This window comes from Mustela putorius, unplaced genomic scaffold (genome assembly GCF_011764305.1).
Source record: "Mustela putorius furo isolate JIRA1106 unplaced genomic scaffold, ASM1176430v1.1 tig00000174_pilon_pilon_pilon, whole genome shotgun sequence".
NCBI lineage: Eukaryota > Metazoa > Chordata > Mammalia > Carnivora > Mustelidae > Mustela > Mustela putorius.
In genome coordinates, this window is record NW_025421304.1 from 33,600,382 (window position 1) to 33,888,739 (window position 288,358).

Sequence of the window (288,358 nt, forward strand, 5' to 3'; positions counted from 1 at the left end):
AAAAAAAAAGAAAGAAAGAAAGAAAAGAAATCTATTTTGAATAGTGACATCAACAAAATTGCAGAATAGGAAGCCTAGACCCTCCCTGAAATCCAGAAAAAAAACAGTTAAGCAATTCAAGCACCCAAGAAAACAACTGTTACACGAATAAAAGAAACAAAGGAGTGGTATCTTGATCGCTGTCTAATCTTTTTTTTTTTTTTTTTTTCCTTAAAGGTTTTATTTATTTATCAGAGAGAGTGGGGGAGAGAGCAAGCACAGGCAGGCAGAATGGTAGGCAGAGGCAGAGGGAGAAGCAGGCTCCCCGCTGAGCAAGGAGCCCGATGTGGGACTCGATCCCAGGACTCTGGGATCATGACCTGAGCTGAAGGCAGCTGCTTAACCAACTGAGCCACCCAGGTGTCCCAACTGTCTAATCTTTTGATGTGACTTTGTTCCGCTATGGCCTGAAGGTCTTTTTCCAATCTAAAGTACAATCCAGGAGCCTCCTTGTACACTGTGGCGGGACATGCAGTTCTCTGGCAAGTTGTATCAAGAGAAAATTGAAAGCCTTATTTTATAAATTCTAACATTTTGATTCGATTTCTAATGCTTTCTCAGGCAGGGCCAGGCCCATAATATGCACATGCCAAACCCTTAGCACCAGCAGTTGTGTTTATCTTAATCGGTGGAAAATATAACCACAATGCATGCACAGGGAGAAGCGAATCGCGGCATCTGAGTCAGCAGTACAGTGATGTGCAAAATTAGGGCTCTATGCTTTCCTGATTTTCCCCATTCAGACTAATTTTTTTTTTTTCCCTGACATTAAGCACCATCTGGTGGGGATGGAGAAAAGCAGCACAGGTCAGTGGGTCTTGGTGACCAACTCTTTCTTGCCACTAATGGATCGTGTCCCTCTGGCAAGTTCCAATTCCCTTGCTCATTGGATTTCTCCTCTGTGCAAAGTGAACTGTGGAGTACGGTGATCACAGGACAACACTGGTTGTGCAGCTCCAAGGGCTTTTACTTTATGGCACTGCCTCGGCATTGAGGTGGATCGTTTACTTATCCTTGGGGCACAGATGAGGAAACAGAAGCAGAGGTGACCTGTAGCTTGCCTGAGAGCTTGTGCTTGTTGGTGGTGTAGCTGGGGCAGACATTGAACCTGGGCTGCCAGACTCCAGCATTGCCTGCTCAAACCACTACCCTGAATCGTCAGAATGCAGAGATCTAAAGGCCAGTAAGAAAGTGAGGGCTCACTCAGTGCTAGGTACTCTGTACTCATCGTACATTATATCACAGTCAGTGACTCTTTCCGTCATTATTTTCTTCTTCTTTTTTTTTTTTTTAAGAGTTTATTTATTTGACAGACAGATCACAAGTAGGCAGAGAGGCAGGCAGAGAGAAATGAAGGGAAGCAGACTCCCTGCTGAGCAGAGATCCTATGCTGGGCTCCATCCCAGAACTCTGGGATCATGACCTGAGCTGAAGGCAGAGGCTTTAACCAACTGAGCCACCCAGGCGCCCTTCTTTTCTTTTCTTTCTTTCTTTTTTTTTTTTTTTAAAGAAATCAAAGGCCAGAGAAATGGAGTCACTTAATGAGAACCATAGTGAAAGCTGAATTCAGATCTAGCCTCCTCTGTTTGCGAAGTCCACATTCTTGCCCTTGCTTCACGTTGTCCGGGCAGTCTCTCCCCTGTGTGGTCATCAGGCAGGGACAGGCGTTGCGGAGGCTTGAAATGCTGTGGTCTTCCTCCCAGGGCCAGCCCTCACCTCATTCTCTATCTACAGGCCACCCATACAGAAAAGCCATCATTAATGGCTGCTGTGATCATTTACACTTTGTCCTAAGGAAGTTATTATGGGCATGAATGGTTTGGTTATTTTTCATTTATGTGTACTGATCCTTTTAAAACGCATTCTCTAATTTGTTTTATGGGAACAACTAAGTATAAATGTTTAATAGGAAGACAACTTTTCTCTTCCGGAGAGCCCAGGAATCTATTCCTCAGTGTGGAGTCCTTGAAAGTCAGGATTTTAGAGCTTGGCTGTCCAGAATGCCAGTCCATCCTTCTGTCTTTCTCACTCGCTGTGAGCACTCTGGACATACGGCTTCGCTTCCTGGATTTTCAGTCTCTGTGCTATATAGACATAATGATAATTCCCCCAAAGATTGCTATAATAATTTAATTAGATAACAAATGACAAATAGTATGTATTTAATAAAATATAATCCCTTTCAGGAATTACCTGACATAAATTGGCAACTTATATCTGCTTTTGCTTAATATATAATATCAGAAAATATCAAAATCAGGGATGTAGGCCTAGGAATACAAGTAAACACCCAAACAGTGACCTTTCTTTTCCCTGCTGGGTTTTTTCTTTTCCTTTTTTTTTTTTTTTTTTTTTTTTTTTACCTAGGGCCTCTGGTTTTAACCACCACTGCCAGGTCGGGGAGGAGGTGTCCTCTGATGTGTGGGGCGGTTAAGTCCTAGGGTAAGAACAGGAAAATTGGAGTCAGAAAAACAAAGTCCAGTCATCAGTACTTTACTAAACTAACTCTATGACCTCTACAAATTATTTACATTCTCTGTTCTTGTTTTCTCATCTGTAAAGTAGGAAAAGAAAATACCTCTCCTGCTTTGTTTGTAGGCAAGAGCCAAACGTATTTATATAGCTTTATGGCTAGGCAGAAGGATGCGTCTGTCCTTTTGCTCCTTATTTCATTCATTGCACAGCAAGGGTACTGCTGCTACAGGCTTATGCTCTTCTAATTTGTAATCACCAAGAGAGGCTTGAGAAATCTAGATTACTACAAAATCTAGCACATTATCAGTTAAACAGCTTCGCATTTATTTTAAAGAGATTATCCTCTGTGATACCATGTGATGCACTTATTATGTGATAGTAACCCCATCACTTAAATATTTTAATATTCTGTTCAAGAAATAGCAGTGTTCGTGAATCAACCATTAGGAGAGTAATTTTTCCTAAGTCGGTGAGCTTCTGAATTCAACTTTATTCCTCTCTCCTTTAAGCATTTGAATTATATCTTTCCATTGTTTAGGTTTGGGGTGTGTGTGCCTTTGTGTGTGTTGGGGGGGTCCCCTTCAGTATCCCATCATTCTTCTTTTTGGGCCTTTAGGGAATTGTTATTAAAGAATTTGTAGAATGCAGCTGCCTATTCACAGCATGATGTATTCATCAAAATAAATCTATCCAAAGCGTTCAATTTGGGGATTTGGCCTCCTGATGCACTAAAATAAGAAATGTTAATTTCTTGCAGACTATTACCAGATGATTCTAAATATCTGCCAAACAGGAATGTCTGTTTCCTTGGGAGGAATTTCCATAATAAAATCCTGGCACCGTCGCTGAAAAGGATAGTTTTATATAAACAGAGAAAAACAACAGCAAGTATTTTCCCCGAGGACAGTTTTAGCTACAGTTTACCAATACGGCTTAGTTATTTCTGTCTTCTTTTATGCTTTTGTTTTGAAACATAACGCAGTTTTACCTGGACGCCCTCCCGGATATTCAGGAATGAGCTCAGTGCGTTGACTGGCTCCGCTAAAGGCAAGACCTCCGGAAAATCGGGAGGCTCCACCGCCTCACCCCTTCCCCCAGCCACATCTCCAGAGGGGAGAAAGGGTTAAGGACTGTTGGAGAATAGCGGGGCGGGGAGGGAGCCCCGAGGAGGCCCCGGAGCAGCAGGCCCCGCCGGCAGGTGCGGCTTCCAATAGCGGCCGCAGCAGCGCGCGGTGGGCTCCGAGCGCCCCTGTGAATTTGGAGGAGGGACCGCGGCCACAGTCGGGGACCGCCGCGGCGAGGAGTGGGCGTGGCCTCGTCGCTGTGGATGCTTGTTAGGAAAGATGCTGGGAGCCTTTCACTGAGGAGTCAGGGCTGTGTGTGTGTGGGGGGGGTGTGTGTCTGTGTGTGTGCCTGTGTGTGTGTCTGTGAGAGAGAGAGAGAGAGAGAGGAGAGGAGGGAAGGAAGGAGATCGACGGAGAGACCCAGACAGCGCTGGGAGAGCCACTCAGGATCTTTTGGGGGAACCCAACAAATGTGAACATGGGGTCTATCACCGGAGCTGTCCTCAAGACGCTACTTCTGTTATCTACTCAAAATTGGAACATAGTCATAGCTGGGAATTCCTGTAAGTATACAGCAAATGATTTAAAACTTGCAGGGGTGGTAGTGGTGGGGGGGCTCTCTGCAAAACTTTAATTCTGTTTTTTTTTTTATCATTATTATTTGCTACTGAAATTGCTGCAAAGCATATTGTTATAAATGAGTCTCCCTTAAAAACCTTGCAAATATGACTGGCTTTACACATGTCTTTCCTCCTGATCTGGTCAAAATATGCAAAGTGTCATTTCCTTTCTTTTTTGGCCATAAGCAGGCTCTTATTCTTCTGTCTTTGAATATTCATTGAGAGAGCTCAAGTTCGAGTAAAACATTACATTAGCATCTTAACCAGGGAATAGCCTGTGAATGTCTTCATTTCTTCCTCCTCAAGGATTACTGAATTTTATTGGAATTATGTGTATCAGGAAAACAACTGGCAGACTTTACCTTATGCTGCATTAGCTTGGATTTCTGAAGTTTGCACTGACAGACTGATAGCTGACTGCATCTTTAAATAACTGAGAATAACTGAAATGCACTGCAGAATTCAGGAGCAAAACTGGCAGAGGTGAACCCCAGTATTAAGAATCGTGCCCTCACTCCTAAAGATTTGAGTACTCTTGAAAGAGGGGTCTTCATCCATTGCTTAAGGAAAAATGTTTACATGATTTTTCAAAAGTATGAATTCTTAAAAGCATTATTTTTAACTTTATGCATTTATGATTGGATGTTCTCAGTTAATTGATTGGGGGAAGATTTATCAAGACCTTATTTCTTATTTAAGTATCATTCAATATAATTTGGCAGAACTCCCTTCATCCATGTTTTATTAGAGATAGAAAAGTTTTAAAAGTTGTTTTTGGGTTAAAATCCCCAAATGGGAGGTTCCCCCCTCCTTGATGAATGATAAATAAGCCCTGTAAATTCAACTTTTTACCTCTTTCTCTGATTTAAAAAGAAAAGCTCATTTGCTTTTCCAGAAAGGGCTATGAGGCCTATTCAGGAATTGATGTTGCTGTTGCTGTATAACCAGGGTTAGTTTTGGGGCTACAAATAAGCCAGTAATCAGGCATTTGCTCCCGTGCATCCCTTGAGCACACTAAAGAACTTTGATGTGGGAAAAACATGATGAATGACCCTCTGGCACAAGTCAGATGTCCATTTACACCACACGGGCTCCTGTGATTTCAGGTTCCCATGCATATTAGCTCATAGACTGGCGTGGTGTATCCATCGCTCTGCAAGAAGAGAACACCCTCCAGATGCTGCACTGTGTTTCAGACTTGGTTTTCATTTGGTTGTATAAGAATTCCATGAGACAAGAAAATTTACCTGTTTCCACCTGGTCAGAATCTTGGAAGGCTGTAATGGTAGCTTTTGACAAGCATCGCAACAAACAAACAACAACTAGACAGACACACACACCACACCCATGCACACAAAGTTTTGTTGAGAAGGCTTAAGTAATTCATCGTCCAACTACAGAAGTTCAACAAAAAAGGAAGGCACTAGAGGTCACTCTTACAATGGAAAGCACATCACTTGAAGCATCCTTCCCTTCAGAAAAGCAGAGCTGAAGTCTGGCCTAGACACAGTCATGCCTTATCAAGGCACTGCCTATATTTGGGTTAATAATATATGAGTATGATTGATATCTGTTTGATTGATAGTCGTTTATGTTTGTTTGCTTGGAGTCCAATAAAAGGCAGATAGACACTAAATAGTTTTTGTTTGTAATAGATCTTTTTAGTGAAGGGCAGAGGAGCTGCTGAGACCTGAGGAAAGCAGAATATTCAGTAGTGCTGGGCTTCTGGCTGACACTTTAAATTTCAACCCAGGTTCTATATTCTCTCAGCTTTGGTTTGTTTGTGAAGTGGTTTAATGTTCTTCTAGATACTAGAAAAACTTATAAGAACCTGTAAAATTTTAAATTACTAGGAATTATTTAAATACTGAAGTTGGAGTTCTTGGTTACCATATATTGAGTTACCATATATTGAGTTGACAGTTGTTAGAGTGTTAAAAATGCAATTAAGTGCCCTCATCTAATTAAAATTGTATTTAATAATTTCTTGTTAACATCATTTCATATGTTTTACAATAGTACATATGAGAAAAGTTTCATTTCCCAATTTTTGTTTTATTCTTTAGCACTTAGTGGGGTTTTTTTAATTTTTAATTTTTGGTTGGAAGCAATTTTAATTTTTGGTTGTTAGTAACAAGGCACTTCATATGTTTTATCTTGTTTGGAAGAACAAGTAGATATGTTTACTAGCAAGGCTGGGATTTGATGTATGGACAAGTGACCATCAACCAGCATAAGTATTTTTATTTTTTTATATTTTTCATTTTTTCAGCATAAGCATTATAAAGTCAACACCAATAATTCTTCTGGACAAGACTTTGTATTAAAATATGAATCAATCTTAAATACCAATGTTAAAGTCAGGGAGAATTGAATATAAATAAATAAAATTAAGGGTCATTGTCCTAGGTGAATACAAAGACCTTCTCCCTTTATTTACAGCTGATTCACCAAGAGCAGATCTGTTCTCCACTGAGTCAGCCCAAGACTACCCAAGGCTGTCAGTGTGAAAGCTTTCGTGGGACAGCACTCTAAACCAGGAACAGCTCAGGGATTAGGTGCATTGTAATTTGAATGTTAGTTGAGCAAAATCAATCAACATGGTAACTTTCCATTGGAAGGATTCTGTGCAAATAAACACATGTCTGTATACATGTTCATGTGTATGTGCATGTATATATACGTAAATAAATCTGTATAAACCACCAGACGCATGTGCTCACACATATTTGGTGACTCTGCTCATTCCTCACCTGTCTACAGATGAGATATGTTGAATGGGCCCCATCCTTTGTCAACTAGCGCCCTACTGGACATTTCAAAAGCAGTGAACCAGCCCCAGGTCTTTCTCCTTTGCTCTGGTCAAGACAAACGTGTTGAGGTGTTCCTTTCATGGAAGTTTAGAGACAGGTCCTTCTGGAAGAGCTTGCTCTGTGATGCGTTGTACAGACTGTTGGTTTCTTCACTTGCTCCCAAGAGACATGAGTTGTGAGAAGGGAGATATCTATTTTTATAATTACTCTTACGGACCCACGGTTTCTTGCTCAACATGAAGGTGTTTTGGGAAAAGTTGACTCACCACAAAAGAAGGAACAGTTGTATGGACTAAGGCAAGTAAGAGTCTTGCTGTTATTTTTACTTTCGCAGATCATGTGATGAAGGCTTCCTGGCATCCTACTGAGTCTTACTCTCAAAATATTTAATGCTCACCAAGTAGCTTTTGAATGACTTAATTAGAAGTTAAATTCTTTCCTTTATCTAACTTAAAAGAAGGCTTATCTGAGATCTACTCTGACAGAAGCATGGGAAGGGTATGTTAAAAATCAGCAATAGATGAGGGTAAATGCTTGAGTGGATCATCACTCTTGTAGGGTCCGGGCTCCAATGTGAAATGCAACTGGACAGATTCCCGAATTGTTAAAACTCAACCTTGCAATTCTTTCCTGAAGCTTCCTACTTTTCCTCCTTCTCCCAAGAATTTCTGCCCATGGCAAAAAACAATTAGACTGTAATAGTAGAGTACTGATGAAATATAATGATATGATACAATGCATGAATAGGTGACCTTTGGACACACAGGTGAACTTGCGCTTTGACTTACTTTTCTAACAGCGTCACTGATTTGTTTTCTTCAGTTTAGTGCCTTCTCCCCACTTCCAACTGTGTGCATCCCAAATAATTTCTGATTAGGGCTGTCTCCAGCTCTGGGGATGACAAAACTCATACCTAACATAGGGCTCAAAAATACAACTTTCACAACACTCATAGGGCTCACTCTTAGTAATGAACATTATTGTCTTCTAAAATTTTGGAAATTGTGTCAGATATCAACAGTTCCTTTAAGGGACCCAATCTTTATATCAAGATCGAGTTAATTTACTTCTTCAGGGAAAACAGTTAGTAGAAATGTGTAACATCAACTGTAAGATGATGCAATATTTACCTCAGAGGTTGGCCACATGTGGCCCACTGCCTTGTTTTGTAGAATCGGTGAGCTGAGAGTCATTTTTCTAATTTTAAATGTTTGGGAAAAAAAAAGTTTTAACAAATGTTTGGAAAAAGAATTCTTTGCAGCACAAAAAAATTAAATGAAATTTGAATTTCGGTCATCCATTCCTGTCATTAGTAGACCTGTGTGGCAAAATTTGTATGCATTATTATTATATTTTGCATTTTATCAACAAAATTTTCTTAAAATTGGTCTCCCTCTCTTGATATAAAGATCTTCATAATATTCTTTACTCTCTGGCTTTTATAGGAAAACACCCGTGGATTTAAATAACATACAATATAATGGTGACACATGGGTAATATATAAATTATACTGCTATGATGAAATTTAGTCTTAATTATTTAGCACAGAAATACATACTTATGGAATTGTGGTACTGAAAGTAATTACTAGGAGGTATAACAGAAGAGACCTTCAAATCAGTATCTTCCTCATATGTTTCTTCTTAAAGACTTTATTGTTCAGAGATATTATTTCAGTGGGTGTGAATTACTTGTAACTATTTGTAAAGCTTCAGCAGTTTTGGTTGCTAAAGGAGCACCTTCAATCTCAAGTAATCTGTTAATATAAGAAGTTCAATAAAGTGTGTAAGTAATTGCATCTCAGATATTTCAAATGAAAATTCTGTTGTTATTTTATACTTTCATGAGTGTAAATTATCCCATTCCATACTAATCAGAAACTTGCATTTGGAATCACTGATTGTATGAGGGAGATGATCTTACTGGAAGAGTATTCTCGTCCCTGTGACATTTATAGTAGCAGCTTCCTACAAACTCTGAAATTGGCGAACTTTCTAGAATAAGTTAAAAAAATAGACTTTCATTTAAACACTGCCCACTGAGAATTCATAATAACTAGGCAGGTGCCGTTCACCTACTCGTGCCAACATAATTAATTTTTATGTAAATGTCTTGTCCATTTGGAATTGTATTTCCTTTTCATTTCCAAGAACTGATCATTGGCCTCATTTTATTTACACTACCCTGTTTAATGTGGGGTTTCTTAAAGTTTAAGTTAAAAATATGATGGAATATAACATTTTACAAGTTCTTTTCATCGAAATTCCATGGTAACTTTTTTCCCCGAAGTAAATGGCCATGTGTTAACATACTTTATTTTTCATAATTCTGTTAATTTTAATGGCTCAGCTCTAATGAAGATTTCTGTCTTATCAAAAAACCAACTTCCAAATCAAAGACAGCCAAGGATTGTCTCATAGAGCTCACTGAAATGTGACATTTTCTGGGTGTCAGCAGGAACTGTAGTGGGGTTCATGACTGTCCTCTGTGAACAGATGAGGAGGGTCAGGGATACCTGCCATTACATGGCTCTGAATTTTTTTTTTTTTTACAATAGATTATCAGTTTTGCTTTATAAATATCTGTATTTCTCAAGTTGATACCATATTTAGAATTTGAATGGCTTTTACTTCAGATAAATCAGTACTAGGGCCTTAATATTGTCAACTGATGAATCCCACAACCTTTAGGTTGCCAGTTAGTAAGTTTATCTAAGTCCTCCAGCCTCCTTTTAAAATCTCTTTCTTTCCTTCTTAGTGTTGAAAGTTCACAGACCCACCCAGCTCCTGAAATCAGTGGAAAGAGTAGTGAAAGCTTATCCAACATTGTTATGTTCACCCCAGATATGCATATTTAGATAGGTAGTGAATATCTCTGGTGAAATATTAAATAACGCAGGCTTTGATCTGATTTTTTTCCGTGGGCTGGTATTTCAATTCTTGCTTAGCTTAATTTTTAAAAATTTTTATTGATTCAGGAATTTTGTCCTCCATAACCTTTTTAGTATTTGTTGAGAATCATTGCTGTTTTTCAAGACAAGTATGATGGCGAAGGGGAGACCTGTTGAGAATATTTGCTTAAAATAGGACGTGTTTCAATAATGAACTACATTCATGTAGTGAAATGAGCTGTGTTGTGGCAGTGGTGGAGCGAATTCTCATAGAATTTATGGATAATTGTTTTAATGGGTATTTCACTTAGACATTTTTAGAAATACCCTTTAATAAGCAGATCTTTAAAAACAGGTCTCGAATTGTAGGATTAAATGCTAAGGTCACTTAAAAAGGAAAATCTCAGAAAGAGAAATAAGTGTCCCAAACTAAATGCAGACAAAAACTTTGGAACTTTAGGAGACCATGTGACTATCACTGAAAGTCTTTCCTTTTTTTGTTTTTTCCCTGGTAATCAAGGTTGTAATTTATTTTTACAATTGAGATATTTATATCGTTCTTACATTGGCATTTAAAGAATATGTTAAATTCTTTTTTTGAAATTCATTTAGCTGACATGTAGTCCATCACTAGTTTCAGATGTAGAGTTCAACAATTCAGCAGTTGCATATAATACCCCATGCTCATCACATCACATGAAATTGATGTGAAAGGACTTTTTAAGAAAGTCTTTCTTAAAGGTAGAATGAATTCATCAAAAAGCCTCAATTAACTAAATAGTCTTAAAGAAATTTTTACCTTGGAGATTAATATTGTAATTTGAAGGCTTTGAGAGTTTAAAAAAATATTTAAAATTTCTTAATAGTTTACCCATAACTCTAAATTACAGTAAATTGTACTTCTAAATAATGGAGGTGTCATTGACCATTGGATTATCTTTTTGACTGCTTTTTCAGGGGAAACTCTGGTGCCTAAAATTTCAACACTCAAATTTCTTCAGTGAGTTCTAGAGCTGTAGTTGTTTCCTGTTTCTTGTGCTTCAAGTAGTTATACATGTATGTATGTATGTATGTGTGCATGTGTAACTTTTTATTTGACTTCTAGAACGAACTTTCTTTGTTTTTAGTCTTTGAATTTAGACCCTCTACAAACTGATTGCCCCAGGTCCATGTAGTAAAGACCAAATCTGATACTCTACTTCACAAGTAAAGATATTTTTTTTCCCAGTGATTTCTGGATAATAAAGTTTTTGTCAGAATGTTTTTGCTAAGGTGTTCGGGTACATGAACTATTATGTACCATGTACACTATCACGTAATGGTAAGGAATGTACATGTAAAATCTATTACAAAGTATCATTGTTTTCATTCTTTTGAGGAAAATGGGTATTTGGAAGAGGAAGAGTATGTGTTTGGTTTGGGGTTTTTTTTTCCCTCCAATGAATTTTTGTCATGGTTCACAGAAAAGTGGTACTCTGGTAATAAAAGCAAAGATAAAGCATAACAGGAGGTAAAAGTGGTCTGTTTATGTTACAGTTAATGAGTCATTCCAATGTAATAATTGGAAAAGTGAGTGAAGCTTGAAAACATTTGACATTTTAAGTAGTTTAAAATTAGTAACTATAAAAGTTTTTAATGCTATAAGTATTTAATAGAACAGTGATGAAATTTACCTCTAAGGTGTTTAAATCACAAAAGAAAAAAATGGTATGATATGTATCAGTTGGCTATAGCTCTAATTACTTTTTTTATTAAGTACCTCTCATTACTTGGCAGTGCTCTAGAATAAGATATTATGTGCTTCTAAATCATAAAAGACATATTTGTTTCTGTAACTGTTTTTTTCCCCTCACTGGCAATTATGGTACTTACAACTGAGGTCATAGGTTGATATTAGTTTAGAAACAGCATGTAAATATATAAATTCACCTGCCTTCCTAAAGTGCATTTATTTTATAGTTTCAAAGCAAACTATAACCTATAATCTTATCACTGACTTACTCTGCAGTTATAACCTATATAGAGAGATTTTAAAAAAAATTCCCTTTGAATAAGGGCACCGATAAACGCTTTTTGGACTTGGTCACAAGCTTTGGAGTTGGTAGATGCCTGGGTGACACTGAATAGATATCTGAACTGAATGGCTCACAACTGAGAGCCCCACAGTTTGCTATCAACCTGACCTTTGCTGTATCAGACCCAAGAGAGAGATTTTGGGGAAAATTTGAGAAAGTTAAATTTCCCTCTGGGCTAATAGTTGTGCTCTAAGAGATTGAATATCTATCTATCTTTAAGACATCTTTAGTTTTCAAAGATAATGATACGTATCTGTCTTTTTTTAAACAATTTTTTAATTAAAGATTTTGTTTATTTGAAAGAGGGAGAGAACAAGTATGAGCAGGGAGGAGGGGCAGAGGGAGAAACAAACTCCCTAGTGAGCAGGAAGCCCGACACAGGGCTCGACTCCAGGGTTCTGGGATCATGACCTGAGCTCAGATGCTTAACCAACTGTGCTAACCAGGTGTCCCGTGTTTGTCTTTTAAAATCAGATCAGCAGATAGCCAAAGAGAAGGAAGGAGCTAAATTGAAACTGGTCTGAGGGGAAATGAGTTGCTAAGATGAAATTATCATATTGTGTGTGTGTGTGTGTGTGTGTGTGTGTGTGACACACTGTCATGCATATGTTGGAAGATACTGTTGGTGGAAATTGGGAACGGTCCATATTGGCAGAGAAATGGAAAACATTGTCCCTGGGTGGCACATTTTTAATTAAGTAGTGTTGGAATATAGATAAGATTATTTCTTAGTTGCTACCATACCAGAATAATCTCTGGTATAGTTTTAAAAAACAGTATATGGGGGCACCTGGGTGGCTCAGTTGGTTAAGCGACTGCCTTCACTCAGGTCATGATCCCACAGTCCTGAAATCGAGCCCCACACTGGGCTCTCCCTGCTCTGTAGGGAGCCTGCTTCTCCCTTTCCTTCTACCTGCCACTGCCCTGCTTGTGTGCTCGCTCGCTCTCTATCAAATAAATAAATAAATAAATAAATAAATAAATAAAATAAAAAACCAACCAGTATATGGGATTAAAATTTAGCAAGAGGTCTTTCTGAATTCAATTTAAACTCCTCCCAAACAGAGGGGTAATATTGCCATTTTGTGATCCCAAAGTGCTTTATTTTTTAGGATATGACATGGAGATCTCAGGGACCCCAGCATTTAACTCAACTTCTAGCTGATCTTTCTGAACATGACAAGGCAGAAAATGGGGGAGAGATTTTGGCTTAAACACCGCTAGATACATTGAAGCAGAATGTAACTCTCAAAGACAATGCGGTGAAGACACTGGTACCAAGCGAAGGGCATTATAAACAGAGTTTAACATTGTTCACATCATTCGCTTTTATCTCTCAATTTTGGCTGATATTGAACAAAAAGAATCTATCTCCAAGATAGATATTCCAAGGCGGGAAGCTGCATGAAAGCTAGTGATCCTCATAATTAAGGATTTATAATACATATTTACATTTGCCATGTTTTAGATGCTTAGGACTTAATTAAATGAACATTGCTGAAATAAAAACAATTCTATCTTAAGTGGTGGTGAGGGAATTCTGTGCAAGGTTATAAAGCTGCTCAGATAGGCTCTTTGGTTCCATTGTGTGTATGATTTCTGTGCTTATTTGAAGTGTTGTGCTTTAACATGGAGGCTGTGTTGTAATCCTGTTAGGAAAACGTCAGGTGCCTGTAAAATGTCATAGCACAATCTTTTAAGTATCATAAGATGTGTAGCCTTTCCTCATACAAACGAAAGAGAGGATGCTTTGGGAAAGGAAGCAGATTATGGTTAAGAAAGCGACGAGCAAGCACTGAAGATAACATTTGGTTTCCTAAACTCACAGCATCCGATAGGACCTAACCGCCAAACAGAACACAGTGAAATAAAATATTTCATAGTCAAATACCCATTAGAGAAATGGAAAAAATAGGCTCATAAAAATCTGATGTGGAGTTTTAGGTACTAAGAATAAAACGATGATCACAATGATTTGCTATGCTTGACATATAAAACAGCCATTTGCTGGTGTGGCTTTGTAAATGACCACATTCGTTTCTTGAAAGCCTTGCTATGTGCTTGCCTATGGAATAGTTTCTTTCCATCTCTTTATTTAGATACATAGTTGCAACATGCTATAGATTAGCGTGGAAAGAATGTATATGTAGTATATGTAGTGGTATTAATCACTGAAACATTCTCTAGAGAAGATGCGGGCAGTTCTCTGATTTTCTGAGTTAGCAGAATGGAGCCTTGATCATTTTCCTTTTTTCCTTCTTCTGGATACGGGGATGATCGGGCTGTGGCATCTGTCATCTTCAGGATTGCCAGGGTTGATTTGGCTGGTAGGACCGCCGTGGCAGCTGTCTCCTTCCCTCACGACTTCCTGTGACTTCCATTCCTTCCATTTCACATCATGCATGATTTTTAAATACTACACGTATTATTGTATTTTTAGGTGAGCCTGCCATAATGCATTGATATGTTTCATCAGTTTTTAAGGTTTTGTCTAAAAAGAAGGTAACTCCTGCCTTGTAGCTCTATCTCATTGTTAGGTGCTTTCAGTAATAAGGTCAGCCTTATTAGCATAGCAAGGGAGTATCTTCCTCCTCTGTATTTGCTGATGGCTCCACCTTTGTCTCTCTCACAGTGCTGCCCCTCCCCATGTCTTCTGGCCTCTATTGTCTGGTCTTTACATCCGCTGTTCTTTCTGCCATTGCCGGATGGCCATCAATCCCTTCCCCTTGAATCCTCCTGGAAAACGTCTGCCTAAAGCAAGCCTGACCTCCTTCCTGTGCGGAGCCTTTCCTGATCAAACCATCTCAGCTGTCACTATCTTGGCAGAATCTCCAGAGCACCCTAAGTGTTCGCCTGTTCCTGCCCTGATCATAGACTCTCAAACTGTATTTTTCGAGAATATGTCTCCTTTACAAAACGGTGAAATCTTTGAAAGGCGAAGGTATTATTTTAATCATTTCTGTGTCTGTAACACCTGGCACAGTGCCTGGAGAAAAGAGGATATTCAGTAAATGTGGAAAGAATATACCAAATGGTGGCTTATCTGTAATTTTTTTTTTTCAGTTGAAACACCAAAAAGAGAGGAGATGAACAGAATCAGGCTAGATAAACTGGAGCACTGTGTATTATTTTAATGATAAAAAAGTCATTTTTAGGGACCCCTGGGTGGCTCATTTGGTTGGACGACTGCCTTCGGCTCAGGTCATGATCCCGGAGTCCGGGGATCAAGTCCCGCATCGGGCTCCCAGCTCCACGGGGAGTCTGCTTCTCCCTCTGACTTTCTCCTTGCTCATGCTCTCTCTCACTGTCTCTCTCTCAAATAAATAAATAAAATCTTTTTTAAAAAAAAGTCATTTTTAGGTAGGGGACCACTTATTTTTGTTTTTGTTTTTTTTTTTAATTTTTTTGGATTTTGTATTTATCTCTATTAGATTTCATTTAGGTAGGCTGAGTACTTTATTCTGGTCTGTCGTAATTCATTAGGATCCATACTGTCATGGCCAACCGACTCTTATTGGCTCTCCCGCTCCCTCCCTCCTTCCCTCCCCACTTTCCTATGTAGAGCAAATATAATCTGATAGGCTGGTATCTCCCATCGTGTTTGGACTGAGGACCTCCGTGAACAGGCAAACACAAAATACATCATGAGCCTAAACTGGAAGTGCATCTGCCTCTGTCCAGGCCCTCCTTGTGCCTCTCCATCTCTGAAGCTGCCACATGATCTCCTCCAGTTTGGAACTTGTGCTGAAATCTTGTCCTCTGGAAAGAAATCTCCGATTTCTTCATCTGTCTTGGTCTTCAGTTCCTTTATGTTGGCTTGTATTTTCTTTTTTCCCACTTAAAGACTTTTTTTCCCTTTACGGAGGGTAGAATAAAAATAAAATTAGTTCTCTATTTTTAAAATTTTCATCATTAACTTTATAAAGAGTGTAACCACAGCTTCCTGGTGCTTCTCTCGCCTGCAAACATACGCAGCACTTTTCTTCATTGTCTGTAGCTACGTTTATAAGCATTTGTGAGTTCCAAACTTCTTTTTTCCTCTTTGAATTGTACACATATTCTTTCTGTTCATTTCCTGTAACTCTTCATTACTCTTTTTAGATTCCTGTCCTGTTTCTAATTCCTCATTGTGTACCTTTGTGATTTTCATTGCCAGATTTGTAGAGTTCATAGCTTTCTGTGTGTGCTGACATATGTTATCATTCATATTGGCAAATATTCCTTTTGCGTTGGGCTCTGTAGACTCTAAGGTGGTGGAGGCAGGCATTACTATTATTATTTTACAAACTAGGAAGTGGAAATTTAGGAGGTACTTCCAAAGTCATCTAGTAAGGAAGAATAGAGCTAAAGACTTGGGCCCAATGTCAGTGATGGTGTTCCATCTCTTTGAGATGGAACACATTCATCTTCTCCATGAGCCTTTGAAATCACCTCCCCTGTGTGTTAGAACCCACACTGCCTCTTCTCAAGGTTCCGTCTCTGGCATGATCAATTATAAGGTGACATGCTTACTTTCTTCTAAGGATTCTGTCACTTACATTTTATTCACAAGCACTTCCTTCCTCTTCAGCATGAGATGTTAAGCATCTCTCGGCATATATAACCATAAAATATCCTACTCTGAATGTCCATTGACTCCCCTTGCTCCTTGGTACCGCAGACCTACCCGCTCAGTCTAAATTTCTTCCTTGAGTCAACAGTTCCAAGAACAGGTCCTAAGGGACTGAAAAAGCTCAAATGACCAAGAAAACCAACTCCTTTCTGCAAGCTTGCAACACTGTGTGACCCGGGCATTCTGCCAGTGTTGTTTCTTTCTCTATTAAATCCCTCTCCTTGCCCATTCCCTTCTCCATTCCCTTTGGGCGTTGTATTAGTCTGTGACGGCTGCCATAACAAATACCACAGGCTGGGAGGCTTAAACAACCGAAATTTGTTTTCTCCCAGTGCTGGAGGCTGGAACTCAAAGACCGAAGCGCAGGCAGGGTTGGTTTCTGGTGAGGACTTTCCTCGTGGTTTGCAGATGGCCGCCCTTTTACTGGGTCCTTGTGTGGCCTTTCCTCTCTGTGTGTGATCAGTCAGGAGAGATCCTTTTCCTCTTCCTATAAGGACACCAGTCCCATCAGTCCCATCCCACGATGAGGGCCTGGGCTGCTGATGGGCGCTACTTTTATGAGCCCATTTAACCTTAATTACCTTCTTAAAGGCCCTGGATCTTGGCTCCAAATATAGTCACATTGAGGGTTAAGGCTCCAATATATGAATTTTGAGGTGGGGGGTGCACAATTCAGTTTGTAATGAGTGCTCTCCCTGTCTCAACTGCCTGAATAAAGTAAATCTCTTGATATTTGGGAGAATTTTTGCAAGCTCAAGAGCAGATACGTTGTTTTTACTGATTGAAACATATCAGGTGAGTGACATCGTCTTCCACTTGATTGCCTTTCCAATGGCGTTGCTAGGATGACACCCAGTGCGCTTCTCCATTAGCTCCTGCTGCCTGGTTGCGAGCTACCACCGTCCTGTCTCTTCTTTCCTTTTATCTGCGCCTGGTGCTCTCTACCTGTCTCCACCTGAGAGTTTCTGATATCTCTTAGAGGAGTGCATCTTAATGACACCAAAGATTGCCTTTCCATCATTTCACAATGGTTTTATAACTTCGAAGCAAATCATTTTCTTTGTGAGCATTATTCTGTTCTAAATTGTCCTTCCAACAAGTCTTAGAGATGTATAGGATGATAGTTTAGTTCCCTTTATTAAAAATCACCTCTTTATTTATCACCCACACTCCCACAGCTTTTATCACAAATGTTATTCTATCCCCCTCCAAATTACTTTCTCCTCCGTGTTGCCAAGCCGCAGTTACATAGCGATTTGCTCTGTGTGTTTCTCGTGTCCCGTTCTCCAAAGTGGATTTTGCAGTTTGTTTTCTCTGGTGCTTTTCCTCTTTCTGTCTGCAAATCTCAGGCTCTCCCTTTTCATCCTGCGATCCTTCTATGTCTAGTCACAAACAAACAAACACGACGTAAATAAAATGAACAAACAACCATGATTCTAATAACTTCCTTAAATTCAATTTAAAATTTGTCTAATTTTAAATTTGTAGAATGCCCTCTAGTATTGGGAACTGGAACAGATGTTTGCCATACATTATTTCACTCAGTCTTAACACAGCATCTGTTCGCACCCAGTCATTCCTCTTATGGGTGTTTTTCCATCCTCTCCAGTGCATTTCTCTTGTGGCTAAATAGTCTTTGTATTTATCTTTTTTAATGGTTCATAATAATCTATCAAGTGGATGCACTCTTATTTAAACGTTCCTCTATTTTGAACCAATTGATTGCTCATTGATTTATTTTTAAATTCTCCTAGTCTACCAGTATCTGCTTGTTCTAGTACTGGCGATCTTCAGATTCTCATAATTCTCTAAGATCACAGTGTCTGAAGCCATTTACAAATGTCAGTGTCACAAACTGTTCAATTTCTTTGTCCCACTTTGGCAAAAATCTAAATTTCTTTTGGAAGGAGAAATTTAAAGCAATAGCTGTCTTATACACTTCCCTTTCCTGCTCAAGGATTTATAACACTTAAAGATGGTTCTCTGTCTCTTCTAGCAGTATCATTTGTTCAAGCATGGATCAGAGGAGGTGAGTAGAGATTGCCATGTCTGACAGATCTCAGAAACGCATCTGTCACCCTGCAGGAAACCGGCTCACTCATCAATTGGTCCTGTCAGTTATACACACCGCTGTCTCGTCTTGGCAGCCCTCAGCAGCACCACCAATCATCCCTACATGTGTCCCTCTCAGGAGCTCCATGCCCCTGGCCTCTGATGGGCTGCTGCGGGTGGAGGTTTTTGGTTGTAACCAGGAGCCTAGTGTTTTCTCCAGAAGGCATGAGTCACTGTTTACGGAAAGAACTTCTTACCTGCCATTTCATTCCTCCCTTGATACTGACTTTGATATCCTTCTGGTGTCTTTAGAGTTCTGTCTCTTTCTTTAGAAAGACTTAGGATTTCTTCTTTCTTTCTGAGAAAAATTTCAACATCTCACAAAAACAGACTAGTATTCCTCAATATTGTTCTTCCCTCTGAAATCAGGGAGAGCAGCCCATACTTAATGAAGATCAAATTGAAAAAGAAAACATTTCAGATTTCCAGTTTTGGATGGCCAACACCCCTATGTTTGAGCCAGTTTTCCAGGGAGTAGACAGGATTCTGTGAAATATCTGATATGTCTTTGAATGGTGCTCCTCATTAGTCCCAGCCCATTTCTATAAAAGAAAAATATCAGAGGCATTAAGGGCAGTTTGTGCTTCATTCTTTCTCTGACTGCTGACCCCTGTTCATCTAGCCCCGTTCTTTTTATAGTATGCCCAAAGCTCTTGAAATTTCCTGCTCCCTTGGTACACATAGCATACCACACCTTTAAATATCTGTTCTATCAAGCGAAGCAATGAGACTCCCATTTTAATAATATTTTATTTGATACAATTATATTGATGAGATGCATTCTGGTTCCCTTCTTATCTTCCTGATTCCACAAGTAAAAAATACTAAGGGAAAATGTTTTATAAGGCATTAATTAATTGGCCTATAATTTGTACGATACATTTGTTAGGTAGACTTCTGTGACTTTGCACTTAAGGCAGTGTCTCACAAATATACCTTCATAGCTTGGAACTAATTGGATATTGTTGAAAATAAAGGTATTCGATCCCATATTTCATGTGCTTGACAAAATACCAGGTGAAATAGTACAAGCAAATGTTTAAACTTGGAGTTGAAATTTATTGCTTCGCCTAGAATGAACTATTTTTTTAAATTAAAAGACACAGTTGTTGCCCAGAACCAAATGGAGCATTTTTAGTGGAGTGTTTTGAACTGAAAGTTGTGATCAGTTTTGTACTTTACATCCGATAGATGCTTCTTAAGCTATATGTTCTTCTAAAAGCAAGAGATGGAAACAGAGTAAGTCCCTGCCTGTCTACCCAGTTGCCATTTCAAGGTATCTGCTTATTTCTAAACAAGCTTCCGATGTCATGCACAGGAAAACAAATATCAGAGTTACTCTAGGGTTTCTAGATTTTAGAGGCTGGGCAAGCAAATTATCCATCCATCCACTCAGATTCTCAAAGAGCTCCTCATGAGTTTTCTTGTTCTAGTCAGGGTAGTAGGATAAAATCACAACTCCCTGCATTCAGGGAACCAAAACCAAATGGGGAAGACAGAAAGACATGCCTTACAGTATAATGAAAGGCAGACTGTGATAGATACTCTTCTTCAGTCTAAATTCCTGATGTAATGCCTTCTGATTTATTTGGTAAACCTTTGTTTACCTCTCGTGTGCCTCCTCTCATGTCCTTTGAAGATCAACAAATGACCAGTAGAAATGACTACTAGAATTGACAAAAGAGGAGTTCTTGTATTTCTTACTGACTTTGAGTTGATAGTTCGGGAATCTATCTCTACAAATTACACTGGGTGAATATGTTCCATGTTAAATGGACCCTGAAATTGCATGCTTTGGGACCCTGGTTATTTTTCAGTAGGCACTGATGATTCAGAGGATTATACCTAAGAAAGAAATGCTAGTTAAATATATTATAAAAATTCTTGCTGAAATAATGTTTACGATCCCCGGATGTGTTTGGTTTCATACAATAACTCTTCCCTGGGTTACATGATTGTTCCTTCAGTCTATTAAAGCATTTCTCACCCTTGTAATTTCTGAGGCCTCTTGGGGTTTCACCTTACCCTGCTCATTTTATTCATTTATTCACTCAACAAATATTTAGCATGCTACCTGTCATTACACATGTCTTCAGCATCAGTGGTTTTGAAATGTTAAAATGGTCACAATCAGTAACTTCTTGCCAACAACTGAGAATGGGAGTTCTGACTCACAGATACATAATGCTTTTGAAATCATATTTTATGCCTAAGGTTTTGCTTTCCTTTACAGCAGAATGTACAGCAGTGTTCAGGGTGCTGATAGGGTGACCGGTGTCATTGGTCATGGGCTCATTGCTGTTTTGGCCTAAAGCTCAGCTTTGTCACTTTCTGGTCCCAGAAAAGAGCACAGCACAGTGTGAGAAGCAAGACTTTTGGGTGGTTATAGGCAGAGCACCAGAGATAGCTATTTCACGAAGGACGAGTGGGAGAACCCGGAGGGAAGAGAAGGGACAAGCACACTCCAATGAGAATGAGCCCCGCAAAAGCACGGAGCATCTGAAGGCATCATCAACCATCCGGGACTGGCTGAGGGCGAGGAGTGGCTGCAGAGAAAGCTAAAGAAATAGTCATGAAGCAGTCCTGGGAAGTCCGAAGGATTTTATCCCTAAGGTCATCTTAATATTCTAAGTGTTAGCTGCACGTGTGCGACATTGATTAGATGTGTATTTTGTAAAGTTAGAACTCCTGGCAGTGTCAAGATGGGATTAACGAGCGAAAGGCAAGGCAATAGCGTCTAACCTGGAAACATAGAAAACAGATATTTAGCTGGTGAATTAATTCACGTGAGAAGTAATAAGAGCTACGAAATAACCCAGATAGTGACAGAGGCCATAAGGAGCAGGCAGCAGACTTGTCCTGCGTGAGCATGAAAGACTGACAGGACACCCTGACAGATAGAACACAAGAGATACTTCAGAGCAAGGAGAGGTGGATTCCAGCTGGCGGTTTTCACTTTGGTTTTATTATAAATGTGTTTATGTTCCAGAAAGTATAATATGCAGTTCCTGTGTAGCTGCTTTCTTCCCGATGAAGGAATTTTAACTATCTTCATGTTTGTTTCTTTTCTTTTTCCATTCTCTTCTCCAACCTGCCTACAAAGATCATATTTAAATTTTCTTGAGATGGTGTGTGATATGTATAATGCAGTATTTTACAAAGATTCGTGCCATGGTGGCATACTGAGTAAAATCTTTCCGAGATAAGGCTCATACAGAATACTTTCTGGCGTCACGCATGGCCGCATTTTAATGAAGTCCTTTACTTTTGGCAGGAACCAGAATATATCCTGAATTGAAGGTTTCATGGAGTGTTCTTCTTCCCTGTGACTGATAACCAGGAGGTTTTCTTGTCTCCCTCTCAAATACCTGCCCCTGCCCCACCCACTTGGCTCACATAGTAGAGATTCAACATTTGCCTCTAATGGTAAGAGGCTGAATGCCTATTCAGTGGAGTTGTTTAAATACTTCGGGACAAATACATTTTGCCCCGAAGTATATCCATCACTTAATGTGTAAGAAGAGGACACAGATAAAATGGAAGAGCAAAAGTTGATTAAAATTTTACAATATGCTCTTCAAGTTATGCTCAATTTAATTAAACATTTACCCTCTGCTTGCCCTGTTGAAGTGTGTACTAGAAAATAGGCCTGTAAAGATGTATAGACTCTGCTCTCAGAATGGAAGGGGAAGAGAGAGAAGAAAAATGGTACAGTTCATTAGGTGGTGCTAACTGAAACATTTTTGGATATGCCACATCATTTTGAACTCACTTCTTTTGCTGTATCTAAGGATTCGGAAGCCAGAGGTGAATTCTGTTGAATTGTTGACCATATTTGATATATTCCAAGCACTGAGAAGAGCTGAGGTAACCACCCTTCCAGGAAGCTTCCATTCTCCAGCGTGTTCTGCGGTGTTACACCATCTCGTGAGGTTTAAAAATCTGTGACAGGAAGCATTTGAGGCTTTGAATGGCCCTCCACCGGCAGCTATTACATTTTAAAAATGTGTCCCTGGACATGTCCAGCTATGAAGAAAAACCCGGAAGGTTTTTACTCGACAGAGTTGTCAAGAAATAACCTTTACTGATGTGTATGTGAACTCAGAGGACTTACTAAAAATGAGAAGGACACTTCTCTTTTAAAAAGTGCTTTAATATTTTAAACATCTGAATTTCAGGGCCAACCAAACCAGCAACTGGTCTTTAGAAAGTTGTTACAATTGATGATGCTATTTAGCTGGTTCTTCTTGGCCATTTAGATTTCAGCATTTGTAATACACTTATTTAATTTAAATGTTGCTTAAAACCAGCAAACATATACTCAGAATTCTAATAAGTAAGAATGTGCCCTGCCACTGGAAATGATCTACACTGTAAACAACTTGAGGTATTGAATGAGCTATAATAAAAGATGATTATTTATATTTATTTTTATTCAGTGACAATAATATATTTGATTTATTATGTTGTAGCTCTAAAAAACAAAGGACCTGTTCTTCCAGATGTGCATATTGTGGTTAATTTACAATGGAAATTAAATCCTTAGTACTAAGGAATGAGGTAGGAAGTTTATAGGAAGATCTTGATTCCAGTGCAGTACTTAAACTTCCCTTAACTTAAATGAAATATATATTCTCAGGCTTAGAAGTAGTTAGTTGTTATGTCTTAAGCTTGTCAACATTTACTAGTCAAAAAGAAGCCCCCAAATTTATGATCAATCCATTGATTGGTCAGTGGATAGATACGCTTTCACTGTGTTAATGGTTATATGTGAATCCTCCAGCGTGCTGTTGTCAGGTCACTTTACCCAAGAACTCCAAACAACTTGCCCTCTGTGATTTTGTTTGGCACGTGCAAGCTATAAAGATGTCTGTTTTATATATTTCTTTAATAGTAATATTTGTACTAAAAAACCTGATAAGTCAGATGCTAACCTAGAATCCAGAAGTCATGTGTGCTGTCCTAGCCCTTCCTCTTCCTATCAGATGCCTCATCTTTTTCTGGTAACCCACAGCCAGAAACCCTAGGAGTCATTTTTCTCTGCTGCCTTCACCCATCTCTGTGAGTAGTCACGTATTACTAGCTGTTTGTCTCTTGGTGTCTCTAACCCACCTCTTTTTCTTACTGCCACAGCCAGAAGCATGGGGCCTTTCCAACTACACCATGGTGTTGAACATATAGACAGGGACGGAAGTACGTGAGCACAGAATTTCAGTGTATTAATTATTGTGTAAGAGTCTTACACAGGGCACTTGAGCCTGAGCAGGTCCACCAATGGCTCCTTGTATGGAGGAGATTCTAAGCTGATGGTCTCTCAGTGGCGCAGAGCAATGAACCTGAACAGAACTGTTCATTTAATCAAAATGTGATCATCACGTTTAACCAAAATGTAATGACCATAGAGCATTGATAGGAAGGGTTAATGAGACAAGAGGAAGTAGAGTTAAAGATGAGTTTAGAATAAATGCTCTGGGTTTTATGGAAGGCAATTCAATTATTTAGATGACTGCAGTCATGTGTGTAGGGGTAGGGTGGGAAGAGGGAAAGTGCTGAGAAGCTGCCAAAGCCTTACTGCTGGCCTCAATTCTCAATCTCCAAGTGGAGAAGTTCATTGGAATGTGAAATTCAGGCAGAAAGCCAATGAGAGAAGTGACCACATCCTGGAAGTCATGGGGGCTACAGCCATATGAAGCTCTCCAAGGGCTCAGCTGCCTGCAGCCATACTGGCCAACTGGGTTGCCAACCAGTTCCAAGACGATCACCCTTTTATAAGGTTTCTCATATGCAGACCCTTGGGATCTCTTTTTACCAAGCAAAGGAATGGAGCAAAAACCTGGTAGGGATTTTTAATTGCATCTATCACCATATTTTATCTTCAAAAAAGGTTGAATAAGCCAATTTTTTGCAAGTGATGTCTAGAGCATCACTGATGCACATTTAAATAAATGTCACCACAGAGAATGTGTTCCGTTGTCCTTTATACAGAGAACCTCGCCTGTGCTACATCGTGTCCACTTAGGACAGCATATTCAGTGTTCTTGCTCAAGTAACTTTTCGATGGCTTGGGCAACCAAGTGGGAGAGCTGTACTGGCGACGTAACGTAGTTGTTCAAAGTGAAGGTGCCGAATGGCACAAAGTCATAAGCCAAAGCCTTCAGCAAGAAGTTTAAATTCTTGACCTTTAAGTCCACATCTAGAAAATGGAGACAGTGTTTTCCTTCCAGGATTCTGGTAAGGATTTGATGTGGCTGGATCATAGCACACGCTATGTATAACTATTCCTGTTCTTAGTGTTTTTCTCTAGAGGATGCCAGTTAAAATGTCACTGGTACATTGGCACCGATCTGTTCATATTAGTAATGCTTTAGCTGCTCTCCAAGAAGATGTCATAGATTAGACGCTATGACATATGTCAGGGAAGAACCCGAGTGATAGGTTGAGAAGATGGCATTTATACTGGAGAGGTGCGGGTGTGAACGAGTGAACAAATCCTGGGTCAACTCAGAATTTTGTAGGAACTAATGTGAAAGTGATAATTTCTGTACATGAAAACAAAGTAAAAGCTATACATGATTCTAATTCCAGAGAAGTGTGTGTAGGAAAAGTATATAAACAATTAGCTTGGAAAAAGAGAAAGATTTTGAAAGGCACTGCTAAGTTTTGTGTTGTGCTATGAGAGCTATCAGTTGTAAGTCATAGTAGTCTTGAAAACCAGAATGGCATATCATGGCCACTTGTGATACCTTCAGTATATTCAAAGTTCCAAGGATTATTTTAAGCCTTTTATTTTAAGTTCTAAAGTCAAATGGCGACTCTTAGAATTTTAGTATGTGAGTATTTTAAGTTCTAAAGTCAAATGGTGACTATTAGTATCTACTATTATTAGTAGATCATGGCGGGATATGCAAAGGAATGGAAATATGTATTTTCTATTTTTAAGTTATTTCTGATCTAATTTGAGGCATAGTACGTATACCGAAGATAACATTAACAACTAATAGAATGGTGTTTGCAAATGATATGGGACCTCAGATACACTGAGAGACCAGGAAGTAAGCGAGTTCCCAATATTTGCTCTATTCCCAGTATTTGCTATATCATGGAGATTGCGGGATGTTGGAAGGGTTACAGTAGTTTTAGAAAGAGATGAAAGACCTAGAAGCACAAAGGGTGTGTCCTGCAGTCTTGTCTAAGTCTTGGAGTCACATGTTTGTTAGCAGAGTTTACTTCCTTGCGCTTGAGGCCGTTGATTGTCTTGCTTGCTCTCAATCTGGGTCTGTTCTGAGCACCTAGAGGCGGGTGCTTACCATAACCTGCCAGTTTGCTCCTTCAAGGCTGGTGGGAGCAGTTTCACTCATGCTTCTTATTTGTGTCTTTGACCTTTAGGACTCTTTGAAGGGCTCTCCTGATTAGGTCATGTCCACCCAGGATAATCTCCCTTTTTAGTAACTAAAAATTAGCTAAATTAGGGATCTTAGTTAATTAACAGCATCTGCAAAATACCTCTTGCCATTTAATGTAATATAATCACAGGAATGATATCCTATCGTATGCACAGATTTTGCCTGCACTCAAGGGGAGAAGGTTATGTGAGGTATCTGTAGCAAGGGGCTGGAATTTTGGGGGCTGTCTTAGAATTCTGCCTTCTGAAGGATTCACACACTTGGCTATCTTTCCAGCAGAGAGCTGCCTGTGCCATGGTGCTACTTATATTTAAGGAGCTCAGGGGCTAGAGATATCCAGATGTCCTTGCAGGATCCTGTGGTTCTATAGTGAGGGTGTGGCCTTCTTGGGAAGAGGGAGGTTCCAGAGCTCAGAGAACCTATCAGCCTCTTCTCTTGCTGAGCAAACTCATATCTGCTCAGCCAGCTTTTAACTAAGCTGTCAAAAGCAGAGTGGGAATGTACCCCAAAGCCAGTCGAGCTTGTCCGTTGCTTGATTATGAAATCAAACACAATAATCTTAACCAATGAAATGGAAATATCCTCCATATAATTTCATGTTATTACTCAAGGAAGGTTATTGTTTCTAGTTGGCTTAGTACCCTCTCTCCCACCCTTAGTTAGAAATAGCTGTTTATTAAAATCACTTTACAGGCTCACTTATTAAAAAGCATTTATCTGCAGAAAAACTCCTTATCACTATGCAGCATTTCAGCCTTCATCTTTAAGTGCGATATTTTGAGACACAAATAACAACTCTCAAAATAATTTAGTAATAAAATGGAGTATTTGCTCAGAAATGTCGAAATATCATCTAATATGACTAGAATAGGAATTGAATTGAGGCTTACTCAATTTTCCCTCTAGGAATCAAAATCTAAAACATTGCAATTTCAGGTTGAAAATATCAGTTAATGGAAATAGCACACACTTAGGAGGTCATCATTGCTGTGAGTTCGTGCACATGTGATCTCGCTGGGCACAGCGTGAATGCTCCTGAACATTCTAATGACATCATCAAAGGTGTCCAAATGAAAAGATGCCCATGTTCTCTGAATTCCTTTCCACTTTCCTTGGGAATTGTGGCCACTCAATTTCTGTATTATATGCAGTCTTAAATCCTGTTTCCCTGGAATAATAAATCTAAATCTAAATAAAAGAAAAGAAAATGTATCTAAAGCTTGAGGGATATAAAGAAAAATATGGCCTTTTGGAACATTAAAAATTGTTTCTTAATGGGAAACCAGTACATCACAAGGATGCTTTACTTCCTTTTTTGGGTTAGTAATTCTGTGCCATTTTCTTTTTTATTTTTTTAGAGGGTAGGACGACACTGTGTTTAGCATGTTAAATGCTACCCCCTCTCTCCTTCTCAAGGGAAAATTCCTATAATAAAATTTTGTAAGAGATATCCAGCTAAATTTTATTCATTTCTAACTCTTGGAGTTTTGGATTTATAATAATAAACACTTAGGGCAGCAATCACAAACACTTATATGTACTTATACACCAGGTGCCAGTACTCTTTATATGCTGACTCATTTAATCCTCAGAAACCCCTGCTTACCTTAGTACAATCGTGTTCCCCATTTAGAGATGGGGGAGGCAGTTTCAATGAAGCATTTAAGATCACTTAGTAATTGGAAAAGACAGGACTTGAGCTGAGGGAGGATGGCTCCAAAGCTGTACTTGAACTCACTATGCTACAGAATGTGCTGGTTTCTGCGCGGAGTGACGGGTACAATGTGATGCTGATCATGTGATCCCAGCAAGTGGAGACCCAGACCACCTTGTAGGTGCTATGATAGATGCCTGTTCAGGTTAGGGGCCTTCCAGAAGGGAGTGAGGGGTGGTGGCTCTCAGGAAGAGTGACATATAGTAAAGGGAAGTATGGCTGTGACTTGGAAAGGAAGCAGTTGCTCAAAATGCCCCAGCTTTGTGCACTGAGGAGAGGCTTCGAGTAATCTTCCAGTTGGCTTTGGGAATGAACCAGTCTTGTTTGTCTCAAATTGCAATCATATGTGTGGATTCTATTAACTCTAAGGGCTTACTAAAAATGGGAGTTCTCATCTTTAAAACAATATATGTGTGTCCCCACATCAGACTCAAAAGTGCATTTTAACAATGAATGGGCAATATTTTGAGGCATAGAATCTGCAAAAAATTTCCTTTCTTGGTTCTACACCTCTAGTTTGGTAACTGTTGTAGGCGGAGTAATGGCCTTCCAAGGATGTGCACATCTTAATCCCTGGAATCTTTGACCATGTTACCTTTGTTGGGCATAGAGGATTTTGCAGATGTTATTAGATTAAGGCTCTTTGAGATGGGGAGATTATCCTGGATTATCCAGGTGGGCTCAGGGTTATCACAAGAATTCTCAAAAGTAGAAGCAGCAAGAGAGTCAGGGAGAGGTGTGATAATCAGAGGCCATATGGAAGGCAATGAATGAGCCTGTAGAAGGTGGAAAAGGGAAGCACTCAGATTCTCCCCCAGAGCCTCCAGAAGAAACATCACCCTGCTGAAACCTTATTTTAGCCCATGAAGTTAAGTCTGAACTTCAGACATCAGAACTGTAAGATAATTGATTTTTGTTGCTTTCAGAAACCACCAAGTTTGTGGCAATTTGTTATATCAGCAACAAACAGCAAACTTACTACAGCAGCCATTTACTTTCTCTGTCTCTATTCCTGGGCTATGAAAAGCACAGAACTGTCTGCATAATACACTCAAGAATTTTTACATGAACCTATTAGAAAGAAAAAGGAGAAGAAAAAGTTCTGTATAATATATTACAAACCTATTTTCTTTTAAAGAAACGTCTTCATTACCACTTGGCTGTAGTTGTCCTACCATGGATTTAATGTCAGTTTAATCTGTGTCTTACGTTCTGAAATCTATTTGAATTATTTTGAGTTTCCCTGTAAGTCCTTTTTAAATCAAGAGTCAGTTCTGAAATTTAGATGTGGTCGTAAAAGGAACTGCTCAAAGTTACGGGTCCTCAATCTCTTCATCACAGTGTCACATGCGGCCATTTTGTCGGGAAAAGTTCATGACGTGTGCAGGGTCTTAGAGCTCTGCTATCTCTTTGCTTTGTAATTATTTGTTTTACCTTTTCAACTTTGGTTGGTTTTGTTGTTGGATTTGTAAGTCTCCTTGTCCTAAAATCTGGACTTTAAATAGTTACTATTAAGCCTCTAAAATCAATCAGCCTCTGGCTGTGTTGTCATTAAAAGTTAACTGCCTTCCCATTAATCCATTAATCGTGCAGATTAATTGGGAAAGCGGTTCAAACCAAGGCTCTAACTTGGGACACATAAGCCCGTGTTTGCCTCCAAGTGAAAGTTTATCCCATTAACATCACAGCGTATTAAGCAATTATATATATAATTCACACATGGCGTCTATAGGACGAAATGTATATATGGCGTCTATAGGAGAAAATGTATAGAACCTGAGAGGCTGCTGCAATAATAAATTCTTGACAACGAGAAAATCACCCCGTGAGTCTGACCACTTCTAGAAAAAATACTGATACTTACTTGTTTTAAGTTGCGGCAATATGTTGTTCTTAGATTTAAGCCACTGATGGACAGATGATGAGGAGAGATGAAATTAGGATCGGCCTATATTTTGTCGCCTGCTCTTCTGAAAATTTTTTTTTATTTAAAACCACTTATATCACTATTCCTTAAAACTTCTTTTTCTTGCCAGAATGTTACTGTGTAGTAGCTGCCTCCATACATGGGTGGTTGACTTAGCTGTGGAGGGAAGAAGGGGGTTTGTATGGAACACAAACCACTTTTCAATCTTTAAACCAGCCTGATGAAGCCATAGGAAAAGCAGAAAGACATTGCAGAAGGAACAAAACTCTCCCTTGGATAGGGATTAATCTGGAAGTCTGTTTTATTGGTTTCTGAGCTAGCGTGGTACTGGCTGCACTACTCCCCAGACAAAGGAAGTCAGAGTGTGACCTGGAATGGGGCACAGTCACAGGAGAGTCCTAGCTCTCCCCCATGTGATTCCATTCTGCAACCAGGATGCATTACTGAAGGCGCCGGTTCCACCTTCAGTTCCAGAGACAACGTGGAGCTGATCCATGTATTTTTTTTTTTAATTTGTATCTGTTTTATTTTATTTTATTTTTAAATTTCTTTTCAGCGTAACAGTATTCATTGTTTTTGCACCACACCCATGCAATCCGTGCCCTCTCTAATACCCACCACCTGGTTTCCCCAACCTCCTACCCCCTGCCCCTTCAAAACCCTCAGATTGTTTTTCAGAGTCCATAGTCTTATCCGGAGGCTAATGATGCTTTTCAGATATACCTGGGTCTTCTGGAAGTTCTTAGGATGAACTTATGGGGCTTTTCTTTGATGTGCTGAGCGAATTTCTGAGATGATTACAATTGTGCAGATGAGTCTGCAGAGTTGGGAAGAACTTATTATCATGGCAGTAAAGGAAGACCCTGAGAAGAGGCAAAAGCTAATGGTTCTGAGTTCACTATCACAAGGGAGTCAGCCATCATCACTTGTGTCGGACAGAGACTCAGAGGCAGGCATGATGGAAGGAAAGCTTTCTACCTGGAGGTATGCTCCGGTTGGAGGCTTCTGACATAGGGAAGCAGAAAGCAGGCTGAGCAGAAGCAGGACATCCTATATGATTTATCAGGTGTGTGTATTTGGTTCCTTCTATAATTGGTAGAGAAATCTCTACTAAATACATTTATCCAGTACTAAGTTGAAAGCAGAGGTAAAAATTAGCAAAATTCCAAGTTATTAGCCAAGTCCTGGCTGTTTGGGGCCAGTCGATACAGAGGTTATTATTTGGCTTTTTGGGCTTGTTACTGTAGATAGTAGGTTGGCTTCCTGGGCTGCTTGCTGTAGGTTATAGGTCAGAGTTGTATTTTTGTATATCATCTGGCCATTGCCCTTTTGTATACCTATTCTCTAGTTGCGCAAGAGTCAGAGGTGCATGAGGGATTGGATCCTGTGCCATGCCAGGGTGGGGAGATGGGACTACTCCTGGAATCTTGGAACTAGGCCTGAACAATTTGTAGAACTAACTTAGCCTGGGCTTATGGTAAAAGAACAATATTATTGTCTAATTTTTTGGATGAGGTCTTGGCTTGTACACAGTATTTTTTATATAGGCTAGCACAATTCCTTAATTTTTCCTAATTTCAACTAATGACAATTTCAATAATATAGATTAGAATAAGACATTTTGTTCAAGGAAATGGATTTCTTGACAAGAAGGCCATTCCTTAATCCTGATTCTGTCAGTGGAATATTTGGACTAGATCTTTCTGAGAAGACTGAGATTCTGTTGTTTCTAAATCTCCTTGTCTAAGATCTCAATCTGCCTCGAGTTGTATGGGAATTTTAAAATATTTTAAGCATGGGAGTGCCTGGGTGGCTCAGCTGGTTAAGTGTCTGACTCTTGATCTCCACTCAGGTCTTGATCTCAGAGTTGTGAATTCAAGTCCCACTTTGGTTAAAAAAAAAAAAAAATTAAGTATGTTTGCTCTCTATCCTATCCTGTCCCATTATATCCTATCCTATTCAATCTAGTCCTATCCTTCTCCAGTGCATAGTCCTCTGGGAAACATGATTTACTAGCAGACATGCAGTGATTTTGGCAGGACTCCAAATAACAGAGAAGGTGGTTTTACTCAGTGACAACTTAGCTCAATGCTGCTGCAATCAGACCTTTGTTTTGGTCAAGTATATTTAAGATTACCAATACTTGTTTCAATAGTATACTCACTCAGAATAGGAGTTCTGTATCCTTGGGTAAATTATTTAACCATGGTATACCTTTTTCTTCAATTGTCTGATGGAGTTAATACTATCAAGTAATACAGACTATTTGTCAGGATCAAATGAGTTAATACATGTGAAGCACTGAGAACATAAGCAGCTAATAACATATACCCATTAACTTAGTACAGGTAGTATTACACAGAGATTAAGAAAATTGAATTACTTTTATTAAAAACTGAACAGCTTTTACTTACTTATGAGAATTATGCATTAAAGCCCTTAGTAAAATAAAATTAAATTACTTTCAATCGAGCTATATTAAAATACTTTCACTGTAGCTTGCATCTTTATTTGTAAGAGGCTATTGAGTTTTTTATATACACAATTTGCCAGAGATCTAATTTATCATTGTCTTTTAATGACCATGGTAAGTTTTTCTCTCAAGTGAAGAATAAATGGTGACTTTTCTGAGATATTGACCCAAAAGCTGTAGGTATGTGTATCTTTGTATGTGTGTATGTATATGTGAAAATGTCTCAATATAAATTAGGTTAATATGGATATTCTAACATAATTCATTAAAATTATCTTCTACATGTAATCAGGGTATAGATTTTTTTTAACAAAAATAGATTAAAAACTCTAGTTTCACATTTCTGAGTTTATCAAGGCTAATGTGGAAATTCTAATATGACTTTCAGAAAGGTTGAATAAAAAGTAACAATTTTGGAAAAACACAGAGTAGAGAGTCATGTTCATTTCTTCCTCTAAAAAAAAAAAAAAAGGCGTTAATTAACCAAGCATGTACTACTGCGGTTTTGAATAGTACAATCCTTCCCCCTTAATGACTGTATTTTTTTTTAAGATTTTATTTTTATTTATTTGACAGACAGAGATCAAAAGTAGGCAGAGAGGCAGGCAGAGAGAGAGGGAGAAGCAGGCTTCCCGCTGAGCAGAGAGCCCGTTGTGGGACTTGATCCTAGGAACCTGGGAGGGCAGAGGTCATAACCCACTGAGCCACCCAGCGCCCAATGACTGTATTTTTAAATTTCATTAGCCGCTGGACTCTTAATGAGCTCCTGCCCTTTGACCTTGATGTACCCCCCACCTGATCCCTCCAATCATAGAGATGTCAGGCTGTACTCGGTCCACATCTGGTTCCTGCAGGGAGTTGGGGCAGTGGAGTTGGCTACTCACCTGTGGCCGCTGAGCTGGGTGAGGGGTGGGACGGCGTGGGAGCTGAGTCCCCAGCATGCACTGCGGGCAGCCCAAAGCCTGGGTGGAAGTTGTGATGACTCCCGTTCTGCCCACTAGCCCCTAGGAGGAAAGCGGATGCAGGCCAAAGCTCTCTTGCTGGGAGGTAGACAGCCCAGTCTGTCCCGCGTGTGGGTGGTGAGGGGTGCAAAGAGCAGCCCCGGGGGCAGGGAGATCTCAGTCTCCCTCGGCCTATCCTAACAGGTGGGGAGGGCAGCGAAACAGTTCCATCCTGCTCCTGTCATTCGGAAGCCTTCCTTCTCAGTGTCAAAGCACCGATGGAGAGGAGTTGGGGGCTAGGACCTCCACACCAGGGCAAAGCAAGGGCTGCAGAGAAAAAGAATGGGCAGCACATATGCCAGTGATGGGCCAGAAGCAGAGGTGAGTGGCCTGCAGCACTGGGGGAGAAGTGGGCTGGGGTAAGAGCCCCAGCCTGGGCAGCACATCTGCTCACAGCAGCAGGAGGGGTCCACAGAGGTCGAAGGGATGGTCCCAAACTGCCCCCTCCACAGTTAGCACAGGTGCTCCCTGATTGATGACTCGTGTGGTGGGCAGTCCTTTGGAGACTTACAGGGATGGGTGTGAAGGCCCTGTACTGTACGCTGTATATTTATGTTTGCAAATGTGTACATTATATATGTAATACATGTGTTGTATGTATAATATATAATGTGTATATATTTATAATAATATAATGATATATAATATGTATAGCCTATAGCATATTCAGACATGTAAATACGTGTGTACTAATGCATATGCAACTTTGAATCTACAAAATATTTACACATATAAATACATATTTTTATACATTTATATATACATATAATGTATATGTATATTCTGGTTTGTGTGAATTCATGTTTATGTATATGTATACATGTATGTATTCTTTTTTTAATGACACATTTATATGTATATGTGTTCATATAAAATATATTCATATATATTTATGAGGATGGCATACAGTGAATGCCATCACTTATAATTTAATAGCCAACTTAGCATTTATACAGCCTTTATACACATTATAAATGTACATGTATACATTATGATATATGTATACATTATGATATATATTGCATATGTATATGTATGTACATATATGCATTAAATTATCTATATATTATACACACATACATATTATACACACATATATAAGTACACATTTGTGCATGTGCAAATATACTATGTGCACACTGTAAGACATACATACTATTATGTGCATAAAATAAATGTACATATATATACATCTCTGATGTAGGGACCAGGATGTTCATGATCTGACATAGTATTTTGTTTAAAAATAATACAATTATGTTTCTGAACTGACTTAGTATGTTATTTCAGATTTGATTGCTCCTTGCTTAAATACTTACATATTTATGCACTCTGAACAATGATCATATGCTCTCTGAGAAGCTGTAAATTATTAATCATGAAAGTTTGAGGAAGCCAAGAGTTCTAAATGAGAGATTAGTCCAGAGAAGACTAGTTCACTGGGTTGCTTTTCTAGAGTCTAGGATAGGGTTTCTCAGCTACTGCACTATTGACATTTGGGACTGGATAATTCTTTGTCTTGGAGGGTTGCCCTGTGCACTATAGGATGATGGCAGCACCCCCGTCCTCCACCCACTAGATTCTAGAATTTCCCCAAGCTGTGATGACTAGAGCGTTTCCAGATGTTGCTAACTGTCCCCTGGGGTGTTAAGTCACCTTCAGTTGTGGTTCACAGCTTTGCAAGTCTAGAACGTGTATTTCACTGCATTTACTGATGCAATCAGAGAAAACTTGTTTTCTGAATTCAGTTCACAGGAGACTGATGTTTAATCCATAATTCCATTTTCTTAAGGTCTAGAGGGAACTATTCCTTTTACTCCAGACTTGTTATTGCCATCTGAAACCTCCCTCCCTTGTTTCAAGACTGTTGAAGATCAATAGTTTTACAGTTTATTTATTATTTTATAGTTTTTTGGTAATAAGTTGCTTGGCACATCTGGAATAAGAGTAATACGACTTTTTTTTTTTTTAAAGATTTTATTTATTTATTTGACAGAGAGATCACAAGTAGGCAGAGAGGCAGGCAGAGAGAGAGGGGGAAGCAGCCTCCCTGCTGAGCAAAGAGCCTGACATGGGGCTCCATCCCAGGACCCTGAGATCATGACCCGAGCCAAAAGCTGACATTTAACCCACTGAGCCACCCAGGCGCCCCAATAATACAACTTCTTGAGAGACAGTTGTTTATGTCATAATGGTATCTGATGAAATTCCTATATTCCAGATCTAAAGAAATAGTAGTTGTAGTTATGTCATTCTTACATCCTGGATTCTAGGCCCCAGCTAACTTTTTAGACATCGTGGTTCCACTACAGTGAGACAAGCAAATTAACCAAAGTCTGTGTGTCATTTACCTCATCTGTAAGTAATATTGATATCTCAAAGAGGAGAAAGAGTGATAGAGATTAATAACTTTGTGAAATTGTTAAGTTCTTAGCACAGAATACTCACTGAATGTCTGTTATTATTATTTTTATGCAAAAATAACTTTAGAATATTTTATTGCTAAATAAACACACAGTCGTTCATGGGGGAAATATGTGTGCTTGTGATAAAACATAATAAGGTCATGTAGTCACCACTCAGACCAATAACTGGAACTTTACCAAATACCAGAAGCCTCCCTGACCCATTTCCCATATCCCATGTCTTTTCCCCCATAAATGAAATCACACCCATTCTCTTATTTTAATCCCACCATAAGCTAAAAATAGAACAGTATTGATTCTCAGTTTATAATGGCAAAAACAAATGAGCAGTAAATATATGCCCTCAAGAGTGATTGCATTGGAGAGGCATTTTACATCTGAAACGTCGATTTGAATCTGCATAATTGATTGTGAATTGCAGTTAAACATCCTTTTTTGGTCACACTTATACCTGAATACTAATAATGATTCAAAAATGACTGTACTTCTGGTAAATACACACGGCGCAGGCCCTCTCCCCATAGAGATATGCACTTGTTTGCACGTGCAGATGCACACACAAGTGTGCTCTAAGGCGTTTTGGTAAGTTGCTCATGGTTGGGCATAATCAAAACTCCCTCTGTCACCCCATGGATTATGTGTCTCTTTATGTCTGTCCTCCTTAATACTTGAATTACCACCAGATGGACAGGGTCAGTACTTAGGCCAATCAGTAGACATGCAGGGACTGTGGGCCAGTTACCAAGTCTGTCCTAAGAGTTAGCTGAAGAATTTCAGGTGTGCAGGAAGAAAAAGTGGACTCTAAATGAAAATGAGATGATCTTAAAAAGTAAAATGTTATCTCAGGCAAATTCTTCTGAAAGACATGCTGATGTTAAGTTGGCATTCCTTATCTCTTATACTCTAGACATTTAGCTTTAAAGAAAAACATTTCCAATAGCAGGACTGCCAAAATATTGTAGTTTGAATACTAAAGCAATGAAACTACTAATGACTTTAAAAATAACTGTTCAGGCAGAATAAGCTTCATAAAATTTCAAATGAATCTAGATAATTCCTAGATTAATTTAAATGAAATTGCTTACTGTTAATTTAAAAATTAGGACAATAACCTTGCATGATTTTTAATTACCAATTATGTTAAATTCTAAATATGAAAGAAATGTTTTTTTCTGATTAGAGTAAAAAATGGCAACAACTTAATAATTGTATAAAATAAAATACAAATATATAAAGATTGAATATATTGAAGAACTAACTGAATGAAATAAGTGTATATGGATATTGTGGTCACCAGGAGATCATTCTTATCCCTTCCCTCTTTCTTGGTGCCTTATTTTAAATTGTATGTGGTACACATAAAAGCATAGAGGATGGGGCGCCTGGGTGGCTCAGTGGGTTAAAGCCTCTGCCTTCGGCTCAGGTCATGATCTCAGGGTCCTGAGATTGAGCCCCGCATCGGGCTCTCTGCTCAGCTGGGAGCCTGCTTCCTCCTCTCTCTCTCTGCCTGCTGCTCTGCCTACTTGTGATCTCTCTCTCTCTCTCTGTGTCAAATAAATAAATAAATAAAAACCTAAAAAAAAGCATAGATGATAGACAGATGTGTGCTTTCATATATATCCTTATGTGCATGTTGATATATGCATACATGTATATACACACACAATAGACACATTACCTTCCTCCAGAAGTATCCACTATCCTGAATTTTATGCTTTTCATTTGTTTTTTTAAGTGTTTTTAAAAATTCACATGTATTCCTAAACAACATATTGCTTAGCTTTGCTTATTTTTAAGATACTTAAAACTATCAATTATGTCTTATATGGTCTCTTATAATTTGATTTTTTTCACTAAAAATTTTGTGTCTAAAGATCCAACTATATCTTTGGTGTGCATTAGTGTGCTTTCTTTGTACTGATGCAGATTACTCCACTGTGATGAGTACTACAATTCATTGATCTGTTCTTTGGTCATTGGCTGTTTGAGTTGTGAACGATTGTTTTCTATTATGAACAGTGCTGCTGGAAACTGCATGTCTCCTGGTGCACAATGCTAGAGTTTCTCTAGGTCAATGTTTGCCAACTTTTCTCTTCTCATAGGACAGAGAAAATACTAGTACTTGTATCACATCCTTGGGTTAGAAAGGCAAACTCCTTGAGACCAGCGGTTCGTCCTAGGGATACTGTGCCCAGGATGGCATATATATCAGGGGAATTGGAGGAGCATCTGGGTACGGAAAGTTCAAATGCACAAGCTAATGACAAATTGTTTTTTTAAGTAGGTGCTCAAATTTACACTTCCACTAGCAGCCTGTTGGAGCTTCTCTTGGCCCACATTCTGCAGATGATCTGGTGTTGTCAAAATCCTCAAATCTTGAGAATATACTGTCTGTAAAATAGTATCTAACTGTAGTCTTGATTTACACTTCTTTTTACTGATGAGTTAGATCATCAGTTTATGTAGGTTCTGTTCTGTGTCTTTTCCGCTCTTCCCTTGTGCTGTTTTTCCAAGTGTGTTTTTTAACTGATTTAAAGGTAGTTTTTCTTTCTCTCTGTCTCTCTTTTTTTAAAAAGATTTATTTATTTTAGAGAGAGAGTGTGTGTGTGAGTTGGGGGGTCAGGCAGAGGGAAAGAATCTTCAGGCAGAGTCTCTGCTGGGCATGGAGCCTAACCCAGGGCTTGATCTCATAAGCCATGAGACCATGACCTGAGCTGAAACCAAGACTCAGACGCTCAACCAACTGAGCCACCCAGGCAACCCCATTTATCTTTATTTTATTTTATTTTCCTTAATTTGGCATACTAATCATATGCTGTTTTGCACGCACTTTTCACAGATGATGTTTCTCTTTATGTGTCCTTTGGCAACCATAATTTCTTAATTTTAATATAGTTTAATTTATAAATCTTTCCTTGTATACCTTTTTTATAAATTCAGTATACTGACTGGGTATTTTTGTTTCTTGCTTTTGGTAAACCTTTTTTCCACTTCAAGATATTATAATTTCTGTGGAAATTTTTCTTCCCTATTTCCTATTCTCTTGTCTTTAAATTCTTTTTTCTTTTCTTATTGAACTTAATAGCCCTCGGGTGGAAAATTGCATATAAGCAATGGGCATGTTGTTCGAGATCCTGGTACTTTTTTGTTTGGTTTTGTTTTGTTTGTTTGACCTGTTGGATCCAAGGAAGCTGTCAGCACTGTACTAACCTGAATGTGGATTTTCCCTTTTGGTAGATGATTGTGATGAGCCTCTGGTGTCCACCTTGTCTCAGGCATCATTCAGCAGTTCTTCTGAACTTTCTAGCAGTCATGGTGCTGGATTTGCAAGACTAAATCGAAGAGATGGTAAGTCTGCTTTTTTCCTTCTGATCGGTTCATGATGAATCTCATTAATTTTCTATTCTCTTATAATAAAATCATTACAAGTGATATATTGTGAAATATATATATTTCACAATCAGCAAATGGCTGGAACTCATGGGACATATAGGGGCTGTAGGACTGGTTCTGGAATGGCCAAGGGTCACATCCCATTTTAAAATTCTGTATCATCATTTCAGCACCAGAAGAAGCGAATTCCTTCAGTATGGTGAGCTTCATATATCTCTTATAAAATAAACCTCTCCACAACAATATATAATCATTATGTATATAGTAGCCATGAAAATTTAATTGACCCTCTATTTCAAGTTACATAGGAAGCTCACAAGAAGACGTAATTTTCAAAGATGCTAGTTATTTAAAAATAAGAATCCCACAGTTTGTTTCATTCTCAATATAGGTGACACGATTTTCTTTCCTGTGGAGGAAAGAGAACTTAATAAGTTTCGTGCTCCTGTAGGAATACTCAGTTCTTACTGTTGACAATCTCTTAGGTAGGTTGTGTTTGATTTCTTGACTATGTTTAAAGGAAGGTGTGGATAATTAAAAGGCAACTTGCTATTGAAGTAAGAGAGGATTTCAAAACTCTGCACACTTAGAGACAGCATCATCGTGGCCCCTTTCCATAATACGCTAAGGCAAAAGCCATCTGCACTTACATTCTATGGAAAGAGGCTTGGCAATCCTAACACAGAAAACATTTTTAGCAACCACGAAAAAATAGACGCCGACATCATATATTATTGAAACCACGATTTGCTCATTTATTATCCCCTTCTCGCTGCCATATGTCAGCCACTTCTCATTTTTCTCCTTGGTGTTATCCTTGGTGCTATTGTAATGCTTGAGCACAATGAACATTGGACATAGCAAATGGATCATACGTGTGTCTGTCTGTCTGTCTGTGTTTTGCCATCTGGTACACATGATAAATATCTGATACTTTAGCATGACTTTAAATTTAAGTTTATTTTAAAATGATATCTTCTCTTATTTAAGACAGTCACTTATGTGTGTTTCTGGGTGTGAAAGCATCAGTGGGAGAGCAAACATGGAGATCCTTGTATCAGATGGGGAATTTGAAGAGCTTTGAATACATTTGCGTAGACCCTGCTTGTCAGTTACATTTATTTGCCTTGTAGTGAGGGTTAATGGTCACACTGGACTCTCTCTCCCTATTTGCTGTTCTGAATTTTTGACTGACCAAAGGCAAGTGAACTCTCCTAGCCTCTCTGGAGACCGGTCCAGCCCCTGCCCCCACAGTTCTCCTAGCAGAAATGCTGACATCACTGATCTTACAATGAGCCTTCCCTCTTATAGTCCTTTTCAAAGTAGGGCAGGCTTTTACATTTACCACAGCTCCATTAGAATAAGAAGAGCTTTCTTAGAATCTGGCCCATGGAAGGGTACAAAATTTAATTTAACTATTTATCGTTGTTTTGTTTGTTGAAATTTAATAAATCACACAAAATATATATGTTATTAATTGGATCAGGTCATATTTTACATTTATTTATAGACTCATCAGAAGTCTTCATGAGTGAGACTCATTTTCATTCTTAATTTGTTTCTATGGCTCTTGGTGAACCACAATATCAAACTTCATGAATCTCATTTGCATGTTAATGAAATGGAGAAACAAAACAGGATCATTTTAATTATCTTTTGCTGGTTGTCAACCTACTTGATTACATTTTTTCTTTTTTATTTAGTTTTTCTTTTTTCTTTCCTCTTAATTACATCAAGTGTTTACAAAGGAATGTCAGATTTTGAGTGATTTATTAAAGGCTATATATTATTTCTACTATCTACATTTCTTGTAGTTTATTTATTTATTTATTTTTAAAGATTTTATTTATTTGAGAGAGAGAGAGTGTGAGAGAGAGAGAGCATGAGTGGGGGGCAGGGAATGAAAGAAGCCGGCTCCCTGCTTAAGCGGGATCCCTGCTCATCAGGGAACCTGGCATAGGACTTGATCCCAGGACCCTGAGATCATGACCCAAGACAAAGGCAGTCGCTTAACTGTCCGAGCCACCTAGGCGCCCCTCCTTGCAGTATATTTAGACTGTGGAAGGGTGTTTCGTCAAGTCAGGAGGTCATGTATAAATAAACCAAATCAACAAATAAAGGTCAAAGTGTCCCAGAAATACAGATAGAGTGACCTCTCTCTTGTGGAGTCACTCTAGAAATCTAGAAATCTTAGAATCTTAGAATCTAGAAATCTTAAAGCCAAAGAAAGACAATCGAGAAACAAAGAATCCGGCTCGTCCAGCTGCTGTTCTCTCTCTGCTCGCTAAATGCCTTGGTTAACTGTGAACATAAAGAGGCTCCATTATTCCCGTGCTGGGAGAAGGGGACCAGGAAAAGATACTGTTGAACACAATGAGTTACCAGGAGAGAGGAAGAAAAATGAACCTTTCAAAGGAATATTAATTAAATTTTACCAGTTGAATACTATTGTGGGTTGAGTTGTGTCCTCCAAAAGGACGTATTCAAGTTCTCACAGATACTTACCCACGAGTCTCTATTTGGACATAGGGTCTCCACAGTGCGATCAAGTTAGAGTCATATGGGATTAGGTCATACTGGCTTTGGATCAGGGAGCTCCAGATCAGGCCTTCTAAGGAGAATGAGATTTGGAGACACACAGAGACAGAAGAGACCAAGAGAAGAAGGCCATGTGGAAATGGGAGATGTAGAAACGGAAGCAGAAATTGGGACGATATGGCCGCAAACCAAGATAGGTGTGTATTGCTAGTCACTGCCAGACGCTAGGAGGAGGCTGGGAAGGAGTCTTTTCTAAAGCTCCAGGAGAAGGAGTGTAGACCTGCTGACACCATGATTTTGGACTTCCAGCCTCCAAAACTGTGGAAAATAAGTTCTGTTGTTTTAAGCTGCCCAGTTTGTGATATTCAGTGTTAGCAGCCTGGGCAGCTAGTACCAGTGCCGTTGAGCAAATAACTTCTTTTCCATATTTGTTTGTACTGGGAGATGACTCTCAACTTGAACCTGGAAGATTTCATAGCTCAGAGGACTGTAATCCAGATGTAACCGTAAATAACACAGACAAACAAAAAGCCATCACTGCTAATACTGGCTACATAATGGGATTCAGCCCCTCTCTGCCTTTATATAATACCATATTGTTACAGTTTCAGTGTAGTTTGAATTGTGATGGGCACCTAAAGTTACTGCTGTCAATGTCAAGTTCAAACAGGTTCTAGTGCACCATTTGATAGTCCAAGTGTGTTCTTAGGACAGAGTGTAAGGAAGCCACTTAAGTAGAACTGTTCTTCATGCTGCAGTGTAATCCAAATGACAATTTGTATTTTCATGTGCTCGGGAAACCTAGGAAATGGTTTATTGCAAACTGATATACTTGTGTGTTCACGTAAAATAGTAAAGTAGTAAATAAAGTTATTATGCACAGCAAAAATAAAATACTTACAGGTATGAGTACAAACATATATACGTGCATGTGTTTATTTATATAGCAGATTGCTTCCATAACCGAAAAATATGGTAAGTTTTCTCTCATCTATTCTGTAAGATCAAAATATATCCTATTTTGCTAGAAAGTTGAATGTTTGTCTCTATTTTCCCACTGTCAGTTTTTTTTAACTGCAGCTAAACCCTTCTACTCAAAATGCTTACAGAGCAGTGCTTCCCCATGCCTATAGAATTTGCTGTTAAAATCAAGCATCTTATCTGTAGAGAAATTAGCATATTTGGTTAATTGACAGAACTCCCATTTTCAGATGTACTTCTAAGAGAATAATTATGATATTCTATACAGGGTTATTTGGTGATTTTTACTGCCCTAAATTACTGTGCTTGTTCGCATACAACTATCATGCCTAAATTAAAACCCAAAAGAAAAATCCCCAAGGTATGCATGATGCATGTCAGTGCTGAAAAGGACAGATAAGGTGAATGTTTCCTGCTGTTAAACAGATTGCATAAAATCTCTTATAATTATCACATTTTTAAAAAGATAACAATAATGCACTTAATAACAATTCTTTTCCTTTATGAGGAAAAGAATAGGAGATGAATTTTGCACAGAACTGGAAAGACTCAAGCCTAAGGAAAGGGGAGCCTCATTGGCACAGTGAGTGTGGGTCAGGAGTGTGCCTGAGAGGTCCCCAGGCCAAGAGATGGGGTGGACAAGCTTCCCGACTGAAAAGAATATGGATTTGGTGCATTGGGGATGGACTTTTCTTGTATGTGTTAGGGAACAAAGATGCCAGCAATTTATTTGCTTCTGTATTCTGTTTCCCCATTAAACCCAGAATCTGATGTGCCTAAGTAAACCCTTGGCACCTGAGTAATTACCAAATTGCAAGGGTCATACACCTTTATGCTGATTTGGGCTGTGAGTACATGACTTCTCACCAGCTCTGCCTGATGCCTCTGTCTCCTGCCCTAACTTATCTCCAGGATTAGGAGATACACTGAGATGAGAGCACTTAAACCCAACTAAATCCCTGAGTAGTCAGATCCCTGAGAGTTACCCCTGTAGTCACAGAACACAAGCATCCCCAGCACACTTGAACCTTAGCTAACGTGCTCTCATACTCTCTCTCTCCAGTGGATCATAAAATTTTAGGTGAAAAGCAGACACCTCTGGATTAGACATATCTGAGACCAGTTCACCATTCTAGGGTTTAAATTACTGAAAACTCTTACTCATTTAAGGACATAAAAAAAAAATTTAACCACTATGATTTAATTTTCTACTTTTCTTTCTTTTTTTTTTCTATTTTTAAAGATTTATTTATTTGAGAGAGTGGAGAGGGGAAGAGTAGAGGGAAAGGGCAGGAGAATCTTAAGCAGACTCGGGACCAGGCACAGAACCTTATGAGAGCTCCAAGTGGGGCTCAATCCCACGACTCTGAGATCACAGCCTGAGCCAAAACCAAAAGTCGGATGGACAACCGACTGTGCCACCCAGACACCCCTTTAATTTCCTTATTTTCTGTTGAAAGAATAGGGTTGATACTGAAGTGGTATTCGCTTTATGGAAAATGATGGCTCTGATATGACCATAGGAAAACCACTGTCCCAAGAGAATGTTAAACAGTTTCAAAGCGTGTCCTGCGCATTAACCACAGTTTAACAAACCTCACGGGACCAAAGGTAATCTCGGGAAATTTGGGCTTCCATGTAACTCTGGTAGGAAGAGTTGATTTCTTCCTGACTAATTACAAAGCTAAACAGTAATTACACTTATCTTTTATATGTCCATTAGTAGCTCGAAGCAAAGATAAAACATTCTCCTATATCCTTAGTCAAAGTCTGTGAGCTAGGGTCATCTGATGGTTCTACTTAAAATATTCTACTTTTTTAGCAACCGGAAATTGGTTTATGAGGTTAAAAAAGAACTTCCAAAGAGATTAACATTTTGATAAAGGTTTGGAAAATGAAGTTCTAGATCAATTTTATGGTCCGTGGTGTGTCACCTGTGCTTATAGATTATATTTTGTATGCTGGCCTTGAGAAGGTGGAATAAAAATGAGTGAAGATTTACATCTTATTTCTCCATATACCTACATCCTGTGTTCATTAAAGCAGAGGAGAGCTTCCTGTCATTTCTGTGATTAATATAGAATCACTTCCACTCTTCTATTGATTCACTTGACTTAAGACCAGAGTTGATCATCCACCTGGCTGCTTGGCTCTCTCTTTACTTTGGATGTGGCCGTCCCTTCTGGGCTCCTTCCTTAAGGGTATGTTCCATTCTCTTCTCATCTCTTCTGCCAGAGTCCTGGTCTTCCCTCTATCTTCCCTTTATGGTCTTTGTCTTCCCTCTAGCACACTTCCTTCAACTTAAGTCTATCTGATATTGTAATCCGAGTAGATGTGTAGATGTGCCAAGTAGCCAATCCTAAGCAATTTATAGTGATAAAAAAAAAATCTGGTTTTGGCAACACAAAAACTAGATCCTAATACTAAATTATGAGTTGCCTTAGGGAATGAAATTTTCTCCTTTCCTATAAAAGTAGGGGGTTGAATTCAAGGATCTCTAAGCTCCATGACAATATAGCCTTCTTATTTATACTACTCTATAAGCAATATCTTTTCTTTCTGACTCGCTCTAATAACGGGGAGTTTTTCAAAGCATGTGAGTGAGTGAAAGTGAAGGGCCTTCACTAAGAAAGTAAGTAGGGTACCTTACGGCAGATTGTTCTTCTCTGTGCCCTCAAGTGAGAAGACACAGAATTGTCCTGGCTTAGGAAATGTCCTAAACTAATCCTAATCCTAAATCTAGGAATTCAAGTTATAGATACTGAATATCAAATACTGAAATTGATACAGTGCCTCAAATTTGGTCAATTAAAATACATTCATAAAATTTAAAGTTATCATTAGTATAATGTACCTTTCTTTGTGTATATCTAATACTTTTCAGAGTGCCAAGGAGGAAAATTTCACAGGTAAGGACAGAGAAAACCATGAGTTATGGGATCATGTGGTGTGTTAGGTGGACTCTTCCAGAAGCACACCCTGGGCCATGATGAGGTGCCGGTAGGTTATTAGGGGATATCTACCAGGAGAATGCAGTGAGGGAGGTGGGGGAGAAAGCAGAGAGAGGAAGGGAAAGAAACCAAATAACTGCAAGTCAAGTCCTATACACAGCCTGATCACCCAGGAAACTCTGGATGTTCAGATTATTCCTAAGCTGTTGTCCTACCTCATGGTAAAGGAACTGAGTCTAGCAAGGTGGCTGGTCAGTTTAGGAAAGTTAATGTCTCAGGCAGCTTGGGCTGCTGTAACAAAATACTGTAGAGGTCGTAAGTGGTAGATATTTATTTCTTCTTGTTCTGGAGGCTGGGAAGTCTTGAGATTGAGAGATGGTGGCAGATTCAGTTCCTGGTGAGAGCTTGCTTTAGCTAGTAGATAGCCACCTTCTCGCTGTGTGCTCACACAGCCTTCCCTTGATGTGTCTGGGGAGAGCGCTTCTCTCCATCTTCCTCTTCCTAAAAGAGCACTAATCCCCTCACCAGCGGCCCACTCTCAAGACCTAATCTAAACCGAAGTACTTCTGCAAGTTAGCACCAAATACCATCACACTGGGGGTTAAGGCTTCAACTATGAATTTGGGGGGGACATAGATTCAGTCTTTAACAGCTTCATTTCTATAAACTAGTAAACCAGCTAGAAAGTGTTAACTGCTTGAAGATATCTGATAGAAACCCAAGATAGCCAGGCCTTCAAGGGGGAAAGATCCTGGAGAGAAACGAAATAGTATATAGTGAGCCTGACATTTTCTGCACCAAACAAGAGCTTTAAAATATATGAAGAAAAATGGACAGAAACAATAGGAGAAACAGACAATACAAATTGATGCACAAAACGGAGTGAGGAGTTTTTAACTGCTCTCTCTGACTTGTATTGAAGAAGTAGGCAAAAAACACTGAAAGTACAGAAGATTTTAACAGCTAAGTTAACAAATTTGACTAAATATGTAAATATGTAATTTATATTTGTGTAATGGGTAGGTTGTATAAAACCCTACCCCCAAAAACTACAGAATACACATTCTTGTCCAGTGTATGTTTGCATATTTACTTAAGCTTATTCTGGGCCATAAAAATTGTTTGAACACATCTCAAAGGATTTAAATCCTACAGAGTAAGTCCCTTGGCCATAGTTGAATTAAGCTAGAAATCAATGATTAAGAACAACTTCAAAACCTTAAAAAGGTGTGGAATTTAATTAATATACTTTCCAAAAAGAAATCTCAGTGGAAATTAGGGGACATTTTAATTCAATGATAACCAGATACTGTAGGTGAAAACTGAGATAGCACATATTACAGGCTAGCAGCCTTCCTTGCACATATTACCAAAAAAAGGGCAGGCTAAATATTCATGATCCGACCATTGCCTGCTTCTTCTATTTCCTGAGAATTTCTTTTAAAAATGGCAGATTAAACCAAAAGTAAGCAAAAGGACAAGAAAAAAGTACATTGATTAATGAAATAGCAAAGATGCAATACAATCAATAAGACAAAACTATAACAAGAGGATATTTCAACAAACTTTTCTGCTAATCATGGTGAACATTTAAATGAACTGAAAAAATTATTGGAAAAACACAACCTAAAAAGTTGTGCCCAAGAAATAAAATGGATAATTTAAATATCCCTCTGTCTGCTAAAGATAGTGAATCCATAATTCACATGCTTCAACGGAGAAAACTCCAGGCTAAAATGCCTTCATACGTGAATTCTCCCAGATACTTTTAAGGAAGATAAAACTCTAATCTTCCACATTCTCTTCCAGAGGACAGAAAAAAAGTCAAAATACTTCCCAGCTCATTCTATGAGGCCAGCATAACCTTGATACCAAACCCTGTCAAGGACAAACAAGAAAGGAAAATTAAAAGCCACTCTCTCTCATGAATATAAATGCAAAATACTCCAAACAAAATGTTAGCCCATATGTGTGGAGGGACTGGGACTGAGCTTCAGAATGAGAATACACCCTCTTGGCTGGAAAGCCCATGTGCTCTCCAAGCCGGGTGGGTCGCGTCACCAAAGAAACAGTGAAAGCAGGGGCTTGGAACCTTCCAGTCTGATGTACAGAAGAATCCTGAGCATCTTCCCGAGCAGGGGATCACGCAGAAGTGTGAGGATAGCCAGCAGTAGAAAACCATCTTTTTTTTTTTTTTTTTTTTGTATTCACTCTTATTAGAGACTATGGTCATTAAAGATGTGCTGTAATCTGTTGGACCTCTCTTAGGTGACACATCCTCTCAGCCACACCTCTATCTCTAGCCAGTGAGGTAAGGAGCAAGTCCAGCTTCCAACAGGTATAACAGGGCCTCTTCTGGGATTGTACCACTTACCTGAAGCTTCCTGTCCATGGTTTCCTTGATGCTCCCAGGGAATCCAAGGGACATTATAATTGTGACTGTGGAGTATGGGGAGTAGTACCTGCCTATGAGGCTGATCTTGACCGACAGAGAATAACAACCCAAAAGGACGGATAAAACCTTCCTGCTTTGTCCTCAGGGTGGGAAGTTCTGAGATGCATTTCAGTAAGGGTGCTCAGAAGTATTAAATTCCTATTTTATTCACACATTGTTTTTCTGATTTTGTTTCGTTGTGTGTGTTGTCTTATATCTCACAGAGCTTCTTTCTCATGATTATTTTGAATTCTTTGTTAGGCAGTCTGAAGATCTTCACTTCTTTGGGGTCAGTTGCTAGATGTTTATTTATTAGTGTCCTTTGGTGGTGTTGTGTCTGCCTGATTTTTTGTGATCTGTATAACCTTGCATTGTTGTCTGCATTTGAAGGAGGATCATGGGACAGGTCCCTGGGCAGGCAGGATTGGTCCCAGACTGTGTCGGAGGGGTCTGGAACTGATTCAAATGGCTGTGTCAGGGTCCACAGCTTGGACCAACGTCTGCAGGCCTGCTTTCAAGGTCATGGAAGAAAGTGTCTCCTGCCAGACTCCTGGGTGGGCAGGACTACTCAAGGACTGTGGCTAAGAGGGCCTGGAGCCAAGTCACGGGGCTACTTCACAGTCCAGTAGGGTCAAAGTAGGCAGGCCTACCACTAGAGTGGGTGTGTCTCCCTCCATGGGCCTGAGTGGGCAGGACTGCTTCTGGACTGCAGCTGACAGGGTTTAGAATGGGGTACAGGACCCCTTCAAGATCCACAGTCAGACTGAGATTTCAGGACTGACCTCTGGGGGCAGGCTCCTGGAGGGGCAGGACTGCTTCCTGATTGGGCAGTGAGGGACTGGCCCAGTCTCCTCATGGACAGAACTGCTAGGAGGGGCTGGAGCCCAGTTACAGAGCTGTTTCAGGATCTCCTTCTGGATGGAAACTGGAGAGCCTCCCTCCAGGGTTGCCGTCAGTTGTATCTCCTGGATGGACCCTGGGAGGGCAGAATTGCTTCTGGCCTGTGGCTGGTTCCCAGAGCTCCCGTGATGGCACTTTTCTGTCCATGGAGGGTTGCCAAATTATTGTTGCTGTGGGTAGATATGAGCAGGAGATTTCCTACTCTGCCATCTTGCTGACATCACTTCATATATTCTGTGTCTGTCTATTGTTATCATCCTCTGTCTAATGATCTGTAATTTAAAACCTGTTCCCATAAATTATCTCATTTGATTTTTTACTATAACCCCTTTGAAGGCTCCCCTGCAGATGTACTTTCATGAGAAAAGATGTGGAAAAATTACAGGATTTTGTAAGGCTCTCTCTTTGTTTCTTCTCAAATAGAACTTTATATCAAAGATTTTCTCTCTCAGTGGGAATTGTCAGGTCCTTAAAGGTCTAATAATTTAAGTAGAAAGCTAGCCCCAAATCCTGTTTAAGTGATTTGAGGATTGTTATTTTTCTCTTATCTTTTCTACCCTTTAAAAAAAAGTTGACATGTAATGAATATTAACAATAGAAAATAAAAGGGACACATGTAAGATGGACTATATAATTGGCCATATAAAATGTAACTGATTTAAAAGACTATATAAAAATATCTGACCATATAAAAATGAAAAACAGGATCAGAGACTCTGTGCCAAAATGAGAATGTTTATGTGGGTTTTTCCAAAGCATCTTCCTTGACCTTGGCATTGTTCATGCCCTCCTAGAACGAGCTGGCCCTCTGCCAGGGCCTCAGGAGGAGGTCTGTGCAGACAATTCCCACATTTGCGCTGGAGGAGAAACATGTCTAACAATCTCCTTTCTTGTATTTTCAACTGCCTGCTGGAATTTTCCAGCTGCCTATGAGATGTCTTGTCTTTATAAAAAAGCTCTACATATCTTAAGTTAAATATTAAGTTAAATATAACACCTCCAGGCCCGCTTCGGCTTATAATTATTGTTCTTTTCTGATTCCTGGTGGTTATCTTAATCACCATGGCTTAACATTCTTAGACTTTTAGTTCTCTCCTTGATCCTTGCTTCTGAAGATGATAAGTTCTATGTGTGGATGCAGGAAATCTCTCTCTCATATTTTGTTTCTTTGTTTGTTTCCATTGCTATTAGCCTATTGCAGTTTTTGGGTTTCTAACTAAGGTTATTTTAATAGACCCATAACTGCTCATTCAATTTTGAGGCTTTTCTCAATAAAAATCCACTTTCAAATGCAGTTGTGACCTTGTTTTTGCCTATTTCAGGTTTCAACCCCAACTTCATTGCACTTATGGATGTTTCTGAAAATGTTTTCTAAAGTCTAGCTAATATTCTGCAGTGGTTGAGCAGATAATTTGGTAGTTTTAAGGAAAGAGGAAAAATATTCATAAACTTTTTCAGATTTAATAGTAAGATAATCTGTGAATTGTCTGCTATTTACTATTTACCAACCTATTTACTATTTACTATTTACCAACATGCTATTTACCAACAGAGTGTAGCTTCTCTAACCCATCTTTGCTTAATTTGTGGGCTCTTATATTTGTTCTACAAATCTAATTATTTAATCTAATAAATCTAATAAATATTACATGGCATTAATTCTGTGAGTAGCACAAACCCATAAAGGGCTCACTGATGCATAAAGTATCAATGGAATAAAAAAGTAAGAAATAGAAATTTCAATAATACCCTAACTATACGGAATGACCATGATTTTAGCACAAAGAACAAAACACGCAAGCTGGGATAGGTATGTGAATATTTGAGTGTGGTGATTTCATACAAGCATCCAAATAAAGCAAGCACTGAAGAGATGAAGCAGAGACATTGGATCTAGTAGAAAAAGACTTTAAATCAACTGTCTTAAGTATCCTCAAATAACCAAAAGAAATGAGGAGAATAATGTCTCAACAAGTAGAGAATATCAATAGAGAATAGTACATTATAACAAGAAAAAAACTAGTGTTTCTAATGTGAAGGTTATGAATTTTTTTCTGTAATGGAAAAGAAAGAACTAATAGGCATCCAAGCTGGACTCCTTGTAACAAACAAACAAACAAAACAAAACCCCCCAAACCTTCTCATTATTGATATGATAGGGAGCAAAGTAGAATAAGTTTTGCAGAACTCCTCTATCAAAAGACACTATCAAAACCTATATTTTCTAAGAGGCTCTGAATGTGGAAGAGTAGCTATTATGAGAAAATGCTAGCAGACTCCTGCTTTCTTCGATGTGAGAACTACTTTGATTTCTGAGTTTTAATCCTGCTTCTGCCTTTATAATAGCAAAACCACTCATCAGTCTTTCAGTCTGGTTTGTCTTGGTGACCCATACTGGGGGAAAAAAAATACTTTTTCTCCTGTTCCGGTTCGTCTGATGTGCCATGTGGCAGCCTGGAATGTGCGGTGGGGCTGGACTGAGATAGCAGTGGGTGGACAGGAGCGGCTTCATTCACAGAAGATGGTTGGCAGACAGTCGCGGGTCTCAGTGTTACGGTCTTACCAAACTGTGGTCACCGCGAAGTGGGCGGTAGGGAGTTCTTTCCATGGTATTGTGCAAACAAGTGGGCAGTAGCTTCTGCTTTTCTGCATTAAAGCACAATAGTTAATGTGGGGAAGGGTGAGCCCATAAATTCCTATAATGAAGGAAGACATAAAAACTTTTTTAATGACAATAATAATTCCTTCAGAGATATTTCTGTGTGGGGGATGATTTGGGGAGCAGAAATGGATATGACCTCCCTACCTGTCCTTCAGCTCCTCTGCCAGCTCAGAGAGACACCTGTCACCCAATTAAAGAAAGGGGGTCACCGCACATCTTGGGAACAAACTAAGTGGGTACCTTTGAGGTCTAGGTTATAAAGAATTTGAAGGAGAAATGAGCAGCCCAAAGGAATCCCTTTCCCCCGTATCCCAATGGGGAGAAGAGAGAAAGAGGGTTTGGAAAAGTAGGAAGAGGGCTGGACATGAACAAGCACGTGTGAAGACTTGTTTTCCTTGAAGTCCTGCCTCAGATGAAGTTCACAGTCAGGACTGTCACATGAATGTTCATTCACGTTCAGGAGTCTGCCCGTGGAGGCTGTGAGCGGAGTGGGTGATGGGGGGGAGCTGCCCACCCAAGACAAGTCACCAGATCACCCTGTCGCTGCAGCGTAGATGTGGTGGTGAGGCCCAGATGGCATGTGGCAAGAACCAGGAGATACTGTGGGTGCCAAGAATGAATGCAGGAGATAGGGAGTGGGGAGGTGGGTGTGCGCAGAAGGTCACACCTTGGATGGGAGGAAGAACGTCCAAATGCTGTGATTAAGCATGTCCTGACCAACCCTCAGCGGGTGATGACAGCAGAGGGGAAGCTGCTCGACTGCACGTGTGGAAGACCAGGAAGTAGTCTTCCTGTCCCTGGCTCTCAGGGCCGACATGAAGGGAAACAGACACCTGTAAACATCTGGAAGCCGAAGGTGACAGGAATAAAATCCTGAATCAACTGAGGAATCCATGAACAGGACCGAGTTCCTCCAAAATGATTGGATTGATTTTCTACGTTAGACAGAATAGAAACTCAAGAGAGAAAATTAGATTGAGTTAGGGGGAAACGTGCATTTTTCATACCCGAGGCTATAACTGAGAAATTCATAACTGCAATATGATTCTGGCCGCATCGCTCAAGCAGCTCATCTGAGCTGTGGTCAGTAACCTGCTGGCGGGTGGGGGCCCACTGTCTGCAGCTCTGCCAACGTCTGCGTCAGCGAATTGGGTACTTGAAATCTGCCACTGGGGGAGCATTTACACCACAGGAATTGACGAATGCTACAACGCAGGGCTCCCTCCCCTGCACATTCCCCAGAGGACATGTTAAACACTTGCTAGCATACCACCTACCTGAATTGATCTCCTGAGAGTCAAAATATAATGATCTTGGGGAAAAATATTAGAATTTCTTTTACAAATTGGGCTATGATGCAAAAGACCTGAACCATGAATTTGATGTGTTCCCAGTACTTGATTGCTTGTTGCATATATGTATATATATAATACATATGTAAATATATGTATATATTTACAAATGGTTTTTTGGTATACTCATGCATATGTAAGCCCTTTTTTTAAAAAAAGCAATTTATTGGGGCGCCTGGGTGGCTCAGTGAGTTAAAGCCTCTGCCTTCGGCTCAGGTCATGATCCCAGGGTCCTGGGATCGAGCCCCACATTGGGCTCTGCTCAGCGGGAAGCCTGCTTCCTCTTCTCTCTCTGCCTGCCTCTCTGCCTACTGTCAAATGAATAAATAAAATCTTTAAAAAAAAGCAATTTATTTATTTATTTGAGAGAGAGAGAGCACAAGTGGGAGGGGCAGAGGGAGAGGGAGAGACAGAGAATCTTAAGCTGGCTCCACACCCAGTGCAGAGCCTGACCTGGGGCTTCATCCCACAACCGTGAGATCATGACCTGAGTTGAAACCAGGAGTCAGAAGCTTAACCAACTGTGCCACCCAGGAGCCCCTGCCTCTGTAAGTTCTTTAGCATAGTGTAAAAAGTTTATTTCTAGAACCACATACAAAAAGAAAGTGTGTAAGAATGTATACCCCAAGTTGAAACATTCAAACTTACAGCTTTTGGGTTTGGACATGTTTTTTGACATACTATTTGATTTTATGCTAAAAGGAGAACAGCCCTCCATTTAATGTCTGTCTTTTATCCAAATATCCAGAAATCTCTGACAGAGCCACAAAGTTTCCTGTTTTTCTTAGTGACCTAAGAATAGGAGTTAAAATATTTTATGGAGTGACTATCAAGAGTGAGAAGTTAGAGCTGCTGGCTGTGTCAGTGGCCCAGACAGATCAAGCTATCCATCATTAAGCTGAGTATAGCTTGGTAAAAGATCGCAAATAATACCTTCTTGTAGAACAATGTGAATAAGCATGCAGCTTATTAGTGATCCTAAATCTTACTTATTCTATGCATTTAAAATTGTAGATTGTCGTTTTTGATGTTAATTTATCTAAAGTTGGTGATCCCTCCGTGCACCCAAAACAAAACACGCTCTAAGTGGTCCTCAGATGCTGCAAGCTTGACAGTTGTTTTCTTAGCTTTGAATGAAAGACTTTCTACAGTCTGGCTCCACTTTCTTTTCCTGCCTTAATGACCACTGCCCTCTCCATGCCCTCTCTCTCCCTTCAGTCCAGTTACTGCCATTCTGAAAAATGTGCCTTGCATCTGTCTGCCCTTGTATCATTCCTCTGCTTGGAAGGCTCCAACCCTTCATTTAGACCTTTCAAAATCCTACCCTAGAACCTGAAAGGAATGTTTCTCTCTCGCTAATCACTCAGCCAGCAACCCTCTCCAGATCCTAAACTTCGGTAGTGTATATCCTCTTTCAGTTCCACATATAATACATGTCACCTGCTCATGTGTCGACTTCCTGTTTCATAAGAAGCAGACTTCCTAAAGATGGAAGCCATATCATCTGTGATGAAGACAGGCTCCGGGGTCAACAGTGTTCAGGGCTCTGTCTGATTTTAGCTCTGTGACCTTTCACAAGGGAATACTACCTCCCTTTGCCTCGTTCTCTTCATGTCTAAACTGGAAAAATAGTAGTTTCCCTCTCATAGACTTGTGAGAACCAAGTGAGTCAGAACAGGGAAGCACATGGGTAGCTTCTATTTATAACTAGTGATCCAGAGTCATTCTTGACATTCCTTTTGACTATGTATGTGCTAGTAGGTATACTGATCGCATTTGGTTCACTAACTGTGATATTAGTGGTGGTGATTAGAGCAATATTGATAATTCCTTCTATGTAGTAGCCTTCTCTGAAAAGTTTATGTGTGGTCTAGTAGTGAAAACCATAGCCAGTCGGTGTGATTAGGGAGATAAATTCTATATTCTTTGTTACGAGGGATGGCATTTAGAGATTTTAAAGAAGGTAGTATTTCATATTCTTCTATTTCCTTATGCTTTCATAGTTTTCTAAAGATTTTCTCTTTCTCTCTTTCTTTCTTTATTTTATTTTAGAGAGAGAAAATGCACGTGTGTGAGTGGGGAGAGGGCAGAGGGAGAGAGAGAGAATTTCAAGCAGACTCTGTGCTGAGCAGGGAACCAACTCAGAGCTTGATCTCACAACCCCGAGATCATGACCTGAGCTGAAATTAGGAGTCAGATGCTCAACCAACTGAGCGACGGAGGCACCCCTTCATAATTTTCATTAAGAATTAGAAATGTCTTAAGTTTCATAGCCCTTCCTGGATTCAAGTTTTTGGCATTTTATTTATGCCTGTATCAGGAAATTTTAATAGTGTTTAGATAGTTCAAAAACGTGAGATCTAACTGCTTTGTAATCTACACATAAGCCACAGTAACTTAAATGTTAGATATTTAGTTAAGATACTTTATTAAATCAGTTCAGTATTCACCAAATATTCATTTATTCATTGGAATTCAGGACACATTTCAGATACTCCAAAAAAAAAAAAAAAAAAGATTGATGAGAATTAATCAGAACTATTTTTTATAAAAGAAATGGCAAAAAGGGAGTTTAAGATACTTTGAAATGTCAACTTTCCTCATTAAAAAAAAGTCCATCATTTTCCTTCGTTAGAAGAAAGCAGAATTCTTACAGACCTTTGGCCTTCCGGAGTCATCTCAGTGTCTAATTTAGTTCTGTTACTCTGAATTTGGCCGTATTCAAATGGTAACAGTGCAGCTAATGGCAAGCCTCACTTTTATGTCTGACCAGCTCACAAAAGTTTTTACAAGGTTGGATTTAAGTATGACAGTGATATTCTAATACGGAGTTTTGATTCTTAGTTATTAATTTAACAAATGTAAATAAACTCTATTCTTTCTTGTTACTAAGGAAGTTACTTGGAAGTAACAAGCCAGCCTGTGGGAGAGGCGCTATTTGAGATGCCGCTGAGAGGTGGAGGAGGGAAAGTCCTGGCTGGGTGAGGGGCAGAGGAACACACATCAGTCAAGTGAAATTGTGAAGGATGAGAATAGGCTTCATAGAAAAGTACAGTTTTCGGAGGCTCCAGTGCCTCCAGTGCCAAACTGAAGTTGCGTTAAATGCCCTGCCTAAAAGGATTCCTTTTGTCACCAGAAAAATTATTCATCTTCCTTTTACTAAAGCAACTCTGGGAACAATGACAAAAATAGATTGGTTCTTTAAGAGGCACATATTGAAGATTTCCAGAAGGGTAGGACATCAGGCAGGAACACAATTTCCTGTCCTCCTCTCCAAAGCCCATAAATGTAGCCAAATCCCACTGGCCTTGCTTCCTTCATAGTCACCGTCCTGGAAGAGCTGTCCCTCTGTTCGAAAGCGAATTGGTCCACAGTATCCTGTATCTTTCAAGCTGCCTCAGGATTCCTGTGTCTTCCATTTGATGTCTTCCAAATATCCCATCCACTGATGAGTTTACTGTCAGCGTCACCATCTAGAAAGTTTTCCAAGCCATTACCCTTCACTTTATAAGCTTCTCTTTTTGCCCTTCCAGCATTTGATATCTAAAGGGGGTACCCACAGATCACTGAGCACTGCCAGTGCCCCCTCACTAAGATCACTCACGTGCTTTCATCTTTTCATTCTTTCATGTACTCAGTTCAAGACTATATCCCTAGCAACTAACAGATAAGTACAAAAAGTAAGTTTTTACCAGAGGGGTTAGACTAAGAAGGGCTCAAACCAAGGTAGGGATCATGAAAAGCAAAGGCTACAGTGAAAATCACTTTGGAGGTAACAATGACTAGATCTGGCAATTTCTACATATTAGAGGCTTCTGCTTCTATTATTGAAAGGGAATAATTAGAAGTGATTTTAAGATTTCAGTCTGAGCAAAGATTGAAATGATGTGGCCATCTGGTTCTGACAGGAGGTAAGGCATCCAGTTTTGGAATGTTGAGCTTGAGATATCTATAGGGCATCCATGAATAGATGTATAGGAAACATTCAGGATTTGGGATACAGATTTCAAAGGAAAGTCAGAGCTCAAAATAACAATTTAGGCGTCATCATCCAAAAACAAAAAGCTAATCATTGCAGCCACAGGCACTAGAAGTGCAGTCCATGGAGAATGAAAAGCAAAAGAGGAGAAGAAAATTGTATTAGCTTTTTAAACAGAAGTACAGAAAGGGAGCTCTATGAAGGAGACAGAAAAAGGCTGGCCAAAGGGGCTGAGGAGAGGAAATGAGCTCAAGAAGGAAGGGTTTTCTCTAAGTGATTTGGTCATGACTTCTGATCTAGAGACATTTCCTGATGGTTTTTTCTCAGCTCATTTATTGACCTAGACAAATCTTTTATTCTAAAGGTACAGGATGTCAGCATAGCAAAAGCAAAAAGCCTTTTTTCTTTTTTTGAAAGCATCATCTTTCAAGAATTATGCAAATCATGAATTTCTTCTTAAAACTCTACTGGTGGGGCATCTGGGAGTTCTATGTGATACCCATCCCTTTGTATTGTCCCTCCTGTTTTTATGTAAAGGAACATAAAATGCTAGGAAGTTTGTATCCAGGCTTGCATATAATTTTGTTAAAAATGATAGACTCAAAAATTGTATGAGTGCATAACATGACACAGTATCCTTCTACTCAACTATGCATCTATACTGGAAAGATCTGTATCTTTATTTTTATTAGTTCTAGTATAGTTAACACACAGTGTTATATTAGCTTCAGATGTACCGTATAGTGATCCAACAGTTCCGTTCGCCATCTAATGCTCATCACAACTGCCTTCCTTAATCCCCATCACCAGAGTCACCCTTTCCTCCACCCCCTGCCCCTCTGGTAGCCATCAGTTTGTTCTCTGTAGTTGAATCTGTTTCTTGGCTTGTCTCACTCTCTCTTTTTCATGCACTCCTTTGTTTTGTTTCTTAAATTCCACGCGTGAGTGAAGTCATATGGTACTTGTCTTTCTCTGGCAGATTTATTGACTTCACATTACACTCTCCAGCTCCATTCATGACGCTGCAAATGGCAAGATTTCATCCTTTTTTAATGGCTGAATTATATCCCATTGCATCTATATACCATCTCTTATTTATCCGTTTGTTGCTTGATGGGTACTTGGGCTGTTTCCATAAATTGGCTATTATAAATGATGCTGCTGTAAACTTAGGGGTGCACGTATCTCTTTGAATCAGTGTTTTTGTATTTTGGGGGTCAATACCCAGTAGCGCACATTACTGGATCATAGGGTAGTTCTATTTTTAATTTTTTGAGGAAACTCCACACTGTTTCCACAGTGGCTGCACCAGTTTGCATTCTACCAACATCGAAAAAGGGTTCCTTTTTCTCCACATCTTTGCCAACCCCTGTTATTGCTTGTCTTTTTTATTTTAGGCCATTTTGACAGGCATGAGGTGATATTTCATTGTAATTTTGATTTGCATTTTCCAACGATGGGTGATGTTGAGTATCTTTCCACGTGTCCTTTGGCCATCTGGATATCTTTTTTGCAGAAGTGTCTGTTCATTTCTTCTGCCCATTTTTAGTTGGATTATTCATTTTTTGGGTGTTGAATTTTATAAGTTCTTTATATATTTTGGGTACTAACCTTTTATCAGATGTATCATTTGCAGTTACTGTCTTCCATTCAGTGAGTTGCCTTTCAGTTTGTTGATTATTTTCTATGCTATGCAGAAGCTTTTCATTTTGATGTGGTCCTGGTAGCTTATTTTTGCTTTTATTTCCCTTGCCCCAGGAGATATATCTAGAAAAATGTTATGGCTTATGTCAGAGTAATTACTGCCTGTGCTCTCTTCTAGGATTTTTATGGCTTCAGGTCTCATATTTGGTCTTTAATTCATTTGAGTTTATTTTTGCATCTGCTGTAAGAAAGTGATCCAGTTTCATTCTTTTGCATGTTGCTGTCTAGTTTTCCCAACACATTTCTTGGAAGAGACTTTTTCCTATTTGGTATTCTTTCCTCCTTTGTCAAAGAATAACTGACCTTTTAGTTGTGAGTTCATTTCTGGGTTTTCTGTTCTGTTCCATTGAGCTCTGTGTATCTATTTGTACCAGTACCATACTGTTTTAACCACTACAGCTTTGTAATAGAACTTAAGTCTGGAATTGTGGTACCTCTAACTTTTCTCTTTCTTTTTTTCTTGCCTCTTTTAAAGAGTACACACAAGTGGTAGGGGGAAGGGCAGAAGGGGAGGAGAGAATCTTAAACAAGCTCCATGTCCCACATGAAGCCCTATGTAGGGCTTAATCTCACAACCCTGAGATCATGAGTTGAGCCAAAATCAAGAGTCGGAAGCTTAACCACCTGAGTCACCCCAGGTGTCCCATGCTGTTGATATTTCATTCGGGATTGCATTAAATGTGTAGAATGCTTTGGGTAGTGTAGGCAATTTAACAATATTTTTCTTTTAATTCATGAACATGGAATATCTCTGTTTCTTTGTGTCACCCTTAATCTCTTTCATCAGTGTTTGATAGTTTTCAGTGTATAGGTCTTTCACCTCTTTGGTTAGGTTTATTACTGGTTACCCTATTGTTTTTGGTGCAATTGTAAATGGGGTTGTTTTCTTAATTTCTCTTTTGCTTCTTCATTGTTAGTGTATAGAAATGCAGCAGGTTTCTACACATTGATTTTGTATCCTACAACTTTATTGAATTCATTTATAAGTTCTAGTGTTTTTTGTTGGAGTCTTCTGGGTTTTCTGTATATAGTATCATGTCCTCTGCAAATAGTGAACATTTTACTATTTCCTCCAATTTGGATGTCTTTTATTTCTTTTCATTGTTTAATTGCTATGGCTAGGACTTCCAGTACTGTATTGAATAAAAGTGGTGAGAGTGGACATCCTTGTCTTATTCTTGACCTTAGGGGAAAAGTTCTCAGTTTTTGCCTACTCAGTATGATGTTTGCTGTGGTTTTTTCACTATTTACTATGTTGAAGTATGTTTTCTCTAAATCTATTTTGTGGAGGGTTGGTTTTTTTTTTTTTTAAAGATTTTATTTATTTACTTGAGAGAGACAGTGAGAGAGAGCATGAACGAGGAGAAGGTCAGAGAGAGAAGCAGACTCCCCATGGAGCTGGGAGTCCAATGCAGGACTCGATCCTGGGACTCCAGGATCATGACCTGAGCCGAAAACAGTAGTCCAACCAACTGAGCCACCCAGGCGTCCCGTTTTTTTTTTTTTTTTTTTTTTTTAATAATGAATGGTTGTAATTTGTCAAATGGTTTTTCTCCATCTATTGAAAGTGATCATATGATTTTTACCCTTTTTCTTATTGATGTGCTATATCACATTGATTAATTTGTGTATATTGGGGATGCCTGGGTGGCTCAGTCAGTTAAGCAGCTGCCTTTGGCTCAGGTCATGATCCCAGAGTCTTGGGATTGAGTCCTGCATCGGGCTTCTGGCTTGGCAGGGAGCTTGCTTCTCCCTCTGCCTCTGCCTGCCATTCTGCCTGCTTATCCTCTCTCTCTCTGACAAATAAATAAATGAAATCATTTTAAAAAATTGTGAATATTGAACCACCCTTGTATCCTAGGAATAAATCCTACTTGATCACGGTGAATGATTTTTAAAAATGTGTTGTTGGATTTGATTTGCTAATATTTTGTTGAGGACTTTTGCATCTGTGTTTATCAGAGACATTGGCTTATAGTTTTTGTTTTGTTTTGTTTTGGTAATGTCCTTATTTGGTTTTGATATCAGGGTAATGATGGGTTCATGGAATGAGTGTGGGGGTTTTCCTCCTTCTTCTATTTTTGAGAATAGTTTGAATAGAATAGGTATTAACTCTTCTTTAAAAGGTTTGGTATAATTCACCTGTGAAGCCACTTGGTGCTGGACTTTCGTTTGTTGGTGGTTTTTTGATTACTGAGAATTAGTGCCTTTAAATAGAAATATAAAATTGTTGACATTTATGATTGACTCTTAGGCCACGCTGACTCTGGAAATATTACATTCATATTTCCTAAAATTACAAATTGCTAATTTTTAAAAGCCACTTTGAGGTATGATTGATATACAAAAACCTGTGCATATTCATTGTTTACAACCTGATGCATTTGGAGGTAAAAATACACCCATAATTCATACTACCCAGAACAATCTACAGATTTGGCGTGGTCCCTGTCAAAATGCCAGCAGCATTTTTCACCAGACTAGAACAAATGACACTATAATTTGTGTGGAGCCACGGAAGACCCTGAACAGCCAAAGCAATTCTGAGAAACAAGGGTAGAGCTGGAGGTATCACAATTCCAGGTTTCAAGATAGGCGACAAAGACGTGGGAATCAAAGCAGTATGGTACTGGTACACAGAATAGACACAGAGATCAGTAGAATAGAATAGAAAGCCCAGAAATGAACTCACAATTATATGGCCAATTAATCTATGACAAAGGAGATAAGAATATACAATGGGAGAAAAAGATAGTCTCCTCATTCAATGGTACTGGGAGAACTGGACTGCTCCATGTGAAAGAATGAAACTGGACCACTTTCTAACAACGTATGCTGAAGTAAACACAAAATTAAAGATCTAAAGGTGAGACCTCACACCATAAAAACCCTAGAACAGAGCACAGACAGTAATTTCTTTGACATCAGCTTTAAAAAAATTTTTCTATATCTATCTCATGAAGCCAGGGGAACAAAAGCAGAAATAAACTATTGGGACTACATCAAAATGAAAACTAATACACAGGAAAAGAAACCATTGATAAAACAGAAAGGCAGCGTACTGAATGGGAGAAGATATTTGCAAATGATATATCTATTAAGGAGTTAATATACAAAATATACAAAGAATTAATATAGCTCAACACCAAAACAAAAACCAAACCAAACCATACAAAACAAAAACAAAATAATCTTATTAACAACTAGGCAGAGGACCTGAATAGACATGTTTCCAAAGAAGACATACTGATGGCCAACAGACACATGAGAAGATGCTCAATGTCAGTAATCATCAGGGAAATGCAAATCAATTACAGTGAGATATCACCTGACACCTGTGAGAATGGTTAAAATAAAAAAGACAAGAAATAACAAGTGTTAGTGAGGATGTGGAGAAAAAGGAACCCTTGGGCACTATTGGTGGGATGTGTAAATTGGTACAGCCACTGTGGAAAACAAAATTTTGTGCAGCCATAAAAAAGGATGAGATCTTGCCATTTGTGAAAACATGGATGGACCTAGCAGGTATTATGCTAATAAGTGAAGTAAGTCAGGCTGAGAAAGACAAATACCATGATTTCACTCATGTGTAGAATCTAAAAAACTGAGCAAATGAATAAACAAACAAAAAGAAGAATCAGACCTATAAATACAGAGAACAAACTGATGGTTGCCAGAGGGAAGCTGTGGACGGATGGGCAAAATGGGTGAAGGAGTGTGGGAGGTATGGGACTTCCAGTTGTGGAATGAGTAAGTCAGAGGAATAAAAGGTATAACATAGGGAATATAGTCAGTGGTACAGTAGTAGCATTGTATGGGGACAGAAGTAGCTACTCTGTGGTGATCACAGCAGAACGTATGGAGACGCTGAATGGCTATATTCCACTGAAACTAATATAACATTGTGGTTCAATTGTAGTCAAATAAAAAAAATAAAAAAAAATACATCCATGAAACCATCACCATAATCAAGGCCTTAAACATATTCAGCACTTCCAAAAGTTTCCTTCTGCCCTTTATTTATATATTTGTATTTATGTATATATGTATATATTCATTCATTCCTATTCATTTTTAGTAAAAATTAAAAAATTTCTTTTGTGATAATTTTAAAATGAAGATGCAAGATTCTGAACTCTGAAGGTATGTTCCAAATGGATCTTTATTAATTTTTTTTATTTTCAGAGAAGAAAATAAAAAGAGCAGTGACAATTTCAGTGTAATAATCCATGCTGGTAATTGATTTTCCATTGTGCTTGTCAAAAGGATTTGCATTTTGCAATTACGGTAGCTGTCATCACGAGCATTGAACTGCTCTGCTAGGGAGCTGTTTTTCAGTTGCTGCCATTCTCCTTGGTAGTAACAGAGTGTGTGGAAAACGCAGGGGTGTGGATGAGATTCACAGTATCGCCAGAAGCAATTTGAAATTGGCTAGGCAGAAGCATGACCTATTTTTTTTTTTTTTGTCCGTCTTTTCTGATCCAGAAAGTGTTTGTATTAACTCTCATTCCCAGCTGGAAGCATTGCTTTATTATGACTCATTGGATCAATATACATTGGGAGCCATGAACTATGATAGGTGGCCTGACAATCGTATGAAAGTCCTCCCTGGTTTGAGTGGAAATGAGGTTGCTTTGTGAGACTTTCTTTTTATCAAAATGGACAATTTAGAACTTTCCATTATGCATTACAAATAGAAATAAGATGGAGATAAACAGAGAAAAATGATGTGCTTTTTCCTCCTCTGCCTGCACTTCTGTACCTTTTGCATCCTGACAGACTTGATCCTGCTCCCTCAGGCTGAGGGGATTTTTATCTTGGTGAAGCCAAGGTGCTATGTGCCTGCTCTTTCTAATACAGAATAATTAGTGGCAAATAGTTTTAGAAGTTATTTACCCCTCAGTTTAGGAGATTTGATGACAAAGTAGCAAGTTCATAGCCCTAGGTTAAAATCAGATTGCTATATGAAAGTGCTTGATTGGAAAAATTGCCAGCAATGGTTTGTTAACACTTAACATCTGTTTGTATTCTTCACTAGTTTAACACAATATCCCCAAATTAAATCTGTTGAAACTAGATTTGTTTCAAGAGATCATTTAAAAGAGGTAAAGAGATCATTTAAAACACATGTGAGAGCATAATTTAAAAAATCCAAATGTATGTCAATCACTGGCAAAATTAATGGTAATATATCACATCTTTGACATAAAACCCATAATAGCATATTTTTTCTCTGTATTTTTCATGAAAACATAACTCTTGTGTGCGCCTCTATTTGTACATAGGCCAGGAGCCAGATGGAGCTGGCTAGGGTGCTTGGATGTTAGAGGAAGCAATTCATTTGTCTATGTAGCAAAAGTGTCTGCAACTGGAAACCATTTCTAGAATTGAATGTGTGCATGGGGGAAATATTGTACTTGCTGGCTTCAGATACTAAATTTTATTTGCATCCCACTCCTCCATGCTATTGTAGAACATTATACCTATTAAAAGCAGTGTTTGTGTATGTGTGTGTGTGTGTCTGTGTGTGTGTTTATATATATAAACACATTATATATATTATATATGTATAAACACACACACTATATATATGTATAATTTTTTTTTGCTTCTCTGTCTAGTTGGTGCCAGTTACCATTGTGATACTCAATGACTGTTGAGCGATTCTTCTCTCCAGTGCTGAATCTAGAGCAGAGAATCTACTGCACACGGGCCGAATATATTTTTATTCAGATAAAAGCATCAGTTCTGGTTGACCACCCATATACTCCTGCAAATAGGATTGTTCTTCGCAATTCACATACAGGTTTATAAAATCGTAATTTGTATGAAATACTTAATCAGCGGCTTTGGAGATATTAGGCACATAAACAAAATACTCATGAAGATACTGCAGTACATCTTTGACATTAATTAATCAGTACATTAATCATTTGGATCTGAAATATTAGTTGATCTGATTTTCTCAGCCACTTTCAAATCTCTGAGTGTGAAGGTTATGTTAGTTGAGGAATAACATGGAAACACCACATAGTTTTCAGTTGTCAACACTTTAGCATCTGTGAGTTTCGTTTCAAGGTGGGAAGATCCTACTTGTTTTTTAGTTTAGAGACTGTTTCCCATATGTGCCCACATATCAGGTCACCTCATGCCCCTCTGGCATCTTCTGGGTAAAGCAGCCTCCTTTGGTTGTGCCAGTCCTTTCCAGATAAATGCTCAGATTTTCCGATTTCCTAATCTTTCTTCTAGTTCTTTCAAAAATGACAGCTGGCATATGAGGAACTCAGATGATACATGGCATCGCTGGGTAGAGGCTCCCCTGGCATATGTTGGTTGTTGTGTGGGTGATTACCCCAGGATCATTGGTTGGATCCTTACGTCCCAGGTCAGCAGTTATCTGCTGAGTGTGGTTGGGTTGGTCCTAACCCTACATGTTTGTTGGCATGCAACGCCAATTTTAGTGGCCAGTCCATTCCATGACTGTTTTCTTGTCAAAGGCCATTCCCTTTTGCCGGAGGGGCTCCATGACACTTCTTGTTGCTATTCAGATTCCCTGCAGTTAGTTGTGACATTCTTTAGTATAATAGATGGAGCGGATGTGCAGTAGTCTCTGCAGAATGTCACTACCATGAAGAATCCCGCTGCTGAGCTTCCAGTCAGACCCTCATTCTCTTCTAAGCATTGTTCTTTGTCTTCCCCTCCTGAACTCTGATTGTGGAATGGTTTCTGGGGGACTATAATACATGAGACAGGAAAATGAAAAGCACATTGTTCCAAATAAGAAACCCACAGCTAGCCTCCTGCAAAGAAAAATTGCACTAGTATAAACTTCCAGTTAAAAAATAAGTAAGTCACGGAGAGTGGGGCACCTGGGTGACTCAGTCAGTTAAATGTTGGACTCTTGGTTTCACCTCGGGTCATGATCTCATGGATCGTGAGATAGGGCTCTGCATTGTAGCAGTCTGCTTGAAGATTCTCTCCCTCTGCCCCTTCCCCCATTCACATGCACGCACTCAAACATGCTGTCTTTCAAATAAATAAATCTTTAAAAAAAATAGTCACAGAGATGAAAATTACAGCGTAGGGAATATGGCCAGTAACATCATAATAACATCATATAGTGACAGATGATGACTATATTGTGATGGGCATTGAGTAATGTATAGAATTGTTGAATCACTGTTGTTTATGCCCGAAACTAATGGAATATTGTATGTCAACTATACTTCAACAATAAATAAAACTTTAAAAAAAACTCAAAAAAATAATTGCACTGGGTTGGGTAAACAGACCAGACAGACTTTGTTCATAACTACAGTAATGAGGGTCAAAACTATTGCAATAGGGGAGAGATACTGAACTCAACTCTTGAAACAAAGGGTAGGAGAATTTTGTGAAAATGTCTATGCTACCTAAAACAATCTACACATTTAATGCAATTCCTATCAAAGTACCATCCATCTTTTTCAAAGAAATGGAACAAATAATTCCAAAATTTATATGGAACCAGAAAAGACCTCGAATAGCCAAAGGAATATTGAAAAAGAAAGCCAAAGTTGGTGGCATCACAATTCCGGACTTCAAGCTCTATTACAAAGCTGTCATCATCAAGACAGCATGGTACTGGCACAAAAACAGACCCATAGATCAATGGAACAGAATTGAGAACCCAGAAATAGACCCTCAACTCTATGGTCAACTAATCTTCGACAAAGCAGGAAAGAATGTCCAATGGAAAAAAGACAGCCTCTTCAATAAATGGTGTTGGGAAAATTGGACAGCCACATGCAGAAAAATGAAATTGGACCATTTCCTTACACCACACACGAAAATAGACTCAAAATGGATGAAGGACCTCAATGTGCGAAAGGAATCCATCAAAATCCTTGAGGAGAACACAGGCAGCAACCTCTTCGACCTCAGCCGCAGCAACATCTTCCTAGGAACAACGCCAAAGGCAAGGGAAGCAAGGGCAAAAATGAACTATTGGGATCTCATCAAGATCAAAAGCTTTTGCACAGCAAAGGAAACAGTTAACAAAACCAAAAGACAAGTGACAGAATTGGAGAAGATATTTGCAAACGACATATCAGATAAAGGACTAGTGTCCAAAATCTATAAAGAATTTAGCAAACTCAACACCCAAAGAACAAATAATCCAATCGAGAGTTTTTAAGCACTGGGCTGAGCCAGTAGAAAAGTACTCAAGAACATTAGGGGGGAACTTGGTCAATGTGATTATGCGTTTTGTGTTCGCTAATTGGTGATTATGGAAATTAGGCTCCTACCCTCCCACAGAGACTGGGAAATGAGGCACTATTTTTCTTGATGACTGCATTTCAAGGGATGACTCAGGTCCTTGAGAAAGACATTCTTGGATTGTAAACCTGGAAAGAGTCTTGATGAAGATTTATATCTTAAGGGGCAGAAAAATAATACACAGTTTCAAGTTTCCTACATTAAATGATCTACGAAAAGGGAAATCAGGGACCTATACTAAGGAAGGAGCCTGTCTAAGTCAAAGTGAGGAGAACGTGAAGGCTGTCATGTCACAAGCATCACTAATAGTTTTTCCTCTTGCCTGTAAAATAAAAATTCGCACAATGAAATAACACTTAAAAAGGAATAAATCATGGAGTTAAATAAAGTATGTCTATTCGAGACTGAGTTCAACAAATACCTAAGCCTAGGGGTAAACATAACTCTTTAATTGGGAATATGGTATTATCTTGATAGCTCTTAGCATTTTTACAAACTGAGAAAGTATTGAAGGATTTAATCAATCAAATGCTTTGGATTGGTTTTGCACTTTTTACCCTTTTGATATACTATGCTCTAGTAACACTGCCTTTTCCAGTCATTATGTGGAAATGATGTCTGTTGGTACAACAAGAGAGTAACTTCAGTTTGTTGACCCAGAAGCAGTAATATGAGGACATTTGGCTCATGATAGCTTATCATCTCTGTCTGGTTAAGGAAGATTAAAAAAAGAAGAAGAAGAAGAAGAAGGTACGGAAGCAAAAAATGGTTTTTAAACCTCTGGGATATTGTCAGTATGCTCTTTCTGATGCATGGGGTCATTTACTGAAATGACCTGCCTCACTGCAATAGATCTAAATCGAAACTTCTAGCAAAGCATCACAATGGGCTTAGAAAGCAAAAACATGAGCCAGTCCTGATTATCATTTGAATTTCTAGACATCATGTGCTGAAAGTCAGTTTTCTAAAATGACTAATTTGAATGAAGTAAAACTTGCCGGCACAGAATTTAGTGTTTTTATAACTTTTACCCAGCTTTCCAGAGGAGATTTGGCTGTCACAAAATTTGCAAATCAAATAATCAAATCAAAATGCCCAAACAGAGAAAGGGTGTAAATATTTACTTTTCAATCCACTGAATTATTAAAGGTTTCAGAAATGTTTGCTCTGGCAGTACAAGAAGTGGGACAGAAAGTCAGTCTGCCAATTTGCCGCGAGGGAAAAACAGATCAACAGCAAAGAACTAAAACCTCAGAGGACTGAGTGAGGTGTTATTAATTTAGAGCCTTTCTGGGGAAATGAAGTGAAAAGCATCTTTTTCACTGTATCAAAAATCCAAAAACAAAGCCGTAAATACATCTAGGAAATATAGTTTACAAGTGATTAAACTGTATTACTTCGGGGCAAGTGGTAGTCAGTGCGCGCATGTATGTGTGTGTACCAAGGGCTTTGAGCTTTCTCTTGGAGAACCTCATTGACGATACCTTGCTTCAAAGAAAAGTGTCCTGTGCCTTTATTTAGTTTGGCTCCAGTTCTTCCTTTGCCCCTAGTTTGGAGTATGAATTTACACAGTCTTATTATGTCTATATGGCTACAGATTTATTTCTTTCCTTTATGCAGTACACATTTAGTAAGCATCCGCTGTGTGTCAGGCCATATGCTAGACACTTCGGATCTGTCAGTGAATAAATCAGGCAAAGACTCTTGGCTTCACTGAGCTTACATTTTAATAGGGCAAGATAAAGGATAAACAATAAATATAATAAGAAAATCATATACTATGTGTAAAGATGTCAGTTTCTGTCAAAAAAAATGAAAAAAGTGGTTTCGAGTAAGACAAATGGGAGCAGGATTGCTGGGTGGGAGGAACTGTAACAAGGAAGGAGGAATTGTAACAAGGGAGGTCAGGGGATACAGGCCTTTACAGGAAGGACTAGATCTGAATGAAGATTGACAGTGGCAGGGATGTTTGCCCAGTGTATGTCAGAGAAGAGGCCTCCAGGCAGGAAGGATAACTTCACTGGGCAGGGGATGGGAGGTAGGAGAATGACTGGTATTCTTTTCAGGGAACTTCAAGGAGGCCTTTGCTGCTGGGAGGAAGAGGACCGGGCAGACATGGGTGGGAGTTGGTGGAAGGAGGCAGATTATCTAGGACTCTGTGGGCCATGTGTGATGATCTTGTCTTTCACTGTGTGGACAACTGAGAGTTATTGTGGTGTTTTGAACACAGGGATGATATTATAAATCTGTTGCATGGAGAATGGAGTCTCAGTGAGCTAAGGATGAAGCAGAGAGATTCTTTGGGGGCTTCTGCAAGAAAGCAGGGTAAAATCATGTGGCTTGAGCCAAAGGAGTGCTCATGAAGGTGGGGAAATAGATCTGGAGAGGTGAGCAGCACCAGTAGCATTTTTTCGTTGTTGTTGTTAGTTTGGTCACATGGTGAAAAAGAGAGAAGTCAAGAATGACTTCTTTGTAGACATCCAAATGGCCAACAGACACATGAAAATGTGCTCCACATCACTCGGCATCAGGGAAATGCAAATCAAAACCACAATGAGATACCACCTCACACCAGTCAGAATGGCTAAAATTAACAAGTCAGGAAATGACAGATGCTAGCGAGGATGCAGAGAAAGGGGAACCCTCCTACACTGTTGTGGGAATGCATGCTGGTGCAGCCACTCTGGAAAACAGTATGGAGGCTCCTCAAAAAAGTTGAAAAAGGAGCTACCTTACAGGGTATTTACCCCAAAGATACAAATGTGATCTGAAGGGGCACGTACACTCGAATATTCATAGCAGCAATGTCCACAATAGCTAAACTATGGAAAGAACCTAGATGTCCATCAACAGATGAATGGGTAAAGAAGCAGATACACAGTGGAATATTACACAGCTAGCAAAAAAAAGCTGAAATCTTGACTTTTGCAACAATGTGGATAGAACTAGAGGATATTATGCTCAGTGAAATAAGTCAGTCAGGACAACAATTATCATATGATCTCTCTGATATGAGGAATTTGAGAGGCAGGGTGGGGGGTTTTGGGGGGTGGGGAGGGAAAAAATGAAACAAGATGGGATCAGAAGGGACATAAACCATAGGAGACTCTTAATCTCAGGAAACAAACTGAAGGTTTCTGGGGGGAGGGAGGACTAGGGATAGGGTGGCTGGTGATGGGGACATTGGGGAGAGTAAGTGCTATGGTGAGTGCTGTGAATTGTATAAGACCGATGAGTCACAGATCTGTAACCCTGAAGCAAATAATATATGTTAATTAAAAAAAAAAAGGATGACTTCTTGTTGCTGTTCTGAGAAACTAGAAGGATGAAATTTTCATAAACTGGGCTAGGGAAGGGTATGAACAGGGTAGGATTAGGGGGAAGAAGGAGAGTTTGGTTTAGAAGATACTACAGATATCAAGGAGGGAGTTGAATGTCCAAGTCTGAAGTTCAGGAGAGAGGTTATGGGACTTATTGACAATAAGTCAGGGACTTATTGGCCCATGAGTAATATTTAAATCCAGGAGGCCAAGAGGAATCATGAAGGGTGTGTGTGGACAAAAAAGAAGCAGGCAAAGGCCTGAGCCCTGGACCATCTGAACCCTCAGAAGTGATAAGAAATAAAAGAATCAGCAGTGGGGACTGAGGAGCAGCAACCAGTGAGCTGGGAAGAAAATTAAGAGAAGGAGCCTTTGTGGACGCTAAGTGAACCAAGTATACCGAAACACTGGGAGGAGCCAAAAATGTCCAAATGTCTTCCATGGGCCAGGTGGTAGCAAGGCTGAAATCTGAGCTCTTGTTTTAGCAACATGGGGTTCTTTGGTTCTCCTCACAAGGGCAGGTCCCGTTGAGTGGTACACAGGGACAGGCTAGTTATAGTTGGCTTGAGCGAGAAGGAAATGGCAAGAATGGCAGAGGCGGAGTGTGGACATCTTACGCAAAGAAGGACAGTATGAAAAGCAGAAAAAAGTACATTGGAGGCAAGAGAAGCTTTTTTTTTTTTTCTTTTTTAAATGGGAAAAATGATATCATGCTTGTATATCCATAGGAATGGTCCATTCAAGAGGAAAAAAAATGAGGTGGAGAAAGAGGAGAATTGCTGAAGCAGTGGCCCCAAGCGGGTTCAGCGTGAGTGAAGGGGTTAACTCATGGCTCATAGAACTGGAAGGCACAGGGAATGGCCTGCAGGCACAGCTGGACTCAGGGGTGCTGACTGTGCCAGCAGAACTTGGTCTCGCTTCATCTTCCACCTCCGCTTCCCTCTGTGTTGGCTTCACTCGGGCAGGCTTTCCACAAAGACAGCTTCTGCACTTGGATGCGTGAGTCCCATCCTTTTGGCTTTGGAGCAGAAAACAGGGTCTCTTCTTCTCCAACAGAATCCTGGAATTGCTCCATTGGCCTGGCTCAGGTGACGCGTTCATCCCTGTAACTCCCTGGGACCAGGGGAGGCAGTGCCAAGATTCCAGAGTGTTCTGTGAAAAAAGACCAGCAATTCACACAGCATTGAAAGTTTTGTGTTTTCTTCTCAGCAAAAAAAAACTATGCTGGTAATGATACCAAGTTGTTAAGAGTCCTAAATGGTGGCCTGGGAACACTGAAAACCATTTTAGGAAGCCAAACAAATATTGGCACAATGTTGTTTTGGTTTCCTTACATTATTGTAACTTAATGTCATGGTCAAAATAATCAGGCAAACTTCGACTCTTGGGGGAAATCTAGTTGAAATCACATGTGAAGAAGAAGTAATCGTCTTAGAGGGAAACTTTCTTATGGCAATTTTAATTAAGCCAATCATTTCTTAAAAATGTAGATGGCCTCTTGGTAGCTAGGACTGTCATTCAGCTATGTTCACTGTGCTTTGTGTCCTTGAACATTTGTGTCCTTCTACACTTCAAATATTGCGAAGGAAGCAGGACTCCTTTCTGAGCAGTTTGTACCCTGACAGAGTTGACAAACTCTGACATGTCATCTCATTGATGGCCACCAGGAATGGCGGTCATGCCATTTTTAATATTAGCAGGGGAGAGAGGTGATTCTCTTCTCTATTTTAAGGCTTCACCCAAGAGTATTTTTTTCTTCAATTTTTCTTTTCACTTTCCTGAAATTGTAAGATGTGTCTCCATGAGCAGAATGAAATATTATTGATATCTGGCACATGGGCTACATGGATCTTGAACATAATTCAACCAGCCAATTCTTTTTTTTTTTTTTTTAAGATTTTATTTATTTATTTGACAGAGAAAGATCACAAGTAGAGAGAGAGGCAGGCAGAGAGAGAGAGAGGGAAGCAGGCTCCCTGCTGAGCAGAGAGCCCCATGCGGGACTCGATCCCAGGACCCTGAGATCATGACCTGAGCGGAAGGCAGCGGCTTAACCCACTGAGCCACCCAGGCGCCCCAACCAGCCAATTCTTTATGTTTAAATAATATTGAGTAAATTATTTGGATATATTCTTAGACTGAAACTAACCACTATGGGCAATGATAGTTGCCCATAATTATGATGTCAGGGGTAAAGAACTGAATATATCAGGGGTGAAGAATTGAAAAGGAAGTGACTTTTACAATGAGATCCTCACAGAGATTAAATGATTATTTTTTTAAAGATTTTTAAAAATTTATTTAACAGAGGGAGAGAGAGATCACAAGCAGGCAGAGCAGCAGGCGGGGGTGGGGGGGGGAAGCAGGCTCCCTGCTGAGCAGAGAGCATGATATGGGGCTTGATCCCAGGACCCTGAGATCACGACCCGAGCCTAAGGCAGAGGTTTAACCCACTGAGCCACCCAGGTGCCCCTAAATTATTTTTAAAAATAGGTAATTTCTTACCTACACTAAAATCATTTGTAGAACATTGGGAAAATTTAATTTGCATAATACTAGGAAAACTTACTTAGCCTCTATAAATTTTTTTTTTTTTTTTTGAGTTTTCTTTGAAGAGAGGTTAGGACATTTCACGTCACTAGATAATTTTAATAATTAAACTTAATATGATACATAAAATTTCTAGTAGAGTGTTTAACATACAATAGGCACTAGACAATTCATAGTTTGCTTTTCTTTCCTTATGATTCACAGCAACATTTTTTATCGAAGCAAGTTCCCCAGGAAACTGATGTTTTAAAGTGGTAGGCAACAGATAAAAGAGATGCTGTGTTTGTGGTCATTCAGGAATTAAATATTTTCAAAGCTGAATTTAGTGCTGTGATCATAAATCTTTATTTGGAGTCAATAGTAATAATAATTGTTTTACAATTCAAAAAGGAATGACTACCATGCTTGCTGTGTATGAGAGAAATCAATAGGTACTTTAATATGCTTTTTGAGATTAATTCTCAACAATACTACAACATTTAACTTTAAAGTCTCATCAATGGGAAGTATTTTCGGTTTTAAATGTGAGTTTTCAGGTTATTATACAAAGAGTCAACAAATGTTTTTGTTTGGCTAGACTTACGACACTTTATTATGCCAAGTCTCAGTGAGGCGGCCACAGCTGGAGAAAAAGGAGAGTGGAACAGGAAAAAAGTGATCCGAGGGACGAGACTCCTGCTTTTGTTTTGTGGGTTAAGTGTCAATAACCATGGAATAGATGGGGTTATGAATAGGTGGTCTTTGGTTGGTAGGTGTTGGTCTTCTGTGATCGTGAATACATGGGCATATTAAAAATCTTCCTTAAGGGGGCACCTGGGTGGCTCAGTGGGTTAAGCCTCTGCCTTCAGCTCAGGTCATCATCCCAGGCTCCTGGGATCGAGCCCCACATGGGGCTCTCTGCTCTGCAGGGAGCCTGCTTCCTCCTCTCTCTCTGCCTGCCTCTCTGCCTACTTGTTATCTCTGTCAGATAAATAAAGAAAAAAATCTTTTAAAAAAAAAAATCTTCCTTAAGGATGAATAATCCTTGTTGAACCGCTAAAATGTTTGGTTAATAAATAAAAGAAGGAATTCTTATATTTTACTTTATAGTAATTTAGAGTTCACCATCAGCTGGAGTTACCCTTCATTTTTTCCATTAAAAAAAGTAAATATGAAAACAGCATGGCTCCAGGAAGCTAGGTGCTTTGTAGTGGGCATATGGCTCCTGTTACCTCAAGTCGGCTTTCATTTCCTGTCACTACTGTTTTTACTTATCCCCGCAGGCTGCCACTGCCAAAGTGTGCCATGTTCTATCCGTTTCTGTACCCATATCCATAAGTTTGCATTTTCCATGTTACTCTTCGGCATTTGTTTTAAAATTAGACCAAGCGTAACACTCCATCACATCTTAGACCACGTGCCTCCGTATTGCCGAACAGCTTAAAACCCCGTGGGGAATCTCTGGGTTCCCTGTGGCCGATTTAACTTGGTAAAGCCCAAGAGCATCCGAATTTCCATTACTTTATTGGTGTACCTCGTTAATGATATAGCTTAATTTGCATATCAGTAGTACCTTTTCACCGCAGGTGAGAAATTGAAATGTTCAAGGTCAATTAACTGCGAATGTTTCAAGTCGGGTAGTGCAGCTGTAACAGTGAGCGGTGCTGGGAAGAGGGAGCGGTCAGTGAGAGGTACCTCTTTCTCCTGATGAGAATTGATGATCCAATTTTAACTCACCAGAGTCCTGCTGATTCTTTTTTCCTCACTGTGCTCCTCTCATGTGTTCACTTTTTAAATACTGTTCTATCAAGGAGTGTCAAAATGCTAGAGAAAGATTATGAAATTCTATATTAAAAAGTGTACAGACTGGTGAAATTAACGAGAAAGATCAAGACCCGAAACAATCAGCGCTTTCCCAGAGGTATAAGCTGATAGAGATAAAATTCCTAATGTTGAAATGTCAGGTTGAGGTGATGGCCAGCTGGGGACACTTCATTCACTCTTTTACTACTTTTCTGTGTTTAAAAAAAATGATAAAAATACAAAGAGATATGCAGCTGTAGCAATAAAGGGACTGTGGATGCTTGGGTAGCATCAGACTTCAGGAAATTGTCAACTTCCGGACTTAGATAGATCCTGAGGACAAGTAGTAAGACGAGAGAGGACAGTGGAGGGAAATAATTACCCATTCGCCACTCCCATCCCGTGTCTGTACTTGAGAGACCTGGTTTTCCTTAAGTCAAGGGAGGAAAGTTGGCTCTACTGCCTGATAGCTAGATTCTAGGGTTCCCCTACCTCTCTCAGCTCCCTTTTTTCTACATCCATTGGGAAATACCAATTCTATTTATCTTAATGATATGAGAGGCACTACGGGTCCTGGTTAAGAGCTCCGTGCCTCTTGCTGCTCTGTGGACTACAGCAAGGTATTCAGACTCTCCCTATATGACTTGTCCTCTATTCAGTAGGCTGCTCTGAGAGTCGGATAACAAATCTTCACACTGTGCCTGATACAAAGCCCTCCCTTGCTCAGTAAATATTAAGTAAAGTAGAATAAGTAGAAAAGATAGGATGGAGTTTCATTACATCCGGAGAAGCGGAGCACAAAGGAAATTCGGCCTAGCTTTAAAAAGTAATGTTGTGGGAACAGGTCCCATGGAGGGTTCAGGAATTTCCTGGGCTATTTGTGGGAGGGTGCTATTTAAGATAGTCTTCAGATCATTCAAGAACAAATTCTCTTCCATGTAGATAACAGGCTACAAGAATAGGGGCTGCTCCTTGGGGACAGCAGAGCTGTGCTGGATAAATGACACCAAGACACCAAAAATGCAGCTGGAGCCCATGTGTACCAACAAGACCTCCTGCTCAAAATAGGAGAATATTCTCCTCTGACTTAAACATTATAGCTGGTATTGGTGACCAAGAGAACACCACCCATTCAGGCTACTGGACAAAACCACAGAGTCTTTAAGAGCAGCTACAGAGAAAATGAAAAGTAAACACAAACCAATAAAAATTATAGTATGTATAAATATTTTCGATCAAAGGGAGAGAGTGCATTGGAGAAAGAGCATTATACTTTTGATGTACCAAGTGGAAAGACACTTTTTGAACAATGACTTATTCCAAGAAGAAAGGTAATTTGAGGGAAAAAAGTATCTAGTTCTAAAGACAATGTAGTGAGTAACTTGGGAATCAGACCAAAATATTAGTATTATACCATCGAAAGAAGATATTGTTGTCATGTAATTCTTTTTTAAATGCTGTATTGACTCAGTTTTGAGGCTTTGACAAGAGGATGGTGAGTTCCCATTCGTGAGCAGCTGATTATTAGTTGCATATAATACCCAGAGCTCATCCGCACACGTGCCCTCCCTGATCCCCATCACCTGGTTACCCCATCCCCCCAACACACTCTTTTCTGTAACTCTCAGTTGTTTCCTGGAGTCCAGAGTGTCTCTCGGTTTGTCTCCCTCTCTCATCTCTTCTCATTCAGTTTTCCCTCCCTTCCCCTGTGATCCTCTGGACTATTCCTTATGTTCCACATTTGAGTGAAACCATACGGTAACAGTCTTTCTCTGCTTGACTGACTTCACCGAGGTGATCTTCTACTTAAATATTAGACCTTATATCAGAGCCTTAAGGTGAGTGACAAAAGAATGGGGGAAAGAAAACATGTGCTCATATTCTTATTTGGGGTGTTATGTAATAGACGTTGCATCTTAATAGATACTGAATATTCAATAACTATGAATTTAAGAAGGTGTTAAACCCTATTTCACAATTTTTACAATGATTACATATTACTTATATAATTATCAATGTCAGTATTACTTACAATAAATTCCCCAAATAAGGCATTATTGTATTAAACTGGAAATATGAAATATCTTAAGACATACAGTAGTCACATCTCTAATATTTCTGGTGTGCAGTCAATAAAAGAAAATGTGATAAGTTCTGCTGTACCTGTACCCTCTTGAACATACAGTAGATTCTTATTTTTCACTCTCGAGTGATCAAGCACTCCCGACTCTATGACCTTTTCTCTGATAGTCCCTCTCCCATCTCCCATCCCCCATCCACCAACCCCTTCCACGGACAGGATAGAACCAGTGTCATATCAGTGAATTGGCTGGGCTGGGTGTGCGGACTGATTTGTAGAGTTTGCCAATTTCTGTGGTTTAAATATTCCCACCATGGCTACATTTAACACAATCAGCTTGCAAAATTTCTGAAAATTTAATTGCCTTTCATCCTCTGTTGCCAGCCAGGTCGAGCCTTCCGCTGGATAGAACTCTCCGCCATCATTTATTGTATTATTGTCCCCTGCACCTGTCTCACCATTAACATTTGTGCTTCACACATGCTTCTCAATGTCAGTTATTCCCACAGGACTGTAAGCACAGTGGGGGTAGGGACAGTTCCTTGACCATCTGTATTGTCAGGCTTAAAGCTGTACTTCTTTCTCCAGGAAGTCTGAACGTGATCAGATACAAAGGCAGTTTTCTAGTTCCAGCACAGTGTGAACCACGATTGAAAGTTAAATCATTACCTGATCATGTGTGGGCAGCAAACCTGCTAGTTCCAAGTGTAGACAGGAATGTCTACCTGTCAGATTAAGTACTTTAAACTTTCGATAAGATCCTTGGTTCTCCCCAGTGTCAGGGAGTTATAATACCTAGAAATGAACATAATTAACATAAGCTTCATCCTTTTATAGTAAATTCTTGATTTTTCTGTATTATTCTACAATTATGAGAAGTTTCATATTTTGGAAACTTAACTTTATTAAATTCCATCCAGAAGTACAGTCTTACTAACATCTCTAGTCCACTCACAGATTTGTAATGAATCTTTTGCCCATTTTCTTCTGTTTCTGTTTGCATAAAAGGAGCTGGTGGCTGGTCTCCACTTGTGTCAAACAAATACCAGTGGTTGCAGATTGACCTTGGAGAGAGAATGGAGACCACCGCTGTGGCCACCCAGGGGGGATACGGGAGCTCCAACTGGGTGACCAGCTACCTCCTGATGTTCAGCGACAGTGGCAGGAACTGGAAACAGTATCGACAAGAAGACAGCATCTGGGTATGTTTCTTTGACAGAATATATATACACAGTCTCTCAGGGAAAGAGATAGAATCATCTCTGAATGTTGTTTACGAATTTCCTAAACTCAGTTGAGAAAAAGAATTTTTGGAATTACTTAGGAAACATTTTTCAAGAAAAAATAAGTTAATATTCATTTCATGGTATAACTTTTGAAAATTCTAAAGGTAAATTTATCTCAGAGACCTCAGAAACTGGAAAAAAATCTTATATGCCCATTATATAGTATGGAAATCTAAGAAATAAAATCCGTAGAAAATTTTTTAGGTTTTGTCCAATAACACAGTGGTTTTGCATGGTCTTCATTTAAATCTTGGTTAAAAGAATGTTTCCTTTTATTTACTCTGATGGTTTAGAAATTTCTGAACATCTCCGTCTCTCTCTCTCTCTCTCTCTCTTTCTCTAGTATATGGAGGTTTGTATATATATTTGGAATATTTTTATATGATATAAATGTACACATATATATGATTTATGTGTAAACCATTCTCTATTCTTTTAAAAGTGTGTTAGTGTGTAAAGTGCTGTATATTATGGGCAGGGGCATAGCTCCTGTAGGAGACTGACGAGGAGGACGTTTATCGTAGAGAGGGGTGGTGTTTGCAGTTAGTTGATTGTTTATGAATACCTGGTGGGGGGATGAAGCTATAGGCAGTTTGCCTGGTGGTGAAGGAAGGATCTTTGCTGGTAGAACGGTATTGATTTGGATCTTATGTGGGCCAGGGACAACATACTGCAATCAAAGAGCTTTCTTTCTTTCTTTCTTTCTTTTTTTTTTTTTTTTCCCCTCTGGTTGAGCTGCTAGAACCAGAGAAAATGAGTAACTTAATGAAGCATCCTTCTTAGCACACAGATAATTTGGAAGCCTATTTGGGCACATAATGATAATTTTCTTTGATCAGTCAATTGCCTCTCTTTTGAAAGTTCCTAGAACTCCGTTGTACATTATCAATTCATGGAAGAAATGGACTGTGATTTACTCACCTTTGTATGTCTAAAGCACTTGGTGGCCATTGGATGCATGTTTATTGATGTAAATTGAATTGAAAAGAAGTAGCCCAGCTCTGTCTCCAGAGAGACCCTAACAGTCAGGCTGGAAGAAGTTGCCTATAAGCATTTTTGAGAAAAGCTGCCTTAAAATCCAAAGCAAGCTCAAGTGTACAAGAGCAAGAAAAACTGGATATTATGGTTGAGTTAATTTCATGAGAACCATTCAAACTAGGGATAAAATAAACAGTAATTATGAACCAATAACAATGAAAGCTTAATGAGGTATTTATTTTAACTAGGTGTTTGGATTATCTTTTACTCTCTAAATTGAGCATTGGGTTTTTAAACTAGATAAGTAGAGGCTAATTCATGGTAATATTTAGCCATGTTAAGTAAAAGGTACGTTTTTGATACTTCTTAAAATGATGGATCAACCATGAAAATTGTTTCTTTGTTCATTAGGCTTGGGGAAATCCAAACCTAGGCCACGCCATTTGCTTTTTTTTGGTTACTCTTATTAAATGTGAGGTTCTTGGATATTGGGGCACCTGGGTGACTCAGTCGGTTAAGTGTCAACTCTTGGTTTAGGCTCAGGTCATCATCTCATGGGTCATGAGATTGAGTCCCACATCACACTCTGTGCTTAGCTTGGAGTCTGCTTGAGAATCTCTCTCTTTGCCCCTCCCCCCCACTAGTACACACACACAGACACACACACACACACTCTCTCTCTCTCTCAAATAAACAAATGAAAAAAAAAAGATATGAGGTACTCAAGGTGAAATAGAGGCATAATAATATCCCTAGCTAATCCAAACTAATTGATATAAAGATAGCTGACATCTATCACAATTAATTGTCAAGGTAATGCTATTTTTTAGACTCTGCTATAATTTGTTGGTTACTCACTGTCTTCCTCTCTTGAGTGTGAACACCCTGAAAATAGAGGCTGTATCTTTCAACCTTTCATCTCAGCATCCCAAATCTTAAGAATTCCTGGCATTTTAAACCATAAGAGACTCTTAACTATAGGAATTAAACTGAGGGTTGCTGGAAGGGAGGTGGGTGGGGATGGGGTAACAGGGTGATGGGCATTAAGGAGGTCACTGGAAGTAATGGGTATTGGGTGTTTTATGCAGCTGATGGGTCACTAAATTCTAGCCTGGAAATTAATAATATACTATATGTCAACAAAATTGAATTTAAATTAACAAAAAAAAAAAGAGTTCCTGTCATGCTGCAGGCAAATACTAAGTGTTTGTTGAATGACTGAATGAGGGAATGAATAAATGAATGAACGGAAACAATGTACTTTATTATAATGACTCCTTTCCCCTATGATCATCTCTGCCTTTTAGTGCATTTATGTTTACCAGTTTGATATATTTAGAGTTCGGATGGTACATTTCTCTCTCCCCTACAAATTTTGAACCTTTCTGTGGGAGAGGGTTTATCCTTTTCATCTTTGCATTTCCAGCATTGCATACCTAGTATGGTACATGGTTTTTGTTGAGTGTATTACAGAAAAAAATCAATGAATGAATAGATTTGAATACATCAATCTCCTAATCTGGGTCTAACTTTATAAAAATAATTTTGGGAGGTATTAAAAGACCTCATGCTAATGTCATCAAAGAGATAAAAGACATCAGAACAAACCAAAAGATGATTCAGAGAAGCATAAAAATATGGGATACAGACTTCTAGAGATTTGGAAATTGGTGGAATATACAGATCATTGTGACTGACTTTGTCAAAAAAGCTGGGTTCACATGGGTGTTGAATAAAGCGTGATAACTTAGATTCTGGAGGATTAAGGAAGCTATTCTATATAGCTAGAAAAGGCTGAACAAAAGCGTAGACATTGGAGATACCCAGAGATATAGTATCTCATGTAATAACCAGTGAGTCTACTGGTCAGAATGGACTGTCAAGTTTTGGAAGGTCTAAAGGAGACTTTTGATTATGGTAAAGAAAATTGATGGATACCTTTGAATGTCACGATCAAAATTAAGACTTGGTGCAACAGGTACCATGTGTACACGTAAGATAGGAGAAGTTACGGTGTAGGCTCAACTCAGATCCCAGGCCACACACACATCTTCATGGTGCCTGTTCATCCCAGGTATGTTGCAAAATTCTGTTCTACTCCAGTGACTCAGGTGCTGCTCTAAGGGAAGCACCCTGTCTGTGAATCTACAATTGTCAAAGCAGGAGAAATGAAACATGGTGAGCTGTACCCAGTTCTTGACAGTTCATCTGGAATAACACAGATCAATTTGGGTTGTTTTTTTTTTTTTTAAGCCAAAGTACAATTTTTAATTGATACACATAGTAAGGAATTTAACCCTTTGTTGTATTTTGTAAATATATCATTCCCAGATTCTTTTTCTTTAGTTGGTATATTTTTACCCGTTTTTAAAAAGGTTCTCTGGGTTGTATACAGACCATGCACAACATGCCAGTTTTCTTTAAGAGCTTCACATTCTGCCCCAGATGATAGAAAGAAATCTATGAAAGAGAGTTAGGAAACACATAAGCCATTATACGAGTGTGCGATGGAAGGACAAAGAAAAGACAATTGTGAATTTAGAAACTAAGAAAATAAAACCCATCAACTTGGATTGAAATGCTGCTGTGGGGATCCTCACTCTTCCTTCATGTGATCCTACCTTGAGCGCTGGGGAAAACAATGACTTCTGTATACTTGAAATAATTAATGAAATGCCCTGCTGCTTTTTACAAATAATCATTAAAAAGAAAGACAAAATATTTTATTTATTATCTGTACAGGTCACACACATATTTAATAGAACTGTAAACTTGACAGATATACGGCATTTTGTGAAATTACACATTAAAACATTTCTTTAGAAAAAATTTATAGTGCAAGCTCATAAATATAATTTATACAAAGTACTCTAGTAGATGGCATATAAATATTTCACAAAAAATTAGAAAATACAAGCCGCTAAAATTGTTCCTCTCAAATGGAAGATAAAATAAAATCCCTCAACATCTATGATCAAAAAGACTTTTCAGCCAGTTTATTGTAAGTGATTGAAAAAGTAAATGTAAGGTGTAATTTTCACTCACTTAAGAACAAGTGCTGAAATATCATGAAAGTAATATCTTAGAAACTATTTTAAATAGATCAACATGTGTCGGAACTTTATAGCTAAATTATCCAGATTATCTCTGATGCATGCCCAGGTTTCTTTTATACTGTAGACTACACAGAAAAGAACGGGATGGTACCAGTTTTATGAATTATTTAGGTAAACATGATTCTTCTACACAGAATAGTTTGCTTTTTGTCTTTTTTATGGATTTCATCCAAACAAAAAATCTTTAGCGTCTTTCTAAAGTTAGAGTAGTTTTATTTTATTATTTTCTTTTTATGAGACGTGTTTAATGTCATGATTCCCGGGTTTGGTCTGTGAAAAACCCAGGGCCCCTGTGACATAATAGTATATTCACAAAATATGCAGGCCACTATCACTGTGAGTGATTGAGTTGTCAACTCTCAAAGCCAGGCAGGGCAGAAAGACTACCTGCAAAGATTTTAACATATATATTTGTTTCTAATCAAATAAGTACGTGACCGGGTAGTTTAATAGAAAACCCAAGGAGGCAGGAATACAAGTGGGAGGCGTGTTGCAAGCTCAGCTGCAAGGTACAGCTTTTCTAGCTCTTTCCCCCGCTGAGCCCTTATTCTGGTGACTTAAGCCTGCAAAAATCATTTGTGGTGATACGGACTACAACGGTACTGATGGCGTGTATGTCAACATGTCAGATCGTCAAGCTTGATAGATCGCAAGACTTCCTCAGTCCTTGGACAAGGCCTGGAGAATGCTTTAAGCTGCATGTGCCTTTCAAGCCGGCCTCTACTTCAATGCCAAAAAGACATTGTTAATGGAAGTTGTCTGTATCCTCAGGATACCTCCCGTTTGTTCTTCTGTTTAACTATGAGTTCTTCACCCTTTCGAAAATGATTAACCTGTTAGTGCATGACTAACGGTGGCCGCATTAGGGTTTTTAATGCGGCTTCAGTCGTGGATCAGAATGGTCAGTTTGCAAGCTACCTTTTCTATCGTGTCGTGTGGTTTCTTTTACCTCCTTCATCTTTGCTCATTCTATAATGTACTATGTCAGTCCCTTCTCATAAACTTCCTTAGACACACATAGATTGGGACTTTATAGCCATATGTGATATTTTATGTAATATACATATATATCTGAGAACCCCTATGAACTGCAGGCACACATATACAACGAGATAAGATAAATGGCACTGTTGTTTCGCATTCTTCAAAATGACCTCTCTCTTGTGCAGGCAAAATAAAATTTATTTGAAGAAGGGATTAGAGTTAGCTAGAGATTGGAGGGCATGCTTATATTCAGGATCATTCTCAAATTGTCAACCAGGGAATAACATGTGTTAAATACACCTTCTAGTTGTATCACACCTTCTCCCATATGACCCTTCAATGAAAACATCACCCCCTTTTCTCCATTCCCTCTTGCCATTGCTGTGATGTAATATTGTAGATGTTCATTTTCTGGCTTCTCTAGTTTCCCAGTCTCAGGAGGCTACATTTGGAGTTCTTCTTTCTTGGAATAGTTCTGTCCCTTTGAAATGTTTCTTTGATTGTAAATACTTAGGCAACCAGGTCTTCTAGAAAACCAATGGATTAAGCTGTCTTTCCTAATGTGACTCTAAGTTCTGAACTTACAAGCATTTTTCAATCATTAACTAGAAAGGAAGAGATAAGATTTGGCTCTGGTACAATATAATCCTTAAAAATCTAAGAGGATTATTTTATTATTTAAAAAAATAATTCAATAATGTACCTAACAATAAAATTAATTTTTTAAAATCAGTAATTTCTCTTTCTACATATAAATAACAATAGACAATATAAAAGGAATACATACTCCGCCTAAAATAGAACCAGAAATGAATACATGTCAAGGAAAAAAACCTAGAAGAAAATGTATGAGATACCTAAAAGTAATATTTAGAATATTACCGAAGGACATAAAAGAAGATGTGATTAAATGCAAAATCATATCTGTTTTGAAGTGGAAAACAGTGTCATAAAGCTACTCATTCTACCTAAAATAACTCATAAAAGTGAAATCATTCTGAATTTCACATGTAAAAAGTATATATGAGAAAATAGGTAAGTTAGCAAAAAATAACAGTGGTAAGAAGAACCTACATGTTAGGAAAATTTTAGAAGTCTATATTAATTAAAACAGGTTTATACTGGCACATTAAAGCGTAGGGAAAGAACAAAAGAGAAGATCCATTACTATGCCCAAATGCATTTAGGGATTTGCCCAAGATAGAGGTATGATTGAAAATATGTGAGGAAATTAATCAGTATAGAATGTAGTAAGCTGTAGTTTCTAAGAAAGCAAATAATATTTTTATATCCAAATAGATGCCAGATGAATTGAATATTTAAAAATGATACAAGCATAGAAAAAAAGTAATGAAAGAAAACACAAGGCAATGGATAGATAACACACATAATATTGGGAGGCACATGTCTTTCTATGCAAGAGAACCACATCCAGATGCCACAGAGGAAAAGATAAAAAATGAGATATTTAGAAAGATGCATAAAGAATAGCATAAACAACATTACAAGAAAGAGTATAAATTGGAAATTACTTTTAGCCTTATGATGGCGATGCTCACTTTGATTCACCAGCAGCAGTGGTCGTAGGTTAAGATTCATATTCAGATTGACAATGACCAAACAGACTTCATTCACCTGCAAGTTTACTTAGATTTAAAACGGAATAGAGACCAGCAACAGCATAATGGATGCTCGGTTATACTGAACAGCTTCTAAATATATCAACAACTTGACTAGGTCACAATGGCCAAGGCTGAGTGGGTGTGGCCACCACAGATCAGGAAAGCCATCAGTTTCAGGTGACCTTCAGCTTGGATGCCTTGTCAGTGATATAACTCCTCAGAGACACTTGTCAACCCCTTTTTGGGATGTACCCGCGTCTCATCACTCCCAGGTTACTCACTGATTACAGGTTATATCTGGGGCTCCCAAATTTTGCTGCTTATTTGAGTTCCAATGCCCTGGCAGCATCCTTGCTCACTGAATAAAGTTTAGAGATGGAAACCCAGGTATTGGGATTTAAAAAATAGTACCAAGTGATTCCAGTTTGCATCAAAGTGTGGGAACCATTGGATTACTCAATAAATGAACTTGACAACCAAGTATAGATTCTTAGTTGGGTACAAAGCAAAATCAGCAGGATGCCAGTTTATCTTAGATCCAGTAAACTCCTGTGCAAGAAGGATTTAGCTAAAAGATCAATGCTAGGTTAAAAAAAAAAAAGTTATAAACCACAATTTAACTCTGCCCTTCTAATGAGAAAGACCTTCTAATATGTTAGCCACTAGCTATATAGGGCTATTTAAGTTTAAAACTCAACTAAAATGAAATAAAATAAAAATAAAGTTTCTCAGTTGCACTAGCCACATTTTAAGTGTTCAGTAGCTATATTAAGCCCAGTGGTTACTGTTTTAGTGCAATTACAGAATATTCCTGTTAGCACAGAAAATTCTATTAGCATAGGCACAAAACACTCTTTAGAATTACTAATAAAAAATAAAGCTTTATTTTTTACTTTTTATTTATTTTTAAAGATTTTTTTAAAGTAATTTCTACACCCAACATGGGGCTGAAACTTGTGACCCCAAGGTCAAGAGTTGCAACGCTGTATTGACTGAGCCAGTCAGGCGCCCCTGAAGCTTTATTTTTTTTTTTTAAAAAAGGAAGCAAAATATAAACAGGAAGTTCATAGAAAAGAAAAGATGATATGTAATATGCGAAAGTGTCTCCATCCTCATTCACGATTAAAGAAAAGCAAATGAAAACAGGTGTCAGGTAACATTTCTTAAAAGACTTAAACAAGTAAGAATGTTGAAACTACAGTGTTATTTAAGACATAATTTGGCAAATTGATATATAACAAAATAATGTCTTGTTTAACTTTAATAGTTATGCATTTAATGTGATGACTTTTCATAAAAAATGATTAACTACTACATCGAAACCATGGTATTATGGATTCTACTGTTCAGCACAAGAGGAAGCTAAAAATTAACTTTACAGAAAAGCATTTATTTATTTATTTTTTAAAAGATCTTATTTACTTATTTGAGAGAGAGAGAGGGAGAGAGAGAGAGAGAGAGAACAGAGGGAGAGTAGGAGGGAGAAGCAGACTCTCCACTGTGCAAAGAGCCTGACTTGAGGCTCAGTCCCAAGACCCTGAAATCATGATGGGAGCCAAAGGCAGATGCTTAACCCCCTGAGCCATCCAGGTGCCCATAAAAAAAAATCATTTAAAAAGGAAGAAGAATGAATACTTATTATGGCCTAAATCTGTCTCTAGGTTTGTAAGTAATTTAAGTTAAAGTCCATAAATAAGGGAGGGATTATTTGCTTGAATAAAAACATATATGCTAGGCATTATTCTGTATGCTATATATATTTATCCAGTTAATCTTCCCAACCCAGTGAATTAGGAACTATGATAATGCCCAGTGTATAAAGAAAACGGGGTGTGTGGGGGGGGATATTTTCCCAAGGCCACAGCTCGGTGGGGCAAGCTTAAGTATGCCCGTGCTTTATGTTCAAATGCCATGTGTATGAAATCAACATTTTGAAAGTGATCCAAATAATTTAAGACAGAGAAAGTATTGCCATGGGGCCTGGGTAAAGAGGAACTCTCAAGCTCTGTTCATGGGAGAACAAATAGGTGAAAACTCTTCAGAAAGAAATGAACGTTTTTAGTGCATTGAAGGAAGGGAGTCCAAAACAATGTTGCCTAATACGTTAAATCTACCCAAATAATCTGCACCAAAAAGGGACTCAGACTCTAGGGATTTCTCTCCTAACTTCACTTTCACTGTGCATTTGAAATGCATGCAAGGATATTCATTGTAACATTGTCTGTAGCAGCAAAATATTGATCTAACCCACCAGCCGTAGATCAATTGCTTAAGTAAATTACTGCACCTTCACGCAATGGAATAAGTTATGGCCATCAAAAGCAGATGATGCCGGGCGCCTGGGTGGCTCAGTCCTTAAGCACCTGCCTTCTGCTCAGAGGCTGGGATTGAACCTCTGCATCGGGCTCCCTGATCTGCGGGAAGCCTGCTTCTCCCTCTCCCACTGCCCCTGCTTGTATTCCCTCTCTCCCTATGACTCTCTCTGTCAAATACACAAAATCTTAAAAACCAAAACAAAAAAACAAGACAAAAGAAAAAAAAAAACCAGGTGATGATGCAAGAATATACTAGCCATTTCTGGAGTGAATTCCAAAACTGAGGTAAAGTTTTGAAGTGAGCTGTTGTTTGCTACCAAAGTGTGAATCTTAAGGGCCGAAGAGGAAGAGATGGGGGCAGATGGATGGAAAATATGTTTATTTATTGAAAACACACGTAAATATTAGATTTATATGAGCTTTCAAATCAAGTAATCTGGAAGTGGAAGAAGTAATGATGGATGACAAATAGAGAATAGGTAGGAAATAATTCAATTATTAAATTTTTAAGAAAAATAGTTCCATAATATTGTGATATTTATTAATAGCATAAAGCCTGTGGGAATTATCGTTATTTTAGTAGTAGTTTAAAAAATATATTTATATAATGGTTGCATGGCACTCATTCGGGCATGTCATCTAATCTTTGATCATATTGTGACATTAAAAAATACCTTAGTTCTGATGCTAAACTCATCTCTGAGTCAGTGCCCAGTCAGAAAAACAGAAACTACTCCAGGCATTTGAAACTGCAAAGTCATCAGAGGAAATTGGTTACAGGGAATGGAAAAGCTGATCGGCCAACGTGAGGTGGTGAGATAGCGCAGAGCGTAGCGGCAGCAAGAAGACGTCGTTAATTCCAGGGGCTACAGGGAAAATGAGAAGATTGTGTTTCCAGAGCTTCGAGGCTGACATCGTCCAGTAGTGCTAGCACCATGGCAAGAGCTGCCCAGGAGAGGATTATGGAAACAGGGGTTGTCCTTTGGGAGCACAAGCTAAAAAACTCAGCTCTACCAAGAAGCTGCCCAGGCAGAGTGAGAGTGGGGAGAAATTTCCTGGCTCCTCCCTGCTCTTCACCTGCCCTCCCTCTCGGTGCTCAGCCGGAAGCTTGCTAAGCCAGGAGCCTAGGGTTCTCAGTCTACCTCACTCAACCCTTCTATGCCTCCAGACAGAGCAGGGAAAGGCTGATACATGGTTTTAAGTAACAAGCAAATGACTGGGACAGCCCTAAGGACAGCCCACCTCTATGAGCTTGTTTTTCTTTACTTCTAGAACAAGGGGGCAGGTAGAATGCTGGTACTTACTGAATAGTCTCTCATTCCCTTTCAGTTGCAAAACTAAATGCTTCCTTATCAGCCCATAAAGAAAGTAGGTAAGTAATATTATGATACTGAAGACATTGAGATTTAAGACAGTAGGTTCCCCCCTAAGTTCATGTTGACTAGTGCCACATTTAGGAGTTTTACATTTAGCTGTCCTCCTTCCTACGGATAGTGGTAGGTGTGCAAATCAAGCAAAGAGCAGTATTGCAATATACCAAAAGAAGGGAACCCCTAGTAAACATTAAATCATTGGCTTAGTGTCATTTTTTACACATAATCTATTCTCAGGCAGTAGAATGATGCTAATAGCTTATGGACTTAATCCTTTGTTATTTCTCAAAATATGTGTTGTAGTTCAAAGTATAGATTTGCTTTCTATGTGCGAAAGAGAGCATTGCTCTGTTCCTCATCCAACATTTTGCAGATGAAGGTAGAGGACTATGTAGAAGGTATATGGGTGGATTCATATACATTTTTTGTTGCCTCTGGGGTAGGGTAATTGTCACACTTGGTCTACAAAAATCAGCATGCTGCTCTATTTTACTGTAATGTTTTCCTTGGCTGGTGACCTGAGGGCCTGTCCAACCCCAACCTGGTGCATTTCATTGACAGCTTCCTTGTGTACCACTGCTCCAAAGCCCCAGGCTTAGGCATCGCTCAGGACATTAACCAAGGTTCCTTGTGCTTTCACAGTTCTCTTCTGGGTATGCTATTCATTTATGTGCGGCATGCTTGCCAAGTATGCTTCAGTCCATCCCTTCCAACTCCACGCCTTCCAACCACTTACTTTCTGGTCCCTCCAGCCCCATCACTTCTCCAGTATTCACTAACTCATCACCAGGGTCTTGTTTCCAGTGACATTTGCGATAGTGTTATTTCCAGGGAGTCCTTGTGGATTACTTTGCATGGTTTGTATAACCTTAATCGACTGAGTTTCAAACACATTCATGTATTTTTCATTCTCTTTCACTGTACTCACGTTTCCCTTTATTCCAAATTATACACTTGCCATAAATAAATACTCAAATGCTACTAGCTAAAATGCATACTATGTATACTGTCTTTATTAAAAAGTAAAACCATTTCTTAATTAAGGCTATGAATTTCTAGGAGATAGGAACACCATGCTTTTTGACTAATGTAGTTTAGAATAGATATTAATAATACCATAATAGTAAAAGGAGACACTTTAGTGATTACTTACTTCCGATAGGATAATCTGGTGATGTGTCTGCTGGAGAACAAGGCAGAGGTCTGTGTATGTACTGAGAGGAGGCATCCGTGTGATATTTTGTATGCATATGTACAAGAAAAACTCTTGGTCGTAAGAACCAGGACTTGAACCAAATGGCTTTATCCATCCATATTCCCAAATGCCTTTACAAGTTATACCTCATTGTCTAAGATTTTCTTGGTATATATTTATCTGCATCTTTCTATTTTCAGAAATGCTCACAAAGAATAGTCCTTTGGTTGATTTAGAAGAGTCCTGCTTTAGAAAAGATTCAGGTGTAAGGACACTTGTGCAGAAGTAGCTGTGACCATGAACAGAGGAACAGAGGAAGCAAATACTCTACAGAGCTCTGTCTATAAATCAGAGAGATGCAGCTCAGCAGAAATCACATGTGATTTGTATTCTGCCAATGAAATTTTTATTTGGCTATGAACTCATATCTTCCATTCTGTATTTCTTATTGTTATTATTAATCTCTCATACCGAAAGGTTGTCTTCTCTTTGGAATCTTGAACATTTTAAGTACTTAATAATAGGGTTCTTTTTCAATAAGAGAGAGAAAAGAGAAAAATTGCTGGAGCAGTGCAAAGAGATCCTCAGGGAGCAATGGCTTTATTACAATATGTCAGAGTCATCATGAGTTGGGGGTGGGCTGGGGAATAACAGTTTCAAGAAAAAAAAAAAAAAACCTCGTATTTATTTTAGCAAGTTGCTGGAAAGTTGCAGAAAATTGTCCCAAGAGCTGCAAAGCTATTATGGTAATAGTGGTTCCATCTTTCTATTCTGAAATAGAAAGAGGTAAAAAAATTTTTTTCACTATGTCACTTTGGAAGTAGCTATTCTGCCCTTAGATTAGAATAAATACATGAATTAATTAAGCTCACAGTGGTGTTTATGCTCTCTTTAAAAATCCTGCATGTTGAAGATGACAAGTGAGTACTGAAACTTCTCTAAATTGGAAATTGTTCAGTCTAGTCCCCTTTTCCCATAAAATCAAACCCCTTGGATACATGTGTACACAAACATTGAATTTCCGTGATAATGACCAGGAAGGGAATCCCACATAGCTCTGAGAGCCCAGCTCAGGCTGGAGACCACAGATAGACCCCCTCCAGTTATGCATGTGCAGGAGCAGAGGGTGTACCTTCTTAGTTTTACCCAGGGTTGGACTCTGCAGGGCTGCTGTGGTGGACACCGGAACAAGCACACATGGGTTGGCAAGAGCACAGGGGGAGAAAGGTAGAGTTAGCACCATGAGGGGGAGGAAGTGAAGTCGGGTGGGGGGCACTGGTCAAAGATGGCATTGGGGTCCTCCAGAGAAATGGAACCAACAGGGTGTACATAGATTTATTTTAAGGAATTGGCTTATGTGATTGTGGAAGTTTGACAAGTCCAAAATCTGCAAGGTAGCTGGCAGTCTAGAGACCCACAGAAGAATTGCAGTTTGAGTTCAGAGAGGTCTACTGCCAGAATTCCCTCTTTCAGAGAAGTCAGGCATTTTTCTACTAGGGCCATCCACTGATTAGATGAGGCCCACCCATATTCTGGAGAGTACTGGGCTTTATTCAAAAGTTTGCAGATTTAAATGTTAATCTAATCTAAAAAATACCTTCACAGAGACATCTAGACTATTTTTTGACCAAATGTCTGAGTACTGTGACCTGGTCAAGTCGACACAAAATTAACCATCACAGAGACGGAAGGAATCGAAGGAACAGTGGGGTTATTGGGGCTGAAAAGCAAATAAGAATGGGGGGATAGAAATATCTGGTGGTCTAGGATCAAAGAGGTGAATCTAAGCACTTACCACTTTAAAGTTGGGGCAATCACAGGAAATGATTAAGGACCAAGATGTGGGCAGGGAAATGTTAAAAAGGGAACACGTGAAGATTATTTCCATCCACGATGTGTTACAGAGCACCAAACAGATATGGGAGCAGAGAGTTGCTGAGAGATTGCCACGAATATGAGATGACCTGTAGTTTGGGGAGCACCCAAGCTGCCGGGGGAGAATTTGCTATACTCCGCGGACATTCATAAAAAGGAGAAGAAATGTGTTTCCTCTCTTTTTTTCTTTTGTTGACTTATTTTCCTGAGGAAGAAGGAAAATCATATGAAATTGACAGGAGACTTAAAAAAATACTGACTCCATGGAAATATAGCATTTGGAAAAAGTGTGCAAACTTCATTTTAGGTCCCAAAGTAAGAATGTGGATGTTGTGGGACACGCCAGTCTCTTTTGGAAGCACCCTCATAGACACACCCAGAAAAAATGTTTTAACAGCTATCTAGGCATCCATGTCTTAGCCAAGCCAAGTTGACACATCAAATTAGCCATCACAGATGCCTTTTACTCTGCAACTTACCTCAGCTATTATAGGATCCTCTTAAATCTGAGCCCTAGTTTCTGGTCCTTAAACCACTCCACTTCACAGAAAGACATGGGAAATAAGAGAAAAGAATGCAAGAGGATCCTGAGTTTTGGAAGTGACTGTGGAAGGCATCCCAGAGGAGTTGACATATCCTGAGAGAGAATGAGATTAATGGGAACTCTTAATACCTTAATTCATTTTCCCACAATGTAGAGGTTAGATCATTTTCTTCCACTAGTCATCATTCTATTTATAATTTTCTTTTCCGTTAAAAATTTAAGTTGTAAAATTTCTTTTATCTTTTAAACTTTCTTTGGAGTTTGGAGTTGGCATGGTTTCACTTTCTGTCTTTTTCCATTTTGGAGTTTAGCTGAGTCAACTCCAAAATATGCCACCCTTCCTCTTACCGATTTTGTCTTATTACTGCCACTCTACCCTATACATTGCAGCCAGAGGTCACACTCTAATTACCCAGATGCTGTTTTATCATTCATATGAAATGCATCTATTAATCATGCTTTTCCTCCCAACGGAACCGGAGATTAACTGAGCAGTAGAAATACCTTTTGAATGACTTCTGATACTCAACTTCTGATTTAGTAATTAGGTGCACACACATCAGTTTCAATCACTACTGACTGATCTGAGTTGGTTCTGACTAGGACAATGGTCCTCATCTTTTCTCTAAATTGATTCATGGATGTGTAATATTCTGACTTCCCGTACTGTACTTGGGTTAATGATTTGTGAAGGATTTCTCTATGCATAAGTTTAGATTTAAAAAGATATGCTTAACATCTCTATAATGGTGTACATCTTGATGACCTCAGGGTGTGAAGTCCTTGACTATATTTGTCTGTCTGGTTTAATGGTACTTGCTCAAATACTAGACGTAGGGAGTCAGTTATGTAGTGAATGTTCGACATATTTTTGAAGAAAAATATTCTCTCAACTGAAACTCTCAGGTTCACTGCAGTATCTCAAGACCTCCCAGGTCCATTTTATTTTGCTGGAAAATGTGTTCAAAATGACCCTCTGCGCTTAGGACTAGATAGACACTATAATTTATTTTAATTTGAATACTATACGGGATCTAGAGGGTTTGTGGTGAGGGAAATCTGGTGGGACTGAGGGTGGTAATGCTTATGCTGAGGGGACCGTACTGTTTTTGGCAGGAGCAGACAGGACCAGGATTGGGCTGTGCTGACAGACTCCAGGCCTCTCTGTATCCCATAGCTGGTCTTGGTCTCAAGGATGAAAAGAACATTAGAAACTAAGTTCCCATGTTTCCTTCAGATTGCGGGACTACTTTGGATTCAGTGTTATTGTAGTTTGAAGGGATATGTTTAGCTTATTTTTTATTCTCTAATTTTTTTCTGCTGTCCTCCTGGTTTTTAAAAGCTCACAGTCATGGGAATAACTCAAGCAGAGCATAACAATGAGACAACTAAGAGACGAGCTTGAAACTAAGTATGATCAAGAGATTTTTTTTTCTTGAAAATGTTCATCACTTGCATATTTGTAATTAGAGGTACTATTGTATAGTTGAAGGGCTGTTTTCTTACCACTAGGCAGTACTTGGCAAAGAACAATATGTACTTGAGTCATCCATAAATATTTAAAGGTTTTGATGATGTAGCAGTTACCAAAGATGGAGCCAATGCGTGCTCAGGAAGTCATACAGATGGGATGCTTCTTCTACACCACAAGCATCAATATGTGGCCCTTAGAATGCTACAGGAAAATTATGATCCATCATGAACTCAGTTTCTTTAAGGTGGATGTCTGCTATTGTAACTATTATTATGCTATTGTTAACTACTAACTGCCCTGGACCTTGTCTTCTCTTGCTCTCCTCTGTAGATGAGCACCACAGCTTTCTCAAGTTTTTCTCCATACTTTTAGAGCATCTTTTTTCCCTATTGCCTATTGTAATTTACCCACAATTAACTTTTTTCCTAAAACCGAAGTCATCAGTACTTTCACTCTGTCTTCCTCCTAAATGCATTTCAAAAGATGGTCTGAATTTTAAAATCTAATGATTTTCATGAGAGGAAACTTCTTTGGGAAGTTGGTATTCTCCAAATCCCAGCAGTCCCAGAGGCGTTAACATAGAGGCCACTGAAATCCCTTTGGAAAGATTCCCCAAAGCTGACGGCTTGACATCACACACAGTGGCCTCCCTGTCTCCCCGACCCAAGTCTTTTCCTAGCAGAGACTCTGAGAGATATACATCCGTCTCCATGAGAAGCCAGAGTAATAATTCTGACATCATTCTAATGAAAGGAAAAGGAGGTGGCCAATGATAGCTGAGGAGTTGGGCTGGAAAGGGCTCCAGAATTTGCTGTGGGATATCCTGGACTGTTGCCCCTTCCTTCATAGGATTATCACTTTGATCTGGATAATGCTTCAAGGGTGGTGACGATTTAAAAAGATTAACAGGTGGCTTACTCCTACCCTTCACATTTGTTTAATTACCTTGACAGAGACAAGGTGAAGAAAATGGGCACGGTCTACTACCACCATATTTAAATAAAGTGAACAGAAATATACACATATATTTATATATCTGCTTATGTTTTTTAAGTAAATGTGAGCACGAGCAAGACATTTTTTTTTTAAAAAACTACCTCTAAAAATGTTTAAAAAGCTACCTCCATGATAAATTATATGGGGAAGGATAGAGTAGGAATAGAAGCCAGACTTTTCTGAATATACCTTGTGTTTTAGACTTGACTGTAAGGTGGTTTACACAATTCAATCACTGTATACCAAATTAAGTAAAAATTTAGAAGATCTTTCTAAAAATTAAGAGTAAAATGACACAAACCTTTATGTTGAGTTAAAGGCATAAGCACACAGAAAGGAATTATGTGAGTGACTTCCAAAGACAGCAACTTTTATGTTCTTACTGTTTTAGACCCTGTTGATGAAAAAGTCTTAAACCCCTTTCAGTGATCACATCTTGTTAATGATACTAGTTATATTTTATTCAAGATGTATTGTGATTCTAAAATGTATTCTGATAAGACATTTGTGATTTTACTAATATCATTAGATACCATAATTTCAGTCTAAAAGAAAAGAGAAATCTAAAATTTGAAGAAGTAAATATCCCACAGTCCTGGACCCCAAATTCCCCACTGCCCCTAATACCCACAAACCCCAAATTCCTGGACCCCAAATACCACCAATCTTAGAGGACTAAGGAATCCTTGTGGAGAATGACTGACTCCAAATCTGGAGTGTCAACTATACAAAATAAATGTGGGATATCTTATACAGAACACTGGGCTTTTAGCAGATAATTGGAGTAATGTCAAAATGACTCAGAAGCCAACTCAAAAAGGATTTCACTGGCCAAAATGAAACAGTTAGAATATTAATGAGAGTCATACTAGGAATGAATTAAAACACCAGGTAAGTTAACATTCATGAATTCATAATAGGAAAAGTCCTTCTTTGCCATCAACTGGGAGATGCTAAGGAATTAACTCATTATTCTGAACATCAGCTTATATAAAGAAAAATAAAATATTTTTCAACCTTTTCTGATCAAATTACATCTCACGGTAGCCAAATATGTAATGAGAGGAAGTTTCTTTTTGCAGAGGTATTTTAGATTTTTTAAAAAGCTTTGAAGAAGTGGTGATAGAATCAGACTATCACCATTTTATAACCTCTAATCAAGTAGCTCTAAATGTCTCTAAGACAGAGACAACCAGATATATAACCCATGTCCTGATAGACATAGACAGTGAGCTCATACATGTGTGAAGAATTCTTGCTAAAAAGTCAAACCCAAGTCAAATCAAGTCTCAAAATCTCCATACCAGTCTACAGAGGGACAGAAGGACGGGCATGACACCACAGACAGGCAGCCAGCAAACTGTGGGAAGCAGTCAGACAAATAAGGGGTTTTCAATAGACACATTGAAGAAGATGAAAGGGACGTGATTATAGGAAGAAAGACAGCATCAGAATAGGCAAAAAGAGAAGCACCACCAATTGCAGGGTATGGAGGTTTTTGGTATTCTGGTTTGAACAATGGTGCATACACATGCACATATGCGTGTACATGCACTTTAGGAGCTGAGCGATCATCACAGGATGTTGATGAAATTACAGATCTATTGTCAACATTTTAGATATTGACATTAAATTGCAGTTTTGTTTCAAAAGGAATTCTCATCCCTTAGAGGTATATTTTGAGATATTTATGTATGAAATAACAGGATGTCTGAGACAGAATTTGAAATAATCTCATAGGAAGGGTGATGTACTGTGAGGGGCATGGGTATAGGTGAAATAAAATTGGCCATGAGTTAGCAAATTCTTTAACCCAGATATGTATATGTATATATATATGTATATGTATATGTATATGTATACGTATATGACTTTACTGTTCTATTCTCCCTGCTTTGGTATATATTTGAAAATGACCATAACATTTTTAATGCCAGTTTTTTTGTAGCTGAAGTTTCAATTCTTGCCCAGTATAATTTTACTTGCAGTAACACAGCAACGATGAACACTATTAGGACCAAGTTGAATCAGGTATGGAGATTCATGGAAATTTCATTGCCTCAATTGAAGAAAGGAGGAGGTCCGGGCCCAAGTGAGGCCAATTCTGATACAGGAACTTTCAGGACTGGAGTGGGGAAGGTGGAAGGTGGAGGCTAAGATTTGCTGCCACCAAGAAGGAGAAGGAAGGAAGGCAGAGCTGACAGAGAGGAAGCGGGACAGAGACCGAAAAAAGAAGGGAAGTAAGGGGTGGCTGTAGCTTCTTTTCCTTCTCAACCTCTGTACTGCAGGCTGGGTAACACCTGAGCCCATGGACTACATGTCGTGACTGAGCTGCTTTTCGCTTGCACACCCATGAGCCTGGGGCAGAGAGGAGCTGATAGTGGATTGGACTCTCTGGTAACCCCCCATTGGGGCAGATTCCATCACCCGTCTCACAGGGACACTCATAGATGGTGACGGAAGCGGTCATGTCAGCCAGCCTTTATCAGAACCTCAAAATCACCTAACCGATATTTGTCTAGGCCCTGAAAAATAATTTTGAAACTACAAAAGCCTATGTGGTAACACATTTTTGAAAAATTTTCTTTAAGGTAGAATTAGAAAATAGGATCAACAGGTAAAACATATAGTTTAGCACATGAGCTCCATTTGAAGTGTGTATTTGGAATGTTTAAAAATCAATGATTTCATTTATCATCACTATTCAACCAGGTGCAGTATTTTTTTTTTTAAGAAAAATAGTCTTAAATAGATATCAATATAATGAACACACACATGTGGATTATTCTGACACCTGACAAATGCAATTTGTAGAGTTTGCGATGGCTTCTATGTTAGGAGCATAGTTATAAATCTTTAAAGATCATTTTTTGTGACATTATAAGGCATTTTGTTGATTTGACTTGACTCTTCTGATTTTTCCAGTCTACTTTAAACAGGAAGAGCCATACAATAAATAGAGTTAATTCTCATTATTTTGATGGTTGTATTTTGTAAAACCTTTGTGAGTGTGCAATTTACAAATACTGACCTGCTGCTCCTGGGAATAATCCAGGGTTAGGTTTCTGCAAGCCTCTGGCCGCACTTTCATCAGCCAATCAACACATAACCTTATTCTATGTGTGTTTCTATTTAAAGACACTTTACTTAATATGCGTTGTTGATTCGTTATCACTGAGCTCAGAGCCAACAGCACTATAAGTCATTTCTGGATGAAGCTGATCTATCACACATATTTTCTCCATGAGGCACCTCGTAGCCTCCTTGGGTTTAAGAACGCTAGACAGCACTTCTGCACTAATGCTTAGCTGATCTTTTTTTTTTTTTTTTAAAGATTTATTTATGTATTTGGGAGAGAGAGTGTGGGGAGGAGGGGAGAGGGAGAGAAAAACTTAAGCAGACTCCATGCAGAGCACGAAGCGCCAAAGGGATGAGGGGGGGTGGGTTCGATCTCATGACCCTGAGATCACAATCTGAGCCCAAACCAGGAGTCAGACACTCAACTGACTGTGCCACCCAGGCACTCCTTAGCCAGTAAACCAAAACCAAAACCAAAACAAAAAAACCAACAAAAGCAAAAAGCAAAAGTAAAATCACCAATAATCACCAACAAAAGTATAAAAATGCAAAAATGTGACACTGAGCAGATAATGAAAAAGACACTTGTTTATGGTATGAGAGCTGAAGCGAGAAAGCAGAGCGTTGTCTCATTTGAACTGAGTTAGAAAGCTGCACCGTGGCCAACCCAAATCTTTGCCACTCTGCTCATGTTCACATATGACCGCAAAAACACCACAGATATTGATTTTGGGATTATAGATAAATTTCAGCGAGTAGATGAATTTACAAATACAGAATCTTTGAATAATGAGGATTGGCTCTAATTTATTGTTTGCCTGAAAACTACAATATGGGTCACAAGCTCTGGTTTATTCTTTCTATAATCTTTATAGTGTTTATAGAACCAGCTTCAGGCCAAATTATGAAGTATGTTTTTTTCTCTTGGGAATTGCCTTTTGCCTTTTGTGTGCTTCTTTAGAAACATAAACACACACACACACACACACACACACACACACTCTCAATCTGTGTTTACTTTCAGTTATTAATAAGACTGAAATTCAAAATGCAAGTTCCCAAAGATAAAGATCCTATCTGTCTTGTTTACCTTAATTTTCCAGAGCCTGACTTGGTGTTTGGAAACATAATAGGTGCTCAGGAAATATTTAGAAAAAACAAATTAATGTGTGTCTGTTAATAATATACATCCTACTATGGTAAGCAGATTGGCCTTCCAAAGATGTTCATATCCTAAATCTTGGAACATGTGGCTGTTACATGAGGAGGAGATTTAAGGTTGCAAATGGAATAAAAGCTGGTAATCTGCTGGTTGTAGAATAGGAAGATTACTTGGAATTATATAGTTCAGTCTAGGATCATCACAAGGGTCCTTCAAAATGAGGCAGAAAAAGAGATTCAGAGTGAGACTCATTCTGCTGCTGCTGGCTTTAAAAATGGAGGAAGGGGCCATGTATGGAGGAATGTAGAAGGCCTCTAGAAGCCTTTTCAGGCAGGGAAATAGACTGTCCCCTAGAGTCTCCCAAAATGAATGCAGCCTGCCCACACCTTGATTTTAGCCCACTGACACCTGTGTCTGCTTTCTGCCCTATAGAACTGGAAGATACTGTATTTCAGTTTTAAGCCATAAGCCATAAGATCTTTGAGTTTGGTACACAGCCATGCCATAGAAGGGGTGCTTGGGTGGCTAAGTTGGGTAAGCGTCGGACTCTTGATTTTGGCTCAGGTCATGATCTCAGAGTCGTGAGCTCGAGCCCCGTATCAGCCTCAGTGCTCAGTGCAGAGTCTCCTGGAGATTCTCCATCTCCCTCTGCCCCTCACCCTGCTCACATTCTCTAAACAAATAAATAAATAAATCTTAAAAAAAAAAATAGAAAATACACTTAACAAGTGGCATTTATAGTCTAATAAGTTAGTTACATCACAAGTTTGAAAAGCCACTAAGACCCCAACCATAAATATTTAGGTAAGAGTCCTATGTCGTGGTGAGAACTAGAACTGGTATTTTCAGAGAAGCACATTCCCAGTCTTCAAATCTCACTGTCTAGTTTGGCAGCTTCATAAAATTGATTGATTTTGCAAATCCTTTGGAGCCAATACTCTATCTTGCTTTCTGGCTAACACAATTGATTTTGTTATCTCACTATTTTGTCATTTTCAAGTGGGAGATAAATTATTATTTTATGTATTTATAAATCATGTGCTAAGTAATACCTCTTTATTTCTAAAATTTTTATAATCGGGCTTTGGATAAAATATGGTAAGATCAACTTCACAGTACTCAAAAAAAAAAAAAAAGAAGGAAAGAAATTGCCCTCTGAAACTTAAGAATTAATGTTCAGAATTAATCTAGCAAAGAAGTAATGAAAATTAATGTTGTTTTAAAAACCATTGAACATGGACAAAATTTTGATTGCAGATTGTCGGCCAGTATGATTTAATAGAGGTTTAGGGGAGGGTGATTATGTTGTCAAGAGAATGAAATGGAATGATACTCCTTATTTCTATGGCCTAATGTATAGGCTGTGCTCAGTAAATGTAAAGCTATTATTATTGTCTAAGATGCCTTTGGTATTATTATGGATATATCCCCCTCTTCCCTTGTTTTCTAGGCTAGTGAAAATATTTAATTAAAAAATACATCAATTTTTCTGAAACCCAAAGCTCTACATAAATGTTACTCATTAAGATGTGCTTGCTGGTCTATTTTATCCCAAAGTGAAAAGTTTTTTATTTTGCTGTCACTGACTTCAGAGGATGCATAAAAATCACCCTCCTATGTAGGTGGGTAGCAATTACTTGACACGTTCCCACCGTGCGGATTGAGCTAAGTCAGCACTTTGTGGTGTCAGGAACATTACTGAGACATTTACCCGGAGAGTTCATTAGAGCATTGTTGTTGATTTCATCCATCCTCAGAAAGGCAGCACCATCATGAACTGCAAGGAATCGGCTCTCCTAGAAAGTCAGCATTTTTTAAACATTGGTATAATAATTGAAGTGGAAAAACATACTTTTCCCTACACAGCAAAACACCATTCTTTCTTATTTGGGACAGTGATGAAGTGGTCCTGAAACATTTAGAAATCGCATGTAGTAGACCGTTGATGGAAAGGATTTGAAACACATGAAGGAGACACTGCGGTCCTAGCGTTTTCGTATATTTGTCAGTTCACACAAGGTAAAGCAAACACAAAGTAGAAGGACAAACTTGAGATTCTCAGAGTTATTTCATGTGTACTACTGTGAAGTATGACAATATCTGCTGCATAAGAGTATCGCTTCCCGGGATATGCAAATATATATCTAGTGATTTATTGCCTGTCTGTTCCAGCTGTTGCGGACATTTCATATGGCTCTGCGCACTTCCCTTTGAAACCTACAGTAACAGAAATACTATTTACTGACATTTTACATACAAGGAAACTGAAGTCAGAGGAATTAAATAACCTTGCCAAGTAACGCAAAGTGACTAGTTAGTATCCGACACCAAAATACACATCTGTCCCAGCATGCTTGCTGCTAGTGCAGAATCGTTCATTTTGTGCTGCAAATTACAATATTTGATAAGCATTCCTGTGCCCTTGTAGCTATTCTAGAAAAAGGGTCAATAATTTTCTAAAAATTAAAAGATTACATGTATGTAATTATATTATATGTGGATATATTATAAAAATATTATACGTGGATATATAAACCAAAGTATTCTATTTTGATACAATGTAGAGGACACTGTCTAGTCTGCAACAGAATGTAAGTATGCGCAAGAATATTTTCACTGATGGAGAAAAAGAAAATGGATCTTACTAGATACTAGAGAAACTCCAGTATTAGGAAATTAATGAACAAAAGAAGGCTTTCTGTGTGTGTACGTGTGTATGTGTGTGTGTGTGTGTGTGCACGTGTGTGTGTATACTCAGGTAGTGCACATGCTGCCATGTCGGCCATGCGGAGGTAAGCGTGAGTCCTGACCCACACATAAGCACACGGACACGCATCAGCTCAGGCCACTAGCCGGTTTGTGTTTGTGTTTCCGTCTGAAACTGATCTCCGTGTCATGCCCGTTCTTTCTGTGGCAGCGCCGCAGCTCCTCTTCCTTCTGGGTCCATCTGTGGGAACCTTGTTGCCTCAGCACGGGGCCCTGTTCTGCGTTGAGTATTCTAATTCTGCTCACTCTAATTCTACTTTCTGATATGTCCGTCGGAGCTCACATGTTTTAGTTGGGGTTCCGCTGGCAGAATTGGATTGCAAGTTATTTGTCTGGAAGGTGATCCAAGAAACAATAGTAGGAGAGCGGGAAGGGAGACAGGGAACTGAAAGCAACGAATGGAAGAGCAGGTTGAACTGAATCCTAGCAGGAGTTCTGGGAGCCACTGCACTTCACGTCTCAGAGTTGTCCACCCAAAGGCCACGCTGTCCACCCTTTCTGGTCAGTCATGGTTGAAGGCTCATCCTCCCTCCCCGGGGGACATATGAAGGCCTCAGATAAACATGGCGGTGCTGGGAGCTGGGATTTAGCAAGACATGTGGAAGCAAAAGCCTCAGGTAGATGGTGGGTTATTGATTTTCTTGCTGCTGCGGTCCTACCTTATCTGTTAGAGCTAATCTTTTAAAGCCATCAGGTTCTTTTTCATCATTGCACTTTAGGCCCATTGGACTAGACCACACTCTGAAGACCAGGGTCTGAACTGTATCCCTTTGCCAGGACTGTTGCCTCCCCCTTAAAACCTCGGTATGTGGCTGCTTCTCTAAGAGAAGCTCAGTGTTCCTTCCTTCATTAGGTTTTCATAGTAGAGGCTCTGTTTGTGGAATGGAGCTCAATGCTCTATTTTCTGGCCCCATAAATAATAGGCCCTAAAAGACTCTCTAAGATGTTCTAAGCAGTCATCATTCTTTCTCATCAGTAGGTTACCAAGGGCAACCGAAATCGGAAGCCTTGGGTGTGGCCTGAGACCAAGATTATCCTTGTAGCCCCACTCTGTAAGCAAATCTGTATTAGTGGGTTCTCCAGAGAATCAGAGCCAATTTTTTATGCATATTTATAAAGATATGTCCTCTAAGGTATGGCTCCGGTGATAATGGAGACTGAGAACCCCCACCACCTGCAAGCTGGAAACCCGGGAAACTGATGGTGTAGGTCAAAGGCCTGAGTGCTGAGGGAGTGGATTCCAGTCCGAGTCCAGAGGCCTGACAACAAGGGGCGCTGAGCCAGGAGAAGATGGTGTTGGAGTTCATAGTGAGGCAGGGAGAGCATGAATCGAAGCTTCCTCCACTTTTTGTTCTATTCATGCTCTCAACAGATTGGATGATGGTCATTCATAGTAGGAAGGGCCATTTGCTTTCCCGAGTCCACCAGTTCAAATGCTGATTTCTTCCAGAAACATCCTCAGAAACACACTCAGCCAAAAACAAGGCTTCATCAGCATTTATCTGCACCTTCCTGGCCCAGTCAAGTGGACACAAAATTAACCACCACACACCACTTACCAACTTGTCCATCCTTGCCCCTCCTTGGCTCTCTTAGCTAAATTAAATTCATTGATCACTTTTGAAATGAACTGTGTGAAGTTTGGAAAATACAGAGTATGGTATTTCTTTGAGATCCCATTCACTACTTTCGTTTATTGATGTGGACAGGAAATCACACTGACTTTTGGTTGAAGCATAAAGGTGACTCCTGGCCCCCTCGCGTGGAAGAATTAGACATGGTAAACCTTTCCAACACAAATGACCTCAAATGTTACTTTATTTCTTATCTCTAATTATTTTTAGCAGAAAAAGCCAACCCAATTCTCTTTCCCTCTAGTGGCAGTCTTTCCATTTTGTATTTAACTTGTAGCAACTGCTTTTTTAGGGGGGTAAGGGTCCTGAACCACACTAATGTTTATTGATCTAAAATTTCATGTTAGCACAAATCTGTGTTTGGCCTAGAAAGGGTCAGGATGGGATTTTTTTTTTTTTTTCTCAACTAGGTTCCCTTACGGGATATTGAGTCTGATGTACTCATCAGCAGTATCTCAGCTCATAGGGGCTTGTTAGGAATGCACCTTGGCCAGACCTACCCAACCAGAACCTCTAGGGATGGGGTCCAGGAATGTGTGTTAACAATCGCTCCATGTAATGTCACACACGCCAAGCTTGAGCAGCTCTGCTCCTCCAGATGGGGTTCTGGGACCACCAGCAGCAGAGCCATCCTCAAGGAGAGCTCCCTGGAAATGCTGCATCTCAGGCACCGCTCCAAGGCTGCTGAGTCCTCATCTGCTGTGTTAATGAGAGCCCCAGCAAAGGGGCTCCGTCTGCAGGATGCAGCTTTGCGTTTTCCTTGTCAGTCAGTGGTATGCTATTTTAAAAGAAGGTATTTTAAAAGGTGAGTTACATCAAGGAGATGTGCTTAAAAATCACTCACCCAAAAGGAGAACCAACATGAACTCTGAAATCAAAGTTCTATTGGAAAGGCACGATATTAACTATCATGATAGGATAGGATTAGGATAGGATATTAACTATTTATAATAGGAGTCCTATTAAAAAGAGAGCTACTAGAGAAAGAAGGGTAGAGAAAGTAATACTGCAGACCTACTTCCTACTTCATTACTTTTTTTTTTTTTAAACAAGACACTATAAGTCTACTTGAAATGATTGGAACACATCCTTGAGGAAATAGGGGGGAAATGTCTTCTCTCAATGTGTAGTGCTGAGATTTATTTTCTCTCCAACACTGCCAGCTCTGCTCTGGCACATATTGTCATTCAGGAAATGTGCCTCCATCAAACACAAAGAAAAAATAATTTTTTTTTTTTGAGTGTTGAGTCCTTAGGGAAGAACTCTTATTTGAAATAACAAATGGACATGGAATTTGAATTTTTAAAGCTGGCACGTGTATGCGGGTACCTGGGCACAGGATCATTCCTTTTGCACGGTTGCTCCTGAGTCCCGTGCTTGGAGGGACAGTTGTGGCCACAGCAGGCGGCTGACTATGCTGTGCTACTAGGGGGAAGGAAGCCAGAGCCTTCCACCATCATCTCTGCTTCATCCCTTGCCATGTCGTAATCAATTCAGCTTCTTGCCATACCTGAGAAATGGGGTCTTAGCATAATAGGCGTACCAAGTTTATCATAAAGACTTTAATATCTATAAGCCTGTGAAGTGTCTATAATGAGAGTGATTATCTAAACCTCATTTTGCACTTGATCTTAGCCAAAAGGCCAAGAAACGATGCGAAGCTCTTCTTCATTCTTTTGTTCTAGACGCATCCCATTCAAAGAGCCTTTTCTGAATTCACTCTCTTTACGGACTACCTTACTACTTTTTTTTCCAGTAGGGTGAAAAGATGACCTATAAATGGATATACTTCTCTAGCTGTGGTATTCTAGGTGCTGAATTGATCGATAAAGCTCAGGGGTCATGTTGCTCGTATCCCCAGATGAGGGGGGGGCGTGTCACCAGATCAACCTTACTTAGTTCACCATATCCCTTATTTCACACTCCTATCTGTCCCAGTAATGATGCTAGTAAGCTTTGGGCTGTCACTCAGGGATTCGTGGACTGAGCCCTGGACACTTATTATGTGCTTCTGGGTATATAAAGATGAATGATATAGAGTCCTGGGCCCTAAAGTGAGCCCAGCCTGGGGGTGGTTTTGAGAAGCCCCAAAACAGCCAGGAGCCATGTGATGCAGCCCAGAGAGTACCTGGACTGTGGGGGTCAGGCAAGGCTTGGTAGGGGGGTGGCTTGGGAGTAGTGAGGGAAGATCCTGAATTCAGGTAGCAGATAGACGCTCGTTGTTGGGGGGGGCACACTGCAGGAGCCAGGAGGGATGTAGAAACCGGGTGGTTTTCAAGCTGAGCTGAGTCCCCAGCCCACCTCCCTGAGAAGAGACTTCAGCCCTCTGCGCAGAGACCCAGCCAGAATCTGGCGGTCCTTGATGCTTCTGCAGAGAGCCTCTGGATCTATCAAGTAGCTCTAAAATAACTTAAACATTAGGGGTTAAATGAAGTCAGAGAAAATGCAGTCAATACAAATGACTTATTTCATTTTTTTCCTAACAGAAACAAACTCCATTAGACTGTGAGCACGTTAGTGTGTCTAATATTTCCCCTGATTGTTTTTCCTCTGGATATACTCCTTCATGGGGATGAACAGGCATGCCAAAGGAAAAAACTCAAATGGAGCAGGGAGAAAAGTTATGCCTATTTATTATGGCATGCTCTGGCTTCTACAACATCTGAAAATTCATGAGAAAATATGCACCTTTTAAAATTCATCTTATCACTTGACATTCATCATGAGAAGCTCTGATCTTAGTGGTAGAATAGAACTGGTCAGGAATGTTTGCTTGTTTTGCAAGTTGACCTTGAGCAAGTCATTTAAATAGTGTCTATTTAAATGGAGTTTATCCCGTAAATCACAGATGCTATGTCCTTTGCTGTCATTGGGATGGGGAGGTTGGACTTGCAAGTGCACACACACGTACACACCTCACAGTGTTCGGAACATGTGGAAAGAGCGCCTGTGTCTTCAAAGTGCTAATTAGCTATAATAAAAATGAGCAAATTATATTTACTGGTGCTAAATTGTAATTTTAAAGTGATTGAATAGTAAGACTATAACTATAAACAAATAGCAAGAGGAGATTGACCTAATTTTCTGCTAATTTTGAGTGATGAGATTGAGTAGGAATTTTCTTCCTTTCTCCCCCTCCCCCCCCAATTCTAGAACCACATATTTAAATTACTTTTATGATGAAAGTTTTCGTATTTTCAACATAAATTACACTTTGAAATAGAACAGTTTTATTGAAATTAAATTTAAACACTCTTGGTGTCTACTTAAATATTTATTTAGTTCAATCGAAATGTTATTATCAAAGGAGCCCTAGGCAATGCCAGCAAACAACTGTGTGAAATGCTGTCACGGGTAAGGTATCACTCACATCTTCCTGCCACAGGAAGTGCTTAATGCTGAGGTCCTCCTTCCGTGTCTTCTCCCCGAGTCAATATAAACAGGTTGTTGGCCTCATTTACGTAGGGCCTCAGTTACTCACCTTTTCCCAAAGGGATGGCTGGATAACATGATGAATAAATTTCTGCTAATTAATAGAGCAACTGGGCAAATCAGTGTGACTAGAGGCCCCAAAGCATTTTTTTTTTTGTAGACCGTTGAAATGGTTTACTTCTGATGACAACACATGACTCTCCGGGAGAAATGACCACAATCACAATAGATGAAAACCAATTGGAAAGCAGTAAGGTCTGGCTTCAGGGAGACCATGACCTGTTGAAATTGTTTAAATCTGTTCCTTACAGGGCATTGGGGGAATTGACATTATTAATTTTTTTTCACCTCACTATTCATTTTCAGGCTGAGGTTATTAAAATAGAGTGTGATAAGTTATTTCATTTAAAGAGAAATTATATTTTGAAAGTATCCTCAGTAAGAATAAATGTATGAGTATATATACCACATCTTCTTGATCCATTCATCTGTTGATGGACAACTATCATATGATCTCCCTGATATGAGGAAGTGGTAATGCAACATGGGGGCTTAAGTGGGTAGAAGAAGAATCAATGAATCAAGATGGAATTGGGAGGGAGACAAACCATAAGTGACTCTTAATCTCACAAAACAAACTGAGGGTTGCTGGGGGGAAGGGGGTTGGGAGAAGGGGGTGGGATTATGGACATTGGGGAGGGTATGTGCTATGGTGAGTGCTGTGAAGTGTGTAAACCTGGTGATTCACAGACCTGTACCCCTGGGGATAAAAATATATGTTTATAAAAAATAAAAAATTAAAAAAAAGAATAAATATATGAGGAGAACCTTCTGGCAGTTCTATCTTGGTCACACAAAGTGGTAACAGGCACCAGCAATGTTATGGCCTCCTGAAAAGCTCTTTGGTTTTTTGTTAAGCCAAACAGTGGTTAAAATAAAATAATCTTGATCATAAAAAAGGAAGGGTCTCAACATTGGCTAAAAATAAGATGTAGTTATAAATGATGGTATTGTGGAATTTACTTGTAGTACTGCTTCCTTTAAGTTTGATTACTAACATCTTGGGCATTTATACATCTAAAAGAACAGGAGGGATGATTTTACATCCCTTGAAAGCCACATGGTTGCTAGCCATTTAATTCAACAAATAATAGCAAACATACTGAGCTCAATAATATGTGCCATTGCTGGCCCCCAGCCAAACAAGGCTGGACTTATTTCCTGTTACAGGAAGGGAGAAGGTGAACCATATTTGTCTCTGTGAATGCTTACTGGGGAGCTGGAGGAGTGGGGCAGAGCTAAAGCTGTAGTTGGTAAAGAAGGAGGAATTAATCACACACACTAGTCAGTGAGGTAGGCATTGGGTCACTTTCGTACTTCAGACATTGTTTGAGTTGGGGATGCATTCAGAAGGGAGTACAGAGTGCTCTTATGTTCGTCTCACCCCTTCACAGTTACAGAGTGGCCTTGCGGGTTGTTGGTGTCTTGTGAAATCATGATGAATCGTGAAACACCAGTCTGGCTCCCCCTGACTCCCATCCGGCCGCTTTGGTCTTTCTCGCGGTGCTTCCCCGTACGCAGACTGGGTGTCAGCCGGCAGCACCAGACCCCCACACGCGAGTCCCTCGTGACTCTTCGGTACCACCCTGTGACCATAGGAGGCATCATTTCTTCCACTTTACACATAACTGAATCAAGTCCAGTGGCTTGCCTGTGGACACACAGTGAACAACCAAAGCTATTATTATGAAAACATTATTAGGTCAGTGAGTACACACAAAAGAAATGGTGAGAAGTGGGGCACCTGGGTGACTCAGTGGGTTAAGCCTCTGCCTTCGGCTCAGGTCATGATCTCAGGGTCCTGGGATCGAGTCCTGCATTGGCTCTCTGCTCGGCAGGGAGACTGCTTCCCTCTCTCTCTCTCTACCTGCCTCTCTGCCTGCTTGTGATCTCTCTCTGTCAAATAAATAAATAAATAAATCTTAAAAAAAAAAAAAAGAAAGAAATGGTGAGAAGTTTCAAAGGAAGCAGAGACCCAAGGGATTGAGGGGAAGCTGGAAGTCTTGTGACACTGGGACATTTGGGTATAGTTAAAGTATGAAAGAAACTAAAAAAGACTGTTCCTGGGTGGTGGTGTCTGGGACTCATCCAGGTCCCCCTGTGAGTAAAGGCTGAGCCAAGGAAGAGTGAGAGCCCCGGGGCAGCACAGCGGGGGTGGCCATTGGGGGAAGGGAGAGGGAGAGACCCGGAGAGAAGAAGAGAGAGAATGCAACAGTCAGGAGCAGAGGACAGGCGGGGAAGCCTGGGCTAGGACTGGAACAGCAGGCTGGAGAGGGTGTGCTGAATTCATCACTGCATGTACTTGGTCCAGGACTAAAGCTTATTCCCAGCTGGGCGCAGTGTGTGCAATGGACAAACATCTACTGAGCTTAGGATCAAATTTATTTATTCAGCAAGTGCTTATTGAGTGTTGTGCCGTAGGCAACGAGATACATTCAAGGGAATCAATCATGGATATGACACTTCCCTTTTTTTTTAGAGGATATCACAGCCGGACACTCAAACAGTACTTCGTAATCCAGCTTCTATTTCAGTGAACATGGGAACAGAGACCCAGGGGTGAACAGGAGAGGGAACAACAGACCCTTCTTGGGCCTGAGGGAGGTCCAAAGGGAGCAGGGAAGTTTTCAGGCTGAGAGTCCATAGGTGATGGTTGGGGGAAAGGCTGTGGAAAACCGACAAACCAGGACAGCGGAGAAGAGCTGTCACAGACAACAGTCAGAAGAGTGCTGGCGATCCCTGAGCCAGTCGTGTCAAGAGGGCTATGGGGTAGGAGATTAAGGCACAGAGGATTACCTATCTGTGAAAATGAGACAAGTAGACCCAGTGGCTGTTGGCTGCCTTCCAGAGAAGGGCAGGGAAGGGGCAGGTGATAGAGGGGAAGAAGCTTTGCACACAGCACCTGTCAGATGTGGAGTGCACAGGTCTGCTTTCATTAGTGTGCATTTCTGGGAATGGTACCTATGGCAGTGCTGCATTCCTAGGAGTGCCAGCAGATAGCCCAGAATAATCAGGCCTGAGCCATACAATACTAGTATTACAGGCAAGTCCTACGTTCTGTCACTTCATGACTAAAATTTGATAATGTTGTAATGACATCATTATCAATAAATATATAAATGAAGAAACAAATAAAGGAATATAAGTATGCATATATATATATATATATATACATATCTGTGTGTGTGTCTGTGTGTACACATAGAGGGTGAGAGAGAGGAATTTTATGCTAGAGGACACCTTAGTTTCATGTGTACAGAGGTCCTCCCCCTATGTCTGGCATGCGTCAGAATCATCTAGAAAGCTAGCTCCCTGCCACATGATACTCCATGCTGGGCACCCACCTGTCCTCATACCTGCTCCGCCAGCCAGGCTTGCTGCAAAGAGCATCGTGCACGTGCTCATTGAACACCTAGGAGAGAAATCCTTTGGTTCTATGACTAGAGACTGAGTTGCTAGGTGGTAGGGTGTTCGCACACCGGTGACAGATCAGTGATCGGGCTACACCATGCATTGCAGGGGTGCTCCGGAGAAAAGCTAACCCAGCAACATGTGGCATTAGCAGCTTTCTGACTTTCATGAACCTCTCAAGCACACAGAGGTATCTTATTTCTCATTATTTTCTTAAATAACCATAGTGAGCATCTGTTCATAAGTTTGGTTTTCCAACCTTACCTTGCTAACTGCGTGATCTTGGGTGTCACTTCGCCTTTCTAAGTTTTCTCTTCTGTAAAATAAGGAAAAAGTAAAGCTCTCATGGGAAGGTCATGAAACGAGATAATGCATGGAAAGTGATTTGGACTGGGTCTGCAAAGTAGTGAGCTCTCCGAAGAAGTTATCTACATTTGTTATTATTCTTGGATTTTGAAAAAAAAATTATCAAAAGGCAAATTTAGAAAGTCTTTAAGCAATTGGAATATTAGAAAACTGCCAATAATCAGAATTCAGTTATAGGATAGTCTCCTGAGGTCACTGGAACCCATGGTGACAGGAGACCAAGAGAGGCTACACAGTTGATAATGTCCAGGTAATTGATAATGTTGGGGGAATAACAAGGGAATTTTGATAAAGGAAAGAGATTAACAGTAGATTAAGAAAAAAAGGGTAATGTGTTTTCCTCTTCCTTTTTTGGGTTTGCATTTCTATGTGTAAGTATTCTGATCACGTCATTAAAACTTGCTACATAGAGGAAGTTAAAAAAGAAGAAATCCAGGAGTTCCTCACTTAGTAAAACCACTATTAAAACTTTGATATATCATCTTTATTCTTATTATGCTTAACTCTGAATTAAGTTATAAGTATGCTGATCACACAATTATGTACCATACTTAAATAATGAAGAGACCATACTAATTTTTCAATAGTCTGCAAAAATCACCATTTTAATTGCTTCATAATATTCCATCAAGTGCCTGTGCCCGGGTAATTATATTTCAGTGTTTGGGACTTGAACGTAATTCAGTATCCTCAAAAATGTATAAAATAAATTACAAATTATTTTAATCAAATGGATTTAGATGTGCTGACGTATCTTAGTATAAGTCAGTGTGCTTAAAAATACCTTATATTTGTACAGGCCCATAGAGAGTAAACATTTTCAGTAATATTATCTTCAAGCGGCACGGTGATCTAGGCAATCCAGGTATTCTGACGGTGTTAGACATGAAAGAACCAACCAAGGCTGAGTGTTTAAGAATGTGGTAGACCCCCTACAGGGATTCCATTTCCCCAATGCCCTTTCTTAATACATCACTGTTCTACTTAATCGAAACAGCTCCAAGTTAGCTGAGAGACCTAATTAGAATCTCTAGTGCACGTGGGTGTTTGGAAAGCTTGAGTAGTCATTCTCAAGTCTCTCAATACGTGGTGTAAGGCTCTGTCAAGATTTTTGTGTCAAACAAATATGTGAAATTGCTTAGCGCCGAGAATAGACATAGTAGAAATTTAAGAATTGCAGAATAGGTTATATGAACACTCATATTATGAGTACTTCAGAACTTACAACAGTGACATATGGTAAAAAAAAAAATTGTGATAAATGTTTAAGAATAGGATGTAATTCAATTAAGGAAATAATTTAACTTCTTCAATTCCCAACAGAAAGTGACGCAGAGTTAGTAGACTGATCGAATGCAGTTGGTAGTGAGCGTCTCATCACCAGGATTGTGTTTTTTCACTATCTTTCTCTGTAAGCACTTAGCCTCACTGACAAAGGTAACATTAGGTTACATTATTCTAGAGACAACCATAAAACCACAGGAGAATTGCAATTACTCCTTCCCTGTGGCCATTTAGGCCTAACCAATATAATTGCTGAGCAAAATAAAATGGAGAATTGCAACTTTCAGTATCACCAATTTCCAAATGAATTATTTTGGAAACATAAGGTGTAGCATGCATATGGCCCCCAGATTATAAATTTTTACATAGCAAAAGAATATAATACATGGAAACTGAGAATTTTATCAAACATAATCACTCTTGATTACTAAATAAAATATTTTTTGCGGTGCACTGAGAGCTTTTAAGTTGACTAGGTACGTTAAAATAAGTTAAGTTTCTTGTGTGTCAATTAGGAAACTTAACCAAATATATACCTATGATAAGTAGAAGGTTATAAAGGGAAATATTAATTTACAAATAGACTAGGCTTTTTATATGTACCAATTCTTTTAATTTTTACAACAATCGCTGCCACATTTTCTCCATACATACAAGTAAACAGAATGGCAAAATGAACACCTTTGTACACATTCCCCAGCCCTCAACCCTTGGCCAATCCTTCCCATCCATCTCCCTCCCCCTCCCCGCCCCCACTGTGCTGTCTCCTGTAACATTATTTTGAAACAAATAACAAACACTCTAATCTTTCATCCTTAACTATTTCCGTATGAATCTCTGAAAGATGAAAGCTTTTCTTAAAGCAGAACCTAAAAAAAAAAAAATTTAACGATAATTCACTTACTTCATTGAATATCTAGTTGATTTTCAAATTTCCAGCAGTTAACTGAAAAATGCATTTCATGGTGCGAGTGCACAAATAAAGACTAGAACTTTTCAAAGACCTCAACCTAATAAGAAATAAAGTCTTGTATTAAGGATTGTTGATGCCGGAGCCTGTTCTCTGCACATATACTCTATGGAGTGTTGTCTCAGTTACTCTGTTACTCAGTTGAGATGAGAGTCCCTGGGGAATTGCTGAAGGTGTACCTGTTCAGAGCAGTTATTTATTCCTATTCTTACGGAGCCGTGATTTTCATACCTGAGACAACAGTCAGAATAGGTCACAGTGTCGGTCATTCCTTTATTCACAAATGTTACACATGTGGCCTAGGAATTTGCAACTGTTCTGGAAGAATTCAAAGGAAAATTTGAATGTATAGAACAGTAAACTCTACCTACATACTGCATGAAAATAAACATCATTTATGTGTAAAATAATAAGCCCCAAAACTGTGTCATTGGAGTTCTACTAGAGGTTGCCCTCAGATTTATTCATTTAAGGTTTTGTTTTTTTTTTTAAATCTATGCAGACAGAGGCATTTTTATTGGTTTCTTAAGGAAATAATTATGGTTATTCTATAGTATACTATAAATAATGTAGTTTCTTCAAATTCATATAAGCAGACTTTGAATACCTGTACAATATCATGAAAACCACACATTATGTCTAACAAGCTGATTTTAAGGATGCATACAAATATCTCTGAAAATTATGTATGTTTATATCAGATATTTTTGAAGTCTTTTTTAAATGTTCACCAACTAATCTCAGTTGCATTGAACGAAAAACAAATGGGCATTTAGGAACCTCTTGTTGCTGCATGGTTCTACAGTTAATGCCATCTGAAGTATAATTTCCAAAATTTATATTCAAATGTAAATATGAGTTAAAAAAGAAAACTTTGCATTCAAGAAGTTAAAAGTTTTTTTTTTTTTTAGTCACTTTTTTGGGAAGTATTTTCTGGATATTTTTTGTCTTAAGGTTAAAAATATTGCCAACTACACCCAAATAAGTGTTTGGCTTTATTTCCTAAGTGGGACTGTCAGTATGATCATAGGACATTAAGAGGAGTTGCTGTTTCTCTTTCGACTGTTTAGACTTGGTGTGTTAGACTCATGATGTCGTGGGGTCAGCCTGATTAACTGTGGGTGGCAGCAACCACACCTGCACCTGATCACTTATCGTAAAGTCAGGCAGATGTTAATCTCTTATTATTTTATGTAACTTGTAGTTCAAACTTTGGAAGAAATTATTTCTGTCCCTAACTTACAGATAAAGAAACTGAGGCTTAGGAATATAGTCCTTCCAGTTTCTCCAGCTAATGAGTGACATATCCCTGACCGTCTGCAATGGTGTGCCCTTTCCCAGGGAGATCTGAGGTCTCCAGGTCAAATGTTTGGAAGGACTTCCTTGAGATCCCTGCACCGAGAGGGAGTGGAGGCGGTACTAATGTTTCCGTTGTTCTTGGAATAATGGCAATTGGGGCTTGAAAAGAGTTGTCTACAGAGCTAAAAGCAGTATTTGTTTGAACGTGAAATAATGAGTTTGTGTCATCTGTGTTGAGTAGAGGAAATACTTTCCAAATCTCAGACATCCTAGCATTAAAAATGGAGCACATGCATTAAGGCACTTAAGTTCTCTGTGTTCTTTGTTCCATTTATCTCGATCAAGGCACCCATGGGTATGGAACCATTTACTGGTTTGTTTTGTTGTTTTGTTACATCTGGCAGTGTTTCAAAAGGCAATGCAGGTAGGCAGGTGTTATTATTGATTGAAATAAAAACACTCTGTGCCAGCCTCTCTAGCCCAGCGTCTGCTGTCTGCTGCCTGCATTTACTCGTCCTCTGCTCCCAGAGGGCAGTCGAGCTTGTCTCTGGTAAAGAATAGGTTAACAAAGTCTGCACGTTTTTGCTCCTGATGACGTTATTACTAAATAAAGGAGGCTTTTCCTTGACTGTGTGTGTAATGAAACTTTAATTGTGCGACCAAATTATACAGACTCTGAAGGTCAAACAACCCAAAATAATACCACATTGTATTTTAGTCTGTGTGTTCTAAAAATATTTGGTAAAATTTAAAGTCAGCACCAACTTCAAAAAGAAGGGTTCAGAGACCATTAATCTTTGGATCTGCCAGGACCAAGTGTTCTAGTTAGACACACCCCAGATTATACAGCTCCTGAATGACCAACTTCTGTGAAAGTTCCGGTTTTGATCTAAGGGAAGATACAGTGTTCACCAGTTAAATATTATGTATAGTATTTAATGTACATCACACTGTACAGTATACATTAGTGTAGATACAATATACATTAGTACTATAATGTATTTAATGTATATTAAATAATGAATGGCTTCAGAGGCCAATGTGAGAACTCTATTCAAGCTTATCCAATAGTTCACTTTTTAAAATTAAATATAATGAAGTGGATACTTTGTTTTATTCTGCTGGAAAAATTGGTTGGTTTTTTTGGGGGGGTCTCTTTCTAAAACACACATTTAAGTTTGTACTTGGAAAAATGATTAGCAGTCATTTAATAAATAAATGGCATTTTTGAAGCATTCTGAACACCAATCAATATATTAGAAAGACTGTATAAAAACATTAATAGAATGCAGAGGTGAGGAATGATTTACTTTGAATTTTGTAATATTTCTAATAGAAAACTCAGTAGTTTTCTTTCATCAGTGAACAATAGTTACTTTAATGGGAATGGTCGTAAGAATGCCATTATTCTTTGTAATATTAATGGTAATAGGAAAGATGTTAATGGAGCTCTTTATGGTATAATGCATGAAAAATTATATGATATCTAAAATCTGAAGCTGAAAGGTATTTCTCATGGTGTTCTTAATGATCTATAGAAAGGCACAAAAGTGAAAAATACAATTTTAATGAAGTATTCTTCAAAATCTTCCCTTTTTGCTTTTGGATAAATACATGCAATTTTAAATCTTGATTGTCTTCACTGAATTATTTTTTAAAGCATTAAGGATTTATTTCTTGTACAAAGTTAGTGTAATTATTTTCATTTAACCTTTATTTTTTTCATGTAGGCTCCACGCCCAGTGTGGAGTCCAAGGTAGAACTTGAACTCATGACTCTGAGCTCAAGACCTGGGCTAAGATCAAGAGTCAAGTGCTTAACTGACTGAGCCAGCGAGGCGCGCCTCATTTAACTTTTTATTGAAGTACTACACATATCCGAGAAGACAAAAGGTACCCATACACACACACCCCTGAGCTCACTGAATTATCAAAAAGTGAAAACACCTATGTAAATATTATCTAGGCCAAGAACACTACAATATCTCAAACACTTCCTTTCATCCCTTTCCTGATCACTACAACCTCCTCCTTCTCCCAAATTCTCACTCTTCTGAATGTTAATGCCTGTTTTGAATTATATTCAAAAGAAATCATGCAACATATTTTTTTTTTAACATGTGGCTACCTGGGTCAACATTTTGTTCGAGGAACATATCCATGTTGTTGTGTATAGGTATAATTGGTTTGTTTTCAGTTATTTTACAGCATCTCATTATAGGGTGTTTCTGAATGTGTTTATCCATTCTCCAAATGGACATGTGAGTTGGATTTGGGGACTGTTCTGAATAGTACTTCAGGAGGCTTCATGTGCCTTCGGTCCACAAGGCCTGCTTTCCTCTCGGGTACACTCTTGAGAGGGGAATTGCTGGCTCATAAGTGTATGTTTAACTTTAGTGGAATATGTCAAAAACTTTATAGAGATCATATTCATTTATACTCTCACCACAGTGTATGAAAAGTCCCATTTCTTCCATATTCTTGACAACACTTGGTATTCTCAATTTTCTTTAAACTTTAGCTTTTTATTGTCCCTCCATTTTAGCTATTCTGGTTGGCATGCCGAACTCTCACACTGTGGTTTGAATTTACAGTGTCCTGTGACTAATGAGACTGGGCACCATTGCATAGGTCTGCTAGTCATCTAGGTATTTCTTTGTCCCACTTTTCCTTATTGCTTTGTAGTTTCTCTGTAAATCCTGGACACACATTTACTGAAAAATAGGTTCTTCCATTTTCTGGCTTCTCTTTTCACTATTTTAACATCTATAAATGGACAGAAGTTCTTAAGTTTAATATATTCTGATTTGTCAGCCTTTCCTCTTATGTGTCAACCTTTCCTCTTGTGTCATGTTTAGGACACCTTTGCCCTCCTGCAGGCTGTGAAGGTATCCAGCTGTGCTGTCTTCTAGCACATCTGCTAGCTCTAGTCACATTTAGCTTTACAATCTTACTGGAATGTCTTTCTGCACACGATTAAAGGGAGTGATCAACCTTCCTTTTTTTTCTCCCTCTTCCTTTCTTTTTCTTTCTTTCTTTCTTTTTTTTAAATTCTTCTCCTTCCCCCAATTTAGTATTTTCTTCTTTTAAAGACGTTATTTATTTATTTGACAGACAGAGATCACAAGTAGGCAGAGGCAGGCAGGGGTTGGGGGGGGGCGGGGAGAAGCAGGCTCCTTGCTGAGCAGAGAGCCCAATGCGGGACTCAATCCCAGGACCTTGGGATCATGACCTGAGCCAAAAGCAGAGGCTTTAACCCACTGAGCCACCCAGGCACCCCCCACCCCCAGTGTAGTATTTGATCAACCCAGCACTGCACTTTTGTTTGTTGTTTTTCTAACTGATTTCATTGCGAACATTGTCAGAAATCCATTCTGTAATTATGTTGAATTTGTTTCTGGATTCTCTGTTCTGTTCCACTGGTCCGTTTAAGTCATCTTCTGGCAATATGACATTCTATTATTTTTGTAACATGCTTTTTTTTTTTTTTTTTTGTAATATTCTGAGGTTTGATACCCAGTCAAGAAAATCCTCCAACTTTGTTTTTCTTCCAGAGTACCTTGGTAATTCCTGTTCCTTTCTATTTTCACTAACAGTGGATGAGAGTTCTTGCTCTGTGTCCTCACCAGTATTTGGTAGTGTCAATGTTGTGGATTTTGGCATTCTAATAAGTGTGTAAATTCAATGCATATCGATACATAGACTTTCATTCAGCAGATTTGCTAAGTACATGCTATAAAGTAAAGAAACTTCTACATAAACAATCACGCAACCTATGAATGGCAGCAGGCTTGTTTCTTTATTTCCAATGCATATTATCTGTTAAATATTTTTCTTACCCTAATCAGAATATTCACTTCACGTTGAATGAAAGGGTCTATAGAGAACATGCTTTGATTCCCAAACTCAAAGCAGATCTCAGCATTTCTTCTAACATGTGACAATTTGCTGTAAGATTTTTGTAGATGTCCTTTACAGATTTAGAAATTCCCTTTTTGGCTAAAAGTTTTAATCACATTTAGATGTCGAATTTAATCAATGCTTTTTCTACATCTGTTTAGAAGATTATATTTTCTTCAGTTTGATTAATTACCTTGAAAGTTTTTTAAATATTAAGCAATCCTTATGGTCCTGGAAGAAACTTGATTAAGTTATGATCTATGAAAATTTTTCTTTATTTCTGTAATCTGTAATAATTTTGCGGCTATTTTAGAGGATAATTGGATCTATGTTTATGAGTAAGATTGGCTTTTATTTTCTTTCTTGAAAGTTCTTTGTCAGATTTTGAGATCAAGCTAGGCTAGCCTCACAAAACAAGTTGGGAAGCATTCCATTTTTCTACTTTTGGAAGGTATTTATATAAGATCAGTGTGGTTTTGTCCCTAAATGTTTAAATGTCCTTAGATCTTTAGAAAAATTCGCAAGGCCTGGAATTTTCCACATGTGAACATTTTTAAATTATGGATTTAATTTCGCCAACTGAAATAGGCAACTTCGATTTTCCTGGTTTTCAATTGTTTTGGCAAGTTGTTGTGTATTTAGAGCTTGCTCACTGAATTTTCAAAAACTATTCTAAGTAACCTCTTAATGATTGTTCTAACTTCTTTGGGATAGTAGAATGATCAGCACCAGTGACTTCTCTTCCACTTGTGACATTGGTAATTTGGGTCTTTCTCTCTTACTTTTCCTTGGACATTATGAGTGGGGATTTATCAATTTCAGAGACTTTTCAGAGAAAGAGCTTTTGATTTTGTTAATTTTCTCTATTGTTTTCCTGTTTTCAATTTCACTTATTTGTGCTCTAATTTTTATTATTTCTTTTCTTCTGATTATCTTAGATTTATATTGCTCTACCTTCTCTAGTTTCATAGGATAGAAACAGAGATTATTTATTGAGGTCTTTGGGTTCTTTTCCCCCCTGATGTATGCATTTAATGCTACAAATGTTGCTGTATCTCACACATTTTGATAAATAATATTTTTATTTTCATTTAGATCAATTTTTTAAATTGAGCCTTAGCTCTTGGGTTATTTCAAAATATTTTTGGACTTTCTAGCTATCATTCTATTACTTATTTCTAGTTTAATCCTATTGTGGTTTGGAAGCATATTTTGTACAGTTCACAGTTTTTATAAAATTTGTGAAGGTGTGTTTTAGGGTCCATAATGCAGCCTCTCTGAATGTTTTGTATGATCTCTCTCTATATATATATATTTTATTATGTTATGTTAGTTATCTTATGTTAGTCACCATACTGTACATCATTAATTTTTGATGTAGTGTTCCATGATTCACTGTTTGTGTGTAACTCCCAGTGCTCCATGCAATACAGGCCTCCCTTAATACCCATCACTGGGCCAACCCATCGACCTACCTCCTCCCCTCTGTAACCCTGTTTGTTTCCTTCAGTCCATAGTCTCTCATGGTTCATCTCCCCGCCCCCGATTTCCACCCCCTTCATTTTCCCCTTCCTTCTCCTAATGTCTTCCATGCTATTCCTTATGTTCCATGAATAAGTGAAACCATATGATAATTGACTCTCTCTGCTTGACTTACTTCACTCAGCATATTCTCCTCCAGTCCCATCCATATTGATGCAGATGTTGGGTATTCATCTTTTCTAATGGCTGAGTAATATTCCATTATGTCTATAGACTACATTTCTTTATCCATTCATCTGTTGAAGGGCATCTTGGCTCCTTCCACTGTTTGGCTATTGTGGACATTGCTCTATGAACATTGGGGTGCACGTGCCCCATCTTTTCACTACGTCTGTATCTTTGGGGCAAATACCCAGTAGTGCAATTGCTGGGTCACCTCTATTTCCAACTTTTTGAGGAACTTCCACACTGTTTTCTAAAGTGGCTGCACCAACATAATACATAATGCAGTCTGTCTTCGTGAATTCTTCATGCGATCTTGAGAGGATGTTTCTGCTGCTGTTGGATGGAATATTCTAAAATGTCAATTCGATCCAGTTGACTAATACTGATATACAGGTCTTCTATATTTACTGTTTTTCTGTCTTTTTGATATATCAACTACTCCAACTATAATAATGGATTTGTCTATTTCTCCCTGTGGTTCTATCAGCATTTGCCTCATGTATTTTGACCCTTTGTTGTTATGTGCTACGCATAGAGGATTGTTACACCATGTTGGAAAATTGATTGCTTTGCCATTATGCAATGTGCCTGTTTATCTCTGATAATCTTTCTTGCTCTGCAGTCTGCTTTGTTTGAAATTAATGTGGCCACTCCAGCTTTTTTTAGATCAGTGTTAGTGTTAGGCTAAAATACAAAAAGAAAACCAAACTTGAGAATTCCCTGAGCAGACAAAACCATTTGAACCCCATAAGCAAAACTAAATCTAGCTTATTTCATGGACATAAGTGAAACTTAAGTCATCTTCCTAAAGATAGTGTAAGATAACCACTTTCAATCAATCCCCTGCCATCTGGAAACCCCCATTGGAATAACCAATCATTGCAAAGGTTAGACAGGTTCCTCATTTTCACTTCATAAGCTATCCTGTAATGGCTTATGAAAGCTCCCAATTCTTGAACTGTTCTTATATGCACAATCAACTCTTACTAATTACTGTGTTATTAATCTGGTGGTTTTAATATTGTTAGTTTTGGATTTTTGACATTAATATAGTATATCTTTCTCTGCCCTTTTACTTTTAATGTATTTTAGTCTTTATATTGTGGATTTTTATAAGTGGATTTCTTATAGGTAACATATAGTTGGGTCTCATCATTCTTTATGCCCTGACAATCTGTCTTTTAATATTGTATTTAGACCATTTGATTCTAAAGTGATTATTGATATGTTTGGATTAATATCTGCTATATATGTAACTATTTTCCATGTGTTGCATTTGTCTTTTGTTTCTTGCTCTCCCCTTTTTGATTTGTTATCTGAATTTGAGCCTTTTTTATTATTCAGTTTTATCTCCTTGCATGTTCATATAATTTAAAAAATTTTAGTGATTGCCCTTACCTATCAAAGATCATCTTCAAATAACATTATCTTACTTAGTAAGGTATGTTCTGCGGCCCTTCATTTAATTTATCCATATGCCATAATCACCCAATACATTTTTAGTATTATTTCTTTAAACAGTCATTTTATAACTAAGAATAAGAAAAATTATTTTATTGTATCTTTTTTTATTCCTTCTTGAATGTTCTTCTTTTGTTTGCAAGTTTCTGACTTCAGTCATTTAACTTTTGTCTAAAGAACTTCCTTTAATTAAAAAAAATTTTAAAAAAAAGAACTTCCTTTTAATACTTACTGCAAAGCAGGTCTGGTAGCAGTGACTTCTGTTGGTTTTTGTCTGAGAAAGTTTTTATTTTTTCTTCACTTTTGAGAGATAATTTCTCCAGGTGTGGAGTTCTAAGTCGATTTTTGCTTCTTTCAACACTTTAAATATTTTGCTCCGCTCTGTTCTTGCTGTCATGTTTTCTGATGAGAAGCCCAATATACTTCTTATCCTCGTTCCTCTATAGGTAAGGCATTTGTTTTTCTCAGCCTCTTCCAAAATGTTCTCTTTATCTTTGGCTTTCTGCAGCTTGATTATGTTATGACTCAGTATAGAGTTTATTCAGATTTCTAACCTGCTTGTTACTCTTTGAAATTCCTTGGTCTACTTTGGTGTCTGTCATTAATTTTGGAAAATCCGTTGGCCATTATTCAAATATTTCTTTCACTCCATTCTCTCTTTCTTTACCTTCTGGCATTCCACTTACGCCCATGTTACAACCTTTGTAGTTATCCCTAGTTCTTGGACATTCTCTTCTGCATTTTTCTTTTTGCATTATAGTTTAGGAAGTTTGCGTTTTCTGATATTTTCAAGCTCACTGATTCTTTCCTTAGTTGTGTTGAATTTATCAATGTGCCCATCAAAGACATCCTCCATTTCTGTCACAATGTTTTTGATTTCTGATATTTTTCTTGGGTTCTTTCTTAAGAATTTTCATCTCTCTATTTATCTTACCCATCTTTCTTGAATATTGTCCTCTTGTCCCATTAGAACCCTTAGCATATATACAATGAGTATTATGCAGCCATCAGAAAGGGTGAATACCCAACTTTTGTATCAACATGGCGGGACTGGAGGAGATTATGCTGAGTGAAATAAGTCAAGCAGAGAAAGTCAATTATCATATGGTTTCACTTACTTGTAGAACATAGAGAATAACACGGAGGACATTGGGAGATGGAGAGGAGAAGTGAGTTGGGGGAAATTGGAGGGGGAGACAAACCATGAGAGACTGTGAACTCTGAGAAACAAACTGAGGGTTTTGGAGGGAAGGGGGTGGGGAGTTGGGTGAGCCTGATGGTAGGTATTATGGAGGCATGTATTGCATGGAGCACTGGGTGTGGTGTATAAACAATAAATGCTGGAACACTGAAAAGAAATAAAATAAAATAAAAAGAAAAAAAAAAAGAACCCTTAGCATACTAATCACAGTTGTTTTTAATTCCTAGTCTGATAACTCCAATATCTGAGACATATGTAAGACTAGTTCCAGTGATTGTTTTGTCTCTGCAGATTTTTTTTTTTTTTTCCTTTTGGCATGCCTTGCAATTTCTTCTGAAATCTGGACATGTTGTATCTAGCAATAGGAACTAAAGTGAATAGGTTTTTTTGGTGTGGTGAGGATTTATATTAATCTGGCAAGGAATTGGGCTATATTTAATGTTTGCTGTAGGTGATACAGGTGCCAGAGGCTTCAAATTCATTTAGGACTCTTGTTTTTTGCCTCCCCTCTTGACTTTGGGGTCCTCTTCCAAGGCAGTCTGTGTTTCTAGTTCTTTCAGCTATTAGTAGTATACTAGAGTTCTGTTGGTATGATGATATGATAGAAGGATGAGAGCATTCTATAATATTCCAGCTAAATGAGAGTGTTTCTAGTGGGTTTCCGTATTGGAACTGTGACCTTCACTAGTGTTCCTCTAGTGTGTGGCTTGTTTCCCTTTGCCCTGTAATTCTTTTCCTGGCTACTGCCTCCTGAGGACTATTTGTTCCCTTAGGTGGGGCATGGAGAGTAGTAAACCAGTGTAGGAGGAATGTTCTTTCCTAATTGGGATGAGGCTCTGGTGGTAAAATCTTCTCCCCTGGACAGTAGGCCTTTGGTGTACAGAACACTCCGGGCATATTTTGCAACGGTTACCTTCTCCACTCTCTGCCAGAGCTGGGAGGGAATCATTTTCTGATCTTCACAAAGAGCATGGAAAGGTTCCTGGAAGTCAAGTTTATAAAAATGTGGGGGCCCTCTAAGACTGTGGTCCTCAAGCGTTTCTCTCTCTCATGCCAGTCTACCCTCAGCCTATGTAAATTTATCAATATTACCCTATAAGCAGCCCTATCAGTTTATGGTACCAGGGGCTTCTGCTCTAGGTGGACAGATCTCATCTCTGACTCTTTGGATGGTCTTGTCTCTCCAGATTTCAGGGTGGCAGTTTGCCATGTGTTTTATTCAGCTTAGGCTGCTGTCACAAAAATATTATAGACTGGGAGGCTTAAGCAACAGACATTAATTTTTTACTGTTGTGGAATTTGGAAAGTCTAAGATCAAGTTGCTGGCTGATTCACTTCCTGGTGAGAACCCACTTCCTGGCTTGTAGAAATAAGCCTTCTCACTGTGTCCTCATGCAGCTCTGGGTCTCTCTTCTTATCATTATGACACTAATCCCATCAGGGGGGCCTCACCCTCATGACTTCGTCTAAACCTAATTACTTCCCAGAGACCCCACTTTCAGAAAACGTTATGTTGGGCTTAGGGCCTCAACATGAGTTTTGGAAGGGCACATTCTAGTCCATAGTGCATGTAACCTCAGTGTTCTGATAAGTCTGAGAAAGTCCATGATTTTAAGTTTGTGTAGCTTTCTTGTGTAGAGAACAAGAATGATATCCAAGGTCTTCAAATACAGAGCTGATACTTTTTCTATTTACTAATATATATGTTTGTGTATCCAAGACTCTGAATTTCCCTTAAAAAAAATAGATTTATTTGTTTATTTGAGAGAGAGAGAGAGCTGGAGAGCATGAGTGGGAGGGGCAGAGGGAGAGGGGGGAGAGAATCTCAAGCAGGCTCCAAGCCCTGACACAGGGCTCGATCACAACACTGCGATCATGACCTGAGCTGAGACCAAGAGTCAGGCACTTAACTGACTTCGCCACCTCCATGCCCCATCTCTCTGAGTTTCCATTTAAGAACAGATTTTGTTGCTGCTTTATTACTTTCTGTGGTGTATAGGACATCAAGTTTGAAGAATGAACAATTTGCAACCTAGAAGGATATCTTTGTGCAGAGTGTAACTACGTTGGGTTCTGCAGGTAGAAATGAGTACTAGACATCTCTGACCATCTTAATATTATTGAGAAGACAGGAGACTGAATTTTAGTCCCTTAAGGAGTTGTTTGTCTCTGACTTACTCTGTGTCCTAAGCTGTAGGAAGCTTATAGGGTATTCTCAATCCTTGGGGGGCCTAGAATAAGATTTTGTCTTTAACCCTGTGAATTTGTAAAAGATTTCCTCAGGCACTTCATATCTCAGGTTATCTTCAGCAGTCCTAGAAAGAATAAAGGGTCTTAAAAGTAGGGTTTGCTTCCATAGATTTTCTTCTTCTTCCAGATCTTGGATATTTAATGTTTTATTATCTTTTAGCACTTCACTCCCTGTTTTCCATTTTGTACAGTTTTTCTAGCAGGAGGATTGTTCAGACTTTCCTAGTCTATCGACCATAATATGATTATTTTTTTAAGCTCAAGTTATTTTTCATCTCAGTAAAACATTAGTCTTCCACTAAATTCAACATGTTATTACCCTAATACAAATTTAAGAGTAATGACTTGTCTGCATATCTTCCATAAAACAATTTATTGCTTTTTCTGAACAATAGTTAACAAACTACAGCCAAGGTTGTATCTTTCACATGCTTTTTCACTCTTGCCATTTGATCTTGCTGTCTTGAGAATTGAAAACTTTTGATGCTAAAAGGGCCGAAACAGTGTATTTTGCAACTTGGTGTCTCCACAGATTCTAATAAAATGGCTAAGGTATGGGCCTTACTGAAATATTGCCAACAATTTGATATCCCCTCAAATAAATATTTTAAAGATTGTGAATATTTTCAGAGAGGGATGGTAGAAATAATTCTATTTAATACAATTCTATATTCTCATTTTGAAATGTGAGATTTGTCATAATCACAGAACAAAACTTTCGAATCTGCTTTCTGTACTCTCATTGCTATTCCTCTGTTACAATAAATGAATGACATTCACACTCAAGAGAGAATCAGCTTTTATACATATAGGTACAATAGTCTTATCCAACATATGTTTAAAAGTTATTCTTATCTGGGTTTTTGTTAGCAAGGTCCCTGCTTTTTAGCAGTTCTTATTTTTTCTTTGCCTTTCTTTTGCATTTTTTGGTTTTTAGACTAGACAACCTCTTGGGAGGCACACTGGCACACTTGGTAAATATTTATAACGAACATCATAGAACAAAGGGCTGACTTCCATTAGACAGCATATTGTTATGATGCATTTAGTGTCTGCATGTCAGCTGACTGTGTCACAATGAGTTGTACTTGGAAATAGGTCAGATGTGAGTCACATGAATTCTCACAACAGGAGAGGTCAGGGGATTTACATGCTTGCCTGCTTGTCATGTTGAATTTATATTAGTATTGCTGTTTATTTTGGTGGGAGCGAAACCAATTTTTATGTAATTATGTAGCCTGCTGTATAACTACCTGTAAGTGGTCCCATGTTTCTGATTTATTATAGCAGCATTTTGGATCCCCTAAGAACTGCCATATGGGCATTTCCCTTTATGCATCTTGACTTTCATAGATGAGTTGCTCAATTAATATTGATAAAATAGATTAATGCTATTATACCTCTTCATAAACTTTAGAATCATTATGGAAATACTTAAAGTCTTGCAAAAAACTTTAATTCATTAACTCCATAAATTGCCTCAGTTAGAAATACATTTCTAAATCATCTATGAATACCTCATTGAGTTTGAAAATCATCAGGCCTCAAAGAAAAGAAAAATACAATTAAAGTCCTTTGATTTTTTGTCACATAAGACACATCACTGTACTTCTATTTGTAGATATTTCAGATAGTTGATGAAATACTGGCATATTCTTTTACATTCTGTATCTTTTAGGAGGTTATCATTTTATGCAAGAGTCCTATTGAATATTGAACATTTGTCTTTTATTTTTCTACTCCAATAATTTTGAGAAAATGTGATGTTTATAGAAAAATCCTTTTGTCTATAAACGTTAACTGGTAGAGCAACGTTCAGCAATCATCTAACTCGCATTACTCTCAATGTGTCAAAGATTTTAAATGTAAATTATGAGAAAAAGCAGGCAGGGGGGAGCTTCCAATAAAATATCAGGCTTCCTTTAGGGTGGATTGTTGGCTTGCTTTCATGTTCTGTTAGAGTGAGGTCTACTCATAGCTTGGCTAAATTAATGTGCTATGAGGTCAGAAAAGCCTGGGATTAAATCTTTACTCTGCCACTTCCTAGCTGTGTGGCTTTAGGCGCACAACCTCTGTAATTTTCATTATCCTCCTCTTTATTTAAAGTGGGTACAAGAATGACTACTCCAGGGGCGCCTGGGTGGCTCAGTGGGTTAAGCCACTGCCTTCGGCTCAGGTCATGATCTCAGGGTCCTGGGATGGAGTCCCGCATCGGGCTCTCTGATTAGCAGGGAGCCTGCTTCCCTCTCTCTCTCTGCCTGCCTCTCCATCTACTTGTGATTTCTCTCTGTCAAATAAATAAATAAAATCTTTAAAAAAAAATAAATAATGACTACTCCACAGGGTTGATGGAAATACTGCAGCGACATAACATAGTTCATCTGTACCTGATGCTGAGACACACTGATGATCTTTAGGTTGATACCAGAACACATTTGCTCCTTGTTTCTCTCTTTGGAGGTTAGCCCAGGGGAACCCTTCTTCTAAAATCTTTTCCTTCCCTGAAAAGTTTTGCAGTAATGTTGGTAGGGAAAAAGAGCATGGTGTATCCACAAGCCAGAAAAAATTTCAAAACCAGCTAAAGACCAGCAGCATAAATGGGCTTGGTATGCATTAGAAATGCAGATTCTAGTCCCCTCCCCCCACAGATTTAGTATAGAGGTGCAGGATCTAGAAATTGCACTTTTAAACAGCTCCTCAGGTAATTCTGACAGACACCAAAATTCAGAATCTATATAATAAAAAGAAAGACAAACAGCCACATAGTAAAATTATGTTTTTAAAAGAACAATTGAAATCCATGTGTTCTTTTTAGAAATTTATTTTATTTACTTAAAGATTTATTTATTTATGTATGTATTTATTTAGAAAGCATGAGCAGGGGGAGGGGCAAGGTATAGGAGAGAGAGAATCTCAAGCAGGTTCTGCACCGAGCCTGGAGCCTGACACTGGGCTTGATCCCATAACCCTGAGATCAGGACCCAAGCCAAAATCAAGGGTCAGATGCCTAACCAACTGAGCCACCCAGGTGCCCCTAAATCCATGTGTTCTTTTAGGAATTGTGATGGTATCAAAAAAATCTTCACATCAAATTGAGAAATATCTTTTAGGCAAAGGATATACATTTGAAACCTGATAATATGCCTGGAACTCTTAACTTACAAGGTAATGTAACATCAACTCCACGCTTCATTCATTAACACTGAATGCCCATTAAATACAGAATTCCACAGCAGAACCTTTGTTATCTTATGTATTGAAAAAATTTCAACATGGGGAGCAAGACAAACATATATTATAATTCAGTTAAATAATATTTAATTAATAGTAATGGTACATATTCCCCTAATGACCTTGACACCAAAAAGTTAAATTTGAGGTACTCAGAGCATTACAAAATAATATTCTGCCTGCTCTGTCACTGTGTACATACACTTCTTATGTCTCTATCTTACTTCATTTTACTAATTTTTATACAATTAATACCTGTTCAGTTTTTAAAATCCAGCTATGGTTGGACTGTGCTAAAAATCCATTACCCTCTACTTCACAATCTCCCTTGCCCTTTGTAAGAAAAATCTGCTTAAAATTTTGAATGTGCCAAGGTGTTTTTATTACATATACAAGCTAAGCACCATATATTTCTTCTTTATGTTCTTAAAATTTAAATAACTCATCAATCGATCAGGTAAAATGTGAAAGATTGCCGTTGGTAGACCTCCCCATCCCACTTACCTGTCTGTTGCCACTGCCACTATGCCTCTGTTTTCCTAATCCCTTAAGATGTTGAGATCATCATAGTGGCATCTGTCTAAATCTGTGAATGTACGTTAATGTTGGAAAAATGTGAGATCTTGGGAGGGTTATCTGATTCACCATCTAGCTGTTCACTGAAAGAAATCAAAATTGTATTAGCCTGCCAGTGGCACCCAAGAAAAGAGAATTGAAGTGTAAGAGGGTCTGGTTAGGACTGAATGGTGATGGATCAGAGCCGTTACTCTGTTTGCACATCACCCTGGTTTGAAGAGCAGGTAAACACACATACACACACACACACACACACCAGTGCCCAGAGTTTAAAATTTTGACTAGTGGAGGGAATGGGGCTTTTTAGAAGGGTCTGGTTATCAGAGTTAAAATATCTGTGGATTTAAACAGTGTTCTCCTATTTGTGTTCTAGGAAATAGGTAGGAATGTGGGTCTAATAGGATGACTGTCTTGGTCACGGGAGATACAAAGCAATACACACATTCACGTTTGACATGCTCTGAGAGGGTCTGTAATCGAGAAACTTGTTGAATTTTATTTTGTTTTTAGCACAGTCTTTCCCAAATGTACACATCTGACCAATTTTTTATTGTGAACCACTTCGAGCCAAGTCCTGTTCTGGGTACTGTGGATGGAGGCCACTGCAGGTCCATGCTTTAGTGGAGCCGGTCTTTTAGTGGGATGAGATCAACAAACAAGGTAGTCAAAGAAAAGAAGACCCCAAATAATGAGTAATATGAACAAGACAAAACAGGAAGGTCAGATGCAGGGGTACACCAGGGACACCGCTTTTGAAACTGTGATCAGAAAGGGTCTGACTTAGGTGGTCATATTTTGACCAAGTCCTGAGATGTCAAGGGGACTGACTGTACAGAGAACTTTCGGAGTAGTACAGCGGCTGCGAAGGCTCCGAGCAGGACCGAGCCTGGTTGTTCCGGGGGGTACGGTGTGGTGAAAGCATAAGGAGGTGTTGTCAAAGACTGTGTGTTTGATAAGGAGCTTGGATTTTGTTCTAAGTGGGTGTGGGTGACGCCGTTTGATTTGCCCTTAAAGATATCCCTTACTGCTCAGAGGAGGAGAGATGGGGCCTGCGGATGGGGATGGCGACGGGGAGCAGGAGAACCAAAATGGTGAGGAGCAGGTCACTGAAGCAGTTCAGGAGAGGTAATGCTTTGTGTAACTGGGTGGTTCCTAGCTGAGATGGAGACAGAGGCCCCGATTTGGGCTATCATTTGGAAGTACCGTCACGGAAGGCCTGTGGTACGTGAGCCTGAGAGCTGGCTGCCTGGGGTATTGGTGAGGGTGGGGGAGGGCAGCAGGTAGAGAACTGATTGGTAAGGGGAGTCAAATAAAATCAATTTGACTATGAAACACCCAACATTAAAAAAAATGTTTCAGTAAATGCTGGTAAAGGGATTATTTGTAAACTAGAAAGAGAAGTAGGGAAATGAGCGGACTCCTGTGTACTGGTGTTCCTGACGTGTTCACCTTCACCTTGTGCAGGGTCCCTGAGGCTGACCTCATGCGCTGGCCCAGCCTTGGTCAGCAGACCTACCGAGAGCCTGAATAGATTGCTTTGTTGTTCTGGCATATGCCCATTGTTACAGAAGGGGGGGGTGGGGACACAACAGGGGGAGGAGGAGACGGAGAAGGAGAAGGAAGAGGAAGGAAGGATGGGTAGCAGAGAAGGAGAAGAAGAGACAAAACGTCCGAATCATGGAGAACAACTTCTGCTTCCCTCTAACATTTTCCCCTCGGAAGCCTTACCCTTGGGCATGAAGGTGTAAACAGGGCCGCTCTGATGCTAGGCGCTGTCCTGCGTCAGTTTTGCAGGGGAGCTCTGCGTTCGGCAGCTGCACCCCGCTATGGCAGAAGGAAGGTAGCTCTGGGTCTCCCCTTACGTAGCTTTACAAACGCCAGAAGGTTATTTTATACCTTTTTTTTTTCTTTCTTTAAAGATTTTATTTATTTATTTGAGCGGGAGGAGAGGCTTCCCGCTGAGCAGGGAGTCGGCGGGGCTTGATCCCAGGGTCCTGGGATCAGGACTTGAGCTGAAGGCAGATGCTTAACCAACTGAACCACCCAGATGCCCTTGTTTTCTACCTCTTGGACCTTTAATTTCCTCATCTGCACTTTGTGCTCGCTTAGCACCATTCTCAGGGGCTTTCTAGCTTTCAGATTCTAGAGTCTGTAAGTCTAATTGTAGGTCTTTCCAAATTATTATTGCTTCCAATCTCACTTAACCATTTTTTTAAATACAGGTGCTTTGGTTTTATTATTTTTTTTATTAAATAACTTTGACGTGTAGCAATTCTTAACCAACTGAGCCACCCAGGCGTCCCAACGTGTAGCAATTCTTAATGTGTGTATCTGGCAGCTCGGTGAAGTTGAACGGTCTGTATCAGAGTGTTCGGAATGGAGTGCTGGGCGGTACTCTTGTATATGGTAATAAGAGGAGAAAATGAAACAACAGAAACGTCCTAAGTTTTATCATTCATTGATGATATAGGCAGCTTCTTTGCTGCATCAGACCCTACTTTCCGAACACTGGAAGAAGACTTTCTCAAATTTTTTGGGTGCTGTTCACAATGTTAATACCTTTTAAGTTTAATCTGAACTTTATAGAAACAAGTTTACTGAGGTTGAAAGGTTGAAATGGTTGAAAGCTGGTTTAATGGGGAAGGTGGAATTTCAGCTACTCTCAATATAAAGTGAAGCCTGGGCAATCATACCTTCTGTGGATGGGGGGGCTTTACTGTGTAACTGGAAATATGATTTTCTTGAGGCAGGTAGCCATTTTTACAGGAAAAAGCACGTTAGGCATTGTTCATTGATATTCGAGGTCACGGGGTGAAACAGATATTCTCTAGATGCATTGATTTCCTTCCTTCCCTTTTCTTTTAGGGCTTTTCAGGAAATGCAAATGCTGACAGTGTTGTGTACTATAGACTCCAGCCTTCTATCAAAGCCCGATTTCTGCGCTTCATCCCTTTAGAGTGGAACCCCAGGGGCAGAATCGGAATGCGGATCGAGGTGTTCGGATGTGCATACAGTAAGTGTTTGTTTATCCAATGCCCCCGCATAGGTTTCAGAGGAGATGTTTTGAAAGCCAACCTGTATGCTGAAATGGACTTTATAGCTATGTAAAGAGAAAAACAGGAATGATTTTTGCGGTAAGCTTTTTTTGTGCCCATACATGGCAATATTGACTTTAGCGTTTGGCTTTATATTTTAAATCAGACATGGAAGCATTTTATAGATAGATCGATCCATACCGAGATAAACAGACACAAGTACCTGTTTATAGACATGTGTGAGTCCGTTTTCCCAAATCTAATATTATTAGCTAGACCCTGACTTTCAAATATTAAGAGTTTCCCTGCCATGGACTGTATTTGATGATGTTTCACTTAGGTATCCTGAATTTAATAAAAGGTACAGTGTTCCATTTAGTATGACCAGTCAAATGTCAGGACTTGAAAGAATGTTTGTCTCTCCAGCCTAAAAATAATACGCCACATAACTCACTTATAAGCGTGCTGTCCCTTCAGCATAAATTCATAGAAAAGGTAAAGACCTCTGCCAAAATATAAAATGTGTTTGAAATACTTTCACATAAAAAAATGATAGAAGCCACAGATTTCACTTAGTCTCCTCTTAATGAAGCGTTTTATTATATCTTTTTGTGGGGCAGGGGCCTAAGAGTTATTGATAGCCTACCTCAAGCCGCACCATCCTGTTAGATGCTCCTTTATTATGGAAAAATGAGTTAGTTAATATGATCTACAATTATCAGATGAGCAGTCTGAGGTTTGGAGAGATTCCGTCATTTGCCTAGCATCTCACGCCTAACACACAGAAGAATCTGGAGAAGAGCCCAGGACTGTTTGGTTCTTCTCTATCATTCTTCCTCTAGTGAACCTTTCTTTTTTAGCCATGAAAGCTTTTTTTCACACACATTTTATCACTTCTTGATGTAAGTCAAGTTAGGTGCTGGTTCACTTTATTTGCAGGAAGGGAAGGCATGTCATGCTGGGGACAGGCAACCTCAGACAGACCACGGTGCACAGGCTGCCGGTCTCCTTACACTGGTTGGTGATGTTCCCAGCACCCCAAACCGCCCCCCTTCCGACATCAACGGTCAGCTGACCAGCCTTTGTTCCTGCCAGGGCCTATAGAATAGTGATCACAGTACGAATATCAATAGTAATAATAATGATGATGATGATGATGATGATGGCAGTAAGACTAATATTAATAGTGTAATTTTTAAAGGATTTTATTTATTTATTTGAGAGAGAAAGAGGCAAATGCAGAGGGAGAGGGAGAGGGAGAAGCAGACTCCCCGCTGAGTAGAAAGTCTGTTGTGGGGCTTGATCCCAGACCCCTGGGATCCTGACCTGAGCCAAAGACAGACACTTAACTGACTGAGCTACTCAGGCATCCCCCAATAGCATTAATTTTTTTTTTTAAGATTTTATTTATTTATTTGACAGAGAGATCACAGTAGGAGAGAGGAAGGGAAGAGATCACAGAGAGAGAGGAAGGGAAGCAGGCCCCCTGCTGAGCAGAGAGCCCGATGTGGGACTCGATCCCAGGACCCTGAGATCATGACCTGAGCTGAAGGCAGCGGCTTAACGCACTGAGCCACCCAGGCGCCTCAAGCATTAATTTTTTAATGCTGGAAATAGCAATGTTTTCTTGAGTGCTTATTATATGTCTAACATTCTATTAACAGGTAGTTTATAATTTTTTTTTAGAAGTCTGGATACATGTTTTAAGATAACTACTACGTTCTCTGATTTTGCAAACACAGTGGCTAAAAGCTCAGGGCAGATGGCTTGCTCAAGATGGGAAGTGACAGAGCTGGGTTTGCAGCCAGGTCTGCCTGACTCCAGAGCCCAACGGCAAGCTCAGGCTCCGTCCAGCTGTTAAATCCCAGAGAGGAGCCATGGGCAGCCCACTTCTCACTGTCCGCCCGTTCAGTCTCTTGGCCTCACCGCTTCAGCGTAGCCGCTTCTATCATGGGTTAGCGCCTCCTTTGCACCGATCCATTTGAATAAGATCATCCTTTAAAAACATATCCCACCCCAAAGTGCAGTTCTGGAACACAGAACCTGGACAGTCTGTCTTCTTGTCTTTGGATCATAGAATTTAGCAAAGCCCATGCTACACGGTGGATAATTAGCACAACAAATTTCCAGTGCTTTGTATTTCTAGTTGCATTCTCTCCTTACTCGGAGCATGCGCCTTGCAAAATATTCATTTAATATTCACACATCTAAGAGAGTCTTAGAAATATGAGGCCATTTCCCCCACTTAATCCACCCTCAGTCTGGGATGTCAACTCAACATCAGTTGAACAAGACTATTGATACTGTTTTTCCACAACGAAAGTACCCTCGTGATGTCCCCATGGACGTGACTGCTGAGGAATGGGTTCCTTTGCTTTCTCTCCGACGTATGCTCCACGGTGACTCAGATCTCCGTCCACTTTCACTGATCTGCGTTCCCGAGGAACAGTCTTCTTCCTGCCCCCTTCAGTCGCTGTCCCTTGCAGTGAGGCATCGTCCACACATTTAATCAGCTTCCTCTTCTCGCTGCCCCACCGCTGAAGGAGCAGTCCCGAGGGCCAACCAGACTTTAATTCAAATGTAAACACCTATGGTTAAAGGGTATGATGGGACTCTGTTGTATAATTTAGGATAAGAGAAAAACATATAAACAATGGAGAAGTATTCTCATAGGTAACCTAAAATAACCTCAAGATGGGTTGGGTGTGAGTGCCTTAAGGGAGGGTCTTTGATCAAATGGTCTTTAATTCTTGGGTTACACTTCTCTTCTCCACCTGTTCATGGTATCAGCCTTGCAGAATGTGAATTTACTAAAGCATGCATTTACTAAACCATCATTTATGAAATAGTTAATATGTATCAGGTATTTTCTTTTTAGGCATTTTTGGATTCGAGTCCTAATAACACAGTGAAGTAGGGGCATGAATATTACCATTTTATGCAGGGGCAAGAGGAGAGGACCAGAGTTGTTTGCTGAATGAGCAATCCTTGTCCTCAGAAGGAAGGGCCACAGGTATACTCCACCCACGAACACAGCTGTAGAATTTCATCTGCAACTCCCCTGAGTAGCCCAGATCCAAGATCAGCTTGGATTTTCTTCAGATACACAAGGCCATTCTCCTACAATCCCTATAAAAAGGAGAAGTGGTATTGGGGAGTGGTCCAGGTCTCTGTGCTGGGACAGTGTCGCAGGACACCTGTCCATGCCGGGAGCTCATTGAGCCTCTCGGGAAGGCCTGGAGGACTGCATGCCCCCGCTGGCCTGCGCGTCCACCTTGCTTGCACCAAGTTAATGTGACTCTTTCCTGGGCTTTGCCTGAGCCACTCATTCAAGAGTGGTGTATACCAGGCTGCTCAAGTCTCCTGACGTGGGGGAGAATGAACCTTAGAGAAATCAAGAACTCTGTCCAGCATTACACAGACTGCCTGTTTTAGTTCTAAGATTTAAATTCACATCCATTACTTTCTAAAGCCTGTGCTCTTGACGGCTCTATGAATCATACATGCACTTGCCTTTTAAGTACTTATTGACACTTGCTGAAAGAGAACTCTACTAGCTATTGGGTATAGGGATAAATTTTAATAATGTATATTTCTTAACAATTGGGAATTGCTTTATCTTTTTCCCTTTTATTTTATTTTTATTTTTACTTTTTTATAAATATATAATGTATTATTAGCCCCAGGGGTACAGTCTGTGAATCGCCAGGCTTACACACTTCACAGCACTCACCATAGCACATACCCTCCCCAATGTCCATAACCCAACCACCCTCTCCCTCCCCTCCTCCCCCAGCAATCCTCAGTTTGTTTTGTGAGATTAAGAGTCTCTTATGGTTTGTCTCCCTCCTGATCCCATCTTGTTTCATTTTTTCCTCCCCTACCTGCCAAACCCCTACCCTGCCTCTCAGATTCCTCATATCAGGGAGATCGTATGATAGTTGTCTTTCTCTGACTAACTAATTTCGCTCAGCATAATACCCTCTAGTTACATCCACATCATCACAAATGGCAAGATTTCTTTTCTTTTGATGGCTGCATTGTATTCCAGTGTGTGTGTGTGTGTGTGTGTGTGTGTGTGTGTGCATGTGTGTGTGTATGTGTATACCACATCTTCTTTATCCATGAGTTGATGGACATCTAGGTTCTTTCCATAGTTTGGCTATTGTGAACATTGCTGCTATAAACATTCAAGTGCATATGCTTCAGATCACTACATTTATATCTTTAGGGTAAATACCCAGTAGTGCAGTTGCTGGGTTGTAGGGTAGCTGTATTTTCAACTTTTTGAGGAACCTCCATGCTGTTTTCCAGAGTGGCTGTACCAGCTTGCATTCCCACCAACAGTGTAGGAGGGTTCCCCTTTCTCCGCATCCTTGCCAGCATCTGTCGTTTCCTGACTTGTTAATTTTAGCCATTCTGACTAGTGTAAGGTGATATCTCATTGTGGTTTTGACTTGTATTTCAATAATTGGGAATTACTGTTATGTATAATATTTTTTGCATCTTAACCCTAGGTTTATTCAATATAGTTCTTCAACTCTGCGCAAGAAAGCACAAATGCAACATTATCTAAAATGCTACAAAGTTATAAAACTCAAAACAAAATTTATAGTACTGTACAATAAAAGCCAAAAAAAGCAATGTATATGTTGCCAAGGTAACCTGCAAGACCACCATGTGTGACAGCTGTCGCAGGGGTCCATGGGGACCCTACAGAGCTGGCTCTCAACTTGCTTATTAATGTCAGTGAGAGAAAGGGAGCTGTGGGGTTTGGGGGGGGTGCATGGGTACATGTAAAAACAGACATTTACAGAAACTAACATGAGGAGTTTGACCCCAGGGGTCAGAAGAGGCAAAGTCATAAAAATTATACAAACTCAATGTAAAATATTGTGGCCTGAATGTAGGAAGTGAGGAATGGAGTGGTTGATGAATTGAGATTAATACAAGAATGTTTATAGCAAGAGGTTTGAAACTAAAATGCAGATATTTTCACATGGGAGCCTGGAGGGAGGTGGGCATATATTGATCAAGCACAGAGCTGAGAATTGCTGGTAGGATTGGTTTATATTTGAGAGCAGTCACTCAGGCTGAAAGGGCGCACACACTGGAGGCAGCAGCTCGGTTGGGAGGCTTCCAATCTCACGTGTGCAGTGACAGTGGGGCCTCAAACCAGAGGGCCAGCAATCAGGAGAGAGGGTTCTTTTGTCTCAAATCAGACTCAAATCTACCGGGGATGTTGAATTAAGAGAGCTTAGTGATTGCATGGGAGGGTCCCTGATTTATCAGACTAGAACAAGCATCTGGAAAGTGGCGCCATGCTGGGAGGGCCAGTGGAGAGTGAAGAGCTCTGAGAGGGCACTGGGGGGATCATTAATTCCACTGTTGACTCCTTGAGGGCCAGCCTGGGGAATACAGAAGGTTGGAACTGTAAATGCTCTCGGTCGAAGGTGGATAATTGAATATCCACCATTGAATAATGTGAATATCGTTGTTATTAAATCATGACTCCCCACTTACTGCAGTGCTGTTAAGAATTAAAGTAAAAAGTGCTGTCTTTGGACAACTACTCATGTCGTTGAAAAGGAGAGATGCATTTCTATGATAATTAAGGTGGGTCCTTTACCCCGTTTTTCAGATAACATGCATTTTTATGCCGATACCGGGGCCTCCTGCCTGTGTTCACTGAAGTTACAGGTGCAAGCTGCTCGAATGAATATTGCAGGGACAGTGGCTATTGTGAGGGCCACACATAATTTTATTACCCTCTGTCTGGGTGAGTTAGGGCCGTAACTTGTTATGAAGGAACATCAAGTGAATGGAAAATCCATATCAAAGAGCATGTTCTACTTTTATGTCAGAAAACTTGGAAGTTGTTTCCTGAGTAATGAGAGAAGGAGAAGCTAAATTTTATGGGTTCAAAGAGAAAGTATAAATTTCAGATGTCTTGGCCATAGCAGCCGTGACCATGTTTATAGAGCTAGACAAGAGATGTGGGTAAGGAAATAACTTGTGGAAGAAGGAAAAAGGAGAGAAAATGCTTGCTGGTATAGAAATACTACTCTACGAAATGTCCCGAAGGAAGGAAAACACTGGTAAACAGAAGCAGGGAAGGGAAACAAAATGGAGCGGAAGTGACTGTGGGAGATGTCTGGAGGGGGTGGGGGTGACGCCTCAGGAGAGGGTATTCTCTAACTGTGGATGAACCACTGCGACAGTTGTCCTTTGTGTAAATCCCAAGTTCCTCTTCCCTAGTTCTTGGGTAAACATCCTTGTTTTGTTCTCCGTGAGCTTCTTCCCTCATCCTCAACAGCCTCCAGCTGTCCAGCCATCCTGAACCATTTCCATTTCTCCAACATGCCGTGATTTCATGATTTTTCTAGACCTAGGATTTTTGCGCAGTACCCGGGGCAATCACCGCATATGTAGCCTTCATCTCTCTACCAAGACAAGTCTTGTACTTGTCGCAAGAGCATGTTCTACTTTTATGTCAGAAAACTTGGAAGTTGTTTCCTGAGTAATGAGAGAAGGAGAAGTGTACTTGTCACTTCTCAGCAGAGAAATCACTGTCTCCGACCATTTCTCTGACACGTCACTTTTGGAGCAGAGGACACTTTCACCTCTTCCCAGAACAGCCATTCTCCTCCCAGTGGTCATACTAGGTGCACGTGATACTGTATGATAGTCAGATGTTCCTTCTTGGGTACGAGTTTTCTCGGTGGATGAATGAATGAGGAGGGCGGGGGCTGTGAGCCTCTGGAGGGCTTTTCTCACCAACCTGGTGGCATGTGCAGCCTGTGGAAGGTCAGACACAGAGCACAGGGACAACTGAGAAGATCCGAAGAGAAAAGAGCTATAGAAATAGAGGAACTACATATAGCATAGAAACTATTGTGTTTATTTGCTTAAATCCAGGCTGTTTAAAAGAAAATGATGGATTCTATGTAACAAATGGAAGCAAGTCAACAATTATGAAACTCATGTCAACTTAAAAGAAATAAAAATACGCATTTTATAACGGAAAAGCTATTAAAAGCTGGAGCAACTTACATCAGTAGATACTAGTTTGAAAAACTGAGCAGGCTCTCACTGACCCAAAATGGAAATATGATGGCGTCAGTAACTGCAGTTTTGCAACATATTAAATAGTTTTGAGTGAATGGGCTCATGACAGTAATAAAAAATGAAAATCTAATTGGTTACCTATGAGAGATATGAGGGAACCAACTCATTATTTTGAAAATTAATAAATGAAGGGAAACATGAAGAATTTATCCTACTTTTCCTGTGTGATCTGTACTTCAAGGTAACCAAGTAGAAGATGAGGGAGAATTTCTCTTTGAAGGTATATTCCAGGTAATAAATAAAAAGGGGATAATAGAATTAGCATATTCCCACTTCACAATCCTAAATAAATTAAAAAACCAAGACAGTGATTTAAAACGTTCCCAAAAAGATGATGTGCTTTTCAGTACCACTCCTAGCAGAGTTGTTTTTATTGGGCTATCGTGTTGAAGTTGTAATCACTGGATACAAAATATGCATTTAAAAAAAAAAAAAAACCTTCTGGGCTCTGAAGTTCAAGTAAGAAACAGGCTGGAAATTGATAAGATTTGATTCTGGAAAGAAGGGAAGTAAACTCAGATCCACATTTAACTGAGCTTTTCCTAAAAACATATCCTAGTTTACAGACATCATAATGTGTAAACAGAAAGTAGCCAGATTTTACAGGACTGAGGAGACAGAGTTCAGAGTTCAAGGTTGCCAGAGTGGCTAGAAATTGGGTGCGGAATCCTGAAAAGGAGGGGTTCAGAGAGGGAGGGCCTTGTCTCAACTCCTGCATAGAAATTTCCCCTCAGTCCTTGGCTGATTCGAAAACCTCACATGCCCAACCTGAGATACCAAGGAGCCCAGGCAAAAGCAGGATGGGAGAGGTCAGGTGCCAAAGACGTCAGCATCTACCTAGTACCTGGAGGAACCCCTCTGGAAAAAGAAAGAATCAGTCCTGCCAACCTAGAGGGACTCGTTAAACATCTTGGGCTTTTAACTGAAAAGCCAGAGGTCATTGCGTTATGAGCAAAGACCAATCTGAGGACCAGTTGTTACGTCCTACGGTGAAGGACAAGACCAAAATGGCTCCATCCCAACAAAACCTGGAAGCAGGCTTTCACAGGGTCAGGTGATCTGTGGACCTCTCATGCCACCTCCACCCCGCCCTAGCCAGTCTCCTTCCTCACACCTCTCCTCTCCCTCTCCCAGACTCATACACCCGCTTCCCCACACCTCCTCCTTCCTTCCTGACCCTAGACATTCACAAAGGTGGGCATCCACTCAGAGTAAGTTTCATTTCCTCAAACATGTTGTCCCCAATCAAAGCCTAATTTAGATCTCCCTGTGCACAGTTGCTGTACAACCAGGCACTTTTCCTTCATGCTCCACGTAGAGTCTGTAAACATATCTGTCCACGTGGGATGAGTTGCTGGATATCTTTCTTTTCCTTCAGACTGGGGGATCCGTGAGGCCAGAATGTGTTCGCTATTGTAATACCAGCTCCTACTGTAGGACTCGGCATAGTAAACGTTCAGGAACTCTGTGCTGTGTGGACCAACTAAGAAGAACATCCAGTTAGCCATGATAAAAACTGAAAAGTGAATACACGAAAAAACGCCCCAGATGTATTACGCTTCTACAGGAGCAGTTGATGAAAGAGCTGTGAGATGACCAGAGGAGATTTTGAATGTTAGCTATTATTAAAATGATAATAATGGCATGCAAAATATATAATAAGGGAGGTTTTTTGATACTTGCACTTGAAACCCACAGCTTTTTGTGTGGTATGAGAAATTGGAACTTTTCTCCGTGTATTCCAAATAAGGGAATTGAGACTCAGCATTTAAGTGACTTCTGTGGCATTCGTTACAAAATTTACAAATATGAGAAACAGAAATACAGCTTCTGTCCGCCAGTAACACAGTCAGGGGTCCTCGATGTGGGAGATGTTACCCATTTCAAACCTATTGAAAAGGTTAATTTAGACGGGTACTTAAGTGGCAGTGATCTTGTTTGTTCCTATAACCTCCTAGAGTGTTATCACTGATCTTCATCCAGTCTATTTAAAACTGTGATAGTAAAGTCACCTTTTCTCTGTGGTTAGGTGCTGCCCTTGAATCCCGTATCTTCTTCCTTTTTATTGTATTAATTTTGGTTGGTTTAAAACTTAAGAGTCCCTTACATCATTCTGTGCTCCTTGATGCTACTATGCAAAAAATAGTACAACCCATTTCCTGTTGATTTCACAAGTGCTTGGTCTCTCCTTGCCGTCTCTTCAAAACCCAGTTCAGTAATTTGCAGATCTCAAGTACCAATACATCCTGCTCTTGCTTTCATATTTCACCATGTAATCGTTTAACGGTGACTCAGTCTGATTTATGTTTCTTAGAAGTCAAAATTGGACATCTGTTTGTTTAGAAATTCACAGGTAGTAATTTTCAGATAAAGAAGCGACGTGCTCAGTACTGGAGACCAACTTCATGTTTAGCACAAAAGAGTTTAGGTCCATTGTTCTTTCTCCACTTAGAGCAGGTTTTCTGTCTTTATATTTTTGGGGTGCTTTCCACAGAATTAATAGAAGGCACTCGTGTCTTTTTCAGGAACTCTTTCATAACCTTTAATAAAGTCAGTTTTATGTTTTTCAAGGATTTGTTTTCCAGCTCATGCATTTTCTATTCCAATTTGTCTCTTCCACGTTTCTTAGCCAACTGACCTCATCAGTGATGCGATGATTCCCAGTTGAATTCACAGAACCAATTTCTCCCCCAAAACACCTTGCAGGGGCAAGCCGCCGCCACCTCCACAATTTTCTGCACATACCGTCTCCAGCGCAGATAAACATGCTCATTGTTTGTGGTACAGTTCAGCCTGCAATGAGGTCACTCATTTCCAGGGGAGAGGTTTCTATAACCTTGTCCTTCTGGTCAGATAATCCTCACGCTGTCCTCGGCTCATCTGCCGTTACTGTTACTTAGTCATCCACTTAGGCAAGAGGGGGAGGGCATCAGTTTTTCAGATAGCAACCTCCCATTTTGCAGTCTCAAACTTCCGGAGCAGGGGTAGGATGTAGGTGTGAGGGAGGGATACCAAGTCAAGTGGCAGATATCACAACGAGGACTGCGTTTATGTGAAATCTTCAGAGGTAGGGGAACTATTTGCTGCACAGAGGGGCACATCTGCAATTTAGTTGACATCTTTCTCTGAGGCTGAGTGGATCGACTCCTGTACCTGCTAGAAATCATTCAGACCCAGCACCAAGGCAGAAAGCAAAGATCCAAGCGCTGGCGTGAAAAATCCCATCTCGGGGATGTGCATCTTTCCCTTAGAATGGAAGCTCCTTGACAGAAAAAAAGGTGCTTTGGGTTTATGCATTCCTGTGCCTTTCACTGTTGACAGGGAGCTCGCCATACGTACATGCTTACAGAAAGGAGCAGAGAACACACATTTCAGCAATGCCACTTAGGACGCAACTCCCTGAAAGAAATTTAAATATTTTGTATGGGAAAACTCTTCATTCCACAGGAGATTGTATTTCTGAATCATGCAAATAAAGCAGTCTCTCCCTCTTTCCTGGGGTTGCTGATAGGAGAATGGGGTCTGCAGTCTTTGTGAGCCTCTCCTTTCCCTGTTGCCTGCTGTAAAAGAGGAGATTTGAGACGGAGGTATTCACCGAGGAGGATTCAGGTCACTGACAATCGCCATGGTGAGTCAGCTCAGGCCTTAGTTGATAGACAGAGAAAAAGCCACAGAACCCACAGATGGCTCAAAATCATTCTTGCTGCATAGCCTGGCCCATGACATTGATAATTGAGCACTTCTCGTGCTCTTCAGAAATTCATTATTTTTTAAAGAGTTTACTCTTTAAAATAAATACACCAGATGTATCTATTAAACTCTTTTTCCTGTGCCTCTTTGCCTGCCCAGTGTTCTAACAGGAAATAATAGCGTTAGCATTAGTAGTAGTTAATGTTCCTTGAGTTGTAGTTATCTGCTGGCCAGTCTTCCAAAAATTATACAGAAATACATTCCTACAATAATCCTATGAAGAATATACTATTATTCATCCCATGTTACAGAGAGGAAACAGGCAAAGGGGTTAAGTACTTTGTGTCTTAGAAGGAGTAATGCTCGGTTACCTTATATGACTCTTGTTACCTTACATGACAGAGGTACTTCCAGGTTTGATTAAATTAAGGATCTTGCGATAGGGAAAGTCGCCTGGATTATGCAGATGGGCCCAGTGTGATCACAAGGCTCTTTATGAGAGGGGGGTGAGTATTCCTCAGTCAGGGAAGGAGAGCAGAAACAAGGCGGGGGAGTTGAAGATGCTATGATGGGAGTCTTGTACATGAAGAAAGGAGTCATGAACCAAGGAGTGTGGATGGTTTTTAAAAGCTAGGAAAGAGGAGGAAAAGGATTATCTTCCAGAGACTTCAGAAAGAAAGCAGCTCCTGCTTTTAAGCAGCACCTTGATTTTAGGACTTCAGAATTCCCAAACTAGAAGATAATAAATTTGTGTTGTTGCATGGGACCAAGTTTGTGGTCATTTGTTACATCAATAACCGGAAACTCATATGCTTGCCCAAGGTAGAGGGAAGATGTGAACCCACACAGACTGGTTGTCTTAACCTCTAAGCTACACTGTAATAAAACACTATTTAAGATGGTTCAGAAGGGGCACTTGGGTGGCTCAGTCAGTTGAGCGTCTGTCTTTGGCTCAGGTCATAATCTCGGGGTCCTGGGATCAAGCCCCATGTCAGGCTCCTTGATTGCCGCGAGTCGGCGTCTGCTTCGCCCTCTGCCCCACCCCTGCTCTTGCTGTCTCTCTCTCAAATAAATAAATAAAATCTTTTACAAAAAATGGTTTAGACGGGGAGTAGCTGGAGGGGGATAAATGTGTCAGAACAATTTGCAACTAGTTACTAGAAAATGAGAGTTTATGTCCTCCCTGTGGTGAACAGGGCTTGACAGGGCCATGTTATTAATATCTATAGTAATTCAGTCATTAAAAATATAACCTCAGTTATAAGCCGACTAATGAACAGATTTACCATTAGAAACATAATTCTTTCAGTCAAGTAACATGTCTCCTCCTACATCTTTGGACTATAGGTCTTTTACCGTAACAAATTTTGTTAACTTCTGATTTCTAGCTTTTCTTAAAGTCAGTTTTCTAATACGTCTACCTTTCCTATCTATGCATTTCAATTGTGTACCAAGTATTCTTTTTCTGAAAGTGACAAAGAGGGGCTTAAGTGTGATTCCGTTAATTAAAACATGAATATTACTTCGGATGTTTACTTTAGTGTTTCTAAACAAATAAATATTGAGTTCAATTACTTTCCTTAATGGCCTACTCTCATCAAATCTTCATAAGTTAGTTTCAATGTAAAGAAATAGTGGTATGAATCATTTGAACTTTTCTTTTGTGAGAATGTATTTGCATTGATAGTGTTCTTTGTGGAATAGTGAAAATAAATTAGCCTTGAATGTTATTGGAGATGGCTGAAGTTGAAATTGAAATTGAAATGTTGTTTTCCCAGGGGCACCTGAGTGGCTCAGTGGGTTAAGTGTCTGCTTTCGGCTCAGGTCATGATCTCAGGGTCCGGGGATTGAACCCTGCTTTGGGGACCCTGCTCCCCGCCCCCTTGCCTGCTGCTCTGCCTACATGTGATCTCTCTATCTGTCAAATAAATAAGTAGAATTTAAAAAAAAAAGAAATGTCGCTTCCCCATTGATGTGAAGCTCAAATTGTACTTTGTACGTAGTAATGTCGAAAGTAAATTTTTCAGAAGCAAAAAACCATGACTTAAATTCAAATACAGAATAAACACATATGAAAGGTGTATTGAATTAATTAAAGAAGAAATCAGAAGAATGGTAAAGCTAGTTGAAAGAAGATTCAAGAGACTGACTGTAAATAGGAATTCAAGAAAAAATGTTGGATTACTATCACTGTGTTGGTACATAAATAGTTAATGTCCAACAAAGCAATAAAACCGTAACTGTAGAGCCATTTGTATTTCTGCTGAGCAGAAAAGATCTACAACTTAACATGTAACTTAACAAAGTCTAATCCTAATCTGTAATAAATAGTAAAATCTGACATTTATTAGTTCATATGGAATTAAATACTCTTTAGGTGAGTCTGTGAGGAAATGGTCCAATATGACATTGAAAGGATGTAAAGTTATTCCTTTGTATTATATCTAGTATTCCCAATTTTTCTTAAGAGTGGGTAAGACCATTTTCAAGAGGAGGTACAAACCTCTCTCTCTCAAGACTTTTGTCATATAATTCCAGATTTTTATATCATTAACTGTATGTGCCACAACACAGTGTTTTGTGATTTTTGTTTAAAATTATATGCTTTTTGTATGTCAGATATGCTGTGTAGATAGCTTTTTATAACAGTGACTTAGACTCATTATAAGTGAGGTTTTTTTTTTTATAAGTGAAGTTTTTATCTGAAGTAATACTATTAGGAATCCTGAATTTTTTTCTTTTGTGAAAATTCTTGTATTTATGTTTCACATATATATGTTGACATTTTCCTGTGCTGACATTGTACTCACATTCTGAATTATATTTAGCTTTTTTCCCTGAAGCTGTTGTCCACCCACATGTGCGGTCTGTTTATTCTTCTCCTACTTAAACTACTTTTCAGCACCATTTTCAAGGCAAGCCCTGCTCAGTCTTTTTCTTCTTCTGAGAGGCGGATTACTAACTGCCTCCATATTTCTCAGCAGCCCTCAGAGCCTCCATTCATGACAGTGGAGGAGAGAAAGTGTTGGGAGAATGCCTGGGTTTTGGGAACTAAATGTCCTAAGAGTAATTCTAAAAGTTTATGGGGGACATGAGTAAGACTTGAAGACCATGGGGAGTAGGCAGGTTAGTGGTGAGGTTTCTAGATCAGAGAGCTGAGTTTCCCCAGCTACCTTAAGTAAAAGAGACCCAGCCTTCGGTTGGGCTTGATCTACCTGTCAGGGCTGCTCACTCACCAAGCCGCGTCCATCTTCATGGAATGTCAGCTCCATGAAGGCAGGAGCCATGCCTTCATCCCAGTATCTGTCCCAGGGCCTCGCAAATGATGCACTAAATACATACTTGTTGAACGAATGTCTCACGTTACTGAGGTATTATCTGCGGACTAAGAAGATAATAGGTAAGAGTGAAGGAAATTGGCACGTGGCTTCAGTTTAAGAGATGCTTCAAGCATCAATCGCCTGATATGTTGTCCACTATCCTGTTTTTGCTGATAGAAATATCGAAGCCACGAAAGCTTTAGGTGCCAAGAAGGGTGAATATATATGACCATTGTAATATGCTAATAATAGTGAAAAAGAGAAAAAAGAAATAGTATGCTGAAGTCACACAGGTTGAACCTTTACTGGAAAAAAAAATTCTCTTGGTAGCTAATTCCAAAAATAGACTTTATCTAAAATAAAATCATTATGATGATGGTTGCCTTTAAGCGATACATTAACTCAGAGATAACTGCATGGCTCTGAATATGTCAACGTTTAAAGTCTGTCTTATTGGAATTTTTCTTAATTTATTGTAATCTAATAATCATAGAACACATTATTTGTATTTGACACAGAGTTATGTTTTTACCGTGCACATTCATTCAGCTATATAACAAGGAATAATTGTTCAGTTAACATTATTCTTTCTACAAAATGCAATGTTTATTCATGTGCATTTGGTGAATGAATTCTTTATAAGCACATTAACAAGATGTGGAAAAATCAAACCTCTGAATTTTCAAAAGATAGCTGCATAAAATAGTTGAAAAAAATTTCTGGGGGTGGTGAGTATAAATGGTTCACATTAAATATGATGGATAATCTTAATGAAATGTATATTTGGGCATACAAGTAGCTGTAATAATTTTGTCAAATGAAACAAGATGAGTAAACTTTACTGTCATTTCATTGACTGGGAAGAGTCAGCTAACCAGTTGAAAAACAGCTTCATTGGGTTTCCCTAACCTCTTCATTTATTACATAAATGTACTCTCAAGGGTAATTGTCTTTAAAAAAAAAAAAAAAAACAACTTCAACTTGCAAAATGTAGAAAACACTGCTGGGCTTTCTGAGTATTATCAGTTCTATTTTGTGTCTGTTGTTCAGGATGCAACTGATTTTGACAGATGTGCTATTACGTTACTGGTTTAACATGACATCTTTTTTCAGATGAACTGAATAAAAGTGATCTTGACAATGAGTAGATAAGACACCATCAGAAAGCTGAAAAAACATGTCAATGTCACACTTTTGACACAAATGCAGCAGAACAGCCCTTATAATATCATTAAGTGAATGTCTTTGCAACGATGTCCTCTAGAAGACAGAGTATAGCATTGTTCTTAAGTACTATTACTTAGCCACAAAAATAATAAGATAAAACAAAACACAAAGGTCAGCTTAATATATACTTGAGGTAGCATTTGATGAGTCTGATGTATATGTGGGTATTTTATGCAGATCCCTTACCTACAGCATGTTTGGGAGAATTTTGAGATGTCAAAAACATTTTTTCAGGAGCTATAAACCATTTAACATCTACACTTCAGGAACATCATTAAAATACTGATTGTGAAATAAGCAAAGTGGTCTTGGGGATATTGATCATAACCTTTTCCCTGATTTTCTTTTTTTTTATTGAATGAAAAGAAATAACTTTCAATAATAGAGAAAATTAAGAATACAGTTTAAGATATATTTCTAGATCATGATTTTGTAAATAGGTTAGTAAAAGCTAGAATGGAATCAATCCCAGGCATCAAGAGGGAATTAGACATTGGAACTTTTATTTTCTCTTATGATTGGCTTGAACTGAACTATGCATGTGTGTGTGCACAATGCACAATGCTTTATATATATATATATATATATATCTGTTTATATGTATATCATATATATATACATATATATATACATATATATATATATATACACACACACATTTAAGATGCTTTAATAAAAAGCATATATGTCCTTTAGAATGACTATTAATGTCTTTGTCCCTAGGATCAGAGGTGGTTGATCTTGATGGAAAAAGTTCCCTTCTCTACAGATTTGACCAAAACTCCCTGAGCCCAGTAAAGGATATTATTTCTTTGAAATTTAAAACTATGCAGAGTGATGGAATTCTGCTCCACCGGGAAGGACAAAACGGAGATCACATCACACTGGAATTGAGAAGAGGAAGGCTCTTTTTACTTATTAATTCAGGTAAAGTTATTTGGTGAAGTACTTGAAAAATCTGGCTATTTGGATATCACTTTAGTAACTTTATATTTTTATAGCTTCTCTTTTAACAGTTAAAGGTGCCTTATTTCCATATTAGAGGGCTCATATGTACACCAATATTGCACTTTCATGTACAAATGGCTCATATTTTGCAAATTGTACAAGACCCTCATTTGATATTTTTTACAAAGTACCAAGAGAACTACATAGCTCTTTTCAAACATCACAAAGAAAGGGATGGGTCACTGAAAAATACTGAGGTAGTAAAAATAATGAGGTTGTAGCAAAGATAAAATTTACATTGCAAATGAGCATGTGATGGGAAATACTAATAAAAAGAATTAACAATGGAAGAAATTACAAGGTTGGAAGGATATTATATTCAAACTTCAGGTGGATCTGTATTAGTGTCTTTGGCGGAATGCGAGGAAGGAGATGGTGATTGTTACGAGAGATGCTGGTCCACAAGGGGGAACTTTTTTTTTTAGACTGGGAATAAGAGTGCTGTTACTGTTTTCTCTTCTCAGGGGAAGCCAGACTGCCCTCGGCGCACACACTCATCAATCTCACCCTGGGCAGCCTGCTGGACGATCAGCACTGGCACTCCGTGCTCCTCCAGCGCGTGGGCAAGCAAGTCAACTTTACAGTAGATGAGCACAGGCACCGTTTCCACGCCCAGGGAGAGTTCAGTTACCTGGACCTTGATTATGAGGTGTGATAGTTAATGTTTCAATAAATACAGATTTTTACAACGTATATGTTGGGGAGTCATGCAAAAGAAAATACACCGTAGGGAGCACCGCTCCCCTCTTTCAGAGTAAATCCAAGTCCTGGAGAAGTGTTTCCCAAGGTGACCTGACTCACAAGAGCAGACTCGGGCAGATACTCCTGACCTTCATCTTCCTGACGATATGTTAATCTACTCTTACAGAGAGAGAGTTTTTTTTTTTTTTTTTTATCTGAAATGCGTAGTCACAGATTATCACATGTAGGAAATCTCAGGAGATCGTATAAGTGAATATAGAATGTGTTGCATGTATTTTTTGTTTGTTTGTTTGTTTTGTTTGTGTGTGTGTGTGTGTGTGTGTGCTATAGGGCATCCTTGAACAGTGTAGATTTATGGAGATGTTGGAGTAGTGAATAGATTATCAATTGATTAAAATGTACAAATAACCAATATGTGCCGGAAATGTAGATAAAACAAAATGCCATTATAACCAGTTATGTTATTAAACAGAGCTTTACCATGGATATAAAGCCGCCTTTTGATTCATCAACCAATAAACATCAAATCCAGATATGATTAGTAACTTGTAAGAATAATCAAGCTCTCGTGTAAATGAAAATGGAATGCATGTAAATTTGTTTTCAAATCTGCATTTTAATTTAAAAAAGTATTCATATGAAATTAGCAACATGGCAGTGTAGTGATGAAAAATTGATTAATCTGTGGTGATTAAAGCTATAGCTGCTAATCATAATTATTTAAGAAGATTATCAGAAAATCACTAAACAATATTATTGATGCCATTTTTCTTTCTAAGATCAGCTTTGGAGGGATTCCAGCACCTGGAAAATCAGTATCATTCCCCCATAAGAATTTTCATGGGTGTCTAGAAAACCTCTTTTATAATGGAGTAGATATCATTGATTTGGCCAAGCAACAAAAACCGGAGATCATCGCTACGGTAAGAGAATCCTCATGTAAATGAATGAGTGAAACTCTGTTACTTTTCCACACAATAAAACTGCTCCATATTTGGATTCCCACTTGACACTATGTTTTAGAGATTATTCTTCTAAAAATTTTCTCTGCCTGGCAATATGCATAGAAAGGATTAATCCCATCTAAAGAAATTATAATGCACAGGCCAGGATTATTTTTATTTTTATATGAAGTAAAGCATTTTTTCTTTTTACGGTTGGTAATTTAATTTAGTGATGTTATTACTCCAGGGGACTAATTTCTTTGCTGTGTAACTTCCTTAATAAGATATTCCCTGACAAACTCCCTAAATAAGCATACCAAGTTCCTGGAATTAGTTAACATCCATGTATATTAGAGAGGCATTTGAAAACCTGTATTCTGCCATGGTCATTCATAACAAATAAAAGAAACGAATAGGCTGTTACAACACTGCATCTGCCAGTCTGTTCCAATAGCAGTGTTGGTCAGGGTGCATTATATTCTAATTCTGTGGAAATGCAGCAGATTTTAAATATGACTTTACTGGTCAGGGTTCGGTCAGGGAAGCAGCACCACTATGAGTTTTATGAACAAGGGATCTATTTTAGGACCTGGATCTTAACAATTGTCAGAGGAACTGGAATGTGGAGGGCAGCTGTCAGGAAGAAGAGACAGAGCAGAGAGAAGGAGAGCCAGGACAAACTGGAACAGGCCAGCTTCTCTGTGATCATCTTTCACTGTGTTTTGTCATAGGAAAAAAAATCCTTTGGAAGGAAATGGCTGGCATCTCACTTTTGACTCAAATACCACAGACGCTTCATTTTGGGCTAACTCTTCACCAGAACCAGGCACGGAAGGGGGCTCTGGGAAACACGGTTTCCAGTTTAACCATGATAGAAAAGCCCACACACAGATCCATTTAAATACATTTCTTTAATTGTTCAAAATTGAGGATGTATCCATGTAAGCCCACACGTGCTGTGTCAGCCAATACCAGAGCGTATCGTGGGAATATTTACTGTTTACCAAAGATTTTATTCCTGATTCTCTGTGTGTGAATTGGTAGTATTTATGGGAGTATACCATCCAGAAAGATTTTTAGTTATTTTTTAATAAAAGAGAAGATGATTTAAAAGGAAAATAAAAATACTGTAGATAGATGTGTATGTTTCATTGGCAAAGGAGTTTCCAGAAACTGCTCGTGCAGCTAACACCCACTTTTCACAGGCAAGAGGATTTGCTGCTTGCAGGGTAGAGGGTAGCTGTCCAAATGAAGCATCAGACCACACTGCAGCTGGTAAAATGTTTCCAGTTTTACGAGGTTTGTTAGTTTCTAATTGCCTTTACATTATGGGTCAGTGTAGTTTACTCTCCCACTTTTGTTATTTCCTTTACTGGGACAATGTATTTGTCCACAAGGAAAGCTAATTCACTTTTAACAGAATCATAGTATAGCCAAATATTTTTGTTTAACCAATACCAATGGTTTAATTCCAATGTGTATCCTTCTAGGTAAAGTTGATTTCACTGACTTTTCAAATCGGTATTTGGAAAACATGTTAAAGATTACTTTTAGGGAAAATAAATACGTGTATTGTCATTTCTGAAGCCTGTTAAGGAACGTGCTTAATTATTTCTAAATAATTCAGACCTTAAAGTTTTTTAAATCCTTAAATATCTATTTTACTGTACGAGCAGAATAATTTATATATATGTAGTATTTTAATGAAAATTTATGCAATTCTAAGGTATCTTGAAGATCTATCATAAAACCATTAGATGAGAAATAACATATGTTAATCTGCTGATACAGGCATAATGATAAGAAAAGGCCAAAAATGTTTTAAAAATAAAGAAATGTTGGGATGTCTTGCTGGCTCATCTTGATCTTTGGGTTTTGAGTTAAGTGTAGAGATTACTTAAAAATAAAATCTTTTAAAAAATCTTTAAAAAAATAAAGGAATGTAAGGAATGCATTACGCATTGAGTGTCCAGTGTAAAACATAAAAGGAAAAATGTGCTAAGGATATAAACAGACCATTCTGAGGAAAGCTGGTCCAAAAGAGCTACAAACTCATGAAAAATGCTCAGATTCACTGTTGGTGAGGTAAATGCAAGATAAATAAAAATGATCTATCATGTTGCCATTTTGTCATTGAACTTGTGCAGATTTAAAAGATCTGTAACACCTATTCCTGCCAAGGATGTGGGGACAAGGATATCCTTGTATATTACCAGTGGAAATGTGGAGTACTTTAACTTCTTTTTGGAAAAGAAGCTGGAAATATTTATTAAAACATATAGGTATATGTAGTTCTGTATTTAGAACCCTCTTCTGTAGAACTGAAAATACACATAAGAGCATGGGGAGTTATTTATTATAGCATTATGGGAGAGGCAAAACCTGCAAACAAAGGATAAGCATATTAACAGTAAAACGACTGAGTAAAAGTTGGAATATTCACATAATAGAATATTATGCAGTCAACAAAAAGAAGGAATTAGATGTATGCCAGATAGCTCAAAAGGATTTCCATAAAGTAATTTTTAGTTCTAAACATTTAGCTCCTATTTTTTTAAAATAAATAATACTTAATGTGCAGGTATATTGTCAACATATATCTTAAGTGTGTGCTTATGTACATATAACTGAACATAAAACTGAAACTATATATACATATATTACATATAAATAAGCGATCCAATGGGAAAAGAGAAAAATATGAAAAAATACACAATGTATTTTTGAGGTACATAATGTACCTCGTTGATATTGGGTACATTATGGGGTGGATTAGAACCAAAGGCATCAAAGGATGAAGGAGAAAAGGATTTTACCCGGAGCCCAGGCAATGGAAAGCCAAGGAAAGTTCCAAAAACAAAAATTGGCTTAAATACATTTTATTGACTTCAATGGCATTGAGTTAGATGCCTTTATAGAAGCTGAGAGCTGGGGGAAAACGGATTTCACCAAGAACCCAGGGAAAGATTTGCCTGACCATACTATCACAGGATGTGAAGAATCTTTCAGCTATACGGCAAGGATTTGAATCTTCATGTTGTTAGCCATTTGTTGTTGTTTTAAACCAAGGATGATTTGAGATCGATAAACAGTCTGTGAATACTCCCATTTCTATTACTAAAATGATGTGAGCTATTCTTAAAGCTTTTTCTTTTGCTTTCTTCCCAGGGAAATGTGTCATTTTCCTGTTCACAATCACAGTCTGTGCCTGTGACTTTTCTCAGCCCCAAGAGTTACTTAGCCCTGCCAGGCTTTTCCAGGGAGGACGAGCTTTCGGCCATGTTTCAAATTCGAACCTGGAATAAGGCAGGACTTCTGCTATTCAGCGAACTTCACCTGGTTTCAGGGGGTCTCCTCCTCTTTCTTAATGATGGAAAACTTAGGCTGAATCTCTACCAGCCAGGAAAATTACCCAGTGACATCACAGCAGGTAATAAGTGTGTTCCTGCAGGCAAAGCATATGGGTTTGAAAGATTTCATTATCTCTCGGTCCCTTTTCCATAAAATTTTATGCATAACCAAAAAATTAGTATTTGTTTAATAAATGAATACTTGAGTTAATAAGATTATCAGTGCTCTGCCTTACAGGACCTTGATTCCAATTTCCTTTTAAATATGGCTTCGACACTAGCAGTGTTTATTAACCAAACGATAGTTACGGGGGAATAGAAGTGTCCTTTCATGACCCTCTTCTCTTGCCCACTTCAGATAAGTGAATATATTCTGAGGAAAAGTGTTTTGGGAAAATGTGAAGGACTTTGAAATGGACCCAAAAGTTTACTGGGCATCTTCAATGGAAGCGTAGGCTCTAACACAGCTATTAGCCTTATCTGCTCTGTGAGAGAAAGCGAGAGGTCTTTCGTGGATCTGGATCTCTATTTCTAGATTTGTGTGTGATGTGACTTCATTTGCTGATGTATGCTGTACAGAGTTGGATATATTTGGGGAGGATGGAAAGATTCATGTGAAGTTCTCCCTGTGGGCACCAAGTAGGATTCTCTCCACTTCTAGGCAATACGGTATCATAATGATTCGAAGTAATATAATTAAGGAGACTGTATGAGTATCTGGAAAATTAATGTCTAATTTAGGTCAGTGCTTTGGGTGAGGGATATTTTTGTCTCTTCATTAAAATTATATAGTTCTTGACAAGGGATCTCCATCACATTTTCATATATGTGGAGTAACACCCAAGCCAAGCAACTAGAGGTCACATTGGGGTAAATTGCTACATCAGTTTAATAAATGATCTTTAAAAAAAAAAAAAAAGATGCCATTGTAGTACTCCTTTATATTCAACTATGACCAAATTAAAATAATATGATTGAAAGAGGAAAAACCAGGTAGATTACAGTCAGAAACTAAATATAGGAAGAACAAGTATACAAATGGATGCATAAATCCATAGTCTTTATGTATCTTTTTGTTGTTCAACATATCACTGCAGTTTAAATGTGAGAGCTGAAAGTTCAATATTAATTATAATTTTTAACAGCCACTATGTTGTGACTTTTTAATGTAATGCTCAAAATGTGGTAGATTTGCAGGCTTGACAAAAGGAAATAAATTAATCAGTGCCATATGAATAATTAATAGGCTCCCTAAAACGAGGGCCTAAAAATGTAAGCTTGTCATTAATGTGTAGTTTACTGTGATTTATTTGACATCCTAAGAAGTGGTTATATTCACAGCCTTCTTTCAAAATCTTAAAGAAACTGCTTCCGTACAGTGTTACTATAGTGAGCCCCATGAAGTCAGTCCATTTCTAAACACATTACAGGCAGGAATATTTATTAAATTACTAAGCATAGGTCTGTATAGAATACTCTCTGAATGATTTAAAAATCTCTAAATTAATGTTTAAATTCATATATAATATAACCCATTATGGCATCAGAGGACTCAGTGTGACTGTTTCCATAGCTTAATAACAAGGAGTCTTGACTACGGATGAATGCCAAGTTAGGAGAAATCGTTATACTTCAGATTATACAAGTAGGCCTTGACTTACAAACTCCCCCACTCCCATTTTTCCAGTTTCTTGAAAAATATTAATTTTGGCCAGTTTCAGTGAGGCAAGCACCTTTTGCACTTGAAAATACAGTGTGTAAATGGTACTGGGTGGGTGGTTCATTGGTTTTCTTCTGGGGGAAGGCTTTCACATGTACAATGTTCAAGAATTAAGTCCTTTGTCAGAATGTATTATAATGACTGCTTAAAGGGAATCAAATACTTATTGACGGATTTGTATATTATGTCAAAGCTTTGCATTCTGTAAGGGTGGCTCAATTTTTCATAGCTCCTGAAGATACAAATCACTAATCTTACATGTTTTAAAAGATCATAATTTTTCTATCTTTTGCAGTGGAATAAAAATGAAATTGTGTTGGGAAAGAACAGAATTGTCCAGATCTTTGAATTAGCAGGATAAATTTTTAATGTGATATACAGTTTGGCAAATTGTCACTTGGAATTCTTTGAAAATACTGTGTCAGCCTGTATAATTTTTGAAATATTAAAGATACTAGTCTGAATAATGAAAGATATTAGCAGTATTACAAAATTCTTCGTGACACAAAATATTTCCAGTATTTGTCGCTTTTATAGATGTCAAAACAAAAATCATTCAGACGGCATCAAGGACCCAACAAACAGCGTGCTTATATTTTCCTATTTAAAGCAAACTCGTTATTGTAGGATTTGAGATTTCTGCTATGGTTTAGCATTTCTGCTTCTGCTTTTGCCTGTGAAAATCAGGCCTTTAAACCAGCTTCTTGCTCTATGCGCAAGACCTGGCGATGCAGGGTTGCAGAGTAAGAGATATTTCTGGCATTTTTCATTTACTAGACCTTCGATTCCTGTGGCCCTGGCAGAAGAGCAGCCTTCTTGATTTGCCTAACCCAGGAGAAGCCTTGTTTTATCCCACGTTCTTGCCTTTCATTGTTAGCATATCCCTACCTTTCAGATTGTAAACCTGTCACTCCCGGAAACTCCCTCTTTCTCCTGAAGTGATTGGCACCAGTGATCTCCATATTTCCATCTTGACAAGAGCCGTCTGGTTGTCTGGAACTTTAGTTCTGGTTAGTGACTATAGTTAACGGATATAGGAATTTCTGACCCTGTTTCAGAGCACTTAAAGATATTAAAGAACAAGAAAAACCTTTAAGTTGCTCCTTGAGCAAGAGCCTACGTATTACCACCTTGGCACCTTTGCAAAGAACCTACCCTGTCCAGCGGGCTTTTTTTCTTTATAAAATCTTATTTCATGGATGCCCATCGCAGTCTTCTGAGACAGTGATGGTGGCTAAGCTGTCACAGTTTCTTTGTAGCAATCTAGGGTTGGTACCAGAAGATTGTGTACAAGGAACAGATGTAAGTCATTTTCGTCCTTCTGTATTTTGTGTGTTTGTGTGTTTGGACCTAATTAGGGGAGAAAAAGAGAAGGAGGAAGAGCGAGAGAGGAAGGGAAAAGGAAAGAGAGGGAGAGAGTTCTGGTAAACAGCCGTGTTCTCCCCTACCACATATAATTGCAAACACTTCTATTTTTCTCTTCTTTCATTATTCCATTTAGAGCTGTCAGTGCTTTCCACCAAAAGTCCAAAGTGAATGTACCTGTAATTAAATGAGTTGGGTTTATTGATTATCGCGGCAAGGAGAACACACACCCTGGGGAGCCACGGGCGTGTCTTAATATAGGGTGTTAAGAATGATTTATTGGAAGATTTTGGTTTGTTAGCTTACTTGCGGGGAGATTTCGAGGAAATGGAAAATTCCTCTGGATTAAATGCTGCTAGGAAGTGAGGCTTAGCAACTGTGTGATGAGGCGTCTTTATAAAGCTTCTCTAGGATGGAAGGATGGAATAAGGCCAAAGCTGTGATTGGTAATTGGTATAAAAAGTAAACAAAATCGGTTGTCATTCATATTATCCAGAAGATGAAGTCTGGTATTTTTGTGGTTTTCGCAGTAGCCTGTTATTGTCTGGGCTTACACAAGATTATAAAGTCATCTTGACTTTCTTTCTTTTCTTTCTTTTTTTTTTTCCTTTGGTCCAACTGCATTGTCATCACAGAGTTGCCTCGATTAATGTTGGTTTCTATGAGATTGTGCTCAGTGGGAGAACAGCAAGGCCTAGCCCGGTGTGGCCACCAAAGTCCCATACCACCAAAGCTTTGTTCAGAATGCCAGGCCACTTCCTCACTGTTTGGGGGCTGCTTTTCACTTTTTCAAATTTAATTATTTATAAGAGCAAAAAAATAAAGGGACTGCTTGTCCTGCAGGCAGAGAAGAGTATGGGTTTTGGGAATCAGCTTACCAGCTGGACAGTACCGTGGATAATTTGTTCTTACTTGAGCCTCGTTTTCCCCATATTGAAAATGAGCATGATACTAGCAGTGTTGAAGATGAAATGTACAAGGCATGTAAAGCACACAGTACTTTTTATGAAATCCATAAAAACTGTTATTTTTTTAATTATACCCACAACAGGCCCCTCCCCCAGATTCAAAACTTAGGAGGGGTAGGAGCAGTCCTCGAATTAGCATTTACTTACCTAACATCACGAACAAGAAAAAGTACAAATTCTGTGATTCTTCTGCTTCCCATCTTTCACAGTGATGTGGTCTTTTAAGGGGCTCCCTCTAATCAGACCTAAAAGCGGGAAGTAGTTGTAAACTTAAAAAAAAAAAAAATAGAACCTAATTTTAAAATGACCCTTTTGTTATGTCATGTAAAGAGAAAGAAACTCGTGGGACTTTTCATTGTTTCATTTACATAGTAAATCCCACTGATGGGGAACAAGCCTCCCTCTCAGAAGTCAGTGGTGTCTGTTGTAAACGAGGCTTGGGAAGAGCTTTCCAGTGGCTCCCCTACAAACAGTGCACAACTTGACTACGTGCTAGCTGGTGAGGTGGGTGACTTCACTGGGTCAGATGACAGAGCCAGAGCCACTGTCCTAGCAGTCTTTTGCTCTTAATCTAAACTGCTTTCTGTATTGACAGAAGAAATTCCCAAGTTTTGACTTTAACCCCGCAGTCTGCATCACCCAGCAGATACCTGGGGCACAGCTCCTCAAAGTTTGGTCCCTGCACTAACACCCATTCAGTGAAATATTTGTTTCCAAGAGGAGCATAAAACTCGGCATTAAGTTCTAAGTACCTGTCAGAGCAATAAGATCTTGCCGTGCCATCCAAACACATGGACGCTGAGCTTGTATTTTTGGTCTTCTTTATTTAATTTTTATTAGCTAATTTGCCCTCAATTTTATGCAAGTATCAGTCTGCTCTAGGCCAGGAAAGAAAGTTCATCAACACACACAGTTTGAGAAGCATGGTCCTGGACCGGTAAAAAGCCTAAGATAAGATAACGGAAGCAAAGTGATGTTTACAGGCGTGTCCAGTCTTCAAGAGAGCCAATAGGAGGCCGTGGCAGTGCATGGTGGCGGAGGGAAGGTGGGAGGTGTCTTTGCATGTGACGCAAAGCTCGGTACAAGGACTTTCACTCTAAATGTATCCTCTTAAAGGAAGCTCTAGATGACAAATCTGGGGCATTTGATCTATTTTAGTCCGATCTCATACCGTCAGGGATTACGTAACTCTTCTGTCGTCTATTTCCAGAGCCCCCTCTTAGAAAATGTGTCTAAAAGTATCTAACCTACATTTTTCATTTTTCAGGTCTTTCTCATTATCTTTCACACACCAAGCCAGTTGGGTCTTTGAAAATCTTTTTTGCTTCCTGGATGTAGTATAAAAATGAGCTTCAGTGCCCAGGATGGAATTTGCGTTATACTAAATACATCCAGAGCAAAGAGCTTAATCGCATAAGAGAGCTTCTACGCATTTTCTGTCTGAAAGCCTGTGGTCCAAAATGGCTGGGGAAGTAAAGAAATTGTACATTGTACATAATATCAGAAAAGAGGCCATGACCTTTGGGTTTAATAGAGTACTTCTATTTTAGTTTACTAATTTGATACACAAAATCATAGAGCATTGGGTATTCAATGGATATAAACCTTACTGGTAAATCCACAATAGAGATGCTTAGCTTCCACCTGTCTGCTAATACTCAAACACAGAGCCTTTTGTAGACTTAATTCCCTTTAAGAAGGAAAGGGCTAAATCATCTCATGGGTTCATCGAACTAGAGCTGCCATGGGAGGAATGGGAGATTGTTTTTTAGAGGTGAAGAGAATACTTTCATTTTTGATTAATGCAATTTTTGGTTATAGAATCTTGAAAAATCCAGGGAAAATATAAAAGTGAATAAAAACCACAATTTTCCGTTATGCAAAAATTACTGTTTCTGTATAGGGATATTTCCTTTCAGCTCTTCCCTGTATTTATACAAAAAGTAGGACCATCATTAGATTTGTATATATATAGTTGATTCTCACTATTTGCATTAGTTATGTTGTGTAAAGTCATCGTGAACACTGAATTAGCAAATATTGAATGGTATTGAATGGTTACCACTCCTAGGGGAGTTATAGGTTAGGTTCCTGTGACCTTCTGATCACAACATTTTTGTTAAACAGTCAATATATAACCTTGCTCTCTATGCGATCGTGTCAAGATACCTTATTTGATATGTATTGTTGATCCATTAACATTGAACTCGTGACCAGCAGCACTATAACCAGTGCCTGGATGAAGTTCATATAACATGTGTATTTTCTCTGCGAGGCACCATTATAGCCTTCTTGCATTTAGAAACACCAGACAGTACTTCATCACTACACCTGGGGTCTTTTAAATGGCAAAATCACTAACCAAAAGCCCAAAAATGTGGGAAATGTCTTTACCTATGCGAGCGGTAACAAGCATTTGCTTGTTTAACCTCCGCTGGAAACACGTGTCGGTCAACTCAATTTATTCAGTGCTCTGTGCGTTTCTGTGAATGATTGCAAAGATTCCCTGAGTATTGATTTTGGGGTTAAAAATAAATTATGGAGAGTATGTGAATTTGCAAATATGGAATCTACACACCATGAGGATCGACTATGTAATTGTGGTTTCACACATTGCTTTAATTTTTAAGTTCATATTACATGGGAAATTCTTCAATATTCATTACAGTAATTTTTTGTAATGATTGACTTGCTAAATATATAATATTATAAGAGATGACTACATAAAAATGTAAAGAAGCAGATACATCATTTTATTGGGTCTAACCTAGAATTCTGGAAAATATGCTTTTCCTATAGCCCTCCCTGGAAAAGATAAATTACATGACGGAAGCTAAAAACTGTGCATGCCAAATAATTAAAAGATTTTTAACCACTTAGGACTTTGCCCAAAGTTGGGGATTTTGTGCTTTTTATTGAGGCCCTAAGAAAGGAATAACGCACCATTTTCCACAAGAGGGTACCCACTTGCCTCCTTTTCCTGTCTTTCTGTATCCTTTTATTAATATACTGAGTGCTGTGGGCGATGTGTATTTTGTTTCTAACTGCTTATACTGTTCACTGTTGAGAGAGATCTCTTTTAACTGGTTTTGTCTTCCCCAGGTGTTGGATTAAATGACGGGCAGTGGCATTCCATCTCCTTATCTGCCAAACGGAATCACTTGAGTGTGGCCGTAGATGGCCAAGTGGCCTCTGCCGCTTCTTCCCTGGGGCCCGAGCAGTTGTATTCAGGTGGTACCTACTATTTCGGAGGTAAGAGAAGCAGTCAGGCCATACGGGCAATTGACCCATATTTGCAATTACTCCTCCCTTTGTCTTGGAGATATCATTGTGTTTTAACCAATTCAATAGTATGGAATAATTTCTCACTTTCTTTGAATGTGGAAATTTCGAGTGAATCAAGATGACCAACTATGACCTATGATGCATTTCTTAGAGGCGGATCTACTTATGTTTACAATCTTGACAATGAGAATGATTGCAAATAGACAACCCTCTTCCATTCTTACTTTCAAACTTTGTTATATTTTCCTAGTGTTAAATGGTTCTTACATGGCTTTCTCAGATTTTATGGGCTGGTTTTATTGCAGTATTTTCCTGCACATGGCTCTTAGCTCCTCTGGAGCATCCTTATTGCTTTCCTACTGCCCAATGCAGAAAGGCAATATTATGCCAATGGCAAATAATCTAACCTAATTAGCCATAGAAACCTCTGTTCATTGCTCAGTAATAATGCACTGATACATTTGATGAAATTAGGGCATCAACCTTCAACACCAGGCCATCTCTCCAACAGAACAAAAACAAATGAAGCATTTATCTGCCCTGGATGTTTGATTGAACTAAAAGCGTGGAAAAGAAAACCTTGGAAATGGAAATCAATCTTTACCACTGGAAAATTAAAATAAAATGTGATTTGCCATTAGAAAGGCAAAGCTGTAAAACTGATAGTAGTAAGACTTATTTCTAATCATGATTTGGTAGGTTTCTTATTGCTGTTATTTTGAATTTTAATAGTCACCTCTGTGTAGAATCACTTTTGAATTTGGTGGCAGTAGCCCAATCTTTATTATTCATCAGTACACTACAGATTTCTTCTAAGAATTGAGAGTAAGCACACAGACCGTGCATCAGTCATCCAGATACTAAGAACAAACAAACACTTTCTGGGCTACCCAGGGAGGGGTCCATGTCATAACTGATGTCTGGAGCCCTCGATGTCCTACAAATGAGGGAGGAGGATGTCCTCAAAGTCCTCACAGCAGGAACCCACTTAGGTGGCACCAACCTTGACTTCAAATGGAACAACGGTCCATCTGCAGGAGGAGGGGTGATGGAGGCCACCTCATGACTCTGCGGAGGAACTGGAAGAAGCTTCTGCGGGCAGCTCCTGCCACTCCTGCCGTTGAACACGTGGCTGATGTCAGTGTCCTCTCATCCAGGAATCCTGGCCAGCGCGCTGGGCTGAAGTCCGCTGCTGCCACTGGGGCGCTCCTACTCCCGGCCGCTTCACCCCTGGAACATCCACTAACCAAAGGGAGGCAGCCTTCTGGGAGCTAGACTGCTGGCGGTGACCGACCCCCGGGCTGACCACCAGCCTCTCACAGAGGCGTTCACCTGCCCGCCACCGTTCTGTGGAGCACACAGCTCTCCATGCTCTGTGGACGGCTCTACCCCGTGCAAGAACACAGGAGCTCTCTCCGTGGGTCCGAGGTGGCGGATGCTGGCCGGGGGTGTTGTGCGCATGCGTGGCCCCATTTCCCGTGACCACCCGGGCGAGGCGTGCGTGGTTCCTTCTCCGCCAGAGGGGCCACGGGGTTGACTGGGCAGCGCAGGGGGCGCCTGAAGAGGCAGTGACCGGGGAGGGGGGGGGCGCTGGACTGCTCCAGCTCCTGAGCCCGCCGCGGCTCAGCCTCGGCCCGAAGTCGCAGGCGGCTCTGACCGCGGCAGGCGCCCTCCGTTCCTGTTTCCTGCTGAAGGCCGGAGCGCCCCGCCGGCTCCTGAGCTCTGGGCCGCGGCCCCGCGGCTCCGGCCACTGAACGCGTGGGAACACCTGAGGGGTCTCGAGCTGCTCTTCCACACAGGCAAGCGAAGTGGAAATGAGGTCGAGGGGAAATGAAGAGTTTCTTAAAAACAAACAAACAAACAAAGGAAACCCCTGCCAATCGGTTGCTGTGAATGGCGGCACAGCGGCAAGACGTTCCGAATTGGAGTCGCCTCCTGTCCCCAGGTTTGTTCATTTCCGAACCGAGTCGTTTATTAAACCTCGTGGAATAGATGGTTGATTTTATGGCAATCCATAGGAGCGCATTCCTCTAATAAATGGTAAGATACGGGGAGCAAATTCAGAGCTTTCACTTCAAAGGAAGAGATTTAGAAGCACTAAAAGGTTCTAAAAACAGGCGTATTGTTAAATGTGAAAAAAAGACTAGATAAAATGAATAGACTGGATAAAAGTATAAATCCAGAAAATAGAATCCTCGTTCTTAAAGTATTTCGCATCCCTCGTGTTCATATTTAACGATGCCTACCCATTTTTTGCAGAAAGTGTTTATTGCTATTATTCATTCTGCTATATTTTATGGTGAAATGTATCATATGTGCACGCTGTAGTTTTACTTGTTTCTATTATGGTACAGATGGTATACACTATTTTATCTAAATACACTTTTAATCTTTGAATAGTTTTACATTTATGAAAAAGTTGCAAAGATCGAGAGTTCCCATATTCCCTGTACCCAGTGTCCTTGGTAGTTCACCTCTTACATTATGTGCCTTTTAAAGGGTACTAATTAGAATACCATGCATTTCCCCGCCTAGAAATAGAGTATTATCAACATTCATTTGCCCCTCCAGGGTCCTATCTCCATCTCCTCAAGTAAACACTGTCTTGAATTTGGGTTTTTTCTCCCTCTCGTGTTCTTTATAATTTGGCATCTATTAAGGTGTCTCTGAGTTCCTAACCAATATACTGTGGAAGCTTCCATAAGGACTTAAAAAAAAGAAAACACCATCCCAGGTTTACTTAGGTATCTTTGTTTAATCAGTCATGTCAATTGGTGTTCTTCAGTTGAACATTTTGGACATGAGATTCTGCTGATCAAAGAGCACACGCCCTGCACATTCTAGGGCAACCTAACATTTCCAGGGTGGGAACAAGAGGCAAAAGAGCAGGAGGCCTTCTCCTGCCCTACTCCTTTCTTGCCTTCCCTGGACTTGTGGTCCAGAGACTGGTAGAAGAGGCCCATCCTTCTGGAAGCCCACTTAGGGCCTTGGGCTGGCAATTTTGGATTCGGGGAGTAGACTGGAGGAGAGTGGGATGACCAACTCTTTCCAGTTTTATCGCTGGATGCTGTGAGTCGCAAGGAAAACTGTCACAGTTGTTGGCCCTAGAAGACCTTCTGCTCTGTGTGCATGAGAGCCTCCTCTAGTACTAGGATCCATATTATCTAGGTGGACGGTTCTTCTTAAGTTTTTAGTTCTTCAGCTGGTTTATCTTCAAGTAAATAAATATCTAGTGTTCTGAGATACTTCCCTTCACTTGTTTTCCACAACTCTCTCAATTCAGCTGCTGCTTTCCAGTGATCTTATCAGCCCATAACCTGGCTTCAGTCTCTTCCACCAACCTGCATTGTACCTGTGTTCTTGGCCGGTCTTCATAGTGATAGTCATGTTGGCAGAGGAGGCTGTTCAGAAATCACAGCAGTCCACGTACACCATGTCATCCTCCATTATTTTCCGCCTCCATCGTTTTCTGCTTCTTCTCCCTCCAACTGAGGGTTTTTCAGAACCTTGGACTACATTGTGGTGCATGGTGCTCAGCTTGTGTCATTTATAAATTCTAAATTTTAAGAATGTGTTCTCCAGATTGTGGGCAGGTAAACGCCTAATTCCTGCAGTATTGCCCCGTGTGATCTTTGTGCTCTTGATAACACCCTGGACAGCGCAGACCGGAGGCACTAGACCTTGTGCAGAATTCTCACACCTCCACTTGGGCAAAGCAAACATTCTCCATCCATGAAGTCAAGCCGACATCTTACTTCTGGTGCGGTGACACCGAGTGATAATTTATCTGTCATCCTTAGAGGTGCTTCACATGCTGACTGCCTCCAGTAATGGATCCATCCATTAATTCAGCATTAAGTATTCCCCAGAAATCTTCATGTTTTAGAACTTCCATCTCGAACGGCTTCAGTGCTGAACTTCTCTCTGCCATTGCAATCTATTAACTTGTGGTTGCCTGTTATCGTAGACTAATGAGACGAACCTGGCTTGAACCCTCCTTTATTCCTAAAATCTCTTGCTTATTAAACATTGTAGGTAGGAATATGAAGTGTCTAATGGTATGACGATGTGCCTTCTGTAAAGTTCCGTAATCTTTCTTTGTCATTGCGTTTGCTTAGTTTTATTCCCTACAGGCATATTGCACAATTTATTTTATTCTGAAATGGTTTGAAATGTGTCAGGAAACACTACCTGGAGGAAAGGAGATTAGCAGAGCTGTTTATATTCCTGGCATATTGTAGTCGCCCCCAAATGTTACTGAACTATTGTCTCTCAGTTTTTACTTTAACATTCTTAATTGGTTAATAAGTCATCCAGAAAACATATCGAGGTTATGATAACCATATCCTACACTACAGAAGAATTTTAAGCATTGAAAATGTGTGTCATACCACCTACAGTAGATTGATACTCCAAGAGCTCTCATCACCTTTTCTTGATATATCAAATTTGAAACTTCGAAGTCTCCCTTGGTTAAAATATGATAGTCCAATGTACCTGATAACCATTTTAAGTATGAATCCTGGCCTTTACTTACCATGTTAATGTGTTTTGTTAGGAAAGCAAGCATTAAGGAGAAGTATTGTCAGTCACAATAGTTATAATTAGGAAAGAGTGTGGATTGTATAGGTGGAAGAAAAAGAATGTGGATTGTGTAGGAATTAGGAAGTTGCTGATTCATTTCTTATTCTTCAAACTGTAATAGTGCTTGACAACCATAACAGCAGAGAAAGATTAATGAAAAATACATAAGTATAATATATGTGTTCATACTCCATAAAATTATTTATTTCACTTGGCTAGAGAAACACTTAGAACGTCATTAAACCCCAGAGAATAATGGTTAATAATATAGTTCTTTATTACTGAAATAATTAGAAACAGGTCTTAGATAAGTGTTAGAAAAAAATCAATATAAATGGAACATTCTTTTATGAGGCAAAGAATAAATAAAACCACAGTGAAATGTTTTTGACATTAAGTCATTATGATTTATTAAAATGCATGTGTGTATGGCTCTTATATGCATATGAAAATAAAGTAATTAAATAGTTGGTAATTTTATTTCAAGTCAACACAGCTCCTCTCCCAAATAGTTAGCTTTAAATAACAAGGTATTTCTCTGTTACTGATTTATCTTTTCTTATCTGTAGTGCACATTTTCAATCTTTATGCCCTTTTTTGCATCCTGTGTTTAAGTTTAATATGTCATTTATATAATGATAATATAGTATATAGGATATATAATTATAGCATATAATTATTGTATATATTATTAATACAAAGTATTTCTCTTTATTACCATAGGGTTCACATGAAATAATGTTATAATAATTGTCATATTTATAATTATTTATAAATGTAACATGAGATATAGTTATATATCTCATGCAAACCTTATGGTAATAAAGAGAAATACTTCGTATGAACTGCAGTATGTCATTTAGATCACACTGATGTTGACTGCGAGGGGCTCTTCTTCCCACTTTTAATTTTGAGAAATTAACCAAGTGCCTCTTTCCTTTCTTTTTTCATAATGAAGTCATCTGTGATACTAAATCCTGATTCATTATGATATATCCTGACTTACTTTGTCTTGTTTTGTTTTGGTCAGGTTGCCCTGACAACAGCTTCGGATCCAAATGTAAAAATCCAGTGGGTGGATTTCAGGGGTGTATGAGACTCATTTCTATCGGTAACAAGGTGGTAGATCTGATTTCAGTTCAGCAGGGGTCCCTTGGAAACTTCAGTGACCTTCAGATAGACTCATGTGGAATCACAGACAGGTAAGGGCAATCTCATTTCTTTACCTTGACCTGTCTATTTTCAAACTTTTGGCAGCTCCAAAAAAATTATATTTAAAATGAATATGTTCTTAAACTTCTCTTTTCTGCCATCATCTGTTCCACGGGAAATGGATGACATTCACATTAGAGATAAGATGCTTTAAGAAAAGAAAAGAAGGGGCGCCTGGGTGGCTCAATGGGTTAAAGCCTCTGCCTTCTGCTCAGGTCATGATCTCAGGATCCTTGGATCAAGCCCTGCATTGGGCTCTCTGCTCTGCAGGGAGCCTGCTTCCTCCTCCCCCTCTGCATGCGTCTCTGCCTACTTGTGATCTGTCTCTCTCTCTCTCTGTCAAATAAATAATAAATAAAATCCTTAAAAAAAATACACTTTTAGTTTTATGCTTCATATTTCCAGGGATAAAATTTAGATGGAAGATATGTGACCATGTTATTGATACGTACATATGCTATCAACTTACGAAAGGTAATGTTGATGCTGTTATAATTTTAGATGGGTGTAAATGTATCAAAAATATATCATTAAATGCAGTAAATTAGTACAGTCTAACCGTAGTATCGATCACCACGTACCAATAAGTCAGAGATGGATGGAGCCAGTTATCAAAGTGTCTTTTGCTTCTCTGACAGCTGAGTAATATTTTCAGAAGCATAGCAATTTAACGGGTTGCTATGCTCCTAATGTGTACCTTTAACAACCCATTACTGTCTTCTCTGCTGGGAAAATAAAAAGAGCCTCTCCTCTGGAAAAGTCTGGAGCTGTAGTATTGATCAAGGTGTAAGGATGACCCAGTGGTTTCTTTCAGAAGTCTAGTACATGACAATGCAAGATTTGGAAGTTAGTTGTAGAGGACAAGTGACATTTAAAATAATAATTGATAGTTAATAATTAGAAAAGTATTTTTAGGCATGGGCATATTAGCCAAGTAATCTTGCCAGTCATGCTTTAATATCAAGGGTGTTAATTTTAATTCGTGAGTTCAATGGAGTGTCATAGCCATTACAGATAAAAAAATTAAGCAATTTTGTGACAGCCTTAACCCCTACCCCGTAGTAGTGCTCAGTATATATTTTGAATGAATATAAATTCTGAGCTTTAAAAATAACTTTTTATTTGTATGGGACATTTTACCAATATAAACACACATCTATTATATGTAATATTATATATTATATATATTATATCTGATAGACCATTAGTCTATCAGTGTCTGGGGATCCTATTTTGAACACTAATAGATACTGTGTTGTGTGTAGAAAAAAGTAATTTTAATCTCATTTAGCAAAGGATTAGAAGGCCTTACTTTCCTTATTATGAATACACATTTGTTTATTTAACCCGATTTGTAGATAAAAATAATCTTTCTACAATGAAAGATGATATGTAAAGGAAGGATTTAGACCATAAACCTCAACTGGATCGATTTTGGGACTGAAGGACAATGACCTTCTTCAGAGTTACATCCACACCAGCTCTAGAACCTTAATCTCAGTTTGGGAAAGGGCATGTGGCAAGGCTCCCTGAGCCAGCTCTTTCAAGGCAGGGCTCTCTCCTCAGTGGCCAACAATCATTAGGTCCCCATGGGCAAGTTCAGTCATCCACACTATTAGGGATAGTCACGTTGACCATCTCAGACTGCCGACAGTTCTCTTGGTACAAGCTGATCCACACTTCTCCAATGGGGATTTCTCTGAAGCTGCGCCTTACACAAGGAATCTAGGGGAGATACACACTTATAAAATAGAGGATTGTGATACAGCACAGTTGGAGAATGTATAGTTTTAGTTCCACATTTGAAAAACAGAAATAGTAAGCAAATTACAGATAGATCTTGGTTATACATGATTTATTTATTTAAGAGAAACTTAGGACTAATGGTCACCCTAGTAACCCTAAAAATAATAGCAAAAATAAAAGTAATTTTGGCGTTTGTTTACCTTTTAAATTTCCAAAAGTATCTCTAAATGCATCCTCTTATATTCAGAAGAAAATATATATTCTTTATTTTGGTCTTACGTGCTATATATACCTGATGATGTAGCTTCCAAGCATTATTAAATAATGTCTTTTTAAAAATCTGTTTACCAGGGTTTATTCTAAGCACTTAACATGAATTAGTATTCAAGTTTGAACGACTCTGTGTAAGGATGATGTGAGTGTGCAAGGAGTCTGGGAATGCATGTGTGAATGACCCACAAGTGTGTGCATGTGTTGGGGTAGCATGGTTGTGTGTGTGTGCGTTTGTATGAGTTAGTGTGTGACAAGTTGTGAGAGGGTGTGTGTGAGGACTTGGGTGAGTATGTAAGGTGCTTTTAGATATGTGAGTGAGCTTGTGAGTGTCTACATGTGTGTGAGAGACTGTGTGCAAGGACTGGGTTCTAAAATGAATTTTATTTATTAATTTTTTAAACTTTAAAGATCTAATTGGCTTATTAAATGATTTATGAGTTGGGCAGCGTCCCATTTAGCAGATAGAGGGGCCCTCCCTGAAATGAATTTTAAATTAATTAATATGTACTTAAAGTAATCCTCACAAAAACTCATGGGCTTTGTTCCTAGTAGTATTTGTTTCTAACAAATATGAAAGCAGATGCACAGAGAGGGGAAGTTGGCCGAGAGGACATGGCTCAGAACAGAGCCCACACCAGGTCTCAGTACCCCGGGGCTGGGAAGGTCCCATGGAAGTGTCTGCCTGCTGAGCTGCATAGCCCCCAGGGGACACGTTCACATTTATTGTGGTTACTATTAATCTATATATAATAAACATATAATTTAATGGTTTAATAAATTGCAAATAAAAACACAAGAACATTAAAAACATACTTAAAGGCGCCTGGGTGGCTCAGTGGGTTAAGGCCTCTGCCTTCGGCTCAGGTCATGATCCCAGCGTCCTGGGATCGATCCCCGCATCGGGCTCTCTGCTTGGTGGGGAGCCTGCTTCCTCCAATCTCTCTTTCTGCCTGCCTCTCTGCCTACTTGTGATTTCTGTCTGTCAAATAAATAAATAAATATCTTTAAGAAACATACTTAAAAATCTGACAGGAACTGACAGTGTAGCTCTTTTTACTGTAACTTTTAGATCAAGCCTATTCATAAATGTGTACATATATTTACACAAATGCTCACACTCACACGGTCATTCGCACACACTCTGTACACACATAGATGAACAGCCATTGCACACAGCCTTCATGTGTATGTACACACTCGTGTGCTCACTCACACCCCAAAGCTCTTTACCACACACAAACCTTACACATACACTCTTTATACACACATTCTTGTCCCTCCTCACTCATTAATCCATACATATTCACACTCACACACATGCACATACTTACAAGATCATTCCCACACCCCTTACACACTCACATCTTCCTTATGGAGTCACCCACACACACTCATCTAGAAGCCCTCTGTCCTCTGTGGACATGCAGGGGGTGTGGCTCTCTGTCAGAAATCTGGGTTGGGGGTAGTGGAGGGCTGAGGGCAGTCAATCCCTCGGTGGAGGTGAGGATAGAACCACCAAGGGAGCTGCTGTCCATATCCTGTGTCCCCATGTAAGTTATGAGCAATGAAAGTAATGATGGAAATGTCTTCGGGAAAGTGTTGGAGGCTAGAGAGAATGGGTTGATGGGTTGTTTCACTTTGTCTTGGCATAACTAGTGAGGAGAAAAATGCAAATTGTTTAGACATTGAATGAAAATCAGTACTTGACTATACGATGTAATTTGCCATTGGTTACTAGTTGTCAAACAGAGCTAATATATGGTGAATGTATTTTGTTTTTAAGATTTATTTATTTATTTGACAGACAGAGATCACAAGTAGGCAGAGAGAGAGGAGCGGAGAGCCTGATGCGGGGCTTGATCCCAGGACCCTGGGACCATGACCCGAGCCAAAGGCAGAGGCTTTAACCCACTGAGCCGCCCAGGCGCCCCTATATGGTGAATTTAAATAACATCCACAATCTAGGCTTCACACCATAATTAAAAAATGTGAAAAGTCAAGTCTAACAAGAATCAAGGAAAATGAATTCAGTATCTTTGAGCAGCAGCAAATCAAATAGAAACAGCACGTTTATCAGACTAATTATTCATTCTTTGGGATCATAAGTATAGATGCATATATCTGCTCCTTTTTGAAAAATGGCTAAGGTCTATAAAGAATAGCCTGCTTTGTCCATTTTTTTTTTCTGATCACCAACTAGGATTATTACTGTTTTAATCTCCCTCTTTCTTTGATTGTTACTGACTTGAAATGCTTCAAAAATTAAATACGTCCTGAAACATTCTTCAAATGGATTCCTATGAATCTATAAAAATGCTAAAATATATGTAAACTTAGTTGGCAATGAAAGATGCCCATTACTTATTTGTGAATCCTTAAAAAAAAGTTGTAAAATAACATACAATTATAGTTATAAAATATAACCTCACATGCAAATGAATGTATATAGGTTTATAGTGGTGATTTTTTTATATGGGGTTATAAACTATATTTCTTCCCTATTGTTTCCTGGATCATTTGATTTTTGTACAGTGGATATCTACTTTTTATAATCAGGAAAAATCAAACACATTACTTTCAGTTAAAATTGGAGAAATCCTATCAGTGAAACATGAAGTTTCCCATCCTTAGTTTTTTAATAACAGAGGTGGCAGAAACCCCAGTATGAATACGTTCTTGACAGGCTTGGCAGTTTATTTTTTTGTTCTGAGAAAAAAGAGAGCTTTCAGGCTTTGGTCTCAATATATCTTTTACTCTACATTCTAAAAGCATCAATAATCTGATCAGGGTTGTTCATGTTGATAGCAGAAGCTCCCAAGGTTTGTTGTCCACAGCATGCTGTGTATTTTAGTGATTTTCTTTTAGAGTTCCAAGCCCAAAATATAACTCATCACACTTTCATTTAAAAAGTAGTTTAGGTCCAAACAACTTATTTATGCCCTAAAATTTAGTAACCCTGTGAAACATATATATTTCTCTCTCTCTACGTTTATATATATACACACACACGCACATATATACCGACATATAATACATATAATATAATCCACATAATTGTAAAGGTCAGTATATATTATATATAGTATTTATGTAATTTGAAAATAGTTTAATTTTATCTTGAATTAAAACAGCTACTTCATAATTACATATTTACCTGTTGAGTACTGCACAACTTTTCAAAAGCTTGGAATCAGGTCAGACACTGCCACCCTCATTTTTATTCAACACTGATTTTATGCGGTACTGTTTTGTTTTGTTTTTTAAATCATCTCCTAAAAAATACAGCTTTTTAAAGATAGGGCATCATTAAAAGGAATGTATTACGTTCTAATGTTGTAATTGAATTACCACGAATTACGAAGTTGTGCAGTCTCGGGCAGATACCGAGTATGCCTGTATTTCTCTTGAAAAGTTAAAATATCCTGGGAGTCCGTTTGAGTTCTGCTTACCACCCTGGAGCACCCTGACAGTGCTAGGAATTCATGTGTCTGTCCAGTGCACCTTCAACATTCCTGGAGGTCTTCACTCAAAAAGTGAATAAAGATGTCCTTCTTTTCTTCTCTCTTTATTTCTCCTTTTAAATATTCATGGAGGAAATCAATATGATTAAGTGTTGTTGTTTTATGTAAGCTATTGATATTTGTGACAACATATTGAATTAGTGTTTTGCCGCTTATGGAAAAGAAAGGACTCTGATATAGTAGGACATGTTGAAAATTAAGCGGTCACAACTACCTGGGAATTGGTTGAAATCTGATGAATTTATCGATCGACGGTTTTGTTCTGTGATTAAACCACTTAACGACAGACTGAATAACCATGAGTCATGTTAAATTTACCCTTTCTGTTAATTGTTGGCATTCTCCTCTCACTTGACCATGTATAAGTGATCAATACTTTATGATGGCTCAGAATGAAAAATAGTGATTGTATCTACAACTTTTCGTAGGTGTTTGCCCAACTATTGTGAACACAGTGGTGAATGTTCCCAGTCGTGGAGCACCTTTCACTGCAACTGTGCGAACACCGGCTACACGGGAGCTACCTGCCACAACTGTAAGCCGAACACACCTGCTGCTTCTTGCCTCTGTTCTGGTTTCTTTGTTCATTTCCCTTTCCATGGCTGGGTGCATCTATGTCCGCGTATTGGGACGTACAACCCCAAAGTTCAGCATCCATCTGCTTTCTAGTTTATTTGAAATCCACACCTCTTTTCCAGAAGTTGTCAAAGTAGCTCATAGAAATAGATAACCTAAAACAGGATAGGAAAGAGTAGGAGAGCTGGCAAAGGGGAAATATGTGCAGAAAACGAGGCAGCTAAGGATAAACGTAAACAATGCAGACTATGTCAGCCTTCAATTCCCTTGTGACCTCATGTATGAGGGTAATGAAATAAGGCTGGCAGATAATGATGTTAATCATTAAATAGTTCATTTTATTGAGTGTTTTATAAATGCCAGCCAGTGATCTAGTGTTTTATATGTCCCACCTTCGTGAAGTAACGGAGAGAGATCAGTCCCCTTGCCCCAGTCTCCTTAAATAGTTGAGGCATAGTGAGGATGTAAGTACTTGCAATTATGCTCCAGAGCCTGGGATCACAAAAAACATTCTTCCTACATTATAAACCCAGGGTCATGGAATCGAGCCCCGCATTGGGCGCTCTGCTCAGCAGGGAGTCTGCTTCCTCCTCTCTCTCTACCTGCCTCTCTGTCTACTTGTGATTTCTCTCTGTCAAATAAATAAATCTTTAAAAAAAAAATTTTGTATGAATATCTGAAATTTCTATAACACTGAGCAAATTAGTTGTATTGCCTAAAAAGTCATTAATATAATTTTTAAAAATTTGGACTAGATCAAGGAAAGACATTCAGGGTGTAACTTATTTCTCATTTCATAAAATAAAAAGCTTGATGGAAATTATCAGTGCATTTGGCAAAGTGCTTCAATGAGACATGCGCATCATATACAGTTGTTAATATCAAACCTTGTACATGGAAAATGTATAATTATATAATCAAAAACATCCAATTATGGACCAAAACACATTGAGACCACTTGAGGGCATATTTCATATAAATATTTTTTCTGCTTCCAATTTTAATTATATTAAATTCTCATTACAGGGCATTAGAGAAAGTTCCTTTCATAAATGACTTTTAAAATTATTGATGAGCTTTGTCAGTCATAATTTTTTAAAAGATTTTATCTATATATAATTTTATATGAGAAAGAGTAGTTACATTATTTAAAATTTTTCTATTACATAATTATTGGATAAAAGCAGATTATTTAAGGAGATTATACTGTTGTGTTTCAGATGTGAGATTATTATAGGGGGTCACTAAAATTAGAAATTCCAAAGTGGATGTCAAAAGACCCATTAGGATGGAAGTCCAAAATGGATGTTACATTATATTTAGAACCCTTTTGACATTTAAGACACATACTTTCTCTTTTGTTGTTTTACCTAATGTAAAAATCAATTTCTATTTTGACTAGTTAATCTCCTGTTCTGTTACAAAAAGAAATGCCACAGAATTCTACCTCATTCTGCCTTTTTCTGTGTAACCTTTCATCCATATTAATTTTTAAAAAAAAAAGAATGAGTTTTGTTTTAAAATACGTTTTACTTTTTTCCTGGTCAGTAATATACGTACTAATTTCAAAACTTACTGTATTTTGTGTCCAAATTAAAATTTAAGAGATTCATTTTATGCTATTCCATTTATGAAGATCCATTTTTTTTTTCCTTACAGCTATCTATGAGCAGTCATGTGAAGCCTATAAGCACAGAGGAAATACTTCAGGGTTTTACTATATAGATTCAGATGGAAGCGGTCCCCTGGAGCCCTTTCTTCTATATTGCAATATGACTGGTGAGTTAATCAACTTTCATTTAATAGTTAAATTTGCATGAATGCTTTAAACACACAAATTTAAAATGAAACTAGTAGAAAGTTGACCTACTTTTCAACTTGATTAAAATATATATTGTTCAGTGGTAGAATTTAACAAAAACTTTTTAAAAATAGTTTAATGGTAATGATTTAGAAATGTTTCATTATTTTCAATGAATCTCATATCTGTGTAGAACATCTCATAATATATGTATCTTATTAAGCCTCTAAACAAAAAGGACAGACCTTATTTCTTTTAGTAGACTGATACATATGAAAGCTTTGAAAAATATTTACTTTTTAAATGTAGGTACACATGACTTGTGTTCTTGAATTCTTTACTTATCTAAATTTAAATAGAAGTTAATAGTTGTGGAAAATGTGTTCGGTTAAATTCAACATCCATTCATGATAAAAGAGAAGATGAAAACTCAATAAATTACAAATAGAAGGAAATTTCCTTACTTAGTTAAAGAGTACTAACAAAAAGTTTATAGCACCTATCACACTTTATGGTGAAATAGTGAAAGCTTTACCCTTGTTACGAGTATTAAAACAAGGATGTCTGCTGTTATCACTGTTCACCATTATATTGGCAGTCCTTGCCAGTGCAATAAAACAAGAGAAAGAAAGGGAAGATGTAAGTACTGGAAGGGTAGAACTAAGATTATCATTACTTGCGTATGACCAAGTTACCTATTGATTCTTGTTCTTAGTCTATGACTAGGTTATATATTAGTGGGTGTGTATATGTGTGTGTGTGTGTATCTCCATATACATATACCAATGCTCTGCATTGGGTTCTGCACTGGCTCATGGTAAACTATTAACATTTAGGATGATTACTGGATATCAAATTCATATAAAAATTAACTTCACTTCATTTCTGCATACTAGCAGTAAACAAAATGAAGTTTTAGAAGATTTTATTTTCAATCACATAAAAAAATCTCAAATACATGGTAATAAATCTAACGAAAGATATGCATGACTTCTACATAGAAAAGCATAAAATGCTCGAGATAAATTAAAATTCTAAATAAATGAGGAAATATAAAAATCCTATTGATTAGAAAACTCAGTACGGTGTAAATATTAATTCTTCCCATGTAGGTATTGATTTAGTACAAGTCTTAATTAAAATTCCAGTGAGCTGTTTATTTGTTGGTTGATGTAACTGTTTTGGTGAAAACCGGCAAGGAAGTTCTAAAATTTATCAGCAAATTTGAAGGGACAGGAAGAACCAAATCAGTCTTGGAGAATAAAGTTGAAGGACTCAACTCTAATAGCTATAAAGACATTATACTGACAGGCTAAGTGAAACTGTGTGTGATTGGCATAAGGAGAAATAAGTACATCTATGGAACACAATAGAGAGTCTATAAACAGATTTTCCTCATGTATGGATAGTTGACTTACTGCAAAGTTTGCATTGATTTATAGTGAAGGGAAGGTGGTCTTTCAACCAGTGGTGCTGGTAGGGGCACGGGAAGGGTTGGTTGTATATTAATGTCCTCAAAAAAGAATCTTGATCCCTTTGTCACCAAATCCAAAACAATGGATTCTAGATGAATTGTGCTCTCTAGTATAGTAGAACTAGCAACAAATGCCCATTTCAATTCACATTTAATTAAAACTAATTAATAAAACTAAATGAATAGAAACACATTTTAAAAATTAAAACTTAAATTAATAAAAATAAGATTAAATTAAATGCCCTTCCCCTTTTTTTCAATCTTACTGGTCACACTTTCATTGCTCGGCAGCAACCTATTCTATCACTGCAGAAAGTTTACACTGAATAGCACTGCGTCAGGAAGTCACAGTTTTCTGGAGCAAAACACACAGAAAAAGGAAACACTAAATTGAAGTAGGAGGTGTTTCAGAGGAGGATTCACTGCTTAAGATCAGGCAGTGAATATCTGGGGAGAGAATGTTCCAGGCAAAGGAAATAGCAAGTACTAAGTCCTGAGAGCAGAGCTCTTGCCAGGTGCATTCAGAAAACAGCAACAAATCTAGTGTGGTTGGAGTATGGCAAGTAGGAGAACAAGAGTCAAGGCAGGGCCAGGAGGCGAAGTCTCATTACTCTGAACGAGATGAGAAGACACCAGGGAGTTTTAAGCCATGATGGATGCCATCTGATTGCATTTGATGGGATCATGATGGCGCCTATGTCAGGAAGTGCCCATCTAGGAACAGAGGTACACACACAAACACTCATACACATCCCTTATATGCATGGATATATGTATAAGGTATAGATCTATATGTATGCGTATATAACGTATGTCCATCTGTATGTCTGTAGCAGGAGTAGAGAGACCTGCTTGGAGACCAGTTCAAGTAGTGCAAGAGTCCATGCAAGATGATGGTAACAACTTGCACTGGATTATAGCAGTGTGTTTGGGGGAGGGGGATTCGACCTTCTCATTCAATACATGTCAGGTGTGAGAAAACAAAAGAAAATAAAAATAACACCACATTTTGACTTGGGCCACCAGAGTAATTGGGTCGCCATTATTTAAGATGTGGTCATTAAAAGGGTTGAACAGGGAGCACCTGGGTGGCTCAGTTGGTTAGGCGTCCAACTCTTGGTTTCAGCTCAGGGTTCGGGTCATGATCTCAGCGTTGCGAGAATTAGCTCTGCATTGGGTTCTGCACTGGCTCAGCACCAGGTTTGAAGCCTACTTAAGATGCTTTCTCTCCCTCTACCCCTCCCTAAAAAAGAAAGAGAAGAAAGATAAAGAAAAAAAAAAGTTTGAGGGGAAAGATCAGCAGCTCCGTTTTACACAGCAAATGAGCAAAGCAGGGAGGTTGGGTAAAGCAGGCTAAAGAATCATTAGGGAGCGATGAAGGACTAAAACCCCCTTTTCTCCCAGCCTTTCTATGGAATATCTATGGAATAATTCCAAAATGTATAGGCCATGTGAACTTACGTTATCTACATGATAAAGCAGTTATCACTTTCATTTTATTGAATGAATTATTCCATTTTTATTAAATCAACATTTACCTCGTCATATTACTTTATCAGTTATGTGCCTTATTTCAGTCAGTGAAGTCTCATGCTGACTCTGTGATAATTCTGAGAGACATGGAGGAAATGTGTATATCCACACAGAGAGAAGTGACAGGTGTTTCAGCAAAATTTTCGGAAAGCATTGATGCAAAAGAGGACATTCACAACATGTCTGTGACACATTCAGAGGAGATACTGAGAAGGAAGCTGAACACGGGAGGAAGAGTTCCTTTGTATTAATGTGTAGTTCTAAAAGCTGGAGGACGGTGGTAAAACCATGGCAACAGATATTTAGGGAAATTAGAAGATTAGAATGTATCTTCAGGGATTTTTCATATCACACTACCAGGCGGCTTCCATTTGCTTTCACCATTGTTGAGGACATTGTACGCAGATAATCCAGTTAGGGACAGCTAAGTGTCTTCCGTGACCCTGGAATATTGAAATACATATACATTAAGTGTAAGTTTTTTGCTGTTTTGTAAATGTCTATAGATGTCCAAGAGCACCTTGATTTGGGGGGTGCAAATTGTCATGAGTAGGTGACTCTCAAATAATGAGGACCTGTAAATAATGAGTATTGAATATATATATATATATACACACATACTCACACACGTATGATATCTTTCTATGGAATAATTCCAAAATGTATAGGCCATGTGAACTTACGTTATCTACATGATAAAGCAATTATCACTTTCATTTTATTGAATGAATTATTCCATTTTTATTAAATCAACATTTACCTCGTCATATTACTTTATCAGTTATGTGCCTTATTTCAGTCAGTGAAGTCTCATGCTGACTCTGTGATAATTCTGAGAGACATGGAGGAAATGTGTATATCCACACAGAGAGAAGTGACAGGTGTTTCAGCAAAATTTTCGGAAAGCATTGATGCAAAAGAGGACATTCACAACATTTAAAGCCATTTGAAAAGTAAGCCATTGAAGGCAGAGACACAGATAATCCAGTTAGGAGACAGCTCAGTGTCTTCAGAGACCCCATTTACATTAAAGTGAAATACATATACACTAAATGTAATACATTTACTGAATACTGAAATACATTTTCACTAAAGTGACAATCCCAGAATGTAGCAATCCAGTGAAAAATAATGTTACAGCTTGAAACGTTTCCTATTGATCTGGTTTTGCAAATGAGCAAAGCAGGGAGGTTGGGTAAAGCAGGCTAAAGAATCATTAGGGAGCGATGAAGGACTAAAACCCCCTTTTCTCCCAGCCTGAACATTTTTCCACTAGAAAAGGCTGTGTTCTATCAGTGTCTCATTGCTTGTAGCCAATAACATATTTTCTAGTTATATAAATCAAGTGTAATAATTACAAAAAGAAGACAAAATGCTGAATCAGTTACTTGCAGCTGTGTAACTTCAAAAAAATCCCGTTATGAGTCTAGAATTAGTGTCAAGCAAATGATTCCACGTGGATTTAAACACCTTGAAGCGTTACCAGCTAAAAACTACAAAGGAAACTTCTTTTGAATGGATAATTTCCCAAACTCTGTTAAAGACGGAAAATTCTTTCTAAGTACGGTATTGTAAATATAATTTAAAAAATAAGTAGTCAGGATAACGTGAATCCCAGTGGCTCTCCCTGCAGAAATGTACAAGGCTTTTTTCTTCTACCCGAAATCCACTGCTTTTTCTATACAATGTAATGGTTTTATGTTCAAGATATTTCTCATTTCACACATCGCCTTGTCAGGACAGTTGTTTCGGTGGGGAGAGAATGATGAGTGCTGAAGGTCTCAGACTTTGGTGAAGATTCTGATTCCCTGGTTTAAACTCCCTCTGGCCAAGATGTCAAGGGACCATCAAGATGCCTGGGTTGAGTTTTGCTGACTCAGTAAATTGGAGGACCAAGGCCGGGTTTCTGCCCTCTGAACAAGCTCTCCGTGCGCTTCTGAGACAGGAGCTCCTGAGACCATTCCCTGGGAAGGCTGGAGAGTATGAGATTTATAACAGCAGAATTCTTTTTACTTTAGGGATTCCAACAATAAGGCCTCCTTGTTAGCTCTGAGAGTTAATAACTAACCATCATTATTCTGATGCAGCCTTGTTTATACCAAGCTTTGCTCCAGAATGCTGGCTGTTCTTCCTTTCATCTCCCAGGGTTTCCTGCACACAGCACTTCCTCCCTGACCTCACAGCTTTTAATCACATCTATCACCACCACCCCCACCCACCCCCCACCCCGTTAACACAAGGAACACAAGGAACACAAGGTCTGCAACTGTGTCCTTAAACAGCACGTTTTTTCTTTACCCTGTTATCATGCTCAAAAACAGCAGCCGGCAGAAGATAAATCAAGTTCTTAATTACTCAGGTGCTTTACATACAATCTATATACTAGAAATCTTTTCAGGGAGACACGCTGGTAGACCCAAACTGCCTTTCAGTTTTTGAGTGTATTTATTAAATTTCATAGATTTTCCTGCCCGTCGCAGCTGTCTTTCCTGACTCATGTCTCTGTGTCTCCTTTACTGCAACAACCATCTCTCTCAGCATTTGGGTCAAGGACAGTTTTCAAAAAAATAAATGAATGAATAAAATCTCACACAGATATAAAAATAAAAACTAAAAAACCACATTTTAAAGGTTTCGTCTCATACTTTATTAATGAGGAAACTGGTGAGATGTCACAATCAGTTCAAAGGAGAATCGAAGAAACAGACATATGTGTACATCAGTGATACTGAAATTAATGTGCAAATGGAGGCGGGACTGGCTGCTTCGGCAGCGGGTGTGGAGGAGGGGAGCCCCTTGAACCTCTGCCAGGTGCAATTTGCTGGTGTGTGGACGATCGTTTGTTGTTATGAGGAAACAATGCCTTGCTTGCTAAGCAAATAAGTAAATGAGGCAAATAAATTAATAAAAAAAAATTAAGTAAATCTGGAAGCCTGTGTTAAAGGAACATTGCATATAGCTATGTCTTGGAAGTTAGAGATAGTGACTTTCTCTGCAGAGATTAGAAGGTTGAAGGTTTATCTCTCCCAGATGTATTTGCCTACATGCTAAAAGTGACCAAAAAAAAAACAAAAGCAAGACAAAAAAACCTATGGACTGGTGCCTCTCCTCAGAGATCTGTTGCATTCCAGAGCCACAATTCCTCTCTTCCTCTGTGAAGGGGAGTCAAAGATGTGCCAGCCATCCCCTCTAACATCCAAGTCTCACAATTTGAGGGTTACTTCTCTTTCTCTCTCTTTCAAAATTTTATTTATTTGAGAGAGAGAGAGAGAGAAAGCACATACACACATAAGCAGGGGGGAGGGGCAGAAAGAGAGAGAGAAACAGACTTCCTGTTGAGCAGGGACCCCTCCCCCCAACATGGGGGGCTTGATCCCAGGACCCCCGACAAGATCATGACCTGAGCTGAAGTCAGACACCCAACAGACTGAGCCACCCAGGCGCACCAGGGGTTTCCTCCAGCATGCCCAGGTGCATCTGGCACGCCTCTATCGGCCCCTGGGAAACTGGGCAGTGGAGAACAAATGGTGCTAGCATTTTCTGTGAGCAGGTGGTCCCCGATCCAGGGACTCTGTGTCTGCTAGTGTAGCTCTCCAGCACCCGTCTACAGCTAGATCTGTCTGGATAGATATACATACATGGATATAATTCATATAGGAGGCACGAGAACTGGTTAACTTGCAAGTAGGATAACGTCTCATACCTTCGTAATTTCAGACTTATTAATATGCGGAACTATCCGTTTACAATTTACGAAGTTCTAAAACAGCTAAAAGGCACTGAAAGTCTCACGGCACCATAGAGCCAGTACTCTAGTCTGGATGACACAGTGCATTCACTCCTTTATTCCCACATTTCTTTAATGTCTTCTGCATGTTGTGCCAAGCCCCTGTGCTGTGTGCTACAGATACTACTATGATAGCAAGTCAGAAACTATCACTCTTCTCCTAGAGCCTACAGACAAGGGGAGAAGACCCAAAGAATAAATCACAAAATGCTGAATTACAAATTGTGAGAAAGTCTGTGTCCTTTACAGTTATAATTTCTGAATATCAGGTAATGCAATCATGTCTGAAAACGCAGTAAAGAGGCCCCGGGGTCATAATTGTGAGAAATTCCCCTGTTAGCAAAGCAGATGAGATTTGGAGCATGGCTGCTGGGGGCTCATTTCTGGTGTTCCTAACCTATGGTGATGATTCTCTTGCCTCTGCTTTGCCCTGGAAATCTAGAGATCTCATAAGTGCAGCATCTGTTTAACCTTCTGTTTTGTAGCACTTTTTATTAGAAAATGAAAACACAGAGACTACCATAATACTGAAATTTTAGGATGTCAAAAAGAGAAATATTTCCATGTGGTGTCCTTTAAAGGTTGTACGGTGCCTCGGCCTTGGGTTAAATTTACAGCACTTTTAAAGACCTTTGGAACCAAGTGTTAATTGTGACTTAGTGGGTGCTGAATGCTAGGGAAGGCCTGCTCAGTGTAATGCAAAAGACAGAGACAAAGGCCTCAGGCAGGTAGGTGTGTTGTCCTGCTCCTTTGGCAGCCAATCAGAGTCTAACTTCCTCACACAGGCCATTGATTTACCACAAGGAAAGAAGAATATTCATTGAACAAAAATAACCAGAGTCTAGTGGAGGTTAGACTAACAGATTTGCCTGGTTAATAATCCAAACTTCTAATAGCCAGGGTCGAGTTGGCTAAAATCAGAGAATTTCAGACCTACCCTTTGTCTCCTGTGCTCTGCCACTTTATTTTCTAAAATTTGGGGACAGAGTCTCAGATTTTACCTGACTTTTTGTAAGCTCACATTCCACACTGTATCTGCAACTCAAATATCCTGATGGTCTCTATACCATATCACTGTCTGGCCATCCATACCTAATACCATTAGCTTATGTATCATGTCCTCTTGAAGGAAATTAATTTGCTGATAAAGCTCTACAGTGAGCTGAAATGCAAGGCAGCAATAGAAGTAACAGCATTTGTTTCCAAGAAAAATAATGATGTGCACAGGGAAGGCAATAAGGCTGTCAAAGTTGTCTCCTGTCTTCTTTAGCAGACCTCTCTATTCAGAGTTCTGGTGACCTGGAGAGGGCTGGGAGTGGAATTTCTTACCTTGTTCCGATTGTCGATCCGTGTGAATGTGTTTGCTAAAGAGAGGGGAGGAAATTCTCCCTACCGTTTTCCTCCAATTTGGAATAGTCCTCTGCAATGCAGAAGAGTTATGTGACTGAACAGCTTATATATAGCAGGGTTTGGACAACTTCCAGTCTGTTTCTTACCTATTAAATCAGAGGCCTTTTGATTAATCTGTTCATGTGCCTGCATCTATCACAATAAATATAATGTGAAGTCAATTCCTGGAGAAGTTGAAGGCTAGATACAATATGCCTATCTTCTGCTACAAACACTGTAGGATTTTTATTTCATTTAATAATTTTAGTAATCCTTATGGTGGTTGATGTTCAGGTGTCAATGGCGATTACGCTAGTAAGTACTCAGAGGTACTTTATTTTGTGAGTTAGTTGAGTTGCTGCTGCTGCGTCAGATGGGTTCAGCCCAAAGGAGTAACTTCCTGTGGGCCGCATCATGGTGCACATCACACAAGACCAAAATGAATATTTAAAATTCAATTTAAAAAGAAATTGATGTGCACTCATAATTAAATGTTGTCTGAAGAGAGATAGACATATAGGCCATAAAAAGTGACTTCCTTTTGCTGGTAACAGGAATGATTTTTAAGAGCAGAAAAGTCATTGCTTACATTGTGTAGTTTAAAATATTTTAGAAATTCAAAGATACACTTTATTTTTTAAATTGTAACATCCCTGAATTTGGGGTGTGTCAGTAATCAACAATGCTTTAGAAATATGATAGGCAACTATTTTTTTTTCTAAAATAAAATAAAAACATATCTTTAAAAAGTAGAATATTAGATTCAATGAAATGAAATGTCTCACAAATTTTAATAATTCGTTTCCTTAATATTTTTCACCATAAACATTTTCTGGTTAAATTAGCAACAAAGAGTAAAATAAAATCACTGCAAATGCATGGCAGTTGTATAAACTTCAGGGAAAAAAATCACTTCAGATAATTTAAAAATTTTAAGAATCCATCTGTGTTGATTCTACCTCTGAGAGAGGTTTGATGACTAGAAAAATCTGACTCAGATAAAAGGTGATTTTGATTTTCTTTATTTATTTTAACTTTTGCAGACTAGTGATGGTCTCCTCTCTTTCTTCCCCATTTCTGCATACAAGAAACTGCATGGACGGTCATACAGCACAATGGCTCTGACTTAACAAGAGTCAGAAACACTAACCCAGAGAACCCATACGCTGGGTTTTTCGAGTATGTGGCCAGCATGGAGCAGCTCCAGGCCACAATTAACCTCGCGGAGCACTGTGAACAGGAGCTTACCTACTACTGTAAGAAGTCACGACTTGTCAATAAACAAGGTAAGGAAACTGAGGCATCTGTCCTGCCGCAGGCATTGCACCATGAACTTGACTTCAACAGTTCCTGTGGATTTTAATGATGCCAAGGCGGTGGCATTTGGCCGCTGAGAGTGTCTGCCCCCGTCCACTTAGCAAACGTGTCACAGTCTGGAAACCACAGCAATGCTTTGGCCTGAAGAAAAGAACAAGGTCAATTTACGCTGAGCTTTGTTCAAAGTCTTGATTGCCTTCAGAGTCTCTTCGTGGCCTTCATCACGTAATGCTTCATTCGGGCGAATGAATGAACGAAAAGGGCTTCATCTGGATCCTGGATGGATGCTCAGTGTTCGTCCCTTATAAAGGGCAAGTGACATCTATGGTTTGTTCTGTCATGCAAAAGAACTAATGAAAATATGACTTGCTTTTCTGAAAGTGGCTATTCTGTGGGACTCTTTTTCAGGGATTGTTGGCAGTTAGCCTCTGGGTAAAACTGGAAATTAGAATAGGCTGCTGGAAACAGTTTATTCAGCAATTTAAGTAGGAATTTGAAAACCTCTTTTTAACTCTTTCTTTTATTCTGCTTTTAGTAGCACCTAAATTCTGTTTTTGGTCTTGTTTCTGCTTTAGAACATCTCATCATGTGACAATATCTTGGTCCCCCGGTTCTGCCTTAGTGTTGGCCTTTCTGATGCTCTTGAATTACTGCAGGAGCTTTCCAGCTGGTCTCCCGAGGGCCTCTCTCCATACCTTCTCACCATCCAGCATGCATTCCAAAATATTTGTCTTTATGATGGGAATTAACCTCTAAGAAATACTGCTTCATCATGACACACTTTTCTACTTAGGAAGCCTGGTGCCTTCCTCTTCACTGTCTGTCCTTAAAACAGACTCTACTCTCTGGATACCACAAGTGCATATTCTAGACCCACACCCTGGTTATGCCAGTTTCATGCCACTCCCCGACACACTGTTTTCTAGCATCAAAATCGAGGTATATTTTTCTTTAGAAATTAGAGAAGGTTCTAAGACATCAGCACAATAAAGCCGCTTAGTGAATGTTTACCCCTATTTGTAATCTTAAGAGAGATCCATAGCATGACAAGAATTTTAAAAGACATGCATTTCTTATGTGACTATCCTATGTCATGTGGGTTGACATTTCAACCTGTTGTTTCTAGTTAAGCACCTCTTCTACTTTCTCTCCACCCAGAGTACAACCAGATTATTCTCTCCTTCTCCTGCTTTTCCTCCTCCTCCTCCTATTTCAGAAGGTTCTCATTTGTACTTTCACCTCCACCAACCCTTCCCATCTTGCCAGTCTTCCCTCAAATCTTATCCCCCTGAAACCTCAATCCCATTTGTGAATGACCATCAGAGAGTTGTAGTGAGAAGAGCATAAGATTTAAAGCAGGAAGAGCTAGAGGTTCAAATTCCAGGGCTCTCATTGATTAAGTAGAGAGTTTGGATAGATTAGTCTTTATCAGCCTTTGCTTGCTCTTCTATGGCACAGGGCCAGTCATGAGGTGTGGCAGTGATTGGGTGGTACGACATGACACATCAAATTGCCTGAAGTGAGCTTCTCTCTTCCTGGCTCTCTGGGGCATCATGGTTATAGTTAACGTAACAGTTTTCATATACAACTGATGGTTCAGTTGTTCATTGTTGCTAAATATTGATCTTGGAATCTAAAACATAGATAAACAAATATGTAAGTGTATTCTCAGAGAATGAGAATCTTAATCATAGAAGGATTGCAAAAATGAATGGGATGCAAAAAATGAATGGAATTGCTTAAGTAGAAAAGAAAGACCAAAGGGAAGACAAACATCAGAGTCACAGATGAACCAAACTCTGGAAGAACCAGAAAACAAAACCCCCGCAGGGTTAGTAAGCAAGCCCACACAAAGGACAATATAGAGCATGAAGGAACGCCTACCTTCATGGCCATTGGTGCCCATGTATCTTTTACTAAGACTCCCACATGTTTCAGCCAGGCTTGAGAGCCACTAGTAACGAAAATAACTTCTAGAAAAGGCCATTGAACAAGGGATGATGGTAATTGTTAAATACACAGATTTTCTTCAAGTCCATCACCCTAGAATTCATGTAGAATGATCCTGAGTTGGAAAAGAGAGAACAATTTGGAATTTGAGTTCACAATGAACAATAGGAAGGAAGTGTCAGACAAGTTAAATTTACAGTTTCAGATCTTGAAGATACCGAAGTTTTAAGTAATAGTGGTGCCATTATTGTGAATGAATAAGGTGGGGTGTGTCTGTAAATACATTTTCAGCAGCCTGTGGAGCTGTGACTCAGCACATTGAAAAGATGGCCAATGTGGATACTCAAGTCCTTTGGGATTTTAACTACAGGAAGTGGGATGTCTGACCATGATCACCGATTGTTTATAATTTTAATTTTTTAAAAGATTTTATTTATTTATTTATTTGAGAGAGTGAGTATGCATCCATAAGCAGGGGCAGCAGGAGGCCGAGGGAGAGGGAGAAGCAGACTCCCCACTGAGCAGGAAGCCCTATTGAGTCTCTATCCCAGGACCCTGGGATCATGACCTGAACTGAAGGCAGTGGCTTAACTGACTGAGCCACCCAGGTGCCCCTTATACTTTTAATTTTTAACTTAAATAATTTCTCATGATTTTCTTCATTCTTTCTTATATTTATTTAAATTGTTTAGGATGCTTCAAACAGTCTTAAAGGGAACCAAATGTACTTGGTACCTTTAAAACATTCAGTGGTTTTTGTTTTATAGGGAAGATTGGAAATTTAGAGTGACAGTATTGTTGAATATTTAGGAATACTTTATTTTCTTTTTAATCTACGAACACGTAATGTTTTAAGCAGTATATTGAAAAAATTAAATGTTTCAAGATGGTTTCACCTTCTGTTGGTGACTTAATCTTGCTATTAAAAAAAAAGATGAATCATCTTGATTTTAATGTCTTTATCCATACAAAAACTTCCAATTAACTTGAGTTTTTTGGCATGATATGTGCTGGTATGTATAGTAACACTGAGAGAAAGGTTGTTGGCATTAGTAGAGGTTCGATCTAATAGTAAGTTGTTATAAGCATTGGCATTCTTAGGTAAGTCCCATATTTTCAGTAGGGCTTATGGCAATAACTTAAAAGTTTTGAAGATCAACAGAAAAATGATCTAACACCTTTGAGGAGCTGACTGATTTGATGTCACATTCTTCTCATGCTCTGATTCTCAAATGACTATGATTTTTCCTCTCTACCTATTGTTTTTTCCAAAGACAGATGGCCTGCATCCCTCACCTGAATGTTCTGTCTGTTCTTTGCTCTAGTTCTTTGGCATCATGTTTAGTCGTAACTCTGAGAAGGAGCTGGAAGCTGAACATTCATCATAGAAAGAAATGCATTTGGCTAAGGGAAATTTTGTTTTTGAGTGTAGTGTTTGCTTCAGGCATAAAGATCTTTCAGTGTTATTTCTGTAGTCTCCAAATAAATAGCCAGGCCTTTAAATGGGAGGAAAAAAATACACATTTCCAAATAGATCTTAAATCATAATAAGGGAGTACCATATCATGCCTAATGTTTAATAAACAGCTAATATGTTTTTAGCCAATAAATATATTGAGATCAATCCCTGACTTTCCGTAACATTTCATAATGTTTTAATGGGCATTTCATGATCTCAAGTCAAGTTTGTTCCTGATATGTTAGTTACTGTGGTTTATATTTTGAGGTCTCCTTGTTTCAAAAATTATTTTTAAAGAAATTACATATGTGAACTGCTCTCAAAACATTTTTAAGTACCATGCCTGAACTAAATAGGAACTGCTGATTTCTTTCCTACTTAAGGAAAAATACATTGACCATTTAAGCTTAAATAATAAAATACTCCTTTAAAAGCTTTCTTAAGGCAATGCCATCAATAGCCATGTTTGGAATATCACTGCATCAGATCAGTCTTTCTTTGCCTCCTCTTACTCTTTTGAATGATTTGGGGAGGAGGGGTATGGCCTGGCTGGAAGGCTCTGGGGTATAGAGAAGCTGTCACATTTCTCACATTTGTCTTTCAGACGGAAGCCCTCTGAGTTGGTGGGTTGGAAGAACCAATGAAACGCAAACGTACTGGGGAGGTTCTTTGCCTGAGCCTCAGAAATGTACTTGTGGATTAGAAGGGAACTGCATTGATTCTCAGTATTACTGCAACTGTGATGCTGACCGGAATGAATGGTGATTTCCATATGATTTCCTTATGCAAAATAAAGTTTATTTTTAAAAATGACTTGCTCAGACCATTTAGTGTAGTGAGGCAGATACTGAACAAATGAGCATAGTGAAGAAATTAGATAAAGGTGTATTTTGGTGAAATCTGTTACAATTAATCTGAATCCTAAATGTTAAGACCAATAGTTTTTTATTTAAACTTTTTTGTAATTTTGCATTTTATTTTTGTAATAGAATGAAAGGGAGACATCATTTTTATATTTTTTCTTCATTGTAAGTGAATTATCATTTTCTTTAAAATTAAGTGTAATTGAGAATTCTGTTATTCTCAAAATATGTTTCCAGGCATTAATAATAAAAGCACATTTCTTCAGTAATCTGCCTATAAAACCTTTAAACAGGTAAACTTAGAATTTCTCACAGTTATTTGAACATGTAGCTCTTTAATTTTTTTAAGGATATTTATAAAAACACCTACTTGAAGAAAGTGGGGAATAACCAAATGTTGTGGGGGCTGGACCCTAGAAGGAATAAATCTGAGTGGATGAGATCGATGTCTACCTGCCTTTCCCCATGAGGGTGCTGACTAGACCACATGCCATGACGTGGTTAGGACTCTAAGGAAATACTAGATCTTTTTGGCTTGAAGTATCCAAAGATAGAGTTTGGGGCTGCCAAAATGACTAAATATTGGGAAGGAAGTAGAAATCTCAGAAAGAGAAAGCTACCTGGGGGGAGTTCACTCTACCAGTTCCACTCAGATCCCTGGCTGCTCTGTGCATGTGAAACGCAAACGTACTGGGGAGGTTCTTTGCCTGTCCTCAGAAATGTACTTGTGGAGTGGAAGGGAACTGCATTGATTCTCAGTATTACTGCAACTGTGATGCCGACTGGAATCAATGGTTTCCGTATGATTTCCTTTGCACATGCACAGGGAGGGTTTCTAGAAATCACTCAGACAGCTACAGCTGGAAAAGTGAACAAGCTTTAGAGACAAGCTTTCTGTGACTACTACCAGAAGAGAGACAGAATTTGGAGTTTAACTCTCATGAATTGAGACAGGCTTGTAAACCCTTTCGCTTTCCAGAGAAATGACAGAAGGTTTGTGTCTTCACAGAAAAGACTGTGTAACAAAACAGTATGAACACTAAGAACACAACTGATGCCGGCCCACCTAAGATGGTATAAAACCAGACCTCCACAGTTTATTGTGGTCAGACTGTTCTTTACCTGTCTGGGGGGTAGGGGAAGATTTAGAAAATGGTAACAGAATCCAAAGTCTCTATAGTGTATCACCTGTAATATTCAGAATATTAGAACAATTGTTACATATTCCAAAAAAGGGTAAATTTAATCCAAAGTCAAGAAGAATAATAGTAGTTATTAGAAATAGACCCTGGAACACTGATGTTTGATAAGTAGGCAAAAACTTAAAAGCAACTATTATAAACATGCCTGAAGACTTAAAGGTAAAAATAAGCACAACAAGTGAAGAGAGGACATACCAAGTAGATAAATGAGGACTGTATTCATAAAGCAAATAAATTTTGGAATAGGAAAGTACAACATCTGAAAAGAAAACTTCACTGGATGGATTTGAATATAAGATCTAGCAGAAGAAATCTTCAATGAACCTGAAGACAACTTAATTGAAATCATTTAATCTGAAGAACATGGCAGGTAGGGTTGGGGGAAGTTTGGAACAAAAACTAACAGAACCTTTGTGGATTTTGAGAAAATATCAGTGATTTAATAGGCAAGAAATCAGAGTCCCTGAAGGATAAGAAATAAAATAAGGCAAAAACTATGCAGAAATGATGGCTGGAAATTTCTCAAATTTGTTTAATAAACGTCTGTGGTAGCAGTTTTCTGAGATGGCCCTCCATGATCCACACAGCCTATCATTCACACCACTGTGTGATTTCCTCCCTGTGAGTGTCACCTGGACCTTGCGACTTGCTTCAAATAATTAAAATATGATAAAAGGGATGAGAATCACTTCTGAGATTAGGTTACAAAAGACTGTGACCTCTGATTTCCTTGCAACGCTTTCCCTGACTCTTGTTTTGATAAAGCAATCTGCCGTGTTGTGTCCTGGGGAGAGGCCAGGTGGCAAGGAGTGGAGGGTGACCTTCAACCAATAGTCAGTGAAGAGCCAAGGCCCTCAGTCCATCCATTGGCAAGGAACAGACTACTGCCAACAACCAACCACTGGAGCAAGCTTGGAAGCAGGTCCTTCCCCTGTCAAGATGATGGCAGTTGTCACCAACACTTTGGTTATAGCCTGGGAAGGGCTCTGAGCCAGAGTATCCTGTTAAGATATGCCCAGATTCTTGACACACAAACTGTAGATCATAAATGTGGTTTTAAGTCACTAAGTTGTAGGATAATTTGTTACTCTATAGTGTATACATAATATAACATCAATGTACAGATTCCAGAAACTCAGAGAATCTGAAGCAGAATGAAAACAGAGAAAAGCACACCTTGGATTATTGTTCAGATTGTTTAAAAAAAAAAAAAAAAAAGATCAAGATAAATATTTTGAAAGCAGCCTGGTTGGATAGATACAGGGGAATACATTCCATGCAGGGGTTAACAAAGATACAAATGAAGGCTGACTTCTCAGCAAACGCACAGGTCAGAAGACAATGGAATGCTATCTGTAATGTGTTGAAAGAGAAAGCAGTGTCAACCTAGAATTCTATACAGAACAAATAGATATTTAAAAAATGAAAGTAAAATAAAGTCCTTTTCAGATTAAACAAATGCTGAATTTATTACCAGCAGAACTGCATTGTGTGAAATACTAACAAAAATTCCATAGGCTTAAGAGAAATAATGTCAGATAAAAACTCAGATCTTTGGGAAGGAATGAAGAACCCTGGAAATCATGACTGTGTCATTAAATAGAAAATCCAGGCTTTAAATTCTTTTTTGTAATTAAAAAATTAAAATGTACTGTCTAGCTGTATTATAACATCTATGACATCTAGATTTTTAGAATATATGACAGCAGTAACACAAGGAACAGGTGTGTACTGAGGGGAAATGGGGGGGTATGAGGATATTACCCTGTAGTGAGCTTCTACCATTTTATATTGAGTAATATAACACAAAATCTAACTAAAGTGGATGAACTAAAGGTGTATTATGTAAGGATCCATAAAACAAACATTAAAACAACTATGAATAGACATATACCTAAAAGGTGAATAGAAAATAAAATTGAATACAAAGAAATATGGAGTAAACCAAGAGAAGTAGGAGAGAGGGAGAAATGCAAGAAATACTATGGGAAAAAATAGAAATAAATACCAATTTGGTAGATCTAAAAACACAGTATCAGTCATTACACTAAATGTAATTAATCATATATGTATATTGAATTATAATGGACATAAGTACTGTATATCTTCAGGTGTACAACATAATGATTCAGTATTTTCATACAGTATGAAATGATCACCTTGCTATAACCATTCTGCTTAAAACATAGAAAATGAATTTCAAAATCAGCAACTAATAAGTCTGCAGGAGACACTAAAATGTGGCCACATTTTCACTCAAGTGAGCAATCATTGGCATGTGCAGACATACCTCAGAATATCTTGGCTTTGAAATGCAATAAGGACTATTGCTTCCCTTATGTTAATCAGAATAATTTTAAGAATCTTGTTGTCGTTACTGTTTTTTAGGACCAATGACACTGGATTCCTTTCTTACAAAGAGCATCTGCCAGTGAGGAAGATCGTGGTTACAGACACGGGCCGACCGCACTCAGAAGCAGCTTATAAACTGGGACCTCTCCTCTGCCGGGGAGACAGTAAGTGGTGGCAGTGGGTTGTCAACATGGCTGAGCAAGAATCATGTTTCTGTCATATAAGAATGAATCTCACTTCTGTTGTGAAATGCATGAGAAGTGCCTGAAGTAATTCTAACAGTCAGTCAACAGATAATGTACCCTTATAAAGTGTAAAGCCCTGTAATAAATGCTTGGTGGCAAGCTTTGTTCAGATTCTAAGAGAACGAAACCACTAAGCATCTCGATTTGATAGGCTTATAAACCTATCCCAACATTCCTAAACTTCCGCATGCCGTGATCCATCTCAGGGAAGCCTCAGTGCTGCGTAAAATCGTGAGCAAGGTGAGTTTTCTCCTGTTGGGCCTGTGGTGAAACGAGAGCGTCAGTAGAATGAAAGGCCAGTTTTATCAAACATGTTTCAATTTTTAATCTCATCTTTTTCCCAATCTGTGTGTCTGTGTATTTACACTAAATCAGTGGGACATACTGTTTTGTATATTCAGTGTATTAACACTCTAAACCAGAATTGTGGTTTCACAGAAAATATTTATTTTCTGCAGGGAATGAAATGAGCATACGTACCCATACATATGGAGACTGATGCATTAATTATTTATGCTTTTAGCTATTTCCAGGACTTAAAATGGAAATGGGAGAAACATTTATTTATGTTGAGAAGTATACCCTATGATAAAATTTTATTTTAGGGGCTCAAACTAGGAGATGATCTAACAATGCCGTGGATTTATGGAGATACATAGCAGAAGTTGCTTAGTTAAAAAGCAAAGATGATAGTGGCCTATAAAAATTTATATGTACTTGTAAAAAACTGTCTTCCATTGTACCTACCATCCCTGATCTTTGGCATCTCTACTTCCTGTTCTGCTAGTAGGCCTCACACAATCACACGAAGATGACACGGGGTATTGCATGGAGAGAAAAATTATGTGCAAAGAGATGAGGTTGTAAACTCAGGATGCATCTAGGGGAGTACAAGGATTTTGTGACTATAGAAAATTGTCCTATACGTCACACGCAGTTTTCACTGCTGCTTCTGATCTTAACCCTTTAGGGGCCCAGGCTGGCTTCCACACTCCCCCTTATTCCATTTGCCACCATCCCTGGGCAAGTGTCTGCTTTGACTGAGGTCACTACCACTAGTCCTTAGGTCTTCTTTCTCACAGACTTCCTGCCATGAACGCAGGGAACCTTTTCACTTAACACAGTGATTCTCTATGCAAGGCAGTTTTCCCCCTCCATGGACATTTGGCAGTATCTGGAGACATTTTTGGCCGTCACAATTGTTGGGGGATTGAGTGCTACCGGCATCTAGAAGGAGAGGTGAGGAATGCTGCTGGCTGTGCTACCATGCACAAGACCGCTCCCCTCAACAGAGAGTGATCTGGTCCAAAATGTCCATAGTGCTGAGGTTGAGAAACCAGAATGTTAAACTTTTGTGACCATGGGGATACAGAGATATATGGTTTTACAAGTAGTCTAAGTATTTAGAGACCAGCTAAATAATTTCTGAGTTATTAATGAAACTAATTGAGAGTTTCCTTGGCCTGGTCTTGTACATCTATTTTAGGCTCAAGGCTCATCCTCACATAACATTATAGGACTGTTCTCAGCATGGAGAGCTCTTTCTTATTTTCTGAGTCAGAAGAGCAGTACGGGAAATCTGTACTCCTGAAGGTGTCATGCCCTAGAGACACTGTTTTTTCTTTCCAACTGAGATAGATTGGATTACCATGGGGCTTCTAGATATGGAATCATGCACAGTGGGCCTTATAAGCAAAAGGAAGATATGTGGACAACATCTTAAGGGCACTAGGACCTGAACATTGAATAATTTAAGGCCAAGATATAGCTTAATTTTCATGATCCAACTGAAAGCATGGGAGACCAGTTATAAATCTAAAGACCAGCAAAGTGACCTTTGATGTAAGACAAGGAAAAATGATAAAGGCTTGAACAACACAGTGGCATGGGGCTTAAGGAAGGGACTCACATCGAGAGAGAAATTCAGTATGATCTAGAGGGGAGTTGAGGTTGAAAGGGGGGAGGATGGTCTCTGGCTTTTCTGATCTAAATATAGTCGCTTAGGAGCATTCACTGAGACAGTCAGGATGCTAGTACCCTTCACTGAGACAAAGGAACTCTTAGATGTTCTTTGACAGAAAAATGGAAAAATGAGATTAAAAAAAAATGACATTTAGGTTTTCTCACACAAACCAGAGATGCTGAAAATCTTATATCTAGCTATGTTTTTGTAGGAAAGAAGCCTTGAGAAAACAGGACAAATAAAACAAAAATGAGTATGACTCCTTAGTGGTCCCAAATATGAGCCTACCCCTAATGAATTGGTACCATCTTTTTCCAAGTCCTTCTTTTATCCTTTTTTTTTTTTTTATGTATGTTGTTCTGAAGTCCCATGGTACTGCTGCTATTACTGTATGATGTCAGAAGTCATAGATAACACTGTTAAGTGTTTGACCTAAAGCACAACATGAAATGATAAACCCACCTTTACAGTTGTGCTGCAGACACAAAAGTTAGTAAATATATCATTCATCCTTTAAGGAGTTTATTTATGAACATAGAAATAAATTTCTTGAAAATAGATATGAAAAGTAAATGGCAGAATTCAACATCCTATTTATGAAAAAAGCCAAAATAGGAATTGAAGAGAACATCCTCAGTGTTTTAAAAGGCATCCATGAAAATCTGATCGCTAATATCATACTGAGTAGTCAAAGACTTGAAACGCTTTCCCTCTCAGATGAGGATCAAGGCAAGGATGTCTGCTCTCATGCTTCCTGTTCAACATCATACTGCTAGTCCTAGCACATGCGATAAGAAAAGGAATTCAAGGGATGTAGATCAGAAAGGAAGATATAAAATGTTCTATTTATAAATGATATGGATTTGTAGGTAATATCTGTAAGAATTTCTTTTTTTTAAGTGAGTTTAGCAAGGTCATGGGATACTTAGCTATCTCTAAAATAAGTAAATCTTAAAAATATATATGCATATATATGAGTATACATATATATGAAATCTTTATATATGTATATCTGATAACGGCTACTGCCCAGGATATAGAAAGAACTCTCTCACAGGTCAATAATAAAAAAAAATTCAAATTAAGAAATGGGCAAAACATCTGCACATACAATTCATCAGAGAAAATAACATTTCAAAAAGCACATAAAAAGATTCTTAATATTCTTAGTCATTAGAAAAGTGTAAAATAATACCACAATGAGATATCAATATATAACCATTAAAATGGCTAAAATTAAAAAACAAAAAACCCGGTAATGCCAAATGCTGATGAAGATGCAGAGTAATTGGAAATCCTCATTGCTGGTGCAAATGCAAAATGTTATAGCCACTTCGAAAAATAGTTTGGCAGATTTTTTTTTATAGATTTAACACATATTTACTGTATGATCCAGCAATCCCATGCCTAGGTACACAAGAGAAATGAAAAACCTGTATGTAAAGTTTTATATTGGCTCTATTCATAGTCTGCTAAAACTGGATACCACCCAAGTGTCCATTAACTAGTGAATGAATGAACTTTCCCATTTTGCTGTGGTGTATCCATACAATATGATAGAATATTACTGATCAATAAGAAGAAATGGAATATTGATACATGCAACAACATGAATTAATCTCAAGTGCTTTATGCTAAGTGAAGGAAGTCTTACTTAAAATGCAATGTGCTGGACTATTATTCAGTGTCTAAGATATTCTGGAAAGGGCAAACAATGGGAGCAGAAAAAAGGATCTCTGTAATAGCTTCAAGGTGAGAGACCCATAAATACAGAGAACAAAATGGTGGTTGCCAGAGGGGAGGGTGGCAGGGAATGGGTGAAATGGATAAAGGAGATTGGGAGGAGCAGACTTCTAATTATGGAATGAATAAACCTTGGGAACAAAACGGAAAGAACAGGGAATATAGTCCATGGCATTGCAATAGTGCTGCATGACGACAGATGGTAGCTACACTTGTGGTGAGCACAGCATAGTATAGAGTGTCAAGTCTCTGTGTTGTACACCTGAAACTAATGTAACATTGTCCAACATTGTTAACTGTCCTTCAATAAAAAAAAAATATATATCTGAAGTAAATTCAGAAAACAGGAAAGGTTTTAGTAATATGCTTATTCTTCAAGATGCTCGTAGAATCCTGCTGAATACGTTTCTGACTTATATGAACCATAGAAGCAAAAGAGTCAAAAGAAAGAATCTGGGTTTACTGGTTAACAGAGAGACTGTAACTAATGAGAGGGCTTACCCATGTACTTTCCTTTCCCCTAGAAGCAGTAGGAACATCCTCATTTTGAGGTACCATCCCAAGTCTTCTTTACTGCTAATCCCTCAACTTCGGCATGCAAATTAGCTGGAGAGCATGCCAGCTCATGCTTACGCTGGCTAAATGCTTTCTTGACATTCATCATGAGGACATCTACAGAGTCATCTTCCTAGCTCTGCATGTCCCGCAGCAGGAAGAAACCTCATGGACCCCTGATGACCACTGCCCTTTCATTTGCTTTCCTCCATCCGCAAAATCTCCCCAAACCATGTCCTGAAACCTGTCATGCTCAAGTTCAAACCCTTCTGCCATGAAGCCTCCCAAAGGTCTCTAGAGAGCCTCGTCTTACACTTTCAAATAATGTTGAACAAATTACAAAGATATATTTTTCATACTGGCTTTTAATTATTTTTGAGCCTCTCAAGAGCAGATCCATTGCTCATTTATTATTGTGTTCCTGGCACCTAGTACATTACCTGTTATGTGAAAGATAATCGATAAATAGCAGTTTATGGAAGAATGAGAATGATCCATCATACACAGCTCAAGAAACCTGTAGCTTTGAATTATTCGTAAGAGACAGGAACAAAGTTTCGATTATATAAGCAATTAAATGATGTGCAAACATACACTTTTAATGAAAAGAGTTTAGATTATATTGAAAGACTTATTCCACTTGAAAAATCATATAGTACATAGAGAGTCTAGTTCCATCTGAATCATTTTTCATCAGTACACTTGGACTTGTAGCAGTGAAGTGTTTTCAAATGAGTACATGATTTCACTTAATACTAATTATTTTTGATTTTCACTCTTCTAATAATACAGTGTCTTTATAAAACTGAAATACTTTCTACTTCTTGGAGGAAAAAATATTTTGTGGTCTCATTTCATTTTGCGTTCTGTTCTGACTTACATTATAGCTAGTAATTGATATTCAAGCACAAATGTGGCAAACATTCTCTCTAATGCTTTCAGAAAATTTCCACTTTTCTGACACCGGTAATCCTGGTAATTCTCAAGTCTATAATAATATGCTTTTGTGATAATTTTATACACACACATACCTTATTTATTTTAAATATTAAATATTAATGACTTAACTGATACAGTTATTATAAAATTTTAAGATATTCAGAAATGCCAAAAAAAGTGTAGTAATTACACTTTGTGAGTCATGCAGCTCACAAATAATGATGACTACCAGTGATTATTATTCCAGGAATTGCTAAATATTTCTGGAGCAGGGTTTCCCAACTTTGGCACTCCTGCCATTTGACCTGTTATGGTTGGGGGCTGTTCCATGCGTTGATGGACACTTAGCGGTATCCCTCTTCCCAACTAGTAGTACCTTTCCCCTAGTTGCGACAACAAAATATGTCTCCAGAATTGCCAAATGTCCCCTGGGGCAACATTGCCTCAGGTTGAGAAGCACTATGCTGGACCCCAAAAAAAAAAAAAAAAAAAAAACAACCCAAAAAATAACTGAGAAATAAGTTTCCAAAACTTTATTAATGGAAATTGACAGAGAAAGGAGAAACCAAATTGAAGCTAAGGGAATTGCTTTACATTATTTATATATCTCATAAATATATGTTCAACTTGAATGATCCCACTAAACTTTAAGAAAAGATTATGAAAATTTAAAAGGTTATGGAGTCACTAGGTTTCATATTAAATTCATTTTTAAATTTTAGGCAGTATTGATCTATTGTGAAAAATGGGAAAAGTAGCACTCATTTTTCCTCTCCTCTCCTTTTTCTCCCCCACCTGTCCTTTTTGCTAATTTTGCTGTTATTTCTGTAGTTGTTTATTCTTAATGCTAGCCACTAGTCTATCATCATAGCCTCTGTATTCTTGAATGATTTTTTATTTTGATTTATTTCTTCTTGGATTGCCTTGTCAGGTAGCTGATATTTTTTCTTTCCTCTCCAGAATACCCATGAGTGTTGCACTTGAGTTTGCATGTGCTTGGAAATATTTGTTGCCTCAGAACTCTAAAACAAACTTTGTGGGTTTAACTTTATATTGGTATTTTTGGTTACAGCTTTAGTAAGAAATAATTCACATGCCTTACAATTCACCCATTTAAAGTATACAATCTAATCATATCTTAGTATATTTAATCATTGTGGTATATTACGGAGCTGTGCAGCAATCACCACAACCAATTTTGGAACATTTTCATCACCCCAAAAAGAAACCTAGTCCCACTGGACAAACATTCCCGGTTTCCCTCCCACTACAACTCCAACCCCAGTCAACAACATTTAGATGAAAACATGGAATATGTGGTTTTTATGACTGACTTCTTTCACGTAGCATGGTGTTGCCAAGATTTATCCATGTTGTACCATGTATCAACACTTCATTATTTTTTATCACCAGATAATATTCCATTGTATGGATAGGCTACATTTTGGTTACCCATTAATCAGTTGGTGGACATTTGGGTTGGTTCCATTTTCTGGCTCTTAGAAATAATGCTGCTATGGACATCTGTGTATGAGGTTTTTGTGAACATATTTTTCATTTATCTTCTTTTCTTATAAAACTCAGTTACCTTGAGTTTATTTCTAGGAGAGGAACTTCTGAGTTATAATGTAACCTTACATTTGGACTTTTTAGAAACTGGTGTAACATTGGGGGGGGTTCACACTGTGACTTTCACCATTTGTACATATTATTGCACTTTTGTTTGCACTGAGAGATGCAGTCATCTTGTCTTCTACAGCTTTTATAGATATCTTTTGGCTGATATTTCATTACAAAGTAGGTTTTATTTTTATTTTTCCTCAAAAAAAGTATGTGTGCTTTATTCTCAGATTTCTTTCAAATTTGAGGATATCTGCTTATTGCTTTAACACACACACACATACACACACACACACACACACACACACACACACACAAAATAGGCTGGACACATTTTCTTCCTCTCAGAAATTTGTGGATAGTGCTCCTTTGTCTCCTGATATTAACTATTGCTGTATGCTGAAGACAAACCGATTTTTTTCACCTGCTAGATGACTGGCTTTTTCTAACCGAATACTTTACAGAATAATTTCCCCTAAAGGTCAGTAACTTAACAAGGATGCATCTCAGTGTTGTGCATTGCCATTAATTTTTCCTGAAATTGGATGTGATGTTGTAAAATATATAAAATGTAAATTTTTTAAGAAGCTTGTTATTGCAAACATGATCTAAATTTCTGCTCTCAGTTTATTAATCTGAACAAGGTAGTCTTTTCAACTCTGGCATTAGAATTTTTCTAATTATTTTATTCAGTGTATTTCTCAGTTAATTCATTGTTGAATTTTTATGTCAGTGAAGGAGGCCCCGAAACTTACATGGTTAGAAATTATTGTTCTAAGTTTCTTGTTCCAAAAAAGTCTTGTCAATGAAATTAGTTTTCTTTTTTTTTTTCATTTTGTCTGCATCGACTTATTCAGCTGTCTGAGAAATCACAGCTGCCCAAAATGCATTAAATAATCAAAGGTGCATGTAGGCAATAAATAACTTTGCAGAAGTTACATTCGTAGACTGGAGAAAGATATTGACTAGTGATTTGGTTAATTTCTCTTCCATTCGACAAAGTTCTGTTCCATTTGACAGACTACATATAAACCATTAAAAAGAGTGAGGATCAATTCCATTTCAACAGATAATCATATAATTTTGCAAGTTCCACAATGTCTGTTAATCCTCTACCATTAGGAAATTCTTTTTAATTTTTATATTTTTATTTTCTCTTCTTAGGTTTTTCTTTATTTAATTTTCCTGAAGTTTCTTCATCTTTTTACCCCTTCCACCTTTTTCTCTTCTTTCTTCTCTCTCTCTTCTGCTCTCCTCTTTCCCCTCCTTCTTTCTAGTAGTCTATCTAAGAATTTGAGTGTATTTATTAAGATACACATAATACAAACTAACTGGGACAAGTTAACCTTTCTCATTGCTACTTTGACAAAGGAAATCTCATAATTTCACTCAGCAAATATTTATTGAGCCCATACATTTTACTGTGCCTTCCCCACATCTCAAGAGAAAGAGAGAGAGTGCTAGCACAGAGGGAACAGAATAGACAGAGTGTCTGCGTTCTTGGAGCTTGAGGTCTCTTGGGGGAGAGGTAGATGATATGTAAGTAAAATATATGATACGATAGATGCTAGTAAGTGTTGTGAAGACAATATAGTTGAGGTGAGGGGGCTGTAGGTTTGGAAAATTTAAATAGAATAGTTATAAAATGCCCACTAAGAAGGTGACATTTGAATATAAATCTGAAAGAAATAAGGGAGAAAGGCATGTGTATATCTGTGGAAGAGTACTCTGGACAGAGGAAGAAGCCAGAGTAACCATGCAGAGATGGGAATGTTCGTGGAAAAACAAGATGGTCAAAATGTCTGGAGCAGAGGGAGCAAGGAATGATGGAAGACATTAGAAGATCTGGTGGTCAGATCTTTGAGGATTTTGAGAGGTCTTTATTTTTCAACTTCAATAAGATTGGAAAACGTTGGAGAATTTTGAGCAGAGGGTTGGTGTGATCTAATTTACATTTTAATGAGATATAATGGGGAAGATGGAAGCAAGGAGGCCATTTATGAGACCATATCACCAACCCAGCTGAGGGATCATGGTGGCTTGGGCCATGGGTGCAATAATGATAGTTGTAGTATGAGAACAGTTCAAAAGGAGGAGCAATATAGTTTGCTGATGGATCAATGTAGGTTGCAGAAGAATCAAGAATAACACCAAGGTGTTTGGTCAGATAATCAGTTGGAGGCACAAAATTGGCATTAAGCAAGAGGGAGAATATTGCTGGGGTCAAGGAGTTGCAGAAAAATGTAAAGAACTCGGGTTTTTGAACGTATTAAAGTTATGATGGAGGCATACAGATAGAGATGTGGAGCTGTTAGTTTGAGAGTTCCAGGCTTCAGATATGTTTCTGTAAGTCATCAGCATATTTAAAGCCATGAAATGGACTAGCAGGAGTCATTGTGGATGCAGAAGTGTAGTGATAGAGTCTGGGGGTGTTCCAACATTAATAGGTTGAGGAGGGAAAGAGGAAGAAAGAAAGAAACAGAATTATAGCACTAATGAGAAAGGCAAAAGAGTGTTGGTATTCTGGAACCAAGTGAAGAAAAATGTTTCAAGGAGGGGAAAATAATCAACTATGTTCATCGGTTTTGATAGATTAAGTAAGGTGACTGAGAATTGATGAAGGACTAGTAACTAGAATATATGAAGAATCCTCAGAAATCAACAGTGGGAAAAAAGAAACAATCCAATTAAAATTTGGATGTTATGGATTGAATTGTTTCCCCACCCCAAAGTTTATATGTTGAAGTCCTAACCACAATGTAGCTGTATTAAGTGGTGGGGTCTTCAAGGAAGTAATTCAAGTTAAATGAGGTCATAAAGGTGGGGCCCTAATTTGGTTGGCCTGGTGTGCTTGTATGAAGAGGAAGAGACACCAGAGAGTTTCTCCTCCCACCCGTGCACAGAGGAAAGGCCATGTGAGAAGGTGGCCATCTACAAGCCAGAGATACACTAGATAAAAGACACGAAGAGAGATTTCATTAAAAGGCCACAAATGGCAATTAAACACACAAAATTCCTCAAAATCACTAGCCACTGGAAAATGCATATCAAAACCACAATTAGATGTTACTGTATACCTTTCAAATGGCTGGAAAAAAAGTAATGACACAGAATTCTGGCCAAGGCATGAAGAAACTTGATCCCTCACACACTGCTGGTGGGGAATGTAAATGATATAGGCATTCTGGAAAGGAGTCTGGCAGTTTCCTAAAAAGCAAAACATTCAACTCTCATAGGACTCAGGGATTGTACTCCTGGGCAGTATCCCAGAGAACTGAGAATTTACATTCATATGAAAACTTGTACATGGATGTTCATAGCAGCTTTGTCTGTTAATTGCTGAAAACTAGAAACAATCCAGATGTCTTTCAACAGAAGAATGGTTAAACTAATTTTTCATACATGGACTACTGCTCAGCAAGAAGAAGTGAACTACTGACACACACAAACCTGCCTTATCTTCAGAGAGTAAATCTGAGTGAAAAATAGTCTCAAAGGGCTACATACCATAAGCCTTTATTTATAGAACATTCTTCAGATGACATCAAAGAACTGATTAGGAGTTGTCACAGGGTTACAGAAGCGGGGAGGCAGGGGAGAAGTACGTGTGGCTGTAAAAGAGAAGCATAAGGCATACAGATTGCTGCATCTTGACTGGTGTCAGTGTTTTTGGTTTCAGTGGTGTGCTTTTGCAAGATGTTACCTATGGAGAAAACTAGCTAAGGGGCACACAGAATCTTTCTGTATTATTTCTTACAACTGCATGAGAATCTGCAATTATCTCAAAATAAAAATACTAGTGAAAGAAATTATATTTCTGGCTCTTGAAAATGATTGTTACACATTCAGAAAGATATGTTTGACTAGTAAATTACCCCTTGTCTTGGAGTTTCTGTATTTTACTTCATTTTGTTTACATAAGTGTTACCAAACTTGTGGAGTTGTATACATAACATATACATGTCAGTCATACCTCAAGAATGAAAGGAAGAAAGAAAGGTAGGTAGGTAGGGTTAGCATGTCATATGCATTCTGCTTTTAAAAGTAAAACAGAGTGCCTTGAAAAATAACAGCTTTTTCGAATATTGTTCTTTTTTAAAAACAGCTTTATTGAGCTATACTTTATATACCATACAATTCACGTATGTATAATGAGCTACTCTGTGGCTTATAGAAATTCACAGCATTGTATAACCATTACCGCAACAGTTTTATAATATTTTTGACACCCCAGAAGAACTCTGTGCCCCTTATCGTCTGTCATTCTCCAACTGCCTTGTCTCCCCAGTCCTAGAAAAACCACTAATCTACTTTCTGTCTCAATAAATCTGTTATTTTTAAAGGACAATCTATTCATGATATAAATAAAAGTTTAACAAAAGGAATATTTTTTTAAATTACTTCTAATCTTGACATTCTGCCTAGTTAATTTTTCTGAATGAGCTCTTTTTACTTTGTGAATGGAATTAAGTTAAATCCTTCCTACCCCTTCTTCTATGGATCCCATTATCCATTCCCCCCCCCCTTTTTTGAAAGATAAAAGGTGGAATTCCTGAAGGAATCATTCCAAATTTTTAGTACACTATACTGAATTTAATTGAAAATACACTAATTATTAATGACTTAAAATTATTTGCAACTATTAGTGAGTCGCGTAGAATAACACACCCTGATTTGCTTTTGTTGGGCTAATAAAAGGGGCCTAACTCTCCTGACTAATCCAGCAAGTGATTGCATTCAAAACGTCGCGTAGAATAACACACCCTGATTTGCTTTTGTTGGGCTAATAAAAGGGGCCTAACTCTCCTGACTAATCCAGCAAGTGATTGCATTCAAAACTGCTACTGGTGCAGCTTAAGGATTTTTAAACCACCTTAGCCAGAAACTCTTGTCTTCAAAAGACCTGCCGCTTCCTACTGGTGCCCGCCTGCTGGGCTCTGCTCTGCCGCCCTCCCTCTCCCCTCGGTTCTCTGAGGCAGTTCCCATTCCTCTGAGTGCTTCTTAATAGCAGTCTGTAAAGAGCTGAGGTATCATATGCCATAAACATTATTCGATCATGAAAATATTGGCCTCTGCTTTCTTTATAATTGTTTTGAATTAGCAGCACTTTCTTACTCCAATAAAATGTTCTCTATTTTTTACCTATTGAGAATCTGCACAATGAGGTTTGCTAACTAGACAAAATAGACACGATTATGTGTGTGAGAATGTTTAAGCTGCCTAAGGTAATATATTGTTTCCATGGCTGTAAGAACATTCATTGCGAAGATAGCAGCAGTTCAAAGAATTGTTCCTTTGTTTCGACCAGTTCCCTGAAGCCTTGATAGGATGCTTTATTGAGTTAGTTGTGATATTAAAATGAAACAACTGAAATATTGTGTCTAATAATGATATTATCTAATTTAAACCTTTAAGGAATTCTGAGTGTTCTTTTTAATCTGACCAAACGGATACGATTCAATAATATTCCATAATTGAGAGTTACAACTTTAATTTTCATGTATATCACATTTCAACAGAAAGGCATTTAAACCCTTTTAAAAAAATAGGTCAGGTAAGACCTTTTAAGAACACAAGTGCGTTGTTATCCCTGACTTTTGATACTTTGCATTTTCTTGCATTCATTCCTAGAGATCAAAATGTCTAAGCGTAGAAATAACTGTAAAATGGAAATAAGGACTAGGCTTGGCAAACTCAGATAATACAGTTTCATTTGGTTGTAGGAGGGGGAAAAGCCCTTAAAGTGTATTCTCAGCTGAATAAATTCAGCTCTAAAATTGTTCACAGATGAGCTGAGAATTGACTTTTGAATCAGGTCCCTAAGAAAAACAGAAAGAGTAAAATAGATACAACCACTGCTTATTTGGTCCAGAATTTATAGAAAATAAATTAAAATCTAAGGAACAGATAGAAGCTGAGTCGAGTTTGTGATTTTGAACTCTAGGTATCTGTTCCCTGCAAACATAATGAGCCATTGTTTTGAAATTACTGTTTTCTAACTTCAGTGGATCAATACGTCTTCCAGAAAGGTAATTTAGATAGAATTTTAACCAATGCTGTGAGTGTGTATGCGGGCAGGTTGCTTAAAACTCAAGGTATGTATTTATATTTGATGTGTCCAGAGCTTGCTGGTGGCAGCCGCAATACATAGTTGATTTCTCTAATAGTGCTTCTCATCAACCACACATAGCCACTTGGATCTCACTCCTGTCACCTCATGCCTCTGCATTTATATTTTATTTCCCATGCGGCCAGCTAGAGGAGTCCTACCGTGTTTTTTCAAAAGGAAATTTGTCGATACAACAACAGCCAAATGAATGAAAAGTGAAGAGAAGAAGTTTGCATGTGGACAGAAATTGTAATTAAATTACAATTCACAGAAGTTTTTCTCAGATCTCTTCATTTATACCCCAGCCTTTTAAACATTTTCTCCTTATTTTGAGCATTTTTTAAACTTTTTCAGAGTCCCTTCCTGCTCTTTATCCACTTCACTATGACAAGCAAACTAAAAGGTAATTTTGAATGAAAAGAGCATTTTCATGAGATGAGCAAAGCACAGACCTAAGTAGTGTCTTGATCTTTAATTAGTTGAGACTATTTTGAATGCCAGTCTCAGTTTAGGAAATTGCAAAGCCCATTAATGAAAACAGTTAGTTCAAGGTGTAAGTCTGTGAAGTGTGTGTGTTAGAAGTGTCAGAACAAAAAGTGCTTTGAGCTTCTTTAGATTTTTTGTTATTCAAAGGAATGTAGGTGTTTGAATTTTCAAGTTATAAAAAAAAATTAAGTCTATTAACCAGTGGTTGGCAGATTCTTATCATATCGCTTTGCCAGAGGGCAGAATTTAGGGTGAGGCTGATTTTCTTCTGTAAAATAAAACATAAGAACCATTTCTGCCATGTTCATTCTTCTTCTATGTTGGAAGGAATCCAGGATTGCAGTCCTTTGTAAGATCACCAATCTTACACTCACGTCTTGTATAATAAATTAATAGAAAAAGAGAAGCAGGTTTGTATAAATTAGCAATTTTTTAATGGTAGAAATGCTAAAAATAGAAAATGTAATTATGCCATTCATTTTATTTTATGAATTTTTCTTTTTGATTTTTTTCCTTTTTTTTTTTTTTAAACAGGGTCATTTTGGAATTCAGCTTCCTTCAATACTGAGGCCTCATACCTTCATTTTCCTACTTTCCATGGAGAACTTAGTGCAGATGTATCTTTCTTTTTTAAGACAACAGCTTCATCTGGGGTATTTTTAGAGAACCTGGGGATTACCGATTTTATAAGGATAGAGCTACGCTGTGAGTCTCCTTTTTCTTAGAAGTCTGTGGCATTCTATTTAATAGTAAACCCTTTAATTGTGAAACTACTGTGTTTCTACTTTATCAGCTAAATCTTTCCATTGTGTCCTTTTGGAAAAAAATCTATGATATTAAGTTGGCCTTTTTGCAAGATAATAATATATAACATGATAATTTGGGGAAACAATTGGTATTCTCTAAAACCAACTTAAGAAGAGTTTTAAACCCCAAAAAATTAAATTTTTTAAAAATTCTGAGTTAACTACACTAAGTAATTAAGTTAATTACTTAATTAAATCAACCAGCCATATAATTTTGTATGCCGTCTAATGTTGGTATACTTTTAGGCCACTGTTAGTATCTTAATATCAAATGTATATTACATGCTTTTAAAATTAGATGAACTTTGAATCACTATAAGAATTATTTTTACATAAAATGCCAGATGCTATTTAGTTTTCTTGTCCTGGTTACATAGTTTTGCTCTATCAATATGCAAAATTAACTCTGAGGATGAATTTCTTAAAATCTGGGTTTTTTTCAAATTGTACTTTCCGGTCTCATTTCATGTTTCTTCTTTACTGATGCCATCGGGTCCTTCCATAAGATTTAAGCCATCGCCTTTCTGTGTCTTGGTGGCTATGCCCTGGTGCTATATGCCCAAGGGTACTGAGGACTCCAGTGTCCAGCACATGGACCAAGTCGAACAATCTTCATGTCTCCTATCCCCAGCTCCGGCAGTAGTGACCTTTTCATTTGATGTGGGGAATGGGCCTTTCGAAATCTCGGTGCAGTCACCAGCGCACTTCAATGACAACCAGTGGCACCACGTCAGGGTGGAAAGGAACATGAAGGAGGCATCTCTTCAAGTGGACCAGCTCTTACCGAAGATGCAGCCTGCTCCCACCGATGGGCACGTCCTCTTACAGCTCAACAGTCAGCTCTTCGTGGGTAAGTTCTGAGGGTGGGCAGTTTGTCACTGAACTAGAGGACGGAAGTGCGGAGCTGGGCCAAGATGAAATAATAACAACCGGTAACAGCAGCAAGCCACTATGGACTGAGAGCCCGTGTTCCAGGCTCTTGGTTCTTCCTCGTAATCAACCTGTGACACGGGTTAGTCCCATTTTACAGATGAACGGATGGAGGCACAAGGGATTGCAGTGCCTTGCCTCCAGACATCTGCCTAGCAAATGAGATTTAAATCTTTGTTGATTCATTCCTAAACCTGGATTCTTAATATTATATAATTGGTTCGAGTTTGGGTTTGTTTGTTTATTTGGTTTTGGTTTTGTTTATTACATTAGCACTTTCAGTGTTTTGTTGAGAGGTGTTTCTCTCCGTTCTCATGGGATTTAAGGAACCCTCCCTGTAGTTCCAGATAATGCCAAACAGGGACCCCTGTCAAAAAACAGGCCAATAGAGGAAAGAAAGAAAAGCAGGAGCCATCGATTCTTCCATCGATTCTTCCGGTGCTCCTCATTTTGCCCACTGTTCGGATGCCTTCTGAACACTGACCTCACGTTTATTTATATCCAGATATTCCTTTATTGCCTGGATACATTCACTTGGTTTCTATAGACCGGGTACTGGAATCCTTCTGAAAGCGTTTGTTTTATTTTCAGCCTTTGCTAATTACTTCAGAGAACTCATCGACCATTAAGTTCAAGGAGTTATTTCTTACTTGATCACTTCTCATATATTTTGATGTAAATAAGCTTTATAAAGCAGGACAAATGATAAATGATCAGAAATTATATTTCAAGCATTTTTAAGAGTTCTGTTTTAATACAAAATTCAACAGATTCCCTTTATATCTTTTGTTCCTTAATAATCTTGTTTTATTACTCTCACTGCAAAAGAGAAGCCTGTTTGTGACTTACTTGGCTAAGACACATTTGGGATTTCTAATGAATTTATATACTCCTTATTTCTATCATCAATTCTTTCATTCAATAAATAGTTAATGAGCGTCTTCTCTGAGTAGGGCGCTGCACTAAACGACCTAATCATAATCTTGCAACCACTCAACTGACTTCTTGAAGGGTATGGAAATAGTAGGGAGTACTCGGAATACATAACTTTTCTTTTAGTAACATGCTAGAAACTCGGTCTTGAAATTGACATAGATATTTCTCGATATACAAAAACTGAGAAAGGGCTGCAACCAAAGCTATGGCAATTTAAAATCTGTCAGTATCTTGGAAATAGCCTTACTATTCTTGGAAATTGAGAAGGCTGAAACAGTCCTCGAATTTTTCAGTGAAATCTGCTGCAGTTCGCCTGAACGTGAACTTTTATCCTTTGTATGAATTTTAACTTCATAGAAATGAAGTCACTAGATAGTGTGTGTGATAGGAATCCTGGCCTTAATTTGATTTCAGGAAGTTGTAATGGTTAGAGTACTGTTATTATATCAGAAGACTGGGTTGGAACAGACTTGAGTCTTTCGCCATCAATCCTGTGTTATAATTTTAATAAATATATCTAAGAGATTTCATCTTTATGATGGCAATTGATTAGGCTTTTGATATTCCCATATGTGTTCGGATCCAAGGATTGCCTTAGTGAACATTTTATAAACTAAAATCTTTAGTATGTTTAAGTCAAGTCACTGAAAACTAGAAAGAAAAGGCAGAAAGATCTCTGAAAAAAATGTTACATTCACTATTAAGACAAATCTGTTATATAACTCCCTTCTTTTCACTCACAGGTAACCAAGAAAATTGACAATTTGTGATGCTATGGAAAGGACTCTTATTTTTTAAAACAGCGTAGGGACGGGAAGGCCACTGGCTGTGAGAGACCACATCAGTGTCTTCTTTCTGTCTTTACCTCTTCCCCATGAGTGGGCCCCTGTCTTAGGAAAGGGACCCAACCAAGTTAATAAAAACTATACTTACACAAAAAATATTAATTTATCAATTTGTAACATTACTATCACACAAATCAGAAAAATTTTTAAAATTTCTAGATGATAATACTTTACTGGGGGTTAAATTTTAATTTAAAAGCTTACACTGAATTAGTGCAAAGTAGATAAAAAATCAGTAAAAAAAAATAAGTAAAAATTAGAACCAATTTAATGTAGCTCCTACTGAGACCAGAAAGGAGCTCTCTGCATTCCTGATAGTATGTTTCAGTGGAAGAGACAAGAGGCAGCAAATAAAAGAGTAAATAGTAAGACAAAATAGATCTTATTTGTCATATAAGTTTTTGATGTAATGCTTATTTTATACATGCATGCACATACGCATATATATATATTTGTGTGTGTGTGTGTATGTATGTGCAGCTTCAGATAATGGTAAATACTATAAAATGTCAGGAAATGACTTGGGTTGGGGGGGCTTCTACTTGATGTGGGGTAGTCAGGGGAATGCTCTCTGAAGGCCTTACCTTTGAAGAGAGGCCAGAGAAAGCAAAGGAGGGAACTTGAGAACATCTGAAGGGAAAGAATTCCTGGCCGAGGGACCGTACTCAACGTGAAGAGAAGGAGCCTTTGTGGTCGGTAGAGAGAGTGGGTCTGAGGGAAGGCGTGGTGTCAATCATCATCAAGTTATATACTGGGCCTTGTGATACCATGGGGAGGAATTTGGCTTTTATTCTGAGGTACAGAGGAGTGGCTAGATCTAATGGACATTTTTTTTTTGAAGATTTTATTTATTTATTTGACAGATAAAGATCCCAAGTAGGCAGAGAGACAGGCAGAAAGAGGAGGAAGCAGGCTCCCCGCTGAGCAGAGAGCCCGATGTGGGGCTCTATCCCAGGACCCTGAGATCATGACCTGATCTCTAAGGCAGAGGCTTGAATCCACTGAGCCACCCAGGCGCCCTAATGGACATTTTCCACGTCTCTCTTGCTGCTGTGAAGAACATGGATTGAGGGAACGGGGTAGAAGCCACCTAGAGCAGTGATCCCCGTGGGAGATGGCGGTGGCAGGGACTGGAGAGGAGATGGTGAAAACCAGCCGTGGGCCATCTTGAAGTGTAGACACACACAACTTGTGCTGGACTGGTTGTTGCTGGTAGTGTGTTACTTCTTATCCCTGCTAATCTTCTTGGGGACAAGGTGCTTCTTGGTAGGTCCCTGGGATCCTCACAACATTTCTCAGTTTTTAATTTCAACTGAAGTTCATGTTTCTCATTCTCTTCCTTTATCATAATTTGTAGGATAATTCAAGCTGTTCCCGGACCCCTCAGTCTGGATTATATACTATAAGCCCTGCAAACCATAGTCCCACCAGACTGCGAAAGACCGCTGCTCGTTCTTCGCAGCCCAGAGAAAATATTTCCCTTTCTCCCTTTTCTTCAGTGAGATCCCACCCACCCCACAATGACACACTCCCAAGAAACTGGGCTTCTCTCTTCATATGTTCTGTGCTAGCACACGGTCAGATATCGAAGGGATGCTCTCTTGGGCACTGTTTCCCCGCGTTTGAATACCTCCCGGTATTCAGAGCTAAATCTGTTCTCTGAGCCACGACTCAGGGATGCCTGGGAGTCTGTGCTCTGATTCAACAAAAATGATCTTCTGGTTCAGATTTTAAAGAGTAATTTCATTCCCCTCACTTTAAAGTTCAAGAGTTTAATTTGTAGTTCACCCTTCCATCTTAAAAATAATTATGGCTAATCAGTATTTTTAAGTATACATAATGACTGTCATTCATTTTGGGGTATCAGGATATAGTGAGATAAATGTAACTGCAAAGAGTGAGTCTATAGTTTAACTTTTACTCCTAAATAATGTTTGAATCCAGACAATGATGGTGATGATAGCTGTAAGTTAAACAGAAACACAGTTCTTTATAAACACGGGACCAAACTATAAGACTAAGCTAATGCTAGTCCAAGATAATGTTAGTATCGCAGCACTTAGTAGCTTTTACCAAAAATGTGCCTTCCTTTTTATAAACAAATTTGGCAGAAAACATTAACACTCTTGTGGAATATTTCAAATACCAAATAAAGTTACTTTATAAAACTACAAATATGAAACATAAGAAATTTTGATAATATAGAACTATGTTTCTTTGAGATATATCTGTAACATTTTTACCTATAAGTAAAGTGTTGTGGATATATGCATATATATTCCTTTTTATTTCCTTTATAGTCTCCATCTCACTGTGCTACCACAGCCAGGCCTATGTTGATGATACTTACTGACATTACATTTTTTTGAAATTAAGGATTTTGGTGGTCGCTCAGTAGTGACTAGTGGAATGGGACAACCTGAAAGCATCTGATATGTTTTCCCAATTGCTGCCTTCAGTCTCTCCCTTAAAAAGCAGTTGTAAAGTGTGTCTGCATCTCAGAGTGAAACTCTGGGGCAAGACTGATGCTTTACCTTCTGAGCAAAATCAGTAAAAAGAAATAGAAGGAATGATTAAAAATGTGATTCAACTGAGCAACAATGATATATGACGATTAAAATAGAAAGAAGAAAATGAGAGTCTCGGAGGTGGAACTACGTTCATCTACAGCAAAGAATTATAGAACACAACAATCCCTGTAGTTTCAAAGGTTGGAACAATTGTCTTCAGTTAACTAAACTGTAGGATGCCATGCAATGTGAAGGAGTAATAAAATAATGAACATAAAACCTTGTATGAAGAAGTCAAAGCGGTCGACGAGAATGGAATGTGATAAATTAGAACCAGTGAACACCAGTGCAGTGACCATCTCCTCCCCTTCCCCGCTGTCCCAACCATCACATTGCTCTTTGTAATAAAAAAGATGATTCACCTTGTAGTTGTAGCCCATCTTTCCCCATTCTGGCTTTTAATTATGGCACTGGGTCTTTCCTGACCTTTTCACATTCTTTCACTTTCTCCTTTCTGTATGTGCGTGATTTACGACCCGAGTTGAACAGTTCTATTCAGAGGTGCTATTTGTTACTCTAAAAAATAAGTTTAGTGGCATGATGTTAATTGGTGTATTAAACATATGCCCTTGACCCTGTTACACTGAGGACTCAGTGGCGAGAGTCATTGCTGTTATCATTCCCCTGCAAACATTCTCCAACCACGGAAATGATGGAGGGAAAAGAATCAATCATTTTTTTTTTTTTTTCTAAGCTGAAATGTGACAGTGGTCATTTTCTATTTTGGTTTGTAAACTCAGCATTTTTCTTAGAAGCTTCTTAAATTAGCCTTGAATTGATTTTCATTCAACTAGCTCTGCAATTTTTGTTTGCAATCCAAATTCTTTTACTGACAGGTTTTTAAATGGGGCACAGTCCATCGCAGTACTTTGCGACTCGGACCTGGACCTGGGAGAGAAGTGAGAACTCCTGACATAGACTCAGAAGTCATTTGCATTGCATTTGAATTGCATCAAATCCACAGATGCTTGTTGAGCTTCTAGCGCAGACCGTTTCTAATCGTCATACACAAAGGTTAATATTGAGCTCTGAGCTTATGGAAGCTCTGAAGGCTGGTTCTCACCCTCAGTGGCACATGAGTGTCACCCAGGGATCTTTTGGGAAACTGACAATATCAGTAAAAAGATAGATTTATTTCTGGTGGATAGGCTTTCGTGGGCTTGTAAAGTTGGATACCACAAATACAGCCTTATACTGGTCCTTCAGTGAACATATCCTTGTATTTCTGTTGGGTCTGTACCCTAACAGTGGAATTACTGGGTCATAAGATGGGCATATGTTAAGCATTAAGAGACACTGCCAAATAGCTATTGACCATTTGGATACCCTCCTTATGACGTGGCTATTCAAATCTGTTGCCCATTTTCTATAGGGTTGTCTTCTTCAAAAAAAAGGTGGGGGAACTGGGTGTCTCAGTCAGTTAAATGTCTGACTCTTGATCTCAGCTTAGGTCTTGATCTCACAGTTGTGGTTTCAAGCCACAACTGTGGCTTGAAAAAAAAAAAATTTCTAAGAACTCTGTGTGTATTTTGGATTCATTTCAGATACATTTATTCCCAATTTCTTCTCTCTCTTTGGATTGTATTTTCATATGTGTAATGGTGTCTTTTGATGAGCAGGGGTTATTAATTACAATATAGTCTAGAATTTGTCTTTTTACTTTTAGTTTACGTTTTGTAGGCTAAAATAGTTATGGGAAGAGAATGTCAAAAAGTTTTACATTTGAATATTTTTTATTTCAATCTGATTTTTCTTTTGTTGTAAATACGTTCCCACACACCAAAGCGCAGTGCAATGAAAGCCACATTTCTCTTTCATGCAATCATATCATTTACTTCAATTGTGTTCTTCTCTCCTCCTTGAGATGTCTTTTTCATGATCAGCTTAAGAAGCACTCAGTGTACTTTTGCATGTTTAGTGAGCAAATCTTAGTGACTGTTGACTGAAATCAGAATTCATGTGGGCTCTTTTAGGAGCAGAGACTATGACTCAGACCACCGGCAGTTCATTTCTTTAAAATGTGCCTTAGGTCAAACCAGAGAGGTGCTGTGGCCTTGGCATGTGAGTAAACTAAGTAGACCCACATTTTTCTGCTAGGAGTACCACGGGGGCCTGTTCTCACTACTGACTTTGATTCAGGGACCAGTGCCAGCATTTTCTGCCCTGTGACACTGTTGCTTACTACACTCGCTTCCTTTTCAGCTGTAATAGGTCTTTGAACATGAGGGAGAACAGTCCTCCCCCCTCGACTCTCCTAGGGTCAGTGAGGAATATTCCATGATAAAATTATAGCTGGGGTCCAGTCTCACAGCTCTGTACATTAATGTACCATTTCTTCAAGGCTAAGCCATCCCAAGGATGACTGGGTAGGTCAGGATTAAAGATCCAGTACGTAATATAGAGGAGACCATTTTTTCCCTTCAGTCCCCTGACTTGGTCCTGGGCCCAGCCTGCGTGGGCTATCACTTTCCCGTTCCAGATTCCTCTCAGTGGTCAGAGCCTCAGCTGCCTTTCTCTGCCACAGTGCCATGGTCAGGGAGAGCCCCTGTACTCTGCCAGACCCATTTCTATAACTTCAAATTTTAAAGAGAAACGTGGGATCTTGATTTTTTTTTATTCTAAGGCCCCTGGGCAAATATACAGTTGTTCCCAGTTAATCCTCAATAACATTCAAGCACAGTACCTAAATAATTTGCCATTAAAAAATTAAAGGTGTTCCTGCTTCCAAACCAAAAAAAAAAAAAAAAAAAAAAAATTGGCAAAGGAAAGAGCCAGCTCATATTTCATGACAATAGCATCTGTCACTTAGACTCACTTCCTGAGAGTAATGAACATGATAAAAGGGTTGGAGTCAGTCTCTGTTCATCACCTAGTGCACCTATTAGGTACAGATCCCAGTACTGTTATGTAAGTGAACAGATTTAGTTTTATTCCTTCATGTAGGAAGGTTAGGCATGAGTTTCACAGGATACCTAGTGTTTGTGAAGTTCCAGAATTCATTATATCTGATATAGCGTGGCAGGTAAATTGATAGGAAATTAATTGGAAGACAGTTCCAAACATAATAGCTCAGTGGAAACATCCAGAATCAATTAATCAAACTGCAGCTCATTTTAATTGGACCTACTCTAACCCTGAAAAGTCGTTGGAATCTTTAATTAAGCTTTCAAGCTGAATACTGTTTACACTGGCTGTGTTCTCCAGGATAGTTCTTCTTAAAATAAGAAGTTATTAACTTGAAACCTAATGGAAAAGCAAAAATCCTCAACACATGTATGACATATATGTTTATGTTTAATTAGACATTTTTTCCTGAATATTTTAAAAGCATAGTTTAAAACTATTTGATTAAAGGGGCGCCTGGGTGGCTCAGTCGGTTAAGGGTCTGCCTTCGGCTCAGGTCATGATCTCTGGGTCCTGGGATTGAGCCCCATGTCGGGCTACCTGCTCAGTGGGGAGTCTGCTTCCTGCCCCCTCTTTCTGCTCCCCTCTCCCCACTTGTGCTCCTCATGGTCTCTCATGCACTCTCTCTCTCTCAAATAAATAAAATCTTTTAAAAAAATACTCTGATTAGGTAAACATTAATTCTTCACAAGTACACAATTCAGAAATCCTGTTTGCAAGGCTGGGTTTTGATTTTCTTCTCACTATTACAATATATGTATTTCATACATGTATATTGGGTTTTTTTTTCTTTAATATCCCCATCCTCTAAACTTCTTGTCTACCAGGTACCTATTTCTGCCATTAACATCATGTGTTTCCCTGTCCACGTCTACCACTAGACCATGAGCTCAATGAGGGCACATCAGTGTAATTCTGTACCTCGCATGTCAGACACCATGCCCAGTGAGGAACTCCTAAGTAGAGCTTCTAGAACTGAAATGCTGTTCAACCCAAAATGATCTAAGGAATAGAAGAAAATGAAAATGATCTTTTTTGACCATGTTTTGGTGTGGAGACACACTTTGCAATAAAAAGCCCACCGTAGGTTCTTGCCCTTTCCTGCCTGTAACTGAGTGGGTTTATTTTAGTATTTCCTCAGCTGTGCCCATGGGCTTGTCTCTGGAATTCCCTATGCCTCTAGCTCCTCATCATCTAGAACAAAGTAAAATAAATAAGAATAAACAAGCTGGGGCAGATAAAAAGGAATTGTATTCAGCTGTTGGATTCCCATGCTATTTAGTTATTATGATGTCACTGGCAAAAGGAGTTCAACTGCTAAAGCAGAGAGACTTGCTGCTTCAGAGTGATAAATGCTTACTGGGCCATGATGTAACATTACTGTTACAGGATGATAACGTTATTTTAAATCATGATATATCATGATTTGAAGTACTATAACATGAAATAAATGATATACACCAGGAATCCACCTGTAATTCAGTCTTTCCAGCGCCTGGCCCTCATCCAAAGAGTTTCCGGGCCAAAGCTAAAAGCAAGACTGTGGGCTTCCTTACCCAACAAAGAAAACTCCAGCAAGGACGCTAAGAGAATTTGGTCAAAGTCTTAACTCTGAGCTCTCGATATTCTATTGAGGTGAGTTGGCAAAGTGTGAGAATAAGGAGGCCTGAAGCTAAGGTGAGTAGCAGTTTAGATGTGGCAGGAAAAGAAGGGTCCTGAGAAGAAGGGGAGAAGAGAGACTTCTGGAATGGAAGGGGACAGAGTAGATGTAGGAGGAAGGAGACAAGAATATTGTCAGCTATTCTGAGACTCTGGGATGAGATGAACTCCTTGCTCCCTGCCATGCCTACGTAAACTGGAACTGGACCATGTCTGGTTCCATGTCATGCTGCATCTGGATTTATAAATGGAAAATATGACTTCATTGTATTTGAATCATAGAAGAGGCACAAATTATGTCAGCTGAAGCAATTTCAATACACAAAATTTAAGTACAGGTGCCTGAATGGGGACCCTTATGTCTATGAATCTGAATTATAAATACCATTAGTGAAATGAGTCCAGAATTCTTAGAAATTCTTTTAGTTTTCCCTTCATGGTATTTCATTATTCAAAAATGTAGACTTAATGGATTCAGAAACATTGCTTGGGTTTTATCCTCATTCTCAGGCTCAGAGGCCCAGACTACCCTCTGTGGCCAATAGTGTTCCCTCTTTGAAGCACCAAGCACCCAGCTCCACCCTGCCTCCACCTGCCCCCAGCATAATCCAATTTAAGGAGCCAGTGTGTTAACTGATTATTAATAATCAGTCATTAATGTCAATTGCTGATCAATTAGTTAAGATTGTAAATAGTTACTGCACAGCTCTTCTGCGTCAGACACAGTTCTGTGTGCTGATATATGCTGATAATACACAAAGTCAGTTGGTAAAATGTAAAACCTGGTGGACGGTGACAAAGGTCTATTTACGTAGGGTCTTTCTGGCCAACTCTTGGCTCTGAAGTTTAAAAAACCCCAAATATGTTTAATCTCTGAGGATAAGAAGATGTTAAGCCATGTAGGCCAGATGCAGAGTGCGCTACGTGAAGTGGTAGAGGAGGGAGCCGCATGTCCTAGGAAGAGACAGTCTGTACAGAGCAGGTCTAAGATCTGGAGGTGAGACCGTATCATCTGTTCAGCGACAAAGCTCTGTTTTAGAGGACCCATGACCATCTGACACCTCTAAAGAATCACTTGGACTATTTAGATTAGAGTACTACTTTCCCACTTAAGGTTCTGAGTATTAACGTATGGTGTTCTGGACACGTGGTGAAGATCCTCTTAGAGCTTACATGCTAATCAGGATCGTGCTGATGAAATGTGGGGTCAAGGGACTGCCTGAATAAGATCCGCATCCCAGGTTGATTGTTTATTGTTTCAATTCCCAGCCCTTATTTCGGGCCCACAGAATCAGTATTTCTTGGAGCAAGTCTGTATTTTTACGAAGGCTTCCATGTGACACTCATATTCCTTAAGGTTTGAGAGCCTCTGCCTTATAACTGCAGGGTCTGATTCCACTCAGACACTGTAAACCTCTTCAGGGGTCACTTGACAAGTCATATTGTCAGGTATTAGCCAATAAGTGCTACATCACTGTCTCTCCATCAACCCCCTCTCCCCAGTTTGCTGAGAATCTTTCTGAGCTTACATTAATCCACACTGGACCAGTATTGAGAAAAAATGCACTGAGAAGTATGGCAGACAAACACGAATAATCTCAGTAACCTCGTTTTTGATGGAAGAATAACGACCAAAGACGACATCGGTGCGCAGTCATCAGAAGAACTCAAGGAGTCTTTCGTAATGCTCAATAAGTCAACAGCACACCAGCATCAGGATCGGGTTTCAGTATGAAGAATTCGCCACACTTACCCACAAATATATGCTGATTTAAAATTGTGCAAAAAAAACACAAAAAAAACAAAAAAATCTTCTACATAAGACTATCAATCCATTAACTTATTTTGCATGAGACTAAGATATAGCCTTATTCTGTTCTTTGAAGTAGTTCTTTTTTTTAAGATTTTTTATTTATTTGACAGACAGACCACAAGTAGGCAGAGAGGCAGGCAGAGAGAGAGGAGGAAGCAGGCTCCCCACTGAGCAGAGAGCCCGATGCGAGGCTCGATCCCAGGACCCTGGGATCATGACCTGAGCCGAAGGCAGAGGCTTTAACCACTGAGCCACCCAGGCGCCCTGTTCTTTGAAAGAAACTAAAAACAACAACCAAGAAAACCACCTCTCCGATTTACATTTTAATAAATCCTTTTTAGAAAACCAATATGTAACAGATTCAACCTTGGGAAAAAATTGAGTTCTCATTTTTATCTTCTTGAATTCTCTCAATATTCTGTCACAAATTGTGTTCCCCAAATTTATTGGCTCATCTGGTTTTGCCCATTCCCTGTAAGGCCACAGCATTGGTCCTTCTTTGTGAGGTCTCAGTTTTATCTGGTCCTGAATCCTGAATAAAACATGGAGGAACATGTTTCCATTCACCGTATTTCCCTCTTAGGTGGAACGGCCACCAGACAGAGGGGCTTTCTAGGCTGCATTCGGTCTCTGCAGCTGAACGGAGTGTCCCTGGACCTGGAAGAAAGAGCTAAGGTGACACCCGGAGTGGAGCCGGGTTGTAGAGGGCACTGCAGCAGCTACGGAAAGTTGTGTCAGAATGGAGGGAAATGCAGAGAAAAGCTCAGCGGGTTCTCTTGTGACTGCACCTTCTCTGCGTATGCAGGGCCTTTCTGCTCCAAAGGTAAGTATGGCATGGGGTATCCAGTGTGAAGAAAACATCTTGTCGTCATTTTCTGGGTAGCTAATTTGAAAGAGAAATAGTTCCATTTCTGATTTTTTTTTTCTTCAAATTACCTGTTTCATGCTAATCCCATTTCATTTCTTGGATATTTGCCTCATTTCTTAAAAAACTAGTATCTATTAATAATAAAGCCTCTCAAGTTGCCTCTAGATGTCTTAAAGTATTGGCTGCTTCATCTGCTTTTTTTCTATCTCATGTTGATGCTCTTAAGGATTATAGCTGTCAACAACCTGTCCCATGGGGCAGCTCTCTATTTTAAAATCTTTAAAGACATTATTGTTATTTTTGATGAAGATAGTCAACCATGAAAAGAGACTTAGGAAGTATTGTGTTTTGGTTTTTGCCAAACAAATATTTTTTCCAAGAATAAAAATAACTTTTCCATTAAATATGCATGTGTAACAAAATAGAGATACTCCAGCATTTTTCTCTATGATGTGGGCAATATCTGTGAAGTAAAATAGTGGAATATTTTTCAGTTTGTCTTGTTCACAGACCTATGTCATGGAAGAAAGGAACATCTGAGTGTAGTATTAAGTGTTCTGGATGGACTTCTCTGAATACACAAACATTTGTTATGCTTTCATAGTTGCTCCTAGAAAACTGCCATCATGTTTAATTCAGTTGCTTTATTTGAGTGTGTCTGGGCTACTGAACCTTTTCCTGAAGGAGGCTAACAAAAATTGCCTCCAAATTGAAGCAATTCCTGCTTTGCAAAGAAAGCCCTTGGGATTATTTCATGGAAAGTGGGTTAAAAGTCATGTACTTTTTATCAGAACTAAGTTATAATTTCAAGTCAACCTCTAATAATAACTCACACACCACTGCTCTCATTCTAGGAGGCTGTTCACAGTTAGAGTTAGAGGGCACCTGGGTAGCTTAGTGCACTTAGTGCCTGACTCTTGGTCTTGGCCTGGGTCTCAATCTCAGTCAGATTTTGATCTCAGGTCATGAGTTCTAAACAAAGTGAGAACAAAGACCACATCTTCCCAAGAACGTGTCTTTACTTTTTGAATCTGAATGATTTCTAGTTCAGCTTGCTAACTGCAATCAAGAATACTACTCTGCATCTGTGTGTCATGTTGCATACAAAAAGTGTGTTGCACATAATAAAAATAGTAAAACAAGCAAACAAAAACACTCTTCAAGTGCCGAGGGAATGGAAATGTTGCTGTGTCACCCCGCGAGCATCATTTACAGCTCACGTTCCACAACTGGTTCCACTTTATAGTAATGGAGAGAAGTAGAGTTCAAGGATCCAACTCTAATTATTCCTCCAGTATCCTCCTCATTTTCATACATAAATAAAAAATATGTGGTGTGTGTGCATGCACATGCATGTGTGTGTGAATTTGGGATATTTGTCTCATATAAGTAAAATACTACACTTTTGTAAAACTAAAAGAGGCTGGATAGTTCCTTGTGTTGATCACTGCTACACAGATGCTGCTGCCCTCTCTTACATGAACGCTGGACTTAGCTTCTTTTCATAAGGCACAATAAATAGGGGAAAGTGTTTAGGTAAAAAGGAACATTTCTGCCTGTTGATCCTGGAAGGTAAGAGGACCCCTCAAACTTCCTTCCTGTTACAGGAAGACTAGTGTATTCTATCTACAGAATAATAGATGGGACTAAAAATTTAAATAAGAAAATGGTTGGTTGGCAAGAGAGAAAAAAGCCAAAAATCCTGGTTTATGTCTGAAGTCAGAGTGGAGGACGTTATGCTTTCAATTATAAGGTTAACTAGCATATTAATTACATATAATTCTAACATAAAGCCATTTCAAGGACCATCATAAAAGTTCTATTAACTTTCTGTGTTCTTTAGTTCTGGTTTGGAGCTATTTGTTTTATCTATACAATTTGTTATTTTTAATTAAAAACATCAGTATAACTGAAACAAGATCCTTGTACTTAATTTTTAACATAAAATGTGTGTATCATTTCAGAGATTTCTGCATATTTTGGATCTGGCTCATCTGTGATTTACAATTTTCAAGAAAATTATTCCTTAAATAAAAATTCCAGCTCCCACGCTGCTTCATTTCATGGCGATATGAAGCTGAGCAGAGAAATGATCAAATTTAGCTTTCGAACAACACGAGCACCAAGCTTACTGCTTTATGTGAGCTCCTTTTATAAAGAATACCTTTCAGTTATCATTGCCAAAAATGGTGAGTGCTTTTTTGATGAGAGAGAGAGAGAAAATTGAATTAGAACATTAGATTAGTAATAATAGGGATTGTTCTCGTGTTCTTGCCTCTCAAACTACAAACAGGAAGAAAAGTGTGCCTGTTTTTTGTATTCAATTTTGCTTTTCAGTACTATCCTATAAATTTAATCTAAGAGGACTATTTAACATTTTAAGATAGCTTTAGCTTGTAATTTTAGTAATTTCACATATTCAGTGTTCATTTTTTATTTCTATAAAATACTTAACCATATTTTATTATTGCTAGAAGCTCTTTACTATTCCTTATAAGATCAGTCTCAATTTTATGGTTCATTTTGAAAGAAGATGCCTATTTGTATATAGTAAATACTTCCTCCAATTAAAAGTAGAGAGATTTTGAGGGAATGTTAACAACCTAACATTATATATAGGAATAGATCCACAAAATAATCTGTTGGTTCTAACGGTCAGCAATGAAATTGTCATGGGAAATGTTGGTACATCAGTGCAGGGCAAGGGCTTGTGGATTAGGACATGTGTATATTACAGAAGCCTTGTCACTGCTGATGTTTTTTTCTCCTCTCTATATCCAGATTAAAGATAAAAATTCCATAGATAAATTATCTGAGTGAGGAAAATAAGTTTATAAACTTGAATGTATCATTTCAACTCAAATAAATATGGCCCAAGGGCACAGAACACTAAGATAAAAATAATATTGTTAAATAAGTATATTTACCTTCACTGTCTATCTTTTGAGCTTGAAGCTTATCTATACATTAGGATATTTCCTTGGCTAAATTGGAGCTACCTTGTGAAATAAATTGGCATCTTTGCAGGCAGCTAAGTGAGATACTAATTCTCATGGTAAGTTTGGCCAAAAACCATTGATTTCATCCTAATCTCATTCCAAAATCTATGACTGTGACCATGTGGAAATATTTTTCATCTTTAGTAAAACTCCATTTGCTTATAAAAATTCCGTTAATCAGTTGCATTTTAGGAGTGGCAGATGTATATTTTTCAAAGATGAGATTATGGAAGCACTTAATGCAATATTCCACAACAGTCTGGCATTTCATAATATACGAAGGTGTGTTTTTTAAGTTAGAGGCTAGTATAGAGATTTGCTTATGCTTAACTGCATATCTGACTTCTAGGGGAAAAGTTGAAGATTTGCAGGAAAGACTACTTACTGGCAACATCCTTGGTCTTGATCTTGAAAATAGTGCAATTTAACATAGAAGCTGACTTCTAAGAATTATGAGGAAAGGAGACCTCCAATAAGCTACTGTGAATTTCCCACCAGAAACTGAAAGCTAAAAAGAATACTCTCTGAGTTTTGAAAAGTAGCTTTTAAACTAGAATTTTAACTAAAAAGATCACTTCTCTTCCCTACTTTAGGAAGTTTGCAGATCAGGTACAAGCTAAATAGGTATCAAGAACCTGATGTCGTTAACTTTGATTTCAAAAACATGGCGGATGGACAGCTTCACCATGTAGAGATTAACAGAGAAGAAGGAGTGGTCTTCGTAGAGGTAATATAATAAATTCAAGAGAATTAGTGGTTACCATTACGATTGCCCAGCATGAAGGACTGTCGGCAGAATTATGATAATGAATAGATTGAAGATGTCCTTCCAGTGTTGCTCCTGCACAGACCATAGACAGACTGCCAAATGTGGTCTAGTTTTTGAAAGGATAAAGATTCTGTCCAAGATATGATTAATATTTGATACCCAAAATGCCACATTTTCCTCATTTATTTTACATCGTTCAGGGGGGAAAGCTGTCTATTTTATCATATATACAACTAGTAAAGAGCTTTTACTACTCTCATGAAACAAATAGAATTGTTCATTCTACCAGTTTTTAAAGAAAAGCACGAAAGTTTTGGACCTCTACACAGAGGAAGATGTCTTAGCTGAATGACTCAAGTGAAAATACCAACCTTGGTAAAAGTTTCAAGGTGAAAAAACTCATATCTTGTTTTTTTTTTTAAGCTTTATGAACTTTGGATTTCTCATATAGTAGAGAAAATTAAAATGCTGTAAGGGGATAGAAGATGGGGTGCACTGCTATCTGAGGGTAGAAGAGGAGGTTTAGAAAATGTCATTCACCTTTGTAAATGGCTCTTTAAATTTTGTTTTTTATAATCTCTGGGGCCATACTAACAATTGCCTATTTTACCATTTTTCTTCTGTCTTCTGTGGATTTTTGTCCTCTTCCCAACAAAATGGCATCCATCTGGCTGTTTGTACCTCATGTGACAATTCTATAGATCGATGATAATGCAAAGAGACAAGTCCACCTGTCATCAGGTACAGAATTCAGTGCCATCAGGTCTCTTGTACTGGGCAGGATTTTAGGTAAGTAAGGGCACGATACTCCCCTAATCATGACACAAAAAGATCAGAAGAGTCATAGTCCAAGTGTACGCACATGCACACAGGCCACACACAAACTGATCACGCCAAAAGAAATGCCCTGTTTTATTTTGAGGACAAAATGAGTGATAATCGAGGCAAAACCAGTAACTTCTCAGGGGTTTATGTAACTGTGTGCAGGGACGTCCTGCTGAGCAGGCATGGTCCTTTGACAAAAATGCCACTGTGGTCTCCATGTAATGAAACATGATATTGTTCTCACACTTCAAAAATATCAAACAATAAAGGTAGAAATCACAGACTATGTATCAATCACCTGCCAAATACACAGGCTGTCATCTAATGATCAAACCAGGACTAGACCTAAGAGAGAAGGGAGGGGAGAGCAGGGGCTTTTCTTCCAGGTTTGTGAATCTGTTTTAGGTGCTTGCTTGGATCCTCTTTGCTTTGTTGAAAGGTGGTAGTAGCTCGCCGCTCTGGCTGGAACCCTGTGTCTACTTAAATGTCTTGTGGTTATTATTTATATCCACCAATTCCTTCTGATAGAAGCATACCCTTGCCATTTTAACATCAAAATATATATACATTTTTTTATACTTGCCAACAAGGACTAGGTGGAAAGAGGAACAGTACATTTTGAAAGGGTTTTCTTTTTAGTTATAAGTAAATTATAAAGAAGAGTGATACTTAACATGATTTGGTGGGGATAGAGACCTCTTGTAGTCCAATGTTCATCTCTTGATTGATATTTGATGCTAGCCTGGAATATTTCCCCTCAGAGAGTAAATGGAATCTTTTATTTTTTGAACTCTTCAGTTATTTGTACCTTGACTAATTATTCCTAACATTTCCTGAACATAATCTCAGAATTCTGAGAAATATTTGATTAAACCCATGGGTGAGTGATCAAAATATTGGTCCTTGAGAAGGTTAATAGTTAAATTTATGAATATGTATAGGTTTTCTAGGACTATGAGCACCGAAATTGTGTGCTCTCAATCTACAAACAAACGGAAATACGAGTTGCAATGTTCTCTCAGTATGCTAGAGTGGACATGTGCAAAGTACTTCTTAGATATTTGGAAGCTTACCTGAAAAATTCCAAGTGAGTATCATCATGTAAATTATGTAAATTCGACTATAGCAATAAAAAAAATCAAATAAATATAACAAATCCTGATCTCAAGAGTTCCTCAGTCTAGCAGGGTCTGAGATGAGGCATTACATAAAAATGTAAAACACAAGATAGAAAATTTTAACAGCCATGCATAATGTTAATACAATCATATTTTTGAAGAATAAAATCTTCAAATTTAATGCCACAGTTACTGATGAAAATACCTTTTGTGAGTAGAAATATGTTAAATATATTATAAAACAATTGGGAAACTTATCTGCATTCTATTAGGAGGATTGTATTAGTCAAATAGTAGAATAATAACATTCATTATATAAATATTTGTTTCCCTTTTTGTAAATGAGGAGGGAGATTAGTAGGGAATTAAAGATGTTAATGTTTTTATTCAAGAATAGCATATTATTAAAATGCATATCACTCATACTGAAAAATAAGATTAAAGTCCAGATTCAGCAATGAACTTTATAGTCTGAATCAATTCTTCTCCTAAAAGTATAGGTAAGAATGTATATGGTGTGTACCTAAGGTTAGGATCTTGACCAAGGACCAAGAACTAATCCTCTATTCAAGTCATTTGTAATTCAAAGGAGAATAATAATTTATGGTATATGAATTTACAATTAAATATATGTAGTATATTATTATATTTTAATATGGTATATTAATTTGTAGTAAAATAGTTGCAAAAATGGAGCTGTTAATTTTCCAGAGAATTGTTCTTAGAGTTTCTTATTACATTAGGCTGGGTCTTCTTAGAGTTTCTTATTACATTAGGCTGGGTCTTCCAAGAAGCTGTCACCAAGTCAAAATCAACCACGTGAGGATTTTATTCAGGGAACAACTTATAAAAAAGAAAGTGAGTGGGAGCTGGTCAAGAATGGAGAGCCATCAGATGGCCATGCAACTCTGCCTCCTAATGAAGGAAAGAGAATGAAAAAGTTAGAAGGATCTTGGAAGTTTGTGCCATGTCAGAAGGGTTGAGCAGTCTTTGGGGAGCCCTTGAGTCAGCCAGCCATTGGAAGAATCTCCTGTTTCCCAAGAAGGAGCCTGCCTTAGGAATCCCTGCTGTGTTCAGCCACCACTGGGAGCCACTCACAGGAAGCATGACCTTGGCCCAAATATAAAGATAGGTTTCAGAGGGCCCTAGGTCAGTTACTGTCCTCTAGTTGGAGGCCTGCAAGGACTTTGTCATGGCCCCACATATATCAAATATGTTTTTCTATTTGGAAGCTTATTTTTCTTAGATTCATTTAGCGCATACTTTGTGATCTGTGTGACGTGTTGTGTACACAGAGAGTGCCATTCAGCAAAGTGGACATTGTGTCTGCCCTCACAGAGCTTTTGTTTAGTGGGCACACACACAATTGTCACACACAATGTCCCTGTGTATGCAGTTGAGTATAATGGGCCTTATATCACTTTAGATAAAATAGTTCCAAATTGCCCCCCAAATAAGAATGAGTTGTAATATTTATGTCATTTTATGATTTCTGAATATTTCTTTTAAGGGAGCAGAATATAAACATTCATCAATCATTTTTTTTTTTTTTGGAGTGGCAATTTGTCTGCCTTTTCAACCAAAGCCTGAAGGATATGACCATTCATTGCTATTATAGATGGAAACCCAGAAACAAGGACCTATTTTCCTTCTTTCAACTTTCTCCATTACTCATTTCTTAAATTTAGGAAGAACTATGGACATTATTTTGGATGATTGTCACTGAACAAACATTACTAGCAGATACTCAAAAAGAAGGTAAATTTTAGAAATAATATCAAACAGTATTATGACAACATGGAAACCATCTCTAACTCCCTATTACATTTAAGTTAAGGACTCAGTAACCTTGACAATAATAATCATTAGTAGTCGGGAGGTGTGGTGGGAAGATCAATGTTTTAGCCAAGCAGCTTAGTTCAGATCCTTCTATGATCAAGAGTACATTAAATCTGCTCTTCATAGCCGTATCTCATTGTGAGATTAAGCTCTGAATTCTGTGTCTAGATACTTTTATATGTTATTATAGATTTCTAATTTATTTTAGTAAAAATTGGATGATTTGCACTTACCTGAGCGGTAGCTTTTGCACATTAGAGGTCTTGATCAATAGTGATTATTCCTTGGGCGCCTGCGTGGCTCAGTTGGTTAAGTGTCTGCCTAGGCTCAGGTCATGATCTCTGGGTCCTGGCATCGAGCCCCATGTCGAAATGAATAAATAAAATCTTTAAGAAAATAGTGATTATTCCTCTCTCCTGAGGACACAGAGCCAGGAGATAGCTCAGTTCACTGCAGTGGAGATTAGGCCACATGTAGATAATGTCTGTAGTCAGCAAGGAAAGGACAGCCAGTCTCCACTGAGAGCTGGAGGAACAACTTCTAGTGTGTCAGGAATCCTTTATGTAAAACTCACTTCAGTGCCTAGAGGCAGGGAGAAATCAGATGACCTAAGTCCTGATTATGTAATTATATTGTGATAGGACACATAAGAGAATGGTTATTTTAAAAGCAGATTTTAAAAGAGAAGTACAGCTTAGAAGAGCAGTAAGAAGTCTCAATTTCTTTTCTTCATCAGGTGGATTTTTGAATATTTTAGCAATTATAATGTCATAGACTATCTTTGATGCATAGAGCGGCTTCATCCTTGTGGACGCTCTAATTGTTTCCATAGAATTAATGGCATTATTTTGAACTGGCCGTACCTAGAAGCTTAAAAACACCTTTCTCCTCATCATGATACAGGAGCATAGATCAAAGTGTCCCGTCCCAAACCCAGAAAACAGTCAGGTTGCTGAAACACGTATCTGATTTTAATTATAGAGCACGTGGTGTGGTAGACGTTGAGATGTTGTCAGAGACTCATAGAATCACAAGGATGTGCTCCAGGTAGGAAGGATGGGTTTGCTCCTTTGACAACGATATCACCCTGATCGCTTTCATTTGGCAAACATACGAAAACAGAGCTCTCCTTACACTTCAAAGAAAATACTGAATGATAAAAGCAAAAGTCACAAATCCCAAATTATATATTTATCAGCTGCCAAAACTAGACACCTTTGTACCATGATAAAACTAGAATAATTCCTAAAGTAAAAAAGAGAAGGCAATTGTTTATTTCTTTAGTTACTGACACGCTTTAAAATGTAACTGCACCAGGAATAAGTAAAAAAAATAAAGCCACTGTCAGGGAATTACACTGTCATGTGAGTGACTTTATTAAAGAGCAGGAACTGGTGGAAGAGAAGAGAGAATGAGGTCGGCAGGAGAGTGCGCACAGGAGCTCCGGGCGCAGAGCACGGAGATGCGGGCCAGGCCGGCCTAGTGATGAGCCACGGGACTGGTCCGGCGGAATAAGAGCAGTGAAATGTGAATTCTGCTAGTGTTGTCTTTTGGGTATACTAGAAGGTTAGAGCTGGTTTCCATGTCATCATAGTACAAATTGATATTATTACCTAAAAATCACCCTCCTTGATAACTGTTACTAATGCTTATTAATGAGGACTGGAGATAAAACTTTGTTCCTATGGTTCGTTTCCTTTGTAAAAGGAGCCCTGGAGGACAAGAGGGGAAGCAATTTTTTCCTTTCCAGTCTTCCTTCTGAAAAGGCAAACAGTCTGACGTCCTTTCTCTATTAAGTATGTTGCTCACGTGTATTAAGGACTGATGTCGAGGTGAACGATTCCTCATCAGCTCCGCTAGGAGAACTATTAACTTCAACATCATATAAGAAGAGATGTAATTGATCTGAGGAACTATGCAGGCATAAAGTTGCTTTGCTAACTCATTAAGGTTTCGTTGGGTCACAATGCCACACTTGAAAAAAGAAACTCCGTGAAGACCATTCCATAACCTTGAGATTGCACCAGACCTTGCACGGAAACATGTGCTCACATCCTGAACGATGTCACCCACTGTGGAATGACGGAAGAATCTCTGTTCGAAGACGGAGTGAAGTTTACAGTCACTATTACTTGTTTGTGTCAGATCTGTTATGGTCCCAGAACGCTGACCGGCAGCAGTTCCTTGGTCCTTCTGGTGTGGGAAGAACCAGGCGGCCTCAGACACACTTGGCTCACATTCCTGCATAACTAACAGTCTGCATTACATTCATTTTTACATCCAAAACTCACTGTAAAATGAAGTTCTGAGTTCTGTTTATGGATTGCTTTTCTGTTAGAAGAGTTTTCTAAAAGCCTGCAGATGTTTTTCAGTCATTCTCTGCTGGGTAGTAGCCTTGATATATTTAGAGGCAATGACCCGTAGGGATCATTGATCTCTTCTGAGGCTGCAGAGCCAGGAAGTAGCTCAGATTTCTGCAGTGGAGATTTAGGCCAGATGTAAATAAAGTGTGTGGTCAGAGGGAAGAGAGTGTCTACTCCATCTCATAGAGGAGCTATAGGAACAAACGTCAGTCTCGGTGATATTTTATGTAAAACCTGCTTCAAAGCCAAGGGGCTACATAAGACAGTTTGATTAGATTCCTTAAGGGACACTGTGATTGTGTAAATGTCTGTGACACTTAAGACAGGTTATATTCAAAGCAAAAGAGAAGTACGGATTGCCCAGAGATATCGAACTATAAATAGCTTCTGTATTAATCAGATTTTCAAGGTTATATCTCTGAGCAGTAGGTTTGGTTGGCAAATAAATACGTTTTATGAATAACTGCTTCCTTATCCATGTAGCATTTGCTGACTGCTTTGCCATTTTACTTTTGCACTGACTCTTGTTTATTGAATCCTGGTCGTAATTGCATGTAATGATGAAGATGTCGTGCCGGGTCTTAGCCGTGCTCCCCCTCTGACTTAGTGCACCATGTTCTGGCAAGCCTTCTTACCCTTACTTTTACGTGTTAAAGATGCTGAGATACTTTTGAAACAAGGTCCCTCTTGCTAGGTATAGCCAACCTATTTGGTTTTGTTTTCTGAGGTTTTCTGTTAGTTTGGTAATGAGAGCCACAAGAATTTCCATGAAGCCCTCCTTAAGATGTTCTTCCATTTACTTCACGGCCTTTCCAGAAACAGTCCTCTTTCCAGGTATAGAAATGCTCTTCATACGAATTTTAATTCCTTGGGACTCTTATTTTTCTTGTAGGCTTTTTGTTAAAAAGTTTCTTCTTTAACAAAGCAGAAGTCATTCCCTCTGTTAGAAAATACAGTTGAGGCTAATTTTTTATAGGCAAGATTATAAAAAATCTGAGTCTGTTAAGGGTTTTTATAACCAGAAATATATAAAACATGATTGAGTCCTCTAAGGATTTGTGTCAAGTAGGAGACGTCGGTCTTCAATTCCTCCATCCTCCCTGTTCTAATCGTTAAATGGTGTTGGCATTTCAGGAGTCCGATAATTGGAAAGATAGGTATTTTTCTCATTGGCTTTATTAGCACAATTGTGAATGTCCAGTAAGATATCTAATGCCATGTATTTCTAAGGCCAGTTTTGCTTATGAACAACATAGTATAGCTGTTCATTTTGTTTGGACTCAGTTCTGGGGAGGTAGCTGAAGAAGCCTGTGCAGTGCCTTTCCTCCTGGTTCTAATTCCTACCCATTGACTCTCCTAAATATAGGGGTTGTTGGTCCAGCCCAGCAGGCAGGGGGAAGCCTGGAGGTTGCCAGTGAAGAAAGTGTTGGGGGACTCCTTGGCCTCTGGTTGGAAGAGAGTTAGGGGCCAGCCTAGGAAAGTCTTGGAGGGCGGACCCTAAATTGTATAGATCCCTCCCCTCCACTTGGAAATGCTTGGCTTGCAGATATCTTTGGACCCCATGGGGAGAGGTCAGCGTTGAAAACGTCATTGTGCCCGTTTACCCTCTTTGCCAAAGAAGGGAGCAACTTGAAACTTGAGGAGTTCCTGAGTTTTGCAGAGGATGGTCTGAAGTTTGAGTCCTCTCTCTCTGGAGGTTCCATGAGTCCTTGGCCTACAGCCGTCACTGGCATGGGGGGCAACTCCATGGTCTCCCTTCTCTGGTGTCAGCCACCAGGACGTCAGTGACTGAAAAGCTCCTAGCAGATGAGAAAAGCAACTCCATTTTTAAGAAGATGCAATAACCAAAAAAGAAGAAGATGATGATGATTTAACAATAAAATGGGAGAAGAAACAAAGCCACCGGAATCATTCCCTATGACAATAAGCCTTTTCAGGGAAACAGACACCATCACAATGAAACTTAGTAAGAGCACTTGCTTTTAGCAAAGCAACCAAAAGACCTGGAAGAACTAAAACGTATGGTTGTTCCAGACCAAAAATGTCAAAGTAAGAAAGAGTGATCTTTGTTGAAACTTGAATTCATCACCTAGAAGATCAAGTGAATGAAGCACTTGACTCACACAAAATTAAGTCCTAAATGATAAAAATCAGGTGGGAAGAGTAAAATCCCTTAGAATATGCAGAGGAGACCCCATGTGAATAATCAGAACAAAAAGATAAAAAAATTGGAGGTGAATGGGGTGCCTGGTGGTACCTTTGGTTAAGTGCCCAACTCTTGGTTTCAGCTCAGGTCCGGTTGTGAGATCTAGCCCTGCATTGGGCTCCAAGCTCACTGGGGAACCTGCTTGAGGATTCTCTCCTCCTCCCAACACCTCTTGCTCATTCTCCCTCTCTCTCATTTTTTGTAAAAATTAAAGCTAAAAAAAAATATGAAGGTGAAGCAATAGTCGTTTGCACAATGTATGAAATTTTCTAGGCTAAAGAAAATCTTTGTGTCACCACATGATAAGGGCCCACCATGTTCTATGAAAAATTCCTGAATCATCAAATTTTTTTAAAAAATTTGAGGAAGAAAAGTAATAGAGCCAGAAGATGCTAGAATTATATCTACAGATTCCTAAGGGAACAGGACTATGAAGAGTCAACCTTAAAAGAGACACACAGGGGCACCTGGGTGGCTCAGTGGGTTAAGCCGCTGCCTTCGGCTCAGGTCATGATCTCAGGGTCCTGGGATCGAGTCCCGCATCGGAGCCTGGAGTCCAGCAGGGAGCCTGCTTCCCTCTCTCTCTGTCTACTGTGATCTCTCTCTCTGTCAAATAAATAAATAAAATAAAAAAAAAAAAAGAGAGACACACACAAAAATCACCTAATCCCTCCAGATAAATTTCTGTTCCAGACATACTCCATCACACTTTCTAAGTCATTTCTTCAGATCATCACCACTCTAGTGGTTTCTAGATCATCACCGCTCATTCCTGTTTCTGTTTATTTTCTGACTCTGCTACTAGAATGTGAGATGCCTGATATGCAGGGAATCTATTTCCTTTCTTGGTAGCTCTTAAAACAAATATCAGTTGATTAACTGCCCACTTTAAGTTTTAGAATTTAAAGTATTTTATACAGTAACTTGTAATATGTAAAATGTTTTGGACTTGAAGGTATAGTTTTTAATATCCCTCTCAGGGCACCTGGGTGGCTCAGTTCAGTTAAGCATCCACCTCTTAGTTTTCGGCTCAAGTCCTGATCTCATGGGTGGTGAGATCAAGCCCCCCATCATTGGGGTCCATGCTCAGCAGAAGTCTGCTGGGATATTCTCTCTCTCTGCACTTTATCCCACTAGCTCTTTTTCTCTCTCTCCCAAACAAGAAAATATTTTTTATTAAAAAGTAAAATAGAATTCATCTCCTATCAGATTTGTACCAGGGAAGTGAATCTTACCTATTTACATTTTTTTCTAGTTCAAAAGATAAGATTTTTTAAAACTACAGAAATTGTAATCAAGATTTTAACATGGTGGAATAAATGTGAAAAGCACTGTCTTGGCTATGCTACTATTAATGTATGTTTTCTTTTCTTATTAAAGTAAAAAAAAAAAAAATCCCAAAGCAAGAATGCTGTCTTTCTAAACATAAATATATTTGAATGTATATCCATTCAAGTGAGCGAATGCTCTGTGTTGGGAGTTAGTTCTTGGCGTCTGCACGTGGACGGAATGGCTTCTAGTAACAGCATGATGCTGGGGGTTGAGGGTCACCTATGGGTCTAGGGAGCCCACCTTTGCGCAGTGATGTGGGATGGCCTGGTGGTCCGAACTTGGCCTTCTAAGACGGAGAATGCTTAAGCCCAAGTGCCATGTATCTGTCCCCCACAGCAGGAGAGGAAGGTCGTCCCTCTGCTGCTCAGACTGGAGGATGACGTTCGTGATACTCACCATTTAATCAGCATTTTTTTTTTTAAGATTTTATTTATTTATTTGGCAGAGACACAGCAAGAGAGGGAACACAAGCAGGGGGAATGGTAGAGGGAGAAGCAGGCTTCCCACTGAGCAGGGAGCCTGATTCAGGGCTCGATCCCAGGACCCCGGGATCATGACCTGGGCCGGAGGAAGACACTTAATGACTGAGCCACCCAGGCACCCCTTAATCAGCATTTTTATCATTAGGTATAAAGTGTGATTGGAAATGGAACAAAACAGGTGTTCTTCAGAATTCTTAACATAACAAGTGGGTTCAATCAGAGCTGAATTGTCCAGAGTCACTTCAAGACTAGCTGCTCTCAAGCCAAAAAATAAATAATAACAAAATAAATAAGAGGCACTGCAGAAGATAGGAACAGAGGAGAGAAAACAATGTGTCAGTCAGAAAGCAGTTCATAAGTAGTAGAGCCTTGTGGCTTGGAGCCCGACAGGCCCGACTCAGAACGCCTACGGCTCCCCGGCCTCCAGCAGTCACTGCGGTTCTGACCCCACGTGTCCCGCCCTTAGGACTGCCAGCAGACCTGGGCCCTGGGAGCTGCAAACACGAGCATGCAAACCCCTGACCACAGTGCTGAGCACATTCATAGGACCCAATAAATACTTAATACCTGTTATCCTTTAAAAAAAGAGAGAGAGAGAGAAGTGCAGATTGTGCCTGTGTCCCTGTACACGCAGAGCAGGTGAGAGGAGTCGTGCTGTTCTCTGGTCCCACTGGGCGGGTCGCACGCATTGTCGTCCGACAGCATTTGAACTTTAAAACTCTACGGGTCATTCACCTGGATTCAACTGCAGCCTCGCCAAGCATACAATGTAAATATAGTCTTCACTGTAAAACTGTGAATTAATATTCTGACATTCAAACCAATCTCCGTGCCACCGTATCGCAGATAAACTAAACTCCCGTTGGTGTGGGCGAGGGGCTCTCTGTCTAGAGGGGACAGGAGACTCGCACAAGTCTGAGTGACAGGCAGCACAGAAAGAGGGAGAAAAGGCAGCAAGGTATGAACATTTTCACTGCTGTGCCTGAGTCATTAGGGGGATTTTTTTGGGGTGAAGCCTCCACCACGTGGTAACATCCCCCTGCGTGTTCGGTTGGAGTCGCAGAGTATAGGAAAGCTTTCGGGCCAGACCGAATTGTCTGGTTGGGCAGTGGATAAGGGAACTCTAGAAGCTCAATTTTCCATCTAGCTTCCATGCTTTTCATATTTACGTCTCACAAGCTGAGCCGAATTTATTTCCAAATCAGGAAGCACTTTACTCTCTTACTCCAAGCCCTATCACAAATCATGTTAATGATCTATGTTTCAATTTACCATCTCACAAACCCTCATCAGTTCAAAACCTGGCCCCTTCTTAGGGAGACTTCAATCACTTCGATGTTCACCACATCATATCAAATTAGCCATCCTTAAAACTTGCCTTCATTCACTTGGAGAGGCTCGACAGTAGTCACGGAGATACTTACTGGACCTGACTCTTTTAATGAAGACAAAAAAGGGGAATTTAGTCTCCCGCATATGTGTCACTGTTGTATTACCAGACTCAAACATTCTGTGTGTAGCCTTGCCTGTTCACTCTTGCACAGTTACTAACATTTTGCTGTTTGGGTTCACAGAACACAGTGATGTAGACCAGGAGACGGCACTGGCCGGCGCGCAGGGCTTCCTGGGCTGTCTCTCTGCCGTGCAGCTCAGCCACGTGGCCCCGCTGAAGGCTGCGCTGCAGCCCAGCCACCCGGCCCCCATCACCGTCTCGGGACATGTGACAGAGTCCAGCTGTATTGCCCAGGCCGGCACTGACGCCACATTGAGAGAAAGGACACACTCGTTTGCAGGTGGTGTGTGGCTCCTCCTTTACACACCGACAAACACACCGGTCCCCTGGACATTGAGTGCTCTGATGCTGCTGCGGCAGCATGTTCTCAAGGTGGCCTCTCAAAATTGGCTTTGTTAGCTTGACGACCAGTTGCCTTGCCCATTTCTTCTCTAGATTCTCAGTGCTTTATTCACGTGAGCCCTGCACTTGACACTTCTGAGCTTAAAAAAAATTGTCCGTAGAGATCCCACCTTGACTTGGCTAATTCTGCTCTGGTTTAAAATGTTTTAAGATTTTTATTTTTCCAGAATTTCCTCTTTTGCTTGGCCGTATCACTCCATTCCCCCCTTTTATATCCTTTTACTGCAGATCATTCGGGAACAAGAGACAACAGACAACCCCATGCTAATGCGATCAGAAGTGACTCTGCAGTGATTGGAGGTAACAGAAAACCTGGATGGGCTCTTCTTTGATACCTCCCATTACTAGAAGTGGCAAATATTTAGTGTCAGAGAAACCATGAAGAATCCACATACATCCCCAGGGTCAGGCACTGAAGCCTTAGGTCAGCGGGGTTGGTTTATTATTTATACCGGATTGCCTTTTAGAGTCTTCTTGAATTCCCGACTTCCTTGAAGAGTTTCAGTATAAATAATGGATAATTTCACCAAGGCACCACACTCAAGGAATAGTTGCTAAACTGTGTAAAAATGAGTTCTCATTTAGCTTGAAAGTGGCCTTCTACAATCCCTAGGGACATCTGAATATACTGGAGGAAGCAGTACGGGTTTTGTTGGCTTCTTGGAATTTGTTGTATCGCTTCTGCAAGAGTTTCTGTCAACAGTGGGAAAAACTAATATTTTTGGCCATGCTCAATAAAGTGGATAGTTCCACGGTTTAGGTCACATCAATGAATATTACATTTTCAGTTGCATTTTTGTCAAATATTAGGCTAGGAATAAAAGTGATTCAAAGTTATTTTAAATTGAAGAATTAACCCCCCAAATTTAAAAATATTTCTTGCTGACAATGAAACAGTGTATTTTCTGAGACATAATTTATTCAAAACCACCCCCCAAATATATAGTTTTCTCCTGATCAGTGGTCTTAAGAAGGTCATTAATCACGCTCTGCATAGGATAAGAACGTAAAAAGTAAACAGTTATTTTATTATATTGCCAGATACTATAATTACTTTTTTACTTGGGCAGTTTATGTGGGCTTTTTACTGATCCCTTCTGTTCCATTTTTTACACGTTCACTCATCCAGACATCAACTTCTCTTAAGAAGTTAGGATTTTACTGAGACAGACGATAGTACTAGTCAAATCTTTTTGAGGATATTAACATCCCCACTGCTATTTCGGGTATTTTTCTTTTATCATACTAGTGGTGGAAATTAAAGATACAGAAGATAGAATTCCCATTTAGTCATACAACAAGCAAAAAAACCAACCAAGCAAACAACAGTAAGACCTGCTAGAAGAGGGGTTAATAACCGCATGCCTAAAAGAAATACATGAGTATATTGTTATCAATATATTATATGGTTAAAAACTCATACAGAGCTCTAGCATTTAATGTGCTTCACGTTTTAAACTAGGATTCCTTGTTAAACAGATTGTCTCAGTCTCATAATGGTGTTTCGTTTATACATTTAACTAGTATAGATAAAAGACAATATAGAAAGAGATAGATACACATAGAGAGTGATTGGACAGTCAAGCCAGTGTTGAAACAAAATAATCTTTAGAATATTTTGCTTTGGGCAGAGATCATTGGCAGGACTTACAGAATAAAGGAGGGGTATGTTGGTAAGTCATTCTATGTTATTCTAGAATGGAAACAAGTTATATGTCACCTGTGAAATCTCGTTTGGCTCAAAGGCAGAACACAGAGAAAGACAATGTGGCAAGTTTGCAGCCCAGGGGCTGAGGGTCCAGTCATGCCTGCTTTTGGTCATTGCAGAGACTAAGCCTCAGAAGTAGAGCAGCTGGGATGGCCGTTTCAGCTCTGAAGGCCTTGTCTGGGACCACATGCGATTTATCTGCTCATTCACAGAATATCATCCTCTGGGGTGTTTCTCCATCTGGTAGCATCGTGATATAATTTTTCACCCGTTGTCTAGTTACTCCTAAATTGCACCCACTGTGTAACAATAATTAATCCATTTAAAATTCCTCCAAATTGGCTAATTGCCCTATGTTCTACATTTTAGATGATCTTTCTCTTCACTTACAAACACCGAATAATGTAAGATAGAAAATTGTTTAATAAGACATTTAAAACTGTGACCCAGATATTACAGAGGGTTTCTGACCGAGCTGTGCAGATACGGATGGTGAGATTTAGACAAAGAGTAAGCTACGTAATTTCTTCATAAAAACACATTCACACAGAGCTTCAGATGGCAATGTCATAGAGCACACTGGTTGGCCATATTTAATTTAGTGTATTTTGGGGGGAGGTAGAACAGGTTAGATCAAGGTTTTCCTTGGACATAACACATCCGGACATAATACCTTCCCCAGATTAAAGGAGATAAATCACATACATGGAACAAACTATTTCCAGAGTCCATTCACGATTATGACTGTCTGGATGTCTTGTCTGGGCCACTGTAATGTTGATGTTTATTTTCTAATTGCTGAGGCTTGCTCTCCATACTGGACTTCATCAGTTTTTCACATTGAAATTATTCAGAATATCTCTCTTGATACCAGCGGCCTATAACAAGATACCAGACAATAGAAATATTTATAGCAATTCGACTGATGAAAGGAAAATATAGAAAACAATTGGATATTCTGAATAAAATTACTACTTATTAATATGACTACTACTAATAAAATAACCATGCCCGTTAGTAAATTTTTTAGATTTTAGGTAACAGAATTTGGTGTCACATTTATATCAGATTTATGAGCAAGAATTGCTGTCCTTCTCAGGTAAGGTTGACCCAGCCAAAAATTGGCTCAGCCATTGGCAAAACTCTGATTTGATGTCGTGAATCTGCCCACTGAATCATGTGCTTGGGAATCAGCTGCGTTGGTGAGAAATCACAGTTTCTGGTAACAGTGATTCAGTGTGTTGGCTTGGTGGGCTCCATTCAAGTTAGATGCACCTAATTGAAACAAGAATGAAGACTCCTAGCTTTACAATATGACAGGTGACCCACCTTGCTATTTCCACCATACCTACTTTTGTCTAAAAACAACTACATCCATTAACACCCCCACTGTTTTTATCAGAAAAGTCCCTAAGTATTAAGAAACTCTCAAATTCATAGTGACGGGCAGTGGTTTTCCAAATTCTATTTTTCATTGGAAAGTTTGACTTTTATTACTGATAACATATATTGTCCGTTGTTTTTTCTTGAAGTGATGGGCTTACTTCACTCATTTTCAGAGAAAATATCTGACGAGTACGAATCAAAACAACCACGGTTTGTTAGTCATTCTTTCAAATGAAAATGGTGTTCCATGAAGCAAAGAGTAACTAGTTGAGCTCAAAAGTTACCTTTTCCTGGGTACAAGTGCTTTTCCTGGGGACAGCTACCATACTGGGAGATATACCCCAAGTACTTTCTGTTTCATCATCCAAAATGTTAAAAAGACAAAAAGCCAAAGGTTCAGATTTCAGAAAATATTGTTAGTGTTTCATCAAGGGCACTCTCAAGTGAAGCTAGCTTTTTTTCTTTTTTTCCAGGGTTGCTTGGCAGTGTGTAAATGAATTCAATGACCAGTGTCATAGTTTGGTAGCCTTGTCTTAATTTATGCTACGGTACCAGGAATTTTACCCAACCTTGTTTTACATTAGCAATGGATATGTCAACACAATGGAAAAGTCATCTTAGAATTATTATGAAAATAGCTTTGACCCTGTAGACCTCCTCAAAGTGTCCTGGGGTCTATCAGGGACTCACAGGTCGCACTTTGAAGAACTTCTAGCCCAATGGAATGCCAAGATTGATACCCATATATTGGTATAGTTAACAGTTGTAGTATTTAAGACTTCGATTTATAACTGGATGTTTCAGAACATCAATATTCCTCATATAGAAATAAGCTAAATCATCTATATTATCCATATGAATATATTTCACTAATCAAGATCATTCAGACACCTATATCCTGGTCCTCCTACTAAATCAGCAGTATGACGAACTATTGCAGATCAACTGAATTACAATCTTTAAATATTTAAGTACAAAAGCACATTCAGTCATTTTATAATTACTACTCTCTATAATCTTAAAATAATTAAAATCTGTGTATTGATATGCCATGATCTCATGGTCTTACAGACATGTCAGTAACATCTTGTGTTTAATGTAAACACACTAAAAAATTATAAAATAAATGGAAATGCACTAAATAAATCCAGTATTACACGCATGCAGAGTAAATGAAGGTAAACCTAGCAGGCTGGCGGAACTCAGAGACAGATTCAATGTATTACGATACAACCCAATCCAAAAATACCTGAAGTTTGTTTTTTTTTTAATTTGTAGATACCAGATGTTCGGTTTATGTAGAAAATAATTGTATTATGACTTATTAAGCAATGAAGCCAGCAGGGCTTCGGTATGGACAAAAATTCTGATTTTGCATTGTTTTCTCTTCTCTCGCTAGGTTTGATAGCTGTTGTGGTCTTTATCTTGCTGTGCATCGCTGCCATAGCCGTTCGCATCTATCAGCAGAAAAGGTTATACAAAAGGAATGAGGCAAAAAGGTCAGAGAATGCAGACAGTGCCGAGGCTGTTTTGAAAAGTGAGCTTAATGTACAAAGCGCAGTCAATGAAAATCAGAGAGAGTACTTCTTCTGATGGGCGGCTGTGATTTAACTTGCAGTTCCGACGGTCTGTTCTAATAGCCAGGGGCTCTCAGTGGACAAGAAAACGCTCTTCCACTGAACGTACAGGCACTGGATTTGCAGCACAGCCATCTTGCCGTAGCCAGACTCGAGATGGCTTCGGGAGGCCTCGTGCAGTAACGTATTTCCCATAGCAGTCGTTCCATAGAACAAAGAATTGGCTATTGCTCTTAATTTCCAACTGTTCTGGTAGGATCTAAAACAGAAGTTTGACTCACTGGATGACTACGGTTTTTGAACGTGAACACTGTAGCCCTGGTCTCTCAATCATGTGATACTTCAGTTTTGTTAGAGGTAAAAAATCCAAATTGGACTCTAACAACCTTGCTTTATTTGAGAACACGCGCTGTGTTTGCTTTAGTGTCCCTCGCGGTGTTATTCATAGGCCTGGAAACGCTTCTCAGATCCCGCTTGGCTGGCGTTTGCATCTTCAGTGGCCAAAAGTATATCAACCCTTTGCCTTTCTCTCTGTATTACATTCAATACAATTTATCAATAGTCTTGAAAGATGTTTTGTTGTCATTGGTTTGATCGTAGCGCTCTTTTTCTATTTGACTCTTCTTAATGATTTCGAACACATTAGGTTTGGGGGGTCAGACTTCAGCTCTGAACGTAAAAATCCATATGTGACAAGACTCAGAGAGTGCATTGGTTGTCAGCGTGTGACTTCTGCCTTTTAAATTTCTCATCATTGCTGTCTGGGTTCGGGGTTGGCAGTAGGAAAGACGCTGGATGACGCCGGTTTCCCAAAGAATGTGAAGGGTTTGCAACCACTCAACTTGCTGATATAAAAACCACAATTCTTAACAATGCCAAAAAAAATTTTTATTTACAACTGTAATGTCTCGTATGAAATGTACTTTTGAGAATACTTTACCCGAGCCTTATGCCAGTTTTCTTTCTTGTTTGTGCTTCTGTTTTTCTAAAGCCTGTCACCCAATTTTCTTTGATCTCCCTTGACTGTATTCTGTGGAGCATGTTCCTTATGTATTAAAAAAAAAAAAAAGAAGAGACAGTTCGAGGTGGAGAGCTCCATTCCCCGTTCTAAAATGTATACCCCTTCAGGCATACATTTTTCCGTGCACTGACCCCCAGGACAGACTTTCCGAAGTCGAAACTGCAACATGCCCCCTTTCACCAAAGCCAGCGGAGCGTTAAACCGCTCACTGTAAAGGAGGGTGGCGGCATATTCTACGATCTGTGCGAAGCCCGCCATTCTGTGGTGTCTCACTTAAGGTGACGGGGTGATTTCTTAAAAAGTACCAAAAATCAATATAACCTACTGACTAGTACATTCTGATTAGGGTGTGTGTATACATACCAAGAGATCAGAGGATTATCAGTAACCTTACGAAACTTGTTGCAACATGGATTTTGAGGCAAAGCAAACAAGATGGGTGCATGTAGTCATCTTGAAATTTCATTAGCCAACTATGTAATAAAGGCACTTCGCTGTTTATGATCACACGTTCTAGGTGCCTGGCAAGGAAAAATTGGATTCCTTCGTGTGTCCACACCAGAACAATTTGGAAATACATAAACTAAGCATCGTATTTTCCTTCTTAACTTCCTTACGGAAGCTGCTCGTCTTTCCCATAACTCTATATTCATTTTACTGTTTCTGTAAATGCCTAAGTGTTAAGATACGATTAACATGGTAGCTTATGAAGGACCTATGTTGATAAAAGGCACACTTTTTTTTTAATTGAAAGACTTGAAGGATTAAACACAGACATGGTAGTTTTTATTTGATGCAAAGCCAAATACGAGCATCATAACAGCCCTGATCTGTTGCAAGTGTTCATGTGATTTAGTGGCCGCATTAACCCAGTTGGAGATGTAGACAGGTTTATAGATGGGGAAGCCGCATGGTTCTGTGTGGTCCGCACTCCTGGAACCTGTACCATTATGGCATTGATTCATCCTATGTCCTGATTTTCATGTCCTGATTTGTAATCTCTTTTGTCTTCTTTTCTTAATAAAATGCATTTTTGAAGTAAAATGCAGAATATATTTTAAGAGATGTTGTATAGTTTAAAATGAGGAAATTATACTGGATTTTCATTTTCTTAAAACAGTAAAAAGATGTGTAGATGTTCACCTTCTTTACTGGTGGTCTGTGTTTTTTAAACTTTTGGTATATCCTGTGATTATTACGAATTGTTGACAAAAACTACATTTCTTACGCATTTTCTTTTTAAATGGATGCAAAAATGACAGAAAAAAATGGTTATTGATTATAACAAGCGAGGGCAGTCGAACTGCATTTAAAGTTTTGCCAGAGACAGTATTTTGTCAGCGATTGTTTGTTGAAAGGTTTTGTGTATTTAAGTTGGGTGATATCCTTTTACTTCTGCAGAAAGAGCTGCCTTGGGCACTATATCAATACACAGGTTTATATATATATATATAGAGAGAGAGAGAGAGAGAGAAAGAATATCGTGTACCCTTCTATGGTACAAACGTTTAAAAAATTCCTTATCTGTGATTTCAAATGAAAACGCTATATAATTAACATTCTCTTTTTGAGATGACGAACTTTCCAAATCTTGTTAAATTCAGATGTACAGTATGCAAATAGGGTGGGATTAATGTGGCCTTGAAGCCTTGCCTCTATGAAATGGGGGTTATTCGTTTTGTGGAAGTTCTGTGCCACTGAATTTTGCCTCGTCCACTCTAGGAAATAGCTTCATTTTTTTAAAAAAATCCTTTCCAAGTGTCACTCTTTGAAACACATTTAATAAATTCCTTAGACAGGTGAACAAGGAAAAGCAGCTGACAGCCAACCAAACAGAAGCCAATTATTCAAAATCGGTAATGGTAAAAAATAAATATTTTTTAATGGTAAAATTAAATGGTAAAAACTAGATGGTAAAAATATATATTTATTATTTGTGGGTTTATCCAGGTAGAGCAAAGCAATGCAATCTCGGGCAACAGCCTATGGCAGAATTCTAGGCAGGTTCCGGGAACAAAGGGGCGGGGTGGATGCTGGCTTTTCATTGGCTGAGCCATGGTTGTCTCTCATTGGCTGGGCTGTTGCAGGGTTGGGGAGAAGGAAAGCCCGTCTTCTTCCTGCTGGGGTAGCAGTTCCCAGTGCAAGGTGGTCTTTCCCAGTTGGGTCTGCAGTTGAGGACTGGTAGGGCATCAGGCCTCCCCCTGTTGGCCTCCCCGCTGCATTCTAAATGAGGTTTCCTTTTATAATCACAAAATCATCTTTCATTAGTTGATATTGTCCTTCCTATATAATAGACTCTTGGAACAGTACCCATCGTGCAACCGGAGAGCACTGATATGTTATTATATGATATTATCTATTAGTGCAAGCCACTCAGTTTTACTGATGAAGTGTCTAGGACACAGATAAACAAGGTGATGTCCCCAAAGGGAAATGTAGCAATATGGAAATGGTGAAGCTGTGATTAGAATTTCCTTTTCACTCCGCATGTTGCTGATCTTGGTACTTCTAAGACCTGGAGTTTTAACAGTTATCTAGTGGTGTAGAAACTTGAAGGCTCTTGGTGGCCTTTTTGACCGGAATCACCTATAGTTCTAGATCTTTCCCATACCCTTTAAAATGAACATAAACGTTTATCTGATAGGTCAGATTTGGTTTTCTTTAAAAAATGTTTATTAAGTTGATGGCTCAGGACTCCAGGAGAGATAATCATAGCTGGGACACTTTTATGTAGTCTTTGTGAAATATGAAATATGAGTTAGATCTGACAGATTGAGTCACCAAATATTTTCCTTTTTTAAAAAATTTTTTTAATTTATTATTTTTTAAAAGAGTTTATTTATTTATTTGACAGAGAGAGAGAGAGAGATCATAGGCAGGCAGAGAGTCAGGCAGAGAGAGTAAGGGAAGCAGGCTCCCCACTGAGCAGAGAGCCCGATGTGGGACTCGATCCCAGGACCCTGAGATCATGACCTGAGCTGAAGGCAGAAGCTTAACTCACTGAGCCACCCAGGTGCCCCAATTATTTTCTTTTTAATAGAGGAAAGAGATGACATAGACTCAACTCATATCAACCTATGTTCCGTTGATTGGCTTTTCAATCTTTGCATCAACTACATGATGAATCTACCAGAAGCTTTCAGGATGTCCTGGCAGTTCTTTTATTTTCCCAAAGTTTTGGGTGATGGGAAGAAACAGGAAAGAAAGAGAATCAAAGCCCACTGTGTGTTTATGTTGGGGACCTGTGTGAGGGGGCACATGCATGTGTACAAGAAAGAATATGAGATGAGGAGAAAGGGAATATGAAACAGTTTGCACATAATTTAGTAAAAGAGTTGGACTTTTGGTGTGGTGAGAGCTTCCCTGGGGGCTGGTTTTATGGCTAGAGCTTCCCTGGGGGCTGGTTTTGAAGATTTGTAAATGAAAATGAATGGAAAACAATCTGACCCACAATTATGCTGCCTACTCCAGTGCAGTCGGTTTTTTCTTCTTCTTTTTCTTTTCTTAAATTTAAATATAAATTTATGACATTATATTTAAATTCTTGTTAAGAAAATACATGAATATATTTTAAAAATGAAACCAGCATAAGAAATCTTACAAGGAAAAACAGCTCTCTGTTGCCATATACTCTCCTGGTCACTTTCTGCTCCTCTGGCTGCCTTGTCTGAGCTGCCTCCATTTCTTAATCACATGCTGTAGCAGACGGGCTTCCCTGGGAGGCAAAATCTGAGACAGCGGTTATGAGGGATGTTTTTCGGGGGTACTGTCTGGAACAACATCTGTGGAGGGCAGAGGGGACGAGGTGGGATGGGGCTGAGGGAGAAGTTGGGCTATGGGGCAGTCACCACAAGGGCACGGTCAACCCTGCTCATAGGGCCCCTTAAAGATGTCCTGCGTAGGAGTGAGGAGGTTGGACATTTACTGTCTTGGATCAACCAGGCATTGCATGTTGACTGCTCGGTGAAGCGGGCATGAACTTGGATAAACAGCTCTCTTCAGCTTCAGCAGCTCCTAAAGACAGGGGCGGGAAACCGCTCAGCATCTGGGGGAAATAAGTCATTCAGTCCCGAGTAGGGAGGGATCTTGGGAGCCCAGCTCAGCATCCCTGAGGATTTGCCTCGCTGCAGCTCAGATCCACCATCATATAAGTTCTGGGATCAGCTCCTTCAGGACGCTGGTGAGCCTTACTTCCTGGGAAAAGTAGGTGATGGATGGAACAGACCACAGACCCTGCCCCTGGGGGGGCATCTCTTGGCTCTGCTACTGGTACTCACTCTGTCCATCCTCTGCTGCCCAGGCAGGACTCCTGGCTCCAGCTGGCGGCCCTGCGGGGAGCTTGAACCCTTGCCTCCTATGCCCTCTCAGGCTGTAGCTGCTGCTCTTTTGCATTTACCACTGAAGTGGTCAAAGGGGTAGCTACATGCCACATATTCCTCCTTGTCCCCCAAGTGTGACAGTGGCTCTTTTATCACCAGTCAGGGACAGTTCCCCCTGACATAGCCACCCACAAAACATTGCATCAGCCAAAGAGCCACATTCCGTCAAAGGATGTATGGGAGTAAGGACATTCCCATGAGGTTTGCTGGTCCTCCTGTATCATACCCTCAGAGCGTCTCTATAGATCCTCAAAAGGTGGTGCTGGCTGATACAGGCCATGAAGACGAGTCATATCTGAAATTAGTAATGATTCCTGTATCAAAAGTGATCTCTGGTCCTTTCAGGATAGAAAGATCTGATGTAGTCAACGTGCCACGAAATTGGCATTTTTGTAGCAGGAAGCCATTCTGGCGAGTGGACGCTGGTCTCTGTGGCTGAGCATTTGAAGTCCAGGAGTGATGGCTGCATCAGTCCTGATGAGTGGGAGCTCTGCTTGGTGATGCTTCCGTTCCTGCCTCCAAGGCTAGTCTGTTCGCACATCCATTGACCTGGCACTTCCTTCAGTGACCGGTGACCGCCGTTGGTTTATACTAACTGGCTCAGTCATTCTGTCTTCTTGGTTGTTCAGTGATTGTTTCATGGCAGCATAAGCTTTCTGGTGGCCAAAGATCTTTACATTTCATGCCCACCCCGTGGGCACCGATGGATATCTGCTTCTGTTTCGGAGCTCCTTACCTCTAATCTTCCAAATCTCCTAGGATCTGGACAAACTGGCCAAATTACTGCCCATAAGTCTGGATATATTTTAACCTTGAGCCGTTTCTTTCACACAAACTGGATGACCATGGCATCAACCTGAAGTTCTGCTCCCTTAGAGGGTCTCTCTTCACCGCCATCTCGCTGTGATCGGAACTCCAGTGGTGTTACCTTCCATTTCAGCTTGCGCTCACATTCTCAGTGAAGCCATCGTGCACCAAGATCACACTTTTCCCTTCTCCGGCAGTCAGTGATAAGGGAAAAGTCACGCACCTCTGCGCATAAGTTGCGGGAACTATGCCGCGGAGGAGTTGGGGCTAACCTAAGGATCTGGGCTGGTGGCTTGTGTAGCTTGTTTGTACCTGCTCGAGCTTGATCCCACATGCACTGCTTCCCCTTTGTACCGGCTTTCTGCTGAGCCTGGATGACTTGGGACTTGGTGGGTCTGAGAGAACAAGGCAAATTTGCCCACACTTAGTGTCCCAATGTGAGGCACTTCCTCTGTAGTGGGGCTTAGTAGCATGTCGGGAGTTTTTGTTTGTTTGTTTATTTGTTTTAAAGAAAGTTGTGTATTTCTCTGCTGCAGATGACATGGAATTACTTCCCAACCTTGGATTGCTGCGGTGTGCTGTTCCTGTTGGTGATGGCCAACGCAGTCTGTATCACATCTTTGCCCACCAGGGATACCACGTAGTGTCTGTAGGGTCGTATGGTCCAAGGGGCTGTTTAGACCCACTGTAGAATCTGTTTTTGTTCTAGACCCCATTCAAAACTGGCTGAGGCCCTTCATGCCACCTGATGTTTTGTTGTAGGTGTGAAAAAGGCTGCTTCTGGAACCCAAAGAGGCCTACCAGGCACCATCCTTTTTCATAGCAAGAAATGAGAGAGGGAAGACATTGTTATTGACTTTGGAGAGAGGTCCCAGCATGCCCAAGATGAGGAATCAGCAAACGTTCTGTAGAATGTTTTAGGCTTGTGGGCCATAGAGTCTCTGCCACAACTCCTCATTGTTGTCATTGTCACATGAGAGCATCCATAGAAAATATGGGGGGGGGGGAGTATAGCTGTATTCCCGTCAAGCCAGGCACAACATAGGAAGGAGGCTAGATTTGATCCCCAGGCCATAGTTTTCTGACCTTTGTCCTAAAACCCTAGAATCTTAATGATTGTACTGATTGGGCAGACTAGAATAGACTAGTGTTCTCCACGAGATGTCTCAATCATATGGGTCTCTTTGGGCTACACCATGACGGGGGTAGGGGGATGTTAACATAACTTTGGGGCAAGAGCAGTGTCCACTCCAAGTAATCACAGACTGTTCATAAATTTCCTCTTGGTAAGTTTGGAAAAGGACCCATTTTTCACATGAGCATCCACACACTCTATACCTGAGACCGTGTTCCTCCAGCAAAGGTCCCGACATCTGGTACAGCAGCCATGACTGGGGCTCCTGCCTCCTACTGCCCTTCTTCCCACGTGAGTCTCTACACAGGATACAGAGACCCTGTGAGAAAAATGGAGTGGGCTGTCAGTCTGCCTGCAGTAGCCCCCCTTGACTGTGATGCGCTCCAACCAACTGGCCCGACATCCTTCATTCCAGATCCTTCCTGTTTGACCTCTGCTAGAAAGAAATCTATATTCAAGTGTCCCTTGATGCTTTTATGTATAAAATGCTGATGAAGTAACAGATTGTGCCTGTGTTTCATGAGTTGGGTATGCAATACCTGGTCCATTCCTTGACGTAAATTTTTCTCATGTGGAAGAGGTGCCAGTTGTCAGTGAATCTAGCCAGAGCGGAACCAGGGCTCCTCCCGTGGCTCTGGCTTCCTGCGGACCCTTCCCTCCTCCTGAGAAAAGTTTAAAACCACTCCTAACTTGATTTGCTCAGGGCCTTCATGTTGCCTGCTGGACAATGAGGAGCCCGGACTGTGGTTTTTTGAAAAGCCATTAAACTAACAGCTGTTGTATCAAGCCATAAGCTAGCAAGACCAATTCCTATCATGGTTTTTTTGCATCAGGCCACACTAAACTGTGTTTGCTCTTAATAAAATAATTTCTTTATTCCATGTGGTGATATGGCTATATGCCCATTGAACTCTCACATCTGCTTCCAAGCTGTTCATGTGAGAAACTTTCTGATAAATTGTGTTGCTGTGAATGAGTCCATATTTTCACTGAAAATAAGCTGTTATAAATGATTCATGTGTCTGTGCATTTTCAACAGGAACAAATTAATTTTTTAATTGAGCAGTGAAATGACCTGTTCTTCCAAAATACATATTAAAGGAAGCTGGTTACAAATGACCGGGATGATTGAGACTCTTTGTAATTTTTTTTTTTTCATTTGCTTAGGATGTTTGACAAACTTCTCTTGGTAGAAATCCATAACACCAAAGAAATTATTATAGAATGGCATCTTCTAGAATAGGATTGTAGTTATATGAAAGAACATAAGATAAATGTAATGAAAGTGTCACATTTTATCATAACAAAAATATTTAGGCATTAAAAGAAATAATGACCAAATTCATTTCAACTTAGGCAGAATCTTTATACTATGAACTCTAGTGACAATGATGCTAATAATAGTTTCTGAACAGTGTCACGTTTATTTTCTACCTATAATTTGTATAAGAGATAGCAAATTCCTTATCTTCCCTGATGACTTTCTTAGTAGAAATTTAGTACACTTCAGCCTTACCATAGTTGAAATTACATGATGTATGAAATTGATATGGTGCTAAAATGCTTCTGAAAACTTCATTGGGCAATTTCTACTTTTCTTTTGGCTTCTATCATGAAATCGAAGCTGAGCTGCAGAATTTAAGCTATAAAACATAATATAAACAGAGTCCATCTTATCCTTGAAGGTCTTAATTTTTTTTAAGATTTTATTTATTTATTTGACAGAGATCACAAGTAGGTAGAGAGGCAGGCAGAGAGAGAGGAGGAAGCAGGCTCCCTGCTCAGCAGAGAGCCTGATGTGGGGCTCAATCCCAGGACTCTGGGATCATGATCTGAGCTGAAGGCAGAGACTTTAACCTCTGAGGCTTTAACTGAGCCACCCAGGCACCCCTTGAAGTTCTTAATTTGAAGGGAAGTACTTCCGAGGTAGTAATAATACTGTACAAGCAAAATTGCTACTAAATTGACCAAACAAATCATAATTACACACATCCCAACTATTTTTTGCCATGTGAATGTTGTTCTGCTGAAAGGAGTGGCTTGGGGAAGGGTATAGAATCTCCCACTGGCTTCCAGAGATTTCAGGGAAACCATGCAGTCTTCGACCCAATTCCTTCAGCCTTTAGATACCATCCTTCCCCTTAATGTCCAAATAAAAGAATAGTTTGAGTTGCTATCTCAAGACTATTGGAAGTTGGATACTTTAAGTGGGTACCTCCTCCCCCAAGATTTTCTGGAGATCATGGAAGACATTGTATCTATTCTACAAACCCTTCTCGGTCATTGGAAGTTACTCCAGCCAGCTGCCCACATCGGACCATTACCCTAGTGACCAAACAAGAGTTTCAACTCAGTCAATGATCTCTGTTGTTCAGCACTAGCTTCTAGCTAGAGCTCGGGTTTTCCCCTTCATTTACCAAATACAGGGATGACCAGACTTTAGCATTTCAGAAAAAATTACGGGCATCTTGGAAATAATGCAGTGATAAAGTAATACTATCACAGAACAACTGAATTCAATTGGGTGTCAATCATCATAGTTCCTAGAGTCCACCAATCAGGCCATTCCCTTAGTCTCCCTTGGTCTTTTGTCTAGCTCTTTTCTCACCTAGGGTGGTATGACTTTTTTCCCACTCCCAAAACATAAAGACCACAGCCAAGTGGAAGGGCAGTTCCTTGCCAGCACCTGATTCCTTTCTGCCCCGTGGTGAACATTCACCATGTGGTGAGCGTTCATATTATTTGGTGGAAACTTTTACTCAGACACAAGATAGGGTCTTGCTCCCAAGTCACTGCCAGGACAAAGGGCTTCATGTCCCAATTCCTGAAGTCCAGAATCTCCATCCTTGGAGAGGGCCAGATGGAGGATTTTGACATACTGTCTCTGGGACATTCTGTGAACTCCCTGTTAGGTTGCCATGGACTTTTAGATCATCGTCCACACTCCAAGCCTCATCCCAACGCAGTATCTCCCTGCATCTCCCTGTTGCTGGCCACCTCTGGTTCTTCCCATTCGGAAGAAGAGCATCATCTCCCACCTCATTGTCAGAAGGTGAAATCAATCCAGGAGGCACCCTTTCATCATAATCCCCATCCGATGAATCACCGAGACTCATCCCTTAAACATCTCACAAATCTATCCCCATTTTCTCTCTTTCCACCTCTCCCATTAAAGGTCATCATTTGGATAATGTCCTGAAGTGGCTTCCAGGATTGTCTGCCCACATCAGGACCAACAGCCTCCCCGCTCCCAGCCCTCTGCTCTGCAGACCTTGAGGTCATCTCCTACCCTCACTCTTTAAAAGCTTCTCTTTGCTCTGAGGATAGAGGACATGGTGACCGTACAGCCCATATGGGTTATGCTGACTGTCCCAGATTAATTATAAACATGTCAGATTTCATTATCAAGAATATATCCCATTTTTAGGATAAATTATGTGGCTAACCTAAACAAGATCACGATCTGGCCCCTGCTTTGTCTCAGGCAGAGATGCCCCTGTTTTTTAATACTCTAATATTAGTTCAGTTCAGTTTCATTTATTTTCCATTCATCCCCCATCCCCATGGCATAAAATTTGAGTTTGCTGTTCCTTTGTAGTAAATCCCTTTCTCTTCAAATTAGTTAATTCATTTCCGTCATTTTAAACATCGTTTTTTCAGTAAAGCTTTCCAAGTTCTCCATTTCAAAGTCAAATTATCCTACTAGAAAAAACAGCATTTGTGTGTCTTCTTCATGAGACTGAGCCCCCTTGAGATCAAGAGATGCCCCTCTTTGTGTTTCAAATTCAGTCCCATCACCAAGCACAGCTCCAGATGTTTACAGTCACCCAGCAGAGTCAACTGAATACACACCGATTAAATACATAATGACTTAGAACTGGTGGTCTTCTGTATAGTATAATCAGAGGGTCAATTTCTGGTGACCCACCCCCAAAGAAAGGAAGTCTGCACAGGCATGACTGTCTCTGTTTACCTCCCAAACTGGATCACTAGTCATGTTGAAACACAACTTCTGTTATTATAAAATAGATTTTTTTTTTGTGTGATCCCCACGCTACTCTACCTGTCAATAAAGCTTCTTTAATCAGTGTCTCTCATGCAATACTACGCCATTGCTAAAATCATTCTTCTTTGACTATCTCACAAGCTCACAACAGAACAAAAGGCACACGTGGTCCTCTAGTTACAATTCTTACACTATCCAGCTCTGTATCTCTCATTTGCTCTTAATAAAATACATTAGCCTTCACCCTACTTTTCCATATTTCACAAACAGAGTGCTGCCACAGACACTCACTTCCGTCCGTTCCGTATTAGTCATGCCATTATGTAGAACTGAAAGCTACTCGCTCAACAGTTATCTGATGTAACACTGTTTCCTTCAGTCGATGGAAGAGGTATACAATAGATGTGGTCACAACTGTAAACACTGTTATGAGCATTTGGATGAATTTCAAAGAAAAAAGGGTACAGTTGGGGGCATAAGAGCTTAAACTATATGTTTGAAGAATAAAATATTGGAATAAAATATTGGAGGTCTTAGTATTGCGATGACCTTCCATAATTTGCAATTAATGATTTAGATTTTCTAATAGGAAATTTGGGTATGTTTTGAAATTTGCAAATTTTTGTTGGGTTTGAAAATTGTTTTACACATGGATTGGGGGACAGCAGAAGGAGAGACAGAGAGAGAGAGGGAGAACACTCTTACCGGACTGGGTGTTTCCAGTTGCTTCCATGCTTTGGCTCCCAGGAGCTGGAATGCGGCAGTCCTGCTGCGGCTCACACAGGAGTCAGCGTGGCTCCATTAGAGAGTGACTCCGGCACGCAGGATGATTGAGGGTGATTGCTTTCACTCGGTTGATTAAAATTGGTCGAAACATAGACAGTCTTCCCATTATTTTGTATGCAGCTTGCTGACTATTGTTCTTCTTTTTAAATGGACATTTACTACCTATTTAGAACAATAAAATACCTCAAAGCAAACATTAAGCAAAATGTAGCTTATCTATCACATGCCCAACTCCTCTTGATAGTAATAACTGGGAATACAGTGTCCATTACATGGCAAATTCTACATTTTTATAAGTTGCTTGATAGATTCATTTTGTGATCACTAACAAACCTATTGAGAAACTATCCAATTAAGAAAACCTTAATGAAAGCCAATTACTCAATGCCCTAAATTTGCTAAATTTTATTTTTGAGGTACTGAGATGTGTTTTAAATGGGTCATATTATATACATTAGTACTAAAAATGTCACCCTCGTTCAATACCAATTTACCCACAATAACACTTATGGGCAATTAACATTTTATTTTGTGTGCTATATTTATCAGTAATTTTCTTTTACTTTTTGTAATGTTTAAGGAGCGTAACTGCATTTATAATAAATACATTTTATTAGTGATCAAGCTGGACCTCCACTCATCAGCCGACTTGGCAGTTTACATGGGACAGTGTGTCCGTTCATGTATTAGTAGCAACTTTCAGACTCATGAACTCAAGTGTGCTCCAGGAAGGAAACTGACATCTGAGTTGTGTTTTAAGTTTAATTTACAGATAACACAAGAAAGGATAGGTCCACATGAAAATACTCTGTTTCTATCTTTTTAAAGAAGTATTTTTATTTGAAATAATTTTAGACTTACAGAAAAGTTGTAAAATTGGTACAGAATCATCTACTCCTCATTCAGATTCCCTAACCTTAACAATTAGGAAAATCTAAGCAATTCCCACTGGACTCTACTAACCTACAGATTTTACCCAGATTCCTCCAGAGAGCCCCCTAATAACCTACTTTTGTTCCGGGATCCAGCCCAGGATCCCCGATTACACACAGCAACCGAGGTCTTTGATGACCTTGCATCTGTGATAGTTCCTTAGTCTGACCTTGGCCTTCATGACCTTGACTCTTCTGATTTTTTAAAATAACCGATCTTCTTGTAGAATGTCACTCAATTTTAGTTTGCCTAGTATTTTCTTATTATTAAATCGAGCCTGTGCCTTTTTTGGCAAGAATAGCACAGAAGAGATTTGTGTCCTCAGTTCATAATAGCGCAGGACACGTGATGTCCATATGTCTTACTACTTGCAATATGGGCCTCAAATTCTTGGTTAATGTGGCTTTGGTCACCACTGGGTTTCTCCTTGGTGAAGTTACTTTTAGCCTAGGCTGCTTTCCTTTCTCTTTAAATTTTCACCCCCTGATTTTAGCATCCCTTCAGGGATCCTGCCTACCACTGTTATGATTCAGGTGTATTCCTTACAATGATCTAATATTTCCCTCATTCCTTCCACATTTATTAATTTGAATTTTCATATAAAGAACTGCCGGGGCACCTGGGTTGCTCAGTCGGTTGAGAGTCTGCCTTTAGCTCAGGTTATGATCAGGTCCTGGAATGGGAGCTCCCTGCTCAGCGGGGAGTCTGCTTCTCCCCCTCTGCCCCCCCAACCCACTCATGCTCTCTCTTTTTCTCAAAGAAATAAAAACCTTGAGAAAAGAAAAAGGACCTCTTTTTTCTGCCATTTAATCATTCGGTTATTTATTTATGTGAGTATGGACACGTGCATATTTGTTTTACTGGGTGACTTACAGTCCATCCGTCTATCTACTTTTTTGCTCAGATTGTCCCAGATTCTCCTCCTTGGTGATGGCCCCAGGTGAGGCTCACAGTTGGGCACTAAGCAGCATACGATCAAAATCAGCTGCGTTTTGTTAAAGAAATTCAAGTACTGATACTGATATGTAACTAACCACAAATACTTACTTCTTGATACGTTTCTGGGAGGATAGTACCCAACAGAGAGAGAATAGATACCGAGTTTTTCCGCAGGCTGCATCTTTCTCTCTCTACCTCCTCAGTTCTAAGCACAGCTCGGTTCAATTAGAGTCTGAGTTCCCCTCCCCTCTCCTCTACTTGAAGAAGAAATCTGGGACCACTCCTTCAGCTTGCTGTCCATATTGCTATGTCAAAGATAAAGTCCGACGCTAGTTAGTTGAAAGGATGGATTTTACTCCGTAATAACCACAGCAGTAGGGGCACGAGGCCAGCGTGAACTGAACCCAACTCGCCTTTGCACCGACGCACAAGGGCCTCCGCTGAGTTGTCAAAGAGGGTGAGGGAGTCTGGGGATGGGGGTCTCCATAGTCGGGGGTGGGAAAAATGACACAGGGTGGGTCTGTGCAGATGCAGGGAGGTCCGTGTGTCTGCTGGCTGGCCATGACCGGAGCTGACATGCTACCTACCCGCCATTGTCAGGGGTTGGCTGGGACAAACAGTCACTGTGACAGCCTTGAGGTTTTTCAGGCAGGCACGTGGAGGGGGGGACGCAGGCCATCTTAGAGATGGTTAGAAACCATGTTAGTGTTAGCTCAGCTCTTTATGGGACAAGGCAGAGGCCTCATTGAGAAGAGGGAACCTGGCTAGGATTCGGTCAAGGAAAGAATGTTTGTTACTTTATCCCTCTCACTGGGCGTCCTTTTGTTGGTACTCATTGTTTTGCTCTGATGCAAAAGTACCATTGTGAGTTTCTTCTACAGACGCCCGGTCTCTAAAGTCTCTGAATTGGCTTTGAAGAACATCTCTTTTTTTTTTTTCTTTTTTTTTTTTTTTTTTTTTGGCACCAAGCTTTTCTCCTTCTCTGCCCACAATGTGGCTCTGACCTGTGAGCGTGTGTCCACCACAGAGAGAGGCCCCTGTCATGCCCCCTGCCTGCTTCCCCCGCAGCAGCTGTGGACCCCACGGGTCCAAACCGTTGACTCACGGGTAATATGTGGGTAACAGTAATTTCCACACATTATTGAATGTAAATAGGAGAACAGTAGTTGTCTTACAACCATCAAAGCGTGAGGTCTTCAGAATCTTCTCCAAAGCAACTTGTTGCAAGATAGGATAGGAACACCAATGAAGGTTAGAGCTGTCTGTGACTTAGATTCCTTATTTACGTATCCGAGGCAGTAGTTCTCAAAAGTTAGTGGAAAGAAGTCCTCTCAGCTGTGCGTGCCCTAGATCCCAAGTCAGGTGTTTCTGGTTCTATGTGAACACAGGAAGTTCCATTTTTAATCAACATCTCCCTGCTGGTAGAGGTTGAAGCCAAGTTGTGGCTTAGACGTTGTTCCCTGGGGTTTGCTCCAGGCCTAGAGGGGTGGGGGGCAGAGGGCGAGGGCGGGGATGCGCTCCTGGAAGTGGATCTGGCCTTGCTTATAAGCGGCAGCCATCACCGGTGGAGGGAGCAGACTCCGCGAAGGACGCCTTCCAGGAGGTAGAGCCGCAGAATCAAGCCGGAAGCTTGGTGAGTTTTCTGGGTTTTCATTCTCAATGAGACAGAAACACCCAACCTCTGCATTTGACCTCATCTGGTTCAGTGTTGCATTTATTGGCAGGTAAGTCATCTCCACATTGATTTAAGCAAAAGGAGTAAACCGTAAATGTGCTTTTTCAAAATGCATACCCACCCAGTAACAGTCACACTTCACCTAAGAAAAAGCGAAGAAGACATGAATGTCTAATTTTTTTCTTAATCAATGGCAATTTTCAACCTAATTTTCCTGGTTTGTGTGTTGGTTTCCTGTTCATTCCTGGTTTGTGATGTGGATGTAAATCATGGGTTCACATAATTTGTGTATGATTTAAAAAGCTGCTTTACACACACCTTTTTTTTTTTCCCACTCTCCTGTTCCCATTGGTTTTCAAATTTGAGTAAAAGAGATAATGTAGCATTCAGCTTGGTGTAATGCTTTGGTTTATGAGCTAAAGCCTAGCGTGCTGAAAAGGTTGCTGTTCAATCCAGGTGAGTGTCTTCTGAGCTGTAAAATGGACCAGGATTCCCTAGTCCCTGCAAATTAAATACAAGTAACAATAATGTGAATATAAGCAAAGATTTTCACCTGGGGTTACGGACCTGCTCTTAAAGTGGTAAAGCGGCAAAATATTTTCTTGCTGTAATTAAGAAGTTAAAGTCCAACTTTCCGACTATGTTTTCCCAAGTTATTTGGAAAACTGGAATTTTCAGTAATCTAAGAATTTACAAGGCTTCTGACTTTGAATGGTAAACCTATATACTTGTTAGGCTGCAGATAGAAAAATTTCACCCTCTTCCCCCGGCCCCCCAAAACCTCCCTAAAATTCAGAGCTTAAAATGCTGTTGCAAAGAACTATTTTAAGATGTAACATAAATCCACGTTGAGGCTAGTCATAACTCCGTTCAAAAACTTGGATGCCTGTTTGCAAAGGACAGAAGCAATAGTGAATACACTCCTAGAATTTCACAGAGTGGTCTAATCATTAGAATCACGTGGGTATCTCTTTGGTTGTAACTATTATTTTTATCACTCTTAATTCTAAAAGCAAAGCATCTTGAAGGCGGATGATAATTAGATTGGAGACCAATTGGTTTTTAATTGCTATAGGTCTATCACAGTGAAATTATCCAATAAGCATGTCTTAAATGTGAAACTGGAGATTGGGAGAGGTGAGCAGAGGGAGGAAAGCAGATGATTTGCATAAACATTATGGTGAAAGCCTTAGGAGATCACCCAAATGAAACAGAAATAGAACAGCTGGGAAATGGTTTGTGTATTTGTTTGCTTGGCTTTGCCCATTGTGAATTTTTTTTTCCCTCCAATCACTGTTTTTGAAGTAGGGTACGAAAAAGACCACAAAAACTTGATATGAAATGCAAACAGTAAGTATCTGGAGAAATCCAAAGGGCAAGTTATCTAGGGCTGTGATGGTCTATTTTAACCTGCACAGAAATCACCAGGGATCTTGTTAAAGCCGTTTCTGATTCAGATGGTCTGGAGTTTACCCTGAGAGTCTGCATTTCTAAAGAGCTTCCAGGGATGCCGGAGCTGCTGGGCCATGGACCACATTTTGAACGGTGAGGTGTTAGAGTGTGGCTGTATTTTGCACAACCAGTTAGGGAGGGAATGCACATATCAGAGAATTAGGTTCACCCTCCTCAGAGCGTTTTCTTGAAACCATTGCTTGGTAAGACTCCATCTCCTTCCTCCCCAGAGGAGAGCAGAGTGCCCATTCACAGCTGGGATTTGTGGTCTCCCAGTCCTGAGATCCGGCTCGTGCTGCCCACTGGTGAAGCAGGTGTGTGTGGGATAGAGTGAACCAAGTAGAATCTGGAGGAAAAGATTAAGTGTGTGGAAGATACTGGAAATTTCAAGGTGGAATGAATTTGTGGGGGTTTCACCTGATGGGACATTCCTATGCCGTAATCTTATTTATTTGCCAAGACCTAGACTGTGTCTGCTTTGGGGACAGAATGGTGTGAGTTTCCTCAACAAATAACATGTTATGGTATAAGCATGTAGACGTCTTTACAGTGTAAAAGATGTTTTCAGACACTTGAACAGTTACCTTTTCTAAACTGTTTGATATTTTCTTCCCAAACTACATCCAGCTCTCCACTGTAGAGCCCCACCTATGTCAACTGTGGTCACAAGTTCATGTGGATCATTACTAGACATCTTTTTAAAGTCCCTTCTCTTTTGCGAAAAATGGGAAACCTAAAAATTTGTAAGGGAAAATACAGGTTTTAAAGAAGCATTTTTCTAGAATGAAACCGCTGACACGGTGTCTCCATGTGGAGTGGCTTTTGTCCCTGTGGTTGAAACTGGCCAAAATTCCTGCCACTGGTACAGTATTTTCCATCTGGGTGTGGCTGATGTTAGAGTCTTTGAAGGGGTATTTTTTCCTGTGATTCTCCAAAGGTTGGCCGAATAGAAGCTTTAGGTAAATCTGGCTTACCAAACCTAAAAGAATGAAAACTTTACAAGTAACATACCATGCGATAAGACACAATATTGACTTCAGTGATGGACGATGGGTCGTGTGTGGCTATGTTTGCTGATAAGCCAATGCAATACATGTATATTCATCAAGTCTGATAATGTGTTGACCCTGTGTTACTGTCAGTGAGTGTTGTCCTTTCTCCTATCTGCTCATCCCTGGGTAAGTCCCATTCTGGTCCTTAACCCCGTCCCCCCCCCCCCTTCCGCCCCCCCCCCCCAGCTACAGGGTCTTGGATGCCTTCTGAATTTTCTCCAGACGTGACCATCCCTCTATGTGGCAATTATCTCCTCTTTTTAAAAGTCCTCTGACTCCCACAGGGGTGCTTCTTTAGCGATTATATATTCTTGTGCTTCAGTTTTCCACATAAATTGTGCTATCCTGGGCCTCTGGATTTGCACTGTGTTCTCTGTTTTTTAGGATCTTTTTTGGCCAACTGCCACTAACAATGGGTCTTGAATCCTTTTATTGTCTATGACCGTGATTCTCAAATCGGGGTGGGGGGCAGGGGGGTTAAAAATATTCCAAAGCTTGGGCTGCACTCCAGATATCAAATCAGAATCCTTAGGATGGGGTGTATGCATTAATATGTCTTTTCATTTGAACCCACTGTGAGATTCCAGCATACAACAAAGTATGAGAGCCCATGTTCAAACGGTCTCTGCCCCATTACAGGCACAAGGCATGAGGTTCTCCCTAGCCACATGCCCTGTCCTCTGTGGACTAGAGGCAGGGCTGACCACACTGGCTGTCTTGTATCGCAGTCACCCTGAGCACCAACCCACAGGCCAGTTTGACTCCAGGGTGGCCATTACCATTTCTGACAGCTCTTGACAGATCTGCCTTCTCTCCCATTCTTCTTCCAAGTCATTACCCTCACCCCAGAGAGAGGTGCCAAGTTTTCAGTTGAAATAGTTACACTTAGGGGGCTTTTGGAAAGCTGTTCTCCTGAGGTAATAAAAGAAACCCTATCTAATACCTCTCATCTTCCATTTTCCTTCCCAACTTTTTGCTTTGGCCAAAAACAATGTGCCAGACTTCAACCCATATTTTGTAACCAAAAGTAGCAGGAACATCCAAGAGGAAAAGAGTGTAATTCATTCTCTGCCCACAAGAGTCCATGAAAACACGATGATTTTTGTGAAGTTTTTATTTTATTTTTCCTATTTGTGTTCGTAAGAGAGGGGGAGCTGGTTCAGTTTTTCCATGTATGCACCTCAGTCTAAATCATTTCTTTGGGAGTTTCGCTCCCCCTTCTCAGTGCTCACTGGCAACACCCCTACTGCACTAAAATGGGACTGTCTGACTGTTGGGCGTTCCTCTCTGGTGTCTGCCTTGTCTTTAAATCTCCAGTGGTTAGTGTCCTAGAAAAGTCTCCATAAAGCCTAGTCACAAGCATTTCTACTAACCCTAAATTTGGTTAGAGATTTGCCTCTTCCCTCCAACTTCTTGGAATAATTACTTAGTGACTATCATGGGCTGGATACTTGCCAGATGAGCAAGTTAGAGACCTTGGCATCCCTGGCTATGTTGCTCTGCACAATCGAGTAGGTAGCTGACAATAACAATGTGATAGATGCTTAATAAATGCGTTTGGCCAAAGGCCAGTAAGAACACAGAAGGGAGAAGCGATCCCGTAATTGCACCTGTGGCTGTCATTTCCACTAGATCCTGAAGGGCGAATGGGATTCTGACAGAACAGGAAGGAAAGGAAGTGAGAGGGTCGCCAGCGACTGTCAGGGTGGCTGGGGGCTGGGTGGGGGGGTGGAGGCTTGAGTCCCTTCACTTTCCGTCATGTGCAGATGTGGAGAAATTGGATAAATGGAAAGGGAGATGAAAACGGTACAGTTTGAGTCCGCTCCCCAGCAGGCATCTCTCTGAAGGTTGGTTCTGTAGCTGCTGGCCGGTGGCCAAGTTGCTAAGTCTTCTTAAATTGACAGGGAAGCCAGATAAATATCCACTCTTGGCAGCACTTCCCTGACAGCTGGTCTGGCATTGATGGTGTAATCCAAGACAACAATGCGAGAGCTAGAAAGCTCTGCAGCCCAGCCTCTCCTGGTGACTGCAAGCGCTGTGTAACTAGGATTCCAGTGTGTTCTCAATCACAGTGCTGGAAGCGGGGAACACGGAGCCACACAGAAGAACCAGGAAATTGCCTCCACATCCAAGAGGGTGGGTGTTTCTGCAGGGGCGGGGGTTGGGGGTGCTGCAGGAAAAGCTGCCTTTCAGGCTGAAAGTGCACAAATTAGAGAAAGTGAGCATCGTCATTGGGTTTCTCAAAATGCATGCCAGCAATAAACTTATGACCCGAAATGAAATGGAAGATACATGAACTTCTAAGACCTTTCCATCAGTAACTTTTCAAGTCTCTTGGTCAGCAGATTGGATATTAGTTTGCAGAAACATTTCAAAAAACTGGGAGCATCCTTGATGGCAGTGATGGTTTGTCCCACTTTCTGCCACTCGCCACGCTGGGTCCGAGGGTGAAGGACAGAGCTGGGCGCTCAAGGCTGTGCAGTCCTGAGCGAGTAGGAGGTGGTGGAAGACAATGGCCTGTTATTTAAACTGGGCCCTTAAACTTGCTGTCTTTCTTAACAAAATGTTGCCTTTGCCAGTCTCCCTTTGATTTTGGAGAAATTGCTGTGATTGACCAAAAGCCACTTACTTTTATTTCCTGCATAATGATTTAGCAACTTAAGACAGAGACCATCTTAAAAGAGCACCAGCTACAATTACCTGGATATTGATAGGATGTAGATAAAGGCCCCTACTAATGAAGACCCTAAGGAAGGTTTCTGGAGATGATGGGATTGATGGCTAAATTAAGATTTTGAGGAAAGGGGGGGACATGATCAGAGGTAGTGAGGAACCAACTCACTACCTCTGATCAAGGAATGTGGTGCTTCCTCGGTGTTGGGAACTTTGAACCCCTCTGTTACCATCATGGCTCAACTGGGCAGTGGGAACTATAGTTTGAGCTGCAGAATATTGAAAAATCTCATAGCTCTTGTTTGGAAGGAGATTCTGCTCCATGGCGGAATCCCAAAGCTTTACGTCTGTTGTGGCTGAAAGCTGATTGTACCTGTTTTTCCCACAGGCCTAATGATTTGTTTCTTAAAAAACAAAACAAAACAAAAAAAACTTTAAATGGATATTTTTGTCTCCATGTTGTCTATTAATGAGAAGTTACACTACAGAAACTTCTTACGATAGATTTATATGTAAGAGGAAGGTCCATCCTAGGTTCTCGGGTTAAATAACACAGAGTCATTTAGGAAGGGACCTTATCCAAAGAGATCACAACTCCTTCAGTAAGTCCCTCCAAAGTCTGTTGGCTCCTGAGGTAAAACAACCCATGTTATTGGGGTCCTTGCCTTTTTAGCTATTCTACTGAGCCGTCGCTCACGAGCCTGTAGTCAAGAGACTGACTGGAGGTGTGGTCTCACATGAAGGCTCAAGTGGGAAAGGCTCTGCTTCCAAGCTCACCTGCACACCTCTTGGCAGGATTCCTCTCCTCAAACGGGGTTAGGCCGAGGGCCTCCCTTTCTCATGCCCTGCTGGCTGCTGACCACCCTCCCTCACTTGCCATGCGGCTTTTCTTTTGTTACACATCATGGCTTAAAAGAAGCAGAGTTGGCTAGCAAAACCCAGGTCACAATCTCGTTCCAGAAGTGACATGCTCTCAAAGTTGAAGTATTGTATTAGTCAGAAGCATGATGGTCCAGTCTGGGATTCCCAGAGGTTTTGACTACCAGAAGGATGAGATCATTTGGGGACCATCTTGGATGTTCCTGTGTGTGTGTGTGTGTGTGTGTGTGTGTGTGTGTGTTGCCTCTGTGCTGCCTCTGTGCCTTTGGCACATGGAAACCTGGATTTTGAAATGCCAGTTAGACCTTCCATTGGAAATACAAAAGTGAGTTTAAAGATCTATGAATATGGAGTTCAGAGAGAATCGAGAACTGAATATAAGATCTGTTGTCCTGAATTGGGAGAGGACATTTGAGGCTGTGATCATGGATGAGGTCACCCAGGAAATAAGATCAATAGGAAAGAGAAGAGGGTTGAGTCTGATGTGTTTTCTTTGGTTCCTTTGAAGGGCCTAAGTTGCCAAGTCAGAAAACTGCCTAATAAGAGTTACTTGTAAATGTTGAAAAACATAAAAAGGCAAAAAGGATTTTTTAAAAAGTCTAGAATTGCATTTAGAGCGATTGTGGTGTGATGAATGGGAGTTTGGTTTTACCACCCACAGCTTTACATACTACCCAGACTAACAATTTGGGCTGAGAAGTTGAGATTCAAAAGTTCAAAAAACAGGGAGGGCAGAGAAATGCAAGGAATTAGTCAAAATTGCTGATATACTTGATTTTATTCTCAACCTTGAAAAACCCACAGAGCCCTATTTATCTGTAGCCCATGGCTATGTCTCCCGTCCAGCCTGACCCTATCAGATCTTACGTTTCTTCAGCTCCTGTTTTCTTCCACTTGCTCCCGAGGGAGGTTACATTCCAGTTTTTTCTCTGGGATAGGTATTTTTATTCCCACAAATGCATAGTCCTCAGCGGTACCTGACCAAGAACATGCAGTTAGAACACTAGGATCAATTGAGGAACAAAGGAACACCTCCCTGAACTTGACCTATTCCAATGCTTATTTCAGGGTTTAAAGTAAATTACCTTCACAACCACTCAAAACTTTAGGATTTCATGCTTTTAAATAGAGGAAGGATGGTTAGTGCCCGTGGTAAACTAAGGCACGTAGTGATGGGTCATGGTAAGCACCAGATACGAAAGTTCTAAAGCTGTTGAAGCTCTTGGGAATTCACTCCGAGTCCCATTTTCTCCCCTACCAGCCACCTCTGCATTTAGGCCAGGAATTCCTCTCCCCTAGAATGAGTCACGGCTGAGGCGAAGGCAGCCTTGCACCCACCCATAAGTGGATCCAAACACAGCAGGCCCATGTTCAGACATCCTGCACCTTCCCTCCTCCATGCCCCGTGTCCTCCCATGGCCCCAAATCCTCATGCTCCTCACAGTCCTCCTCACATGTCCCAGTCTACACACACACACACACCCCTACCTTTCTCCCACGTGGCCCTCCTGAGTCCTCAAATTGCCACCCCCATTCCTCATATGTCCCACGTGCTCCTCTTGCGTTCTTGTGTCCCCTGTGCCTGCCTCCCCCGCACTTCCAGAAACCCATCCACTCACACAGCCATCCCGTAATAGACCAACATCCACGCTCATGTACACTCCAGCTTGAACATCTGGACTCCGCCCAAGCGCACACATGCGCACCCACACAAACCCCCATCTGTAGGCGTGCATCACACACACGTGTGTGCATGTGCTCTTAAAGATTGAATATACTACTTAGGAAAGTTTGTTAAACTCAAAACTAATTATTTCATGAAATTAGAGGCATTATGCATAATTAGTTTGCAGAACACATAGGGCCTCTGCTTGGCTTTTACTCATTTTAGATGTTAGGCTGAAAAGATGGGACCTAGAGCCCCCATATTCCACAAAACTGAGCTTCTCTAGTGTGCATTTGAATCAGCTTTTCAGTTTCACAGAAGAGAAGTTGCCATGAAACTCCCTTGTCAACGATGGTTTTCTAGGACTCCCCAGTTTTCTAACGCTCCCTTAGCTGACATACAGAGCTAATTTGCTGGATGTATGTTCAATGGAAATCTGTCTCAATGATTCCGAAGTCTGGGTGACACTGATACTAGCTGATCGGATGGTTATTTTTTATATGAATTAATTATATCACATAAGTTCTTAGGGAAAATGAGGAAATAGAGACTATAACGACTCTTTAAGGGACGAATAGAACTGTCCATTTGACTCATATTTACTAAAACTTACATAATAGGAGATAAACATATAATTGTGTGGTTACACCACTGTTTATACAGAGGGAGACATTGGCTTTGTGGTCACAGCACTGTATTAATGAAAGCATTCCATGAACAGTATTCTTCCCATTCTCACACAACTGTGTTGACTACAACTACTAGTGGGCATCACACAGAAGTCCTTTCATCATACACATTCTTCCTAAGGATTTGACTTCTTGAAGACTGGAGTTTTTTGAACATGGACATACAAGCCTAGATGAAATGGAAGGTCTTTTGTTCTTTCAAAATTCTAGTGGACTATTAGAAATCAGATTTACATGGAAAAACCCTTCATTTCAGGAGAGTTTATTGAGCTCTCAAATTAGAAGAATGGATACAATGGAGACCAGCTGGTTTGGAGCTGACTTCATGGAAATCCTATAGCCTTTCCTTTAGTTCTGAAGTTGACAGCTAACTCCAGCAGTATTAATAGTACCTGTGATTTGTACCCAGAAAAGTCAGATAAATTGATGTCGCATTTGAGTTGTCACCAAGCTCTCCCAAGAGTTTATATTCATGTCTAGTAATTACAGTAGTTATTAGTCTGCCACAAAGGCTTGTGACTAATGCAATGAACCTGCATTTCAAGACAATATTTTGATACCTCTATCAGTATTCTGGGACAGAGTCCACCAGCTTCCCTCGACTGCCTGAGTTCAAACTAAATGTGGTTAGAACCCACGGTCTGGATGAACTTGCTGGGAGGTCTTGTTGTTAAGTTGTTTCCAATAACAAAAAGCTTGATTAAAATGGAGAAATTAAATCGATCCAAACAATGTGGGAGGGCTATCAAGATGGAAGAATCTCCCTGCAGAGAATAGAAAACGGATGGGGATGGAAATAATCTGTACATATAAACCCCCAATAAAGACTTACACCAACTAAATATAAAAGTAAGGCTTAAAAGCATACCTCTGAGAGAAGATCTAGATATTTTCATTAGCTAAATTGTCTCAAATTAGTCCTCAAATCATTCTTGTATAAGGGTGGCAAAAGTCAACCCAAAACTGCCTGAAAGTCAGTTGAGGGGGGAAAATAAGGGGCTGAATAGGAGAGTCGAATCTTGATACCCATATCACACGCATCACCTGTCTAAGCCTAACTGGCATGTAGTCACTTTGTAGAAAACAGATGTCATCTTTGTGGACACATTATTTAACTCCCATAGTTGGTATGGGATATTTTTCCACTGATATTAAAAAAGAAAGGAAATTAACTGACCCCAAGAAAATGTGTCCCATGACGAGGTTATTCCTCTAAAGCCAAAGCCAAGATTCCTGACTTATAATGTTTATAGGGGAGATGATGTGCATGTGGGGGGAGCGTGTGTGTGCGCGCACGTGTGTAGAGGCAGCCTATAAAACTGAAGCATACAACATTGAGTATTCAAAATGATCTTAAAGGTATTACCCTTGTATTTACAATAAATACCTTCCAGTAGTTCATAATCCACTTCTGGGTATGCTTTGTTGTAGATTCATACATCCCACCATTAATAAAACCCACTTCGTTGAGAAAACTTTAAAGAAGTATAAGAAAGAAACTTTGCATCGCCTATGATGTCTCCTTTTAGAAAGCAACCCTCTTTATGCACTTAATACATAAGGGAAGCAATTTCTCTATTAATAGTATTATGACACTTTAATATAAACTTAATTACGTAAATTGTAATTCATGCTAATTGCTACCAGATTAAAAATGGGAATTAAATCCTTCAGTTACATAACTTGTGAAGATAAGGTTTTTCCTGGTGTGATCATTTCTGCCAGTTACTTCTCTGTTGCTCAAGTTTTTATTCTTAGCACTCATTGATGCTTTTGACTATCCCTAAGACTGAGAACAGTTAGTGATAGCTAAGTTATTTAGCTTATCAAAGATATATTAATTAGATTTATCTACCTATGTCAACCCTCAAGTAACTCGAAAATGTGTAAACATGGGCCATCAAGACTCTTCTGAGTTAACTAGCTGGGCTGTGATTGGTCACATGGGTGTAATATGAGAGCGAATTGGGCCACGGACATAGTGTGTTGGAGATCAAGGGATCAAAATACACAAGAGGCAGAAACTCTATTTGTAAGGTGTGTTTTTTAAAAAAAAAAAAAAATGTAGACCAAAACATGTCAAACCTTTTTCAGAAAGTTTTCCTTAATAAAATAACTCCTACTTCTCTGTACCTCTTGAGATTTATGCTGTTTTGTATTCCACCTAAAACCACAAGCCTTCTTAATTCTCGTATTCTCTTCTTCCACTGTAACTGAATTGTAAGGTCCCCAGAGCATGGCTGGTGTCACTGTGATGCATCTATTTTTCTCACGGATGAAGCAGAGGTCCCACATGGCTTGCTGGGATCTGCTAATGATGGCAGATAGAGAGTTGGGGCATGCGTGGACTGGAGTAAGTGGAAACTGTAGACTGAAGACAAGACCTTCACCTACTTTCTCAGACTCCCACAGATGCTTGCTTCTTTCTCTCTTGGTTGTCATTTCACCTATGCCAAACTTTGGAAATGGGGGAAAATATCACTCCTTAGAGTATGAGATTTGGGTTTCTGTGTGTGTGTCAAGGGGTCTGAAGGACATAAGCTCTCAAAAAGGGAAAACTTAATAGGAAATGGGAGACAGGAAGGAACCAAGCGGATACATTTCTGATATATTTCCCAAGATGAGATTCACCCTTGTAAATTTGGAGAATTCCCAAGGGCTGAATGAACATGCTGTGATCTGTGGTATCATCTGTGGATCAGTGTGAGGCAGTCACCCTCCTAATGCAGAATGTGTTCTTTGGCCTCCCTTTCTCCACAGCACCCCCTCCCCCCACACACACTTCCTCTTATCTGTGATGTTTTAGCAGTCTGAATCCTTTCCTCAGGCTCTGCTTTCCTGGGTTATGATAATTGGTATTATAAGTATTTTTTAAGATGTATACCTATAAGATAGGTTTTAGGATTTTGATTCCTCTGCTGAATAAAAGTAATAGTGACCCTACTGTGGGTCATCAAGTAGGTTGGTAACAATCTCTAGCATGTAGATTTGGGTTGACTTAGAAGGGGAGAGTAGCTCATGCACCTATCCTAAGAAATTCTTGCTATACATTAGAATAATGGAGTAGAATGGCATCTGACATCTGACAGAATTACAGAAAGATGTGACAATTTGGGGGCAGTCAACAGCCAATTTAATACAGAAATTGTTGTGGAAGCTAGAGGGCCTCAAATACAGTTTAGGGGGGATGCCCTCTTATAGCCTCAAAGAACCATACCCTGAAAATGAGGCTTAGGCTCAGGTTTTAAGAGCTCAGATCTGCAAACAAAACTAAAGGTACAATCCCAGTAGATTTTCTGTGTAAAAATCTGGGCTCTGATTAAAAAAAAAAAAAAAAAAAAAAAATTGTCCCTCTGACTTGTCTGGGTGTATGTGGGTGGATAAATACAAGACCTTTTTATCTTCAAAGTTCCTGAGTCCCTTCTTTCCAAAGGAGATTAGCTTCCCGTGGCCTGGAGCCCAAGCAAAGAACTTACTGAAAGCAGGTGCCTTGCGGGATTGAACTGTGTCTGCCCCCACTCTCCCTGATGGCCTCCAAGTCAATAACCAGGGTCAGTTCTCAATGATGACATGTAAACCCTGTATCCAGGGAGGGAAGAAAACAGCACGGCAAGGCAGATTCAGGACATTGCTAATGTGTCAGCCAGAACTGGGGGAAGGGATGAACTTCTAGGGGCGTGTGTCTCCGTGTGTGCCTGTGTGTGTATGCATGGGCACATAATATGAAACCGAATGACAGATCATTGACTGGAACATGTTTTCTCATAATTCAGGAGTTAACGTTTCAGTAAAAACACTTGGGGCTTATCTGAATATTTCCATTTGGTGGCAACACGGCGTCAAGGTCAAACAGTAGTCTTCTGAGTAGGTGAAGTGCAAACAGCTCTATGCAGTGCAGAAGAAATGGGTGGGCACGACTTAGGGCTTGGGATGGCTTACAACGTACAGTGTTGAGTTTCCACAACCTGATATAATTGGCCTGCTTGCTCTGAGAAGTCCTTTCGGTGAATGATGTAAAAAAAAAGGAAACAATACAGAGGGTCAGTTCATTTCTACCAAAATGCAAATAGTAATGATAGGGTAGACACATCAAATACTTCAACGATTTCTCATTTTTAAAGACATACTTGAGAGACTGCTGGAGTGTAAACCTTGCACATTTTCCGTTGCTACTCTATTCTGCATTCCACAGTGACACCATCTGGGGATGTGCTGTGGAAGACAGAAGATTGAGATTATGGGATGCCTGGGTGGCTCAGTCACTTAAGTGTCTGCCTTCAGCTCAGGTCTTGATCCCAGTGTCCTGGGATGGCGTCCCCCATCAGGCTCCTTGATCAACAGGGAACCTGCTTCTCTCTCTCCCTGTTGTTTCCCAGGCTTGTGCTCTCTTTCTGACCAATGAATAAATAAAATCTTGAAAGATTGAGATTAGCAGGATTTACAAATCTGTCAAGTAGCAGTTATTGGCAAATGGATTGAAAATCAAAAAGGTAACAAACTAAAAACATTAATAATTAGTTTTCTTGAAGAGGGTTCATGAATGAGAGTCCTTATATCTGAATTCCAGTATGCTCTCCTTAAAAGATGAATTGAGTCGAGGGGCACCTGGCTGGCTCAGTCGGTAGGGCATGGCTCTTGATCTCGCTCCAGGTTGTGAGTTTGAGTCCCACGTTGGGTGTAGAGATTAAAAAAATAAAATCTTTAAAAAAAAATTAGGTGAGTTGAGGCAAATTGCTTCATTCAACTTACCTGTAAAATCAATTAGGTTGAAAAGATTTCAGCACCAAAAAGGATAGGTGCTATACAGCATTACTTTCATGAACTATGATTCATGTTGAGGTTATTTGTATGGGCTGAAAATGTTGCTGACAGTCACCAGTAAATCAGGTTTTAAGGAGCACAGCACAGAGCCCAGTGGCTTCTGAGATCCTGGAGGAGAGGGCTAAGATCATGTGGTTCTCTAAGAAATTTATGAAATCAACTTCTGAAATATTAGATCTCTGGACTGGATGACTGAGTGCTTTTACGAACCAATGTGAGTTATTCCTCAAGGACAACTTGTTACCTTCTTTGCTATCATTAATCTACTAAAGATGGATGCTATCAAAATCTACTTCCACTAAAGTAGAAAAGACCACATCTATTATTAAATAACATTTCAATAAGATAATTGGCATTGAATTTAAACAACTGCCACATAAATTATGTAATACACTGGGGTACAAGTACTCTTTAATAGTTTCAGATAGCCCAATATATATTGGCCAAGTATGTACGCCTACTTCATGTGGCTATAGATCAGAATAGTGAAGAATATTGCTGTCTTCCACTAAAATGAAACCTAAACTTAGGGTTGTTTCTAAGAATAGGAATACAGTTATTAGGCATCTCTGGTTGAAGTGATCACTTAGTTCCTGAAACTTTCATCTATATTAAAAATATGATCATAATAATTACACCAGTGTTGACAGAATTTGTCAAGAGAAATATTTTCTTGAGCTACTTTCATTAATGCAATTTATTTCATTATTTTTAGAGAAGGAGAAGAGGGAGGTGGGCAGAGGAAGAGAGAAAATCTTAGCAGGTTCCATACCCAGCACAGAGGGTGACATGGTGCTCAGTCTCACAACCCTGAAATGACCTGAACTAAGGTCTTACCCGACTGGGCAATGCAGGCATCCCAAACCCAATTTTTAATTAGACAATTGAATTGTTTGTGTTGGAAAGTTCAAAAAAGTCAGGATGAACTCTGAACTCTCACCCAGAACTGAGATTAGAAAGTGCATTTTTTTTTTTTAAAGAAACTGCATCTTTTTACAGAAATGACTGCATCTCTGTAATTTCTTTTCCTCTCCTCTGGTTAGTTGAGCATCTCTTTTATCGTGCTTCCATATGCAGTGCACCCTCCCCTTCTCTGCTTACACCTCCTTCCTTTATGCCTGTGCTGCACGGTGCCCTTCAGCCATGCTCCATCCAGGCAGAGCACGCTTCCTGGTCTGATCACTAGAAACTGAGAACGCTGGGGGAAACAGAAATAAAAAGTGAGTCTACATCTTTGTCCTGCCCCATATGCATTGTGTGACATCATCACAAATCCTAACTCCACTTAAAGGGTAAACAATTACAATCACACCCGGCGCTTAATAGGATGGATTTTTAAAAAGTAAAAGAAAGGTTGTGAGATCAGCCTCTGTCATGCAGTAGATCATGGATGGTACTTACGGGAACTGTTGTTGCTCTCTCCAGTCCTCTACTCTTCTCCTACCAGCCCCGTGAATTTTCCCATTCACAATGTGCTGAATTTCTATACGTGAGGCTGTTAATGAGAAACCCATTTTCCAAATTCTAGGGGAAACAGGCATCTCATGTACATAGTGGTGATGGGAGGTTAGCAGCAAAGACAAGAAGTAAATATCTGTAAAAGTAAATGGAAGGTTTTGGGGAAAAAAGAATATAAGAGAGACAATAGGAAACTTTTAAAGTGGGGATTTGGAGAAAATAGTATTTTTAGGAAGCACAGGTGGTAGGTAGTAAGATAAAGAACAACATGAAAAGGTAAAGGGTTGAGAAGCAGTGGTTTATTCAAATAATTGTTATATTTATGTAGTCAATCTTTTTTCTTAATCCCCAAATCTCTTTCTGGGAATAGCTCTGTTTTAACTACATTTCAAATTTGCTCTTTTAAGTAGGGGTTGGTTGGTAAATAGTTCTCAGAGAGAAAAGAAAACAAGAAGGGGGAAAAATCCCATTTCGGTTTGTAACTTTTGCCAATTTCCCTGGTGTAAATACTCCCACGGTGGTTTTAGAGTTGAAAAGAAATTCACAGGATAGCCTTTCATGTGAGCTGGTAGGAGCTGGCTCCAGCATGCCTCTGCTTTTAAAGCTTGCTTGAAAGTGAACTCCTCTAGCATTGTATATTTAATGGTGACCACAAAATGGGCCTTAATCCACATGCTAGGAGTCTAAGTGGACTCCATACATACTGTGTTCCTGTCTCTTTATGGGCTTTAAGGCTGCCTTTTAGGGACTGCTCATTTCCCCCTGAGCTCCATGGCTTCAATTACAGTTAATTGTGACCATAAAAACTATTAATCATTTGGCAAAGGCTACTTCTATGTGTGGGGAAATCGAGAGAATAGATTAACACATTAGGCAGGTAATAATGGCTTTTCCACTATAAAAATTTTATTAGAAATAGCAAAACATAGCATATAACTATCAACTCTTACTATTTATATTAACACAAAGGAAATTTTAAGAGAAGGCGAGCCCAGAGATTTCATTCAGCCCCTGCGAGGCATCCATCTGATTAACCCATGTTGTTTCTCCTAAATCTAACATTTTTTCCCCTTAATATCTTTAAAGAGATTTATTCGGTGCTTCGGGTGTCAGAAACACCAAGGTCTTGCCACTTATATGTATTTCCCTGAGTTAGCCACTTAAAATTCTTTTCTGACTCTTGTAAATTTCCTCAGTGCCTGGTCTACAGTGACTGGGGGAGGGCCTAAGCGTTTGTGGGAACATGGGAGCCAGCGCAAGGGAAGAGAGGTCGTCTGGCAAGGTGATGCTGAGCGTCTACACACACACACACACACACACACACACACACACACACAGCTCTGCTCAGGAAGATAAAATTTCCCTGTTCAGCTGTCTCCAAGGCAACAGTGTGCCACGCCTCTACTTGCTCACTGCGATGAGTGTGACTTCACCCTACCAAGAGGCCCAGAAGAACCAGGTCAGGGGGTTGGAGGGGCGAGGTGTTTGGCTCTGTTGTGAGTTGGCTTGAAGGGGCACCCGAAGGAGGCTCTGTGCAGAAGCCTCTGGGTTCACCCAGCAGCGTTTTTGGAAGACATTCTAACACAGAAATGTGCTCTCCCTCTTGGAGCTACTAGTTAACTGCCCTAGAGGAGGTAGGGTTGCTAGGCAGAGGGAGTTAACAATTGTGCAAGCCAAGTGCTTTGTGGATAAATGTGGGACTTAGGGTCCTGCAGGGATTGGGCCACGAGAATCACCAGTGGCGGCTGGGGCCAGATTGAGGGAACGGCAGGAAGCAGGTACTGGGGATGGCCCGGGCAGCCCTCGGAAGGGAGTTCATGGTCGCCCAGACTTCTTATAGGATCACAAGATCGCACAAGATCTTTGCTGTCCTCCCTGGAAAGGGCACCACCTCCCACTGATTTTTCATATCCAGAGGGAACGTGGGAAATAATGACTCTTTCCCTTTGTCATGCTCTTTCTTAAGCTTAGACAAAATACTTAAGTTTAGGAATCCTGGGAGTTGCGTGGCCTAAAACCTGACTGCGCAGGCTCCCACTGAGTCTGTTAATCCCAGGAGGGATGACTATAGTACTAGACCCTGGGATGTTAGGAATTAGGCTTAAGTATTTGAATAAGCTTTGAGCCTTCTCTAGGGGTAGAGTTTAGACTAAAAAGTCCTTTTAAAACATGTTTGCATATAACATATGTAGAACATATATAGAGCATATAACCTAACTGGAATATATATATATATGTATATATACATATATATATGAATGACATAATCGGAATGAACAGTTCCCACTCAGCTCGCTCATTTCCTGATGCTCTATTGAGAAATCAATCCACATGCATTTTCCAGTCCTCGCAATCACAAGAAGACTGGAACCATTATTATTATTTAGAACTATTTATAATGATGATGTCCAAATGGAAGTTGGGTCATCACCCTCTAAAATCACCTAACTTGTAATTGACAATCAACCTAAAACTGGAGGACGATTTTAGAGGGAATATGTATGGTGCCCAAAGATTTAGTTAGGTAGTGATGAGCTCACTTATTGAGATGCCTATGAGGCTAATGCTTGTCTACTTCTGGTGCTGAATATATGGGTCTGTGTTGGACATTCATGGAAACTACCACATGAATTACTTGCAACATTTAAACTATTCTATTTCACTTTTGTTTTCATCTGTCTGTGGTTATCAGACCATTCTAGATGAGGATTTATGAAAATGGAAGGAATGATGGTCTAGGTAGATCAGACCCACGGAACCCTTTTCCTTTAAAGAGTTGAGTCTTTGAAACTAACTTTTAATTTTTGTTACTTGTTGTAAGCGGGCAGATGCTTATAAAGTCTTCTAGTCCTCGAGGAAAGGGACGGGGAGAAGGCAGAGAAGTATTAGTGAAGAGGTTTGAAATGGAAGCTCATCTGCGAGCGCGTGGTTATTTATGGTTTAATATCTCGGCAAACCAGTGTTGAGGAGCTGATTTAGCATTCCATCATACGGAGGATCGATCCACTTGTCCTTGCCTGCAGTCTGATGTAGTTAGATGAGATGAAGCTCATGGTTTCTGTCTGCAAACTCACATGAGCCAAATGTTAACCAGCTATTAAAAACTAAAATAATGTTCTCTCTTCCCTGTTTTTGAAATGACAGCCAGAGCAGTGCCACTCAGCATCACCCCAACATTCTCTGCCTCTGGAGTATTTAGCTAATTTACTTTATTCTTTAAAATGCTTTTTCTACTGTAAGCACCTATAAAAGGGATTACCATAATTGTTTTGCCTCTGGCAAAGTAGGAAGATTGCCCAAGCTTATGTGGTCCGGTTATTTTATTTTTTATTTTTTTATTTTTTTAGACCCGTGAACACAGCAATTCCTTTTACATTTGACGACCCAGCAATTTCCATAATATTTTCACAATTACATATTACATAAATGCTTTCACTACATAATGAATATTTTTATTTCTTGATTCAATTTTATGGTAGGGAGACCATAATGGCATTAAAATGTGGAAAATTCCTCTTCCTTTTAATGCCATCTGGGTTTCTATAATATATGCCGAGTGGCTACATGAATTCTAAAAATGATGTAAAGTTGCTTACATAACTTGAATCTTAGGATCTTTAGAAGGATTTGATGTATATAGTGGATCTATCCAATTCTACCTTTTCTGGTTTTTAGATATTTTCAAAAAGATGTGGGGGGAAAAAGTACAAATCTTGCGTTTAGAGACTATCATCTGTCATTTTTTTTAATTTTATTTTTTTTCCAGCATTCCAAGATTCATTGTTTATACACCATATCCAGTGTCATTTTTAAATGATAAATGCATACAATTCAAGTGACAACAACAAAATGTACAAATAAAAAATAATTCCCCAAATCTAACCATCCAAAAATAATTCTTGTGTACTTGTGGTGAAACTCATTCTGGTTGCTTTTAAGAGCACACACACAAACAGACGACAGGTTTATAGAAAAACATATTTTAAAAAATCATGTTTGTATTTTTAATGAAATTATTGAAAACTAAAATGATGGGAAATGTAAAATGCCAACATTGGTCTATCATCCAGTCACCAAAAAGTTTTTTTTCCCCAATTCAGTTTATTTTCCTACCTAGGGATAAGGAAGCAAATTATGTTACTTATGCCCAGTGAATTTTTAAATTAAATGTTTATACATATGTCTAATACAAAGCTTTTTATTTATTTTTACTTTAGGTGGAAAAAAAAAGCAGGTGAAACTAAGGAACTTTCACTTACGCACAAATGTTTAAATACAAGTTTAAAAATAAGCTGCCTTGTGTTAAGAAAAAAATGACATAATTTTAGTCCTTTAAGACAATTTACCTAAACTGTTTTTACAACATTTTAACTAAAGACCCAAATATACAGAACCCTGAGGAGGGGTAATATGTGCTGCTTTCTCTCCCTGGAAATATATTGAATATTTTTATTCTTGAATATTAGGAACATTATCATTTTTATATGTAAAATGGTTTCTCGAATATTTAAAAAAAATTTAGTGATTGGGGCACCTGGGTGGCTCAGTGGGTTAAAGCCTCTGCTTTCAGCTCGGGTCATGATCCCAGGGTCCTGGGATCGAGCCCTACATCGGGCTCTCTGCACAGCAAGGAGCCTGCTTCTCTTCTTCTCTCTCTGCCTGCCTCTCTGCCTACTCGTGATCTCTTTCTGTCAAATAAATAAATAAAAATCTTAAACATTTAGTGATTAGTACAAGTTGAAAGCTTGGTAAATGTTAAGCATTGTCCACATAATGAACAATTTCTCATTTAACCTTTCATCATTGAGAATAGGAATGAAATTGGAATACGATGACTCCATCCTCTTTTCATTTTTGAACATCAAAATTTAAATGGCCAAGAACTTGGATGGCTTAATTTTTAGTTTTAACTTACATTCTATTTGTATCCATGTATACTACCCCCTAATTTAAACATCCTTAATAACTGGCACTAACTGAATCTTCATCAAATGCCAAATATTATTCTAAGCATTTTAACTGTGTTCCTCAAAACCACTACAGAATCAGATCCTGACAATCTGGATTTAGAAAGTTGTTCCAAGTTACATGGTAGAAGGAATGGATTGTATTTCATGCAGTTTGGCTACCAATTCCACGTGGGTGACTGCTACGGTGTATTCCCCCTGAGACTGGGTCCATATTAGAGCAGAGATCCAAAAGCAAAATGGAGTCTGTGCAGTTAAAGATCTGACAAACAGAAGGAACAGAGAGAGAAAGCAGACCATGCGAGCTGGTGTGATGTGTGCAAATACAGAACAAGGGGAAGGGGGTGGTAAGAAGGGAGATAGGAATGACTCCAAAGATGAGAAAAGCAGCTGAGAATCAAAGAACAAAGGAGAGTTTCTAAGATAAAAAAATGTCTGTGTGCCTGAGCGTATGGGTGTGTAAGCAGAGACATAAGCAGAGGTGCAGGTGGCCATGTTTCCATGCCCCAGGGACATCGAGGATGATACGAGGAAGTACAGAGCACATGCAATAATTGGGCAAATTCCTGATGGTGGGAAGGATGAGGTATGAGATGCAAGCAATTTAACAAAAGAAATTGGTGAGAAAATAAATGCTATGGGAATAGAGGGTTTGGGGTGTCTTGGGAAGAACCCTCGGCCCTTGCCCCATAGGTGCTATTGTGCAATAGAAGATTTGAATCAACGAAGGAAACCTTTCCCTTGTAGAAAGAGGACGGACATTCTCCAACTGTAAGAACCCTCCAGCAGAGACGTGACAAGGCTCTCCAGTTTCTCTTCATCAGAGATAGTGTGATCTTTGTCTTACCCACATCCTTAATATTGGCAAGAAACACATTAAAAATAATTCAGGGAAAATGTTATTAACCGTACCATGAAAAAAAATTACTGCCTAAAATGGAGAAAGATGTACTGCTGTTGAAGGAAGTTTGTACAAAAAGGAAGCTTTTTTCCATATGAGGAGTAAATAAAATAGAGGAGAGCTAATAAACAACTGGAGCTTAAGAAAATAAAGGTCTCTGCTCAGAATTTCTGGGTAATTGGCTATCGTGTTTCTGTATCCGGGAAAATTTCAGACAAGATGTGCAACCTTTCCAAGACAGTTGTCACCAGTGAAATAGTTGAAGCATATTGCCAAGGTGATATCATTGTCTGAACTACAGAAACAGAAATTTATCCACAAAAGAAATCATTTCAGGACCATAGCAACAGGGTAAGAGCAGTCTTGTGAAAACTATAGTATTCATTGATAGACCGGGAAGCTTGTTGGTCCAGTGGAACCTAGTATTTAACCCAGTATGAGAATCAGCCTCTTCTACGCCATCATCATCATTGACTTCATCACCAAGAAGTCAATCCTAAGCACTTACATTCATTAGACCCTCCAACACCTTTAAGAATTGGGCGCCATTGTCTATCTTTGTCTGTCTGTATCCATGTGTGTGTTTACTTTTTTAAAGTGGGCTCCATGCCCAGTGTGGAGCCCCATGAGGGGCTTGAACTCAAGACCCAGAGACCTGAGCCAAGATCAAGAGTCAGATGCTCAACCGACTGTGCCACACAGGTACCCCTGGAATTAATCCTTTGCTGCATGATCCCGAGGAGACCCATTTGGACTCTAGAGAAGAAAGATGTCCTCAACATTTTGTGCTGGTCCCAGATAGCTGGGGACCCTCAAGGAATGCTGCAAAGACTAGATTCTCACCATGGAAAGTGAAGGGTGATTGGGCACCAACTTGATCCTCAACGTTTTATGGGAAAGAACTCATTTAGTCCTTCTGAGGATGCTGTTGAGCTATTCTGTTACTATCACTGTCGTCTTACACGTCAGGAGAAGGAGGCACTGTAGGGTAGGTAATGGCTTCATGCCGAAAGATAGTGTAGGGAGAAGCCAGGATGAAAGCCCAGCTGTGGAGTCAGTCTCCCCATGGAGATGCTTCAAGCATTGGAACATATGGTTGAACTAAGTGAGTTTTCCCTTCCCTTCTAACCTTGAAATTTGCTGATCCCATGCACTCCGCTGACTGACACATTGCTGTGGAAACACATTGCATCTCCTTGATGTTACGCCGCCTGTCACATTCAGAAATTCTGGGGGGAAGGAAAAAAAAAAAAACCTCAAAAACCTCTGTGAAGGTCATGCATGGGCAGGAGCTATAATGTGAAAGGAATTGAAATCCTAATTTGAAGGAATGCTCCATTTGCATCTACATGCTGCTGTATGATTTATGACAGAGTTTTCGCTAAGATAGAAAGTTCTACAGTGTGAGTGATTTTTCATTTTCCAATCTCAACAGGAGCTTGGAAATCAAAATAAAAAATTAATCAAGTTATTTCAATTTATATTAGAAAGTAATTTAAGATAACGTTTCCAAAGTTTTCTTATGTGACACACTAGTTGTCTTTTATTGTAATCACATTATAACAAGTGAAGTCTCTAAAAAACGACCATGCAGACAAAAATATATTAAAACCCCACAAAACTGTGGTCTGTTGGTATATGAAGTAGTTTGCTTTCGTGAGAATAACCTGAGGTCCTAAAAAGACCACTTAGTAGACACTCCATGAACCTTCCTGGCATTGGGTCCTCACGAAATAATTTTCAAAATCCTGGGTTTTTTTTTTTTTTGTCCCCCCCCCCCCCAATTACTGTGTATGGAAATATCGCTAATAAAAAAAGAACAGGGTCAATACAGTGTTCCTTCCATGTCTAGATTTTACAATAAAATACAATAATTTGAGGCATCAGTCATTCATATTTTTAAATTACTCTTCCAGCAGATTTTTATCTGAATAAATAGGAGATATTTTTGTCATTCTCATGGACTCTGACATGTTTATCTTTCTTCTCCTGCAATAGACAGAGAACACGGCAGTGGTTGCTGGAATGGAGGCCGTGAGATATTGGTGTGGAAGATAAAACACACCTGGCTCATCTAAATAGGTTAGGAAATTTCATTTCCACTATATAATAACTCCTAGAGAGTCAACTTTTTATTTGAGATGAAAAGTCTCCCTGTCATAAATCCTAAAGCTGTGTGTAGATGCACATGGAACATTCCTTCAAATTATAATATCCATTCCTTCTGTATGAAAAGAAGTTTTAGGATTTTATTTCCATGGTCAGCCTAACTTGTCCGAGTTTATTAGCACTGATTCTTATTAGCACTGATTATAATCAGTGCTAATAAGGAGTCCACTTACATTATGTCCTTCCAAATGACACATTTTTACATGAATAAAATAGAAGTTTAATGAAAAACTGACTGATACCTGATTTCAACCGGGTCCCTACAATACAAAGATGATTAGTAAGCTGAGAGAAAGCCTGAGTGTGAAATTTTGCCCATATGCACACAAGGGTTTGTATTTTTTTCATTAGAAATCTCACAGTTCTGATCATTTTCCCCCCTGTGTGTGAAAGATTTTCTCAAATTGCTTTTCTTTATTTTTGGCACAGTTGACCCACTAGGTTATCATGCAGTGGAATTTTTGGAGCTGGGTGCCTTTTACAGCTCATGTAAATTCTCAAGATCTCAGTGGACATTTTAAAGAAGTCTGTCAAACATGTTAAGTCAGAAGTTTCCACATGAAGGCTGTCGCTGTTCCACATGCTAGTGTAGTTTCTAGAACATTTGAATGTAAGTCAAGCTATCACAAAATATACCCCTTTTAAAATGTCTGCTGGCATGGAATCTGCCATGTCTGCACATCTGCCAAAAGGGAGCTCTGTTTTCTCCATTCCAAACTTCAGGTTAAATGGAGGGAAGAGAAATTGCAAATTGGCTCACCTTTCAGAAAATAATTTGTTAAATACCTGTGTATTTAACATAGTAACCTGTGGTGGCCAGAAAACTGCTAAACAGCTCCAAGGGTATTGTTTTGTTCCGTTTGTTTGTTTTGTTTTTGTTTTTTTGCATGTTTGTTTGTTGGATAGGACTGTGATTTCATCTGCTTCAGTCCAATCTCAAATCCCATGTTCAAAAGCAAGTCTCCTATTTTTCTGAAGAGCCTTGATACCAACAAATAATGTAATGAAAAGGACCAGCAATTATTCATTATAAGTGCAAAATGGAGACTATTTATTGTGGTCCTTCAAGTTCTTTTACAATATGTAAGGTGCCCAGAACACTGACACGTGTGTGTGTGTGTGTGTGTACACACACACACATACATATATGTGTGTGTGTATGTGTGTTTGCATGTTATACACATACATATAACACAACTATATAAAAAAGATGTCCTCCTTTAAAGAACAGCATTGGCAAAGAAAAGCACTTGATCTACACTGAATAGGATCCTAACTCTACTGAAACAATTCCAACACAAAAAGGTGATTAAGAGCCATGTATCAATAGTCCTATTAATCCAAAATCCCTACTGCCAACAGTTTTATATTTGTCTCTGTTTCCAGATGGATGGTGGCTGAGAAGACCTTGTGTTGCACCGTAGCAATTAGTTTTTTCTCAGGATAATTTTTCAATAGTCAGAAGCGTATGTGCTCAGGCGGAGATTCATTTTATTTTTCTGTAGCACAGGAATGTGGGTTCTTTGGTTGTTGGCCATTTAGTCCAAAGCACCAGCTGGCAAGCAAATCAAGATAATTTTTGTTTCTTTTCTTGGCACGTTGCCTCTATGTTGCATGAAAAAAAGGTACTTTTTAAATTATGTTCCTGAGCAGAAATCTTGGGTCCCAGCCTACAAACTTATTAGTGGTTATCGAGATATCAGATCTCAAGGCGGTCCATGGTGGAAGTTCCAAATGGCGTCCGTTTCTCTTTCTTACAGCAGTGATCGTTGTTTTCAGATTGACTGATCTGAAGGTGATGTCTTCAGCAAAAACAGACGTGAAAGTAAGGGTTTTTTTATAATTTCACGAGGATACTTTTTGCCCAAATCTTTGTAGTAGGGGAGTAGACATTTTAATGCCTTGGTAAAATACCTTCCAAAGCTTTAGGAAAATGGGCATTTTAAGAATGAGGTTAATTTCAGAGCCTGGACCACTGAAACAAACACATGTGTCCTCCTTGAATTAGACTTTTTGGGTGGCTTAAATGGGAGTGGTTTTTCCACTAGCGCGGCGGTGTGTGAGAGCAGTCACCGTGAGGAGGGGCAAAACCAGCCCTTTCGCTGCTCTAAGACTTAGGCCTTCCCCTGTAACCAACGTATCAGTTGTACCAGCTTTCCGTGGCCAATGTGAGTTTGATACTTAAGCCCAGGAAGCAATTGGCCCACCACTTCCTCGCACGGGGAGTGGGGGCATTGCCCTTGTATACGTACATAGACCATTTCAAAGAAATTGAAATCTTTTTCTCAAGTTTCTCAAGTTTGAGAAAAAGATTTTCATTGGCATGCATCTGGCATTGTGGTAAGCACTTATAAACATTTATTCATTTAATCCACATGACAATCCCATACATATATATATTTTTTAAAGTCTACAAAATGTTAACCTGCCCAGGGTCTTGTAGTTATTAGGTGGTTGATCTGGGGTTCAAATTTCGTTGCCTCCCAGACCCCACTTTACAACGAGTATGTTCTTAACCTGATTGTTATAAATACCATCCACAGGGGGCATGTGTATGTCTATAAACACATAGCCTATATATAGAAGAAACAAAGTAATTGTGTATATAAATTGATTTACTTCCACTTGTAATTTGCTTATAGTGTATATAGACACGTTACCAAGAGTTAGACGGAAAAGAAAGCTTGAATCTTTTTGCCACTGCAGTAAAGAATTCCAGGACAACAAAGGAAAGGAAAGTGAAGCAAAGTTTTCTCCTCCGAGGGAGGAGCCAAGAGTAGGGGACAATGGCCCTAGAAGCTCTGGGGTGTGGGCTTATGTCAATTATTCTTGTGGGTGGGTCTTAGGGTTGTACCATTTGAGTGACAGGCCTGGATTATATAATAATTAGCCAACCACAGGTGTCCTTTCCCGTTATGCTTTTGAAATGCCCACAGCAAGTCGGAAACCACTCTATTGTTTCTATTCTAGAGACACAGGTCAGATGAGGACAAGGAGCTGCTTTCTGTGCAAATGTAATAAGCACAGCCACCTTAACTCTTCCTCTGCTGGGATGTGTAATTGCAAAGTAACGGCCGGGCGGGTGGGACGGGGTGGTCCCTGGGCGGTCCTCCACTGGGGACCCTCATCAGGATGTCTAAGGTCCGTCCTCCTGGTGCTCAAGCTTTCCAAATGGCACCTCTTTGTATATTCCTAGCCTTCTGCCTAATGGACATACGTGTAGATATTCTATACAAAGAATACTATGTGGGTGTGGATGTCAGTTGCTTGATTTTTTTCCCTTCATTTACCATGCTGGGCCGACTTCGGTGCCCACTTTCCTGGAGACCATCCTGGCATGCTGGGAAGGTCCCTGGGCAGAGGTTACAGAGGTGTGTTTCAGGCTGTTGCTTTACCTTCTTCCTAGAGGCAATGAGAGCCTTAGGTCGGAGGGCCTGGCCTCGCGGGATCCAAGAGGGCCCGACCCGAGGGCGCTTTATAAATATCTTCCAGCCCTGGGCTTTGGTGGGAGAGGACAGGAAACAGGCATGTTCAGGCATTTCAAGAAACATTACCATCTGCCATAACTTTTACAACAATCCAAAAAAAGAACAATAACAACCACAAAATTCCTGATCAAAGCCATGGCTGAATTTATGAATTTGATTTTCATGCAAATTCCGTGCTGAACACGAAGTGAGTCGTGAAATGGAATTTGAAGAGGTCGTGCTCCGCGCTCGTGAGGGACTGCAGCCTCCGTCTGCCCCGCTCGCTGCCTGCACCCCCGTCCCCGCTCGGCACAGATCATTCAGGCTGATGTGTGTCACATGCTGTAAAATGGAGTTAATCATTTGAGAATAGAAAAATGAAGTTGTTTTTGCACCGGTAATAAAACTCCTATTTGTTTTAGAGATTCCCGCCCCCACGGGGAACCTGAAGACACTGCAGAATCTTACCTATTAAAAGCCACGTATAAATAGATGTTAGGAATATGTTTGAATGCCTGCAGAAAAGGCTGTAGAGAGAATCAGTAAAAATTCTGATTTTCTGCTAAAAACATCATAAAAGTTTATGAAAAATAATAAAGAAAAAGGACAAGAGGGAAGCTACATTAATATAGAACTTTCACATCTTTTATTCTGGTAATAAAGATGACAGAGTAGGCAACATCTATAGTAAATATAGCTATAATATCTCTAACCTTAAAATACAGAACTTTTAATGATTTCAGAAAACTGCACTTTCAAGGGTAGTGAATGATTTATAAGTTTTAAATGAACTGCTTAAATTCATAATTTTATAATTGCTGACTCAATTTTCATCCCCTATACAAATGATTGGTCATCAGCGTTTTCCTATCATCTAGGTAAATAGGACTCTCACATGGAAAGACCATTATCCGTGCTATCATTTACATTACTTCCTAAATTGATATTTTATATTTTACCTTATATTTGTGATTGAAAAGCTTCAGGCATTTTTTGTTCTGAAAGTTTATGACCATTTTGTCTCACAAATTCAAAGTCAATTTATTATTGGGTGTTACTACAGACTGTGTCCTATTTACTCCCTTTGATCGTTTTCGTCCATGAGTGCGAGCTATTGTACTTCTCAAAAACAAACATAAAGACCTATGTATACGAGTAACTCCGAAGTTCTAACACTGAAATCAGTGTTGAAGCTTTTATAGACACCTGAGATAATAAATACCAGCCCCGAGCACTTGCAAAGTAATCTCATAATTACAAGGGGAACATTCATGTTTTAAATATGATTTGCAAAGTATGCATTCTTACGGCTCCTCTGTGTTATTTTTCCCAAACAGTAGAGTGTTTCTGTTCCTGCCAACCCAGCAATGTATTTCTAGACTTTGTTTATGTTTTTTAATTTCTTTCCTTTACCATAGTTGTATTAACATTATTTAATCATAGGCCTGGATGTTTACTTTTCTCACAACAGGATATTATTCATTCTGAACACCCGCTTTTTGTATTAGCCAAGACTTTCCAAAATCACTCTAGTGTGTCAGTTGAATGTATAATCAGGCATTTCTCTAAATACACAATAATTACCCAGCAGAAAATTCTACCATTTCTATTTCTTAGTCTTAACATACCCAGGATGGTTAGTAACTCAAAAAAATTGGAGGTACCCAAATGCTCTTTATATGGTTTTTAAAGTAAGTTTTATATTGAGGCATAGTCTACGTAAAGAAAAAGGCACAAATCCTAACTATACAGTTCAGTGAATTTTCACAAAGTGAAGACATACAGGTAGCTTCCATAAAACATTTCCAGTCTAATTCCTTGCAGTGATTACTAACCCACGCATAACCTGGACACGGACTCTTCCCGCCATTTGTCAGTTTTACTTATTTCGTTAGCATGCTAGGAATGAAACGATAAAGTAAGAGCTCTTCTGTCTTGGACTGGTTTTACCCACCATTGTGTCTGAGGTCTATCCGTGTTACTTTGTAAGACGCGAACTGATTTTTCTCATTGGTCCAGAGTACTGCATCATAGAAATACATACATGAAAGATTGAGTCTTTCCAGCGTCCATGAAATAGGATATTCGTAGTGGGGCCTAAGCCGCAGACTGAGATACCTGGTCTGCATGTTAAGTTTGCATTTATGGATGTGTCGAAATGGACTGGAAGGAGACACAGGACAGCTGGCCAGATGTGGTGTAAGAGACGAGGGCAGCTTGGATTAAGAATGTGGCGTTAGGCAGGAGGGGCTTGAGTGATTATTTTTTACATCAATTACAAGCTTTTGCTGATTAGCTGAGTGTGGGAATGAAGAGTAAGAACTGCAAAGGCCTATTCTTCTTTTGTTTTTAAACAGATTTGTTGAGGTATGACCGATGCATAAAGCCATACGTGTTTAATGTACACATTTTGAGTTGGAGATGACTATATGTTTGCGAAACCATCACCACAGTTGCTCAAAAGCCAAATTAATGCCTTTTTTTTTTTTTTTTTTAAACAATCTGTCTGGGTGAATGCAAAGTCTTACCAAGACCAGTAAGAGAAGGTCAGGAATGTCAAGGTGTTGGTTCTGGGCGTGTCCCGTCTGAGCTGTGTGAGCGTGTCCATATCCAGTCGTTGAATAGACGTTTGGCCCAATGAGCTTGGAGCTCATCAGGTTAGAAATGCAAGCTGGGAACTGTGGTTGGTGGATAGTATTTAAAGCCACAGGAATAGCCATGATCATCTAGGAATGGAATAGCAAGAGAAGAGGGAAGATGTTCCACTGAGTCTTGAAAGAAATTAGGTATTTAAGAGATTGTATGCAAAGCGAAGCTTGAGAGACAGAAGTAGTTCAGAGTTACGGGAGGAACCATGGTTAGGGTGGTGACCTGAGAGCCAAGAGAGGAAGAATGTTTGGGGAGGAGAATGGGAGCAACGGAATCAAAGCTTGGTGAGCTGTCTGGTAGCACGAGGGTTAAGGACTGTCCATGGATTTTGCAGAATGAATGTGTGACTCTGACAGCCCGACTGGCATAGGATATGACCGCTGAAGAGCTGGAGACCCTTGCATGTAGACTAAAGTCTTGAGAAATTGCCAACAAAGGGGAGTTGAGGATAGAGTGACAACCAGTCAGCATGAAGTTCAGAGATTTCTTGTTCAGTTAGAAATGATTGAGTGTCCCGGGTGCTGATGGGAATTCCTCACTTGAAAGAGATCCAAGATACTGAACAGAGACCAGAGACCAAAGCCTAAGAGAAATTATCTTCCAGCTTCTGTTGTCCGAAGGAGCTCCAGAAGCAACTTCCAAGTGGCTGGGTAGGGCTGGAAGGTTGAATTTCCCCCAAGATGTGCCTCAAAGTTTCCCCAAGGAAGCTTTTAAGCAGCTGTGCTAAGAGAGCCGGTGACCCCCAAAGCAAAGCATCTGCAGTCACATCTCCAGGAGAGGGGTTGATGATTGCCTTCCTCTGTCCCCTTGTTTCGCATCTCGCATTACCTCAGGGAGGAGTAAATGCCTCAAGTGTCCCAATCACCTCACATAAACCAGGCTAGTAATGAACTTTTAAAAAATACCAATCTTTCGGGTTCCATACCAGAGACGACTTATTTTAGCAGCCTTTCTCTCATTGCCTAATCAGGGCACAGTGTTCCTCCTCTGTGTAGTGTACGTTAAAAGACCGGTTCTTTTCTGTATTCTCCTCTGGACTGGAAGAGAGCCCAGAGACAAAGTACTGTTTTCTTCTTCCATTTAACCAATATTGATTTAACACTACTTATTCGACACTATTTATTGAAATTCTTAGGGCACTTAGTAATGGCTGACCCACAGAGGGCTCTACAACTAAATTTGTTGAATGAATGAATGAATGCATGCACATATGAATGAATGAAGTACACTAGAAGCAAGAATCAGTTGTGTTTGGTAGTAGTTATGGCTGGAGTGCCCTTTTTTATTACTTTGATACTAATGTGCTGTGAACAATGTTCTATCATATGTTTACTTAAAAAAATCCACCCTCTACAAAAATTGGACTCTGTAATGGGATTACATGAGTATTTAAAACATCATCTTGGGGCACCTGGGTGGCTCAGTGGGTTAAAGCTGCTGCCTTCGGCTCAGGTCATGATCCCAGGGTCCTGGGATCGAGCCCCGCATTGGGCTCTCTGCTCAGTGGGGACCCTGCTTCCCCCTCTCTCTGCCTGCCTCTCTGCCTACTTGTGATCTCTGTCTGTCAAACAAAATAAATAAAAGTCTTTAAAAAAATAAACCATCATCTTTATTTATTTAGACTTTCAAACATTTAAACGCATTGCTACGCAACAAGCTCATTTTCTCCAAGCTTACATGATAACGCCAACATAAGCAGCATGTAAGAATAATTCTAAGAGCTGTTTCATTTTCTAATATCCATTAAAAAGAAAATTTCAGGGACCAACTGAGGCTTCCACCAAACCTGGGTTAGCATGGAGAAACTTCTTATGCCCTAACCAAAGGTCCAACTAAAATGGCTCAAGAATTTAATTGCTATTGTGTGTATAGACACCACTCAATATGGTCCCCAAATACTCCAATTAAGAACCCTAGAAAGTATATTTCCTATTTTCTGGAATTAGGGTGTAATGGTGTCTCACCAAAAACTCTAAAGGTAGGTCTTTAGAGTCTCATGTTTATTTCATAAAGCAATGTATGCCAGTATATTGGAGCCATACTAAATGTGCCAATAACCTCTTTTTTTCCATCTTAAGTGAAACTACCACACAACCCTCCCCCAACCCCAGCCTGTCCCCCCATGTCCAATCTCAGAAGAGCCAAGCGGTGGGAGGGTTGGTTCCAATGTGAGACATTTTCCTTGAACTTCGTCTCAGATAGTGTGTGGTTTAAGGACAGAAACCATGTTGAATTCATGCTTTCTTCCCAGAATCAAGAGTAGCCTCTGGCTTTGAGGAGAAGCACAATATTTTCATTAACTGAAAGAAAAATGTATGAAATTCTTCCAGCATCAGGACACGAGCAATAGACTGAATGGTGAAGTCACCACTTCACTCAGAATGATCGCCAAAACCTGCTGACACGTGTGTTTTATAGCAGGCGTTCCAGGGAAATAGACACTAGAGAAGTGGAATGTAGACCCTGGCCAAGTGGACTTCCGGTTTCCAGTTCAGCATGTAAGGAGCTTGGAAGCCACCACGGTGTCCTAACACCAAGTAAAAACACTGAATAGCGTGAAAATAACAGCTTTTCTTGGATTCATGAGAGAAGGGAGGGCCCAGGGCAAGACTAGAGAGGCTGACAGGCAAACACAGGGAGTCGCAGCTTCCCAGAGCAGGGACCAGGGGTGGAATGCTGGCAGGTACTGGAGCTGGGGCAGGGGACTGGACTGAGACCAGCTGTCCCCAAATCAAAGTGACAAATTCCAGGAGGTCCCAGTCGTAAGGGCATTGCCCCAATACTGCGAGATCGTACCTTCAGGAGCTCAACCGGGTACCCACATCCATCCTGCTTCCCTGGTGAGGAGAACAGGAAACACTTGAAAACACACCAAGCAACTTTATCCCCAAGAGCCCAATGGTGGCAACAGCCCAAGTGTCCACCACCTGTTGGGTGGCTAAAGACGATGTGGTATATACACATACACCGGAATGTGTCTCAGCCATTAAAAGAATGAAATCTTGCCATTTGCAACCACAAGGACGGATCTAGAGAGTCCAGTGCTGAGAGCAGTAAGTCAGAAAGACAAATACTGTATGAAATGACTCCTGTGCAATTTCAGAAACAAACGAGCAAAGGGGAAAAAAGACAAACCGAGAAACCAAATCTTCGCATAGAGCACCAGGTGATGGTTACCAGGAGGGGACGGGGAGGGAGGATGAGAAATTGAGGGGATTTAGGGGGGCACTTGTCTCGAGCGTCAGGGTGGTACATGGGGGTGTTGGGTCACTCTGGGACACCAGAAATGAGTACAACGCTGCATGTTACCTAATTGGAATCTAAATAAAAACTTCGGAAACAAAACCACATACCACACCAGAGCACTTTGTTCTTAACAAGGCCTGCCTCCAGGAGACCCTAATGAAACCCTAAAGCAGAGTTTCCCGGACCGGCGGAAGGGTGGTCACCAGCACCAGCGTCCCTGCGGGAGAGGGCAAGTGGGCAAGGCCGGCCCTCGCTGTCTTGCCAGGCTGCGGGGAGAAAACAGAATGTGCGAGGGTCACACAGGCCCCCTCAGAGACCGAGACCCATCCCAGGCGATAGGACACCCTCTTCCACCCACACCTCCTGGCCGTCCTGCTCCAAACCTGTTAACAGCATGTCCCTTTACCCAGGGCACCGTGTCTGCTTGTGACATAGGACAAAGCCCGCCAAAAGGCAAGGAACGCAACTGGAAGACCTAGAGCCAGCGTGAGACCCAGACACGGCAAGGACGTGGTGGCGACGGGGCTGGGAATTGAACACAGCTGTGAGCGAGGGCAGGGCAAAGAGGCGGCGCAGAAATCTGGTGACAGATGGCGGCAGACTGAGAAGCTAATCGTGGAGGTGCTGAGACGCAGTTGGGTTCGGGACATATTTTGACGGTACAGCTGAGCAGTTTTATTGATGGATTGGTCGTAATGTGTGGCAAAAACAAAGACGACCTGGGATCATTCCACGTTTCTGACCAGAGCAATCAAAGGAAGACAATGGCCATTTATTAAAATGGGGACATCGTGCAAGGAACCAGGCTTTGTGTGAGGAGGACACAAGTGTTCCCTTTAGCTGAGCTTTGTCACTTCGATAACGAATAGGTAGTTTCAGTTTTTTGTTTCACTTCATGTGTTTTTCAAAACACCCTTGCGAAGCCTGTTTAAGGAGAAGACTGTCGCGGCCAGGCTTTGCGCAGTGCACGCCATGAAACCGCGCGCACCCGCACAGCGCCAGGAAGCAGAGAAGTTCTGGTTTCCATCTCCCGCGATCGAGGACTCGTCCCCTGCTTTGAGTTGTGACAACCTCACCAAGGTGCTCGGTCTGTCCTGTCATTCAGATCCTTCCAATGTAGGACCAAAAAGCGTGACGAGATGAAGAAGTGCCCAAAATACACACGCCGCCCCCTTCACGTTTTTCTCTTGGCTTGAGTTGTCTGAGGGCAAATGACGGAGCTGTCCCTGAGCAGCTGCTTTCTCAAGGCCGAGGGCAAGCAAGAGTAAGTTTGAGGAGAGAGGAGCTCTGGCTCCAGCTGGTTCCATGGGGATGGGGACCAGGACAGTGTAAGGGACAGAAGCTCAAGCTCAGGAGGAAAAGTGTGGTTCCCTGCAGTCTCCTCTAAGGACTCCCAGAATGCACGCCCAGGCGTCCTGAGCATTCAAACCCCCATGTTCCCCCTCGTGTGAAGAGACAGGAATGCCAGATCGGACCAGAAGATGGTCCCTGGAAAACCGCTGACTCGGTTGGTTTTGTTCTTCCCACTGTGATTTCGCTTCCCATCCACCAATTACAGTTGTTTGTGATGATCTAGAATCAATAGACCGTGAAATACAAAATGGGAATGTTGTCATTTGGGGCCTTAGGTCTAGATAACAGATTTTTTTTTAGAAAATTACAGTATGAATCCTTTATTTAAAATTGTGTGTGTAACCTCGAGAATCGGAGAAATTTTTTAAAAATGGTGAAAATAGGTGAGGACAAGAAATGACTGGTTATTTCCTGTTCGTGACTTAGCAGCATTCATTCTTGGGATGTGCATGGATTGCTTTGAGGGTCTGTATTTGTAAGTAATGCAAAAGGGAATTTTTAAGATCTGATAATTGCAATTAAATGAGTACCCTAAGCAAATGCTTAGCTACTTACAGGCATAGCTCCTTATACAGTCAGGAGTATAATGAGATCCTCTGCTACGGAGCGTCAGCAGACCATTAACAACTGCAGGAAGACCTACATGGTCCCCTTTAATGGAAATGTCTATATGCAATTATCTGCTGTTCTTGATCTTTCATTCTTAGAGGCTGAACGAAGACTAATAGGTCAATAAATGCCTGTAGATTGAAAAAATCGAAAGGTTCAGAAACTCAGATCCAATCCTCATTAGAAACACATTGAGAGAGGGCCAGCTTCATTTGGGGAAGCACAGGAGATTTTTATTAAATTTAAATCAGTTTATTTTC

General features: G+C 39.3%; 1 protein-coding gene and 2 long non-coding RNA genes across 5 annotated transcripts; 1 reads left to right on the forward strand and 2 right to left on the reverse strand.

Moving 5' to 3' along the window:
- Positions 1-3,574: 3,574 nt before the first annotated feature.
- On the forward strand, positions 3,575-240,475 carry CNTNAP4 (contactin associated protein family member 4). 2 transcript variants are annotated; one of them, XM_004753962.3, is made up of 24 exons: positions 3,575-4,141; positions 38,883-38,993; positions 77,539-77,732; positions 130,941-131,088; positions 147,199-147,402; positions 147,948-148,132; positions 148,965-149,108; positions 152,298-152,559; positions 159,635-159,784; positions 165,432-165,603; positions 171,582-171,688; positions 173,389-173,508; positions 182,802-182,999; positions 187,044-187,200; positions 190,893-191,020; positions 205,051-205,221; positions 205,954-206,172; positions 217,563-217,802; positions 219,812-220,036; positions 221,440-221,573; positions 222,317-222,404; positions 233,355-233,576; positions 233,924-233,995; positions 238,189-240,475. In XM_004753962.3, exons 1-24 carry the CDS (start codon positions 4,057-4,059, stop codon positions 238,380-238,382), a joined length of 3,930 nt encoding a protein of 1,309 aa, XP_004754019.1. In that variant the 5' UTR covers positions 3,575-4,056; the 3' UTR covers positions 238,383-240,475. The 2 variants fall into 2 exon arrangements, with proteins under 2 accessions (XP_004754019.1, XP_004754020.1); XM_004753963.3 differs by having other exon boundaries at positions 233,355-233,573.
- Positions 70,791-84,583, reverse strand: LOC106005954. 2 transcript variants are annotated; one of them, XR_006605612.1, is made up of 6 exons: positions 84,454-84,583; positions 80,733-80,939; positions 77,486-77,698; positions 77,200-77,325; positions 74,221-74,471; positions 70,791-71,270 (listed from the first exon to the last, which is right to left on the reverse strand). It is a non-coding gene; the product is annotated as an uncharacterized LOC106005954 (long non-coding RNA). The 2 variants fall into 2 exon arrangements; XR_006605611.1 differs by having other exon boundaries at positions 84,427-84,583.
- On the reverse strand, positions 155,544-161,267 carry LOC123390991. The gene is made up of 3 exons (XR_006605613.1): positions 160,821-161,267; positions 156,680-156,777; positions 155,544-155,741 (listed from the first exon to the last, which is right to left on the reverse strand). It is a non-coding gene; the product is annotated as an uncharacterized LOC123390991 (long non-coding RNA).
- Positions 240,476-288,358: the final 47,883 nt, after the last annotated feature.

Bases quoted from the DNA above. Each gene is read 5' to 3' on its own strand.
- CNTNAP4 (XM_004753962.3), top strand. From the start codon at position 4,057: ATGGGGTCTATCACCGGAGCTGTCCTCAAGACGCTACTTCTGTTATCT. The intron at 147,403-147,947 runs GTAAAGTTATTT...TTCTCTTCTCAG, and splicing joins CTTTTTACTTATTAATTCAG to GGGAAGCCAGACTGCCCTCG. The intron at 159,785-165,431 runs GTAAGAGAAGCA...TGTTTTGGTCAG, and splicing joins TGGTACCTACTATTTCGGAG to GTTGCCCTGACAACAGCTTC.